Source organism: Saccopteryx bilineata, chromosome 1 (assembly GCF_036850765.1).
Source record: "Saccopteryx bilineata isolate mSacBil1 chromosome 1, mSacBil1_pri_phased_curated, whole genome shotgun sequence".
Taxonomy (NCBI): domain Eukaryota; kingdom Metazoa; phylum Chordata; class Mammalia; order Chiroptera; family Emballonuridae; genus Saccopteryx; species Saccopteryx bilineata.
Window position 1 is genome coordinate 44,058,701 of NC_089490.1, and position 288,358 is coordinate 44,347,058.

The following is a 288,358-nucleotide window of genomic DNA, read 5'->3' on the forward strand; positions in this document are numbered from 1 at the left end:
AGAATTCCTAAAGAAATAGGATCTCTCTTGTCTCTTTACCTGCTTGTAAAACCTCACCCTCACACTGCTTTTTCCATTCCCCACAGTTCTCTGTCTATTTTTACCTGTCACTGCAGTTTTAGTCCACTAAAGGTTTCTTGCTCCACTAAAAAACAAAAACCAAACAAAAGAATCCACAATATAATAGTAAAAAATGACAAATTTAGCCCTGGCCGGTTGGCTCAGCGGTAGAGCGTCGGCCTAGCGTGCGGAGGACCCGGGTTCGATTCCCGGCCAGGGCACACAGGAGAAGCGCCCATTTGCTTCTCCACCCCTCCGCCGCGCTTTCCTCTCTGTCTCTCTCTTCCCCTCCCGCAGCCAAGGCTCCATTGGAGCAAAGATGGCCCGGGCACTGGGGATGGCTCTGTGGCCTCTGCCTCAGGCGCTAGAGTGGCTCTGGTCGCAACATGGTGACGCCCAGGATGGGCAGAGCATCGCCCCCTGGTGGGCAGAGCGTCGCCCCTGGTGGGCGTGCCGGGTGGATCCCGGTCGGGCGCATGCGGGAGTCTGTCTGACTGTCTCTCCCTGTTTCCAGCTTCAGAAAAATGGAAAAAAATAAATTAAAAAAAAAAAAAAAGACAAATTTAGAGTCTGTACCCTGCTTTCCCACAGCACCCTGGGCTTAATTAAGCTTTAAACAGCTCCTGTACGCTATTAGAATCATCTGTTTATTTGGGGAGAGGTGAGCTTGTCCTGTATAATATTCTTTTTTCTTTTTTTACTTTTATTTATTAATTTTGGAGAGATAGAAAGAGGGAAACATTGACTTGTCGTTCCACTTATTTATGCACTCATTGGTTGATGCTTGTGTGGGTCCTGGTCGGGGATCGAACCCACAACCTTGGCATACTGGGATGATGCTCTAACCAACTGAGCTACCCAGGCACGGCCGCCCAATAATATTCTTGAGAACACTGTTTTGTTCATCTTTATTTGCCATTATGTTAAAAAGATATTATAGGGTACAGTTAAAAGAAATTTGTAATCTAGTTGTGAGAAAAAGGTGTATTTATGTAAAGCCAACAGTAAAAAATATATAATTAAGTTCAAAACTGTTTGATGTAATTATCACACAATAGGAATTTATGAACAGAACTGGTCTAGCATGCAGGCAGGAGCAATCTAAGGGTGGCTTTTTGAGGAAGTTGAGATTAGACTTGGCCAAATGTTGCTGTTTCTGTAGAATGGGGGAAGGGGTTATTTATTTTTATTATTGATTTGCAGGAGTTCTTTATATATTCCCTAAAATATTATAAATAAATATAAAATAAAACGTAGTAAAAATATTTTCTCAAAATCTATATAGCTTGCCTTCTCATTTCTTTTTAAAAAATGTTTTCCAACTTTTATATTTCCTTTTCCACTCTAACTTTTTTGAGGCATAATGGACATATAATATTGTGTAAGTTTAAGGTTATGACACCATTTTATTTCCTTAATGTCAACTTTTTTTTTTAATTGAGAGATTTATTTATTTATTATTCATTTTTTAGAGATGAGAGAGAGAGACACAGAGAGAGAGAGAGAGAGAGGAGAGACAGAGAGAGGGAAGGGGGGAGGAGCTGGAAGCATCAACTCCCATATGTGCCTTGACCAGGCAAGCCCAGGGTTTCGAACCGACATCAGCATTTCCAGGTCGACGCTTTATCCACTGCGCCACCACAGGTCAGGCCAATGTCAACTTTTGAAGAGCCAAAAATTTTAATTTTAATGAAGTCTGTTATTTAATGTTTTCTTTTTTGGTGCATCTGGTGTCCTGAGAAATCTCTGCCTCTCCTACATTTTAATACATTTAAAAACAATTTTAAAGCAATTTAAAACAAACCTATGCCTATCTCTTTTTCCTCTTTGTCCCCAAATGATGCTACTTTCAGTCTTAAATTACTAAGATGTTATACACCATTTTGGTAAAGAGGTTAAGGATGAGAATGGCAGAGAATTTCATGTGTTAAATGTCTCATCTCAGCAAGGTTTCTAAACCTCAAAGTTCTTAAAGGAAAGGAATAGGTACCTTTAAAGACGGGAAAATAAGTTCTTTGAGAACATGTCCCTTTGACAACCATCAAATGGTACATGGCTCATTTTCAATAATTTTAGTGCTAGACATAAGTCAGTTTTAGTTTGATTTTTTAAAAAATATCTCACCAACAAAAGAGAATGCATTAGAAGACTTAGTGGGGCAGTCAAAGAATCTTAGAGAAAGTTAAAAAGCTGGTCATCAGAAAGGACTGAAACTAGAGTGGTTGTAAGGATCAAGGGAGGAGGATCAAATACATGAGCAACCTTCCATAGGGAAGAAAGAGTCCTAGCAGCGTCGTCCTTTTGGTATTCCTCTCAAGCTCAACTTTCAAGAGGAAAGTCCCTAAATGGCCTAACTTGGTCACATGGCCAGGGGAGATTCAAGGACCTTGGTTGAGAGTTCCTCCTTCAAAACTGGATTCAATAGAGGAAGAGCATAGTTCCCCAAAGTAAAATAGGGCACTGCTGCTAGAAAAGGGAGTTGGGAGGATAAACACAACGCACCCTTAGAAAGGCAGAACATAGATCTTCCAACTTGTGTTTATGTCCCCTGATTAAACAGGATGAAATTGCCTTTATTCACTTACCTTTGTCTTTCCTCAAATAACTACACTTGGTTGAGTTAAATTATGTAACTTCCAAAAAAGGCCAAATTTGTGAAAACAAAGTGCACCTGATCATAGCCCAATCCTAGGTTAGTTTTGTTATTGTTTTTAATCTTGACGTTGGCTCTGTATTTCTGATTAGTTAGAATGTTTCTTTCTAAATTGAGATTCAGAAACTCTGGGAAATCTTCTATTAAGTGGGGAAAAGGGATAACACTAAATAAAATATAACTTGACCAAGATGAGAAGATGTTGGGATTATTTGTTACTTAACATGGGTTAGCCCATTCTGGCTGATGCTTCCTAATACCAATAATGAGTATAACAAGATCTACCTCAAAGAGTTGGCATGAGGATTATAACCCTCAGTAGAAGATTAAAAAGCAGTGGCTCTTATGACGAATACTCCCATTCTCACTGTTGTCCGAATCTACTGCTCCTATCAGACATTCCACCTACAGCTGCACACATGGATCACTCTTGTCCATTTTATTCCACCCATATTTTTTAATGTCCCCACTCTCCCACTTTTCATCTTTTTCTTTGTCCTCTGTGGTATATCAGCTCCACTGTGGTACAACTCTCTAAACCTGTTTCTCATTTTTTATTCCAACTGGAAACAGACTTTTAGAGTTGAAAGGGGCTTCACCTCTTTAAGAATCTGTAGTGCCTGACCAGGCGGTGGCGCAGTGGATAGAGCATCGGACTGGGATGCAGAGGACCCAGGTTCGAGACCCCGAGGTCACCAGCTTGAGCAGGGGCTCATCTGGTTTGAGCAAAAGCCTACCAACTTGAACCCAAGGACGCTGGGTCCAATAAGGGGTTACTCGGTCTGCTGAAGGCCCCCGGTCAAGGCACATATGAGAAAGCAATCAATGAACAACTAAGGTGTTGCAATGCGCAATGAAAAAAAAACACTAATGATTGATGCTTCTCATCTCTCTCCATTCCTGTCTGTCTGTCCCTGTCTATCCTGCTCTCTGATTCAGTCTCTGTCTCTGTAAAAAATAAATAAATAAATGAATAAATAAAGAATGAGATAGCACTCGAACTCCAAGTGTGCAGGCTTTATTAGAGGAGAAAGACCTGCCGGGGTACTTCTCTGAAAGAAGGGCCCCCAAAACAGACTGAGGCAAAATTAAAAAAAAAAAAAATCTGTAGTAACAGACCTTCCACCTCAGTCCCCAGCCTTCAAGCATCTATAGACACTTTGATATTTGGGCCTCATCAGAAGTTACTACTCCCCCCTGAGAGCTAGGTTCTCTAGTTCACTAGGCAGCCCCTCCCCCCCCTTTTTAAGCTATTATCATCCATTACCAAAGGACACCAAATCACCCTTGACCTCAAAGGAACCTTTGTCATTTAGCTGCTCTGACTTCACCTCTCCCGCACACAATCTGGATACTTCCTTTCCCTTACATTCTACAGTTACCCCTAGGAATGCTTCTTATCCTTAGCCTTAGCCTTTATTCATTTGTTTTTTGCTTCCTCCCCCTCTTTCTCCTTCCCTCCCTCCCTCTCTTCCTCCGTCCCTCCTCTCCTTTTCTCCTTTCCTTCCTCCCTCCCTCCCTCCCTTCCTTCCTTCCTCCCTCCCTCCCTCCCTCCCTCCCTCCCTTCCTTCCTTCCTTCCTCCCTCCCTTCCCCTGCTCCTAACCATCCCTATCCCTCCCTCAGCATTTTATTGAAACACCAGATTATGGCAGTCCTGGGAAGCCCCACCAGATGATTTCACTTCTCTTGTTCCTGGGCTGAAGGCCAGTTTTGAAGGAAAACAATGAACCCATAACTACATGCTACACGTGTTGACTAAAACGGAAATAATTGCCTTTCTGGAGCAGTTGGCATTAGTGATCACCCTTACTTCTCAGAAACCTCTCCTCCATGGCCTCTGGTTCTCTTCCTGGCCATACTTCATCTCTCTTTTCAGCAGTGCACATTTCTCTGCCCATTCCTCCATTAGCTGGCAATTCCTAGTGTTTCACACTTAGGACTCTTCTCTTTTTAGTCTATATGTTTTCTCTAGAGGAATATCACCCACCCTATGGCTTCTTCTTCTTTTCTTTAACTTAATGAGAGGAGGGGAGGCAGAGACAGACTCCCACATGCACCCTGACTGGGATCCACCCAGTAAGCACACTACAGGGCAATACTTTGCCAATATGGGGCATTTGCTCCATTGCAACTGTGTTCTTTTTAGCACCTGAGGAGCCATCCTCAGCACCAGGGGCCAACTCACTCCAATTGAGTCATGGCTGTGGGAGAAGAGAGAGAGAGAAGCGAGATGGGGAGGGGTGGAGAAGCAGGTGGGTGCTTCTCCTGTGTGCCCTGACCGGGAATGAAACCTGGAATATCCATATGCCAGGCAGATGCTCTACCACTGAACCAACCAACCAGTCCCCCACCCCATGGCTTCTATGATCAGTTAAGTGTAGATGGCTCCCAAATGACTTTAACCAGCATTTTCTCCTTAGAAATATAGATAAACCATGTCCTAGTAGACATATGGAGCTGGATATCCTATGGATACCTTAAACTTAACATGTCCTTAAGCAAACACCTTTTCTCCTTTGACCCCAAATCTGTACTGTTCTTTTTTTTTTCTTTTTTTTTTTTCTTCTATTGATTTGAGAGAGAGGACGGAGGAGGAGAGGGCAGGGGGAGGGAAAGAGAAGCATTAACTCGTTGTTTCAGTAAGTTGTGCACCCATTGATTGCTTCTCATACATGCCCTGGCCTGGGCTAGAGCAAGTGACTCCAGATGGAGCTGGCGACCCTGGTAACCGCAGCGCTCCCAGGCAATGCTCTACTCATTGTGCAACTGGCCTGGGCCTTATTGTTCTTAATCTGGATTACTGGCATCGCCATTTACCTCTCTCTCAATTTAGAAACCTTGGCGTTAGGTGTTATTCTCGCCTTTCTCTCAAACCCTACGTACAGCTAGTTGCCAAATCTTGCTGCTTCTAATTTTAAGACATAATTTGATTTTGTCTCTTCCAAACTGTATGCTACTGGCTTAAAATAGTTCTTCGGCATATCTTCTTTGGGCTGTTATTACACTAGAACTGCCTGTAATCTGTTCCCTGCTCCCATGTACTCCAGCCTGCCACTGTGGTTTCGGAAAACAAAGCAAATCATGTCTTTTCTCAGTATAAAAGCTTCTCTTGGGTCTCTCTGCCCATGGAAAAAATTCAAACTATGTAGTCTGGCTACAAATCTCTTGACTTGCTGGCCCCAATCTGCCTACCTTTCTACTTTGTTTCCCTGTCTTTCTCCATCCACATTCTTGGCTCCTATTGTCTCAGACTCTCACTCCTTCCAGTATATAACTTAACTTTCAGAAGTCCATACAATTAAAAAAAAATTTAATTGATTTTTGAGAGAGGAGAGCGCGTGAGAAAAGCGGGGGTGGGGGTGGGGGGGGGAAGCATTGGCTCGTAGTTGCTTCCTGCATGTGCCCTGACTGGGCTAGCCTGGGGGTTCTAACTGGCAACCTCAGCCTTCTACGTCAATGCTTTATCCACTGAACCACCACAGGGCAGGCAGAAGTCCATACAATTTTTTTCAAGCTATTCCTTTTCTTTCTCTCCACCCCTATCCACTTCAAAAATTCCTACGATAGTTAAAACCAAGTTTAAGCATCACACACTGGGTGAATACTTCCCTTATTTTTCCAGGCTATTGATGTTCTGTTCCTTTTGTTTCAAGGGCACTTTATTGTTACTTAAATTTATTGGGGTGACTTTGGTTGACAACACTATATATGTTTTAAGTGTACAATTCTATATTACCTGTCTCTTGTACTGTGTGCTTAGCACCCAAAGTCTAGTCTCTTTCTATCACCATATATTGACCCATGGGCACTTTGTATGTGCCAGAGACTATACAGTGTGGCTTTTAATTGTCCTGTTTACATGTTTATATCTCTATTACACTGTAAGATGTAAGCTTCTGATTATCAGAGAACTAAATAGAAATTGTTTTATGAATATTGGTGTATGAATGCAATGTTATTTTCCTCTCAAGATAGTTTTGGGGCCCTGGCTGGTTGGCTCAGTGGTAGAGTGTCGGCCTGGCATACAGAAGTCCCAGGTTTGATTCCCGGCCAGGGCACACAGGAGAAGCGCCCATCTGCTTCTCCACCCCTCCCCCTCTCCTTCCTCTCTGTCTCTCTCTTCCCCTCCCGCAGCGAGGCTCCATTGGAGCAAAGATGGCCCGGGCGCTGGGGATGGCTCCTTGGCCTCTGCCCCAGGCGCTAGAGTGGCTCTGGTCGCGGCAGAGCGACGCCCCGGAGGGGCAGAGCGACGCCCCGGAGGGGCAGAGCATTGCCCCCTGGTGGGCAGAGCGTCGTCCCCTGGTGGGCATGCCGGGTGGATCCTGGTCAGGTGCATGTGGGAGTCTGTCTGACTGTCTCTCCCCGTTTCTAGCTTCAGAAAAATAAAAAAAAAAAAAAAAAAAAAAAAAAGATAGTTTTGGTATCAGTGTCTTCTCTTCCACTTTTCCTGTTACAACTCTAATAAATAACACTGGGGAATTTTTTTTCTTTTTTACATTTTCTGTTGCATGAGGTTTTAGAACTTTTTCTATATATTTTTGTATTGCTGATTCCAAACCTGAAATCCGTTTTTTGGTGCATGCTCTAGTTTTTATGCACTTTTAATTTCTTTTTGTTACAGTTAATGGCATGCATTGGTTTTTAAATTGGAGTTAAAGGGAAACAATTCTTGGATTGAACATAACCACAAAGCAATTAAGGTTTTATAAACATCACTTTTACATAATTGTAGTTGTTTTTAAATATAAAAAATTATTATCTGATAAAAACACCCTCTTATTTTGTTTTAAGATTGAATCATGGCTTCTTCGGGTAGGTGTAAATGTAAGAACAGTCCTGACAGCTTCTGTTATATATGTGGCTGTTACACACTTCAACGTTAAAGGTGCAATATTTCATCATTTGTGACATGTGCATATATTGCCTATTTTCAAGTTCCCCTTGGTGATCAAGACAAGAATTGGGCTCCTCATATTGTGTGTCACAATTGTGAGGAAATGCTTCGTGAATGGACAAAAGGAAAACGCAAAGGAATGCCTTTTGGTATTCCCATGGGTTGGCATGAACCTAAGGACCATAGCAGTGACTGTTATTTCTGTCTGATCCATACAAAGGGCATCAGCAAGAAAAAACGGCATATGATCGCATATCCTAATATTCCTTCAACAATAGACCTATCCCACACTCTGAGACACTCCCGGTTCCAGTTTTCAATGGTTTTATTTCTTCTAAGAATGAAGAAAGTGAACATGGTGATCAAGTGTATTTTGATAAGATGCATGAGGAAATGGTTGTAGAATCTGAAGGGTCTTCTTCTGACGCCAAGCAGTCATTAACCCCTCAGCAGTTTAGCCAACACAAATTGAATGACTTAGTAAGATCTTGACTTGGGCCTATCAAAGAAAGCAGCTGAGTTATTAGCCTCCAGGCTTCAATAAAAGAATGTACTTCACTGGTCAGCTAAAGTATCCCATTTCAGGAAGCGTGAACAAATTTTTGTGGACTTTTTTCCGAAGACAAACACTTTGTTTACTGTCATGATATCAGTAGTCTTCTCAGCCAGCCACGTGTTATCACTTACAGTCCAACAGAATGGCAGCTATTTTTGACAGCTCTAAACGGAGTCTGAAATGTGTTCTCCTACACAACGTTAATGTTTATGCATCCATTCCAATTGGTTATTCAACTCATCTGTGAGAAGATTATAATGACAGAAAAATTGTCCTCAACTCTAAAGTATGAGGAGCATAACTGGATCCTTTGTGTGGATCTTAAAATGGTAAATTTCCTGCTAGGACAACAGAGAGGTTTCATGAAGTATCCTTGGTTTCTGTGTTTGTGGGACAGCCGAGCTTGGGAGAAACACTGGACACAGAAGGAGTGGCTGAAACGTGAAGCTCTGGAAGTAGGGATGCAAAATATTGTGAATGATCATTTTTCCTCCACTTCACATCAAACTTGGCTTAATGAACTGTTTGTTCAGGCTTTGAATAGAGAAAGTGAATGCTTTCAACATTGTTCTTTCTGCTTTTCCTGCGTTGTCTTTCGAGAAGATAAAAGCAGGTGTATTCGATGGACCTCATATTCAAACCCTCATACGTGACGAGGAATTTGCCAGGAAGATGAATAAGGAGGAGAAAGCAGCATGGCAGTCTTTTGTGGCAGTTAAAAAGAACTTCCTTGGCAACAAAAAAGCAGAAAACTATGAACTTCTGGTTCAAAGAATGCTGTTGGCTTTCTGTGACATTGGATGTAACATGAGCATTAAGATTCACTTCCTGAACAGTTACCTTGATAAGTTTCCCGAAAATCTTGGTGCTGCTAGCGATGAGCAGGGAGAATGCTTTCATCAAGATCTAAAGACGATGGAAGAGCGTTATCAGAGGCGATGGGACAGAAATATGATGGCAGACTACTGCTAAGCATCAAACGAGATTGTCCTCAACAAGTACACGAACGCAAGAGCTACAAATGCAAATTTTTGCCTGAATAGAATTTAAATAAGTTTTGCGCAAATTTTATGATTAAATAAGTGTTTTAATATTTCTATTTTGAAATTGTAGACAAATTCTGATGCAACCATATCTTTTAGTGTATTTACTGCATTATATAAATTATTATATTTTCACAAAGATGATGCCCAAGAAGACATTCTACTTCATTATGTTAAACTAAATGTTGAAAATTTTATAAGATGAAAACCTAATATCTTGAATTGCAAAAAAACTGTAGCTTACAGAGAAAAACTAATGTCAGATTTGAAATCAGCACACTTGAATTAGGTAAGAACAAGTGTTTTTGTGGATGCAACAAAAATTTTGTTCCCCACCGTAATCAATTCAAACTTAGATTTTTAGTAGCCTCTAGGTTGACAATGTAGAACAGCACTGTTCAATAATATAGCCACTAGCCATCTGCGGCTATTGAGCACTCCAAATGCAGTTAATCCAAGTTCAAATGAGCTGTAAATGGAGAATACACACTGGATTTTGAAGACAATATGAAAACAATGTAAAATATTTCACTAATAATTTGCTATATTACTCAGATTTTGAAGTGATATTTTGGATACATTGGATTAAATAAAATGTATTATCCAAGTTAATTTCACCTGTTCTTTTTTTTTAATTTTCAAATGTGACCACTAGAAATATTTAAAGTTTATATGTGGTGTGCCTTGTATTTTTGTTAGATATTGCTGTGATCCTTCAATCCAGCATGTAGATCATTTCATGGTGATAAGCCTGTTTGTTCCCCCCCCCCCCCCCCCCGAGTGCCTGCAATGCTAAGCAGAATGTTCAGGGGGAGAGGAGGACACTAAAATATGATGTTAGTTAATGGGTTACTGCTGGACTAAAACATTTTTTTTTTTTAAGTCTGTTATTCTAGTCGAAGAATCTACGGGTTTTCTGTTGTTGATTGCATCAAAGCCAGATTGCTTTGTCTGGTTCTCCATGCCTTCCTTAATCCTGTCCCTCTGGACTTACTCAGCCTCATCTTTCACTTGTCCTAAGTAATAATACCCCTGCCCTTCTGTCTGTTTCGAAAACTACTTAAAGTCTTTGTGCATGCTGCTCTTGCTCAATAGTTCCTGCCCTAGGTCCCCATCTAAATCAAGTCGGTTTTTAAAATGTGACTTAAAAGTTCTACCTTCCATATGATGTGTTTTTTTCCTGTTTATTGGCACTTAGCCTGATATCCACCTAGTTATTATTTGCCAGAACTACGCAGTTTAAGCTGTAATTTATTGAGTTACACAATATCTTCACTGTCATTACAATTCAATTCCACAAACATTTTTGAGACTTTGTGCCAAAAATGGTGCTAGGTGGGCAGGAAGGTCACCTTTATGAAGAGCTTAGGCTAGGAATTAGACCAGGGGTCGGGAACCTTTTTGGCTGAGAGAGTCATGAGCACCACATATTTTAAAATGTAATTCCATAAGAGCCATACAACGACCCGTGTACATTAGGCATTATCCAATAAAAATTTGGTGTTGTCCCGGAGGACTGCTGTGATCGGCTCCAGCCACCCCAACCATGAACATGAGCGATAGGAAATGAATGGATTATAATACATGAGAATTTTTTATATTTTTAATGTTATTATTATTTTTATTAAAGATTTGTCTGCAAGCCAGATGCAGCCATCAAAAGAGCCACATCTGGCTCGTGAGCCATAGGTTCCCGACCCCTTAATTAGACCAGTAAAAAAGTACAAGACACAGGCTCCTGCTCATTGCCTTTATTAGCATCCGCCCCACCACAGGCAAGAGCCATGTTTACTGTGATTACATAAACCCCATATTAGAAATTGCTGACACACAACAGGCCAAAACTTTCAAATGGTCTCACTTGTGAGCAAATCCCACGAGCCTGGAGTGGAGAACTCTGGAGTCTAATCAAAAGTGCTTCTTTCCCTAGTTTTCTTTTCTTTGCATTAGAGATCACTGTTAATGCAGCTCCTTGTTAAAATGACATTGCCCAGTACTTGGCTCCTTGAGCTCACTTTCCCCTTCGGATGGAAGGTCTTATTGCCAGATATTTTACACTCTGCTGCCAGACTACTTTGGGTTTGAATCTCAACTCTTCCAATGAAATGAGTAGCTTTGAAACCTGGGCAAGTTACTAAACTCTATGCCTCAGTTTTCCTATCTGTATAATGAGAATAACAATGTTACAGGGGTTGTGGTAAGGGTTAAATGGCACGGGATAATTAATAAATGTTAACCTTCAATGCATGTCACTACAAGACTATATCTCACCCTTAAAATGTAAGAGACTGCTTTGTCTATTTTTGTTATTTTAGGTGAGAGGAGGGGAGATAGTGACACAGACTCCCCCAATGCGCCCCTGAAAGGGATCCACCTGGCAACCCCATCGGGGGAACAATGCTGAAGTATCAAGCTATTTTTAGCATCTGAGGCTGATGTGCTCCAAGGGAGCTATCCTCAGTGCCTGAGCCACGTTGGAACCAATCTAGCCACTGGCTGCAGGAGGGGAAAAGGGACAGAAGGGGGATGGGAGGAAAGGGGGAGAGGGAGTGGGGAAGAAGTAGATGGGTCACTTCTCCAGTGTGTCTTGACTAGGAATCGAATCCCAGACGTCCATATGCCAGGCTGATGCTCTATCCACTGAGTCACCATCCAGGGCCTTATTTTATTTAAAAAAATTTACTTATTGATTTTAGAGAAAGTAGAGAGAGAGAGAGAGAGAGAGAGAGAGAGAGAGAAAACGGGGTGGACGGTGGCGGGAAGCATTATAATTGCTTCTCCTTTGTGCCTTGATCTGGCCACACCGGTGTACGAACTCGTCATCTTAGCATTTCAGGTCGAGCTCTATCCACTGCACCACCACAGGTCAGGATGCTTTGTCTATTTTTAATTCTATAGGTCTCTAGCTTCTAGGGCGGTGCCTGTTTCAAAACTGCAGGTGAATAAACAAATCCACCCGGTCACTTTTATTTCTGCATTTCCAATGCTGTGCCATAAAGAGCAATGCCAAGAAAGCAAGTGAAGGCCACTTTCCTTGACGGGGTCAGTCACGTTTCAAACATATGGAAACCTACAGCGGGCAGCACGAGATTGTTCTCTCGAATCACCTTGCAGCCTTGCGCGGGTAGAGCGCGGGCCGGCTTCCCGGGAAGTTCGGCGCCTGCGCAGCATGCTCGGCGCCCGGACTCCTTCCTGCGGCACCACCCGGAAGCCAAGGCCCCGCCCCTCCACCCCCACCTCCCCTGCCGGCTCGGGCGGTGCGTGCGGGGCCGGCCCGGCGAGGAGGCGGGACACGTCGGCGCTGCCACCGCCGCCGCCGCCGCTCCTCCTCCTGTTTCAGCCGCCGCCGCCGCCGCCGCCGCTTCCTGGGCTGAGTCCGCCCGCGGTCCCGGCGGCGCGTCTCTCCAGCCCGGCTCCTGCCCGCGTCCGCCGCCACCGCTGCCGCTGTTCCGGGCTCCCCGCCCGGCTGCCGAGATGGCGACGCGCTCCTGCCGGGAGAAGTCTCAAAAGCTGAACGAGCAGCACCAGCTCATCCTGTCCAAGCTGCTGAGGGAGGAGGACAACAAGTACTGCGCCGACTGCGAGGCCAAAGGTAGCGCGGGCGTCGCCGCCCCTGGCCCGGGCCTCCTGCAGCCGGTGACCTTCCCGTGGCTGCGACTGCGGCCGGTCGGCCCCGGCCCTGACGGGAGGGCTGGCGCGGGGCTGGAGTGGACCCTCATCCCCGCCCGAGCGGCGGCGAGCTCGGGCCCGCGGGCGCCGTCCCTGGCCCCAGCCTCCTCTCCTGCTCGGCCCCGGGGCAGCCGGTGCACGAAGCTGGGACCCTGCGCGGGGCCGGGGCGGGTGTAGGAGCGCGGAACCTGGCGCCGGCTTGGGCGCCGCTTGGGGTTACAGGGTTGTCCTTCTCCCGCCGTGGCTCACAGGTGCCTCCGTGGGTGGGGCCACCTTAAGTCTCCAGCCGCCCCTCGATCCTCCCCGGTAACTTCATTCTGCCTCTTCGGGCTCCGAGGCTTAGTGTCCCAGGTGGAGCCCTACCTACCTATCTGACAGCTTTGTACAGGGTTTTTGCTTCTGCTTCCTGATAAAGAGAATAGTGGTCTTTTGGGGGGGATTGCAGTTTTACTGAAGAAAACAATAAGGGAAGGGTCTCTATTATTACTATTAGTAGTTTTTTAGTATGTTATTAGGCAGAAGGAATGGGAATTTCATTACATGAGTCTGTTGGGTAGTGAACAATGTTCCTGAAGGTTTTAATAATTAAAATCTCTGACCAGCTATTTTGGGAGAATATATGGACACAGACAGGTTTGTGTGCCTCATCAACGTTGAAGGTACATTTTAACTGTCCCGAGATGTAAAAAAAACCCCGAATTTTAGTTCAGTTGGAGGGCTTTGGCCTTAGCCTTTGGAATAGACACTGTTTTTAGCCTGTATGTTTTGAATTTAGAGATCTGATTTGCATTTAACGTCTTACAGCTAATCCGAGGGGAAACGTGTTTCAGGTTTTAAAAAACAATCTCGTGTGGTTAGGCAGAGATCTTGCTTATTTGTAAACTGGTTGGTTTGTTTATTCGGTGAGAAATAGGTACTTCTCCAGAACCGGAGTCAGTCTTTGGGAATGTTATTTAAGGTTTCTGCAGTATTTGACCTAGACTTTTCCTGAAGCCTTGCTGTTCTATAATACTGTATAAATGAGTCACGTTTCAGTAGGCTGATGTTTGATTTGGCTTAGCTACACAGCATCAGCCAGTTACCTCACTGCCATAGCAGGTACTGGATTACTGTAATAGAATATCTTCGGAGCACCTTTCAACTGGATTGAGCCAACCTTATATTCTGTGTGACCTTTCAGGTAATGATTTAAAAATGCCCGATTATTGTAATATTTGTTTACCTGATATTATGTGTGTGGTGTTTTGCGGTAATACTAGTCTGTATTAGGCTCAACTGCTCATTCATTGATGCACTAGTAAAACTGTAAAATGGGCCTTTGAAAGGCCAGAAAAAGAAAGAAGCTGAGGTTATATAGTATGCATTTTGAGTAATAAGTAACATGGTTAAGTCGAGATGCTAGTGAACATGAAATCATTAAAAATAATAAGCTTCAGTAATTTAGGTATAGAAATAATTGAAAAATCATTTTTGTTCAAAGTATCTTTCCCCCAGAAAGTACTTTCTAAACTCAGATTTTCATTAGTGTTTTTTAAAATAATTTATAGGATTTTTTAAAAGGCATTATTTACCATAGTTAACCATTCACTTTTTTTGAGGTGGGGAAGGAGAATCATGTACAAGAGTTTTATTTCTTTTGGCCTGAGGAATAGGGAGCATTAGTTTTGCTCACTGTTTGTATTGCTACTAAGGTGAATAGCAATATATCGAATACATGTCTTTTTTATTTTGGTTTTTGGTATTTTGTTTGTGGATTTGTTTGTTTTTGAGAAGTAGAGGAAGTGGGAGAGAAAAGTGTCAAGAGTTCAAGGGTGCAGCGTGAAGGGCACAAACTCCATAGTCATGGTTCAGAGAGAGCGTTACTTTTCTTGTTGCTACTAAATCTAGAATAATGTTAAAATGACCTTCTAAAGTATTTCACTGTTTTAACTTGATTTTTCTGGAAAAAAATCACACTTAAAGACAGTTACTGGTTTAATTAGATTTGATTTCATGGTTGTAATTGAAAAATTTGACATGATTGGACAAATGATGTAATTAAATACATTTTGTAAAGTTTTTGAGTTATTGATCGAACCCACTTATGAGCTCTTTTAATAGAATTCTTGGCTTTTTACATGATTTTAGATGTATTATATTTGCCAGATGACATAGTAAATATAGGCAGTGAAATTCAGACTAAATATACTTTTTTTTTTTTTCATTTTTCTGAAGCTGGAAACAGGGAGAGACAGTCAGACAGACTCCCGCATGCGCCCGACCGGGATCCACCCGGCACGCCCACCATGGGGGACGCTCTGCCCACCAGGGGGCGATGCTCTGCCCATCCTGGGCGTTGCCATGTTGCGACCAGAGCCACTCTAGCGCCTGAGGCAGAGGCCACAGAGCCATCCCCAGTGCCCGGGCCATCTTTGCTCCAATGGAGCCTTGGCTGCGGGAGGGGAAGAGAGAGACAGAGAGGAAAGCGAGGCGGAGGTGTGGAGAAGCAAATGGGCGCTTCTCCTGTGTGCCCTGGCTGGGAATCGAACTCGGGTCCTCCGCACGCTAGGCCGACGCTCTACCGCTGAGCCAACCGGCCAGGGCTAAATATACTTTTAAAATACAAGCTAGCCTGACCTGTGGTGGCGCAGTGGATAAAGCGTCGACCTGGAAACGCTGAGGTTGCCGGTTCAAAACCCTGGGCTTGCCTGGTCAAGGCACATATGGGAGTTGATGCTTCCTGCTCCTCCCCCCTTCTCTCTCTCTGTCTCTCCTCTCTGTCTCTCCCTCTCCTCTCTAAAATGAATAAATAAAAAGTAAAAAAAAAAAAAAAAAAGAAAAAAAATTTTCTGAAAAAAAAAAAAAAAAATACAAGCTAAAGGTCCTATTCTACAGTTATTATAAAGAGGTCCCATACTCTGTGTATGTGTGTGCATTTTGTGTGTGTGTGTGTGTTTTCTTTACTGTCTGGTAAACTCTACATCAAGCTTTTCATGTATTTTAGAGTTAACTCAATTTTCTTCTTTCAAAGAATGCCCCTCCCATTGCTATTTGAGAACATATGCCAAAAAGTAAAGTTAAGGTTAGTTAACTCAATTTTTTTCAAAGAATGCTTTTCCTAGTGCTGTTTGAGAACATGTGCCAATAATTAAAGTTTAGGCTTAGATATTACCTTATTCTGTTGACTTAAAACATACTCCTCACAAAAATTAGGGGATATTTCAAAATGAATATGAAGCTATAAAATATCCTTTAATTTTTATGAGCAGCATAGTTGGCAGAGGTATGTCATTTGGATTTTGACGTTTTCTTACTGAGTTTCCGGTTTGTGTTTTCTAAATTGACAGTATATAGGAGGTAAGGAAAGAGAAAGGGATGACATAGGTACCAGTTTCCTGTTGTTGACACTACTCAACAAATTTGGTGAGCCATTGGAGAGTAAGAACAGGCAGATGTAGCTGCATTCTCTCTCCCTGGCTTCATTCAATATTCTGTTGGTAATTAGTTGGTACTTATGGAGCAGTGAGGATTTAGAGTCCCATGCTAACTTAGAAATTTAGTTCTTAGTATTTAAAGTTGTTTTTTTTAGGAAAAGTAATTTTTATTGTGTTAAAATATACATAATATAAAATTTACCATTTTAACAATTTTTAGTGTACCCTTTAGTGGCATTTACTACTTTCTCATTGCTGTGCAACCATCACCACTATCCATCTCCAGAACGTTTTCTTTTTTTTTATATAAATAAATTTTTATTTTAATGGGGTGACATCAATAAATCAGGGTACATATATTTACATATATTCAAAAAAAACATGTCTAGGTTATCTTGTCATTCAATTCTGTTGCATACCCATCACCCAAAGTCAGATTGTCCTCCGTCACCTTCTATCTAGTTTTCTTTGTGCCCCTCCCCCACCCCTTTCCCCTCTTCCTCCTTCCCTCCCCCGCCCCCATAACCACCACATTCTTGTCCATGTCTCTTAGTCTTGTTTTTATGACCCACCAATGTATGGAATTCTGCAGTTCTTGTTTTTTTTTGATTTACTTATTTCACTTCGTATAATGTTATCAAGATCCCACCATTTTGTTTTAAGTGATCCAATGTCATCATTTCTTATGGCTGAATAGTACACCATGGTGTATATGTGCCACATCTTCTTTATCTAGTCTTCTATTTTTTTTTTCCCCATTTTTCTGAAGCTGGAAACGAGGAGGCAGTCAGACAGATTCCCGCATGCGCCCGACCAGGATCCACCCGGCATGCCCACCAGGGGGCGATGCTCTGCCCCTCTGGGGTGTCGCTCTGTTGTGTCCAGAGCCAATCTAGCGCCTGAAGCAGAGGCCACAGAGCCATCTCCAGCGCCTGGGCCATCTTTGCTCCAATGGAGCCTTGGCTGCGGGAGGGGAAGAGAGAGACAGAGAGGAAGGAGAGGGGGAGGGGTGGAGAAGCAAATGGGCGCCTCTGCTGTGTGCCCTGGCCAGGAATCGAACCCGGGACTCCTGCACACCAGGCCGACGCTCTACCGCTGAGCCAACCGGCCAGGGCCTCTATTTTTTTTTTTTTTACAGTGATTAAAACCTTTAAGCAAACTTTTGGCCAATACAGCAAGAATCCATAAAAGAGTAGTGTCCTTAACATGTTCACCAAGTCCAAGTTGGCCTCAACACCATGCCAAATCCCTGAAAAATGCAACCTAACCTCAGTTCAGTCTGTTAGGAGCTGTCACAAGGAACAGGAGTCCAGGAAAAGTCCACATCCAGGAAAAGTCCGCATGGCACTGGAATTGTTACAATTCTATACTTCGCAGCTCACGTCCAAGTCCCAATGACCGCTGCTTCTAGCTGGTAATGATTCAGGTAGACTGGAAAAGCCATCTGCAGCATGTGTGGATATGGAGCTTCTGTTCTCCTCTGCCTGGAGAAATGAGACCAGGTTGCTTTTCCCTGGAGCTCTGCGACTGTGGCTTGGTAAAGAGAACCTTGGGATACCCTAAGGTGGGTGGCAAAGGTAGATTCATAATAGAAGTTGGCAAAAGGAGGAAAGAGAGCTCTAAATTAGGAGTAGGTCCCAGCCTGAAATATGAGTGGGGCATTGAGGTAGGAGGAATAAAGGAAACACTGTATATTAAACAAAGCAGCAGAAAATAGGACTATCAGCACCCACAACAGAGATCTTCGAAGGAAGAATAAAAAACCTGACTATTCAGGCAAGATGTAGTTAAGTGGCCCTTGTGCAAATGAGATCAGTTTACCTGCTTCTTGGAAGAAATACCCTAGGCTCGTCCACAGTGTCGTAGATGGGGCTGATGGCCCTGGGCACCTTCAGCCTTCAGTGGCAAACCCCAGTATTCTTGGCAAGGTTAGGTCATAGGTGGCTGGAGCAGGGCTGGAAGAGACTGAACCCTCCCTTAGAGGAGTGAGGGGGAAGCCTACCTTTCAGTGTCCCTGTTTCCTCACAGCAGAGGCATGAAAGTCTGGCAGGCTTTAGCTCAATGACCTTCCTTTCCACTATTGAAGCAGGACCCAGATGGCATCCTATGAGACCCCTTTGGGGTGTTGGAGCCTTTAAGGGCATATCCTAAAAGCTGGTAGTTCCCTGATCTCTATTGGGTTTTTTATGCCTCTTGATATCTTAAAAGCCATGCTCAGAAGATCTCGCTGAGAGGTTTGAGGATCCCCATTCGCCTATATAAATATTTTCCATATATCTGGAGCTATTTGGAAAAAGACAAAACAGTGTTATTAGCTGGATCAAATAGAGAAGGTAGTAGTTTGCAGGGGAAAAAGATTTGGCATCTCCTGTTCATCAGCATTCAAAAGAAATTAAATTTTTTTTTAAGTAAAAAGCATGATATTGTAGACCCGTAGGAGTTTCAGGATATGACTCCCCCCCTTTAAAATTTTTTTAAATTTACCTTAAAATATTTGCTGGGTACACTTTAATAATACCTTAACTTTAAAGATTGTAAGAATGACAAAATACAGTAAACGCTTTTGCTCCATATGTAGGAGCATTTTCAGTTTAACCAGTTTAGGAAATCCAATAATAGAACAATGCATACAGACAATGAGCTATAACATGCTTAGCAGCCTCTCCTGAGTATTTAAAGTTTTATCCACAATAATACTGGCTCTGATTCTGGACAAGTATAAGTTGGCATGAAAATGTGCCTCTAGCCCAAAAGTTTTGTGGTAGTCAGAGTCAAGGTTTTTGAATCCTAGGGTGTAATGCCGGTGGCCGAGGCCAGCCAGGTTCACATTGGATTCGGGCTGGTGGTAGGGAAACTGGAGCCGGAAAGTGTTGGCCATTCCCGTTTAATAGAGTCTCGCAATAGTGGACGAGCAAACAGGCAGGGGAAAACTGCTTCTCAGGTAAACAAACAGCACAGCGGCCCCTCACAGTCGTGGGCAGGCAGTCTACAATCCGCCATGCACCCTGAGGGCAAGCAGCCAGCCTTACATAGACTAAACACAGGTGGCGCTGCCACGTGCTCACTAGTCAGGCAAAGTACAAGCAAGCAAGCCTACCACAGCTGTTTTCCCCACATTCCACCCCTTTAGGGTTGCTTGCCTCACAATCTACCCAACAGGTATCTTCTGCAATGGTCCCTGTGCAAGGAGTGAGGTATATTACATAAACAGAAACAGTACAGACTTCAGTAACCACCTTATAGGCACAAGCTATAGCAAAAATGGTAATTACAAAGGTGCCCTTCACAATGCCTCCCCGAGCACTCTACCCAGAGAGGTAACTGGAGGCCCACCTCTAGCCCCCTTACCCCATGGTAAGTGAGGTGGAAGGGCCTGTACAGTCCAGGGCCATGCCAAGAAAGTGTCCTTGGTGCATCTCTGTAATTGGGTAAGAGCAGCTTCCTGGTGCCAGATGGCCTCCACAGGTGCCCTGACCCCCCGCCCCCCATCAAGGTCTCTTATATTTATAGTACTGTCCACAAGCGGCATAGCCATTCAGCAAGGGAGCTGGTGCCCCCATCTGGTTGCAATTCAAGAGTCTATTACACTGCTCAGTGACCATCCACAGTAGACAGCCCAGCAGTCCATGCAAATTGTCTTTATTTATATTTATTTATTTAAAAAAAATTTTTTTTTGTATGTTTCTGAAGCTGGAAACGGGGAGGCAGTCAGACAGACTCCCGCATGCACCCGACTGGGATCCACCCGGCATGCCCACCAGGGGGCGATGCTCTGCCCATCTGGGGCGTTGCTCTGTTGTGACCAGAGCCATTCTAGCGCCTGAGGCAGAGGCCACAGAGCCATCCTCAGCGCCCGGGCTAACTTTGCTCCAATGGAGCCTTGGCTGTGGGAGGTGAAGAGAGAGAGAGGAAAGAGAGGGGGAGGGTTGGAGAAGCAGATGGCTTCTCCTGTGTGCCCTGGCCGGGAATTGAACCCGGGACTCCTGCACGCCAGGCTGACGCTCTACCACTGAGCCAACTGGCCAGGGCTGTCCATGCAAATTGTCAAGGTAAAAGTCCACTACAGGCAACTAGCCATACAGCTCTTTATTAACAGACTTCAGTGCCTTCCCATAAGTGCTCTGTCCATTGCCACAAGCCCAATCCAAACCCCTTAGAGAGGTCCAAGCTCACAGGTCTTGGCAGGGTCAAACACATTCAAGGCCTGTGCCGCCTTGATAGTTTTCTTAGTTGCTGCTGCCAAAAAGCACCTATTATCTTCTAAGGCCAACACGTGCTGCACATTAGAAGGGGCCTAGTGGATTGCCCATTTCACATGGGGTCTCTGGCCCTTGCCCCCATCTCTGTCAAATGAGTCCCTTGGTCTTCCCCCTATCAAACTGGAAAAATGGGTATGCAGGAGTCCCCAAACTTTTTACACAGGGGGCCAGTTCACTGTCCCTCATGCCGTTGGAGAGCCGCCACATACAATGCTCCTCTCACTGACCACCAATGAAAGAGGTGCCCCTTTCGGAAGTGCGGCAGGGGACTGAATAAATGGCCTCAGGGGGCCGTAGTTTGGGGATGCCTGGTATAGGGGATCCTCCTCTCCCTCAGCTGTCTTCAACAAGTAATCATGCAGCAGTGTAGCCTGAATACCAGCTATTTGCTTGGCAACTGCCAGGGCTGCCCACCTTCCTCTGCTTTTTCAGTGGCTGAAACCTCTGTTGTGGCTTAAGCAACCTCCAAAGTTCTAACAGTACCTGCCATCTAATTTCTCCCTATCTGCTCTGGCCACAATAAAATATACCCACACCTGTGTTTGGATAACCTTTCCAGGCTTGTTTCTCTTGTTAGTTGGTGGGGAGCAGCACAGGCAGCAGCCTCACAGTCTTATGATTTCATGCTGCCTCCCCTCCCTCCAAATATGACACTTTTTGTGTAACTGCATTGATGGGCTGCCCAACACAGGGACTCAAGATAGCCACTAGTGACCCATAAAGGGCTGACGGGGCACTACAGAGAATGAGGTCCTGTATCCGTGTTGTAAACACTTCTTCATCTGGCCCTCAGGACCTCAGGTTGAAAGCAGCATTCCTTATACCCAGTTCCTGGAGGACCTGCTGCAGCTCAGTATAGGACTGTCACTGACTCACTGTCCCTGGCAAGTCTCCATTCTGCCAGACTGTATATATGGCAGCCATTACCCATTCTAATAGGGTATGGTTTCCTAGGTTGTTATGACAGTTCTGAAGATGCTGCCCCAAGGAGGAGTGTGTGGTAATGGTGGCTAATTCTCCATCTCGTTTCCAGAGAGCATGATGCCATCCACCCCTATGTACTACAACCGCAGGAATCAGGCTGCTAGGACTCAGTGGGTTTCTGCCTGAATTTTGCCCCTAGCTCCATCAGTTCTGTCTGGGTGTAGGGCCAGACTACAGAGTGCTCAACTACCTGTGGAGAGGGTTGTGCCTGCCCCTGAGGCACTCTTGACTGCTGGTTTTATACCGTCTGGGTGATCACCAGCCCAGCTCTAAGTCTGCCAGAAGTTGTAGAGGAGTTGGAATCACCTGGTACCACTGACTCAGAGCCACCCTTCTGGCAAGAATACAGCTCCTTCAGCAACCACTTTGGCTCTTGCGGCTGCCGGCTCTCAGCCTGAAGCTGGAACTTGAGGTCTTAAACCTACAGTTGTTTCTCTAACAGCATTGCTGTGTGTTTGGTTTCTAGGGCAAATGGAAGCTTTTGAACCTACAATTCTTTCTCCAGTGACTGTTCCAGTTCCAGGTGCTGTTGGTGTTCAGCCTGCATTTCACACTGGAGCTCTCTATAGCAGTCAGCTTCCTTCTCCAGCAACTGTTGCAGTTCAAGCCACTGTCAACATTCAGTCTGCAGCTCATCCTGAAGCTTTTGACCTTTTGCAGCCTCTTACCCAGAGTTTTCAGTTTCTGCTTGCAGGGCAAGCTATAAAAAACAGCCCATGGCCCCCAAAAGGAGAGCATGGGGAACCATATGCTGGAGAAGAGCGGCCACTCCTCTGTTCCACCCTTCAAGGCTGTTGGCGGTTCCATACAGATCTGATTCGAATCCTGCCCATTATGTCAAATGTAATGCTGGTGGCCAAGACCAGGCAGGGTCACATTGGATTCAGGCAGACAGTCGAGGAACTGAAGAGCTGGAAAATGTTGGGCCATTTCTGTTTAATAGATTCTCACAATGGTGGAGGAGGCAATGGCGAGGGGTAAACCTCTTCTCATAGCGGCAGGCGAACAAACAGCAAAACAGCCCCTTGCAGTGTTGGATGGGCAAACCAAAATCCACCCTGAGGGCAAATCCACCTGTAGTCTTACATAAGTTATGAACATGTGGCTCTACCACATGCTCACACACTAATGCAAAGTGCAAGTGAGCAAGCCTAACACAGCTGTTTTCCCTACAGTTTTTACAAATTACTGAACTTGAGAGTGGTCTTGGGGGCCTAATATAATTGGTACTATATATTTTCCTCTAGTATGTTTAACAGGATATGTTGGAGTCTAAGCATATCTCAGCTAGCTCTAGATCCTAACCTACTATCCAGGGTACAGCCCAGAGGAGCAGATGTGAGAATGAGAGGAAATTCTGGCTTTATTGGGGTGATATGGAAGTGGGAATTTGGACTGTAGAGTCAGGATTTGAACCCAGGAGATCTGCCTCAGGTGTCAGTGCTGTTAACTACATGTTCAGAGGCATGAAAAATAGGATATACTTTTGCAGTTGAAATTTTGTGATAAGGAGAGGTTATTGTTAGCACAAGACTCACCGTCAAGCTGACTTAATTTATCAAAGAAATAATTGCCAAATGTGTTCCACTGTGGACAGTGTCTTTAACTTATCTCTTTGCATCAAATAGAACCACCATAACTTCAAAATACTAATATAAACAAAACAATATTTTTTCTGATCACTAAACTCTGTTTTACAAATCAATTGACTGCACACTAATCCTTTTGTGGTGGTTTTTTTTTTTTTTTTTTTGTCTTCTTTAAAATTTTGTGTTCTATTAATGCAATTATGTACTTAGGTCAGGTACTGATCATCTACCCTAGCATTTTAAACCATAGACACATGAGAGGATTGAAAGAGCCTCGGTTAAGTGAGTAAAGCTAGGTTTGAGTTCAAGCTTTGCCTCTGACTTGCTTGGTGACCTGTTGTTTCCAACCTCATTGAAACTTACTGCACAGTTACTTCAGTTCTGATATGATCTGTTTTCTAAATCCCATGCCTCAAGTCACTTCTGTGTCAGTTTTACTGTTCTGTTTTTTTGTTTGTTTGTTTGTTTTTGTATTTTTCTGTGGTGAGGGTTGGGGAGGCAGATAGACAGACTCACATGCACCCAACTGGGATCCACCCAGCAAGCCCACTAGGGGCAGTGGTATGTCCACCTGGGGTGTTGCTCCATTGCAACCAGACCCATTCTTGTGCCTGAGGCGGAGACAGTGGAGCCATCCTCAGGACCCGGGCCAGCTTTGCTCCAGTGGAACCTTGGCTGCGGGAGGGGAAGAGACAGAGAGAAAGGAGTGGGGGAAGGGTGGAGAAGCAGATGGGTGCTTCTCCTGTGTGCCCTGGCCGGGAATTGAACCTGGGACTTCCACAGGCCAGGCCAACGCTCTACCACTGAGCCAACTGGCTAGGGCCTGAGTATATATTTACTATTGTTAATTTTTAAAATATTCTGTTATTGAGGGTTTATATTTTTGTGTCTTATTGAATTTGAATTATAACATCTTTATGGTTTTTAAAGCTTTCCAATGAGGACTTAATTCTTGCTGAGCAATTTTACCTGGTATTATCTTTAATTATCTCAAGCCATGTAGGAATATTCCTCACAGGTTGAGGAGTCCTTTTGTTTGAAACTATTTAATTTTTAAGCTTTTTTGGAGAAGAATAAAATCAAAGAAAGCACTACCTCTTCTAGTTAGCAACTAAAGCCAGGACCCCTTTTTAATCATCATTCTAAAGAAAAGACCTATAGGCCTGTTCAGTTTTCAGTCACCATGTATAATATTTATACATTTTTCAATGTCCGTAATTTCTACCTGTGATGTAAGGTAAAGTTATGTTACCTCTATATGGCATTTAGCTATAGTACCACATAGAAATGATTTTTAAAAATATTTCACAGAGTTTAGCTGCTGTTGCAATATATGCTATTTCATGCTTACATATATTCTGAATGGTAAATGTGAGGACTTTGAGAGTCCAAAGAGGAGAGAATTATAAGCTTTTTAATAATTCTCCATTCTCTGTGCCCCGTTTGCTCTCCCTACTCCACACCCCAACAGTTTTTGGTCTCCATTTCACAAGAGATCCAAGTGATTGCTTTTAGGAGTGACTGATGGTAGACCTTCAGATAGCTGTCATTGATCTTTTGTAAAGAGTGCATTTCAAGGACCAGTGATCACATCAAACCCAAACTTAAAAAGAAAATAAAGGGATTTTGAAAATTCTGTGGGAAATCATATTAAGATAGCTTTATCTCCCAAAAGAAGGTTTATAAACTATAGTTCAGTCTAGAGGTGTTCATGCATTTCTGCTCTTGAAAGTTGCTCTTGGTTGTGGGGTGGTGATGGTATATGATATAAAAAACTAGCAAGAGTATTTTATTTAAGTGAATTATGGTACTTACTGGTATATTAATTTTCTACTACTGCTATAACAAATAACAAATTTATTAACTTAAAACAAAGTTTATCATGTTACAATTCTAGGTTAGAGTCCAAAATGAGTGTTATGTTATAGATGTCACCTGTGATGTTTGCCTCATAATCTTCCCTCTATCTTCAGCGGGTCATCTTAGATGTCTCTCTCTCTCTCTCTCTCTCTCTCTCTCTTTCTCCCCCCCCTCTACCCCCTTCTCCCCTTTCCTCCCTCTCCCATCTTTCCCCCTCTCTCATCTCTCCCCCTCTCCCATCTCTCCCCCGCTCCCCCTTTATAACTCCCTCCCTCCCTCCTGTTTTCGCTCTCTTCCATCATTATATCTGCTTTTATGGCTCTTTTTCTTTTGAGAGATAGAGAGGTAGGGAGAGAGACAGGAACATCGAGCTGCTCCTGTATGTGCCCTGACTGGGGAGTCAAATCTACAACCTTTACTCTCCAGAATGATGCTCCAACCAACTGAGCTATTCAGCGAGGGCTTAATTTTTATTGATTTTTTTTTTTTTTTTTGTATTTTTCTGAAGCTGGAAATGGGGAAAGACAGTCAGACAGACTCCCGCATGCGCCCCACTGGGATCCACCCGGCACACCCACCAGGGGGCAATGCTCTGCCCACCAGGGGGTGATGCTCTGCCCCTCCGGGGCGTCACTCTGCGACCAGAGCCACTCTAGCGCCTGGGGCAGTGGCCAAGGAGCCATCCCCAGCACCCAGGCCATCTTTGCTCCAATGGAGCCTCGGCTGCGGGAGGGGAAGAGAGAGACAGAGAGGAAGGAAGGGGGGTAGGGGTGGAGAAGCAAATGGCGCTTCTCCTGTGTGCCCTGGCCGGGAATCGAACCCGGGACTTCTGCACGCCAGGCCAATGCTCTACCACTGAGCCAACCGGCCAGGGCCAATTTTTATTGATTTTTAAAGACAAAGAGAGGAAGGCAGAGGTAGGGGAAGGGGAAGAGAAGCATTTATTTGTTGTTCCACTCAGACTTGCTTTCCTTGGCTGCTTCCCGTGTGTGCCCTGACTGGGGATTGATTCTGCAACCTTGTCCTTTTGGGATGGTGCTCTTAACTGACTGAGTAACCGGCCAGGGCTCTTATATGGTTCTTTTAAAGACCCTTGTTATTACATTGGGTTTATATGGATAATCAAGGATAAAACCATCACAAGGTCCTTAACTTAAACACACTTGCAAAATCTCTTTTGCCATAGAAGGTAACATATTTACAGATTCCAGGGATTGGAACATGGGTATTTTTGAGAGGCATTACCATGGTTACAAGTGGATTTGTGATAAAAATTATATGTTGAACCTAGACTTTTATAAAAGGTATTGCTTTGGATGTACTTACGATAGTACAGGATGATGAAGTACATAAATACAATTTAAAGTAGCCTTTCTCACAGAATTTATCTTAAAAATATATGCATGCAAGAATCCTTTAACCAACTCTTTGCAACATGATTATTTATATAGCAAATCCTTAGAAATTTATGAGTTATTAGAATCAGTAATTGAGTTTATCAGGGTTGTAGGAATCAAGGTGAACATAGAAAAAATGATTTCTGTATGCTAGCAAGCAGTAATTGAAAGTTAAAATAAAAATTATCATTTGTAATAATAAAAATATGAAAATTTAGAGAGAAATTTACAAAATATGGGCAAGATTTGTGTGCTAGAAACTACCAAAGGTTGCTGAAATTAAAGAATACCTAAAGAAATGGAGAAATACACCATGTTCATGGATTAGAAGACACAATCTTTATGTCATTTTTTTCCAAGTTTATCTTTTTTTTTTTTTTTCCTGTATTTTTTCGAAGCCGGAAACGGGGAGAGACAGTCAGACAGACTCCTGCATGCGCCCAACCGGGATCCACCCGGCACGCCCACCAGGGGCGACGCTCTGCCCACCAGGGGGCGATGCTCTGCCCCTGGGGGGGGGTCGCTCTGCCGTGACCAGAGCCACTCCAGCGCCTGGGGCAGAGGCCAAGGAGCCATCCCCAGCGCCCGGGCCATCTCTGCTCCAATGGAGCCTTGGCTGCGGGAGGGGAAGAGAGAGATAGAGAGGAAGGAGAGGGGGAGGGGTGGAGAAGCAGATGGGCGCCTCTCCTGTGTGCCCTGGCCGGGAATCGAACCTGGGACTTCTGCACGTCAGGCCAATGCTCTACCACTGAGTCAACCGGCCAGGGCTCCAAGTTTAGATTCAACATGATTCCAGTCAAAATCCCAGAAGGCTTTTTTGTAGAAAATGACTAGCTGATTCTAAAATTCATAAAGAAATGCAAAATCAAAGGTCCCCTTAAAATCTGAACAGTTGTGAAGAACATTGGAGTTCTTACACATCCTGATCTCAACAGTTATTATTGTAAAGCTATTATATTCAAGACAGTGTTGTGTTGGTGTAAGGACAAACACAGATTAATGAAACTTGATAGTCAAGAAATAGACTCAGATTTAAGGTCAGTTAACTTTTTTTTTTCTTTTAGAGACAGAGAGAGAGACCGACAGACAGACAGGAAGGGAGAGAGATGAGAAGCATCGACTTGTAGTTGTATCACTTGTTCATTGATTGCTTCTCATATGTACCTTGATTGGGGGGGTTCCAGCCAAGCCAGTGATCTCTTGCTTAAGCCAGCAACCTAGGGTCAAGCCCATGGTCATGGGATCATGTTGATGATCCTATGCTCAAGCCGGCAACCCCATGCTCAGGTTGGATGAGCCATATTCAAGCCGGTGACCTTGGGTTTTGAACCTGGGTCCTCAGTGTCCCAGGTTGACACTTTGTCCACTGTACCATCACCAGTCAGGCAAGGTCAGTTAATTTTTAATGGAAGTGCCAAGGTAATTCCATAGAAAAAGGACAATCTTAACAGTAACAACAACAAAAATGTACATTGATCTTTATCTTTCACCATACAGAATAGTTAACTTGAAGTGGAAAATAAAACTTAGTTTGAAATAAAAAAAACTATAAAACTACTGGGAGAAAACATCTGGGACCTTGAATCAAGCAAAGATTTCTTGTATAGAATAAAAAACACAATCTATATAGATAAACGTGAGAAAATGTATGTCATCCAAATTAAAAACTTTGGTTTTCAAATACAGTGTTTAAAAAATAAGAAAGAGCCCTGGCCGGTTGGCTCAACGGTAGAGCGTCGGCCTAGTGTGCGGAGGACCCGGGTTCGATTCCCGGCCAGGGCACACAGGAGAAGCGCCCATTTGCTTCTCCACACCTCCGCCACGCCTTCCTCTCTGTCTCTCTCTTCCCCTCCCGCAGCCGAGGCTCCATTGAAGCAAAAATGGCCCGGGCGCTGGGGTTGGCTCTGTGGCCTCTGCCTCAGGCGCTAGAGTGGCTCTGGTCGCAACATGGCGACGCCCAGGATGGGCAGAGCATCGCCCCATGGTGGGCGTGCCGGGTGGATCCTGGACAGGCGCATACGGGAGTCTGACTGTCTCTCCCTGTTTCCAGCTTCAGAAAAATGCAAAAAAAAAGAAAGAAAAATAATAGGTTGGAGAAAATATACTGAAAAGGGCTTTCATTTGGAATATATATAAAGAAGTATTGCAGTGGATGAGTGGACTAAAAAGCTGTGGTACATATACACAATGGAATACTACGTGGCTGTGAAAAAGAAGGAAATCTTACCTCTTGTGACGACATGGATGGACCTGGAGATTATTATACTAAGTGAAATAAGCCAGGCAGAGAAAAAAAATATCATATGATCTCACTTTTTTGTGGAATCTAATGAACAAAGTGAACAGAGGAACAGAATAGAGACAGAGGCAGGGTCACAGGGACCAGAGGGACAACTGTCAGAGAGAGGGGGGGATGAGGAGATGGGGTCAGAGAAGGGGATGGGATTAGTGTAATTATATATACATAACACGTAGATACAGATAACAGACAGCAAATCCCAGAAGGAAGGAGGGAGGGAAGCCAAGGGGGTAGAGTGGGGGACATGGAGGTGGGGGGTGAGGGAGTTATATTGAGTGGGACACTTGAATCCATGTTAACAATAAATTAAAATTAATAAAAAAAGATATTCAACTTAATTAAACAAGATAAAGTATGTACTTGAATGTTTATTGTGGTTTTATTCATAACAGCCAAACTCTGGACACAATCTGAAAATCCATCAGTTGGTGAATGAATAAAACTGGTACATCCATACAATGGAATAATACTTTGCAATATAAAGAAGCAAACTAATGATACAGTCAGTAACATGAATGAGTATTTAAAATGTTAAGCTTAGTGAAGGAAATCTATACACAAATGGACTACATAATTCAGTATTTATGATAGGGGTATTTCCCTTTTAAACTCATTGTAAGTTGAAAATATTTTTAAGTAAAAAGTGGATTTATTACACTCAGCCTACCGAATATTAGTGTAGCCTATGTTCAGAACACGTTAGCCTACAGTTGGGTGAAGTCATTTAACATGAAGCCTATATTATAATAAAATTTTGAGTATCTTGTGATTTATTTGTGAACTTCTGTACCTTATAAGGTTGCAAATTATAAGTCAAATCATTCTAAGTCAGTTGGGGGCTGTCTGTGTGATTCCAATGATATGGAATGCTAGAAAGGTAGAATTTACAGGGACAGTAGATAGATAGTTGTTGCCAGGGGTTGGGGGTGAGGGGAGTAGCTATTTATCAAAAGTAAAATGCTTATACCAGTACCATATGTTGTTTTATTTATTTGGTGATAGTAACAGTTGCTATAGATTATGTAACAGTTTCTAAGTTATTTTATTTGGAGCCATACAACATGCAGACTCCTAAAGTTATTTTCTTCTCCTAAGAAAATAAATTTAATGATCTGAGTAAAGATATTGTAAAAGCAGTACTCTTAAAGGATAGAGCAGGGGTCCCCAAACTTTTTACACAGGGGGCCAGTTCACTGTCACTCAGACCATTGGAGGGCCGGACTATAAAAAATACTATGAACAAATCCCTATGCACACTGCACATATCTTATTTTAAAGTAAAAAAACAAAACGGGAACAAATACAATATTTAAAATAAAGAACAAGTATATTTAAATCAACAAACTGACCAGTATTTCAATGGGAACTATGCTCCTCTCACTGACCACCAATAAAAGAGGTGCCCCTTCCGGAGGTGCAGCGGGGCCGGATAAATGGCCTCAGGGGGCCTCATGCAGCCCGCGGGCTGTAGTTTGGGGACCCCTGGGATAGAGTGTCCTGGATTTGTGCCCCCTTTCTTCTAAATCAGGGGTCTCAAACTCAACTCAGCATGTGGGCGGCAGAGCAAGATCACAGTCATTCGGCGGGCCGCACTAGGTCTACAAAAGGCAGCTGTTATGCAACACTTTTCTCACTGCAGTTGAAAACAAAAAAAAATAAGTACAACAAGCACAATCGTACATGCAGTTTACTCAGTATCACAAAACGACCAGAAACTGTAGTTCGCATCACAACTGCTGTTAACTAAGCTAATATCTAGCTAGGATGCTAGAGAAATGAAAAATACAAGTAGGCCCCTAGGCTTACTTAATTTTATCCAAAATATTTTGAACTTCGTGGATTAGTCTACAGGCCGCACAAAATTGTTCGGTGGGCCGCATGCGGCCTGCGGGCCGCGAGTTTGAGACCCCTGCTCTAAATCTACAGTATTAGAATACTAATGAATACTTTAAAATCTTTATGTAAATTGCTGGTTTAACTTTTTGGTTTTTTTGAGAAGTTGTGTATCCATACATAGCTCTGAAGTTCCTTAGACCATCTTTAGAATATTATCACTTTTTGAGGGCCTCTGGCTGTAGGGTTTTCTTCTGGTCTCTATGATAATCAGTAGGGATATAATGAAAATACAGACTGTAGACAACATTGTCGTATTAGCCTAAAGAATTCCACTTACCTACTTTTAACTTCAAGGGGTTGGATAACTTTTTAAGATACTGGAATTTTTTTGTTGTGAGGTCAGCAGCTCATATTTTAGGATTTGGAAATCGTTATTTGGGGGAAATTCAAATCAGAGTTAGCCAGGCTGGAACCCTTTCCCAAAGTGAGTCTTAAGTTTCTGAGCTTCTCTTCTAGCTTAGTAAATTACCTGAGGTCAGGAATAGGCCTTCTTTTATCTCTTCCTATTCCAGAAAATAAAGTAGGATCATATCTTTACTGATCGTGCAACTATTATGACTTCTTAAAATTTGTTGAAAAAAATTAAAATTAATTTGTTATCTGGTTGTGCATATAAGGATTCCCCTCTTAGACGGGAATGATTCCCTGATTTTAATTACTTTCCATTTAGCCAAAATGAGCTATAGCTCTAATATTATGCCATTTTCAGCATCTAGACTTTATAATTAAATAGGGGTTGTCTCAAATTTATTACTTCTCTTAATAATTCTTTCCTATTGTTGAGTGATACTTTTTTTTTTATTAATTTTAATGGGGTGACATTGATAAATCAGGGTACATATGTTCAGAGAAAACATCTCTAGGTTATTTTGACATTTCATTATGCTTCATTCCCATCACCCAAAGTCCAGTTGTCTTCTGTCACCTTCTAACTGGTTTTCTTTGTGCCCCTCCCCTCCCCCAACCCAGGTGATACTTTTTTATAATAGAGTGATAGATCTTTTTTCCTGAGATTAGCTTGCACCTGTGTAGTGTTTGTGATAATAGAACATATATTTGAGTAAGTAAACAAGACAAAGTTGTGGAATACTCGTAACAACAGAGAACGTAGCATGAGCTTGATATTGTACTTTACACAGGGGGCCAGTTCACTGGAGGGCTGGACTAGAAAAAAAAAACTATGAACAAATCCCTATGCACATTGCACATATCTTATTTTAAAGTAAAACAAAACGGAACAAATACAATATTTAAAATAAAGAACAAGTAAATTTAAATCAACAAACTGACCAGTATTTCAATGGGAACTATGCTCCTCTCACTGACCACCAGTGAAAGAGGTGCCCCTTCTGGAAGTGTGAAGTGCGGTGGGGCCAGATAAATGGCCTTAGGGGGCTGCATGCACGGGCGTAGTTTGGGGACCCCTGCTGTAGATAATAGGGACTTTCACAAACTTGCTATAACTTTGTAAAAAACCTTCTCTGCATGCTGAATAAAGAAGAGTGGAAAGATGATTTTATTTCAAGGCTTTTGACCTGCAAACCAGGAACTCAAGGCTATGGTAACAATGAATTTTGTCATAGACTAAGGGAGCAACATGGAAATTACTTGGCTTTTCCAGCTGATTGGTGGTCTACTGAATTTTTTTCTTATTTGTATCAGGGTAGCTAAGTCAGGGGAACAAGGAAGTCTAGAGATGGTGTGAACAGACTTAGTGTTTGGAGATTGGCTAGTCATGACCTCTACTGATTAAATCACTGAGAAGAGCTCTACATTTCCTGTACAGTTAGAGTAAGTTTCCTTTACGAACCTGTGTTGACCATCTCCAATTTGTTTTTTATATAAGTAACTCCATTTTAATTTTGTTCTTTATACCTTCTAGTCTTGAGAGTATGAAATCAAATCTTATGTGATTAGATTTTATACTGTAATTAGCTTTGACAAGGCTTTAAAACTTTTTAAAGAATAGTGTATATGATTTAAATTATTAACAACTTTGTATAATTATTCTTATGAAAGCTAAAATTTCAGTACTTCAGCAGAGTTAACTAACTTCATTAAAGGAAAGAAACAAAAGTTTCTACATTTTAACCTGTTCTACTTTAATATAATGTCCCTATAGGTAGCTATTCCTCAGTTGTTTATCCTTGGCAGCATGGTTTCTTGTATATGTTTTAATGTTTAATTTGTATACTCTTAAGTGTTGATAAGTTAATGGATTATCTATGATGATTATTGCATCATATAATGTATACATAGCATTTATACAGAGTTTGATGTATAATAGGTTGTCAGTAAATGTTGGATTTAAATCTAAGGCTTGTATGATTAGATCCATAAACAATCCTTTTCTTTGAACAGCAGTGGGAAAGAACAAGGTTCCATATAAAACTGAAATGTGTGCAATTAAAGCCAGGTTCCTGAAATCTCTTAATTTTTATTCTGTCTGCCAGAGTGAGTTTAGATAATAAAGATAAAATGGATACAGTCCCATGTACAGTGTCATTCACTGAACATTTTAGCTATTCTTATTTTACTAGGTATTTAAAGAGGAATGAGGCATGGTAACTACTCTCAAGGTGAAAAATTGTACTATTACTGTGTTTGACCAGAGCATTTAGTAAATGTTAATACCCTCTCTCATTTCTCTTGAGAGTCTTGTGTTCTCCTTTTGTATGGGTAATTTATGCAATTTCCCAGCAATCTCAAGGATATTAAATGTTCCCACATTAGATGTAGGAACTCTGAAATTTAGAGAGATTGCTAACTTGACGAGAGATGCAATTGGTGCTAGGATTTTAACTGAAATCTGCTGGACTCCAAAGACAATTGTGCTTCTTCTAATGTCAGATACTTGTCTTGGTGTGCTGGAGCAGACCATGAGGAATGTTAAGACAACCGTGTAACCACTTTAGACATTCCTGGCTTGAGCCCTTTTTGCGCCTACTTCACTGTAGACCGTCCCGCTCTGCTGGGTTCTTCCTGGGACCTGCCGAAAGCGGAAGGCTGCTGGGCCTCTGAGGAGCCTATTGAGCTAGGCTTAAACGACTCCCTAGTTTTGAGGTCGAGTCTGGGGTGCGTAATGTACTGGTGGGCAGATTGCCAATCCACATTTGTTTCATTTCATTTAAAATTTTATTTTATCTCATTTCATCTTACTTCATTTCAAAATTCAAATCTGTACGGATGTTGTGTGCTCACCTGGATAGATTTCAGAGTAATTCAGGTATGTGATGATGAAAACTTGAATGCCAGAGGGAGACATTTTTGTAACTGTTAAGCCTAATCCGGAGGGACCCGAAACATTGAAGACACAAAGTCCGACGATTACACACCAAAACTTTATTGTCTAGCTGGCCAAGCAGCAGCAACTCCAACAGGAATCTGAGGGAGAGCTCACCAGCCCTTTGTTCTACCTAGTTTTCATAGTTTTGTAAGTGGGAAGTACAGAAGCAAAAATTGTAATTAGGAGCCTCTTACCACTATTGGTTATAGTCATATGTCCTTTAACATGATAGGACCATGTTCAATTTGCAAGCCATACATCCTTTTGGAGAAAACAAAATTTACAAATCAACACATTGGTAGAAAGATGTCTCTTTACATATTAAAAGGCTTTCCTATATTATCTAGTGTTTATCCGCCATCTCTGTCTAGAGTCACACGTGTTAACCACACGCATTTATATAGGACAGGTAGTTTCTGTGGGGACAAATGCCCGCAAATGGCTCATTGCTATAAGAAAAGGTTTATTTTGGCTTTTCTCTCCCTGCACCTGGCTAGCCATTCACCCTTTCCCCACAGGTGTGGTGGAATGTCTGGGGGTCCATGTTTTCCTCCCCTTTGCATTTACAATACAATGCCAATCACACAGTACAGAGACTATTCTCACAATTTCTCTGCACACCTTAACGCAAATTAATAAAATGTTCTCCAAGCCTCTTAAAATATTAATATTAATTCTGTAGCTTTTGGTACCTTACAACACCTGCGGGTGAAGTGGCACAGTGGCTCCTCACAACACACATTTAAAAGGCATGTTATTCTTGTTAATATATTGATACAGATGTTGAGATGATCATATAAGCACAATTTTAATGTGCCCTTGGTAACTGAATTTTTAAATTAAAGCAGAAAACTACTTTTTTCCCTCTTCCTTCCAATTACTTTTTAAACTCATCCAGAGTTTCCCATATAAGCAAAGTGTTTCTTCTGATTATACCTAATTTTGTTGTTGTGAAATATTTCTGAATTAAAATTTTTTCTCTTATAAGCTGTGATTACCTCATTAAGGTTAATTTTTGTTGTGTTTATTGTAGGAAGTCAAAAAAGATAAATTTTATCCAAATATTTGATATATTTTCTTATTTATAACATGATTTCCTTTTCTATTTTCATTAAATTACTATTTTTCTAACCAAAGGTTGCTAGTCTATTGCTGTTAATTTCTCCTCCCATATTAATAGATTAAAATAAATGTTTTTTCCTTGTGGAAATTCTGCTCAACTATTATACTGAAGCACTTTTTCCTCTCTTGTTTATTTACTGAAAATTAGTTGTTATTTGGAATTTTTTCTAGTGGAGACAATAATTTTACTTTCATAGATAAGGTGAGGCTATTAGGTGACTGCCTTCTTTTGGGGGCTTTTCGCTCTTGTCCCAAATTCAGGCAGTCATACTTTTGACTGTTATTAACTTAGTTGTTTAAGTGTGCTTGTAAACAACAAGAAACAAAGTGGTTTTTTTTTTAAACCTAAAATAAATATATAGTTTTCAAAAAAGTAGTTGATGGGACTTTCAGTTTCCAGTCTGGCTTCAAGTCCCTAACAAATGAAAAGCTGAGCAAACTGAAAATGAACAACTCTTCCCAGGTCCTTCAGAGAAGTGAAGTTACAGGGCAAACTGCTGTCCCAAGTATTGGAGAGACAGACAGGAGAATATGTAGTATTTAGAGAATCACAACTCCAATCACAACGCTGGGAACCAGTACTGGGGTAGGAAACTGGAACTGTAATTTACAAATTGCTTTATGCTCAGTGTGAACAAATCTGAGAGTCAAAAACTCCAGGAGGCCTGACCAGGCAGTGGTGGAGTGAATTGATGATCTCTCTCCCTTCTTGTCTGTCAGTCCCTATCTGTCCCTCTCTGTCTCGGTCTCAAAAGAAAAACAACCCCAAAATGCAAGTGTTCTTTCTGTTTGTGTATGTTTTGACTTACACCAAAATTTGGGTTACGTCCCTCTTGTAGGAATGGAACTGTGTCGTAACTCGAGGCCCCTTGTATTCTTCATATTAAACCTGTGTTTAATGTCTTTTACCAAGTCAATGATACGAAAAAAATTGGGAGCAAGAACTCTTCTAACTTAAAAGGAACTTAAGTGATGTAACCAAATACAGTGCTTGGTCCTTGAGAGGATACTTTTTTGAAAAGCTCTTTATAGAAAAAAATTTTTTGGATGCACAATTATGGGAAATAGAATACATACTGAATATCAGATGACATTGAAAACTTAGTTAATTCTGTAGGTATGATAACGACATTGTGATTATGGGGATAAAATTCATAATGTTTAGAGATTTATACTGAAGTATTTAGGGGTAATATCTTAAAATATTTCAGTTTCAACATAAGGATGAAGATAGGGCAGAATAGTAACAATTGTTGAATCTGGGCAGTGGGTAGGTATATGGGTATTCATTGTATGATCCTTTGTGTCCTTTCTACATTTGAAAATCCGGTTAATAAAAGTTAAAAAAAGATTCTAGTTTTTGTGCCTAAGAACAATCTCAGACTAGCTACTAACAAGGGATGGGACCCTTCTGGACTTAAAAAGTGTTTAGCTCACTGTGGTCTGCAGTTTTCTCCAGTTAGAAGGATAGCATTAATTAGCTAGTTGCAGCTGACAATATGGATCTGGACATTTCATGTAATCTTGTACTGAATGATTACTTTTTTAACATACAGTTATCTCTCAGTACCAGAGGGGGACTGATTCTAGGACTCCCCCAGATACCCAAAATTCATAGATTCTCAAGTCTTTATATAAAATAGAATAGTATTTTCATATGACCCCTATACTTTAAATTATGGCTACATTACTGATAATACCTAATACTGTGAAAATATTTGTTATACTGCATTGTTTAGTCTATATGACAATTAAAATAAAGTCTGCACATGTTTAGTACAGAATATCAGCCACTGTAGGCCTAACTGCAGTGGTACATGTCAGCAACAATATAGCATTTTTTTGTGTGACAGAGACAGAGAGACAGAAAGAGGGGACTGTAGGGACAGACAGACTGGAAGGGAGAGAGATGAGAAGCATCAATTCTTTGTTGCGGCACTTAGTTGTTAATTGATTGCTTTCTTATCTGTGCCTTGACCGGCTGGCTATCGCAGAGTGAGTGACCCCTTGCTCAAGCCAGTGACCTTGGGCTCAAGCTGGTGAGCCTTGCTCAAATGAGATGAGCCCATGCTCAAGCTGGTGACCGCAGGGTTTCAAACCTGGGTCCTCCATGTCCTAGTCCGATGCTGTATCCACACAGTGCCACTTCCTGTTCAGGTGTATCATTTTTTTTTTTTTTAAGAGAGACAGAAATAGACAATCAGGAAGAGAGAGATGAGAAGAATCAACTCATAGTTGTGGCACTATTAGTTATTCATTGATGGTTTCTTATATATACCTTGACGGAGGGGTCTCCAGCTAAGCCAGTGACCTGTTGCTCAAGCTAGCGACCTTTCGGGTCCTGTCTATGTTCCCACACTCAAGCCGGTGACCCTGCACTTAAGCTGGCGCCTCAGGGGTTTTGAACCTGAGTCCTCAGTGTCTCAGGTGCAGATCGACACTATCCATTGCTCTACCACGTGGTCAGCAACAATAGAGCATTTTTTAGGGGTATGTTTTTGATCTATGGGTGGTTGAATCTGCAGAACCCATGGATACTGAGGGCCAAACCTTATCACAACTACATATTCTGAACATGCTCAGAATTTGAGTAAACAAACAAAAAAAATAACAAACAACAACAACGAGAAGTTTAAAAAATTCAAATAAACTATTATTGCAAAGACAGTGTGATTAAGGAGTAATTGAATTAGCTGTTGGCTCTTTATGGTAGAACTGTAATTATTTTAGGATGCTGGCCAGAAAAAGGATTGTCATGGAGCTGTTTTAGTGCTGTCTAGCTATTTAAAAATCATTTGAAAATGTAGTTATGAATGTTCTAATTTTACTTCTCCATCACCCTGTTTTTCAAGGAAACATTGTAAAAAACTGCTGCAAACTGTGAAAATACACCAAAATATCTAATGCTAATCAGTATTTTTGATTTTGTCTGTGGGATTACATAAAGAAGTATTCATTTTACAGATGTGGTTTTGTTTTGTTTTTTTTAAGTGAGAGAGAGACAAGAAGGGAGATGAGAAGCATCAGCTCAAAGTTGTGGCACTTCAGTTCATTGATTGCTTCTCTTATGTGCCTTGACCTGGGGGCTCCAGCTGAGCCAGTGACCCCTTGCTCAAGCCAGTGACTTGGTCTCAAGCCAGCGACCTTGGGCTTTAAGCTAGCGACCTTTGGGCTCAAGCCAGCAACGGTAGAGTTATGTCAGTGTTGGAGTTATATTCCACAATGAAGCTGGTGAGCCTACACTCAAGCCGGAGACCTCAGGGTCTCGAACCTGGGTCTTAAGCATCCCAGGTCAATGCTTTATCCTCTGCACCACTGCCTGGTCTGGCCATTTCACAGATATATTCTGCGTAACTCTTATGTATAAGGCACAACTGCTGATTGTTGTATTAATTGACATACGGTATGTGAATCCTGACCTTGAAGATATCTGCATGAGTTAGGACTTTTCATTGTAGGGACAGAAACAGAACTAGATTAAGTTAAGTAAAATAGCATTGGACATTGGGTTTTGGGTTTGTTTTTTTTAAAATCAGAAGGAGAGGGGCTTGTTCCACCACTCAGTTCTTGAACCTCTTTTTGCTTTTGTTTGCATTCACTCCTTTGCCAATGTCATGCAGTTTCTTCCTTTTAATTGTTGACCATAAGTCCACTCCTAGATGCATAGTTTCAGGCCAACAGCTCATTCCAGAATTTCATACTGGTACATCCAGCTGCATGTGACTGTTCATTCAGCAGCTCCAAATTAACATGTCTTAAATTGAATTATTGATCTTTCTCCTCTTAAGCCTGCTGTTTAGACAGTCTTGCCCATTTAATTCTGCTCTTAATTCTGCTCTAAATCTAGTCCAAAACTTTAGAATTGTCCCCATGTGACTCTTGTTGTCTCCTGATTCCCTGCTTTTATTCTGGCTTGTTATGATCTGTTCTAACACAGCTGCCAAAGTGATCTTTTAAAAGTCAAGTTGGATCAGTTAGATCATGTTGTTGTTATACCTGAAACCCACCATTATTTTTGTCAGTAAAAGCCAAAGTCCTGTTTACAGTGGTTCCTACTGCTCTTCTTGCTCATGAATATACTAACCAGGCTTTCTACCTCAGTGCCTTCACACTTGCTATATTCCCTGTCACTAGAGTGATCTGCTTTCATGCATGCTTATGTCTGGGCCTTCACATCTAGGTTATGCCCTCACTCAGATATATTAATACTAAATACCTAATTTTATTAAATTATCTGTCTCCCTTTCTGGAATGTATAAAGTTAGGGATTGTTGTCTTTTCAGTTTCTAGAATACTTTTCTGGTATGTAGGTTCTAGGTAAATATTTATTAAAAAAGTGTGGAGGGAGAGAAGCATGCTGAGCACAAGAATCATATATTGCCAATTTAAGACATTGTCTACATAAGATTCATAACCACAATACAAGTGATATATGAAAAACTAATTTATCTCAGTGGTCTTAAAAGTATGTTAAAAGTGACTATGGCTTTGGTGATTCTCTTTCTGGAGAATAGATCTCACCCAATATTTCTTTTTTCCTAATTTTTTCTTTATCAGCTTATGAAAAAACATTGTTTAGTCAGACTTATAAAAGCTACTGCTTTGACTACTATAATCATATATTCTTTTTGTAGTTTTAAATTGAGACTGTTTTAGTAGAGCTTCAGCACAGAAAATAGAACACTCTCAGTGTGCTAATAGCAATGTTTTAATAGAGGAAATCAGGTGCTTACGAAAGCCCTGGAAGGGCTAGAAGAGTAGGCTTCAGGCTGAGCCTCCAGGACTGACCCACTAGGGAAACAGCAGACCTGAGACTGTCACTGGAACAGTTGAGTCTAAGAAAACCCCAATACCAAGTTGGTTGTGATGCAGGGATATGAAGCTGCAGCTGCCTTACAGCATGTATAAGCTGGTGCCTTGGTACTGGAATGTTGGGTCTAGCTACCATTCATCTCAAAACGGCTTCATCACACCAGAAGCTGGAGACTTAACATGTCACGATCTTGTCTTCCTGCAGAAAACAGCTAAAAAGGGCAGGGAGTTCATTTTCCATCTTACTTTTGCTTTTAAATATTACATGAGTACATCTAATTGGTATAAACTAATTCTCATTCATAACTCTTAACTACAAAGCAATCTCAAAAGTAGAGCTTTTTAGCTTTTTGTCCTCTGAATACAAGAAGACACACCAGAAATAGGGTGGAATAGAGGTTGTGTGATCAAATCTGCAATATCTGCCATGGCTTCTCACTTAGCTAGTTGCATCAGAATGAATAGAATAGCACAGCTTGACCTGGGAAGAACTAGATAGTCCTCAAGTAGCCATTTGTGTGTGTCTGTCTTTGGTTCTCCCTGTTTCTCTGAGTCTTTAAGGAACTCTTCTGGCCTGCTTTATTCTTGACTGCCCACTTCCTTATTCATTTGCCTGTCTGTATATTGTAGTTCATTAACTCCTAAGTCTTTGTGATCTGCTGTTTGGCTTCCTATAGGTCAGAGGTCCCCAAACTACGGCCCGCAGGCCACATGCGGCCCCCTGAGGCCATTTATTTGGCCCCCGCTGCACTTCTGGAAGGGGCACCTCTTTCATAGGTGGTCAGCGAGAGGAGCATAGTTCCCATTGAAATACTGGTCAGTTTGTTGATTTATTGCAATAAATTTACTAGTTTGTTATTTTAAATATTGTATTTGTTCTCGTTTTGTTTTTTTACTTTAAAATAAGATATGTGCAGTGTGCATAGGGATTTGTTCATAGTTTTTTTTATAGTCTGGCCCTCCAGCGGTCTGAGGGACGGTGAACTGGCCCCCTGTGTAAAAAGTTTGGGGACCCCTGCTATAGGTAGTTGTCTCTCTTTGGGGGGGTCATATTTCATATCCTGGGTAGATGACCTGGCATAGCCTGGGCCACATGTCCACCTCTGGGCATTTTGGCTTGGAGGCAGGAAGACGGCAGGAACAGCAAATAGGAGTTTTTTTTTCCATGGCAAGCTCTTTTCAGGCAAGTTCTTTAAGAAAGAAATGTGGCATAGTCAATATATCAATGCAAGATTTAGAGGAAAATTTGATTCAAAACACAGATGAAGTGGATAGCTTTGGAAAGGAGAAAGATTGGGGAAAATGTGGGTCAGTTTATGAAGAAGGATAATGAGAGGAGTCTGAAATGTGAGGGGACAAAGTCTTGCTGAGAATAATGATAGTAGGACATTCATTGTAGGGAACTTAGGGTTATTCTCTGCTTAGAATACCCTAAGAATAGTAAGTATTTTGAAATAATTTAAAAGTATTTTAAATGGGCATTTGCTTTCTAATTTTTGTGATTACAAACAGTACTCCTATCAAAGCTATGTGTGCACGCAACTGTTTCCTCAGAATAAAATCACATGTGAAAGGTGTATGGTAGAGTATGTCAGATTGAAGCCTGTTTGATTTGTATTACCAAGAATTGGAGCCAGTTTACCTTCCCACCTCTAGTGTATAAATGCTAGCTGACCCTCTGTACCCAACCTGTCTCTGGGTATTCATGTTTTTGAAAAGTTTCCTTAATATAATTGGTGCACATGTTATCATACCACATATTGCATTTTCTTGATACTCTTCAATATGCTTATTGGTCATTCCTATTTTTTAATGATTTGCCCCTTCATTTTGGGGGCAGGACTTGGGCAACCTTTTTTTTTTTTAATGTTTATTTTATTGATTTGAGAGAGAGAGAGAGAGAGAGGAACAACAGTCTGTTCCTGCATGTGCCCCGACTAGGGATTGAACTGGCAACCTCTGTGTTTTGGGCTGTTGCTCTCCAGTGGTCGGCCAGCTGTGGCTCACGAGCCACATGCGGCTCTCTGGCCCCTTGAGTGTGGCTCTTCCACAAAATACCACGTGCGGGCGCTACCTTGATAAGGAATGTACCTACTTATATAGTTTAAGTTTAAAAAATTTGTCTCTCAAAAGAAATGTCAGTTGTTGTACTGTTGATATTTGGCTCTGTTGACTAATGAGTTTGCCGACCACTGCTCTAACCAACCAAGCTATCCATCCAGGGTGGGTTGGCTGTCTTTTTCACATTTTTTTAATCAGCAATTGGATCATAACAAAATTCCAGACAACATTGGCACTCTGAATATGGTGGTAGGCCACTCCATTCAATCCTAGATTCTGAAAATCCATGAGTAAGTGATGTTTGAGCACTTTGGACAGATTTTCAGTCTCTTTGTATCTATGAAATGACGAAGTTTAGAAATAAAAGAGATCTGTCATAGTTTCAGCTTTAACCTTCTGTTAGAGAGATGAATTAGATCGGGAGAGGTTAAATTACTTGCTCAAAACTCTGTCACAGTGAAAGAACAGGAGAGTGAACCCGAGTATCCTGGAAACCTGTCTATTGTGTTACCCTTGACCTTTACAAAAGATAACTTTAAGCTTTTTAGTTTTTTTTATTTGCTTTACATTCAGCCATGGACACAATTAGAAAGGGGATAAATTCTAGTTTTTTATACTTAACCAAACCTCTGTGTAATGGTGGAATATTAAGAAAAAACTTAGTAATCACAGTGAGGAAAGATTACATAGTTATTTACTTAGCCAGTTTATTTAAACACAGATTTGGCAATAATGTAAACATGTTTTAAAACTTGGAATGCTTTTTATTGGTGTTTTAAGGTGTTAACTAGAAGCAAATGTTATCTCATAAAACTGTAAATAGTGTTGAGAATAGTTTAAAAGAGAGGTATTTGTAAATATTGAATATCTTTGGGCTTGAGAGAGAAATTTTGCAAACACGAAGCACATTTAGAATATTTCTGAAAGAGCAAACTAAATAAAGGAAATCTGTAATATGCTTGCTTAAACCTTGAACTTTTAAACTCAATTTTTGAAGGATGTTAAATCACTTGAACAAATTAATAGGTTTGACAAGGCTTAAACTTTAGGACACTTAGGTGAAACAGTGATTATTGATTGTTAAAATTAAGCTTAATTTAATTTTCTCCTTTTATCTTGAACCATCTGGGGAGTAGTGAATTCTTAAATGATCACCGTAGTTTAACTTCTTTGCCAAAGTAAATCAACATTTAAAAAATAGTAAGGGAATGCTGTATTTCTGATTTATTTATTTTTATTTATTTTTTCGTGAAGTGAGAAACAGGGAGGCAGAGAGATGGATTCCCAAATGTGCCCCTACTGGGATCTACCTGACAAGCCCCTACTGGGTGATTCTCTGCCTGTCTGGACCTCTGCTCCATTGCTTGGCAACCAAACCTTCTCAGCAACTAAGGCAAGGCCATGGAACCATCCTCAGCATCTGGGACCAGCTTGAGCTGTGGTTGTAGGAGAGGGAGGGAGGGAGGGAGAGAGAGAGAGAGAGAGAGAGAGAGAGAGAGAGAGAAAGAAAGAAGAGGAGGTGGAAAGGTAGAGAAGCAGATGGTTGCTTCTCCTGTGTGCCCTGACCAGGAATCAAACCCTGGACTTCCACGTGGCTGGTGGACACTGTACTGCTGAGCCAGCTGGCCAGGGCCCTGTATTTCTGATTTATTAGTTCTCTAAAGAATCTTCTAAGTTTTCAGTGTTTTTATGATTTTTTTTTTTTTTTTTTTTACAGAGACAGAGAGTGAGTCAGAGAGAGGGATAGACAGGGACTGACAGACAGGAACGGCGAGAGATGAGAAGCATCAATCATTAGTTTTTCATTGCACGTTGCGACACCTTAGTTGTTCATTGATTGCTTTCTCATATGTGCCTTGACCACGGGCCTTCAGCAGACCGAGTAACCCCTTGCTGGAGCCAGCGACCTTGGGTTCAAGCTGGTGACCTCGGGGTCTCGAACCTGGGTCTTCTGCATCCCAGTCCAACGCTCTATCCACTGTGCAACCGGCTGGTCAGGCTTTTATGATATTTTGAATTTATTTACTTGTTTCTTCTTCTCAGGTTTAAGGGAGAAATATCATAAAAAATATTGTTGTATAATATATGAAAACTTTTATTCTACATTATTCTTCCCCCCGATTGACTGGGGGTTGGCAGATCTATTGCTGTGTTGTTACCTTTGAGTGGCTACTGCTTCAGTAGCTAAAAGCATGGGCTTTGAAGGCTGACTGCTCTGGGTTAAAACCTGTTTTCCCATTACTGCCACAGATTTTGTTCTTTTCTTTGCCTCTCTCCCTCTCCTCTTTTCCTTCCTTCTCCTCTTTTCCCTCCCTCCCTCCCTTCTTTCTTTTCTTCCTCTTTCTAAGCCTCAGTGTTACATGTAAAATGGCCATAATTGTGTCAGTGTTGTGAGGATTAACTGAGCTTGTGAAGTAATGTCGTAATGCCTAGCACAAAGTAGGGTTTGATAATTGTGTCAGGTTTTTCCTCTTCTTTTTTTTTTAAGCCCTTAGTCATTACTCTGCAGGAAGCATTTGTGACTTATAAATTATTTGGTAAACAATGTAATTGAACCGATTTAGAGACTAGATCCACACAATACTTTTTGGAAGGCTTAGGAAAAGAAGGTAGTGTTCTTTCTCTCTTTGTGTCTGTCTCTCTTTCTGTATATGTATATGTATTTAGAGTTTACCCTTTATCTGCTCTTCCACTAGAGTAGACATTAGTAAGAGGTTTGCAAAAGAAGCCCTGCCCTGCCCTTTAGGAGTGCTGACTTTAAGGAGATAGACAGGCCGTAAACGCAGAGTACATTCTGGACATCTGGCTGGAAAGAAGCGTTAAGTGTTACAGCAGTTCAGAGAAAGTTAAAATCACTAAGAGCGGCAGTTGGGGAAGGGCTTTTAAAAAAGAGTAGAACCAAAAAAAAAAAAAAAAAAAAGAGTAGAACCAAACTTAAAGAAGAGTGGCAAAGTTATTCTAGGTAGGGAGAATGGTGCACATATTCTTTACATTCCTGGAGGCAGGTATAAGGTACCAGGCAGAGTTACGGTAGGGGATAGATAAGGTGGTAATTGTTGATTTGGGAGTCATTTGCACAGAAATGTTTGCCACAGCCACGAGTGAGTTAGACATTTGTAGACCAGAGGGTCTATGACTAGGACGGTAGGGAGGCAGCCGTAGGAAGCAAGATCACGGAGGGAACTAAATGAGGGCCTTTAAGACTGCAAGGAGAACCAGAACACAAGCCTCAGGAGAGGGGGGTGTAACAAATGGTTGTAATCGGGAGAGTTCAACGCAATGGGGAGGTGAGAGGGACTAGGAAAGGCATTTTATTTTGGTAGACATTGAAATTATTTTCTGAGCTGTTATGAAAGACTGTGTGAAACCGAACCCAAACTGCTTCAGAACCTGTTTTCTAATTGCTGTGCGAGTCAAGGAAGTGCGTTGTAATATGTTGGCACAGTTTCTTAGGTTTTTTTCAGGCAGACCCTTGCCGCTTTTTTACATCTTTGCAACATTTCATTGCTTGTTTTGTTTTCTGCATTTAGTTTACTTTTGAAATGAGTGTTTTATTTTCCCATGGAATTCTGACAGTTTTTATACTCGGAGAAAATAGCTTACAATTTATTTTGCAGCTTAAGGAGTATTGTTAATATATTTGTAAATGGCCTTGAAAATAAGGCTCAGGTGACATTTTATTTGTCAGTGTTATTTTATTTTATTTTTTATAATTAACTTGAATAAACTGATAAAATGGACAAAAACCGGTTCTGGGGAGCCTGTCAGTTTATTTTTGATACATTTATTTTTAGGGTACCTTCTCTCTTACTCGGAAGAAGTACAATTACTTTTGTGAAAGTAAATACACTAGTGTCTTGATTTGGTACAATTGGACTTAAATGAAATTAGTATGTGATGTTTTAACGTATCTGCCCTCTGCTGGTTAAAATGCATTATTGCCCATAATCCAGTCCCTTCAGTGATTCTTGGAATTAAATAATACTCTATAACATTATAGAGGTGGCCATAAAATTTTGGAAAAACACTTTTATTGTTTGAAAAGAACATATTCTTTTAAGGGAAGCCTGCACAAGTAATTCTTCCCAGAAGGCCATGGCTGACACATCATGACTTAGTACTTGCATGATTATTATACATTGTGTGTGTTTGTATTTTTTTTTAAAAAAATCAGACCAAAAAACCCACATTTATTCTAATTTTTCAAAGTACAAATACAAGTCAGATGCTGAGATCGCTGGTTTGAAACCCTGGGCTTGCCTGGTCAAGGCACATATGGGAGTTGATGCTTTCAGCTCCTCCCCCCTGTCTCTCTCTCCTCTCTGTCTCCCTCTCTCTCTCCTCTCTAAAATGAATAAAATAAATAAATAAATAAATAAATAATAAATGAAAAAAATTAAAAAAATACAAGTCAGCTCACAAAGTTTCAAGATACAGCTTTAAGTTTAATAAACACATGATTTTCAAAAATTTGAAGATAAATAGAAGAAATACTATAGCTTCATTTTTAAGAAAATTCAAGAAACTTGAAAACCATTAGACTAAAATATTCCACTTACATCAATTCAGAATACCTTAATTTATAGATGCCAGTAGTGCACTGGAATCCAAAAGGACTTCTCAAAGGAAGAAAATCACCTCACACTGGTCAGCTCGAGAGAAGAGTGGAAATTCTTGATGCTGGCTAGTCCTGATTTTGCAGCCTCATTCAGAGAGTGGAGAAGCAGATGGGCGCTTCTCCTGTGTGCCCTGGCCAGGAATCGAACCCGGGGCTCCTGCACGCCAGGCCGATGCTCTACCACTGAGCCCCACTGAGCCAACCAGCCAGGGCCCATGTTTCTTATTTATTTTTTTGAGTTTTGTACTTTTTCATGTAAGGTATAAATTGAAACAAAAACCTAGGTAAACAGAGTAAGAAATAAAGGGCCTTGTGAACTATCAGGGATCCCCGTGTTGCAATCTGGAACTTTGTGTAATTGTTCAACATATAGTTCCAAGCATTCTTAAGTTGTTCTTGCAGAGGAACAATCTGTATATCCACAGCCGAGGATGCTGAACTAAAGATGCTGACACTTTTCATTTGTTGCAGTTTTTCAAATCTCTGCACACAGCTTTATAATTTCAGCTGTGTGACCTTGAGCAAGTTATTTAACTTCTTTGAGCCTCAGTTTTTTCACCTATAAGACTGTTTTTTTGATATCCTCACCTTGATGCTTGCATGGAGACTCATGTGTTTGTATTACTACTTTTGAAATTTTCTATAAGTTTTGGATCTGCCTTGTTCAGTGTTGTGGCCATTAGTAATTTGTGGTTATTTAACTGAAGTTAAATATTCATTTATTTCATTCTGCTAGCCACATATCAAGGCATAATAGCCACATGTAGCTAGTAGCTACTGTGGCATATTAAACAATATCACAGGAAGTGCAATTGACAGTGCTTTTCTAATTTTTAAATTTAACATAAGGATAATAATTTTCACGAAGTAATTGTGCTTAAATTTGCAATGAATTTCTTTCTTTTCCATGTACTTTTACATAAAACCAGTTTTAAATAAAGAACTCCAGCCTAACCAGGTGGTGGGGCAGTGGATAGAGTGTCAACTTGAGATGCTGACGAATAAGATTCAAAACCCTTTAGTTGCTGGATTGAGCGCGAGCTCATTCTGTATGAGTGCGGGGTTGCAGGCTTGAGTGTGGGATCAGAGACATGACCCATGGTTGCTGACTTGAAGTCCAAGGTCACTGGCTTGAGCAAGGGGTCACTGGGTCGGCTGGAGCCCCCTGGTCAAGACACATATGAGAAAGCAATCAATAAACAACTAAAGCGCCACATCTTATCTCTCTCTCTCTTTCTTTCACTAAAAAGGAAGAAAGGGAGGGAGGGAAGGGAAGGAAGAGAAGAAAAAGAAGAAAAGAAAAAAGAAAGAACCCCAGTTAACCAAGTAAGGGATTCTGAGGATTTTAGTTTAGTTAATATTTTTTGCTACGTACCTTATATTTATTGCCAGATGATTACAGTATAGTCTTCTCAATGTAGAACATTAAATATTTCTAGTGTTTTCACTCTGCTTTGAAGATTAAAGTTAAAATACAATCATATTTTTTCTGTGCTATTTAATTGAGGTAATAGCTTCTTTTTTTGGTGCATGTTTGGGGTGGAAAGAAAACTATATATCATAGTTTATGTAAGGAAAGACTTTATGACAGTGTGAATCATAGTTTAAAATATGTTGTTTGGTTTAAAAAAAAGAGACATATTACTCAGCTTTCTCTAATGGTAACATCTTGCAAGGTGATAGTACAATGTCCTAACTAGGATTTTGACATTGATGGGATCTACCAATTTTACTGTAATTTCTACACTTTTACTTTCTGTGTGTGTATTTAGTTCTATATATTGAATAATTTTATCATGTGTAGATTCATATATGTGCCACCATTCAATATATAGTACAGTTTCATAACCACTAGGATCTCTTGTGTTTGCCTTTATAGTCACATATTCCCCCCACACTAATCTGTTTCTACTTCTAAAATTTTCTCATTTCAAAAATATCATATAAATGGAATCACATGATATCTTTTTTTTTTTTTTTCTGTATTTTTCCGAAGCCGGAAACGGGGAGAGATAGTCAGACAGACTCCTGCATGCGCCCGACCGGGATCCACCCAGCACGCCCACCAGGGGGCGACGCTCTGCCCCTCCGGGGCATCGCTCTGTTGCGACCAGAGCCACTCTAGCGCCTGGGGCAGAGGCCAAGGAGCCATCCCCAGCGCCCGGGCCATCTTTGCTCCAGTGGAGCCTCGGCTACGGGAGGGGAAGAGAGAGACAGAGAGGAAGGAGAGGGGGAGGGGTGGAGAAGCAGATGGGCACTTCTCCTGTGTGCCCTGGCCGGGAATCGAACCCAGGACTCCCGCACACCAGGCTGATGCTCTACCACTGAGCCAACTGGCCAGGGCCTCACATGATATCTTTGAGATTGGCTTTATTACTCAGTGTAATTCTTTGGAGATTTCCAAGTTGTTTCATGCATTAATAGTTCTTCTCTTTTTGTTAATAAGTAAAATTTTATGGTATGTATGTATATATATATCTATGGATCATAATTTAACCATTTACCTGGTGAAGGACCTTTGGGTCATTTCTATTTTTTCACTATTACAAATAAAACTCTTTACTGTGTATGGGTTTTTATTTGTAAATAAGTTTTTATTTCTCTGGTAAATGCCCAGTGGTGCAGTTGCTGGATTGTATGGTAATTGCATGTTTTGAATCATAAAATTGTCAAACTGTTTTATAATGGCTGTATTACTTTACGTTCTTACCAATAACCATGTGAGTGATCCAATTCTTTCACATCTTTGTCAGCATTTGGTGGTGTCACTGTCTTTTATTTTAGCCATTTTGTTTGGTGTGTAGTAATAGTGATATTGGTTTTGATTTGCATTTCCCTAATGGCTAATGGTGTTGAGCATCTTTTCATGTGCTTATTATATGCCATCTGTAATATACTCTTAAGCGAAATATCTGTTAGTGTTTCATATGTTTATGACTTTAACTTTACTTTTCAATTATAATTGACATACAAAATTATATTAGTTTCAGGTGTATAATGCAGTAATTAGACATTGTATAGCTTACTAAGTTATCACCCCAATATACCTAGTACCCATCTTCACCATACATAGTTATTGCAGTTTTATTGATTATCCCTCTGCTGTTCTTTACATTCTTGTGATGATTCTGTAACTACCAATTTGTACCTTTTAATCCCTTCACCTTTTCCCACCCATCCCCCAACCCTCCTTCTGTCTTAAAAAAGACCCTGTAATGTTTCTTGTAATACAGGCTTGGTGACAATGAACTCCTTTAGCTTTTCCTTGTCTGGGAAGCTGTTTACTTGTCTTTCGGTATCAAATAATAGCTTTGCTGAGTAGAGGAATCTTGGTTCTGGGTCCCTGCTTTTTATCACTTTGCATATTTCTTGCCAGTCCCTTCTGGCCTGCAGAGTTTCTGTTGAGATGTCAACTGACAATCTTATGGGAACTCCCCTGTGAAAACTGCTGCATTTAAGATTTTTTGTCTTTAACCTTTAGCATTTTAATTATAATGTGTCCTGTTGTGGGCTTCTTTGGGTTCATCTTATTTGGGACTCTCTGTTCTTCTGAACTTGTATGTCTATTTTCTTCACCAGATTAGGAAAGTTTTCTGTCATTTTTTTTTCCAAATATGTTGTGACTCTCTCTTTTCCTTCTGGCACCCCCATGATGTGAATGTTGGTACACGTGGAGTTGTCTCCAAGGCTCCTTATATTATCCTCATTTTTTTGGATTTTTCTTTCTTTTTGCTGTTCTGATTGGGTGTTTTCTGCTTTCGTATCTTCCAAATCTCTGATTTAATTCTCTGTTTTATCTGCTCCACTGTTGATTCCTTGTTATGTAGTCTTCATTTTAGACTATGTATTCTTCATTCCTGACTTTTTTTAATTGATATTTTTTTAGATTAAGGAGAGAGACATCAATTTGTTATTCGACTTATTTATGCATTTATTAGTTGATATTTGTATGTCCCGTGACTGGGGTTTGAACCGACAACCTTGGCATATCAGGGCAACGTTCTTACCAACTGAGCTACCCCACTAGGGCCCTGACTGGTTCTTTTTTATGCTTTCTACTTCCTTTTTTATGTTCTTGTCTCTTTCTGAAGTTCTCCTTAAGGTCATTGAGCATCCTTATAACCATTGTTTTGAACTCTGCATCTGAAAGATTGTATGTCTCCATTTTATTTAGTTCTTTTTCTGGACTTTTATTCTGTTCTTTTATATGCATATTTCTTTACCCCCCTCATTTTGGCAGCCCCCCTGTGTTGGTTTCTATGTACCAGATAGAGTTGGTATGTCTTTTGGACTTGATTGAGTGGCCTTATGTGGTAGGTCTTCTGTATGTTCCAGTGGCACTGCCTTCCAGATCACCCTAGCTGGGTGCTCCAGGTGTGCCACCCCTCACCCCTGTCCCCTGTGGGTTGTGTACACCCTCTGTTGTAGTTGAGCCTTGATTGCTGTTGGCATGTCAGTGGGAAGGATTTACCCCCAAGGCTGATTGGCTCCGAGGACTAAGACCACCGTGGAGGATCAGCTGTGTGGGGGGCCGACCTTATGGAGCAAGATTTCCTTATCAGGGCTCCAGTGCCCACTAAGTCCACGCCCGAGTGAGTCATTTGTGGAGGTAGCTCTGGGGCCTCCTTGGAGGTGCAGGCCAAGGTCAGTTGCCACCTGTGTCCTTCCCTGGGTCACCTAGGTTGAGCTACAAAGTGATCTGCAGATGACTGCTGCTTGTGCTGGACTTGGAGGTACCCAGGAGACGACAAGCTGCAAACCAAGGCCATTTGTCACTAGTGCCAGGCTTAGCGAGAGGTTCACAGTACCTGAGTTCAGATGCTGCTTGTTTGAGAGATTTTAGGGAATTCTGAAGCATGAGCTGAAGATAGGCGGATTGTAAGGAAAATAAAAACACTGGAAACAGCTTGGGTGGGGCCACATGTTGGGTGGAGCAGGATCTTAGGAAATCATCAGGATGGAGTTGAAAGGTCAGTGATAGATAGGTTGATGGAGATTCAGATATGGTGCCTGCCCAGGAGCTCTGTGCAGTGAAGGCTTAGTAAAGGAACAGTGGCCTCTGCCAGCACTTTTGTCTGGGAGAAAATTGCTCCTCCAGTTCTCATCTTGATTTCAGACAATTCAGTTCCTCCCCATCTGTCCCTGGTCCCTTTCAAGCTGCTACCCCAGTACTGGAGCTCAAAGGGAGTCCGACTAAGTCCCTGGATGGGCTGTTTAAGAGGAGCTGCTGGGGACTCCAGCAGCCCTTCATCTCCTTCAGCCACAATCCCTGCTGGCTTTACAGCAGAAGTTACAGAGACTTCTCTTCCTGGCACTGGAATCCTGTGCTGGTGGGGCTTGGTGTGGGGCTGAACTCCTGCTCTTCAGGGTGGACCTTTGCCACTGAGATACTGCTCTTGATTTTTAACTGCCATGTGTGGATGTGGGACCAGTCTATCCAGTGTCTCTGCCCTTCCTATAATTCTCAATGGTCTTCTTTATATTCTTAGTGGTAGGACTGCTGTTCAGCTAAATTTCAGGTGGGTCTGAATGTTTTTTGTAGTTTGTTGTAATTGCAATGTGGTTGTGGGAGGCATGTAAAACCGTATTTACCTACCCTCCCCATCTTGCAGCAGTTTAATTCTCATTCTTCATTTTCTAGTTGGATTTTTTGTTATTGTTGATTTTTTTTACTAGACTTTTTTTTTTTAGAGCTGTTGTAGGATTATAGCAAAATTGTGTATAAGATCGAAGGACTTTCCATATAACTCCCCCTACTCATGGATAGCCTGCCTACTTCACTATCAAAATACTCTTGAGTTTTGAAAGTGCTTATATATTCTAGCTACTAGTCCTTTTGTTAGTTAAATACAAATATTTTCTTCTACTTGGTACCTTGTCTTTTTGTATTTTTCCGAAGCTAGAAATGGGGAGAGACAGTCAGACAGACTCCCGCATGCGCCCAACCGGGATCCACCCGGCACGCCCACCAGGGGGCGATGCTCTGCCCCTCCGGGGCGTCGCTCTGCTGTGACCAGAGTCACTCTAACGCCTGGGGCAGAGGCCAAGGAGCCATCCCCAGCACCCGGGCCATCTTTGCTCCAATGGAGCCTCGGCTGTGGGAGGGGAAGAGAGAGACAGAGAGGAAGGAGAGGGGGAGAGGTGGAGAAGCAGATGGGCGCTTCTCCTGTGTGCCCTGGCTGGGAATCGAACCCAGGACTTCTGCACGCCAGGCCGACGCTCTACCACTGAGCCAGCTGGCCAGGGCGGTACCTTGTCTTTATATCATCTTCACATGGTCTTTTATAGAGCAGAGTTTTTGGTCTTAATGGGGTCCAATTTATTAATTTTCTCTTTTATGGATTGTGTTTTGGCAAGTCTAAGTACTCTTTCCTAACACAAGTCCTGAAGATTTCCTTCCATGTTGTTTTCTGAAAGTTTCATAGTTCTGTATTTTTGGCCATGATCCGTTTTGAGGTGCTTTTTGCATGATACAAGGCATGGATCAAATTTAATTTTTTTTTTTTTGCACATGGATAGTTAATTCTTTCAGCATCATTTCCTGAAAAGATTATTTTTTTCTCCCCTGATATTTATTATCTTAAAAATTAATTGACTGTATGTCTGGGAGTATTTCTGGATTTCATTATGTTTCATTGGCTTATTTTCATGCCAATATTACAATGTCTATTGCTCTAACTTAATAATAAGTCTTGAAGTCAGGTAGTATAAGTTCTCAACTTTCCAGCTTTTTTTTCCTTATAATTGCTTCTCCATTTTAATTTAATTTAATTTTTATTTTATATCTTCAAGAGAGAGTGAGAAACAGGAAAGGAAGGAGATGAGAAGCATTAATTTGTAGTTGTGTCACTTCAGTTATTCATTGACTGTTTTTGAAACATATCTTGACCAGGGGTGGGGTTGCGGGTGGGGTGGGCGGGGAGGCTTCAGCTGAGCCAGTGATCCATTGCTCAAGCCAGTGACCACTGAGTCATGTCTATGGTCCTACATTCAAGCCGGTGAGCCTCTGCTCAAGCCAGTGACCTTGGGATTTTGAACCTGGATCCTCACTGTCCCAGATCACCACTCTATCCATTGCACCATCACTGGTCAGGCTCCAACTTAACTTTTTCTCAAACTTATTTTTGTTATTCTAGGTCCCCTGAACTTCCATATTAATTTTTAGAATCGGTTTGTCAATTTCCACAAAATAATCTCCTGGATTTTTATTGGAATTGCTTTGAGCCATTATTTAGGAGAGAATTGACATCTTTCTAGTAACTGTCAAATCTGTGCTAATGTCACTTCTCTCATTTCTGATATTGATAATTTGTGTTTTCACTTTTTCCCCTAATCAGTTGGGCTAGAGGTTTATCAGTTTTATTGATATTCTCCAAAAATCACCTTTTATTTTTATCAACTTTCTTTGTTGTTTTTCTATTCCTTATGTCATTGATATCTGTCCTGCTCTTTATGTCACCTTTGTTTTTGAAAGATATTTTAATATGGTAAACAGTTTTAGGTGGGGAGTATTTTACTTTCAGTACTTTTAAGATGTTTCACTAACTTCTACCTTGCAATGTTACTAATGAGAAATCTGACATATTATATTAGTTCCTTTATACATACCGTATTTCCTTATGCATAAGACACTCCCATATATAAGATGCACCTTAATTTCGGGGGCCCAAAATGTGAAAAAAAGACAAGTATGAAAAAGTGGGGAATGCAAGTAGAAAAAAACTACACCACTGTATAAGACGCATCAGTTTTTATACCGCAAATTTTTCAAAAAAGGGTGCATCTTATACTTGGGGAAATACAGTAATGTGTCCCCCCCATACTATTCATCCCTAGTTTTAAGCAACTTATAATATAACTTTAGGTGATTTTCTTTATGTTGCTTATGTTGGTATTCTTTGAGGTTCTTGGTCCTGCAGTTACATATTTTTCAAATTTTTTGAAATATTTCTGCAATTATTTAAGTACTTTTTAATGTTACTTTATCCTAATTCAGGGATTCTAATTATAAGTTTATTAGGCTGCTAAAACTATTGCATTTTTTGCTCTTTGTGTTTCATATTGCTTTGTTTTCAGATTCTTTAATCTATATTTCTGTATTGTATAACCTCCTGTTAATCCTGTCCAGTTTATTATCCCAGGCTTTATAGTTTGTATCTCTAGCAGTTTGATTTGGAAGATGTATACAATATATTCATATTCTAGTCCATGTCGTAATTTAACTTGTTCAGTCTTTCCTATAGCTTGTTGGATATGTGCAAGGCACAGATAACAATAGTTTTAATATTCTTACCTACTCATCGTATCATTTTGTAATTTTGGGCGCAGTTTCAATTGATTGACTTTTCTCCTCCTTATATCTCATATTTTCCTTATTGGTGAATTTGGCTTACTGGTTCTGGACTTTTTTTTTTTTGTATTTCTATAAATATTTTTGACCTTTTTCTTTCATTTGGAAATATCTGCTTGAAGATCTTGCTTTTTAAGTTTTGTTAGGTGAAACTAGAGTTTATTTTTCCCACTAGTAAGGCAAAGTTATTCTGAATACCACATCTAATGCTCCACAGATAATGAGGTATTTAGTCTGGCTGATGGCCATAGACACTCTTCCTGACTGGTTTTGAGCTTTAAGATTGTCCATCTAATTGTTTTGGGTGGTTCTTTCTCTACTTTCTGTGTTTTCCTCACTTGTGTGTATTAGTACTTGGTTGAATACTCAGAGGTGACCTTCTGTGGCTTTAAGTAGTTCTCTGTGCATCCCTCTCCTCTCTCTTGCCCTCTTCCTAATGAAATTAGTCACTTTGGTCTCTGTGGACTCCCAGCTCCATCTCTTCTAGTTAGGGAGACCACTGGACCGCTTCTGGGTTTATCTTCCCTGTACTGTGGCCTGGAAATGCCCCAGGCAGAAGAAGCTGAGTTCCCTGTAGGCTACACACCTAGTTTTGTTTTCATCTCTTGATTTCCAGTCTCTTCAGGAATGTTGTTTTATATATTTTGTTTGGTTTTGTTAGTTTTTTAGTCAACAGTGTAAATTTAGTAAATGTTTGCCCCTTTATATTGTTTAGACATGGAATTCAGTATAGTATTTTAGTAGAAAAATATGCATGAAAAATTACTTTAAGCCTTTTGCTTCTTTTTACTAAAACTTTTCCTAGGCTCTTTGAAGAGAGTAGTGTTAACCTAGAAAATAAAAAGCCAAAATGAAAAGCAACAAACATTTACTTTAGATCAAAGCATAGCTATCTGGGAAGCACTGATTCAGGCAGAGACTCAAATAGAGTACTGATTATGAGGTCAAGGCAAGGAGTATTTATAAGAAAGGGAAGGGAAATAATTCCATAAATAGAAGGAAGGGATTTCTTTCTATTGGTGCTGATAAGCCAAGGAAAGAATTTCTATAGGTGCAAATAAGCTAAGTTTTTCTTTAGCTTCCTTAGAATTGGTGCTAATTCTAAAGAATAATCCTAATTTTTAGCCCTCATAGTCAGGAAGTCTGCTTTCCTGTTAGCTTTATAAACAGTTGTTTGGAATTCAATGTTGCTGTGGCCCTGTCCAAAGATTCCAAAGATTTGAGGAGTTAAGACATGCAAGGTAATTCCCCTGGGATGGCAGCTCTAACTCCATTTTGAAATTTTTCTTTATATGTTATTTTTACAATAGTTATACTTAAGTATTTTAGAGCATCTGTTTATGTAATACTTAAAATTACTAACACAACATAGAGAAAAGGACAACTATTGATGTTGCTGCTGTTCTGTTCCAGTGATACTTCCAAGCCTAACTCTGCTGACTAAATGATGCAAAACAAGTTACTAAATCAGTCCTCCCCATTTGCTGAAAACTGAACTTACAGAGGAAATCTCTTATGATGTGCTCATTCTAAATTTGATGTTATTTTGCTATCTGCTGATATCACAAATTTTTTCCACATCAGATGAAAACATTTGATTATATTCTGTGGCATATTATTAAATATTTCATGTTTGAAAGATTTCATTCTATTTTGTACTGTTTGAAACATCTGTTTATGTAATTATAGCTTGCTGTTCTCAAACTGGTACAGAATTTGACTTAATCTTTGTATTCTTCATGGTAAAGTTGCAAAATAAAGCATATCAAGGCTTTTTAAAAAGCAACCATTTTAATATGTAGAGACACAAACTAAAGTATCTTTTCCACTTCAAGCTGAAAGTTGGTATTGAGTCAACATCTAAAGGTAGAGAAAAAAAGTGCCTGACCAGGTGGTGGCTCAGTGGATAGAGCATTGACCTGGGACACTGAGGAAGGACCCAGGTTCAAATCCCCAAGGTGGCTAGTTTGAGTGTGGGCTCATCTGGTTTGAGCATGGTCTCACCAGCTTGAGCGTGGGGTCGCCGGGGTGAGCATGGGATCATAGACATGACCCGATGGTCGCTGGCTTGAGCCCAAAGGTCACTTGCTTGAAGCCCAAGGTCGTTGGCTTGAGCCGAAGGTCCACTGGTTTTGCTGGAGCCCCCTGGTCAAGGCACATAGGAGAAAGCAGTCAGTGAACAACAAAAGTGTTGCAGCTATGAGTTGATGCTTCTTATCTCTCTGTCTGTCTGTCTCTCCCTCACTGAAAAAATAAAATAAAAATAAAGATGAAGAAAAAAGCAAGTTACTTTTTGTTCAGGTGTAGTTAAGTGCAAACTGAATAAATTGAGTATTTATTGATTATATTTTCTTAAGCTATGATTTTATTCATTTCACTGGCCTTTCTAAAATCATTTGGTGACTCCTTGTTGCCAGGAGTATAAAATCAAATCTAGGAGTCAAGGTTCTCTGTAGGGTCTTCAGCCTATATTTTCACTTTTGCTACCCTTCTTTGTTTTCTGTTAGCTGTTGTCCAAAGCTCTGTGTTCTTTCACCTCTTCCTGTGCCATAGTTTTTATCTTACTGGAATAATGTGAGGACCTGTTCCTGCTAGGCTATTTCCTGTGTTCAGGAAACCTTTCCTTAGATATTTTACTAGTTGGCTTCTTGCTTTAGGACTCTGCTCAAGTGTCATATTATCATTGTTATGTTTTTTGACCATTATATTTATAATATCAGCCCATATTTTTTCTAACATTTCTCATTGGACCTGGCTGGTTGGCTTAGTGGTAGAATGTCAGCCTGGCGTGTGGATGTCCCTGGTTTAATTCCTGGTCGGGGCACACAGGAGAAGCACCCATCTGTTTCTCCACTCCTCCCCCTCCTGGTTCTCTCTCTCTCACACCTCACCCCCTTGCCACCCTTCCTGCAGCCATGGCTTGATTCGAGTGATTTGGTTCTGGGCGCTGAGGATGGCTCCATGGCCTCCGCCTCAGGTGCAAAGAAGAGCTCGGTTGCTGAGCAATGGAACAATGTCCAGGATGGGCAGAGCATCACCCCCTACTGGGCTTGCCGGGTGGATCCTGGTCAGGGCTGATGCGGGAGTCTGTCTCTGCTTCCCCTCCTCTCACTGAATTAAGTAAATATTTAAACAAACAAACACTTCTTACTCTCCTTACCCTCTTAATATTTTTTTCTCCGTAGCCTTGATCACAGTCTGACATCCCGTACATCTTGTAACTTGTCTCTTTGTTTTACTCCACTGCGATATATAGTTCAAGAATTTTAGAGCATTTCCATTATTATGAAAAGACACTCGTGCTTTTTTTGCACTAAGTACTCTCCTTCCCCACCCATCTTCACATAGTACAGGTTCTTTTGCAAGTATGTAGTTCAACTTACAATGTGGAAAACATGTTTTCTTGGGTCACTGCTTGCTTCTCTTGGTCATTCACAACAGTTACTAACCTATAACATAGCTGAATATGAGCAGGACAGGTCAGTCTTGGGTAAAGAGCAAAGGGCCTTGCGGTAGCGGAAGAGAAAGGTGTCTTCCTAGTTTCATCCTTGATCCTGAACAATATTTTGATACAGGTAGTTTCTCTTTCAAATCTTTTTACTGCTTTGGTATGTATCTCTTTCTCGGGGCCTCCACTGCTGTGATGCAGTCTTATGAATTACCCTTTATACCCCAGTTGAGTTTGTCCTCAATCTCTCCTCTGTTCCCCCTTTATCAAAATTCTCTATCCTTCACCGTTTCCTTCTCCAACAAATAAAACCAAGTCAAATCTAGTTTCTACTGCCTCTAATCTTGTGTATTGTGAGGAAAGAAGTAAAATGAATTTATAATAATTTAGGAGGGATTGATAATTCTCTGAAATTTTTGAACTGTTGACCATCTTTCTTTAAAATTCTCGTCTCTGAGTTTTTGACTGCTTTTCATTTTCTCCCTAAGACTTAGTACTTTGGTTTTTTTTCTCTTCTTGTTCTTGGGGCTGCAGCTTTTATCTTGAAGTCAGTGCTCGTGTATATATCTTCAGTTTGAAGTTTAGCCCTAAATTGCTAATTACTTGCTGCACATTTTCATTGCGATATGTCATTGTCATTTAAAGCATTCATCAGACTTCCTGTGAAGTTTTCTCACTCTGTAAGTACCTTTATACTTTAAGTCCCAGATTTAAAGCAGAATTTGCAGCCATCTTGGTTTCTGACTTCTGCCTTATCACTGTGTTTCCCACTCTCTAAGACTTAGCAGTTTTTCTCTGTGGTTCTCGTATTTGTTCATTTCCATTCTTATTGTTGCCACATTTATCCGTCCTTTAACAGAGTATGTTTGATTTGTTAGTATTCCTAAGTATTCACAAATGATGGATATGAGTCAAAGTGCTAACAATAAGCACATCTCTCCTGTTACTGGAGTTTTGCTTTAGTGTGATTGTGATTATGAGATTATTAAAATTAGTTTAGGTGAAGCCAACCTTTTTGTTGTTTTTAGTGAAATAGTGACATAGATAACTCAAACCACTCAATATTTGAATTCAAAATACACTTTGTTTTTTCTTCCTCAGCAGACTAGTATGTTTTAATTAATTTTCACAGCTTAAATCACATACTCAATAAGAATAATGAAAGCAGATCAGGAAGTATGTTGAGTGTTTGAGTTGAAGACCTTATGAAGACTAATCTAGAATTTCGCTATTCAGAATGTGGTCTGTGATGGCAGCTAGTCACACTGGTTGCTTGTTAGGAATACAGAATCTCAGGTACCGCTCCAGGGCTAGAGAATTAGAATCTACATTTTCATAATATCTCCAGAAATGTGTATACACTTTAAAGTTTGAGAGATAAAGATCTAGGACTTACTCTGCATTTCTTTCACTTTTCTTAGTTTGAGATTTAGTTGCTAAAATAATTAAATCCTCTAGATGTCTGTTTGTTTACCATAGAGTTTTGCATGAACTTTGAAACAGATTGTCATATGTGTTTATGGAGTCATAAACTGGGGGAGTCAGCTCTGGCTAGAGTAGTTATGGAAGTCTTTCAGGAGCTGGCAGATGTGAACTGAGGACTACAGAACGAAGTGAGCCAGGCATGCAGAGACCTAAGAAAGAAACATTGGTGCAGAGGGTGGGTAACAAATGGAGAGGCATAAAGATAATAATAGTATGTGAGTGGGGGAACCATGATGAACTTGGACGAGGTGTTAGGGGCCTTCTCCACGAGGAGCCAGGGTAAACCAGTTAGCCTGTTATCTCCTATAAGAGGCCTTTTATTATTTGGCGTCCTCTTATCTCCTGAATAAGAGGTATGCTCTAATACTTGACCCATCAGCTATACAAAAGTCCCCTACCATACCACACCCTTTCTAACATTTGCCAAGAATTTGTCCTGACGTATTCTGTGCGTACTGTCTACTGGTCAGCCTTTACATTTCAGTACAGGCTTTGCCGCCTCTGTGAGACCTGTGTGCCTTCCAGCAGACTTTGTCTCCCTCGTTGGGGTCCTCCTTGCCCCTTACATATATATAACACATTGCTAGAATTGATTATTCCATGTTATATTTAAGCTTTATTCATAGAGATATGTGTAGTTTATTCCTTTTCACTGTTATGTAATATTTCATCTGATGGTGAGATAATCATACTGTGAACATTTGTTATTTCTGATCATTTTTAGAAATGCTGCTGCTATAAATACTCTGGTACTTGTGTAAATACTCTTGCATACAAGTATGAATAAGTTTGTTTATAGTGTTTTTCAGCCTTATTTGACTGTGACCCAGAGAAACATTTTATAGCATGACTTGACTTTGTATTTGTGTCTGTACACATTACATGTTATTGATTTTTCATTAAAGTTTAACAAAATTATACTGCTCAAAAAGTTAAGGGGTATTTAAAAAATGAATATGAAGCGATAAAATATCCCCTAATTTTTGTGAGCAGTGTATATTTGCCCTTCATGTAATACACTCATATTTTTCTCTTCTAAAAGTAAATACTTTTTGAGCTTAAATTAATATGTTATGACCTGTGGATTAAAATACTGCAGTAGGGTGTGTTGTATGTATGTGTGTGAGTATATGCGCACATAGATAAGTTATATTATGTATATAAATAGATAACCTCTGTGTGTGTGTTTATGTATGAGAGAGGGAGAGAGAATAGATTGGTGGAAGGATTTATTCAAATTGTTTTTTTAAGTGATTAAACCTATTTGTACTTGGCTTGGCCTCCTGCATTCAAAATTTGTGTTTATGGTCTTTTACCAGCATTTATTTGTCACAGAGTTGGTAAGTATTCATTGAGTAGTTTGATAAATGAATATGAGGAGTTTATGCCAATAACTAAATGATTTCCGTGTTGAGCAGCGATTATCAAGGCAATTTAATGTAAATTCATAAGGCTAATTTTTTAGAGTGGGTATTACATTTGTAATTTCAGTTAGTCTTTTAAAAGTCTATTTTGGGGGGTTTCTAACTATATTGTTAAGATATATCTATATTTCAAAGAAAGATGTATTGACAAAACTACATTATTATTTGATTTGGGCTAAATAATTAGGGCTAAAGTTTTCCATAAGTTTGTTTTTTTGTTTGATTTTTCCTTTCAGGAATTAGTGAAAGAGTTTTTTTTTTTTTTTTTTCTTTCCAGAGAAAGAGTCAGAGAGAGGGATAGATAGGGACAGACAGACAGGAAGGGAGAGAGATGAGAAGCATCAATCATTAGTTTTTCATTGCGACACCTTAGTTGTTCATTGATTGCTTTCTCATATGTACCTTGACTGCGGGGCTACAGCAGACCAAGTAACCCCTTGCTCGAGCCAGCGACCTTGGGTCCAAGCTGATGAGCTTTGCTCAAACCAGATGAGCCCACGCTCAAGCTGGCGACCTTGGGGTCTTGAACCTGGGTCCTCTATATCCCAGTCCTACTCTCTATCCATTGCACCACCGCCTGGTCAGGCGTGAAAGGGTTTTTATAGCCTTAAATTGTTTAAAACCTAAACATCACCTACCATTTAATTATGTCTGGCTATTATCTTTTGCTTAATAGTTAATGTCATTTTTTCTATATTGTTGTATGTGCTTTTATACATTTTAATCCTTACATTGTCTTTGGTTATTGTAAAAATGCACCACTGTATTGGGTGCTAGCTTTTTACCTGCATTGACATTCCTTATTATATGCAAGTGATCCTTTCTATTTCATTCATTCAGCTATAAAATCTGCTACATTGGGAAGACTGCTGTAGAGAAAAGTCTCCATTTGTATTTGGCTATGATCCCTTAGCAGATATTCTGAGAGGGATCATTCTATTTTAAGAATAAAAATGAAGCTATACTTGAAATGCCTTGAAAATCTTTTGTTTCCCCATCATGCTCTAGACTTACTGCCTTTTTGGGAATTGTTTTTGAGGAAGTTAAGATTTACTTATTTTGCAGGCTAATGTGGAAACTTCTCTAGGGAAGAGAAAGCATCTTTTTTGTTTTTATATGAGAGGTAGGGAGACAGAGACAGACTCCCCCATGTTCCTTGACAAGGATCCACCTGGCAAGCCTCCTACCAGGTGATGCTTTTCCTGTTTGGGCCGCTGCTCAGTTGCTTGGCAACCGAGCTATTTTAGTGCCTGAGGCAAGGCTGCAGAGCCAGCTTTGCTCCATTTGAGCTATGATTGTGGGAGAAGAAAAGAGAAAGAGAGAGATAGGGAGGGAGGGAGAAGCAGATGGGCGCTTCTCCTGTGTGCCCTGACCGGAAATCGAACCTGGAACATCCATACGCTAGGCTGACGCTCTACTGCTGGGCCATCTGGCCAGGGCCTGTATTGTATTTTGATTTTCAAAATTTGTTAGTATGACATAACTTGTACTTAAGTATTGCTTTAAAACTTTTAGCATAATTTTCATACAAGTCTCACCTAAGTAATGAGGGAAGCCAATCCTAACTCCATTTAACAGGTGAGAACCTTGTTGCTTAGTTTCTTACTAATGCAGTGTAATTTATACAGCTCCAACGTGGCAGAATAGGTTGACAGTACAGTCTTTTGGCCTCAAATTCATTTTGATGCTGTTAGCAATTAAACAACTAGTTTAAAGCATGGCCCAGATGTTTGTCACTTTATAGGTGGCATGTCTAAAGATAAAAGCAGGATATTTTGGCATAAATTATGTATGCATAACTATCTCCTAAGGAAATTGGAAGGATATATTTAGTTTTACTGCATTATAATTTACTAGTGTCAATGTTATTTTGTAGATTGTCTCTGACCTTTAGCTGAAAAGTATGTACTGAAAATAGAAGCCTAAATTTTTTCAGAAAGCTTTTTTAATTGATATTTCTTATTGTATATAGTTTTATAGTCAAGTGGTTCTTATAAATCTGGTAGTATAAACCTGTATTTGACATGATTTCCAGATATTTTTCCATTTTTACTTTAATTATATAAGAATATATGCAAATAATCATAAGAATATTTAATATTAATCAGAAAAAACATTCAAAGGTATGAAGAATAGTACAGCTGAGACTTGTGTATTTTTGTACACTTATGTGAATTTCTCTACAGTGTTCTTCAGAATTTTTTGCCCACGACCCAAAGAACTAACATAGCGTATTTCTTCATCTCAGGGTTTTAGGCGTGATTAATCTGATAGGCTTCTGGAGCCAGTCCTTCTAGTTTCTCATGCTTGCCAAAACTTAATCAGTTAAAAATTTTTTTTAGTATGTTGAATGCAGAATGGGGATTGTAAGTAATAGTTTTAAAAGGCATTTTCCCTAATTGCCGGTGAGGGTTCTATATTAGTTGGCCATATATTTCTTCTATAAATTATCCATTCATATTTTTCTGTCCATATTTTTATTAGGTTAGTGGTCTATTTCTTACAGATTTCTAAGTTTTATTTTTTTAAATTTCTGATTTTTGTTAGTAATCTTTTAAGCAGAGAGTACTTTTTACTGTGGGATATTACTACTCCAGGTTCAGCTACACTGAGTGGAAAAACTGTTCATGTGAATTAGTTTTGAATTCCTAGATTTGAGGAAAGTTCCTAGGAAAGAAATACTAGTAAACTCGTTAAGGTTCTTGAACATTGATTTATAACTTTTCTGTACAGCCAAGGCACATGTCTTCTTAGCCATCTGTTGCTGGTACCATTTGAAAATTTGAGGCACATAAATTCTGTAAGCCTTCATTATAATTGAGTAAAAAACAAGAATGATGTTTATATGCTGTCATGATATTTATTATAGTTTTTAATATTTGCTTTTCTTTGTTTCTTCTTCTTAATTAGGTCCCCGATGGGCTTCCTGGAATATTGGTGTATTTATTTGCATCAGATGTGCTGGAATCCATAGAAATCTTGGTGTTCATATATCTAGGGTCAAGTCAGTCAACCTAGATCAATGGACACCAGAACAGATACAGGTAAACACTTTCTTACTGATAAATTATTAAAAATATTTAAAGTGAATTTAAAATCTTAAATCTTTCTTGCATTTAAGGATTAATATTGAAAAGAAGCATGTTGAAACAACAAGTGCCACATATAAAATTTGAGTATTATTTGAATTGTCAGTTGACAATGTGTTTTTCTTCTTGGGCCTGTAGTAAAGTCAGCTTATAAATATTTTTATGTAAAACGTTGATTTTGAAGTATTTAAAAAATGAATGCTTTTTCCTTGTGTTGATGAAATTTGCCTGTGTAATTCCATAGTCTGTTTTGTTTTCCTGTCAGTAGAGGGAGCCTGGGTAAAGATAAAGAGTAAACCATCTCTAGCATAAGAACTAATTGGGAGGATTTTCCTTTCTGAAGAGAGGTATTCTTGATTTGCCAGTAGGGCCTAATAGTTGGAAGACAGCCCAGTTAGCACATGTTCTAATTTCTGATTTGAACTTGTGTCGAATGATTTAGCTTTGTTAGAAATTTGTAATTTTAAGGGCTTGCCATTTTCCCAGTATAACAGTCTTAAATTCTCAAAATCATACTTTCTAATCATTATGATTGACTGCTGATGTATAAATGATTATTTCTACTGGTTTTATTTTATAATTCACAGTGAAATTACACTTCCTTTTTATGCCTTTTTCAAAATATTTTACATTAGTATGAATGCTGAATACACAAGTATATGTAGTTGAATCTTAGTGATACACAGACCTCACAATCAGAAAAAAACAAAAACAGAAAATTGGCATGATTGGGGTGAGGTAAGGGTAGAAAGAATAGAATACTCAGAGGAGTGGGTGATTTTTAAAAAAGATATATTGGTTTGTTTAAAGAAAGTAAAACTTCAGTACTGAAGACATATTTATACCAAAGTAAATTCTAGATAGATATAGCAAAGATATATATATATATATATATATATATATATAAAATTAAACCTTGAAAATACTCCAAAGAAAAAATAGAGCTCTTCAGACTATAAAGGCAAGCATAATTTATTTAATTCAGTTTAAAAATAATTTTATTAAGAAAATTAAATTTAATAGGGTGACATTGATCAATAAGAGTACATAGGTTTCAGGTAAATGTTTCTATAGCATTTGAATTGTAGATTATGTTGTATACCCATTACCCAAAGTCAAATCATTTTCTCTCACCTTATATTTGTCCCTTTTTATACCATTCCCCTCCCTCCCCATTCTCCTTCCCTGGTAACCACTTCATTTTTATCTGTGTCCATGAGTCTTGACCAGTTTTATATCCCACCTGTGTGTGAAATCATACAGTTCTTAGCTTTTTCTGACTTACTTATTTCACTCAGTATAATGTTATCAAGTTCCATCCATGTTGTCGTAAATGTCACTGTGTCATTATTTCCTATGGCTGAGCAGTATTCCATTGTATACATGTACCACATCTTCTTTATCCAGTCCTCTATCGAGGGACACTTGGGTTGTTTCCATGTCTTGGCCACTGTGAATAATGCTGCGAAGAACATTGAAATGTATGTGTCTTTACATACCAATGTTTTCGAGGTAGATACCTAGTACAGGGATTGCTGGGTCTAATGGTAATTCTATTCTTAATATTTTGAGGAACCACCATACTTCCTTCCATAATGGCTATACTAATTTGCATTCCCACCAGCAGTGGATGAGGGTTCTTTTTTCCACAGCCTCTCCAACATTTGTTATTACCTGTCTTATTGATAATAGCTAATTCAACAGGTGTGAGGTTGTTAATTCAGTTTTAAATAAGTTTTTGAGCTTTTTACTGACTGAGGCATGTAAGAAAATATGATACTCAATCTATTTTCAATATCCTTGAGGAGATAATTTACTTGTTATATCAAGAAAGCAGAGTAACTGTGGTAACAGATTTCATGATGTTGTTTCTTAAAGTTGTCTTGAAAGTGTAGCTTGGTGTTTGTAGTGGGTTATGCAGGTACAAAGCATTCGAATCCCAAAGTGTATTGTCTTTTTAATGGTTTATTCCAAACTAAGGACAGAACATGAAATCCCTGGACAATTCAGTTCTCCAGGAATATTACTTTTCTCAACTAAGCTGTTGAAAGGAGTTGAATAGCAGGTTATTTGAGATTGATGGCTCTTCTTTTCCTATAGCTTAGAGCAGAACTTCCTGATCCGAGGGTTTTCCATGGAATAGGTTACAGGCATGCCACAAGATACCATTGTATTATTAAAAATGTGAGGATTTTGAAAATAATTATTAAGTGATGTACAGTCTTTGAAATTGTATTTGAACACTACTTGTTTGATTCCACTTGTCAACTCCCTGAAATAAGACTTGTTTTGGAATGTAAGACTTCTGATTAGTACTTGTGCCCAGAGAGTGCCCTGTCTGGTTCCAGAGACCACAGAGCTCCTCTCCCAGGTATTCTTTGATGAGAAGTGTGGTTAGGATGAACACTTAAAAACATCCTGTGAGTAGACAGTAAAGTTTAACTTAAAAAAAGAATAGAGAAGACTTAATCACACAGATGGGTGTACCATCCAGTATTCCTTGCAAGTAAATCCAAAGTTGTTTCTTAAAAATTATTCTGGAACTTTTGTACAATATTAATGAGGAGGTAAGTGGTGAAGAACTCAAGTTCTATAACTATGGAACACAACTTTATTTTAGCTGGGGAAATTTCAAGGCAACCGATTCTAGAGAGGCAAGAGAAAAAAGTGATTAAGAAAGTTTTTCTTACAGTTGGACTGTGGAGTTAGGCCTGGGTGTTTACAGGTGGATACTTAACTTCATGTGTCTGTTTCTTCATTTGTGAAACAGGAATAGTAATAGTGCCTTGCTTACTTCTGTAGGTTGCTGTGAGGATCAAATAAATTAATATGGGTAACACATTTAGAACAGTGCCTGGCATATTTTAAACACTCAACAATGTTAACTTGTCAGTATTAGTTAGTATTAATCTATTTGTTTATTGTGTAAAACTCTATATTTGTACCTTGAATATCTTTTTTATTTTGTTAAGTTTAGTTTTCTAGTGAATCTTCTGTGATGAATTGGTTGCTAAATGTACAATAGAGTAACTAAATCATTTCATTGTGTGATACTATTGAATGTAAATGAATTATTTTCTGAGACTATTTGTGAAAAATAATTCATTTTTAGTAATATTGGCTATTAATGCATTTTGAAATGAATAGTTAGGTAATTCCATCACTTGTCTATTGAGGTTGCTCCTTTCTCAGATGTAAGCATATTGTATTTCTGTGGTGGTAGGTATGTTTCATGTAGGCCAACTCTATGCTCCCAGTGACCCCTTGCTCAGGCTAGCGGCCATGGGTTAATGTCTATGATCCCTTGCTCAGACTGACAACGTCGGGGTTTCGAACCTGGATCCTCAGCATCCCAGCTCTACTCTATCCATTGCACCACTGCCTAGTCAGGCAACACTGCACTTTTATCTGTGTCCATGAGTCTCAGTTTGATATTTAAAACTAGCTCTTTTTACATCGTTGTTTGCTGTTACTACAAAAGAATAGTCACCCCAATTTTCTAGTCACCCCAATCTCTAAGTGTGTTCTGCTGTGACTTCTTGCTGTTTGTCCTTTTGTTTTAGGAGCTGATTGGGAGAAGGTTGCTAGTTCTGCCTTTATTTTCATTCTCAGCCTTCCTTCCTGCTTTTCCACCTAATTAAACAATTTGTATGCACTTGGAGGCATCTTTAAACTCTTTCTTCTAATTTGAACATGTTGCTTCACCCCCTCCTTCCATAAAAACGTCTCTCTCATACCCTCTCTCTTAACATACATACAGCTCTCCACTCCTATACTTGACTATTTATTTGTTTGCTTGTTCAGCCAGTAAGCTATTAAGTACTCACATTGTGCCAACCACTATCTTCTGGGGCTAGCTCTTATCTTCCTTTAGCAGTTGAATTCCTTGAGCAAGGTCTTTACCTGCATTTTCATTTCTTTACCTTACTTTTTCCTCTACTAACTCATTTCTGTTTGCATCATTTTGCTAAGTTCGCACTTTCGAAGAACACTAGTTACCCGTAATGACGAAATTCAACTCTCCATCCTCCTCCTCCTTGATCTTCCTGCTTCACTTGACACTAACCACAGCTGTTTTGAGCTTTCTCTCTGTAAAAGAAGCTAAAGTTACTGTCCTACATCTATTATTTTGTTTATTTAATCTCTCTCTATATAGATGTTTTTACTATTTTTCTACCTTTTCCTCCTACTGGAAATGTTCTACAGCTTTATTCTTAGCCCTTTCGCGCTTGTCTTTCTCCATAGGAAAACTCATTTACTGTCATGCATTCAGTTATGTTTTTGTGGAGATGGTTGTCCACCCCCCTGATCTTTCCACTAGTGACTTCTCAAGTGAGTTTCAGTTCCTTTTTTAGATTGCCTCTTGGAGATCTTTCTTCATTGGTTTACCATTACCTGAGCTATCCTTGACATGAAGCATTGGTGATATCTTTAGGCACACATTTTATTTGTATTTTCTATGAGGCTGAAGTCAGCTAGTTAGGTTGATTCTGTGGCACTGAAATTTTAACATGGCTTTACATTATCTACTCATATTTGGATATTCAGTAACTCTGTGAAGTAATTAAAAATCTTGTTGCTTTATGAACAGTGCTTAGCAATGAAGCAAAGAAAGCTGGATGTTAATACAATGTAGAAGTTAAGAGAAAGGAATAAATATGACCAGGTATAGATTGTGTGTGTGTGTGTGTCTGTGTGTGTGTATGTGTGATAACATTATGTAGAATAAATAAGAGACTATAAGAATTAACCAATGCTTGGTCGCAGTATCAATAAAATCTGCACATGTACCATATGGAAACAGGACAAAAGGATTTATGAAGTTGTTTCAGGTTTCAATATGGAAAATTCTGGCTATAGTCATAGTTATTAATGTGTAGTATTTGCAAATGTTAAGATTGTTAGATGTCAATTTACCTGCAACTTGACAAATCTAAGATTTAAATAATTAGTTGATTGTCCAGACCAGCTTTCTTTCTTAGTTATTGTTATTGTTCCAGTTAATCTTAAAGGCTTGCAGTGTTGTGTGGTTCTTATTTCTTTATTTCTCTTGCTTCTGTATTCCATCAGTTCTTCACTCATTCGTTCATTCCTTACGTTGCTTTTTATTTTCATTTCTCCTACCGTATCTGAGGTTTTAGCTTATTTCTGATCTTCCTATCACTGTCACTTTCTTCCTTTGATTTACACAGTATATCCAGAATATTCTTCCCAGAACATTGCTTTGATAATTGTGCTTCTCTCCTAAGTGATTTGCATTGGTTCTCTGAGAACCATAAAAATTTATTGTCCTTTAATTGATAGTCAAATACCTTTGCCATCTGGCCTCATCCTGTGTCTTTGACCTCCCTCCAGATACTTTTACTATATACAGTTTTGGTTATATAGAGAGACAGCTTTTCCTGTTGAAGAAATCTGATGATGTGTTCTTGCTTTTTCTTTTGGTTCTACTGTTGTCCTTGTTAGAATTTTTTATTTTTTGTATATTCTATTTATCAAACCGAATTCTTCCCATTCTTTAAAACCCAGCTTAAATTCCTACTCTAATAATATCTGCTTCTGAGTATAGGTTTGTATGGTCAGTAGCCACGGCCACCATCACAGCCGCCTGGCCCGTGCAAGTTCTCATTAGATTCGGACAGTCGGTAATGAAACAACGGAGCCAAGAACTGGTGGGAAGTTAGCTTTAATCCTAGCTTACACCCAACAGGCAAGTAAAACCCACTGAACTCCAAAACCCACTCATTCAGTGCTCACAAAGCTACTGACGTATCCAGGTTTCCTAGAATCAAAGGCTTCTAGCTCACCAGCCTTATTCACCTCTGTTCCCCATCTCCTCCTCTCTGCACAAACTCTGCACAAACTGGCTTCTCCTTCAGCACTCTGCCATCTTGGCTGCCTCTCCTCTCCTTCATGTGGCCTTTCTCTGCTCTCCTCTCTGCTCTCCTCCTAGAACGTAATCCCTCTTTTCCCGGAACAACGTGATCTCTCTTCCTTTTAAAACCTTTTGGAGCGAAAGCCCTCCCCCCACACATATTAACATAATCACATTCATCCCAAGCAAGAAGGGCAACCAATATCATCACCTAGGCGACAGGCCTCCACGTGGGCAGCGCCATCTATAACAAAGTGAGCATAATATATTTTATCCGCCCAACAATCCACCCCTATGCTTATTACTTTACTACACACAATCTACACCACCGGCATTCCTGTGCAAGGAAATTAGGCACGTTACACAAGTTACAACATGACAAATCATACAATTTCAACAATTACAAAGATATACTTCACCAGTGTCTGAGCACTTTCTCCAAAGTGCAAAATGTCCTCGGCCTTCTTTCTAGCCAAGGCTTCCTGGGGCAGGGAAAGGTCCTCCAGCAAAGCCGCCCCCCAACCCCATCAAGGTATTTCACATTGTCCAAAATCCATAAGTCTGTCCAACAAAGGAGTCAGTGTTCTCTCCGGTCATAGCCCAGGAATCAGTCCAGCACATGAGGCCTCAGCCACCACCCTCATCCCTGCCGTAGTGGCAGGTCTTTCACTGTCCCAAAGCGGAGCATGTGGCAATGGCAGTCAGCATTTCCATCTCACCCGTATGTCCCAAAATCACAAACCTACCAGTGGTGTAAGTACTCCTTGCTGCTGGGCTCTCATTTTCTGGAGACTGCGTATCACAACTCCAGCCCAATTCTCCTCATCTTTCAAAGAGGAACTGAAAACACCAGCTCCCGCTGCTGGGCTCGAGCCCCGGGCTGCTGCCACCTTCTGCTCTGCGGGCCATGCAGCCCCAGCTCTGGCCTCAGCCCCGGCCTCCCGCCACTGCTGGCTCTCCACAACGTCCAGGACAAGCTGCAACTCACGAACCGTGATTCCTTCTCCAGCGGCTGCTCCATTTCTAAGCGAATCTCATGAACCTGGTCGCCTCCTCTGGTGCTTGCTTCAGCTCCAGGGTCGGCATTTCTTTTTCCTACATTTGCTCCAGCTCCTTCCACTGCTCGGTTTGCAGGTCCCGGGCAGCCTCTTCCACAGAGCTCTCGGTTTCCTCACGTATGGCTATAAAAGTCAGCCAGCCTATGGTCCCCAAAAGGACAGCCATGGGGAACCATAACAGCAGCCAGTCCTCTACTCCACTGCTCAAAGGTGGCGGCGGCTATATACCGAACTGTATCGAATCCTGCCAGAGACTATGCCAAATGTAAGGCCAGTAGCTATGGTCACCATCGCAGCCGCCTGGCCCGTGCAGGTTCTCATTAGATTCAGACAGTCGGTAATGAAACAACGGAGCCAAGAACTGGTGGGCCATTAGCTTTAATCCATTGCACCCGGCGGGCAAGTAAAAACACACACTGGGCTCCAAAACCCACTCATTCAGAGCTCACAAAGCTACTGACTTATTCGAGTTCCCTAGAATCAAAGGTTTCCAGCTCACTAGCCTTATTCACTTCTGTTCCCCATCTCCTTCTCTCTGCACAAACTGGCTTCTCCTTCAGCACTCCGCCATCTTGGCTGCCTCTCCTCTCTTCCATGTGGCTTTTATCTGCTCTCCTCCTAGAACAGAGGTCGGGAACCTATGGCTTATGAGCCAGATGTGGCTCTTTTGCTGGCTGCATCTGGCTCACAGACAAATCTTTAGTTAAAAAAAAATGTTAAAAATATAAAACATTCTCATGTATTACAATCCATTCATTTCCTACCGCTCATGTTCATGGTTGCGGGTGGCTAGAGCCAATCACAGGTGTCCTCCAGGACAACACCAAATTTTTATTGGATAATGCATAACATACACGGGTCATTGTGAGGTCAGGAAGTAAACTTCCATCCTTTTAATCAAGTAGTCAGCTAGCTAATTGCAGAGACGCTTTTTTTTAAACTTTATTTATTTATTTATTTTTAACAGAGGCAGAGATAGACAGGGACAGACAGACAGGAAAGGAGAGAGATGAGAAGCATCAATCATCAGTTTCTCGTTGCGCATTGCGACTTCTTAGTTGTTCATTGATTGCTTTCTCACATGTGCCTTGACCGTGGGCATTCAGCAGACTGAGTAACCCCCTGCTGGAGCTAGCGACCTTGGGTCCAAACTGGTGGGCTCTTTGCTCAAGCCAGATGAGCCCGCGCTCAAGCTGGCGACCTCGGGGTCTCGAACCTGGGTCCTTCCGCATCCCAGTCCGACGCTCTATCCACTGCGCCACCACCTGGTCAGGCGACGCTTTTGATGAAGAAGATGGCTAATAAAGATGAGTATCATACTTTTCAGCAGGAATGGACAGATGAATTCACCTTTGTGTAGAGGGCAGGTTCTGCATTGTGTCTAATATGCAATGATAAAATTGCATCGATGAAACGGTTAAATATAAAGCAGCACTTTGACACACACCATACTACATTTGCATCAAAATATCCAGCGGGGGACAGCAGGAAGAAAGCATGTCAAGAGCTACCATGCAGAGTGTAGGCTAGTCAGCAGCAGCTCCGTGTTTGGACCCAACAAGGTGACTGAAATGTGGCTAGCTATGCTGGTGCTTTAGCAATTGTGAGAGACGGAAAGCCATTCACAGATGGGGAGTATGCCAAAACATTCATGCTTGATGTTGCCAATGAACTTTTTGACACCTTTTCGGATAAAGACAAGATAATCAAATGAATAAAAGACATGCCTCTGTCGACAAGAACTGTTCACGATCGTACCATCATGATGGCAAATCAAATTGAGGCAACACAAGTGAAGGACATAAATGCAGCACCATTCTTTTCTCTCACTTTGGATGAGTCAACAGACATAAGCCATTTATCCTAGTTCAGCATGATTGCAAGGTATGCTGTTGGTGACACACTATGTGAGGAAAGTCTTGCTGTTTTGCCTATGAAAGAGACAACAAGAGGGGAGGATTTATTCAAGTCTTTCACTGAGTTTGCTAAAGAAAAAATCTACCGATGGATAAACTTATTTCGGGGTGTACTAATGGTGCTCCATACATGGTGGGGAAAAACAGAGGATTCTTAGTGCTTCTTTGTGAACATGAAAAGAGACCCATCCTAAGTTTTCACTGCATCCTACATCAGGAAGCGCTTTGTGCTCAGATGTGTGGCGAGCAGCTTGGTGAGGTGATGTCGCTGGTCATTCGAGTGGTCAACTTTATTGTTGCCAGAGCTTTAAATGATCACCAGTTTAAAACACTGCTGGATGAAGTTGGGAATAATTATCCTGGTCTGCTTCTTCACAGCAATGTGCATTGTTTGTCAAGAGGGAAGGTGCTCAGCCGTTTCGCGGCTTGTCTGAGCGAAATCCAGACTTTTCTTGAAATGAAAAATGTCGAGCATCCTGAGTTAGCTAACACTGAGTGGCTCCTGAAGTTCTACTATCTTGTGGACATGACTGAACATCTGAACCAGCTCAATGTGAAAATGCAAGACCTTGAAAATACAGTCTTATCCCTTCAACAAGCAGTGTTTGCATTTGAAAACAAGCTGGAACTCTTCATTACCGACACTGAAACAGGTCATTTACTACACTTTGAAAAACTGGGAGAGTTTAAAGATGCATGCACAGCAAGTGACCCTGCTCAACATCTTGATCTCCAGCAGCTAGCAGGCTTCACATCTAATCTCCTGCAATCATTCAAAGCGCGCTTTGGATAATTTCGTGAGCACACTCGTCTTTTTAAGTTCATCACCCATCCACATGAGTGTGCAGTGGACAGCGCCAACCTGAGTTACATCCTCGGTGTCTCCATCAGAGATTTTGAGCTACAAGCTGCTGACCTGAAGACCTCAGACATGTGGGTGAATAAGTTCAAGTCACCGAATGAAGATTTGGAAAGACTTGCAGGACAGCAAGCAGAGTTGGCGAGCAAACACAAGTGGGGAGAAATGAAAAAACTTTAACCTGCAGACCAGCTGATTGTCAAAACTTGGAACGCGCTTCCCGTCACATACCACACATTGCAGCATGTGAGTATTGCTGTACTGACAATGTTTGGCTCTACGTATGCTTGTGAGCAGTCTTTCTCACATCTAAAGAACATTAAGACCAACCTACGATCATGTTTAACGAATAGAAGTCTCAACGCCCACACGAAGCTTAACCTCACCACGTATCAACCAGACTACAAAGCCATCAGCAAAACCATGCAGCACCAGAAGTTGCATTAATGGTAAGAAGTACTTTATTCATCATTGGTTAGCAACAGCATAACAACGTTATTAAAAATAATTCAGAAACTTATTGTACTTTAAAAGTGTTGGTCTTACATAAAATGCACACATTTACTTGTATTTAGTGTTAAACATATTGTATGGCTCTCACAGAATTACATTTTAAAATATGTTGCGTTCATGGCTCTCTCAGCCAAAAAGGTTCCTGACCCCTGTCCTAGAACGTAATCCCTCTTCTCTCAGAGCAAAGTGATCTCTCTTCCTTTTAAAATCTTTTGGCGCAAAAGTCCTCCCCCAACACACATTAACATAATTAAGTCCATCCCAAGCAAGAAGGGCAACCAATATCATCACCTGGGTGACGGGCCTCCGCGAGGGCAGCACCATCTTTAACAAAGTGAGCATAATATATTTTATCTGCCCAAGAAGGTTGCATTTAATTATCTAGTATATTTTAATTATCTCTTTGTAAACTTCCAATAATTAGAAAGGTTATCATATATGTGTTTGTAGTCTTTATGATGGCTACCACATTGCTAGCAACATAATATGTGCTTAATTTTTTTAATGGTAAGTTCAGAACAATCTTTGATTTGCTATAATTCTGTGTGATAATGCTTGCTTTCTTTAACAATAAATGAGGAGGGCCCTGTGCCAGGTAGCTCAATTGGTTAGAGTTTCGTCCGAAAACACAAAGATTGCAGGTTCAGATCCCAGTCAGGGCACTTACGGGAAGACAACAACAAATGCACGACTGAGTGGAACAACAAATGAAAGCGTCTCTCTCTCTCAAATCAATCCAAAAAAAAAAGAAAGAAAGAAAGAAATAACAATGAATGGAGAGAATGGAGAAAGCAAGCATTTTCCCTGAATTTATTCTATATTTTTCTGTTGTGTCTTTTAAAAATTTTCTTGATCTCTGTCCTTTTCTCATGTTTCTATATGCTTAAAATTTTTTTAACAGCTTTGCTTTATTTATTTTTTCTTTTTTTCTTTAAGGTGTTGTGCACTTTATTGAACTGGTCTCAAGTCAGTGTACAGAAAAATATGGAACGCTTCATGAATTTGCATGTCATCCTTGCGCAGGGGCCATGCTAATCTTCTTTGTATCGTTCCAATTTTAGTATATGTGCCTTCAAAGCGAGCACTGTTTTATTTTTTATTTAATTTTTTACATTGACTTTTGTAGAGTGACACTGGTTAACATAATTATACAGGTTTCAGGTATCCATTCTACAACACATCTCTGTACACCGTATTGTGTGTTCACCCTCTAAGTCAAATCTTTGTCCACTGTTTATTCCTCCATACCTTCCTCTAACCTCCCCTTCTCACTTGCAGTAACCACACTGTTGTCTGTGTCCATGAGTTTTTCTTTTCCTTTCTTTTTTTTTTTTGTACCAGATGATTTCACTCATGTGGAATCTAATAAAGTGAACTAACAGGCAAAATAGAGACAGACTCATAGAGAGAGAGCAGGCTGACAGCTGTGGGGGGTTGCTGGCTGAGTAAGGGGGGTAGAGGCATTAAATAACAACAACAACAAAAAGAACATGTTTTCATACACTTTCTTTTCTTTTTCAAGTGAGTTGAGGGTAGATAGATAGATTCACGTATGTACCCTGAGAGGGATCCACCCTGTCTGGGGCCGTGCAACCTAGCTATTTTTAGCACCTGAGGCCCAGACTCCATGGAGCCATTCTCAGTGCCTAGGGCTGATGCACTTGAATCAGTGAAGCCGTGGCTGCAGGAGGGGAAAAGAGAGAGAGAGGGGAGGGGGAGGAAGAAGGTGGAGGAACAAATGGTTGCTTCTCCTGTGTGCCCTGACTGGGAATTAAGCCCAGGACATCCACACTCCAGGCTGATACTCTACCACTGAGCCAACTGGCCAGGCCATATTTTCATATTCTTTTAAAATTCCAAAAATACAGCAGTCACAGGGAGTATAACTTTAGTATGTAGAAGTTGCAAGGTAATATATGCAGATACTAGAAAGGAGGTGCTTTTTAGCATTTCAAACCATCCAAACTGAAATTGATTACCTTGGAAAGTAGTAATAAGTTTACCATTATTGGAATGGTTTGTGCAGAGGCTGGACAACCACTTGTAAATGTGTAGTTGGTATTCAAGCATTGATTGGGCAGATGGTGAGTAATTAGGAATCTGATGTCTCTTCTGTTCTTGAGATTCTTTGATTGTATGCTCAGTCCTCTTTGATTTTCATAGCAATTCAAAAACATTTTTATTATTTGCATTTGAGTAAAAATAATATGTTACAGTTAGAGATGTGATTCAACTTTTTCCAAAAGTCAGATTCTACCTCAGAGGATAAAAATTTCTTGTATTCTTGGGTAATTCAAAAGAATATGACAAGATTCTCAGGTTAAATTTGAAAGATGGGTTTTAAACATTTTTTGAACAAACATCTTTGCTTTTTATATATTCTTTCATAAGGAAAAAAATCATTTCCTAGATTTCTGTTATAACTTTGTTATTAGAAACACCAAGGTAACTTGGTAGCCCTTAGTTTAATTTAGTAATAGATGTGTTACATAGTATTGACCTGCTTAATTTAAATGTTTTATCTTGCTTGGGAAAATATTTTTTTCCACGGCAGCTAAAACCATGGGTTTTCACTAATCTTCATTAAGAAATTTCGCTGTATTCTGTGGCCTCAGCTTGATTTCTAACAGGTAGTCCAAATACAGGGAGATTAGGCAAAAGAAAATCAATAGATTTTTTTTTTTTTTCATTTTTCTGAAGCTGGAAACAGGGAGAGACAGTCAGACAGACTCCCGCATGCGCCCGACCGGGATCCACCCGGCATGCCCACCAGGGGCGACGCTCTGCCCACCAGGGGGCGATGCTCTGCCCATCCTGGGCATCGCCATGTTGCGACCAGAGCCACTCTAGCGCCTGAGGCAGAGGCCACAGAGCCATGCCCAGCGCCCAGGCCATCTTTGCTCCAATGGAGCCTTGGCTGCGGGAGGGGAAGAGAGAGAGAGAGGAAAGTGCGGCGGAGGGGTGGAGAAGCAAATGGGCGCTTCTCCTGTGTGCCCTGGCTGGGAATCGAACCCGGGTCCTCTGCACGCTAGGCCGACGCTCTACCGCTGAGCCAACCGGCCAGGGCAAAATCAATAGATTTTAAATACTTTAAATACTTCTCTGTAGCTAAAAAACCCCAACAAACAAAAATTACAGGTACTTATATTGGTGGTCATGTTGTACCATCCTCAGTGGTAAAACTGGTTATAAGAGGGAGAGGATGAAAGTGGCTAAAATATACTAAAGACATTTTCTCCTCTTCGACTCTCTGACATTTTGAATGAAGTTCTGATAAATTTTATTCTTGTTAATTTTGTGAAATAAAATGGCTTGCAGTTGATGGAAGTACAGTATTCCTGTGAGGCAGCTCTGCCATCTTTAAGAAAATAGAAACCTGGAACTCGATTATTGATAGGCAGTGGAAACTTAAATTTTACATGAATCATGCAGTGGTATAGGTTTGTTTTACTTGGAACAGGATCCGATAATAAATTAACATTGATGAAGGTGCAATAAGTTATGTTTTCCATAAGAGTTCTGCAGAGGAGAAAGATGCACTATATAAATTATATTACTAAAATTAATTTTACATGTTCTTTTTTTTAATAAGGCTACTAGAAAATTTAAAGCGATACAAATGGCTCAGATTATCTTTTTGTTGCACAGCAGTGGTATAGATATATCACAGTTGTCATGCATTTGGCTGGAGCCACTGCAGGCTTCTTTTGTTTAATATTTGTGTAGTATACCTTCTTTCATGTGTTTATGTTTAACCTATCTATATCCTAAAATATAAAAGGGCTTATTTTAGACAGTAAATGCCTACATGTGGCATGCTCTTTCAATATGGAGTTTTAATTTTATAATTTTCAGTGACTTCTTTAAAATAGTGTTTTAGTATTTCTTGTTTGAATTTTCTTCTTCCATGACTTTCTTACCTCTGTGCTGGTCTTTGTTGCCTAATTCCTGTATTTGTAGCTTTCTCTTGGGTTCCTTTTCTTACTTCATTTTTAGTTTAAAGTATTTTTTCTTTTGCCTCTCCAATTTTCTTGTGTTTGTTTTCGTGTTCCAATTTATTTCCTATTCATTTCAGAAAAATATTTTTCTTTATTTCTAATTTTTCCTGAGTTTTTATTTTAATTATCAATGTTTCTAATTCCTGTTTAGTGTTCTTTTTTAACTTCATCCCTTTTAACTCATTTTACATGTTCTTTCGTATCTTGTATATATCTTTTAGCTCATTCTGAAGTGTTGATGTTATTTTTGAGCCTGTTTGTTCGATTGTGGTTTTATTATAAAGATGTTATTCTGCTTCTCATTCTCTTCTGCTAATAACTTTGTACGAGATTTGACCTTGATTCTTTCCTGTTGATTATTTTTATGTGATATTAGTTTTCCATTACTTTTAAAAGGAATTGAACTTTAAGATAGCTTTCTAATTTCACTGACCTCTCTTTTCAATTGTTTTCATGTACGGTTTAAAATAAGGTCACTTGTTATGTGATTTTCTTCCTCCATTTTGTTCTCCCACTTTTATTTGGACTGTCTCTTCCTTTGTCTCCATTATCCTGTCCTTCTCAACTTTTAATTGTTTCTAAGTAGTTTCTCCTCAGTGGCTACATTCTGAGAGTTCATAATTATGGGCTAGATCATTTTCTCCCACTCTGCACTTACTGTGGACCTACTTAGTTGCTATTGGATTGGGGGAAAAATGCTTTCGATTTCTTATACTTTCTTCAGATTTGTTGCCTGTAATTTCCAGTTTGTATCATTTCACTATTTTAGCATTCTGTTCTCAGATCCACTCAGTTCCCCATTAGATATCATGAAAGGCCAAGTGGTCATGAGGGCCTTGTCCTTACCCAACAGCTTTTTGGAGTTTGTGAACGTACTGCATCACTCAGTTTTGCTATAAATGTTGTCCATGGGCTTTTGGTTATTCTATCTAGTTACTCTTCTTTTGTGAAGAGCTTTTGGGAGCTTCAGAAACTTACTGTTAGTATAGAATTCCCAAGATATTCAATATTTAAAGAACAAAGTTCCATTTAAAAAGCTAATTTGGAGAGCTCCATGATTTACCACATTTGACCATTTGACCTGTATGGGTTAGAACATTCTTTAATCTCTCAAGGTTTTGTCCTTTAGATAAATTTTCACAGTGCCTTATGGAACCAGGTACAGAATGAGCATTCAGTACACATTTATTCAAGAAAACCCATCATCAGGCAGATTTTTTCTTATTTTGTGGGAAGAGGGCTCATTATAGTTCCATCAAGCTGATGAACTTTCTCACATCATGGCCTCCTGTACATTCTTAACTTTTAAACTTGATTGATCTTCAGTTTATATTAACTCTTTGTCAGGATCATTAATTGTTTTCTCATAGTAGAGCAGGGACGGTGGGCAGTTTCCAGTATTGTCTACACATACAGAGTAAGATGAGAAAGAAATGAGACACTATCAAAAAAAGAAAAGAAAAGAAAGTGACACGGTCTATAACAAAATTTAATCTGTGAAGTTGTTTTTAAACAATCCTTTTGGGGAAAAGATACATTTATTTTGAATTTTAATGTGCAAGATTGTGCTCTATATTTTCTACTTTCTCTTGATTTGTTAATGGTTTTTAAGGTTAAACTTTTAAAAAGGTCATTAATAGTGTTTAGAATTATTTTTTTGTAGTGATTGGCTATAGTTCTTGGGTCAAAGCAGTGAAAAAAATGGTAAGATGTTAACTTAGTGGAAGTCTCATTAATTTAACTGTGTCAGTTATATACTGCCTAACCAGGTAGATCTGAGGGAGTATAACTAAAGGGAATAAATTATTTGAAGATAGAGGCTTATATATCTCCATATAGAGTGTAATATTTGTAGGCACTTGAAGTGAATGAATACTTGTATGAATAGATTATGTGGAAATATAATTATTATTCATTTCATTCACATCATATTTTAAAGACATAGATAGATACTTCTCTGCCTTGGTTTGTATGAATATAATAATGATAGAGGAGAGCAACCACAGTCAAAACACTGGTCTGGGGCCTTAAAGACCTACCCTAATTCCCCATGTATAAGACATACCATTTTCTGAAAAATTTGGGGTCTAAAAACTGGTTGCGTCTTATGCACTAGTTGTAGATTTTTTATTTGCATTTCCCTCTTTTTTGCACTTGTGTTTGCGCTCATTGTTGAAGACTGATTCGTCATCAGACACAGATGAGGACAAGCTAATGGATGGGAGTTTGGACAGTGATGAGGGGTTGTATGAATTTTATGATGAATAAAACTTGAGTTCAATAACTTTATGTAAAACTTTTTTTTTTTTAATTTCGGGCTCCAAAATTAAGGTGCGTTTTATACATGGGAGTGTCTTATACATGGGGAAATACGGTATATTCTGGTTTTGACTTTGTTAACTAAATGGTGTGTGATCTTGAGCAAGTTACTAAGGACTTGAGCAAGTTATTTTAAAAAATATTATCAGTATCTAGTGATATTATAAGTTTAAACATATTTTTTAAATGTTTTAATACTATTTTTTTAAAGGTTTTATTTATTTATTTTAGGGGAGGGAGGAGCAGAAAGCATCAGCTCCCATATGTGCCTTGACCAGGCAAACCTGGGTTTTGAACTGGCGACCTCAGTGTTTCAGGTCGACGCTTTATCCATTGCGCCACCACCAGTCAGGCGATACTACTTTTATATTGTCCTTTATTTGTTTATGAATTTCTTAAAGCATATTATAGTATGCAGAGGGTCTTTTAGCTATAAAGATGGAAAAGCAGGTTGTATTTGAGAAAGTAAGGTAGTGCCTGTAGGTATGTGTGTCTGTCATGAGAGGCAAAGGTAAAAGTTGGCAGCCAGAGGATGGTTTGGTCTTAATCCTTAATGATAGGGGATGGGGACAAGGACAAAGCAGAGAGCTATTAAAATGTTACAAGTTGAAGAATGACATTGAATGTCACGTTCCTTTCAAGAACATGAATCTGATGATCCTGTTCCTTCAGTGGCCTAGGCATTGGGTGACTAGATCTTGAACTACAGTGCTGGCAATGGGGTAGATTATCAGGGAAAGCCTACAAGAAATACTGTATTAAAGAGTTAGAATCACTAAGACTCTGCCAGAGGGAAGAGTCCAGGTCGAGTCCTGAGCTGAACCTTAAGCACCTAGGATGAAAGTAGTCATTTGTTCCTAGGCTTCTAGTGGTATGAACTTCATAGTAAATATTGATGACAAAAGACTATGATGTGAAATTTTATCAACTTTGTCATAACAGTGTTTAATTTTATTGCTTGAAAACAAGAATGTGTTCTCTGAATTTGTAGCACTTAGCAAATGCTGCAACAGATAATCAAGGTCTGAGAATATCTAGATACTGTGGAAAATATGAAAACTGGTAGCTTTAATTCCACATCATTATTTTAAAAATTTAATTTTTGAATATGTTTTATTTACTTTACTTTGTTCTTAAAACAAACAATTAAAACAGAAAGAAAACAACTCCCCTAAAACACAGTTTTATAAAAACTGAAGGAATGGACTCTAATATTTCCAAAGAGTTCCTGAGACCAAAAATGGTGGCCCTTCTTTTCCAGCAGCTGGAATCCAAAAGATCATGAAACAAGTCCTGAAAAGCTTGCTCCTTTGCAAGAAATCCCGGTGGCTTTTGAGAGGAAGATAGAGAACTATTCTGGAAAATTTCAAGTGGTAGTAGAGGTGAGTCACTGACATGAAGAATTTATTCAGGGACTACAAATATTCATTTTCTCTTTTTAATTGAGTTTTTCTTTTTTAAATACACATTCAGCTAAGGCTGTTTGAAAGTCTTAGTCTTTGTGTTCTAAAATTTTTACTGAGTAGAAAGTAGTAGAGTAAGTAGTATTTCCTTTTCCACACAAAAGTAAAATACATGGAATTTTCAAAGATGGAATCTTCTGCAACCGTACTGTTTCTTTAAGATGCTGCTGCTACTGGGAAAGGATATGGTAAATGAATCCCGTGTTTATACTTTGAGTATTTTTACTGTAAGTTTTACTTGGGTGGGATTTATAAAAATGTACTAATTTGATTTGATTCATAGCTTTTTGGTCCTCAGAAGACTTTGTTCTCTGGTAGGAGTGGAGGATACCTGTGAGGAGGCCCTCCTTGCTCTGGAACCCTGGCCAAGTTTGCTCTGGACACTACTGTATTTAGAAACAGGGCAGGATTAATGCAGCTTTCCTCTACTTATTTTATTGTTTTGGGGAATGGGAAATACGTGGACAGGGTACAGAAGGTATAGAGGGAACAGTCTCCCTCCCATTTCTACCCCTCAGTCATCCAGTTTCCCTCAGTAGAAACAACCATGTTTGTCAGTTTCTTGTATATTCTTCCCAAAATATTTTATGCATATATGCAAACATATCGGTGGTAAACATTTTTTTAATTTATTTTTTTTATTTTATTTATTCATTTTAGAGAGGAGAGAGAGAGAGATAGAGAGAGAGAGAGAGAGAGAGAGAGAGGAGAGAGAGAGACAGGGGGGAGGAGCTGGAAGCATCAACTCCCATATGTGCCCTGACCAGGCAAGCCCAGGGCTTCGAACCGGCGACCTCAGCATTTCCAGGTCGACACTTTATCCACTGCGCCACCACAGGTCTCGGTGGTAAACATTTTTAGTCTGTTTTTATATCCTTACACACAAATCTTTTGACCTTGAGGTGAGATTCTTTTTCCCTTATCTATTCCTCAGAAAATTGAATAGAATATTTTTAATTTACATGATTTTACCTTTCTTCCTCCAGATTTAACATAGGCATGTAGCATCTTTCCATTATACTAATCGGTAAGTTTCTATTTGTATGGCCAGTAGCCGCAGCCATCACTGCTGCCAGACACGTGCAGGTTCTCATTGAATTCGGGCTGACAGTAAAGAAACAGCAGAGTCGGAGAATGGTGGGCCATCCTTTATTCTAGCCTGGCACTGGCAGGCGAGTAAATACACACAATGTGAAAACACTTCCCTTTGCATTCAGGACTCCCAAAGCCACTGACTTTCTCCCGGTTTTCCTAGAATCAAAGGCCCTACTAGCTCAGTCCCCTCTGGTTCCCATTTCCTTCTCTCTGCACAAACTGGCTTCTTCAGCACTCTGCCATCTTGGCAACCTCTCTCTCTGCAACAATGTGGCCTCCTACACAAAATTTTTGGTGCGGAAACCCTTCCTCCAGCAAACATTAGCATAACCAAGCCTTCCCAACCCGGAGGGTAATCAGCAGTATCACGTGACAGCATCATCATGTGGGCAGCGGTCATTTTTAACAATAAAAGTGAGCAAAATCAAATAACACAAATTTTACAAACTTATTTGCCCAACATTATTGATTATTTTAATGTTTTGTAATTTTGCTTTTTGGACTTTAGAAGATCTAATTGCTATGTTGTAATCTAATCATTTGTAACAATGCAGTTGGTAATCTCATTTCTTTATATTTTAGCTGCTGTTTCTTTTTTCCACTTATTTTATTTTTTAAAAAGTCAGCAGTAAACCTAGAAGGGCAAATCAGTACCTACATAAAATTTATGAAAACTATGCAGATAGCTTCTGAAATAATACATTAGTGTGAACTTCAGTTTAAATAACAAATAGCTGTTAACCAGATATCTATTAGTATCTGAAGGAGAAAGTGCAGGAAACACTACAGGGCCAGATAGGGAGTAGGTACTGAGATAAAGGAGAGATGCACAGAGGTGAAGGAGAAGGAGAAGGAGGCCCCGCCCCCAGGAGCAGCAGTTCTGACAGAGGGCCACTGGGTGGGCTGGGTGGGGCTTGAGTTGGGCGAGGACAAATAGAAGCCCTGACGTGGTGGTATCACTTAGTTGGAGTTTACACAGAGCTCTGCTGTCCAAGAGTTTGGATGATAAAAGAAAAAAAAGTGATGTTTTATTCTCAGGAGAATGAACCATTAATTTGGAATATTAGGTGGGCTTGTCATATATTATTTCCTGATATTGACAATGTTTTAAATTGGGACACATTTTATTTTATTTGTTTTTGGTACCTTTTATCTTCACATTCATTTCAAGGCATCTTTTTTCAGTAAAATTATATGTGCTGCTTATTTACCATTCCCCTTCGCCCCATTGGGGATGCCCTATTGACATAAAACTGATTTTTTAATAAAAAATACAGTACTATTACGTAAGAAAAATTTGTTACAGTTTGCCTACTGATTGATTTTGCAGATTTGTATCTATTCCCACTTTTTGTGTGTGTGTGTGACAGAGAGAGAGAGAGAGACAGACAGACAGGGATGGACAGACAGACAGGAAGGGAGATGAGAGAAGTATGAATTCTTCGTTGCAGCACCTTAGTTGTTCATTGATTGCTTTCTCATAGGTGCCTTGACTGGGGGGGCTACAGCAGACTAAGTCTTTTTGGACTCCAATTATGAGTGACCTCTTGCTCAAGCCAGCGACCTTGGGCTCAAGCTGGTGAGCCTTGCTCAAGAGGAGCCTATGCTCAAATTGGTGACCTCGAGGTTTCGAACCTGGTCCTCCGTGTCCCAGCCGACTCTATTCACTGCCCCACTGCCTGGTCAGGCTCCCACTTTTTGTTTTATTCGTTTTTTTGTTTAGTTGTATCTTTATTTTAGTTTATTTAATTATGCAATTCCAATAACTGCATGCCAGTTAATCCCAATTTTGTTCAATTTCTATAAAACATTAAAAACTTAAAACTTTTAGAATATAGATTTTATTGTTTTTAGAGCAAAAACTGGGATTATGAAATGTTTTTTACTTAGAACATTTTAGAAAGAGAAATGCTTCATCCACGTTGAGAGTGTGATGATACTATGTCAGCCCATAGCTGCCTTTTAGCATTTCAGTGTAAATTGCATTTTTTGAAGTTGAAACTCAAGTGATGTGTGAAGCTTTGGGCAAGTGTTGTTCTATGTACTAGATTATGTGGAGAAACTAAAACCTAGATGGGCAGAGATAGATTAAATCTAAAACATAGATTATGGGTTGACAAGGACAAAATAATTTTCATATAGGTTTTGGGATTCTTAAGTGTGATTTATTATACCATTTTCAGGTGAAGCAGGCCTGCCTTTGCAATTATAATGGTGGTGATGTTGGATGAAGTTGGTCTTCTCAAAAAGTACAATGTAAAATTCACCTTTCTAGGAACATATAAAATAGGACATATTGACTTTAATAGGAATGATAAATAATACTAATTTAAAAATGTACTCTACCTAAATGGCAATTTATTTAGAAGTATGTACCCGTTATCATCCCCCTACCTCACCTTTTTTGCAACCAGTCTGCTCATTCCGAGTTCTGGAAAACTGAAATATAAATGCCAAAGAATAAGCAACTAAAATTCTAATAGTGCATTTTTTTAAAGCATTTTTGATTAGAGAACCTAAAAGGAAAGAAAAGGAATGATGTTTTAATAATAGGAATGATGCTTTCTTTTTAGTGAGAGGAGAGGAGAGGAGGCAGAGACAGACTCCCACATGCACCCAACCCGATCCACCTGGCAAGCTCACAAGGAAGCAACACTCTGCCCATCTAGGGAATTGCTCTAGCGATAGCTCTTCTTAGCACCGAGGCAGAGGCCATGGAGCCATCCTCAGCACCTGGGCTAACTCACTCCAATCAAGCCATGGTGGCAGGAGGGGAAGAGAGAGAGAGAAAGAGAAGTGAGAGGGGGAGAGGTGGAGAAGCAGATGGGTGCTTTTCCTGTGTGCCCTGACCAGAAATCGAACCCAGGACATCCACACTCATTCCAGGCCGACATTCTACCACTGAGCCAACTAGCCAGGCCAGGAATGATGCTTTAATAGTGGAAGCAACACTTACAGTACTGTATTCTATTTTTTTTTTTGTATTTTTCCGAAGCGAGAAGCAGGGGGCGGGGGAGGGGAGGCAGACTAACAGACTCCTGCAGGAGTTCCTGCGCCCAACAGGAATCCAGCGGCATGCCCACCAGGGAGCAATGCTCGGCCCCTCTGGGGTGTTGCTCCGCTATAGTCAGAGCCATTCTAGCGCCTAAGGTGGAGGCCATGGAGACGTCCTCAGTTCCTGGGCTAACTTTGCTCCAGTGGAGCCTTGGCTGCGGGAGGGGAAGAGAGAGACAGAAAGAAAGGAGAGGGGAAGGGTGAGAAGCAGATGGGCGCTTCTCTGTGAGCTCTGGCCGGGAATCTAACCTGGGACTTCCACACTTCTGGCTGACACTCTACCACTGAGCCAACTGGCCAGGGCCCTGTATTCTATTTTATGTTGACATTGCCTGGATACTACTTTTGATTAGTTGAGGCATGGCGGTAAGGATTGGGACCTAGGAAACTTGATCCTAGTCTCAACCCTTATACTAGTTTATTTTATTACCCAGTAGAGAAGTCATATAACCTCTTTCTGCTTCAGTTTCCTCATATGTAGAATAAAAACTGAGCTTCTAAAGCAGAGCCTGGTGTTTGTAAGCCATGCAGGACATAGATTCCAGTTTTATTAGATGCAGTCTGAGATATATGAACTACTGATGGCTGATGTTGGCTCTGTCAAGAGTTAAATACTCATGGAGACTAATAATCTTTGGCCTGTTATTTAATATCTTTTAGCTTCAATTTCCTTTCTTGTCAAGTTAGGGTAATAGTGCCAGATCATGCTTTTTTGAAATTTAAAATGCCATATATGTATATGCAGCACACACACACATACACACACAGAGTATTATATATATTATACATGCAATTTATAATAATATACTTATATGTAAAGATTAAGTATTAAAGCTAATGTTTATTAGTAGTTATTGGGCTGTTTTCATTTTCTGCTGATTACCATAACAACAGAGCTTGCCCTTCAAGACCAATAGAATAAATTTTTGTAGGGCCCTTACCTGTACTGTCTTGAAAGTTTGTGAACAGCTAGTTTGCATTATACTCCTGTCATCTCCTCACAGTGCCTGCTCCTGTTGTTCATTTTTCCCTGCTTCATACCATCTCCAAATTGCTTAACCTTGTACCTCTATTGAGCTTTTCATTGCTGTCCTTCTACTGTACTGTATTCTACTCTTTATAAATTATCTGAGCTTACCAATATCTTCCTTCTTACTAAGTGATCGTCTACATCGCTGATATTATTAAATCCTTGTTTCCCCCATTCCCAGCTAAAACACACCCACCCATGCACCTGCACCAGTCAATTTTTGGTAGTGGTCTCTTGTAGAAATGACTCATTACTTCATATCACTATTCCCTTTCAGATTTTTATACCTCTTGTATTTTGTTCTCCTGATTGCAATGGATGATAGCATTTCTTTTTTTTTAAGATTTTATTTATTCATTATAGAGAGGAGGGAGAGAGAGAGAGAGAAGGGGGGAGGAGCAGGAAGCATCAACTCCTGTATGTGCCTTGACCAGGCAAGCCCAGGGTTTTGAACCAGCAACCTCAGCGTTTCCAGGTTGACTCTTTATCCACTGTGCCACCACAGGTCAGGCAGGATGATAGCACTTTTAATACAACATTATAATTTGGTAAAAAGTACATGTATGCCTTGTTTCCATTTTCTTTCCCAAAATATATTATTAATGTCCTACATTAAATAAAGAGGATATTTTAGATAAAATGTATATAGTCATATTTATTGAATCTGATTGTAAGATGCATCTTTATTTTATGGAACAATAAGAAAAAATTATAAGATATCGTCAATTGTTAGATGTATTACTATTTTGTAAATGTTAAAATATGAAGAAAAAATATAATAGGATCAGTGACATATGGCATATATGGTAGATACATGTTTTAGTCTTATTAAATTTTTTGTTAAAGTTTTCATATATTCTTCTTTGCTTCATAGAAACTTCAAATTTTCTTTATAGTTTCTGTGAGCTGTGTCTGTGTTACTTTTTGCTTCATTGCAGATACGGTATAAACTAAGAGATATATATTTTCTTGGTCTAATTCCTTTCAAATGCTTAGTGCCTTTGTGATTATATAACTTGATCATTGCTACTTCCAAATTCCGACTTTGGCACAAAGATGAAGCATCATTTCAATATTCGAGATGGAAAACATTTTTCTTTTTTTTTTTTTTTTGTGAGAGACAGAGACAGGAAGGGAGAGAGATGAGAAGAATCAACTCATAGTTGCGGTGCCTTAGTTGTTCATTGATTGCTTTCTCATAAGTGCCTTGACCAGGGGGCTCCAGCTGAACCAGTGACCCCTTGCGCAAGGCAGTGATCTTTGGGCTCAAGCCAGCAACTATGGGATCATTTTGATGATCCCAAGCTCAAGCCGGTGACTCTGTGTTCAAGCTGGCATGCCCTTTGCTCAAGTTGACAACATTGGGGTTTCGAACCAGGAACCTCAACATTCCAGGTTGACATTTTTTCCACTGTGCCACCACCATTCAGGCCAAGAAAACATTTTTTTTCTTTTTTCAGGAAGGGTAAGTTATACTAAGAGTTTCTCAATTCTTCTCCCATCACACAGAATTACATATTAGCTCTACTCGCACTAACTTTATGCTAGGGTGTGTCATGATGTAGTAGAGTTCTCTGTACTTTAAGTGCACTTATTAAAATGTTCTCATCTCATATACTTTTTAAAAAATTTATTTTAAAATTATAGTTGGCATACAATATTGTATTAGCATCTGATAAACTTTTGAAGCTTGGGTTTATTTGACCTTAGCTTCAGTTTTTTTCTAGAGCTAAATAACCAAAAGAAACTCCTTTAGTTCTTTCTTTGGTTTACTATTTCCTTGTATTTCCCAGTCCCCTATTACTTCACTTTCTCATCTCTAGAGGAGTGGTTTAGAAATCTGGTTTACTTTGAGAGAAAATTTACATTGAGGTGAGGTGGAGTAGAGATCCATAGTGAGTGTATATTAGCGTTTTGCATACCTTCAAGCTCTCGGCTGGGAGAAAAGTCACTGTTTTTTTATTTGGAGGAAGATCAGTTTGTGTACATTTGAGGACTACAACTCAAGGTCGACATCCAGTAACCTGGTGAACCTGGATTGTCTTTTCGGTGATGCAGGGTGTGTGTCTAGGAAATCAGAAAAATAAAAGGAATTATAAAAACAGATTTTTCTACCAATTAAAACAAGTTCTATGTAAATAAATGTAAAATAGTAATAATGTTTTGTTTGTAAATGTTAATTTAGTTTCTAATGTAGTAGACTATCCAGGAGTACTGTTTGATTATTTTTTTAGTTTTTACTTATAAATGATCCTGAAACTGAATTTAACTTTGAAATGATTGTCAAATACTCTTGGGTTTGTAGATTTTAGGGAGGAGGTCTTTTGGACTCCTGAACTTGTATGTAAAACTTGGCCACTGGGCACAGGTTGTTTTGTTGTGGTGGTGGTGGTTTTTTATTTTTATTAGTTTGTTTATTTTTGTAGGAAGAGAATCCATGGCTTTTAGCCATATCTTAGAGAATAACCCCAAAGAAATTAATATACTTCTGTAGAGTTCTAGATCAGCACTATTTCTCTTTTATATGTTCTTAGTGATCTTGATTGTAAACCTTGAAACATCAGAGTATTTTGGAGCTCAAAACAAAACAAAAAAAATTGATCCTGAGTTGTTACTTTGAAACTGGCAATATTGTTCAAGTGGTGTATTTAAAACAATAATAATGCTGCCCGTGAACTTCACTTTTAGGAAGCAGTGAATATAAGTGAAGATGATATTGTATGTACAGAAAAAGACATTAGAGAACTGTGGCTCCACATATGTTGAAAAAAATGTGAAGGATTAAAAATATACTTTTATTTTGAACTTGATTAATTTCATAAATGTAATTTAAAGAAAAATATATGTATTGGAAATAAATGTAACGAGGTATTTGTATATATGCATGTATAGGAATTAGTATTTAATATTGAGGTGAATAATGAAAATGCTTCCTTTTTTTATATATATAGTGCATGCAGGATATGGGGAATACTAAAGCAAGACTACTCTATGAGGCCAATCTTCCAGAGAACTTCCGAAGACCACAGACAGATCAGTATCCTTTAATATTTCTTTATTTGTGGGTTTGTAAAGAATTAACTCATTTTTATAGTTGATATTTTAACTGTGTTTAGGAAGATATGAACTTTATACTGTTGTTAACGGAAGATAGAACTTGATTTGCCCTGATATGTGCTTTACATGGAGTAAATTTTTGTTAGTAATCTGGTAATACATGATAGATGATTTTTTTTTTTTTTTTTTTTTCATAAGACAGGAAGAGTCAGAGAGAGGGATAGATAGGGACAGACAGACAGGAACAGAGAGAGATGAGAAGCATCAATTATTAGTTTTTTGTTGTGACACTTTAGTTGTTCATTGATTGCTTTCTCATATGTGCCTTGACCATGGGGCTACAGCAGACCGAGTAACCCCTTGTTCAAGCCAGTGACCTTGAGACCAAGCTGGTGAGTTTTTGCTCAAACCAGATGAACCCGCACTCAAGCTGGCAACCTCGGGGTCTCGAACCTGGGTCTTCCGCATCCCAGTCCGACACTATCCACTATGCCACCACCTGGTCAGGCGATAAAGTATTTTTTATGCAAGTATTGTTATAGTATAAAATATTATGACTGATTCTTCTTGATCTCCAACTCTTGATTGGAGAGTTTATTTTAGACTAGTAGAGATTTAATTCTTGAGTATTTAAAAAAAATCTTTTCCAAAGGGATTTTCTTTGATCACCTTTATGTAGTAATTAGATTTACTTGAAGCAGTTGGGCATGTACGCATTTAAAAGGCAAATTACATATGTAATGGAAGTAGAAGTGCTGAAGTAATTTATGCTAATATTTCCTACTGGCATTCCATTTTGCATAGGTTGCACAACTCTCTTACTTTACAAATCTATAATGATGAAGGGCTTTTAATACTAGCATAGAATATTTTCTTGCAAGCATTTAGAATTTTTTTCACATTTGTTAAAGGTAAACATTTGATCCTATTGGATTTCTAAACTCATATTGAAGTTTGAGAAAGCCGGTCATCAAAATTATACTACTTTATAAATAACATTATCTAATTCATTGTACATATTTGTGATTCTATCCAAAATGACATTTGCAGTTTTGAAAGTAAAGTGTAGTTTCAAAAATATTAGTTATATATTACCCATTTGTATACTAAACAGTTTGTGTGGTCAGTGATGAAAAAAAGATGATTTTTTCTCATACAAGATACAAGCCATTATACTATATATTTTTATATTTATGCAAAAACATTTTAAATTATATTCAGAAAGTTAGTATTTATATTAGTCCTGTTCTGTTTCTGCTTTCCCGCCTCCTTCCCACAAATTTAAGAGTCTGGTATCCAAGGCTATTTTTACTGTAGCAAGATCTTACGGTAAAAGTGGGAGGTACATTTCAGGCATAAAAAATTGTGTGAGGAGAAGTATTAAGGTGTGAGGAAACATGACATTTTAAGGTTTTGGTGTGACAAGATTTAAATTTTGTGGGTTAAGTGGCAAAGAAACTTATTTTCCAAATGATGAAGGGTTTTTAATACTAGACTGAGCAGGGTGGACCTCATTTCACTGGCCCAGAGTGTTGAAGGATTTGAAAAGCCTTGAAGGGTTTGAAGCAGAAGAAACATTGGAAACATGAACTTTTCCACAAGGAAGATTAGTTGAAGGATATGTTGGAGTCAGAGACACCATATAGAATACTAGGATAGCTTTGAAGTGAGCAGTAATGAAGATATGAATTGAATAGTGGCATTGAGAATGGACAACAGGAAATTCGGAAGATCAGAAGGAAATTTGGGAAAGCAGGAACAGTTGGATTAGGTTTAGATTGGCTTTGTTTCTGAGAAAAACACTGAGATTACCCCAGATGTTCTAGTTTGGCTAGGTTCTGTGGAATTCAGTAGTGGAGTACCAGAGAAAGTTTAAGGGTTAGAAATGAAAGATAATAAGCAATGCATCATTACTTTGGGCAGGTTGAATGTCTGTTGGACACATGCAGGAAGATACCCATGTAGTATCTGGAAACATGAGTCTACTAAGAAAGAAGAATATTTATTTGATTTTTCAAACTAAATGTGACACTGCTTCTAAAGCATTTTCAAATTATGGTCATATTTATATGAAGTACTGACCACTTACTGTTCACAAAAAGATAATCTAATAGTCAGAAACTACTTAAAGTGGGATTTTGTCTAAACAAATTCGAGATAGATGACTACTAATGATAAGAGTATAACATGATACCTCTTGGACCATATAACTGGCCCCTATATCTAATGTTACGCTATAGTCTTAAATTTTTTTTTTTACCTAACTTATAGCACTGGCACTTTTATTCTGTTTAGTCATGAAACACTGATTTGTGGGTTGTATTGGGGAGACCAGTGAGAAAAACTGTTACCGTTCTTTATTTCATGAATTATTCTAAAGCTCAGTGTACTTTTGAAAAGCCTAGCATCTCTACATTCTCATCAACTTACATATAGTTGTCTCGTTACTAGAGGCAAGTAGAACCAAATTGAGTAAAACTCACATAATATGGGGCCTCACAGCATTCTTAACAAAATTTGTCACTTTTTGAAAGCTTTACGATTACAAAAGTTATGCAATAGCTGCTGTGAAAGTATAATTTCTCATGTGGGATGTGGTTAATTATAGACTGCATGTATCAGTGCATGACACTTGGTAAAGCCTTACATTATTAGGGTATTTCGTCTTATCTAAAACTTTAATTACTGCAGTTCCATGAGATCTATTGTTCACAAAGCTAATCAGCAGTTCCTTTCGAACTTTTGAAAGTTTTAACTGCTGTCAGTGCTATGTCTCTGGAACTGGAAGATTTTCTTCTTGGGAATAGATATTAATTTAATTGTCGTTTAAATGGTATTGCCACAGAGAGGAAAAAAAATTATTTTGTTTTGAGAGAGAGAAACATCAATTTGTTGTTCCCTCTATTTATGCACTTGCTGATTCTTGTATATGCTCTGATCAGGGATCAAATCTACAGCATTAGCATATCCAGATGAGAAACATCAATTTGTTGTTCCCTCTATTTATGCACTTGCTGATTCTTGTATATGCTCTGATCAGGGATCAAACCTATAGCATTAGCATATCCAGATGACACTGTAACCAACTGAGCTACCTGGCCAGGGCAGAAAAAAATCTTAAAATACAGATAAATATGTGTTAAAAGATAAAATACATAGTAATTTTTAAAAATTTTCTGGGCTTACGTAGTACCATATGTTAGTTTTAAAGATGGAGACAATTAAGGATAGTGTACTGAATGTTTTGTAACTATAGGCATGGGCTATTTTTGTTGTAGTTTGTTTACTAAATGCTAAATCAACTGCTTAAACTTGAATTGATATTAATATGTCTTTGCTTGATTCCCTGAAAATATTACTATTCTTTTTTTAATTGTTCTTTCTTTCTCACTTATTTTGTCTCTTTCCCTCCCTCCCTCCCTCCCTCCCTCCCTCCCTCCCTCCCTCCCTCCCTCCCTCCCTCCCTCCCTCCCTCCTTCCCTTCCTCCCTCCTTCCCTCCCTCCCTCCTTCTTTCTCTCTTTCTCTTTCTTCTTCTTTCTTTTTCTTTCTTTATCTCCTTCCCTCCCTCTCTTGTTTTCTTGGTGTATGTATGCTTTATCAGTATAGCTAAATCATATGTCTCTAATGACACCTGGCAACTGGAAAATGAAGATAAATATTTCCAGCTCTCTAAATTCATTGGTTCTTTTTTTACTGTTTCCCATTTGCACACCTATTTGAACTTGTGAAATGCAAGCTGTCTTGATCTAGTAAGTTCACTTGCCCTAATGCTTTATTTTTAGTTTAGTTTAGTTTATGTCCTTGAAAAACATGTCAACTTTTGTCCAACATAATTTTTAAAAGTTGCTTAATAATTTCTGAGTAATTTTCTTATAAGCAGAAATTAGACTCAGATATTGTTATTTATATAAAATACATTAAGATTTCTCTGATATCTGTTATTTCTGAAAATTCACAAACAGCAACATATTTTTACAAGATGTTACCATTGTTTTTTACTCCAAAGGATTGTCTACTTAAAGGGTTTGCCTTTTTCAAATTCAGTATTTATAAAGCCATCATGGTTTTCATTATTTTAGTTTTACTATTATGGTTAAATTATTTTATCTACTCAGTTTTTTAACCTTAATAATAATAATTTTGGTCATAAACAGTGAACTTTTCTTTGTCATAGTTATTTCATAAAAGAGAGTAGTGAAATCTTTATAGGCTTTAATATGTAGTACACTTTAAACCAGCGGTTCTCAACCTGTGGGTCGTGCCCCCAGTGGGGTCGAACAACCAAAACAGGGGTCGCCTAAAGCCATTGGAAATACATATTTTATTTAAAAATGTGGCTTTAGGCGGCCCCTGTGTTTTGGTTGTTTGACTCCCTCCCGGGTCATGGCCCACAGGTTGAGAACAGCTGCTTTAAACAATATGCAAAATAAACTGTTGTTCTGTCTTTAAGAAGGAAAAATATCAGTGTGATTCTCCTCCCAAATATTTAAATATAAAACTTATACTTGAAGAATTTGGATTTCCAAAATTTTTTTTAATTAACAAAAACTATATATACATTTTATATAAATATTCATACACTCTTTTTTTAAACAAATATATTTCATATTACCTGAAGTAAAAATGATAGCAGTCTAAGTAAATTCCTTTTTCTCTTCTCATTTGTGGAGATAAATAGTATAGTGAAAATTGCTCAATTCATCCACATTTCTATACCTAATCCTAAGGGCCAGCTTTTTTGATGGTTTAATTTTTTTTTTGTTAGAAAAGTAGAAAATATAATACAAACTTAGATTTACAGTCATGAGCAAACTTAACATTTAGTTGATTTACATGTGAAATAATTTATGTAAAATACCATTGTGTTTTATGAAAATCTTGGCACACTTGGTAATTATTTGGTATTGAATTGACTGCCAAAATGTTCTCATATCTAGATAAGCAGCCTTTAATCAGTTCTAGGGTCTTTCACTTGAAAGGGTCTCCCAGGCTACTTTGAAAATGAAGGTACCCTCCAAATTTGACATTCTTTTCCAGATTTTAAGTCATGTAGTATCATTACCTGAAATTGACTGATTCACGAATGAACTTGTGATGACCAATATTCTGAAAAGGTATTTGTCAGACATTCCTTGTTTTGAATCACAATTCTCTGTACTGTAGAATCCCAGAGAACTTTTTAAACTTCTGTGCCCCAGTTTTAGTTGTAAATGTCACTTACCTTGTAGGTTATTAAAAGGAGAAAAAAAGATAAAATACCTTTGACATAATCAGATTGTAAAAAACTATTTTTAAAAAATAGCTTTCAATCACTCAGCTTACTTAGTAGATTGAATGTTTAGATTGTCTGTCTTATTTGCCATTTTGAAAGGCCTTTGAATGCTTTTATATCCACTGCACGGGTCTCTCAGCTCTTTTCCTACTACCTATTGCCTCAACTGTCAATTTAGAAGACTTTTATTCACTTTTAATACAGAGTTATTGACTGAAAATGTATTGTTTTACTGCTTTAGGAAACTTTTCTTTTGAACAGAATAATGTCCTAACCTGGTTATCCACAGATTGTATTTCAGTGAAATTCATTTTCTTTGTAATTCTATGTACTTTGTTTTATGCATTAAAAATCACTGTTCCAGAAAGGAGTCCACAGGCTTTACCTCTGGGGTTCATGGTACTTAAAAGGTTAAGAATCCTTGATGGAAGAATTTCCAATTTAGTGGAATATAATAAAGCAGTGATTGAGTGGCATGATAATTCATCTATCTCAGATAATCCCAAACTAGAAGTGGCCCACTTGATCAACAGGAAAGACTAGTTTAGCCAACTTTAAAAAAAATTAAATAGTACTAACCTTAGTTTTAGCTTTTTGACTTTCCATTGCTCAGATTTGCAAGAAAAATAATTGGCCACCACTCAAACAGAGGCAGCCATATATATGGGGAAAGTACATAAGTAGTAAAAGCACATTTGTTTAATTTTTCCAAGTTGCCGATTCTTCATCTATGATGTGGAAATAATATGCAAATAACTGGGTTTTGGAAGGATTAAAAGAAAGAAATTGGACAACACAGACGTATGTCTGGTGTACTGTGGATACTGTATGGGCATTAGTTTCTTTCCTGTAATGAAAATTCAGAATGAATCTTAATTGAATATAGAGTTTGAGGGAGGTGGGAGGGAGAGCTGAGGAGTGTGGTGGAATTGAGAAACATGGTTACTTTTCTTGCCAGAATTGGATTGAGTGGTTTTGTTGGCTGGGAAAAAAATTCCTGAAAGAGACGGACATTTGGGTAGAAAGAAAAGTGGATTATAGAATTTAGTTGCAGAAATAGTGTGAGAGGAAGAAGAAAGCACAGAGGAGAGGAGGTAGAAAAATTGAATGTAAAGTTTAAACTTTGTGGAGCGGATCGAATTAGTGAATATACATGTCACTGAGCTCATGCTTTTCCTTAAGTTATCTGTTTTCAGAGCAGTGGAATTTTTCATCAGAGATAAATACGAAAAGAAGAAATACTATGATAAAAATGCTATAGCTGTTACAAATGTAAGTAAAATCTTCATCTCTGTTACCAGTTTGTTTATTAAATACCATAGATCTTGAACTTTCAACATAGAATACAGTTTTATTTATAATAAAAATATACTAGTTATATACTTTGTAAAATTCAAATATTGCAATTTTTTGTCTAATGTATTATTGAGCTCTCCCCAAGCAGAACTCTTGATTTAGAAAAGAACATATTCTGAGAGTCTAATGACTGCCTAAATGGCATTTAATTAAGTTAATTTTATGAAATTTGCAGAAAGGTAAAACCACTAATTGAAATGGGGACAAAAATTATTTTACTACCTTCTGGAAATTTGTAAAAAATAAAAACAGTGAATTTATCTTCCCTTAAAGCAGTGGTTCTCAAACTTTTTGAAGTCAGGGTGCATTTAAAATCCTACAAATAATTGTAGGTGCACTATATACAAATTTCTGAGAAATATGTTATAATAATTAAGTCAAATATTAAAGAAAAAAATATAAAGTCCAAGCATGCTTTTATGGTAATTAACCGAAATAAATACGACAAAATTAAATTTATTCTGACATTAAAAAACATTTTTTGTTACATTTTTTGAGTTATGCTTTTTAGAATTCATAAAAAAGAGGGGTTAAAAAATAAAAAAAAACCGACAAAAATGTTATCTTTTTATATATATAGAGAGAGATACATTCTTAGTAAGATTTAGTAAATTTGGCAGGTCCCAGCACGGATGTGTTTTTTCGTTCTTCTGTTTATGATAAACATGAGCCTTATGTGTCCTAGCAATTTCTTCAATATTTGGCATATATTTAAAAGGCAAACTTTTATTTCCTCGCCAATACATTGAAGAATTCCTTTCTTTTTACTCTTAATTGTGTTGAGGGTAGAAAATCCTAATTCACGTAAATAGGATGTTGAAAATTGTAGTAAAATGTTCAAAGTTTTTTTAGATATTGCCACATAGTCTTCTTTTATAGAAATCCAAAAGACTTCAAGAGACAATTCCTTATGTTTAATCATCAATCCAAAACCCCCACCATACATGTCATCTTAACTTTACACCAAACAAAGGATAAGATAAACTTGCCTCCAGTCTTTCCGGGGAACATGGGGGGTAGTGTAAACAATCCAGCACCACAGCTTAACAGCATTTTGCAACCTAATTAGGCAAGTGAGATGGGTGTTGGGCAGACTGTCAGCTTACAGCCAGTTCCCCACACCTCTGTCCCCCAAAAATCTAAGCTCCAAAAACCTTATTGGTTTTTTGGTCCCCAACAGGCACATGTGTATTTCTCTGGAATACCATAAGGTGCACCTAGAAATCTTCTAGGGTGCACCAGTGTGCCCTGGCGCACACTTTGAGAACCACTGCCATAAAGACTTCGGTAGATCTCTTCATTGGTTATTATCAAGTATTTGATAACTAATACTTGAAACCTTACTGTAGTGATCAAATAATGTTATATCACTGCTTTTTAAATAATTTTTTTCTGATATTTTTCCACCTCAGTTAATTACAGTTTAAGACTAATTATAGTCTTTATTGATAGTCATTTTTTTACCTTTAATTTTTAGATTAATAAGCTATAAGTTAATCTTGTGGTTAGGTTGTATGTCAATCAATTTAGAGACAATAATTTCATCTCATTTTACGTGCATACTAGGTTTTTCTTTTCAGTCTTTATTGAGAAGCAGTTACTAAAAAATTTAATCAAATAATAACAAAGTAAGGATATTTTAATCTATTGCCTTTGACAATGAAAATAATCTTGTTAAAAAATGTTTAACACATCATTAAGGGCTGTGCTCTCTCTCTAATCAATGGAAACCTTAAAAAAAGATTGATAACAATTGACAAGATTGAGAATGATATTTATAATGTCCATAAAACTGAGTTTAGTTATAGCATTATGGGGAAGAAGGGACTAACTTTAAATCATAAGTAATATATTTTCATATGAAATTTTAAGAAATCATTTTAGTTTGGTAGTGCCGCAGTAGATTGAGTGTTGGCTGGGACACTGAGGGCCCTGGGTTTGAAACCCAAGATGCCCATCTGGCCTGCAGGCTCATCTATATGATCCCAAGGTCACTGGCTTGAACCTAAAGGTCACTGGCTTGAAGCCCAAGGTCACTAGCTTGAGCAAGAAGTCACTGGTTTGGCTTGAGCCCCCTGGTCAAGACATGTATGAGAAGCAATCAGTGAATAACTAAAGCAAGGGTCGGGAACTTTTTTGGCTGAGAGAGCCATGAATGCCACATATTTTAAAATTAATTCTGCGAGAACCATACAACAACCCGTGTCCATTACGCATTATCCAATAAAAATTTGGTGTTGTTCCAGAGGACAGCTGTGATTGGCTCCAGCCACCACAACCATGAACATGAGTGGTAGGAAAAGAATAGATTGTAATACATGAGAATGTTTTATATTTTTAACGTTATTATTTTTTTATTAAAGATTTGTCTGCGAGTCAGATGCAGCCATCAAAAGAGCCACATCTGGCTCGCGAGCCATAGGTTCCCGACCCCTGAACTAAAGTGAAGCAACTACATGTTGATGCTTCTCATCTCTCTCCTCCACCCCCTTCCCATCTCTTCTAAAAACAAAATCATTTTAGTATATTTTATAAAGTACACTGCTTTACATTAAACACCCTTTTTAATATTCTATACTTTTTTGTTATTTCTATACTGAAAGTATTTTTATCCTTCATGGCAACAATTTATAAATTTTATGTAGTAATGTATAGGAAAACAGTTTTATTTTTAAATAATGGTTGTTATGGTATTGTTTTTAACCCCCCCCATGTGTGATAATGGTATTATACTTAGTAAAGAGAAATTCTTCATGCATGATAGATGTGTGCTAGCATAAAATGTTTAGGGATCAAGTATTATGATATCTGTAATTATTTTTATTTATTTATTTCTATTCATATTAATATACTAAGTTATACAACACACATCTGAAGTAACATAGTATATTTATTATAATAATGTGGAAATACTGCTTTCTCCTACTGTCATATGTGTGTGTGTGTGTGTGTATGTAGTATAATAATTTTTTCAAAATCTTTACATACATCTTCAACATCAGTATCTTTGTCATAACTAAAGCCATTTTTTAAAAATCTAACTCAGTTTTTTAATTAAAAGTTTTTTCAATTACAGTTGACATACAATGTATGATTAGTTTCAGGTGTACAACATAGTGATTAGATATTTGTATACCTTATGAAATGATCACCCTGATAAGTCTAGTACCCATCTGACACCATACTCAGTAACTGCAGTATTTCTGACTGTATTCTCTTCATAGCCGTCATTGTATAAACATCCCTGTAATCATGTTTTTATAACTGGAATTTTGTACATCTTAATCTCTTCTCCTTTCTCACTCATTCAATCACCCTCCCTTCTGGCAACCATCATCAGAATGTTCTCTGCATCCATGTATTTTCTCATTTTTAAATGGCTCAGTGAAACCTGGCAACCTAGTGTGTGTCTGTGTCTGTATATAGAGAGAACACACATGGCACACCATTAAAGTTTGGTAAGTGTTAGTGAAGTTTATTCTAGGATGTTTATATATTTTTTAGGTTTGAAAATAAAAATTTCAAGGTAAAAGATTTTATACTCTTGAGTTTATATTATTATTATTATTTCAGTGTGTGTGTGTGAGAGAGAGACAAACAGGGATAGACAGACAGGAGGGAGACAGATGAGAGCATCAACTCATAGTTGTGACACCTTAGTTGTTCATGATTGCTTTCTCATATGTGCCTTGACTGGGGGACTGCAGCAGAGCCAGTGACCCCTTGCTCAAGCCAGTGACCCCTTGCTCAAGCCAGTGAGTGACCTTGGGCTCAGGCCAGCGACCTTGGGCTTTAAGCCAGTGATCTAGGTGCTCAAGCCAGTGACCCGTGCTCAAGCTGGTGAGCCCGTGCTCAAGCTGGTGAGCCCACACTCAGGCCAGATGAGCCCATACTGAAGTTGGCTACCTTGGAGTTTTGAATCTGGGTCCTCAGCATGCCAGGCCAACGTTCTATCCACTGTGCCACCACATGGTCAGGTTTGAATTTATATTATTGCTGTAATGAAAATTCAGAAAAGTTCACAAAAATCACATTTAATCCAAGGGGAAATGTATTTTACCTATTCATTTATAATCAAGGTAATGATTTAAGTTTATATTCTAGCAAGTTTAAAGTATTTCTTTTTCTTTTTGTGTCAATTGATGTGCAAGTAATTAATCTTATATATTGCTAATAATTATATATTTATATTCAGTATTTTGTCTTTAGTAAGAGATTGAAAATTCATTTAAATAATTTCTGATTATTTATTATGGTCTTAGTCTCCTAGGATGCTGAAGTAAAGAGGATGTAACCTTTGCTTTCAGAGAGATTTAATTTCATAGTGGGGATGAGACCATGTTAAAAAAATAAACAATATGAAACAAAATACAAGTAGCTTACCTAAGGTACTTAAGGAGTAGCAGGGCACAATCTGAGGAGGCTCACTTTGAATAGCAGTTGTACTTGACAAAGAGATGTCTTGAGTGGCTGTTAAGCCTCGTATGGCTGTTACCCCTGTATTAAATGACTCCAAATTGCTTTACCTTTATCGTTTTTGTGTCTGATTTTCAGTTTTTCTGTCTCTTATTTTAGCTGTCATTTTTTAGTTCTGCCAGTATGTGTTACTGCTATTATTATTTTTTTATTTTAAACAAGAGTAAGGGCATAAAGGTGACCATGCTTCTCTGTGTAAGACAGTAATTTTTTAATCCTTGAAAAAAGAACTGATAAATTTCTTGTGCTTCTGAACATAAACATTTCAGAATGTTGTGGCAAAATAGAAAACTATAAACTACAGCAGAACAGTGGCAAAGAGTTTTGCCAGTTTTTCTGAAGTACTGCCCTCCTGCCTCCCAGGACATTTAATGTATTTGTGAACGAATCCTCGCATGAATCCATCATACAGAGGATAAAGGGGCTAGCATAGTACTTCCTTCCTCCGAAGGGACTTATTTGTCATTGTGAAGAGTGGCTTCAGTGAACTGTTAATAAACATGGTGACTGGCTATGTAAACATGACACTTCTGAGAAAGGAGGGAGAGTTATACGTGCCATTTTTATGAGGGTGTTTGTTGTATAGGCCAGTGATTTTCAACCTTTTTTGAGCCGCGGCACATTTTTTACATTTACAAAATCCTGGGGCACACCAACTACCAAAATGACACTCTAACACAGTACATATTATACATATAGTTAATAATATAGTTTCTAAATGTATTTATACTCATTTAGTGTGAAACCTGGGCCTGTTTCAATGAACACAAAAGGGATATCCTGGCAGGAATGGTAGAAAGACACACACGAAGCTCTTCCTCAACAGTTCTCAGTCTCTCTCTATTTTTAGTTTTTATTACAGTCAAACTTGAGAAGCTCAGCTCACATAGATATGTGGTTGAAAACGGGAGCAATGTCAAAATAGTTTTGTTGGCCAGAATGGGGAACTCCTTGGCAACAGATAACCAAAAACTGTCCAAAGGGAGATCAGCAAACTTTAGCTTTAAAGTTAGATAACATTGTGATGCATTGTATATCACCCTCTGTGGGGACCTCTTTTAAAAAGAAAAAGGTCAAATATCTATATACACCGTCAGGATAGACATAACCAGCTGAGGCTGAGGCTTCATCTAGTGGTGGCAACATTTACCTCCAGTCCTGACCAGGATTAGAAATTGGGACCATGGGGCAGCTTCAACTACTCGCCGTGGCCACACAATGACAAGTGCGCGGCAGCCTGAGCGGGGACCTTCCTGGGTGTGGATGAGAGGCGGCCTACTATTGGTTCATTGCTAGTGGTCGGGATGAATCCTAGAAGGTGATTGGTCAGTGAGCCTTCCCTGTGCCTCCACTCTTCCTGTTGCTGATAGCTGGAGGGATTGTGAGGGGAATGTTTATGTTCGGATGAGGCGGCTGGCGGTGGGCCGGATAAATAGCCTCCGCGTGCCGTATCCGGCAGGCGGGCCATAGTTTGGGGACCCATGTTTAATTTCCCCACAGCACACCTGACCATGTCTCACGGCACACTAGTGTGCCGCGGCACACTGGTTGAAAAACACTGGTATAGACCATACCATTCTGAGTGCCTGTAGCACCATAAGCATGAATTAAGGGAGAAGGCTTAAAGGGGAAAAGTGAAGTTCAGATAAGGACAAAAACAAAGGAAAATATGTTCCAAGGAAAAAGGTTCTTCTAGAATTTTTACTGGTTTATATCCTTAAACACACAAAAAAAGTATTTTATTTCTTTTGCATCTTTTAAAGTAACTGCGTGGTGCTGGGCACCAGTATGGGCATAATCATATCAGCCCTTATTCATAGCGGTCCTCACGATTTCCCTCCCTCGCTGTTGAGATCTGTGCTAGCCTCTTATTTTGAACTAACTGTGGCTTAGTTTCAACCTTCATTTTTTTGTTCATTTAATCATCAACAGCAAACATTATTGAATGTATACCACCTGCAAGGCACTGAGATTGAAACTGTATAATCTTTGTCCAAAAGTAGCTTATTGTCAAACTTTATCAATGTGTACAATGTACAGTGACCAGAATTGGGGTAAAACAAAAGAATGAAAGTGCTATGAGAAAACAGAATTTAGGTAGCACTGATTTTCACTGGGGTAATTTTTAAAGAAAGTATGTTTAAGATTACACTTAATAGAACAGTAGGATTTCAGGGAAACGAGGATAAGCGTTGATAATGCAGGAAGAACATTTCTGACTGAAGGGACATTTTATTTCAGCTACGCTAAAGTTAGATGAAGAGGAAAGAGAGTCCAGGTATATTATTCCGTGTGTTTGGTGAGTAGTCCATGAAACTGTCTTGACTAGAGAGTGTAAAGGAGGACTCTCTGGGGTGGGTAGATGTGAGAGAATAAATGTAGGGGGAAGTGAATCTTGAAAGGCAGATAGGGGTTGTGTAAAGGACTTGAATGCTAGACAGCTCAGGATTTTTCAAATGTATTTATTAAGGAATGATTATTGAATTAATTTTCTTTTGCCACTTAATAAATTGCTTGAAACTTGGTGACTGAAAACAACACAGGATCTTACAGGTTCTCTTGGTCAAGAGTCTGGGTATGGTTTAGCTGAGATCTCAGCTGTGGATATTCCCAAACTGAAATCAGAGGGTTGGCCGAGGTGCGATCTTAGGCTACTTGTCTTCTTCCGAGCGCAGAGTTGTCAGAATTCATTTTCTGTGGCTGTATGGCTGAGGTCTGTCCTCTAGCCAACTGTCTGATGGGGGCCACTCGCAGTTCCTAGAGGCCACCCTCAGGTCCTTGCGGCGCAACCCATTCCCTTACAACATGGCAGCTTGCTGCTTCAAGGCCAGTTGGAGAATTTCTCTTATACTGCAGGTCTCACGTAAGAAAGGGCCTAGATTAAAGGCCCACCTTCATACACCAGGTACACTCGGAATGGTTTTATTATATTCCTGCCTCTGAGTTTTAAAAGTGGTTGGATCATTTTGTCATGTTCTCAAAAGGAGAACAAGCACTTTTCCAATGAATTAAAGTGACCCTCGACATAGTGAATGCTCCTGTTTATGTTCAGCTTTTACATGAGTTTGGGTAAAAAGGTCTTTAAGATATAGGTTATCTTAAGTGATTTTATGATCTTTTGTTTTTTATATAAAAAAGTAATTAAGCTCTCTTGCAAGTTAAGCGTTCAGTAGAATAAACCAGCTCTGAATCCATGTTTTTTTTGTTTTTTTTTTTTTTTTTAATTTTATTTTATTTATTCATTTTAGAGAGGAGAGAGAAAGGGAGAGAGAGACAGAGACAGGGGGGAGGAGCTGGAAGCATCAACTCCCGTATGTGCCTTGACCAGGCAAGCCCAGGGTTTCAAACCGGCGACCTCAGCATTTCTAGGTCGACGCTTTATCCACTGCGCCACCACAGGTCAGGCTGAATCCATGTTTTAAGATGCAGTTTGACTTCTTAAATGTTTCCTTCTATGTGTAATTTTCATTAATAGTCACTAAATGGCTAGTTTACACAGTTATAACAGCCAACAATGTGCAAAGGAAAAGACCCCTAACGTGTATAGTCTCAGATTGTGAATCAAGAATTACAGCCATAACTAACTTAATAACAAGCAGACTGAATGAGGATTTGGCATCTCACTATGTTATTTTGACATTATATAATGACCTTTCTGTAATAGTACCTTTTATTTTTAAAAATTCCTCATAGGCACTATTCACATGATTGGACAATATAGAGATGTCAATTTTGTGGCTCCAAAGATCAACACATTTTATAAATGTATTTCAGTTATATTTTGGCAGTAAAGAGAGCAGGAATGATAATGCTTCCATTAAAATGATCAGCTATGTATGTAGAAATTGGGTAGGAAGATGTGTGAAAAGGCTTTTAGATGAAATCTTTTTTCATTATAAATGGCCTCTGCTGCATATATATTATAACTGTCTCGTAATGCTTTGGAGTAATTCCGCAAGTACCGCCCTGGAAGTGGTGTTTGCGTGTACTAATCTTAAAGAAGGAAGTGTATACATTGCTTTATACATCTGTCTGCTGCTCTGCTCTGTTGCATCAATCCACTTTTTTACTCCCAGGCTTTTTTTTTATGTTTTCTTAAACAGTTGACTAAAACTTTAATTTTCCCTACTTCAGCTCCATTTTCCATTCCTAAAAAAGATGTAAGTAAAAAACAACCTAGTCCACAACTCACTGTGCTCCCCTGCTATTTGGGGCAGTATGTCTTCATGTCTTAGCATTCCAGTAGTAACACTGAATAAAAGTGAATCACTAGAGAAACTTATTTCTTAAATACTTTTGGTGTGACCTTGTCTCAGTACATTTTAAATGTTATATTCTAGTGAAATCTATTTTAAGTCATACACTATTCTGTAATATCTTATTTTTAGAGATTTTATGGAGACATTTTTCAAAAGCAGTACATCTTCTTGATGCATTATTTCCCTTTGTTAACATACTTCGGAGACCTCTATATCTCAGGAATATATGGGTTTTTGTTTCTTTCCTGTACCTGTTGGTTCTGAACGCCTCTTTTTGTTTTTTCTCCTGACTTTCCATCTGCATTCCAGATTCCCTCCTCTGAAGCTCCCCTTCAGCCTTTGGTAGCCTCTCCTTCTCTACAAGCTGCTGTTGAGAAAAACAAGTTGGAGGTACGGTAGTGTTTTAGCCAGCTGCATTATGTAGTGTTCAATAGTAAATGAACTTTTTTTCACAGTATGCCATAATTTGAAGTGCTGTAATAGTTGTTTAAATTTTGAATGATCTCCATTATTAAATATGTTAAATACACATATTTTCTTGTGCTATAGAAAGGATTAGTTCTTTAATCTATATTTTATTTCAGAATGACTGATATATTGGTACCATAGGTATATCTCAACATTTAAGAAGCAATTAGCTTTTTGTTGTTTCTATCACTGCCTTATACTTACAGGAACTTTTTTTTTATAGTTGTTGTTGAATTCTTTTATCTATTGGTAAAACCTGAATAAAATGTTCTCTTTCTATGATTCTTCTATTGAAACCACTTGAAGAAAGTTTATTTTTTTAAGCAATAGTGACAATACAATGTATATAATGTAGAATTAAGGAGTTTAGAATAATCAGTGATAAATTCTAGACTGTGTTTGGGGTAGCAGTGGTTAAGGGGACATGATATTCCCACTTTGGATCCCTATATATATTTGAGGGTTTTAATTTTGTTTTTGATTGCTTACCTTTTTTTATTTGTTATCATGAACTTAAAAGAGGTTTGAGACATTCTTTGAACTAACACTTTTTCTGTGTCTACCCTTTGATAAGTGGTGCACTAGACATGGAGGATACCAAGTCAAACTATGACCCCTGACCTCAGTGGAGAAAAACATAACCAGATAACTCACAGGTTTCTAATGCAGTGTAGAGTGTGCTGTTACCGACATGCATTCATCCTGCCGCCATTATTACAGGAGGCGCACTCTTTTCCCCTGCTGTCTTCACACCAGGAGACATACTTTTGATTCATCTTAAACTCTTTTTTTTCTTTTCTTAAGTGAGAAGAGGGGAGATAGCTCCTGCACGTGTCCCGTCTGGGACACATGCTTGAATCAGCTGAACTGTCTTCAATGCCTGAGGTTGATGATCGGATCAACCAAGCTATCTTCAGTGCGTGGGGCCAACTCTTGAACCTGTCGAGCCACTGGCTGCTGGAGTGGAAGAGAAAGAGAAGGGGGAGGGGGAGGGGGAGAGAAGCAGGTGGTCGCTTCTTATGTGTGCCCTGACCAGGGATTGAACCTGGGATGTCTGCATGCTGGGCTGATAATATATCCACTGAGCCAACTGGCCAGGGCCTTAAACTCTTAATAAACATTAGCTGTAAGGATGAGAGGGCATTCCAAGTAGAGAAAGCATCTTGTGAGGAAAAAAAATCCTGTGGGCAAAGAGGAGTATTTGGGGATTTGCAAATAGAATGGCACAGCTGGAGCATGCATAGGATAGGGACAGAAGTGGGAGAGGAGCCTTCTTGTGAGCCTGCTGAAGAAAACTGATGTTCATTCTGAAGGCCCTGGTACTTAATTGAGTTTTTAGGGTAGAAGGGGTAATAGGATCTGATTTTCATGTCATAACACAGCTCCACTGTCTGTAGAGTGAATTTTGTGCTGGTGAGTGTAGAAGACGCTTGAGAACCTGTTGTTACAATCCATGAATAAACGGTGGCAGCATATGCTAAAATGGAGGCAGAGGGAATGAGAGAGTATAGTTTTAAGAGATCTTGAGAAGATAGACTCTGTGGTATTTAATAATCAGTGGATATGGAGGTGCTTTGGGAAGATTTGATTACTCTCATTTTCTGACTTTAGCATTTCAATAGATCATGGTGAAATTGAGTGAGAAAAGTATAGAAGCTGAGGAGGAGGGATGGGTTTGAGGAGAGAAAAGGAAGGAAATGAGTTAAAAGTCTTATCTGTTGAGTATGAGGTGACTGGACCCTCCAGGTGTCTGGTAGGTGGTTGGATATACTGTCTATAACCCAGAGAGCTTGGCCGGGAGGGAGGGGAAAACATTATATGATATATAAAGAATTTTCGCACATCTCATTTATTCTCGATTTATAAAATGGGGTAATATTATTTGCCTTATAAAGTTGTTAAGATTAAATAAGAGAGAACAGTGTCTGGCATATAGTAAGGGGCTGGTAAATGTTAGCTGCTGTAAGGAGGAGTAATACCAAATAGCAGCACTCCACTGGAGATAGTGAGCAGGGAGACTGGAGAGTCTGGGCTCTTGTCCCATAGCCCTACCCTTTATTAGTTGTGTTGCTTTGTGCCTTACTTTCCTAAGGTTTTGTTTCTTCATTGTAAAATGACAATAATGACAGCTTTTTCCAGACAGTTATAAAAACTAAATTAGAATAGAAGGTGGTTATCACACTATGTGGCCTGTAAGAACTTTTATTATATCTCTTATGTTATAGCCTCAAAATTGCTGGTATTATCTTTTCTAATTTACAAATGGCAGAAATTCTACTCTTGCAAGAGATTGTGTCAAACACCATTTTAAAGGTACAGGTGCAAATGCAACCTTTAGGTTTTTAGACTAAGTATTGTGTGATTATTATTCTGCCTTTCCTAGTTTCATCAGTTTATATTTTCATGTTTATTACCAGGAAACTAAGGTCAAATCAGTACTCTTTTGCAGTAGTCATTCAATTCTAGGTTTCTGCACATCTCTTCCCTTTAAATGCCTTATGAATAATGCTCTTTATTTAATCTTTCTTTTTGTTTTTAGAATTTTTGTTCCTTCTTTTCCAAGTGAGAGAGGAGGGGAGATAGACAGACTCCCACATGTGCCCTGACTGGGATCTACCCAGTTGGGGGCCATGCTCTGCCCATCTGGGGCCATGCTTGCCACAAAGCTATTTTTAGTGCCTGAGGCAGAGGCTCCATGGAACCATCCTCAGTACCCTGGGCTGATGTGCTGGAACCAATCAAGCCATGGCTACGGGAGTGGAAGAGAGAGAAAGAGAGAGGGAGAAAGGAAGGAAAGGGGGGAGAGAGGGAGAGAAGAAGGAGGGGAGAAAAGAAGGGAGGGAGGGAAGAAGGAGGAAAGGAGAGGGGAAGAAAAAGGAGAAGGGGGCAGAGAAGCACGTGGTCACTTCTCCTGTGTGCCCTGACTGGGAATCAAACCCAGCAGGACATGCACAGGCCAGGGTCTGTTTTTAGAATTTTTAAAAATTAAATCTGCGGTGACAATGGTTAATAATATTATATAGGTTTCAAATGTTACATCATCTGTATATTGTATTGTGTGCCCACCACCCAAAGTCAAATCTTTCATTTTCATATTTTTGACCTTCTTTACCCTTTTCACGCCCCACTCCTCTTCTCCCTGGTAGCCACCATACTGTTGTCTGTGTTTATGAGTTTTGTTTTTCTTGTTTGTTCATATGTTGCTTTCAGTTTTTTACATGACATACGCATGAAATCATATGGTTCTTAACTGTTTCCGTCTGACTTATTTCACTTAACACAATATTCCCAAGATTTATATGTTAATTTTTATTTTATTTTCCTTTTTTTGGCATGTTTGTGCCCCTTAAATTTTTAATTATATTCTCTTTCATCCTTCTTGAAAATGCAAATTGTGAACATCATAATACCATTATAGTTTACCTTGACTGCTGAATACACTAAGTTGGCTCTGGTTCCAACATTTTTTCATGAGAAAATACTTGTATTTGCCATTTTTAAAATCATAACCACTGTGGTAATGGACTGAAAATGTTTAGTGATATTTTAAAAAATTGAAGTGATTGTACTTTACCCTTTTCTTCTTATGTTTACAGATGTAACCTGTCTTTATCTGTGTGATAGGAATTGTGTTTCATCTGGTAGTTTACTTTTTCTTCTTCAAATTTCAACTGTGTGCTTGCTATTAGGAAGCTTAACAGTATGTAAAAATGCAGTTAGAATTTATTGAATAGAGGTCTCATTTAATTACACAAACTCTAAAATATCAAGAAGTTCTAAATTGTCTCACCTTCGTTTTAGTTTTGTTAAGAAAAGATATTCTTGAATGTGTTATTAACATGTAATGTAATGAGAGTATGAATTTGTTCTTTACTTTCGTATTTCAGTATCACCAGTTGTTGTCCTTATTGAAAATTTGTACTTTTCTCAAATGACAACTCAAACTAATAAAAATGTGTCAAGAGCTGACATTTAAAAAAAGGAAACTAATCAAAACTTTGGGCTATGTTTTAGAAAGAAAAGGAAAAAAAGAAAGAAGAGAAAAGGAGAGAAAAGGAACCAGAAAAGCCTGTGAAACCTCTTACAACTGAAAAGGTAAAAAAAAATTTTTTTTAATCTGTAAAGACTACCATCTTATTTGAATACTCTTATATATAATGAGTTTTGGGATATTCACAATATGCAAAAAATTCTCTTAACAAGTATTTATTCAGTGAATACTATATGCTAAGCATGTCTTGTTAACTTCTTCCATATGATGTATAGTCAGTTATGTGTGTGGGTATAGATTATGTGAGTTCCTCAAGGACAAGCATTCTCATTAATGAAATAAAGAATGGTGTTTTTAGCTTTTATATATAAGCTTCAATAAAGTTTAGACAATGAAAGAAGGGACCTGCATGCAGTAAAGCGTCCATACTTAAGGTTAGCATTTGAACTAGATTTTGAAGTCCAAGTGGAATAAGGTGGAAGGCAGGAGCTTATCAGTTGGAGGGAACACCTTGAGGACAGACATGGAAACTGGAAATAGACAAAGTATGTTTAGAAAAAGAGGACTAGTGGAGTGTGAAGACATAGGTCTATGTATAGAAAGTGAAAATTAGAGCAGAATGGTAGATAGAGCTCAAATTGTAGAAGACCTTAAAGTCTGACTTGATTCTTATTTTGGAGGAAGGGCTGTGGAAAGCACTAAGTTTCTAAAGCACCTAATAATACCCTAATTCACATGGGTTCTTTTGGAAGATTATTTTGGTAATAATGATCTGCAGGATAGATGTGATTAAACGAAAGGTAGAGAGAAGATTAGATTTTGTAAATAATTATAGCTGCTTGACTTTGAATGCATTTCACCAGACAACTGTGGCAGCATTGTAGGGAAACGGTCAGTAAAAGGGAGCATTTTTGATTTTGTTGTTGAAATTTTAAAAATTGATTCTACCAGGGCATAAATTACATTCTACAAAGTGCATTCATTTAAAGTGTACAGTGAGAGTATGTACTGATTCTTTCTCTGTCATTTGTTAGAGCAGGCTGCCTTCAAAGGGTTATAAATGAGGCTTCAGCAAGTTAAGATGTGCTAAGTATCCCAAGATTCCTCAATTCTTCATGTAGCAATCAATACCATCCACCATCTGACTCTTCACCTGCCTCCTGGCATTCTCCCTGCATTCTTTATACCAGTCAGGCTTGTCCACTGTCAGCTAAACAAGCTGTCCATCTTTTTTTCTTTCTTTCTTTTTTTTTTACAGGGTCAGAGAGAGGGATAGACAGGAACGGAGAGAGATGAGAAGCATCAATCATCAGTTTTTCATTACGAGACCATAGTTGTTCATTGATTGCTTTCTCATATGTGCCTTGACCATGGGGTTACAGCAGAGCGAGTAACCCCTTGCTCAAGCCAGTGACCTTGGGTCCAAGCTGGTGAGCCTTGCTCAAACCAGATGAGCCCATGCTCAAGCTGGCGATCTCGGGGTCTCGAACCTGGGTCCTCTGCATCCAGTCCGACGCTCTATCCACTGTGCCACTGCCTGGTCAGGCCAAGCTGTCCATCTTGTTGTTGTTGTTTTTTTTTGTGGGAGAGACAGAGAGAATCAGAGAGAGGGACAGATAGGGACAGACAGGAAGGGAGAGAGATGAGAAACATCAATTCTTCATTGCGGTTCCTTGATTGATTGATTTCTCATACGTGCCTTGACCAGGGGGCTACAGCAGACTGAGTGATCCCTTGCTCAAGCCAGTGACCTTGGGCTGAAGCTGGAGAGCCTTGCTCAAACCAGATGAGCTCGCACTCAAGCTGGTGACCTCGGGGTCTCAAACCCGGGTCTTCTGCATCCCAGTCTGATGCTCTATCCACCGCGCCACCACCTGGTCAGGCCAAGCTGTCCATCTTTAAGTTACTTTGCCTAGAATGTCTTTTCCTCTTCACACCTCTTACCTAAAGCTTACTCATTCCACTTTTTTCATGAAGCCCTTCTAAACATTGCAGTTAGATAGACTTCCTCCCTTCCTATAATTCTGTTTCCTATAAGTACTTAGGTTTTATTAAACCCAGTTCACACCTCATCTGTTACTCTTGTTCAACCTGCAGAGGCTGAGGACTCCTGCTGCTCTTGATGGGCTGCTTTTGAGCCTGTTAAAAGAATAATCACATGGAAAACATTAGTTCCAATCAAAGTTTGTGGTCAAGATAGAGCAGAGTGTATAAAAAGAAAGATACATTTAAAAGTATAACAATGGAGAAACTGAAAGAAAAGCACAAAGAAGCTTTACATATAGACATTTTTTCTGTGTGTTCTCTCTCTGAGCTGTTATTTTTCATAGGGTATATATAATTACTGAGGAAAGATTAGTTGCCTGACCAGGCGGTGGCACAGTGGATAGAATGTTGGATTGGGACATGGAGGACCCAGGTTTGAAACCTCAAGATTGCCAGCTTGAGTGCAGGCTCACCTGGTTTGAGCAAGGCTTGCCAGCTTGAGCCCAAGGTCGCTGGCTTGAGCAAAAGGTCACTCGATCTGCTGTAGCGTCCCCCTCCACTGCCCCGTCAAGGCACATATGAGAAGCAATCAATGAACAACTAAGGTGCTACAATGAAGAGTTGATGTTTCTCATCTCTCTCCCTTCCTGTCTGTCCCTATCTATCCCTCTCTCTGTCCTCTCTGTCTCTGTCACATGCACACACACAAAAATTAGTAATACCAGTGAAAATATAGGATGGGGCAAAAGTGGGTGAATATACAAAATTTATAGTTGTGAATATACAAAACAGTTTATTTTTGTATTAATATTTATTGTATTCCATATGAACAACTGTAAACCTACTTTTGCTCCACCCAGTAGTAGCAGTAGTAGCTAGAATAATATCATCATAAGTAATAGTTGGCTTTATTGACCATCTGCTATATACCAGGAACTATGCTAGGTGTACAATTTATATGTAAAGTGACCACCTATGTATATACCACCTAAATCAGGAAATAGAACATGGCCAGCACCCTGGCAGCTACTGAATCAAAAAATCACTTCCTTTCTCCCCAGAGATAATCATTTCCTTGCAGTGCAGAAATACATAGTTACACCTTCTCTGCATGTATTTTTAAGAAATGTGGTTTGTTTTTCTGTTTTGAATATGAGTGCAATATCACACATATTCCTGTGGTTTGCTAATAAGTCAGCCATTTTTTTGATGAGGGTCAATTATGTTGTTTTTAGTTATTGTTTATTCAGTTAATTGTTCCTCATTTCAGTGCCACGGACCAGCGCGGCTCCTAATTCTGGGTTTTGAGTGAGAATGGTTCAGAATGAAGAAAACAGACTTATTAAGAAAAAAGAATGGGACTGGGAGGATTCTTCAATGCTGATGGCAATATCTGAGCGCCCCATAGCCCCAGTTTGCTTTATTATATAGCCATATGCAAATCAAGTAAGTCCTTGATACAAAGTTACACGTCTGAGGCTAATACAGGAACTCTCCCAAGGCATAAACAGGAATCCCCCTACCATACATACATAAGCGAAATCAACCAACTTCTGAACAAAGAGTAAGAGGAAGGGCCTGTAAATTGCTTCTAGCAACTTAAGCGGGCAGGTGAAGTGGGTGCAAATACTCAGCATCATAGCCAAGATAGAGGTGGTGGGGGAGAACTTAGCTTTTGCTAAGCCTCAAATCTACAAAGGTTTTTTGCCATTTACAGTCCACAACACTCCAGAATGGTGATTTAAATTCTAGATCCATGAAACTGGGGCTCTGTAGAAGAATGAGTCTGTCTGCATAGAACTCACTGCAGAGCACCTGTGAGAGCAAGGCTTCTTTTGGGTGTAGACACAAATCTTTTTCTCAGTAGTTTTCTCAGATGCTGAAAGGAAATTTATATAGTTACAGACATGAAAAAAAGTTTATAGTAATGCCATTAAGTGGGAGATAAAATATAAGATCAGTTAAAACCAAAATCAGCCATTTTCTTAATTAGAAATTATCCAGAGTCAAGTTTATCTTTTCATCTACTTCGTATCTGATTATAACCATCTGTATTTTGGAGACAAAATAGAACAGGGTGTTAAGGATAAAAATTTGATGAGATTCATAGTCTCGAGCCACAGAAACAGTGGCTCTGTAGCCATAAACTTTGTCACTATCTTCTGGAATGTTATTTTTGTGGTACTTACAATTTTTTGTCAAGATTACTGCATTTATTTGAAAGTACTGCAGTGCCAGAAAAACTGGAGGTAGAGAAGAAGGATTCTAAATTCATTAAAATTTAGTAGGAACCTGAACACTGGGAAAAATTAAATGATAAATTTAATTGCTTATAGAATAAAGTTCAGGTGGTTAAGGCCTTCATAGCCTGACCATTATCCATTTTCACTTTTTGTTTTAATTAATCTCTTCCCAAATTTATACAGTTTCCAGGGAACCTGAATAGATACTGTCTTTGAAAATGTCATTCTTATTTTTGTCTCAATAACTGATTTGGTTCTATACCTACCTTCTTCCACTCCTAGGATCTCTTCTTCCCACATAACCAGTTCTACAACTCCTTCTAAATCCTTACCATTGCATTCAGCCTCATTCTTTTTATAGCCATCTTTTCCTTATTACAAAAGTCATGGAAAATGCAAGAAAATGTATAAAAGAAAACCAGTTTTTATTTTTTTAAATTTTTCTTTAGCGAGAGAGAGACGGACAGGGACAGACAGAAAAGGAGAGAGATGAGAAGCATCAGCTTGTAGTTGTGGTACCTTAGTTGTTCATCGATCACTTTCTCATATGTTCCTTGACCAAGGGCTTTAGCAAAGCTAGTGACCCCTTGCTCAAGCCAGTGACCATGGGGTCATATCTATGATCCCACTCTCAAGTCAGTGATCCTGCACTCAAGCTGGCGACCTTGGAGTTTCGAACCTGGGTCCTCAGTGTCCTAGGCTGATGTTCTGTTCACTGCGCCACCACTTGGTCAGCCCTTTTTAATTTTAATTTTTTTAATTGAATTTATTGGGGTAACACTGGTTAACAAAATTATATAGGTTTCAGGTGCACAATTCTACAACACATCTCTATACAGTGTTTTGTGTGTTTACCCCCATCCTACCCCAGATCTAGTCTTCATCCATCAGCACTTGTCCCTCCTCTACCTTTCTCCACCCCCTCTCTCCCCGTTCTCTGGCAGTCACCACACTCTTGTCCATGTCCATGAGGTTTTTTCCCTCTCTTTTTTGTCCTTTTTTGCTTAATTCCTTCACACTCCTCCCCCAGCCAAGGAAAAACAGTTTTTTTTTTATTTTTTTAAATTTTTTTTTTTTAGATTTTATTTATTCATTATAGAGAGGAGAGAGAGAGAGAGAGAGAGAAGGGGGGAGGAGCAGGAAGCATCAACTCCCATATGCGCCTTGACCAGGCAAGCCCAGGGTTTCGAACCGGCAACCTCAGTGTTTCCAGGTTGACACTTTATCCACTGCGCCACCACAGGTCAGGCGGAAAAACAGTTTTTAATCACCTGTCATTTAGCTATCCAGAGTCTTACCACTTTTAACATTTTAGGGGTTTTTTCTATGTAGGCTGTATTTTTATATTTTTTTTACTTGTACGACCATAAGGTTTATATCGACTACGTTAGTAAGATTTTATATTTTCTTAGTTTCTAACTTATTTTATGGCATTTTCAAATACAGGTGGAAATGAAAACTTTTATTGGATTTCAAAAGGGTGCTTTGTACTTCACACTCATTAGGATGACCACTATTAAAAAAAATACAGAAAGTAACACGTGTTGGTGAGGAAGTGGAAAATTTGGAACCCTTGTGCACTGTTATTGGGAATGTAAAATGGTGCAGCCACTATGAAAATTATGTGATGATTCGTCAAAAATATAAACGTATGATTACTATGTGATCCAGCAGTTTCACTTCTGGATATACAATATACCCAAAAAATTGAAAATGGGGGCTCAAAACAGATATTTGTACATCACGTTCATAGCATTTTTCACAATAGCAGAAAAGTGGAAACAACCTAAATGCCTGCCCATCAGCGGGTGCATTGACAAACAGGTGTGGAGATACAGTTGCCTGCCCATCAGTGGGTGCATGGACAAACAGGTGTGGAGATACAGTTGCCTGCCCATCAGCGGGTGCATTGCAAACAGGTGTGGAGATACAGTTGCCTGCCCATCAGTGGGTGCATGGACAAACAGATGTGGAGATGCAGTCAAGGCAGTAGCGTCCAGCCTTGTAAAGGGAGTAAATTCTGGCACATGCTACAACGTGGATGATTCTTGAGGACATTATACTAATCCAAGTTACAAAAGGACAGATGCTGTATGATTCCATTTCTAGGTACCTGTGTGAGGCACCCAGAATAGCCAGACTCATAGAGACAGAAAGTAATGTGCTGGATGCCAGGGGCTGGGGCAGGGAAGATGGGCAGTTCTTGTTTGATGGGTACAGGGTTTCAGTTTTGCAAGATGAAAAGAGTTCTGGAGATGGGTGTCTATGAAGCTTAAGAAGGTAAATTTTATATGTGGATTTTACCACAGTTAAAAGTTAATAAATTTTAAGAGGTACTTTGTAAAACATACACAATTTCATCTTTCATCTTAATAACTCAATTTTAATGAATTTTATAGTATAAGAATTTTATTAAGTTATTGAGTACATGAATTATGGTGTATATCTTAGCTTCCTTTTAGCTGAACGTTGTTTATCTGAATTGTAACCTTTTATCTTATAATCATGCTATTTCAAAAGTTATTTTTTAGTATGACACTTAAACTTTTAAAACAAGATATTTATTTTACCTGTAATGATAGTGTGCTGTACTGACCTAAAGTAGTAAGGGGGAGCAGTCACAGGCACTAGACGAGTCAATTGCAGTATAGTACCAAGAAAAGGTCTGCTTATCCAGCTGGGCAGTGACCCGCCACCAATTAACAAAGGTGAATAAGGGGATTTTATCTTTTATGGCATCCTTACAAGTGAGAACAATAATGAGTTGAAAATAAAATAGGTTTAAGTTATACAAATATATTTGCATATCATATTTAAATGAACATCTAATGCTTTTAGATGCTTCTCTCCATTTATACATTATGTGATAGACAACTCAAATTAATTGTTAATGCTATGTTTTCTTAATTACAAAAATATTAAGTTGAAGCCTGGTCTGTGGTGGCACAGTGGATAAAGCCTTGACCTGGAAAGCTCAGGTTGCCGGTTCGAAACCCTGTGCTTGTCTGGTCAAGGCACATACGACAAGCAACCAATGACCAACTGAAGCAGCTATGAGTTGATACTTCTCACTTCAGCCCTCCACCTCTCTTCTCTCTCTCTGTTAAATCAATAACTAAAATCTTTTTAAAAATCAATATAAAGATTAGATATATTATTATTTGCTTTTCTTCCCCTCTTTCCCCTCTTACCCCACAAAAAATAAAAGCTGGTGGGAAAGGCCTTATACTTTGAGTTTTAAACTCGTAGTACTCTGGATGTGTTAATGTGTGCTTTCTCCAGTAATGCTTGCTTTTTTCAAAAGATATTTAAAAAAATTTTTGAATGTACAAAAACTTCCAAGAAAAGTTTTAAAACCTATTTCTTACTTTACTTAAAGATCTTTTTAAAAATATTCTTTCTCCCTTAATTTGTCTGTCATTTGGCTTAAAGCAATAAAATCTATTCAGAGGTAAATGTGCAGTGAGGAGAGGACACCGTGTTGCTCCGCTCATATGGGATGCGTTCATGTTCTAGTTTTTAAAAGTGTTCACCTGCATACATAGGAAACCCCCCCCACCCCGACCTTGGGATTTCTGGCTCTCCTGTTTTGCTGCCTGCCAGAGTATGGCTGTTCTAGATAACATTTCTGTCTTTTAAAGTCCTCTCTTGCCTAGATCTATGGCCTCCTGCTACCAACCTGGCCCTGTTATTGTTACTGCATTTAACATTATCAGCTGTGGATCTGGAGAAAGAGAGACTATGTTTTCTGAAAACAGTGATAAACAATCTTGAGATATTGCTCCAAAGGTAACTTGAGTGGTTTTTAGTTTGAGTTACAAAAAAAAAATCTTATCACTTCATAAATATCACATGGTATGAACATCCTTAGAATTGAGGAGGACATTGATTGCAGTGAATATTAATAACCTTATGGAGACCACTATGTAGTCTTTATTTTTTCCCTCTGCTTCCAGTACTGTCCAGACCTTTCATCATTTGAAGCTTTTCCTTTTTAGCTTCATAGGCTTTGATCAAATGTTATTAGAGCCTTCAAGTATGCACTGTATTTTATATCCTATTGCTTCAGTTCACCTGAATTCAATTCTCTGTGCATGCAGTCTGACTCTTAATTCCCAGCCACACTCAGCCCTCCTCTCTTTACCGTAGAAAGCGTGCTCTAGGACTTGGGTGGTTGTTTCTGTTCTAGCTAATGTGATTTTAGTGTGTAAGGCTGAGAAAAGTAACCCTAAGAGGGATTTGGTCTTACAGTTTGTGTTTCAGGTAGATTAAATTCCACCATCATTTTGCATCCAAATGTGTGTGTGTGTATAATATTTAGAGAGATACATCTAAAGATTTTGGGAAGAAATAATTTGGATTGAATGTATCAACTATTAGGATGCCAACAGTGTACTAGAAACGCTAAAGGGTTGGAGGAATATAAAAATGCTGAAGATAGATACCCTCAAGAATCTTAAAATTCAAGAAGAATTTTCTGTGATTGAATTTTTAAGTGATTAAAAGCGGATGATATGAAAAATAACCTTAGCACAAGGCTCATTCGGAGATGTGAGAGAGTGTTGGGACTATTAAGAACAGCCTTCATGAGGTGGTTACACTGACATGGAGCATTGAAAGATTGTTAGGAAGGTGGAAGAAAGGGCAACAGGCAAAGGAAATGAAAAGAATGACTGAAATTAGAAAGCATATTTTGGCAATAATGAATAATCCAGTTTAACTAGAATATAGGACATAATGGAGTATAAAACAAAAATAATTTCAAAGAAACTTTAAGTTTCATGGTAAATAATGGATTGCTTCTGATTTTGAGTAGCAGTGTATTAGTAAGATGATATCCTGGCTGCAGAATAGGAGATGTAATGAAGGGAAGAGGGGTTATGAGCTATAGTCCAAGCAGGAGATAATTGAGGCTTGATGTGGAATGCAGTCTGTAAAAGTACTCTCAGAAGAATGATTGAAAGACTTTTGTCTTAATGCATTTTACTTTGCTTTTTAACAAATAGCCCTGTCAGACTCCAGCGAGCTATTATATTAGATTCATTCACTTATTCACTCAAATATCTATTAAGCAGTCACCATATACACAGGGCTAGACGTACAATAATAAAACAGAAATTTCTGTCTTCATAGGATTGTTTCAAATGCATAAGGCTTTTTATCAATAAAAGATATTAGTGTGATGTTTAGTAATTACTACCACCATTACTTTATATTAGCCAAAAGCTAGTCGCTAGTTATTATTGCCAACTCTATATATTTTACCTCCCAAAAGATATTTTCATTGATATCATTAGACCTTAAACTTTATATACTGCTTACAAAAATTAGGGATTTTATAGCTTCATATTCATTTTGAAATATCTCCTAATAGCAGTGGTTTTCAGTTGCAGGTCGATGGACCAGAATTTCTGGTGGAGTGGCACCAGTCTGCTGATCAGTGGTTGAAAACCACTGCTTTATAGCATTAGTCAAGAGTTTTAAAAGACTTAGTACTTTGATCTTTATGAAATATGTATTTATTTGTTTTTCAAGGATTTTTAGCAAACGCCTATTTCTGACAGTATCGATTATTTATGGACATTGCGTTGAATCGAATTCACCAGTTTTGTCTCTTCCTTAACCTGTTGATAGGTTTTGGTGACAGGACCCTATGGAAGCGATAGTTCTGAAACGATTAGAATCCTTCTACCCCATAGTTATTTTCATTTAGCAAATCTGGATGGGCCCCCAAATAATATATGTTTAACACATAAACTCTAATGGAGATAAAATACAGCAGAATATATTCTTCTACCATTTTCTCTATTTCTTAATCACTAATCCTGTTGAACTAAACTTCTATGATTATGCTGAGAAGATGTCCTTGTTTTTCTTATTACACTTTAGGACCTTATTTTTATACCACTGTAAACTTTTTTCCCCTTTCTTTTCCAAGTGAGAGGAAGGGAGATAGAGAGACAGACTCCCGCATGCACCCCAACCAGGATCCACCTCCGTCTGGGGCTGATGCTCTGCCCATCTGGGGCCATGCTCTCAACTGAGCTATTTTTAGTACCTGAGGAGGAGGCTCCACAGAGCCATCCTCAGTGCCCTGGGCCAATGCGCTTGAACCAGTCAAGCCAGCCTGTAGGAGGGGAAGAAAGAGAGAAAGAGAAGGAGGGAGGGAGCAGATGGTCACCTCGCCTGTATGCCCTGACCAGGAATTGAAGCTGGGACATCCACATGCTAGGCTGACGCTCTATCACTGATCCAGTGGGCCAGGGCCATACAACTATAAACTTTAAATTTCTGCTACCGAATGCTAGAAAACATCTGGGGAAAGATCTTGGTTTCTGCTGACCTTCTGATCTCTAGGAGGTTTAAAAGTGGTTTGTATAATCCTGGTTCTGTGTAGTGGTACAGTATAGTGTTAGACATCCTGACTTTCCTGCAAGCTCTTGTCCATGCTGTCAGAAAACTAGGACTTACTCTCTTCAGTCACAGCTCTGGATTAAGGTCTCCACATCTGTTGAAAAGATAACCAGCCAGCCTGACCAGGTAGTGACACAGTGGATGGAGCATCAACCTGGGATGCTGAAGATCCAGGTTTGAAAACCTGAGGTTACCAGCTTGAGCGTGGGATCGCAGATATGGCCCCGTGGCTGCTGGCTTGAACCCAAAGTCACTGGCTCAGCTGGAGCCCCCTGGTCAAGGCACATATGAGAAACAATGAACAGCTGAAGTGCCTTAACTGAATTGAAGCTTCTCATTTTTCTCCCTCCCCACCGTCTTCTCTTCCCTCCCTCCCTCCCTCCCTCCCTCCCTCCCTCCCTCCCTCCCTCCCTCCCTCCCTCCCTCCCTCCCTCCTTCTCGTGTGCTAAAAAAAGGAAAAAAGGACAACCAGCTTGTTTAGGTACTTACTAAAAAGGGTTTGTTGCTTCTTTTCTGTTCTTTTTTATTATTATCTCCTTTGTAACTGTTATATTTCTAATTTCTCAAACATGTTCACCAAGTTTAAATCCTCAGTGGTGTGGCTCCATCATTTTGTTGATTGTAAAGAGAGGTCAGAAAATAAATATTTTATTTTCCACTGCCTGGCTGCTTTGAGTTCTTTGAGAACCAACTAGAAGCCAGTAGGATCCGTAAGGGAGTAAAAAGTTACCCTTTAAGCCCATTTTGGGGAGACTCAAGGTCATTGAGAATTGTCTTTCAAACAAGTATATGTAGTTATATTATAAAATCTTTAAAAAAAAGATTTGTCAGGGTAAGATTGTTACAATATTTATATAAATTCGCCTTTATTACAAAATTATACATATTTGGAATTTATTTCGCAAAGTATATTGTATTTGTAAATGTGAATTTAGTCCAGATATTTAAATGTTTTAAAACTGTATATGGAAAATGTCAAATATTTATGATATATACCTATTACTCAGCATCAGCAGTTTGAAACTCATTCTCAAACTTGTTTAACTTATACCTTTATCTCTCTATATTATTCTGAAACAAATTTCAGAAATTGTATTATTTTATTATATATCTCTAAAACGTAAGGTTTCTTTAAAAACAACAAAATGGATTAACCTGTGGTGACTCGGGAATAAAACATCAACCTGGAACGCTGAGGTCGCCAGTTTGAAACCCTGGGCTTGCCTGGTCAAGGCACATATGGGAGTTGATGCTTCCAGCTCCTCCCTCCTACCCCCTTCTCTAAAATGAATAAAGTCTTAAAAAAGAAAGCAAATGTAAAAAACAACAAAATGCCTGTATCATATATACTAAAAATAAAACCCATTGTTTTATATTCCTCATCAAATAGCCTTTCAAGTGTTCAGATTTCCAGTTATCTCATACAAACCATAAGTCCCCCCTCCCAATTTGTTAGTTTGCATCAAAAGGCAGATTAGGTTGATATGTCTGAGTTTTTTAACCTAGCAATTCCTTCTTCATCCCTTCTTTTTCCTTTAATTTACTTGTGGGAAAGAGGGGGTCTTTTTCTTCTCGCGCAGTAGGAACTTTGCTGATTTGTATCTCCATAGTTCTTTTGTCCTTTGTATTTCCTATAAATATATAGTCCATTGGAGGCCCATTGTTTTAGCTAGACTGTTGTGTTATATTTTCCATCAGGAGGCACCTAATGTCTGGCTATTTCTCTTCTTGACATGTTAAGCCCATTTACATTTACTTTTATTTACATCTACATTTACTTCAGTACCTTTTCCAGGAATTCATCAGGGGCTGCAGAATGGTGAAAACCTAATTCTCTAGTTTCTTTTTCATTTAGTAATTGAAATATTTCCACTAATTTTGGTTACCTGGTAGTGTAATTCATATATGAGAGGCAGCTTGATACTTTCCCTTAATTGACCAGTTTTCAGAATAATGAGTTGATTCATTAGCATCCTCCCGTTGTATCCAGTAAGGCTGTTTGTCTCATGTATTTGTGAATTTAACCATACACGGTGTATTTCTGTCTGGCAGTTGTTATCCTTGGATGGGATGGCTCCTAAGTCTTTTTGTGATGCAGCTGTGGTAGCCTGATAAGTTCCTTGAGATTGCGCATGATAATTATTTTAAGCTCATCTTGTACATTGCAAGATGTATAGCTAAAATAGCTGTCATCAGCTATTTTACTGGGGAGTTCTGGTTCCTTTTAAGTAAAAAGGCTATTTCATTACCATGTTGTAGATTCTAAGGGTGCTCATTGTCAGTCCATATATAATATATAGTTTCTCAAATTTAAATTGTTTATTCTCTGTACTTGTCATTTTATATATAAAAAGTTGTGAGTGGTGATAGCAAATCAGGAACAGATTGTGGATTTCAGTTTAGAACTCCATAGTTTACTGTAGTTTTCTTAGCTGAAAGAATGTGTTACCAAACAGCATAGCCAACAGTGACCTTGTCAGATTTGAGACCCACTGCTCAAGAATCACAGGTAGCTGGTATTTCTCTCCATTTCCATTTCTCCATTTCCGTGTCCCCCCTTTCTAAGTCCTTAGTTTTTAAATAAGCTCGTACATTAAATATTGATAGGATATATTCAGATCTTGTTTATAACAAAACCCCGTTGCTGTGGTTTTCATTATCCATCCTGCTTTCCCAATCTTCTCTTTATTCTTTTTTTTTGTGTGTGACAGAGACAGAGACAGAGGGACAGACAGGAAGGGAGAGAGATGGGAAGCATCAGTTCTTCGTTGCAGCACTTTAGTGTGTTCATTGATTGCTTTCTCATATGTGCCTTGACCGCGGGCCTTCAGCAGACCAAGTAACCCCTTGCTCGAGCCAGCGACCTTGGGCTCAAGCTGGTGAGCCTTGCTCAAACCAGATGAGCCTGTGCTCAAGCTGACGACCTCGGGGTTTTGAACCTGGGTCCTCCGCATTCCAGTCCGATGCTCTATCCACTGCACACCATCTGGTCAGGCTTCTCTTTATTCTTCCTGACTTTCTGACCCTCTTTCTTTTAGAGAAAGAAGAGTTGGTGGGGTGAAGGACACTAGATCTGTTGTAGAAAACGACTGTCCCCATAGAATGTTCACATTCCTCAAACTGGATTGAAGTACTTACTGCTAAAGTATAATCATGGTAGTTTTTTTTATTTCCAGTGTTTGAATGAACCATTCTAATAACATTTTCCAGTATAAATTTTTCTACCATGTTCTTTTTAAATAACAGCTTTATTAAGATATAATTCACATATTATAGAATTCACCCATTAACATGTAAAACTCAGTGGTTTTTAGTATATTATTAGAGTTGTACAACCATTAATTTTAGGACACTTTCTTCACCCGCAAAAGAAACCCCATCGCTATTAGCCCTCTTCATGACAACCACTAATCTTTCTGTCTCTATATATTTGTCTGCTGTGGACATTTCATATAAATGCTGTCTTATAACGTGGTATTTTGTGACTGGTTTCTTTCACTTAGCGTAATGGTTTTAAGATTCATGCATGTCAGGGTATGTGACAGTCATGCATAACAGGGTATGTGATTCTTCTTGCAGAATATTTTTTTTTTGCAGTTGACAAAAAAAAATGATCATTTTCTCTTCAATAAATTATTGGCTGTCAAAGTTTTTAGAAGTGTTATGTTTTAATGATTCAAAAGTAAGATGAATAGAGGTAGCCTTTTATTAGAGAGATTTGAAATCTGAAATCAGTATTTACAAGACAGGTAAGTTCTATGGTCATGCATGTTTCATTCAGAGAATATTGTCCATTTCAGGTCTATAAACTGTCAAAACCAGAAACATGGAATTAAAATTTCCATTTTCTGTGTTTCAGTTCTTACTGAAAATTTTAAGGTAGTTTTCATTCTCCCTGTACTCTTAACTTCTCTGAAGTTACACAGTGTCTTGAAAATATAAAGAAATAAAAAAAAGGTTGATGAGACTCATGGTAAGTGGTGAGAATTGTTTACCCTGATAAACTTGAGGGTTAAAGTGACTGCTAAAGGGAGTATCCTTGATATATTTTTATTAGAAGCAGATGTGTTGAAACCACAGTAGAACAGTGTTAATATTTTTAAGATTTTTGAAATAGGGCACCACATATATTGTTACTTAAATCTGAACTCTGCTAATAAGAAAGGAACATTCTGCTGACTTGGTAGTAACATGCCTTTACTTAAAATAATTTGGGAAAGACTTGTCTTGGCTCCTGATTACAAGCAGTAGAATGGACTCAGAATATCGTTTCCTCTGTGTTCCTTATGCATGCGGCTGTGTAGGACAGTGATTGCAGTTTCCCTCTCTGCTTTGCCTTTCTGTTTGATTTCTGCTTCAGTAAAATGTTTATCTCAGGTGTGAGCCTGACTAATCTTACAAGTTTTCTCATAATACTTTGTCATGTTTGAAGGTGGAAGGATTTAATTAAGGATGAGTTGTGGAGTCATGCTGGCTACAGTATGTTAGAAGAGAAAACAAAAAAACTAAAGAGTATCTTTTATTTAATTAAAAATAAACTTGATCTAAGACACACTGAATAGAAATTTACCAAATATAAGCAGTAGCTATTGTATATATTGTTTTTCTTAGAGAGATATTGTTTATAGATTTTCATAACACTTTTCTGTACAGTAAAATGTAAGAAAACAAAATTGATGTTATAAGCTTTGTAAAGAGAAAGGGAGAAGAAAATGGTTTCATTTGATGGTGGTAGATATGGTATATCTTGGTACAGAGACTAGAGAAAAATTGTGAAAATTTTATATATTATTCAAGGCAATTTTGAGCCAGTGATAGGATAATCTAGCAAATGTTTTTATTAATTTTTTTTTGCTTAATTATACACAATGAGTTAGGTTACTTTCTTATAAATAGGTATTATTTAGCAGTCAACTTTTCACCAGGGTAGAAGAATCCTTAAATAAGCATTTAAATGTCCAGACTCTCTTCTTTAAATAGGCTAAAGTAGGTGAGAGCTGATCAATATTAACTGTAGTTCAAGGGAGTCATCAGTAGATAGCTGCAGGATTTAGTTCTTACAGAGGCTAAAGTTTGACTTCTCTATCCTTTTTCTCAGTAAAATCTGTGTCACAAAATGTCACTCTAGGTGGCACTTGAAATTGCTTTTGGGATGTGTAGTTTTTTAAAGAGAAAATTAAGGGAATTTAAAAAACTTTTGTAATTATATCATGAGTGTGTCTCTACCTGAAAGTGACATTTTGTAACTTCATAGAGATTGTGTTTTAGAAGTTAAATTAGTTCATTTCTTAACTTTTTTATTGAAGTATAAAGAATTTTTACAAATTTATACACGTATAAGCAATGCACAGATCACTATTCAAAACATTACTAGTCGCACATCTTACTCTCTTGGTCCTCCCATTCAGCACTCCCAAAGTTAATCACTTCAGATTTCTGTTAACATGGATACATTTTATCTACTTTTAATTCTATGTAAGTAGGGTCATACAGCACCTGCTATGTCTGTGTCTGGTTTCTTTTGCTAATTATTGTATCCATGTTTCTATGTGTTGTTTTCTTATTGGTAAATATTACTCTGTTGTCTGCGTGTGCTATTCTTAACTTTTCCATTTTACTGATGGTTGATACAAGCAGTTTTTGGATTTAGACTTTGATGAGTAAAGCAGCTATGAACATTCTTGTACGTACCTTTTGATAAACATATACACATAGCTTGTTGGGTACATACCTAAAAGTAGAAATGCAGGTCATAGGGAATATACATGTCCAGTTTTAGTTTTTCCTGCCAAAGAATTTTTCAAATTAATTTTACCAATTTATATTCTCTGCCATATGGTATGATAGTTTATTTGCTTTGCATTTTCACAAAAGCTTGGTATTGTCATTTTAAAAAGAACCTGCTGGGTATAGAAATTATATAGTAGTTTTATTAGTAGGTGCTAATTAAGTATACAGAATATCCTGGCAGTTGAGAGGTTATCTTTGAATGAGTAAATAATTTGAATAACCTGAAACAATTTTGACTTTTACAAGAGGAATTTAAAAAATTCCTTTAATTTTCTTTTTAAAAGATTGGACATTCCAAGAGCAATTTCAAGTGCCACCTTGAGTGACATTTTGTAACATAGGTTTTATTGAGAAAAGGATAGAGAAATCAAGCTTTTTCAACCAAGATGGTTTACTTTCTTCTTACTGTTTTATATAGTTTAAAAAAGAAAGAATTGAATAGATAAAAGGATTATTTTCTTATAGAAAGCAATAACAAAATTATAGTAACCTTACTTTGTTAATAACTATACTAAAATGCCCTCAGCCCTAAAGGAATAAAGGAACCAGCTAAAGTTGTAAGAGCTTTTTAAAACTTGTCTATTATTAAAGTAACTGTGGGGCCTGACCAGGCAGTGGCGCAGTGAATAGAGCATTGGCCTGAGGACCCACATTTGAAACCCTGAAGTTGCTGGCTTGAGCATGGGATCATAGACACATGACCCCATGGTTGCTGGCTTAAAGCCCAAGGTCGCTGGCTTGAGCAAGGGGTCACTGGCTCCGCTGGAGGCCCTCCCTCCCCCCCCTCCCCCCGTCAAGATACATATGAGAAGCAATCAGTGAACAACTAAGGTGCCACAACTATGAATTGATTTTTCTCATCTCTCTCTCTCTTCCTGTCTGTCCCTCCCTCTTTCTCTCTCTCAAAAAATAAAGTAACTGTGATAAAGAGTATATAAGTTGTGGCAGAAAACCATATTTCAGGTTCTATTACAGGCTTGTAGTAAATTGCAACATTTTTTTTCTTCATGGAATTTCTAAATGTTTTTGCAGTCGTTTAAAGCTTTATTGCAAGTGAGGCAATAAAAAGGGAAGAAATCCAATTACTTTATGTGCAAAGCTTTCATTTCCTATTTAATGAAAGAAAGGCAGACTTTTGTTCAGTGAGCGTGTAAACTTTACAGTTCCTCACGATAGATTAGAAATTTTCTTTAATAGATAATAAGAAAATTATTTCCTAATAAATGCTTGGATGAAAGGTATTTTCACTAAGTTGAAGCCTGTGCTTAAGAATGTTGCAGCCAAGGTGGCAGGATCAGCAATTAGATTGATGAGTCATTGAAGGTAATAAAAATATTTATAGTAAGTCCTTACTTGATGCTTAATATATGCCAGGCATTGTTCTAAACCCTTTATGTATATTATTTCATAGTTCTCACAACAGTTCCATGAGGATGATACTCTTATCCTCATTTACTGATGAGAACCTGAGAGACACAGGTTTGGTAATTTATTCATGGTCACATAGCAATTGAGTAGCCAAGCCAAGATTTGAATCTGAATGTTCTGCCTTCAGCGTGTATGCTCTTAACCAAATGCTGGATGGCCTCTCGGGGTTTTACTATTATAGCCAAAAGCAGAGAAGGAAAGAAGGGAGCAAAGTCAAGGGATTAAATTTCTGCCAACCATTTTATGCCTGCTAATTAATTTTCACAGTAACCATAGATAGTTTTAATATAGTTGCCATACAAAAGAGAAACAGAAGATTCAAAGAGTGACATATTACACATCTCATAATTGCCAGACTAGATCTTTCTGAAAAAGGCGGCCACTGATGGGGGGGGGGTTCACTATTTTCTTATGAATGTCTGCTGTGGATTAATTTAAGCAACTAATGCCCATTGAGAAGTAGCAACCTGTTTATATCTGTGTGACAAGTTTTCTAATATAAGTGCTCTAGGAGTGAATCAGCACACCATCTTTGCTAGATAATGGTATAGTAAAAAGAATATGGACTCTGGGGCCAGAAAGATTTCAGTATTTATGATTAACATTTAATTTTAAAATGGTAATTTAAAGGCATAGTTTATAAGCATATTTGGATGGGTCACTTTATCTGTATAATCCTGAAAATAAACCCAAATTATTCATCAAACATATAATGAGGATCTGATATATGACAGACACTCTAAAAGGCTCTTGTAATAGAACAGTAAACAAACCTGACAGAAATCCCTGACCCGCAGTCTAATCAAGTGGACTCAGTTGTGATTTGCTCTTGGGAAACTGATCCTGATACTGTCTGCTTGCTCACCTTTTGGCGGCCGGACAGGTTAGGAGTTGGTCTGCCTGACACCGTTCATTTTCGAGAGCCTCCAGGAACGCCAACTTTCTCCTAGCCATCAGTTTTCTGTATTTTTGCTCAGGTGTTCTAACGTCAGTATAAATTTATTGAGCATCTTTTATGTGATAGTCTAACATTGAGGGTTTAAAGATGACATCAGAAAAATGTTTCTTCTAGGAGCTTATCGTCTGGGAGAACATTTTCCCTGTTTCTCTAATTTGTCTTTTTAAAAAGTAAATCAGATTATGTTCCTTACTTGCTTGACACCTTCCAGTGACTTCCCATTGCACTAGAATGACATTCTTAGACTTTGTTTTTTAAAGCCCCATACAGGGACGCCTTCTACCCCTGTCTAAACCTCCAATTTCACCTCTTTCTACTCTTCTCTTATTTATTGTGCTCTAGTTGTCCCATTTTTGTGTTCCCAGAATAAATCAGACTCATCTTGACCTCAGGACCTTTGCACTATTTGCCCTCCTTAATACTTTTCACCATCTTCCCATGAGTACAGCTTTCCTGTCATTCATTTTTAATAGCATTTTAGAGTGAGGCCTAGTCTGAACACTGAATACAAAGTAGCTAGCCCCTAGTCTTTTTTTTTTTTTTTTTTTTTAGAGAGAGAGACAGGAGAGGAAAGAGATGAGAAGCATCAACTCTTAGTTGTGGCACCTTAGTTGTTCATTGGTTTTTACTCATATGAGGAGGGGGGCTCCAATTGAGCCTTGACTGAGGAGGGGGGCTCCAATTGAGCCAGTGACCCCTTGCTCAAGCCATCGACCATGGAGTCATGTCTATGATCTCACACTCAAGCTGGTGAGCTCACACTCAAGCCTGATGAGGCCACACTCAGGCCAGCAACCTTGGAGTTTCGAACTTGGGTCCTTCAGCATCCCAGGTCGATGCTTTGTCCACTCCACCTCCTGGTCAGGCACCCCTACTCATTCTTGATTACAACATCCTATTCTGATTTACCGTGTGGCATTTAACACTACTGGTTTATTTGTGATCAGTTGTTTTATTGTCTGTTTTTCCTCTCTCCATCTCTTCCTGACGTCCCCAAAATGCCAATGGTAGACTGTCAGTGCCTAGAATACTGCTGAGTGCGTGGAGGATTCGTTATTGATAAAAGACCATCAATGGAGTAAGCATTCCTTGTGCAAAATGATGATTGGCAAAAATGACCCTCTTTATGATCGTGTTGTTGGGAAAGTTGAACATGGAGAATGACACAGTTTAGAGAACGAGGGAACTGAAGGATATTTGCTACTTAAGACCAAGTGAAAAGTTCAGTTCTTGGTTGTTTACTTAGCCTATAATGCAAACAGCTCACTGTCAAGTCACTTTATAGAGTGAGTCTTGAATGAACAGAGGCCAGAGGTGCTGAATAAATCTTTAAACAAGTAACACAACCTCTATTCTGCAGTGGGATATATAGCTTAGTGCAGGGGTCCCCAAACTTTTTACATAGGGGGCCAGTTCACTGTCCCTCAGACTGTTGGAGGGCCGGACTATAAAAAAAAACTATGAACAAATCCCTATGCACACTGCACATATCTTATTTTAAAGTAAAAAAACAAAATGGGAACAAATACAATATTTAAAATAAAGAACAAGTAAATTTAAATCAACAAACTGACCAGTATTTCAATGGGAACTATGAGCCTGCTTTTGGCTAATGAGATGGTCAATGTCCGGTTCCATATTTGTCGCTGCTAGCCGTAACAAGTGATATGACATGCTTCCGGAGCCGTGATGCATGCGTCCCGTGTCACCGGAAGTAGTACTGTACGTGAGCAACGCCGCCACATACAGTACTACCTCTAACTGACCACCAATGAAAGAGGTGCCCCTTCCAGAAGTGCGGTGGGGGCCGGATAAACGGCCTCAGGGGGCCACATGCGGCCCATGGGCCATAGTTTGGGGTCCCCTGGCGTAGTGTTTAGGACCGTTTTTTCCTCCAGTTAATATGTTTTTACCTTAGGAAAATAATTTTTAAGTAAGGAAAAATACAGGAAAGTATTTAGCTAAAATATGGAAGATATCTTTAAAAAGTATTATTTGTTGGTATTAAAGCAAAAAAGTCCTGATGGATGAATTCTTGATAAATCTTTGCAGTTCTAAGAGGATTAGTTAATATAGTACTGATAGTGAAATTTATGTCTTTTAATGACATCCTTAGATTCTTTATGGAATTTGCCATTTAGAACGGTATATTCTTGCACTAACGGTTCTGGTGCATTACCTGATAGACTGTGTGGAAATGTATACACTAGCCCTAGATGGGGCCCAGCAGTACCCATACCCACACAAGTGGTTTCTATAGACAGGAGAGATTTGGGGCCCGTGTTAAGACTTTATTTGCATTCTCTTAATATCAATATTTTAGAGCTGGAAAGGATGTAAGCAATCTAGTCCAACCCCCGTATTCTTCAGAGGAAGAAATGGGAGCTCACTGTGATTGTAGTCTGTATGTGATGTCAGGATTCAGACCCCCACAGCTCCTTACCAGAATCTCTGTCAGTGATAACTGTTTTTACTAGTTGTCTTCAGCTGGTGACAGTGCACCTGGAACAAGCAGGGAGTGTGCATATCCATGATGGATGGCTCAGTCTTCTCTCTCAGTTAACTTTTTGTGTTTACACAAACCCTGCAGGAAATAACTTTGCAGCTTTCATTTTTTTGTCTCTGACTTTAGAACTTAAACAGTCATTTTTCATACACAGTAATCTGTTTATTGAAAATATCTGATAACTTAGATAATGTGTTCAGTTGTCCTGAAAGTTTTTCCTCACGCTCCTCCCTATCTAGCATCACTAAGCTGAGGGCCCCGTATTCCTCTGGCAGAACCAGGAGATACGAGCTGAAGATAAACTACCTTTCCCTAGTTTAAAAAGAAGATATAAAGCTGGAAGTAAAGTGTTGAAAATAGCATGGCATTATTTTGAAGTAGCCTCAACCAAGTGCCATCGAGAGAATGCCTCTCTTCTGGAGAAAAGGAGACCAGGCTGCGTGAACGTTGCTGGCTGGGGGCGGGCGGTTATAGAAGTTATTTGTGGTCATAGTAACAATACGGCACTTTAACTCAAAGAGCATAGTCTCCAAATCCTTATATATCAATGTGACTCTTAGATTATCATTATCCTAATAAAAGTAAAAAATAAATACATGGGTTTTAGTGCATGTGGACTTCATAAAAAGAAGTTGTCCTTGTCAAGTAGTTATCTTGCTAATAACTTTATAAAATAACATTTGAAATAAAGTAGGTATAATATTTAATTCTGTTCTTTACTAACAGTTCTTCCCTCCTTCCCTCCCTCCCTTTCTCCCTCTTCCCTTTGTTTTTCCATTTTGGAAATTTCTAGTGGCATATCCTTTAGCTCAGGGACTCATTCCTCAGCCACGTCTGGTCTACTAACGAGACTATCAAAGGCATTCTTCATTTCTGTCCCAGTGCTTTTGACCTGGAGCATTTTTAAGTCTTTCTTGGAATTTCTGTTTCTCTGCTTACATTGCTTGTCTGTTCTTGCATTTCGTCTACTTTTTTCATTAGAGCCCTTAGCATATTAATCATACTTGTTTTAAAGTCATAGTCTAATCATTCTACTATCCCTGATATATCTCTGTCTTGTTCTGAAGCTTCATCTATCTCTTTAAACTTTTTTTTCCATGCCTTTAAACTCAAGTTTTATTCATCATAAAATTCATACAACTCCTTATCTGTGCAAAAAAGTGGGAAATGCAAGTAAAAAAAATCTACAACCAGTGTATAAGATGCACCCTGTTTTTAGACCCCAAATTTTTCGGAAAGATGTGCGTCTTATACATGGGGAAATATGGTATTCTATTAGGTAAAGAACTCTGGTAAATAGGCCTTTAGTAATGTGGTGGTGAACTTCACAACTACTGCCTTTTTTCACCACCTTAGGCGGGACAGGATGGCTAGAGGGAGCCTGAAGGTAGGGTATTTGCCTTCCTCCAGGTAAGGTAGGGTCTGGAAAAGCTCCAGTAGGTTGGGCTCTGGTGAAATAGTTTCTCTGAGGGCAGACTCTGTTAAGATCAGAATGCTCTGGTATATTTCAAATTGGTTGCTTTTCCCTTCCCATGCCAAACCCAGAAAGGTTTTCTTATTCCTTTCTGGTCTTCAGGATGAGAACCTTGGTTGTTACTTCTGGAGGTAAAACTCAGACATGTGAGCACTCCTGTATGACAGAGTCCCCTCGAGTGTTTGACCCTCGGAGGTGGGCACACTGAGCCTCCAGTAGCATGTCAGTTACAGTTCAGGCCTTCCTACCCTGCTGCTGTGTTTCTGCTCGACTCCATGAGTTCTTTGTACTCTCCTGTCTGTCCCTCCAGTTTGGGGGCTGCAGTTTGCCTTGTAACTTCACTTAACTGGTAGATCTAAGAATTGCTGATTTTTCAGTTTGTTCAACTTTATACTTGTTGGCATGGAGTGGTGACATTCAAGCTGCTTATATGCCAGAAGAGAAACTGGGTATCTTGTTATACTTAGCTCAGTTACTATGTTAGCAGTCATAGGGCAACATGGCAGGTATTATTCTTATTTTACTAATCAGACCCAGGCTAATCAGATAGGGCCAGCTATGTAATTTGCAGAGCCAGAGCAAAATGAAAATTAGAGGCCCCTTGATCAAAAAACAAAAAAGTTTCATTAAAAGTACTAAAATAAAATTTTTTTTCTTTTACCGTCTCTCAGCTTATGAAGGTGTTTTATTTGGTATTTAATCTTGTTCTAAATAAAGAGATGTAATGTTTATATTAACATGAATTTTATCATTTGCTTTTATATTGTACAGGTTTTACTTGCAAATGAAAGAGCATGTCATTCATATGTAGAATCTTTAAAATTATATAATTGTATTGCTTAGCTTGTACATGGATATGTGTTTTGGTTCTTACCAGAATAGTGGGAATAGTGCACAGAACTAACTCACAGTGTTCTTTTTTTTTTTTGAAAGAGAGAGAGGAAGAGAGATGAGAAGCATCAATTCATAGTTGAGTCATCTTAGTTGTTCATTGATTGCTTCTCAGATATGCCTTGACCATGAGGCTCAAGTCAAGCTAGTGATCCCTAGTTCTAGCCAACCACCTTGGTCTTCAAGCCAGTGACCTTGGGATCATGTTGATGATCCTAAGCTCAAGCTGGTGACCCTGCACTTAAGCCTGATGAGCCCGTGCTCAAGCGGGGAACCTTGGGGTCTCGAACCTGGGACCCCAGCATCCCACGTTTACACTCTATCCACTGTGCCACCACCAGTCATGACAGCTAACTTGCACTGTTTTTATTTCACTTCTTCATGCACACATACTCTATTAACACTCCATGTTTGGTTAACTGATGAGTGAGGAAGAACTGAAAGAACAGGAAATTGTCAGCTGTTCTATCTTTCTCTTCTCTGTCATCATTTTTTCACTGTAAATGGTTGGCAGATAAAGGGAAGTGACATGAATAAAAAAATGAAGAGTTTTTGGTCTTTTCTATTTCTTGGAACATGTTTGCTGTTATTTTCTGCTTTCAGAGTAAGTTCTGGTTAGTACAGAAGGATGGCTTCTTAGGGCTGTCAACACCTGTCTTACTTCCTCTGTCAAAGGCCTAACACACTTACTGTGATCACTTAGTCCTCACATAGGAGCTCTGCTCAGGGAACATTGAGCACTACATATAATTGCACAGCAAGAAGTGGGCCCACACTGCATGTCTCTTGTGCTTAAGCTTATGTCCTATTGTCTCATTGGGTTTACAGTCTCAAATTCAAAGCTAAACTTAAGAATTCCAGGGTGCAATAGCAGAATATTAAAGTTCCCGTGAGGCTCTGTGGGACTGCACAGGTTACCTGCCCATGACCCTGAACCTGCTCAGAGGTATAGGTGCCTTATTCAGAGTCACACCTGGGAAGAGTCCAAACTGTGTTCAAATCTGGAATATTTGCCTAGTTTTTTTTTTCTTTAATAGTTTTGCTAATAGCTAAGTGGTAATTATTATTATTTTTAAAAACCCTCTTTTCACTCAGTTGGTTATAGTGACGTCCTGGGGCACACATGGGAAGCAACCTATGAATGCACGACTGAGTAGAACAACAAATGAATGCTCCCGTTCCCCTTCCCCTATCTCTGTGTCTCTAAAAATTAATCAGTCAGTAAAAAATTAAGCCCGGCCAAATAGCTCGGTTGGTTGGAGCATCATCCTGAAGTGCAGAGGTTACTGGGTTGATCCCCAGTCAGGGCACTTACGGGAACAGCTTAACATTCATGAGACAGTTTTCAGGGTAAACACAAGGTGCTTCTTTCTACTCCCTTCCTGTTAAGTCCAGACTATTTAAAGACCATCACGTTGCCTTGTTGCTATGGCAATTATTAATGAAGGATAAGGAGGAAACAACTTAAAGCTTCCTATCTTCTTGAGTTTTGATTTTCATCATTTTAAATGTTTTTGAAATGCTGGATTTATATAACGTGGTAAAGAAAGGAGATCTGTTAGTTTGACTCTCTCTTCATAGTCCAATATTTGAGGCAGTCCATAATCCTCCTTCTCAAAAACTGAGTCTTGTCAGCTTTTAGAATATGGCAGCATTGGGCAAATGCAGCAGTGGGCATGATATAATGGCTGGAAGTAGTACATTTTTGAAATAGGTTCTTATTCTCAATATATCGGTGACAGTCAATTCAGTTTATATATACATTATAATGGAATAAAATATATTAAGATATTTTTGGTTTATGCTTTTTAAACATTGAGTTTATCTTTGTTTTAGAGGATTGCAAAATTTAGAGGACTGTGTTTAGAGGTTTTTGAACCCCTATAATGTAAGTTATTTTTATTCCCCAAGTCTATATTTTTAGAAATTATTACCTACCCAAGACTAGAAAACTAATACTTAATTCTTTTAATTTAACAAAAAGATTTATAAAAATGATTTTAAGTGTGAATAAGAATTTTCAGTTTTTATAAAGTTACTCAAAGAAATAGTATAGAAAGTCAGTGTATTTTTAGGATATCTAGCTCTAAAATATTAAGTATTATTTTGGCTAGACTTCTAGGAAGACTTCTCATTTATGTGGTTTGGTGCTTTGGTGTATCTGCCCTTGAATTTTTTTTCTTAATATATTACGAAATAAAAACCATGAGATAATTTTTATGTTTACATTTATGAGTAAAGAAGACTATCATCTGAATTCAGTCTCTGTGGCTCTCACTAATGTGTGTCAGGTAGTAGTTGGACTATTGTGAAGATACAGAGTGAACTCTAAAATCACTTGCCACACATTGAAGTGTTCGTAGTACTACTGCCTCAGCAAGATTGAGAATGAAGGGATACCAGACAGTTTTTAAAAGTGGTCAACTTTTGCTTTTTTAATGTGTGGGGCAACCTATAAGATGCCAACTAAAAGGGTAATTCATGGCTGAATTTTTGAAATCCATCTAGAATAGTCAACTCTAATTGGAGTAGTTGGTAAGTTTTGGGGCATAGATATTCCTCACTCATGGAGATTGACCACCTATTGTAGCAACAAAGGAGCAGACTGTCTTGAGAGCCCAGTATTTCTTAACCCATGTTCTGGTAAGAAAACGTTTACATTATGATCAAATCCAGTTTGCATGCACTCACGTATACACAGATGTGCAAAACATTTCAAGAATATTTACCTCTACTTTGCTCAGTTCATTCTGATTTCTGTTCTTTTTGTTTGTTTGTTTGTTTGTTTGTTTTTGTATTTTTCTGAAGTTGGAAACAGGGAGGCAGTCAGACAGACTCCTGCATGTGCCTGACCGGGATCCACCCAGCATGCCCACCAGGGGGCGATGCTCTGCCCCTCTGTTGCAACCAGGGCCATTCTAGCGCCTGAGGCAGAGGCCATGGAGCCGTCCTCAGCGCCTGGGCCAACTTTGCTCCAATGGAGCCTTGGCTGTGGGAGGGGAAGAGAGAGACAGAGAGGACAGAGAGGGGGAGGGGTGGAGAAGCAGATGGGTGTTTCTCCTGTGTGCCCTGGCCGGGAATCGAACCCAGGACTCCCGCACGCCAGGCCAATGCTCTACCACTGAGCCAACCGGCCAGGGCTTGTTCTGTTTTGTTTTTTAATGCCAAAATTAAATTCTAATTGTTCCCTAAAAAATAGGTTTCAAAACCCACTTGTGGGCCATTCTTGCCATTTGATAAACTCTCTTTAGAATATTCCTTTCTTCTTGCCTTTTAGTTTCTCTTTACCCTGCACAGGATATATATGTTCTCTATTATATAGTTTTCTTTGTAAATGGTTGATAAATACGCGTTTAAATAATGATGCAATAGAGATCTAAGGAAGAAGAGATGGAAGAAACTCTTCGGATACACAGTTGTGTGAACATCTGGAATAAACACTTTCCAAATCGTTGCAGTAGTTCTGAGGGTGGGCCTCAGGATTACTAGAAGATTTGGATGTAATCTCTTTTTTTCAGACAATGAATGGGTAATTTATATTCTACAGTATTTTAAAAGATAGCTCTAACTTGGTGGGGAAATAACTCAAGCCAGAATTTGAATTTTTAAAAAGAAAGCATTTCAGCTCAAGGAGGGTTCCAGATTCTTGGACTAAAGCAAATGAATAGGCAGGAATCCCTCACAAGTTGGGTTTCTGTTCGTGCTTCTTTCCATGGAAGAAGATTCAGTAAAATACACATCTCCCAAACCTCTCAATTGAGAGACAGAATGGCCTGACCTGTGATGGCGCAGTGGATAAAACGTTGACCTGGAAATGCTGAGGTCGCCAGTTCGAAACTGGGCTTGCCTGGTCAAGACACATATGGGAGTTGATGCTTCCTGCTCCTCCCCCCCTTCTCTCTCTGTCTCTCTTCTCTCTCTCTCTCTCTCTCTCTCTCTCTCTCTCCCTCCCTCCCTCCCTCTCTCTCTCCTTTCTAAAATGAATTAAAAAAAATTGAGGGACAGAAAATAAGTTTCAGTTTTTCTATCCTTAATTGGTATTAATATCTGAACCTCATTTAATTTACAAAATGAATGAGTTTAGTGAATTTATTAAATTTATTTTCAGCTTTCCTGATTTTAAATTAAACCGTTGATTAGATTAAGTGCTCATGAAGCGTAAGGCACTTAAATCCTAATATCCAAAGTATTAAAGGCAGGGTGTGAACACATGAAGACCTGCCCTGGGACACTGCCAGAATCCTGCTCAGGAGTGTTTGAAGTGTGTGTGCTCATGGCCACTTAATCCTCAGATTCCCTTCCAGATTCAAGCTTTTATAGTAACACAGGTCATCCAGTTTAAAAAGGAGGGCAGAGTTCTAGCAGCTTAAATATCAATTGAAAAGAATTAACTTTCTTACTATAAACTGTGCTATCTTTAAAATTATGCAGCTAAGCAGGGTAAATCCTATATTGAAGGTTGACAAGTAAGAGAATGTGAAATGGGTTATGTTAGACTTCTGAAAATTATATATAATTATATATTTAAAATTATATATATAATTATATATAAAATTATATATTTGTTACAGGCTGATAATTTTGTATTTTAGAAGGTTATTAAAGAATTGATGTCTGTGATGGTAGTCTAATTGGTTAAAAAATAATTCTAAGGAAGACAGTAGTGATTAAAAACAAGGGTAAATATATGTTCTTAGAAATTATATATCTCTGTAGCTAACAAAAAATAAACTCAGCTAACTTATAAATTCTTTAGGTGGTTATAGAATAAATGATCTTGTAAGAATGGTTTAAGAAAGGAATGAGTGAATGAATGTTTTATTTTCTTGGTTATAGAATTTTGAGTTGAGAATTCAGTAGTTACGTTTGTTTTTAATCCTGTCCTGTACAGCATTTCTTGTGTAAATGAGAAAGAGGAAAATGGTTTGGAATGTGTAACTGTGACTTGGGCTTCTGAGAACTAGAAGAATATTATATTTAAAATGTAACTAATACTGTAGACTTGGGGAAACGTTGTCAAATAACATTCATTAGGCTCTTCTTGGTGCAGTGATGTCCCCGTGTCAACAGTGGATGAGGGGAGCAGACTGCTCACACAGATTTCCAGGCCTGCCCAGCCTCTGCTGACAGGTGCACATTAACAGTAGCTAGCGATTCATGTCAGATGTAGCGCTTTTAAAAAGTGTGATTTCACATAAGGGAATTAAATGGTTAAGAACAATTACATAAGATTACATTGATATGTTCACTATTTTGAGGGCCTAACGTGTGTTACTCTGAGCTCAATAATCACATTTACTTGTTTTTTATACTATAAATGTTCTAGGCTTTATTACACTATGCTTCCTATGCTTCATTACACTAACTTTATCTATATATATAATTAATTGGGGCTTTAAAGGCTTTTTTTTAAGAAAAGTAATAAATCTGATTGTTTACTTTAAAGCTGCAGAAGAAAGAAGATCAGCAATTAGAGCCTAAAAAAAGCACCAGCCCTAAAAAAGCCGCGGAGCCCACTGTCGACCTCCTCGGACTCGGTAAGGAGTGAAAAGCACAAGCCACCCCTGGAGTCGCAGAGTAACCCTTTGAAACCTTTGCTTTAAGTGAATATAATGGCCTTATTGTCGGTGTGCTAAAAGATACCTGTTGATTGGCTTTGAAAATGGTATGATTACTTTGCTGAGTTCTCACAGAAAAGGAAGTCTTTAATAAGGGAGCTCGTCTCTGTCAGCACCATTCGCTGAAATCCAACTAATGAGTTCCTTGGGAAAAAAAAAGATATCAAAGTAATCTTCAAAGGTTGGTAGCCGGTGTCATTTCAACGTTTAAAATAAAGAGTAGATAGATTCATTCTCTCTGTCTTACATTGTGTGTGTGTGTGTGGGGGGGAGAGGGTAGTTGAGGGGGTCCCTTAGCAAAGTAATGCTGGGGTAGCCTTAATAATATAAAATGTGCTGGTTTAAAGATAATTTAATTTTGGTTAACTGAAGCAAAATACTTTATACCTGTATCTACTAGTGAGAGTCATTTTACAGAGTGAGGCTCATTTTAATACAGTGTCGTATTTATTCTCACGGCTGAGAGATATGTGTTGTCTTCCTGGTAAGTGAACAGGCTTTCATTCAGGGATTGCTTTACTGCCTTTATCTACCAATACTGTCAGCTCTTTTTACATGTTCTTCTCTTTTTTCTAAAATAGCTTGATAAGTGGTTATTTTTAGTAATATCTGAGACTTCAAGCAGTAATTTTTACTATTTTTTATTTTTAGTTTGGAGAAAGAATAACAATTCAAAGAAAAGAATGACAGATAGTTGAAGGGTAGAGTTGAATTTCATATACCACTTTTCTAAGAATTGTTCTTAGCTCTTACTGAGTAAATTGTTTTCTGTTTGAAGAATTACAGTTAATTGTTTTATTCATTTCTCAGGAAGCTGGTATAACATGCAGATATACTTCCTGGGGTTAAAAATCTCCTTGGTATAAAAATAAGTAGTATATCAGAAATATTTTAAAAACCATAACTTTGAAAATAGAGCTTCAGTCTAGGGCTCTAAATATAATTATGTTGAATTCTAGTCCCCTTAATTTCTGTATTTTATTTTCGTTGATATAAATGAGAGAAAAGAAAAAGACTTATTGGTACTAAAGTAAGAAAAATTCTGCTAGAACTATATGCATCTTTGTCCTCATTGCAGCATTTTCTTTCCAGTCTAGGTGCCTGGCTTATTAATTTATAACTTAGAAAAGTCAGATATAAACTAGACCTGACTCTTTTCCTACAGACTGATGCACTTATTCAACAAATATTCATTATGCGTCTGTTATGTGTTCAGGCACCATTGTAGGAACAAGGGAGATAGCTATGAAAGAAAACAGATAAAAATTTGGGAGCTCTTGGAATTTTCATTCTGTTTGAGGACAAAGTGAATAAACAGTTCAGTAAAGTATGTCATGGGTCATATATGGTAAGTGCTGTAGATAAAAGAAAACAAAACCGAATGGTTGTAATTTTAAATTGGGTTAGAGATAGGGGTGCTCACTGAGGTATTATTGGAGCAAAGACCTGAAGAAGTTCTGGTCCAAGAACATTCATTCTAAGTAGAGAGAACAACAGCAAGTGCAAAGGCCCTGCAGAAGCAGCTTTACACGACATGTGTAAAGATCAGCAAGGATGACAGTGTGGCAACAGGGGAGTGATCTGGGGGAGTTGTGACAATGGAGAGGAGAAAGGGGTGAGGAGAGAGGCAGACAGATGGTGACTTTGGCTTTTAATCTGAGTGTTCTGGAAATACGATAGAGGTTTGAGTAAAGAAGTAGTTGATCTGACTTTTGTTTTTCAAGTATTATAGCTACTGTGTTAAGAATAGATTGTAGCAAAAAGAAAACAAAACAGATTGTAGCAAGGCAAGGCTAGAATCGAGACCAGTAAGGAAACTATTACAATAGTATAGGTGAGAGAGAAGGATGGCTTAGAGTAGGTGGTGGCATTGGGGGTTATAAGGAGTAACCAAGTTCTGGATATATTTTAAAGATAGAATCAATAAGGTTTGTTGACCAATTGAAATTATAGGCCATTTACTTTGGGAATAAACCTGTAGAATAAGCAAATCTGATTATTCAGGACAAGAAACATTGCTGTAGCAGTGTGTTGAATAGCAAAGAGGGGGGTAGGACCCAGTAGACAAGTGGTGTGACTGGCCTTAGATACTCAACTGTAACTGCAGTAATCTTGCAGAGCACATAACCCCCAAGCTCCATTTATGTCAGTAAACATTTCTTTATCTTACTCTCAGGTCTGTGGGGTCAACTATGGCATCTCTGCTAGAACTTTTTGATATGTTTTGTACTTTCTTTTATAGGAATAAGTGTTTCATTGCCTTCTTAATCTCAGAGTCAGTTCCACAGATTGTAAGGTTTGGTGAGCCCCTCCCCCCCATTCTGGCATCAGTTTTCAATGATAGTCAGCTATTACTGCCTATGCTACATAGCACACAACTTCAGAATCTCAACAGCTTGTATCAGTTAGCATTTATTTCTCTCACTCAGGGTCTGTGTGACTCCTGAGACAGCTCTTTCAGATGCAGGAGAACATCAGGAAACAGTGTCTTTAGGGAAAACGGGAACCTGTGTTCATTAGGGTATGAAGGTGAAAGGGACTGTTTGAAGAAGAGGTTAAGGATATACAGAAGATTCTGCTGGTGATTGACAGTGTTGGATCTTATACTGAAAGAGTTCCAAAGATGGCAGCCACAAAGGGCTCTTCACTCGTGCTGGTTATCAGCATCCTAACTTCTTTTTAAAAACATTTCAGACTTCTTTTAAAGTAGTGCTAAACATGAGATTTGGTAAGTTTATGACAGCCTAGGAGACCGCCAGAGAATCAGAGTTCTCTTTCAGCTCAGAACATACAGTGGTCCTAAATCGGGATTGATTATTGGTGCCTGCCTTGGGCAGCAGACTGGTTTTCTTTTTTTTTTTTAAAGACTGAGTAGTACAGTAACTTTTTTTTTAAATTTTTTAATTTTTTAATTTTATTTATTTATTTTTAGAGAGGAGAGAGACAGAGAGAGAGAAGGGGGGAGGAGCTGGAAGCATCAACTCCCATATGTGCCTTGACCAGGCAAGCCCAGGGTTTCGAACCGGCGACCTCAGCATTTCCAGGTCGACGCTTTATCCACTGCACCACCACAGGTCAGGCCAGACTGGTTTTCTGATCCTAATCATGCCTCTTTCCCCTAATGGGACTCTGGTTTCCCCCTGTAAATGGGAACACGGTAAGGAGTAGAAAGCAATATGATTTATGCCCATGTAAAAATGACAGCATATCCTCATATGAATGAGACCAGAACAGGAAGTGACTTAAAACATTTTCAGAAAATACAGAGAAAACACCTACATTGTTTAATTCACTTTGAATAGTTTCATTATAGGGTAATAGTTAAGATCATTTTTTAATACAGTCATGTGCTGCATAGTGACTTTTTAGTTATGACTGATCACATATACAACTGAGATCCCATAAGATTATAATGGAGCTGAAATATTTCTGTGACTTTGTAGCCATGGTAACATTTCTTAGCACAATGCATTTCTCACATGCTTGTAAACAAGCCTACTGCACTGCCAGTCATATGAAAGTATAGTACATGCAATTGCCATAGAAAGCTATACCATCTAGGTTAGTGTAAATACACTCTCATATTCGCAGAACAATGAAATCAGCCAAGAACACATTTCTTGTTGTTAAGCGACATATAGCTGTTTAATTCAATCTTTCGAGACTTTGGTGAACCCATGTTCTTCTCTTCAATTTGGTGACTCAAGCTAAACCTACTTTCTTCACCTCACCTTTCCTGATATATTTTCCATCCCAAGGACAAACATAAAATGCTCTCTATACTTTTTAGCAAGGCTCAGCATTTTTTTCCTGAAAAGGGCCAAATATTTTGGTTTGCAGGCCATATGGTCTCTGTTGTAATTATTCCATTCTCCTCTATTGTGTGCAAGTAGACATGAGCAAATACAAAAACAAATGCGAGTGACTATGTTCCAGTAAACTTTAAAAGTAGGCAGTGGGTTACAGATTTCTGACTTCTGATTTATGTTGCTGATTATACCTGCAAGAACTACTTTATATTTCAGTGTTAATTCCTGTTTGAAGCCTGTAGAAATACTATTTATTCAGTGCTTTACTCCCTGATACCAGAAGTGGGGGCAGATACCTGGTTATTACCTATACTTTAGCCTTATCTATAACCTAAGATTGTCGGGCTCCTCTTGACTAAGGATGGGCCAAACTGAATAATCCCTGTGAATACTCTAGACCAGTGGTTTCAACCTTTTTATATTTGGAGATCGGTTACCTAGCTGGCCAGAAACATAAACACGCAACGAATAAAGTGTTACCTAACTACACATAACAGTACAACATGGTACAAGCTGGTACTTGATTTCTAAACTCCACATGAATGATGCATTGAATACTGCATAAGCTTGTCCAAATGCTTTTTGTCTACTGCACAGGATTTGTAAATGCTCTGCATGATTCAAAAGATTGTTCAAACGTGCCTACACATTCCAAAGATATCCAAGACACCTCAATAATATTTTCATCGATGACACAGGCTGATTAATGACAATCATCCTGAGCATATGTGAATTCAACTAAGATTGTTGGGCCTATAATCTTTATACAACATTAGGGTGGTTAACTCTTTTGCATTTTGTGGACCAGCAGTAAAAAACACTGCTCTAGACTCAGATCAGACTCTAGAGCCGTGATGGCGAACCTTTTTTTAAAAACCACCCACTTTTGCAGTGCTGGTCAACCTGGTCCCCGCCCACTAATGGGCGTTCCAGCTTTCATGGTGAGCTGTAGTGGAGCAAAAGTGGGCAGTTTTTATAAAAATATTCGCCATCAGGGCTCTAGAGACAGGTACATCTTGACTTGAATATGTACATCTCCTTTGTTAGAAGAGACGAAGCTTCTGGGGCAGGCTTCCCCAAACTACGGGCCCGCGGGCCACATGCGGCCCCCTGAGGCCATTTATCCGGCCCCCCATCACACTTCCAGAAGGGGCACCTCTTTCATTGGTGGTCAGTGAGAGGAGCACTGTATGTGGCGGCCCTCCAATGGTCTGAGGGACAGTGAACTGGTCCCCTGTGTAAAAAGTTTGGGGACCCCTGTCAAGGGCATGTGGGTGGTACTTTTCATGTCACCTCCTGTATAGTCATCCTAGGACTGGGAATTGTTCTCTTAGGCTAGTATTCCTTCTGTGTTGGTTATTACTTAGTTTTTACATGCTAAAAACTAGTACACTGCTTAGCAATTGTTTAGGATTATTCCCTCAGACTAATACTACTTTTCAACAGTATTTTGTTGTTGTTTGTTTTTTGTTTTGTTTTTTTGGTAGAAGACTCCATCTGAGAAAAAAATCTTAAAGGGTGAGCGTATGCTTTAAAAATAAATCTTGAAAATAATCATAAACTGCTGGTGTTAAACGTGGTCTTACAGGTTTCAGTTCAGTCTTTCCCCAGAGGTGGAGAGCCCTCCTGTGGGGTTTCTGTGTTGTGGCCAGCCGTGCCCTGCAAGCATCTTGCAAAGCAGCCTGGCCCCTGTCAGGAGGATGTGGCCAGCGACTGTGTCAGGCACAGAAGGGGGTGTGTGCTGGAAGGAGTCAGACAGGATCACATCCTCTCGGTGTTCCAGAAGATGTCCGCAGATAATCAGCTGTGATCTTGGTAATGAACAGCTAGCTGGCTCAGGGGGTGTTCACTGCTTAAATCAAAGTATTTTTATGCTTACTTTAATGTAAGAACATTTCTGCCTGAACATTTCATGTATTATTTTAGATTATTTTAAATATTGAGCTGTATATAGGCATTCCTTATTTTATTGTGCTTTGCAGATTTTTTTTTTTTTTTTTTACAAATTGAAGGTTCACAGCAGCCTTGCATCAAGCAAGTCTATTAGCACCATTTTTTCTATAACATTTACTAATCTTTTGTCTCCATCACATTTGGTTGTTCTGGCAATTTCAAATTTCTTTCACTTTTATGTTTTTTATGGTCAGTGATCTTGGATGTTATTGTTATAGTTGTTCAGGCCTGCACAAACCATGCCCATATAAAAGAGCAAACTTACTGGTAATCCATAAGTGTTGTGTGCTCTGACTGCTCCACCGACAGGCCACTCCCCACCCCTCTCCCTCTCTCCGGGCCTTCTTGTTCCCTGAGACACGGCAGTATTGCAGTTAGGCCAGTTAATAACCCTACGTCGGCCTCTGCGTGTTTAAGCAAAAGGAAGAGTGGTACATCACTCACTTCAAATCAGAAGCTAGGCCCTGGCCGGTTGGCTCAGTGGTAGAGCATCGGCCTGGCATGCGGGAGTCCTGGGTTTGGTTGCTGGCCAGGGCACACAGGAGAAGCGCCTACCTGCTTCTCCACCCCTACCCCTCTCCTTCCTCTCTGTCTCTCTCTTCCCCTCCCGCAGCCGAGGCTCCATTGGAGTAAAGCTGACCCGGGCGCTGAGGATGGCTCTGGCCTCTGCCTCAGGTACTAGAATGGCTCTGGTCGCAACAGAGCAACGTCCCAGATGGACGGAACATCGCCCCCTGGTGGGCATGCCGGGTGGATCCCTGTCGGGCGCATGCAGGAGTCTGTCTGACTGCCTCCCCGTTTCCAACTTCAGAAAAATACAAAAAAAAAATCAGAAGCTAGAAATAATTAAGCTTAGTGTGGAAGGCCTGCCAAAAGCTAGGCCTCTTGCACTGAGTGGCCAAGTTGCGAATGCAAGGTCAGAGTTCTTGAAGGAGATTAAGATGCTACTCCAGGGGACACAGAATTATAAGAAAGTAAAACATCTTATTGCTGATATGGAAAAAATTTTAGTGGTCTGAATAAATCAAACCAGCCACAACATTCCTTTAAGCCAGCGATTCTCAACCTTTTTAATTTTACGGCACACACAGACTAATTACTAAAATTCTGCAGCATAGCAAAAAAATTTTTTTTTGCTAATCTGATGAAAATATAGATATAATTTTGATTGATTTACCAAAAAGTAAAAAATAAAAAACCATAATAGTGATTACCCTTTTTGTTCCAAAGTAACTTTTTTTTTCTTCAAAGTAATTTTTTAAAAAATTAGATGCCTATACTTTTATATAAGGATTTCTGGTACCAAGAGTTAACCAATCCGATGCAACCTAATTATGCACTGTGACCAGGAAGGTGCACCTCTATTGTATGACCTATATAACTATGGTTCAAGACAGGGCATTCATATCAGAATTGTTGTGTTGGCTGTTGTCAGAGGGCCGTGCCCCTAACTAAATAGTCAGATATTGCATATTTTAAAATTCTTATGGCACACCTGTTGAAAATCACTGCCTTTAGCCAAAGCCTAATCCAGAACAAGGCCCTAACTCTCTTCAGTGCTGTGAAGGCTCAGAGCGGTGAGGAAGCTGCAAAGAAAGGTTTCAAGCTAGAAGAGGTGGATTCATGAGTTTAAGAAAGGCCATCTCCTAAGTGCAGGGTGAAGCAGCAAGTGCTGATGTAGAAGCTACTCAAGTTGTCCAGAAGATCTAGCTGAGATAGAGGGGCTGCACTAAACATTAGATTTTCAATGTAGATGGAACAATCTTATGTTGGAAGATGTCATCTAGGACTTTCATAGCTAGAGAGAAGTCAGTGAGCGTTGGCTTCAAAGCTTCAAAGGACAGGTTAACTGTCTTGATGTGGGTGTGGGCTAATGAACATGGTAACTTTATTTATTTTGTTGATTTTTTTTTGAGAGAGAGAGAGAGAAAGGAGGATGAGGAGGAGTGGGAAGCTTCAGTTTGCAGTAGTTGCTTCCTATATGTGCCCAGAGCTTCAAACCGTGACCTCAGCATTCTAGGCTGAATGCTTGACCCACTGCACCACCACAGGTCAGGCATACATGGTGACTTTCAGTTGAAGCCAGTGCTCATTTACCGTTCTGACAATCCTGGGGCCATTAAGAGTGATACTAACTCTACTGTGCCTGCGCTCTGTAAATGGACAGCACAGCCTGGGTGACAGCACATCTCTTTACAACATGGTTTACTGAATATTTTAAGCTCACTGTTGAGACCTACTGCTCAGAAAAGATTTCTTTCAAAATATCACTGCACACTGACAGTGTCACCCAAGAGATCTGATAAAGATGTACAATGAGCCTGAACAGGCGGTGGTGCAGTGGATAGAGTGTTGGATTGGGACCCAGGGGACCCAGGTTCATGACGAGGGCAAGATCGCCTCTGAAGACCACTTTAGTCATTGTAGTCGGTCAGCTAGCCTAATGCTACCTGTTTAGCATTAAGAAAGATTAATATAAAATAAACACAAATAGTTCCGCTTAATTCTCAGACACCTGTATTTCTGTAAGCATTTGAAAACAGTCTATAGCTTGAAAATTTTAATATACTTCAATGGACATTTGTTCCTTGAATTTACAAGGTAATACACATGGAAGTGTATTTCATTTATAAAGCAGCTTGTTTTAATATAAAGGAATTCCAAGTAATATTTTTATTAAGGTAAAGCTTTACATGGTTGCAGGAGTAGAAAATAAAAAGGGTTCTTTGAATAACATGAAAATTTATAAAGCTTTAAGAAGATGGAGTTTTGCCACTAAGGAGAACATTGCTGCGTTGCAGGGAAGCAGCCTTTTTTTTTTTTTTTTTTTTACAGAGACAGTGAGATGCAGAGAGAGGGATAGACAGGGACAGACAGACAGGAATGGAGAGAGATGAGAAGCATCAATCATCAGTTTTTCGTTGCGACACCTTAGTTGTTCATTGATTGCTTTCTCATATGTGCCTTGACCGTGGGGCTACAGCAGACCAAGTAACCCCTTGCTCGAGCCAGCGACCTTGGGTCCAAGCTGGTGACCTCGGGGTCTCGAACCTAGGTCCTCCACATCCCAGTCCCAACACTTTATCCACTGCGCCACCACCTGGTCAGGCAGGAAGCAGCCTTTTTTAATCATTGCGTTTCCCACTTTGAATTTATTCTTTCTTAGGATGATGCCTCAGTAGTTACTGATGAAGAATTAGACTTGGCAGTTTTCATTGTAGCAAGGGTGTACTTGGAGCTGAATGTTCATGCTCAGTCAGAGATGGTAATGGAAAACATAACATCCATTTACTTATCATATTCTTATCTTCCTTAAACTAGATTAGCAATACATGAAATCTCATGTTGCTCTTTTAACATTTTTTTATTTTTTGTGCAAGTAGATTATGACCAGCTAATGCCTTTGACATTCAAGTAAAAGATGAATTCAATTAATATTTATTGAGCCCCAGCAGAGTTCATGGGACTCTAGGAAATACCAGAAAATGCAGCTGTGTGTGCAAGTGAGGGGTGAGGTTAGAGTCTAGAAACTAGGACAGAATTATCGCTGAAGGAAGAGATGGGATTATGTAGAGAATGTTACGAGAATTCAGGTTGAAATCTGGAATAATTCCCAATTTAAATTGTATTTTCTTCAATTCAAAGGTTAATTTTCTTGCTGTTGCTAAGTCAGAGGGAGGAGCAAATGAGGTTTTTGGTACTGTGCACACTTATTCCAAGTAAAATCTAATGCATTATAGAGGTCATCCTTAGAGTGGAAAGAGTTGGAAAAGATTAGCAACTTCCCAGATACACACACGTGCCGTGTCTGACCTTTGTGAAACATCTGATGACCAGTGCCCATCTGGCTCTGACGGAGCAGACAGCTTCGGAGTCACGGTCCAGTGCTGCGACGGCACAGTTGGAACAGGTCTGTGGGAGAGGAAAGGAAAGTGTGCTCTGGCGCCTAGGGTGGCTGGTAGGGGGACTGGCCCATGCCTGGGCGCTTACCTGTGGTGCTGCGGCAGCAGTGATGCACTAAGCTGTGGACAGTGGCTCTGATTTACAGATAATTTCTACCTCATTGTCATTGATGAACTGGAGAGAGGAAGCTGTAGGGTAGGGACTCCTGTTAGGAAGGACGCAGGTGTAACACTGTGGTTAAATAGTCTTGTGGAATTGGTGGCTGTGAAAAGATTGGAGGAGTAGCTAGCCAGGATATCAACAGCAATGGCCACAGAGTCTTCCAAGATGTGGTCCTAGACTCAAAGGGGGGGGATTTTCAAGGAGGAAGGGACCACCTAATTATTTATAATGAGGTGGTGGTTCAATAGGGCAAGGACTAAAGAGGGATTTTGTAATAAGATCACTGGTACTTTTCTTTTGAGTTTTCAAATACATTTTATTTTATGAAGGAAGTCACATTCTGCTTAAAAATTCAAGAGTCGCTTTTCCAAGATGAGAGAAAAAAGAAAATAAAGAGACAGGCCCTGGTTGCTCAGTGGATAGAGCATTGGCCCAGTGTATGGATGTCCCGGGCTTGATTCCCCATCAGGGCACACAAGAGAAGGGACTATCTGCTTCCCTCCTCCCCTTTCTCTCTCTCTTCCCCTCTCGCAGCCAGTGGCTCAGTTGGTTTGAGCATTGGCCCCAGACAAGGGTTGCAGCTGTATTCGGATCAGGGTACACATAGGAGTCTGTCTCACTATCCATTCCACTCACTTAAAAAAAAAAAGATACAGATGAAGGACGAAGGAAGACACCAGGAGTCTCAGATAACTTACAATTTCTATTAAAAAGTAGGGGCAATATGCATGTCTAAACATACAAAAATGCTAGAATAATGGAAAGAGCAAAATGGAGACTATTTCTTGTTTTCTCAGAGTTTCTAATGTTTCTTTTTACCTTTTACATTTTTATGTTTTAAAAGCTCCAAGGAAACATTTGATTCAAAACTTTTAATGCCTTATAGACTTCAGTTCTAAATCAATTACTTACAAGCAGAGTTTAAAGACTGTTCTCCAGCACTGAGGGCTAGAATAACAACTCCTGGTTCTGGACTTACATTCATGGCCTACAGCTTTGCTGTTTCATACACCTGCCTGACTGGGGTTCTCTCCTCAACTCCAGGACACCAACCAAAGAAACATCTGGAGCCTGACCAGGCGCTGGCGCAGTAGATAGAGCGTCAGACTGGGATGCGGAGGACCCAGGTTTGAGACCCGGAGGTCACCAGCTTGAGCGTGGGCTCATCTGGTTTAAGCAGAGCTCACCAGCTTGGACCCAAGGTCGCTGGCAAGGGGTTACTCAGTCTGCTGAAGGCCCACAGTCAAGGCACATATGAGAAAGCAATCAGTGAACAACTAAAATGTCACAATGAAAAACTAAAGATTGATGCTTCTCATCTCTCTCCATTCCTATCTGTCTGTCCCTATCTATCCCTCTCTCTGACTCTCTCTCTGTCTCTATAAAAAAAAAAAAAGAAAGAAACATCTGGAAGAATTCCTCCTAAGTGCTTCTCCTTGCTTTGTTTTGTTTATAGCTCTATGTTTGCCCAGACAGCCCAGCTGGCGGTCAAAGCAGTGAAGACGTCATGTGTTTCATGACAGTTTTTTTTTTGTTGTCGTTTAGGCTCTGGGGAGGGCATCTACTGCTCGGTGCTTACAGTGTTTCCAGAGGCCCTGTGGGGCTTGGCAGTAGTCACTGAGGTAATGAAGTGCCTCACACAGAACAGGGCTCAAATCACTGGTACTTTTGAAAAATACATTATTCACAAAAATAGTCATTATTTCACTTTTTCTCCCAACAGAAGTACGATCACTGGTCTTGTTTCCACCATGGCTTTGCTGTCACCAAGCAATCCTCTTAGAATCTGTGTGTGAAAAGCATTTCAGCTCCTCAGTCATTTACTGAGCATTTGCTTTGTGCCAAGCATTAAATTCAGCTGCACACTCTCTTCCTGGTGAGGGGATGGGAGGGAGTGGACAGCGGCTCTGGGTCTAAACGTGATTGATGGCAGTGGGGAGCACAGAGGCCTGTAGTGTACTGAGGCATACCTGCCAACCTGAGGGTATTCTGATGCCATTAAAAACTAAAAATGAAAATGTAAAAGCACTTGGGAAGGCTGCCACTTTGCATGCAGCCTCTGACCTTTCAGAGGAAGATTCACTGACCCCAGGATTCATTTCATTTGTTGCCTCGGAAGGAGCTTAGCCAACTACAATTGCTGGGATGGGTTCTAAAGCCGGCCCGGACCTCAAGGCCCTTTCATAGGGAGGTAGGGCAACTGCCTATTTCAACCCCATATGAGGAAATGGCACCTGTTGTGCTTGAGGCCACCAGGAAAAGCTTCTTGAACTGGTAGAGCAGTGGAGTTTTCCAGGTGCAACACCAGGCTTCTGTTGAAATCTTAGGCTCATTGTGTAAACACTCTCTTGAGGTAATATGATAATTAACCTGAGATACTTTATATATGATCAGAGTACCTGGCAATAGAAAAAAATATATTAGTGTTAAAAGTGTGTTATTAAAATTACCTTTAGTTTATAAATTATTGTTCAAACGTACTTGGAATGGGCCACGAAGAAGCCACTTGCATATTGTTGGAAATACTTTGTTTACCTTCACTCATTTGGATTACCAAAGGCTTCTGGCATAGCCACAGTTAACAATCAATTGATTTCCCGGTGGTGGACACTGGCCCTCCTGACTTTGCCATGTTGAATGTGGCCTCCTTTGAGCACCTGTCAGGGCCGTGGTGTGAAGCAGGCCCGCAGAGGCCTGCCGGGCGTGCCTGTGTTCGTGTGAGCAGCACTGCTGCTTTCAGCAACTTCTTCCTGTAGCCCAAACATTCTAACCTTTACTTGTAAAGTCCTGCTATGTGTGCAATTTAAAACAGCCACCAACCAGCTCAGTTTGCAGGTAAAACACTAGTATGAAATCTTAAGGTAACAAAATGGTTACCCATAACCAACTAACTGCAGGCTTGATGCCTTGCCTTTAAGATTGAAATTCCTTCTTCCTTTTACTGCATTGTCCTGATTTGTTTGCTCATTGCCTTTTAAAGGGGTCCTTTGTGCTTCATTATCGTTTTTTATGATGTTGTCCCAGCTAAATTTCCTCCATTTGCCTTAGGCTTTTCTTGTGCTCTGGATCCCCCATTATTTTTATTGCCCACCAACTACTGTTTCTGCATACTGATTAAAAGGAGTGGCTGCCGCCTCCTGCTGCTGGCTGCTCCTACCACCAGTCTGGGGCTGACGAGGACGCAGCACCCACACCAGTGCGGTCTGGTGAATTCTGCTTGTTTGCAGACAGCCTCCACCCCGAGGGGGACGCGTGTTTGCATGTGTGTGTTGTGCACAAAAAATATAACCCATGCGGATTTAAATATTTTTCTTGAATTGCACTACTTACACCATTTAGTTTGAATAAGCTTTAGTTTTTCTAAATTTTAAAATTGTGTGTGTGTATATATCTGAAAAACTGTTTTCTACATCTTGATATTCTGTTGCTTTTGTGGCCTCTGAGCTTATGTTCATTCAGTCAGTGAATAAGTGGACCCTGGGTCTAAAGGATGCATTAACATCCCAGTGATTTGTGAAGATTCTGTTGACTGATTATATGCCACACGTGGTTCTCTCAGCCCAGTTGGCTCAGTGATGACCACATCCACCGGATCCCTCACTCTAAATTGGGAAAATACTGGGCTTGGTAGGAGGAGAGTAGAGTGGGGTGATGAGAAACTGAGTGTGGTGCTCAGTGGTTTTTGAACTGTTTCTGTCACTGCATCTCTAACTTAGTACAAGTAATTATCAACCAAAAGTTGCTATTTATATTCAGAATTTTAAGGATTTCTTTTTAACTAGGTTCAGTAATAAGTACATGGCTTTTGATGAATTGTGCCTTAAGGAAAAGAGCACTCAGGAGTCTGTAGGTCTGAGGACTGTGTACTCATGCAAGTTTTTTGCTTCTGAATTTGGGAAGTGACATTGAGCGTTTTAATCTGTCACTTGGTTTTTGTAACTCAGATAATGGAAAGAGATGCCCTTCCCCATATTGCTTGGAGACAAAATGATACCATGTAAACATTCTATAAAAACACCCAGGAGGCCCTGGCCGGTTGGCTCAGTGGTAGAGCGTCGGCCTGGTGTGCAGAAGTCCCGGGTTCGATTCCCGGCCAGGGCACACAGGAGAAGCGCCCATCTGCTTCTCCACCCCCCCCCCCTTCCTCTCTGTCTCTCTCTTCCCCTCCCGCAGCTGAGGCTCCATTGGAGCAAAGATGGCCCGGGCACTGGGGATGGCTCCTTGGCCTCTGCCCCAGGCGCTGGAGTAGCTTTGGTTGCAACAGAGCGACACCCCAGAGGGGCAGAGCATTGCCCCCTGGTGGGCGTGCCGGGTGGATCCCGGTCGGGCGCATGCGGGAGTCTGTCTGACTGTCTGAGTCTGACTCTCCCAGTTTCCAGCTTCAGGGAAAAAAAACAAACAAACATCCAGGAAACATGATGTTTATAATGATGATTATGATAACTAGTCTTGAACTGTTTTTTTCAGATACTGAAAATCATAAACAAATCCTTCAAAATGAATTGAATCTTTTTTAAAGAATGTGTTTAGCAAGCCAAAAGTAGTGAGTGAGTCAAATTAGCAGACATTGAAAGCTGCTGGGAAAATCCATCGGGAACTTGTATTTACTGGTTGTGCAGGGCCAAGGTTTCATTTAGGTTAGACGTTAGAGGTTTGTTTTCAACAGTTCTGTGACTGCGGAGCTTTTGTGGTAACAAGGAAAATTGATGGAGGTGAAATCCATCATATTAGGGGATCACATGGGTAGGAGAACGGGATCAAGAGAAAACAGGGCACGTGCGTTGTAGGTGTGAGAGCAGAGGAGAGTCATCAGTGTCCGTCCTGAGGTTGGACAGAGGGAAACCTTGGTCAGGCCTGGAAGAAAGTTCTTACCTTAGGTTTTAAGGGTCAGCCTTGCCACAATGGTCGCTGTCCCTAAGCAGATGCTCCTCTCTCCTCCTAAAGGATTCCAGAGTCCATTCAGCTTACATTGTGAGTAACTTTCAGACAGCCCCATTAATTGTGGTAGGTGGTGGCAAAGAGCACAATTTTGTTTTCTGTGTAGAATGCCTTCCTGAGATTTCAAAAGGCCGGTTTAAAATATTTTAAAATGGAGCTGTTTACAGTGCAATGGCAGAAACAAATCATGTTACCTTGCAGTGAAGGAAATTAACTGTGGGTTTTATAACGAGAAGGGTAGATGGTTACTGTTGTTTCTGTAGTAGCAATGGTCTGTAAACTACCTCAATGCCCAACAGTGAAGGACTGGATAGAATCACTTATGGTAGGTCCAGGCAGTACCCTAGAACGCAGTTCACCCCACCCACACAATTTTATTTAAAACTATTTTTGTATATACATTGTTTCAGGCATGTTTATAAGCATACATTAATAAGTATAGAAAATGTATGGTAAGGGTCATTTTTTTGTGGTAAAATACATATAAAATTTAAGATTTTAACCAGTTTCAGGAATACAGTTTAATGACATTAAATACATTCATGTTATTGTGCAAATATCACTGTCATCCATGGTGGGGAACTCTTACTCATTTTGCATTGTTTGCATCTTTTATAAAAATGTATTGCTTTTAGAGTAAAAATTGAATAAAATTACAATTAAAGACTTGCTCTATCTAGTTCTGTGACATTAGACAAGTTTAACTTTTTTTGGCCACCTGTAAATAAGGATAGTTTATAGTACCTCTCCCATAGCATTGTTATAAAGATTAAACAAAGCATATGTGTTTATTTGTATAATTGTATTTTTTGAGGCGTCATAGAAAATAAGCGCTTTACTAAGTGTTGGCTATTATTTTTACTGTTTACATGTGTGATCCTAAGTGTGTCAAGGGTAAAATAAGACTTCAAAAAACAAATAAATTGCTCCATGTTGTGTTTTTAGATAATGTACTTTGAGATAGGGTTTAGATTTGAAAGTATAAATAAGTTATTATTCTCAGTGGAGTATAGTGTGCTACTTAGAACAGACTTCAAGTTTCTGAATGATGTACAGTATTAAAAACAGGTCATTTGCTCTGTTAGGTCAACCTCTTGGTTCTCACATAGTAACCCTTGGCTCACTGCTGTTTTGGCTAGATTGACATGGCCTGTGGTAAAAATCAGTTGATAGAATTATTTTGAGAGAGAGTGAGGGAAAGAAGCATCAACTCGTTTGTTGTCCACTTAGTTGTTCATTGATTGCTTCTTGTACGTGCCTTGATTGGGGATTAGACCAGTGACCTGGGGCTCTGGCCCAGCTGATGACTTTGGGATTGAGCCAGGGACCCCATGCTCAAGCTGGCAACCTCGGGCTCAAGCTAGTGACCTTGGGTTTCAAACTGGCAACCTCACTGTTCTGGGCTGACACTCTATCTGCTGTGCCAACCCAGGTCAGGCAAATATTTTCTTAATTCACCAATGGAAAAAAATGTTAATAGTATTTTCTCATGTGTAAGGATTTCCCCCCCATAAATTGGACCTAATTGTTAGTGTTTATTATTACTTGAAAAAGCAAAGAAAGACCTGACCTGTGGACGCACAGTGGGTAAAGCGTTGTCCTAGAATGCTGAGGTCGCTTGTTCAAAATCCTGGGCTTGCGTGGTCAAGGCACATATGGGAGTTGATGCTTCCTGTTCCTACCCCCTTTCTCTCTCTCTTTCCCTCTCTCCTCTCTAAAATAATTTTTTTTTAAAGAAAAAGCAGGCCCTGGCTGGTTGGCTTAGTGGCAGAGCGTCGGCCTGGCGTGCAGAAGTCCCGGGTTCAATTCCCGGCCAGGGCACACAGGAGAAGCGCCCATCTGCTTCTCCACCCCTCCCCTCTCCTTCCTCTCTGTCTCTCTCTTTCCCTCCCGCAGCGAGGCTCCATTGGAGCAAAGATGGCCTGGGCGCTGGGGATGGCTCCTTGGCCTCTGCCCCAGGCCCTGGAGTGGCTCTGGTTGCAACAGAGCGATGCCCCGGAGGGGCAGAGCATCGCCCCCTGGTGGGCGTGCTGGGTGGATCCTGGTCTGGCGCATGCGGGAGTCTGTCTGCCTGTCTCTCCCTGTTTCCAGCTTCAGAAAAATACCAAAAAAAAAAAAAAGAAAAAGAAATTTGAAATCAGAAATTACTTATATTCAGCTTGTTAGCTTTTTGTTTTTTTCCTTTGTTCTTGGTTGTAGTGTGTTTTGGGGAGGACATGTGCTTCTGTTTGTAAGTTGAAATTGTATGTATATGATATAGTCATATTTTCTGTTACTGGAATTTGTCTCTGATGTGGATGTTTCCCTGTCCCCAGCTCTCCAGTGTATGGGGTAAAGCACCTCTGGCTTACCTGTCAATGGACTGAGTTTATTTATTGAGCTATTGTAATACCACAATGATGTTCCTTTGGTTGTGTTTTTTTTACTCTAGAATACCTTGTCCTTTTAAAATATTTTATTTCTGGTTTATATTTACAAGATACTGTATACATCATGTAAGTGGAAAAGACCAGAAAACATGAAATAGATCTTCAAAGAGGTCTAACTCCAAAATGAATGTTGCCATTGGAATGAGAAATGAAAAAAAAAAATTACCTTAAAATTCTATATATTGTAAATTTGTAGTAATCTATGCATTGCTATATTGTCCGTTGTACTTGATAGATCTGTAATACATACTGATGTGGTTCTGATAATTTGATGTCACTGAAAAATATTCGCAGTTGATCTCTTTCAAACCAATCTTTTGTGGGTTTCATACTTCTATAAATTTAGTAAAAAATATTTTACTATGACAATTTATTCATTGAAATTAATAATTTGTGGTTCACTGAAGCTTCAAACAGGGAAATAAAATATACCAATTTTTATATTTTGTTTCAAAAAGAGAAGAAACGTATGAGTTTCTGTGGGTTGTGGTAGAAACACCCAGAACATGGTAGAGTTCCCATTAAATTTGTCAAGTATTTTAAGTACCTTATGTAAGACATCCCACTCAATATTGAAAAACTTTTAAATAAAACGACCGAGTTGCCTTTGACGGCTGTATGGTATATCAAAGAGATATTGAATGAGACTGTAAATTGTTAAAATAGCAGATCGATTAGACTATAAGTCCCAGAGATTGGAATTGTGATGCTCTGAATTGTTATTTGGTTGTGGTCACAAAAGACTGTGAGAGATGTTCTGTGTCCTGGAATAATATACCATGCTCTCAAACTCAACCTCCCTGCACTCCGACTCCCAGCCCTTACACTCTGTGAATTCTACACTAACATCAATAGGAAATCTTTTACAAGTTTTTCTTTTTTTAATGATAGGGTAAGTAGGAAGCTGATTGTGGATGTCAGTACCCTAACAGAGTTTCTTTCCCACTACAGCTCAGTGACTTGGTACTGCCATCACGGAAGGTGGCTGTCCCTGATTTCAGAGTCTTATGGATACTTCCTATAGAATCAGTTTACATAGTGTATGATTGTTTTCTATCTAGTGTTCTTTTGCCTTATAGTAACTTTAAAATTCAACATTTCAGATATTTTAAATCATCAAATTTTATGTCTAGGGTAGGTGTCCATGATATGAGATGATATCCAGAACACACACACACATTTATGAGGAAGCGTTGTTTGTAAGAATATGGTATCAAACCCAGCTCAGTCAGTTAACTCAAAAGTAGTTAATTCTGTCTCATAAAGTTATGGAGATTGAATGAGTTAATATATGTAAATTACTGAGAACAGTGCCTGGCACATAAGAAAGCATCAATACAGATGTATTGATACAGAGTAATGTGAATAGAATGATGACATTTGTTAAAAAGCAGCTTTTGGATATATACCTAGAATAGATATGTGTGTGTGTACACACACACACACACACACACACTATTTGGATATACAGATGAGTATAGAATGATGGGTAAAAATTATGCCTGGAAGATAAGTTAAACTGGAAACGATTTCTTTGAGTAAGAGGATAGAACCTGAAGTAGAGGGGAGATATATTTTGTCAACTTTTGGAACTGTTCTTCTTTCAACCATATATTAACTTTTAAAATAATGCTATGTTTCAAGTACTAAGAGAATCTACTTTAAGACAAGAATCTATGTTCTTTCAGATGGTCCTGCTGAGGCACCAGTGACCAATGGGAACACAACCACGGTGCCAGTGCTGAACGATGATCTGGACATCTTTGGACCAATGATTTCCAATCCCTTACCTGCAACTGTCATGCCCCCCGCTCAAGTATGTGATAAGAATATGGTTTTACATTATCACTGCTTATTTCATTTCTGAACAGTGGCTGTGTAACTGTTGACTAGGAGCCATCCTCAGAAGAGTGTTTACTTCTGATTGTAGGACACCTGAGAATAAGTTCTAGGAAATTCAGTCCTCATATTCTTTTTTATGAATATAAATTATTTTGTAGCCTTAAAACCTACCTTACCCTTCATTTTATATTTTAACTTTATAATGTAGTGGTTCATGTATATATGCATTGTGAAAGAATTCTCATCAACATATATTTATTTTTTAGAGGGGTAAGAACACAAGGTCTACTATCTTAGCAAATTTCAATTATACAATAGTGTAATCAACTGTAGTCACCATGTTATGTTATACATTAGGTCCTCAGACCTTATTCATCTTACAGCTGAAAGTTTGTTCCTTTTACCAAGCTCCCCGTTTTTTCCTCTACCCCAGCCATTGCACCACCATTCTGTTCTGTTCCTAGTTTGATTCGCTTTTTTACACATACAGTGATACCGTGAGTCATGCAGGATGTCTTCTTTAAGGGGAATATATGAACTTTCAGGAGTAAATATTACTCCTAAGCGTATTTTAAGATTCTGTTTTAAATGTATAACTTACAAATAAACAACCAGTTTTTGTGTGTGTGTGTGTGACAGAGACAGAGAGAGGGACAGATAGGGACAGATAGACAGGAAGGGAGAGAGATGAGGAGCATCAATTCTTTGTTGCGACACCTTAGTTGTTCATTGATTGCTTTCTCATATGTGCCTTGACCGTGGGGCTACAGCAGACCAAGTAACCCCTTGCTCAAACCAGATGAGCCTGCACTCAAGCTGGCAACCTCAGGGTCTCAAACCTGGGTCCTCCACATCCCAGTCCGACGCTCTATCCACTGTGCCACCGCCTGGTCAGGCTTCATTGAACTCATAAGTAGCACCATGACAAGGAGTGTGCATGTATGTGTAGCTTCTGTCACGAGGTGGTTTTGGCCTTCATGCTTTGGGCATTCTGCATCACTAACAGAATAACAGGTCTAATTTTTTAAATTACACCTTTTTCTTCAAACATTAGTTTTTGAACCAAAATTGTGCCAGTTTTATTGAGTCCTATTTTTGGTGAACATAAATCTTTCATCTAAACTACATATACAGATTAAAATCTATACATGCTTTAAAAATAATGTCTTTGAAATTTTTAAATAATGTCTTTGAAAATGAGACAGAGCCCTGGCCAGTTGGCTCAGTGGTAGAGTGTCAGCCTGGTGTGTGAATGTCCCAGGTTCACTTCCCGGTCGGGGCACACACAGGAGGAGCACCCATCTGCTTCTCCACTCCTCCCCCTCTCGCTTCTCTCTCTCTTCTCTCTCTCTCTCTTCCCCCCCCTGCAGCCATGGCTTGATTGGAGGGAGTTGGCCCTGGGCACTGAGGATGGCTCCATGGCCTCCGCCTCAGGCACTAAGTGCTTGGTTGCTGAGCAATGGAGCAACACCCCACATGGGCAGAGCATCACCCCTAGTGGGCTTGTCAGGTGGATCCTGGGAGGGGTATATGCAGGAGTCTGTCTCTGTCTCCTCTCCTCTCCCTGAATTAAAGAAAAAGGTTAAAGTATACATTTTATGCATATACTGGTATTATGCAAATTACTAATTTTTGGTGTATTTTTATTATATGAAATGAATCAGACGCCAATAGGAATTATTGTTGACCACTGAACAATGTAGGGGTTAGGGTTACCAACTCACCAAGCAGTCAAAAATCTGCATATAATTTCTGACTCCCCCTAAAACTTGTCTAGTAACCTGCTATTGACCAGAAGCCTTACCAATAACATCAATTAAAATATATTTTGTTTATACATATTATATACTGCATTTTTACAATAAAATAAGCTGGAGAAAAAAATGTTAAATCATAAGAGAAAAATACATTTACAATACTGTATTTCTTGGAGAAAAAAGCCCACGTGTAAGTGAACCTGCACAGTTTAAATCTTTTGTTCAAGGGTCAACTGTGCTCTACCCCATATTCTTTCACTCCTGATTGTATTTTCTGAGTCTGGTACAAATTCTAGTAAACGATTTTCCCACTCATGTGACTATGACTTAGAGACTTGACCTGTCTGGCTGTGTCGTCTTCCCTAAGGGGATTAGAGGTGCCTTCCAGATTGCACATGCGCAGTGGGGTTGGCGAGCATTGGTCCAGAGGCCCCAGAGGTGACACACAGAAGCCACCCCTTTCCTCTTCTGTCTGTAATACGTGGACACCCACAGCCTGTGGACCTGCATGAGTGCTGCGGCCTGTCCTTGGTTCAGCCTGGAGCCTAGCAGCCAGCCTCTGCCTAGAGTCCTGCAGCCTCGGGAAGTGAAAAGACAGGCACAAGTTTTCCCTGGAGTGGAGTGCTGGCAGAGGGGGCACCGAAAATACAACGAATGGACATTTGAGTGCTTACCAGTCCTGCTGTTCAGTTTGGCTGTTTTTAGACTCTGTTCATATTGAGGTAGATGTTCTGTATTATCTACCCTTGATAAAAAAAATGCCCATGCTTAGAGCACATATTAGGCTGCTCCTACTAAGAGACTGGAGAAATAGCCTTCACTGCAATTTTGGGTTTTCTTCCAGTTATAGCTCCTCCATAGGGAACAGACCTCAGGGTTTTTGAGCAGGTTCTTGGATTGAGCAGAAACTAAACATGGTGAAAAGATCACTTAATGAGGTGGTTGCTTTGTTTTCTAACAATATTAATAAATACTGTGTGCTTGCCCCTGCCATTGTGCAAAAAACACTTCTTGTGTCGTGCAGCTCTCTAAGGTGGGTAATGCTGTCGTCCCATTTTAGCATGCAGAGCCCACGTGGATGTCTGAGGCACGTTTACTGTAGTAAGTCTGGCTCTAGTCCGCAGGCTGGCTCCAGGGCCATGCTCTTCGCCTCTATCTTTGCTTCTTTGTTGGTAGTTCAGATAGATTTACATTTGGTATTCCATCAGTCCAGTTTTACACATTTCAGATCTTTTGCAAAATTAAATGGCTTTTTCTATCTCAAAATTCTTGCCTAATTCATTATAATCAATTCAGAATACTGTTCTGTTTAAATTAGATTGTGAGTACATTGCTTGGATGATAATTTATTGCAAGGCATTTTTTAAAAATCAAAGATGTTAAATGTTTGGATTTTTAAAAAACAAAGTAAATCGTGTATGTACATGATTTTTTTTTTTTTTTGTATTTTTCTGAAGCTGGAAACAGGGAGAGACAGTCAGACTCCCGCATGCGCCTGACCGGGACCCACCCGGCATGCCCTCCAGGGGTGGAGCTCTGCCCACCAGGGGGCGACGCTCTGCCCCTCTGGGGTGTTGCTCTGTTGTGACCAGAGCCACTCTAGCGCCTGGGGCAGAGGCCAAGGAGCCATCCCCAGCGCCCGGGCCATCTTTGCTCCAATGGAGCCTTGGCTGCGGGAGGGGAAGAGAGAGACAGAGAGGAAGGAGGGGGTGGGGGTGGTAAAGCAAATGGGCGCTTCTCCTATGTGCCCTGGCCTGGAATTGAACCTGGGTCCCCCACACGCCAGGCCGACCCTCTACTGCTGAGCCAACCAGCCAGGGCTGTACATGATTTTTTAACTTCTGCTTGCTACTCACTTTATTCTATAGTTGAGAATACTCCTATTTTTTACTAGTCTTCATAGACTTCTTTAACACTCTTCAATCTAAAAGTCCCATATAAACAAATATATGTGATTGAATATTTAATGACTATAGAGATCATTAGGTTATCAGTTGTGATTGTATAATACTATCTGTGTGCAAGATAGAGGAGAGTAAGTAAAAATTTTTGTTTTGTATTAAATATCCATATATTTATTTGTATTTGTGTTTATTTGCCCCTTGACCAAAAGTTGAATACACAAGATGGTTGAGAGTATAAGTGGTTGAAGTATTGCTGTACTTCATTTCTGGATAGACTGGAAACAGTCTAAGGTTGAGGTTAAAACTGATCTAGATTAAGTTTATAAGAATATCACAGCGCTAGCCAGCTGGCCCAGTTGCTAGACCGTCAGCCCAGCGTGTGGACGTCCTGGGTTTGATTCCTAGTCAGGGCACACAGGAGAAGCGACCCATCTGCTTCTCTTCCCCTCTGTCTCCTCCTTCCCCTCCTCGATTGGTTTGAGCATCAGCCTCAGGTGCTAAAAATAAATAGCTCAGTTGATTTGAGCATCAGCCCCAGGGGTTGCCGGGTGGATCCCGGTCAGGGTTTATGAGGAATCTATCTTCCCTCCTCTCACTTTAAAATAATGTGTGTGTGTATCACAGTGCAGCTTTTGAAAGCCATTATTTCCCCCAAAGACTAAAATCAGCCTTTGTAGGACCCTCTTTTAGTCTCCTGTAGTTGTAGAAATGTTCTTTATTCCAAGGGATGCAAGTTCCTTGAAGCCCTACTTGCTGAGGGAGATGCCTGAGCATCTCCCAGGAACAGTGGTGCTCAGACAGCAACCACATGCCCTACCTGTTGTTGAACACTAGGGTAGGATGTGATGCAGGAACTCAGCATCAGTCTAGCAGGTAAACACAATTTATTATGAAAGAATTTCAATCAACTCTTCTACATTAATACATTCAAGATAGGAAACATTATACCTTTGTCCTTGATGTTTTTGTGGGGTCTTGTGAATGAACCTCTTTAATGTCAGCATTTTATCATCTATAATTGTTGAATTTCTGTCTAATTTCATAACCTTGCTTGGATGTTAAGTAATGGATGAGCATGTTTTAGGTATGCAGAATTCGACCGCATGTTTTGGTGTTTGTCTCAGGGGACGTCCTCTGTACCAGCAGCTGCTACTGTGTCTACCGTGACATCTGGAGATCTGGATCTATTCACTGAACAAACCACAAAGTCAGAAGAGGTGGCAAAGAAACAGCTCTCCAAAGACTCCATCTTGTCTCTGTACGGCGCAGGGACCCTTCAGCAGAGCGCTCCTGGTAATTCATTTTGAAATCTGCTTTCAGGGAGCAGTGACATTGCTAGAATATAACCTTTGTGGTTATAATAGTATCAATTATATTTCTTCCTCACTTTTCTACCTAATGGGTGCATTTTACACAACTACAAAACAAATGAAGCATTAGGATTCAAAATCAGGTACATGGTTCACAAGACTTTATTCATTTAGAATGAACAGGATGGTCACATATCACTCAGTATTGTTTCACAAGCTCATAGGATATGAATTATCTTTGAGTAATTATTTAAATTTTATTTGCATGAAGTTTATAATGGTGTACAGTATGGCATTTTCTCTGCAAGTAAACAATAAGCAGTTTGAATTATCACATGAATTGCATAAAAGGTTTGATATTTTAAAAATAATTATAATGAAATACCATTTGTTGTAAGATTTGTTGTTTACAGTTTTAATCTGTCAAATTATCTCTTTTATAATAATGGGCCTTATTTAATATATGGGCTGAAATTATATGACATCCCAGCTGCTTTCACGACGCCGGACACGGTGACCTGACGTGTGCTGGGGGTCGGGGGGCAGTGGTGCGGAAACAGCACGTCATCTCACGCTCCAGTTTGGTCTTCACAGTGGGTATTTATGTAGCTATTACAAGACTGATTTATTCTAATTAACATTGTCAGGTCATAACCGATTTGTCTGCGTTCCGGAAATAACCAGCCCCAAGGGTGTAGGGTGTGAGTTGGTCTGAGCAGTAGCAGCAGCCAGACAAGCATTAAAAATTTTTGCTGTGAGTAGTTTAGAAAAATGGTAACTGTTTTTCTGTGATTATAGAGGTGAATGCAACTGTATACTATAGCCCCCTTCTCTTCATTTTCTTTTCATGGTTGCAGGTGTATTTATGGGACCCACAAATATACCATTTACCTCACAAGCACCGACTGCATTTCAAGGTTTTCCATCAATGGGCGTCCCTGTGCCTGCAGCCCCTGGCCTTCTCGGAAACGTGATGGGACAGAGTGCGAGCATGGTGGTGGGCATGCCCATGCCCAATGGGTTTATGGGAGGCGCACAGACTGGTGTGATGCCGCTGCCTCAGGGTGTGGTCGGCCCCCAAGGAGGAATGGTGGGACAGATGGGCGCGCCGCCAGCGCAGCAGCCCCAGTGGAACCTCGCACAGGTGAGGCTCTGGTGCTGCGGCTCAGCCTGAGCAGCGAGACCAGCTTGTCTTTCTGATGGTTTTCTTTGTAGTTAACAATCAGGCAGAAAGAATTGAGTTGGAATAATGAATTCATATCAAATGGACAAGCGACCTGTCATTGCCCCTATGTTTAGCATATTCTGTAAAGAAATGTTCAGCATTTTTTCTTTTCAGGTTATAACAACTGTAGTTATGAGCATCTGTAACAGCTAGAAATGATCTTGGGCATCTTGAGAGACTTCCTGCCTGCCATTTTTGAAATTAACAGAAAGCTTGAACCCAGCTTCCTTGTGGGCACGTTTTTGTAGTCAACTTAGACCAACCAACCTGTCTTCACTAATTGGGTAGGAGGAGGTGTTACACACTTTCACAACTTAGAAAAAAAAACAAATTAGAAAAGCCTTTATCTCAAAGCACTGTTTTGTGAGGAAGCTAGGCTGTTCTATGTCACATGGTTACTGTCTATGGATTTATAAAAAAGCTTTTTCTTCAAAAACTGTTGTAAAGTTTATCTCCTTTAATTAGGTTTATTTTTAAAAGGGATACCCACTTGTTCAGGAATTCCCGTAAGCTACAAACAAGTCCATATTTGACTCAGATAGTCCTTCATATATAAAATCCTATCTCTGCCTAAGTTTAGAGCCAGGAGCTGACACTTTAGTCCTGCCTCTTCCAGTCATTTCTTATGCTGTGTTCTGACTTGTCTCTGGCTCCACAGAAAGACCTTAGACTCAGGCTCCTGGCCTGCGGCCTGCTCCTCTGCCTTTCACACTTCCTAGAGCAGGGGTCAGGAACCTTTTTGGCTGAGAGCCATGAACGCCACATATTTTAAAATGTAATTCCGTGAGAGCCATACAACGACCTGTATATGTTACGCATTATCCAATAAAAATTTGGTGTTGTCCCGGAGGACAGCTGTGATTGACTCCAGCCACCCGCAACCATGAACATGAGCAGTAGGAAATGAATGGATTGTAATACATGAGAATGTTTTACATTTTTAACATTATTTTTTTATTAAAGATTTGTCTGTGAGCCAGATGCAGCCATCAAAAGAGCCACATCTGGTCGCGAGCCATAGGTTCCTGACCCCTGTCCTAGTGGATGTTTCTCTAGCACTTTGGTGACCTTGGCCCCTGCTCTGCTCAGCAGTTTTACCTGAAGAGTGTTTAAGGAACAGTCTTGAGTGATTTCTAACCAACATTAGCAAAATCACTTTGTATCCCATGAATGCTCCAAGCTATTTTTACTATCTTTATTCAAAGGAGTATCTGTACGACATTGGTCTCTACTTTCTGGAAATCTCAAAAACTGTAAGGACCAAATGGCAGCGACAGCTCTGATGTTAGCAGAGGCTGCGCAGGCCCCACTCCGGGTGCTGGGTGAGCCAGAGGGAGTGAGCGTGGCTGTCACTTCAGGGCCCTGAGGCTGTTACCCAGCGCTCCCTGTGGGGGAGCCGTGGGCAGCGACAGGGTGATGGTTAAACACCCTTCAGTGTAGACATCAGAAGTGACCTGCCCCTGCTGACACTTACGCCTCAATGTGATTAACATTAGTGTCTTTGAAAGATTGTGAACATTTTTATTAAAAAGAATGCAATCCAACTCTGACCAGAGGTTTTGAATCCACTCTGTACTTGTAATCAGTCCTCGTGTCTTTCCCTAACCTGTCCTCGATGTTAGCGGTGAGGAAACCACAGGGAAAGGGTTAAGATGCTTAAATATATACAAGACTCCAATCTGGAAGAAAAATACACTCTTACACCACATATAATGACAATCTTAGATGTTTATGTGGTCAGCTAAGCAAGATAAAAAAATGTATGCTTTATGACCTTTAATATTTAGAAAGTATATAGAGCCATTTAAGATTTTAATAAAGGCAAGAATAATAGCTATACTATACAACATATAATTTTGGATCATTTTACTTTCTAAAATTTCCTTAGTTTTTAGTAGTTAAAGCATTTAGTTGAAAGTTATAATAGTGGGCTCATCTATTACCCAGATATGAATTCAGAGATTGCTTTGGTACTTTTTTTCAGTTGTGGTATCTTTGGGGGCAAGAAAATGAACGAGTTAATATATGATTGAGTTCACTCAATGGACAGTGCTGCAAATTGGAAGGAAATAAACAAGAAGGGAACAGAAAAGCTGTTTGCTTTCTGCAGAGAAGTAATTGTGCGCTGGTCTGCTTCTACCCCAGGGTTTTGACTAATTTTCACATTGACAAAAATATTTATTGTAAGTGCTATTAAACTTTAGTATCTCTTTGATTGAGTCAACTTCAAATAAAACAGGGGAACTTAAAAATGTCAAACTGTAGCTAAAGAAACAAGCCTTAAAAGTGAAGTAACCTTCTCACACTAAGCCCTCTGCTTGTCTCCCAGATGACTCAGCAGATGTCTGGCGTGAGTATCGGCAGCGGGAGCCCTGCGGTGGGCTTCGGCCAGCCCCCCAGCACGAGCGCCGGGTGGTCCGGAAGCCCCTCGGGTCAGACGCTCAGCACGCAGCTGTGGAAGTGAGACCCACAGTGCGGCCTTGGCCAGAACGACCACCTGACATTCCTTGCCGAAATGCATCTAGTTCCATTTATTCATGTACATATATATTTTTTTTCTTTTTCCCCATTTGTTCACATTAAGAATCACCTGATGACTGTGTTGGTTTGTACCAATGAAATTTGATGTGGTGAAAAGCAGGTTAAGAAACCATTTCATGTCCAGGGCAGCTTTGCTCGTATTTCCCATAAGTTCATAAACCACACTGAGAAGCTGCTCGGTCAACTTGCTTATCGGTTTCACCCTCAATAAAATTATAGCTCTAATGTTTGCATATAAGGGAAATAGTTATCATGTTAGTAATACTTCTAACAGCATAAACCCCAACCCCAAATTAGCCAGTAACCCTGTAGGAAGGTACTGTATGATCAAATGTTTAATCCTATAAATAGACTGTAAATGTATCACTGAGCACTGTTTTCTAGTGGATCAGAATTCTTTATTGCATCATTCACTTCACTGTGCTGTTGTTATGATGTGTGTAACAGGGAACGTGGTTAGTGAAAGGAAGATAAACCTGGATGTTACTATAAAACTTAGTGTAACAAATATTTAAAGAATGCAAATTTAATCTGCCTCTCTCTTAATCTGGATCTCTTCTTATGTACATAGTGCTAACATGAAGACCTTCCTCTGCACTGTATGCAAACAGGGTAACCACACAGAGCCACTTTCAATCCTTAAAGGTATATCCAGGTTTATGACAGTAATTGTGTTTACATTTTATGGTGCCTAGTATTGACAGAATGTTCTATCCCAATATTAAAACAGATTAATCCCTAGACTCTTTTTGTGGGTTTCATTTCCTACAATGTATACTGCTACCAACCTTAACATAAATTATTTAACTTTGTAAAGTTAGGAATTGGGGACAAGTTTTACTTGACAAAAACTTATCATCTGTTTCTAAAACCTGTTCAGTTCTACCAATTATAAGGCCAAATGGGGAAAAAAAGAAAAGTATATAAAATATTCAGAATGGTGCCTGCAGCGTCATTCGCTGTGCTGTACAGAGACCTTCCAGGTTAGTTGTAGAGAAAACACACCAAACGGATGAAGACAGAACACATTTTATACCATCGATTAGGTCATGGTAACCGGCAAGCTCTGTGTACACAGATGTCCTTCAGTTGTCAATAAAGGCTGCTGTGCTGAAGTAAAGTGAACAGTACCTGAGTGCTCTGTGGCCTAACTCCCAACGTCCTCTTCCGCCCCCGGCCAGGCACACCGCACCCACAGCTGCGTCCATTACACCTCGATCTTCACCGTGTCCAGGTGGTACTTGGGCTCGTTGGCTAGATTAACCTTCTCTGTCCGAGTGTGCCACACGAGAACCTGGAGGGGAGGGAGGGACATCTGTTGGGTGGCCGGACTCGGCACTGACCCTCAGAAAGAGCAAGCAGCACGTGTGAAATGAGTACCTTGGTGCAGTTACTTGCTTTTGGTTCCAGTTCTTCCACTGTTGTTATCTGTTTTAGAAAGTCAGACTCTTGCATCCCTGGCTGGGATCCGCGGCGCTTAAATACAGCTTTTGGATTGGACAAGATGACTTGAAGGCTTACAGCAAATCCTTTGTGGAGAGTAAAAAAAAAAAAAAAAAGACTTTGAAGTAAACTATTGGTGTACTGTACTTCTTTTTTCTGTATAGTTTTATATGGCTATTGATGTGCCAGGTCTTGGCTTAAAGTTGAATAGGAGCATTACCTGCATCACAGTCTCAAAGGGATAAGAGCATTACCTGCATCACAGTCTCAAAGGGATAAGAGCATTACCTGCATCACAGTCTCAAAGGGATAAGAGCATTACCTGCATCACAGTCTCAAAGGGATAAGAGCATTACCTGCATCACAGTCTCAAAGGGATAACCACCTTGACAACATAGTGCGTTCAGCCCATGACGGGCATGCACTGTGACGGGGGGGGGCACCCCCTACAGAACATAGTCTGTCGCTAACACTCAGGAACAAGACGGACCTAAATGTAGCTGGAAAGCATTCAGAACGACGCCAGCTGCCCCTCCCCTGCCCAGCCTCTGACAGCTCAGTGTGCTTCATGAGAACCAGCTCCGATTTACTCGGAGTTTAAAAGACAGGAACAGATGTTAAGTTAGTTTATTAGAACATGAATAATATATAATCATTTGTTTTAAATTTCTGATTTGGTTGAATCTGAAAAAGGTGTGTGTTGGGGGGTGGAAATCAGTGCAGGAGATATTAGGCCATTTAATAAATTTGGGTTTTGTATTTCATTTTTTTCTTTTTTTAAGGAAACAATTAGTGTCAATTTTCTTCCATGGTTTGGTCATATGAGAAATCGTTACTATTTAATCTGTAGTTTAACAAACTGTGTATTAAAGGCTTTGCCACTAAATACTCTACAAGCCATCTCAGCAAGTTGTTAGACCCTTTCTTTGTAATTGTTTGAAAGCCTGAAGGCCCAGCCTGCTGCTGCTGATGACAAGGCCGCCCCGTAAACACAGGCACCCTCCCTAGTGGAAGCTCTGAGGACCAGTCCCCAGGAATACTTCTTAGCAACTTTTACCCTTCTCTGATTGATTGAATTGATTTATGCTTCTTTTTGCAAAAGTATAGTTAGCAAAGTAAAGACCACTGGACACCAGACAGAAATGGGGGTGGGGGCGGGGGGCTGTGAGGAGCCACGGCCAGCGTTCTCACGGCCTCTCCAGATGCAGCCGGCAGTCCCAGGACCAGACCCTGCTGCCTTCATGGGGAAGCTCACCACCAGGCTGCACACAAGCAGTTCCTGCTACGGAGTGGACTTAGGGAGACAGAACGAAGAAATGATCAAAGCCTCAGCCTGATGACTGTCCAGTACCGCCCACCAGTCCCGGACACAGGCAGCCCCTTTTAGCAGAAAGAACATGGGCTGTGAAATCTGAAGCCTTTGATTTTCCCTGGGGCCTTACAGTTGCAACACTGGGCAAGTCACTTTCACCTTTGTGGGTTCTGAAACCTCCCCATTCCCTCGTCTTCAAGAGAGGTACATGACACCTCAGCTCGGTGCCCGAGTAAAATTCACAAATGGAAGGACTCCACTAATAGCAAAGCACTATTCAAAATATATTTAAAAATCCCATTATAAGTACTATTTGCCACCATTTATGACTAGAAAATAGTGCTGACAGGACAAGGGCTTGTGAAAGTTTTAGGAAGCAAAACCAGGCCACCTGCATTTCCTTCCACTGTGCTGACAAGTCTCAAGCCTTTTCCGGCATAGGACATCCATAGGCCTCAACAAAAAGCCAAAGGTTCACATTAACACACAAAAGGTGACTTTCCTAATAGGTCAACTCAGACTTTAGTGGTAAGAAATTCCTTTTTAAAAAATATAAAATGTATTGGGGTGACACTGGTTACTGGGATCACAGAGGTCTCAAGTGTAAGTCCCTATGATACACGATGTGTCCATTGCATTGTGTGCCCATCACCCAAAGGCAGACTGTCTCTGTCTCCATATATTTGGCCCTCCTTTTTAAATTTGAGTATTTTAAAACTCTGGTTTTAGTGTTAAACAATCCCTTGCTTTTCGTGTGCTAATAAGCTTCATCCTTTTTTCTTCACGGAGTCTGCCCTTCTCAATCACACTGCAGTGCCTGCTCTGTTCTCCCACGGCTCAAGGTGCTCATGGCATTTCCCTATTCTCATAAAAATGCAGGGTTCAAATTGTGCAGAAATCATTCTGAAAATGATGGGAAGCCACTGATCTGATTTCCTTCATTCCCCACTAAGATGTAAACATATTTGGGTCACTGTGACTGCTCAAGGGACTCAGATTAAGAGTATTTTCTTGTTTTCCTTAGTTCATGAATATCCTTCCAGCTTTTATAGAAGAAATTACATGGCAAAATCTACAGTTTTAAAAAGCAGCCAGCCAGCTGCGAGCACATCATGTTTTGCTACAAGGCCCCTTCCTGGCTTCCCAGGACGGCGGGGTGGGGGTGGGGGGGAGTACACCTGGAAGGTCAGCACCCTGCAAAGCATTTTAATGGGCTGCTTACCACGTAGCAAAATGGTTTTCCACTTCCTAACACAGAAGGGGGGGCAGTTCTGATGCTCCTCACTCCTGCCCCCACTTCCTCTGCCAGGCAGGCAGCAGGCACAGCCAGCGCGCAGGGACCTGGAGCCACAGGCTAAGGAGGCCAAGCCTGGGCTGCCTTCTGGGAAATCATCGGACCTGTGCAGCCTGCAGGGGAGCCTCCCTGTGAAAGCAGGGCAAGGAGCTTTGAGCTCGCACCCCATTGCTTCTAGCCCCAACTGGGCATCTCTTTTTTTTTTAAAGACTTTTCTTTGTTCATTTTAGAGAGGAGAGAGAGAGAGAGAACACGAACTGGGGGGGGGGGGGGAGGCAGGAAGCATCGACTCCCACATGTTCTTGACCAGGCAAGTTCGGGATTTTGAACCAGCAACCTCAGTGTTCCAGGTGAATGCACGATCCACTATGCCACCACAGGTCAGGCCCAAGATGGGTCTCTGGACTTTTGTTCATTTCACAGTATTTTGGCTCTAAATATTACAGATACCTTTCACTTTTTTTCTTTTTTTAGTGAAATTATTTTAGCTTTAAAGATGTTTACAGAAGTTTTTGATACTACGAGCCCTACAAAAACCATGGGAGTAGTATTCTCTGTCCTGGTCAGTCAGTAAAAAACAATGCAAATGCAAGCTGGTCATGCGCCATAACTGCAGGACTTCCTGACTTCAGGTGGACTGGGGATGGCATGGGTGTGTCCCTCAGTCAGAGGGACGGGCCTGCCTCAGGAGGCGCTTACTGAGTAACAAACAGAAACATCTGTGAAGACGTTTGGGGCCCAACAAGCAAGCCATTTCCTTGTGGGGACAAGGTAGAGCCACAAGGGCTGGGTTTCCCTCCTGTCTTAAATAACTAAAAAAAGCAGACAGAAATGTCTAGAAAAAAATGGTTTCTGGACATTGGAAAAGAGGCACAAAGGACAAAGATCTCTGAAATAAGAAACACGAGCCCTATAGCTGCCTCAGCTTCCTGCCTGAAGTGAGCAGTCTGCAGGCCCCACCGCGGGAAGTGGACCCCATGCTCGGCCGTACCCAGAGCTGAGCGGACAGAGGTGAGCAGTCTGCAGGCCACACTGCGGGAAGGGGACCCCATGCTCCGCCGTGCCCAGAGCTGAGCGAGCAGAGGTGAGCAGTCTGCAGGCCACACCGCGGGAAGGGAACCCCATGCTCCGCCGTGCCCGGAGCTGAGCGAGCAGAGGTGAGAATTCAGGAGGCTTCATCAGCAGAGTCCACCGCACAGAGCACTGGAGGGAGAGCCCTGCTGGTCTAGAGAGGGCTCTCCTCACGTCCAGCTGGATGTGGTCAGCAAATGCTGTGCATCCATCTGAGGCCCGTAAAGAACCACTGGGAAGAAGCAGGTGGGCTGACTGTTGGAGCTCACTCAGGGCCAGGAACAGTCATGTTCCGGACAGAATGGGACAGAGGAGTGGGAAGGCTGTGTTCACTGTGGGGTCAAATTAGCCTGAAAGGCTGAGCTGGTTCTGCCTAACAAAACTTTAAAGCAAGCCCAGAAAGGATCAAAATGCTTCCAAGTAACTTAGTTATATTCCAGAAAAATATATGTAAAATAATACCCAAAAAGGGGAAGGAGGCAGTTCAGATGCATTTCACTCCTTATATGGGTATGTGTATATAAATGTATGCTATATATTATTTATATACATATACATTATATACACATATATTCTTTATATATATGAATAATAAATGTACTTTTCTAGTGCCTGGCAACATAAAATTCAAAATGCCTGAGATATGAAAATTACCAGATGTACAATGAAACAGAAAACTACAATCCCATAATAAAAAGATCAGTCAACAGAAACAAAGCCAGAAATGACACAGATGGTAGAATTACAGTACAAGGACATTAAAACGTAATTACAGGATGGGACAAAAATAGGTTTTCAGTTAGTTGTTCGTATGGAAAATAATACAATAAGTAATACAAAAACTGTTTTGTATATTCATAACTTTTGCCACACCCTGTATACTTCATATGTTCAGAAAGGTAGAGAAATAATTGAACAATTAAGTAGAGATATGGAAGATATAAAAAAGACCTAAAGTGATCTCACTGTGATGAACAATACAATATCAGCAATAGAAGATACAGGGGCTGGGATCAACACATAATAAGACAGTACAGAGTAAAAGATTAGTAACTTTGAAGACAACAATAGGAAGTACTAAAAGGAAATACCAACCACCAACACACACACAGACACACACACACAGACAAACACACACGGGTACAGAAACAGAGTGAAAGGAATGGAAGGTGGGAGAGAGGATAGAAGAAAAGTATTTGAAGAAATAACAGAAAATTTTACAAATTTGAAAAATCTATAAGGATATATATATAAGACAACACTAGCAACCAACGTGACATTTATTTTTTTTAGTGAGAGAGAATCAGGAATATACAGGAAGAGAGAGGTGAGAGGCATCAACTCTTCATTGCAGCACCTTAATTGTTCTTTGATTGCTTTCTCATATGTGCCTTGACTTTGGGGCTACAGGAAAATGAGTGACTTTCGCTTAAGTCAGAAACCTTGGGCTCAAGCCAGCTACCTTTGGGCCCAAGCCAGAGACCATGGGGTCATGTCTATGATCCCACGCTCAAGCCAGTGACCCCACACTCAAGCTGGTGACCTCGAGGTTTCGAACCTAGGTCCTCTGCATCCTAGGCCGATGCTCCATCTATTGCACCACTGCCTGGTTCAGGCCAACTTGACATTTATAAAACACGGAAGCAGCAACTCCCATATGTGCTTTGACCAGGCAAGCCCAGGGTTTTGAACTGGTGACCTCAGCATGCCAGGTACATCAGCTTTATCCACTGCACCACCACAGGTCCAACTTGACATTTATAGAACACACCACCCAACAGCAGCAGAATACGCCATCTTTTCAGGTACGCATGAGACATGAGATCAAGATAAGCCACAGGCTAGGCCATGAATCAAGTCTCAATAAATTTAAAGGAATACAAATTGTATAAAATATTTCTCTGACCAGATGGAATTCAAATAGAAATCAATAAAGATAGCTGCACACTCTAATATTTGGAAACTAAACATAATTCTAAGATAAATTAAAGAAGGAATCAAAAGGGAATGAAAACAAGACATCAAATTGGTGGGATGCATCTAAAGCAATACTTAGAAGGAAAATGAATATTTTTAAAAGTACTAAACACTTTTTTATTAGATTAAAAAAAAACCCCAACTTTTTTGTCTTAAGTTTCTACCTTTATATACTAGAAAGAGTAAGTGAAACCCAAAGTGAATAAGGAAAAAAAAGGCATGAATAAATAAAAGAACCAAAATCACTGAAACAAAAATAGAAAACCACAGAGATCAGTGAAATCAAAACCATGCCATTAAAAGAAAACAAGTCAATAAAATTGATGAACATCTACCCATATTTAGGAAAAAAGGAGAAGACATAAATTGCTAATACATTCTATAAACATTCAAATGATAACCATGGAATATTATGAACAACTTTATGGCAGTAAATTTCACAACATATAAAAATGGGCAAATTCCTTGAAAGACATAAGCTGTCAATGCTCCAGGCCCAAATAGCTTCACTAGTGATTTCTACCAAATTTTTAAGAAAGAAATAATAAAACTTTCCATAAACAAAAGGAAGGAACGTTTTTCAAATTCTATGAGGCCAGCATTATTCTGATACAAATCCAGACAGAAATATTACAAGAAAACTACAGGTCAACAACTCTCATGAACAGAGGAATTTTTTTTTTAAGTCAGAATTGAGGAGGCAGAGAGACAGACTCCCGCATGTATCTTGACCAGGATCCTTTCAGCAAGGCCCCCCCGCAATGGGGCAATGCCCTGCCCATCTGGGTCCGTTGCTCTGTTGCTCAACAACCAAGCTATTTTAGTGCTTGAGGCAAAGCCATGGAGCCATCCTTAGCAATGGGGTCAACTTGTTCCAACTGAGCCATGGCTGCAGGAGGGGAAGAGAGAGATAGAGAGGGGGGTGGATGGAGAAGCAGATAGTTGCTTCTCCTGTGTGCCCTGACTGAAATTGAACCTGGAACAGCCACATTCCAGGCCTACACTCTACCACAGGGGTCCCCAAACTACGGACCACGGGCTGCATGCAGCCCCCTGAAGCCATTTATCCAGCCCCCGGCACACTTCCGGAAGGGGCACCTCCTTCAGTGGTGGTCAGTTAGAGGATTATAGTTCCCTTTGAAATACTGGTCAGTTTGTTGATTTAAATTTACTTGTTCTTTATTTTAAATATTGTATTTGTTCCCGTTTTGTTTTTTAACTTTAAAATAAGATATGTGCAGTGTGCATAGGGATTTGTTCATAATTTTTTTTATAGTCCGGCCCTCCAACGGTCTGAGGGACAGTGAACTGGCCCCCTGTGTAAAAAGTTTGGGGACCCCTGCTAAGCCAAACAGCCAGGGCAGAAATTCTTAAGCCAACAATGAAACAATAAATCATGATGAAGGAAAGTTTATCCCAAGATTGCAATGGTGGTTTAACATTTCAAAATCAATGTCATCAAGGTAAGAGAATAAAAAAAAAAAATTTTAAATTATCCTAATAGGTGGAGAAAATGCACTTACAAAATCCACCACCTAGTCATAATTTTTAAAAGCCTCTTAACAAATTAAGAAATGAATTTCAACTTGGTAAAGGGCATCTACAAAAATCTATTGCCAATATTATATTAGTGCTGAAAGACTGTTAAACCCCGGAAGATTGGAATGAGGCAAGGAGTCTGCTCTTGACTTTGATTCAACAATGTACTAAAGGTCCTAACCCCGCAATAAGGGAAAAGTGTGAAAAAGAAAAGGAAGGAGGGAAAGAAAGGGGGGTGGACAAATTAGAAAGGAAAAGGAGTCCAGCAAACTTCCTATTCCTCCTTCAGCCATAGTTAAAAGCATCAATAGTATGTATCAGTATTTCTATCAGTTATCGATTCAGTCACACCTGCATTTGCTATTCTCTATTTTCTAACTACACAGAACCTACTTTCCCCAAGGCTGTTACAAATCAAAACTACATCCAGTTGACAGAGGATAGTTTCTGCCAACAAGACCTTTACGGTCTGGTCACAAGAAAGATAGTTTTCTTTCTGTCGCTCCCTGTATGGGAACACTGGGCACTGACACATTTCTGTTGCCAGCAGGTAGCAGGTCATTTTCAAAAGTCTTGCCCTACCTGCTTAAACAATAAGAAAAGAAATTTAGTTATCAAATTAACACTTGATCTTAGCCAAAAGGCCAAGAAGCAATGTTATCAAATTAAAACACATACACACACACACATACACACACACGTCTTAGGGAAACTGTTATAGAAATAAGTGTGTGTGTGTTTGTGTGTGTGTGAGAGACAGAGAGAGAGAGAGAGAGAGAGAGACCCCTCTCCTCTAGTCTCTAATTCTTCCTGAGGCAGCTGACTCTCCTTTCGTATCTCTTCCTAGCAAAGCACACTGCCTTAGGAACATCATGTGTGAGTGTGTGAGTGTGTGTGTGTGTGTGTGTGTGTGTGTGTCTTCCCTACTCCCCTTTTACTAAAATGTAGTTCTTATATATTCAAATTTGCTTTTTCAAAAGACACAATTAAGTGGCTTTTAGTATAATTATAACTCTGAGCACCCTTTTCTGAAGACTGTTCTTTATTGAATGATCTTGGCACCCTTTGGGAAAATCAACTGACCATAAATGTAATAGTTTATTTCTAAACTGTCAATTTTATTCCAGTGGTTCACATGTTTATCTTAATGCCAGCACCACACTGTCTTTATTACTGTAGCTTTACAGTAAAATTTCAAATCAGGAAGGGTAAGTCTTTTTTTTTTTAATGTGAGAAAAGGAGAGAGAGTGAGACAGACTCCCACATACTCCCTGACTGGGATCCACCGGCACCTGTTTGAGGCCAATGCTCGAATCAACCAAGCAATTTTTAGCACTTGAGGCTGACGCGCTCAGACCAACCGAGCTATCCCCAGCCAAAGGGCCACATTCAAACCAAAGGAGCCATTGGCTGTGTGTAGGGAAGAGGGAGAGAAGGGGGAAAGAGAGGGGGAGAGAAGCAGATAGTTGCTTCTCTTGTGTGCCCTGACCGGGAATCAAACCTGGGACATACCCACACTAGGCCGACACATCCACTGTGCCAATGGCCAGGGCCAGGTCTTTCAATTTTGTTACTTTTCAGTATTGTTTCGGCTATTCTGAGTCTCTTACTTTCCCATATAAATGGCCTACAGGTACATAAAAAGGTGCTCAACATCACTAATCATCAGAAAAATGCAAATCAAAAACCTAATCAGGTGTCACTTCACATCTGTTAGAATGGCTATTAACGAAAAGACAAGACTAACAGCTGTCAGAGCTGTTGAGGGCTGCAAAAATGTGAAGGGATTCAGGAAAGGAAAATATCCCCACAGACACAGACAACACCATGGTGATTAGAAGGTGGGGTGGAGGGAGGGAGAAGAGGGTCAGGGAGGGAGATGTGGCTGGGGTTGCTGAACACACCGTACAGATGATGTGTTGTAGAACTGTACACCTGAAACCTGTATCATTTTATTAACCAATGGCACCCCAATAAATTCAATTAAAAGAAGACAAGCAATAACAAGTGTTGGCTCAATACCTATCTTTCTCAAACTATTTCAAAAAATTCAAGAGAAGGGAAGACTTGCAAGCTCATCTTATGAGGCCAGAATTACCCTGTTTTCAAAACCAGACATGACAAAAAGAAAAAAAAATTATAGGCCAATATATCTGATGAACACTAGATGGAAAAATCCTCAACAAAATACTAGCCAACCAAATTCAGCAATGCATGAAAAAGATCATAGAGGGCGTTGTAGAGCCAAGGTGCAGGGCTCAGAGCGGGCGGTGGACCTGGAGGGTTGCTAAGTGACCTCCACCAGGATGCGGGGCAGCGGCCATCACCCACCCTCTGACCTCCAATTTATTCCACACAATACACTGAAGCCTCTCTTAACATATTCAATCACAGCCTCAATGCTGTCAGTTTGAACCTATGGTAAGATGGTTTGAAGCTTTCTTTAAAAGTAACACAGGTGCTGGCCAGTTGGTTCAGCATTAGAGCATCGTCCCTGAGTGTGGAAGTCCTGTGTTCGACTCCTGGTCAGGGCACACAGGAGAAGTGACCATCTGCTTCTCCACCTCATCCCCCTCTTCATCTCTCTCTCTCTCTCTCTCTCTCTCTCTCTCTCTCTTTTCCTCCTGCAGCCATGGCTCGAATGGTTCAAGCAAAGTTGGCCCCGGGCACTGAAGATGGCTCCATGGCCTTGCCTCAGGCACTAAAATAGCTCAGTTGCTGAGCAATGGAGCAGCAGCCCAGACTGGCAGAGCATCACCTGGTAGGGGGCTTGCCGGGTGGATCCTGGTCAGGGCGCATGTGAGATCTCTCTCTCCGCCTCTCAATAATAACAAAAAAAGAAACAGGAATGCTTCTGCCTCTTTTCAGGAATTAGAGGATAAGAAAGAGTTATCAGAGGAATCGGAAGATGAAGAATTGAAGGTAGAAAAATTTCCCATGCTGAAAAACACTTGATCCCAGCCAGTGAAAGACTCAAGATAGTCACACAGCACTTGTACTGAGCCCGCAAGAGACAAAGCTGCACAGACAGATCAAAGCAGTTTAGAAAGCAACTGTTTTAAAACATCACCCAGCCCAACAGAAAGCAGCTGGTGAACTGACAAAGGAGGAGGTAATGACTACTTCACTTACATAACTGAAGCTTATAAAATGTTATATGATCCAGTGAAAAGAACAGCATTTCACAGCGTACATCCTACTTTTGATAACTTGGTTCCTTCTGAAAGTGAAGCAAAGGATAATTTCCTCGAAGTGTTTCCTGTGTTTGAAAGAAATTCCAGATGGTCAAATAAATATGTTCCTAAACTAGGTGATACGAATTCATCCTCTGAAGATATAGATGCTCTTTATTCTTTCCGGTATATAAGTCTGATTCTTGGAGAGAATGTTCTTGTTCAGATGAAGAAGGGGGAGGAGAGCAGAACGTGGCGATGAGAGTCTCGGCTGACGGAGGAGCCAGCGCACAGAGAGACACAGGCGGCGGAAAGCAGAACGTGGCAATGCGAGGAGCCGGGCTGACGGAGGAGCCAGCGCACAGAGAGACACAGGCGGCGGACAGGAGGAACAGGGACAGTCGGCGATGCAGGGAGCTGCAATCCGAGAAGTTTAAAAAAATTGGGGAGGAAGAAAAGGCCAAGAAAGAAACAGAAAAAAAAGCAGAAGCAAAGCAGAAGGAGCAAAAGCTAAAGAACAGAGAGCTGCTCCTTCAGCTATGGAGAAAGAAGAGAAAGTCAGATGACGAGCACCACTGGCAAAGAAGGAAAGGGATGTGCAGAAAAGGCCATTGGAAAGGAAGGGGGAAATCTGCACAAGTCACGCCAGACCGGAAATCACTCTTCTGAGAACGAGGCAGAGTAGGTTAAAACGGTGGAAGAAGTGGAAGAACTTGGTGATCACCTTGAACTAGCAGGGTTGCAGCAAGAGCTTGAATGAAGCACTCACATCATCAGCACAAGAAGTAGGAAAAAAAGAAATGAGCAAATTAGAAGAGAAAGGAAGCAGAGGCTCACAGTGACAAGCATGTAAGAATGCAGAGAAATCCATGGGCACAAGTGGGAATGGCAGTAAAAACTGGTCAGAAGAAGATCTGAAATCACTGATTAAAGCCGTGAACCTCTTCCCTGCTGGGACCATCTCAAGATGGGAAGTTATTGCTATGACAAACATTCACCTGCTGTCAGGAGAACCACCAAAGATGTCACCAGCAAAGCAAACAGTTGTTTTTCTTTTAAGTGAGAGGAGGGGAGATAGAGAGACAGACTCCCACATGTGTCCTGCCCAGGATCCACCTGGCAACCTTTCATTTGGGGCTGATACTCGAAACAACCGAGCTATCCCCAGTGCCCGGGGTTGATGCTTGAACCGGTGGAGCCACTGGCTGTGGGAGGGGAAAACGGAGAGAAGGGGGGCGGAGGAAGAAGCAGATGGTCGCTACTCCTGTGTGCCCTGACCGGGAATCGAACCCAGGATGTCCATACACCAGGCGGACGCTCTATCCACTGAGCAAGCTGGCCAGGGCAGCAGTCTTCTAAAACTCAACCCTCATAAAAAAAGATAACATAAACAAAAAGGCTTTCGATAAATTAAAAAAAAAAAAAGCATGGAGTGGTGCCTCAAGAAGACAGTGCAGCTCGTTCAGAATGATTGGAGGGTCCACGCACAGACTTCACCCCCTGAACAACAGACAGAAGCTTTCGCACAAGCTCTCTAAAAATGCCCACTAAATACATCTGAAAGACCAGGAAAACAGCAGAAGCAGTGCCGGGCAGGACAAACGAGGCCCTGCATGAAATGATAGAGTAAAAGCAAAAAAAAGCTGCTCCAAAGCAAGTACTAAATACAATTAAAGCTAAGGACTGGCTTATGACAATCTTTATTGTGTGTGCATTTTTGTAATAAAACCGAAAATATTGTAAAAAAGAAAAGATCATGATCGAGTGGGATTTATTCCTGGGATGCAAGGTTGGTTCAATATCTGCAAATCAATTAATGTGATATACCAGATAAACAAAATGAAGGATAAAAATCGTATGATCGTCTGACCACACAGTGGTACCGTGGATAGAACACTGGACTGGAACATGGAAGACCCAGGTTTGAAACCTCGAAGGGGCCGGCTTGAGTGCGGGCTCATCTGGCTTGAGTGTGGGATCATAGACATGGGCCCGTGGTCACTGGCTTGAGTCCAATGTCACTGGCTTGAGCAAAGGGTCACTCGCTCTGCTGTAGCCTCCTGCTCAAGCACATCAATGAACAACTAAGCAATCAATAAACAACTAAGGTGCCGCAACAAAGAATTGATGCTTCTCATCTCTCTCCCTTCCTGTCTGTCTGTCCCCATCTGTTCCTCTCTCTCTGACTCTGTATCTGTCAAAAAAAAAAAAAAAATCATATCATATCACTAGATCCAGAAAAGTGTTTGATGAAATCCAGCACCCATTTATAATAAAAACTCTGAGTCAAGTGGGAATGGAGGGAACATACCTCAACATAATAAAGGCCATCTATGACAAACCCACCTAACACCTTACCTAATGGGGAAAAACTAACAGCAGTTTCCTTAAGATCAGGAAGACAAACGACGGTCCTGTGGTAGAGTGTTGGCCTGGCCTGTGGAAGTCCTGGGCCCAATTCCCGGTCAGGGCACACAGGAGGAGTGACCATCTACTTCTCCACCCCTCTCCCTTCCCCTTCCTTCTCTCTCAACCTCTCTCTCTCTCTCTCTCTCTCTCTCTCTCTTTCCTTCCCTTCCTGCAGCCATGGCTCGATTCGTTTGAGTGTATCTATCTCAGGTGCTGAAGATGGCTCTGTGGACCCTTTGCCTCAGGTGATAAAAATAGCTTGGTTGCAAGCATGGTCCCAGATGGGCAGAGCATTGGCACCAGACAATGGTCACCAGGTGGATCCTGGTCAGGGCGCTTGTGGGAGTCTGTTTCTCTAACTCCCCTCCTCACACTTGGAAAAGAAGAAAAAAAGAGATTAAGAACAAGACAGCGGGGCCCCCTTTTACCATTTTTATTCAACATTGTATTGAAACTTCTAGCCAGAACAATCAGAAAATGGAAAGAAATAAAAGGCATCCAAATGGAAAAGAAGTGAAACTGTCATTATTTGCAGATGACATGATACTATATAGAACTCTAAAGATTCCACCCAAAACTATTACAGCTGATATACAGTGTGTCCGTAAAGTCATGGTGCACTTTTGACCAGTCACAGGAAAGCAACAAAAGATGATAGAAATGTGAAATCTGCACCAAATAAAAGGAAAACCCTCCCAGTTTCTGTAGGATGATGTGGCAGCATGTGCACATGTGCAGATGATGACGTAACACCATGTATACAGAGGAGCAGCCCACGGCCACGCCAGTCGAGATGTGGACGGTACAGAGGAAAGTTCAGTGTGTTCTGTGATTCACTAAATTTGAATCCGTGACCAAAGTGCAATGTGAATATCGGTGCGTTTATAACGAAGTGCCACCACATAGGAATAACATTACTCAGTGGGATAAACAGTTGAAAGAAACCGGCAGTTTGGTGGAGAAACCCCGTTCTGGTAGGCCATCAGTCAGTGACAAGTCTGTAGAGGCCATATGGGATAGCTACCTAAGGAGCCCTAAAAAATCTGTGTGTGAGCCCACATCGAACTGCACTGAGTAGGTATGAAACTGGGAGAGTTTTCCTTTTATTTGGTGATTTCACATTTCTATCGTCTTTTGTTGCTTTCCTGTGACCGGTCAAAAGTGCACCATGACTTTACGGACACACTGTATAAATTCACTAAAGTAGTAGGCTGCAAAATTATTATTCAGAAATCGGTTGTATTTTTATACACTAATAATGAACTAGCAGAAAGAAAAATTACAAAAACAATACCATTTATAATTGCCTCAAAAATATAAAATAAAGTACCTAGGAATAAATTTAACCAAGGTGGTGAAAGATCTATACCCAGAAAATTGTATGACATTGAAGATATTAAAAATACAAGTAAATGGAAGCATATGTTATGCTCATGGATAGGCAGAACTAATATCATTAAAATGTCCATACTATCCAAAGAAATCTATAGATTCAATTAAATCTCTATCAAAACACAAATGGCATTTTCACAGAACTAGAACTAAAATTTGTGTGGAATCACTAAAGACCCTGAATAGCCACAGAAATCTTAAGAAAAAAAAAGAACAAAGTTGGAGGTATCATGCTACCTGATATCAAACTATACTGCAAGGTCATAGTAATCAAAACAGCATGGTAATGGCATAAAAATAGACACATAATCAATGGAATGGAATAGAGAGCCCAGAAATAAACACACACCTATGTGGTCAATTAACCTATGACGAAGGAGGCAAGAATACATAATAAAGTAGACATTCTCTTCAATACATGGCATTGGGCGAACTGGACATATACATGCAAAGAAAAAGGAGGAGGAGGAGGAGGAAGAGGAAGAGGAGAAGGAAAGTAGACTACCTTCTAACACCATAACAAGAATAAACTCAAATGGATTAAAGACTTAAATGTAAGACTCGAAACCATAAAACTCTTATAAGAAAACATAGGCAGTAAATTCTTTGACCTTGCTCTTAGCAATATATTTTCAGATACATCTCCTCAGGCAAGGGAAACAAATGAAAAAGTAATCCAATAGGACTACATCAAACTAAAAAGGTTTTGCACAGGAAGAAAACCATCAACAAAATGAAAAGACAACTTACCAAATGGAAAAAGGTATCCTCCAATAAGAGGTTAATATCCAAAATACATAAAGAACTCATACAACTTAACACCAAAACAAAGAATATGATTTAAAAATGGGCAGAGGACATGAATAGACACTTCTCCAAAGAGGACATACAGATGGCCAATAGCCATATGAAAAGATGCCCCACATCACTAATCATTAGAGGAATACAAATTAAAACCACAATGACATCACGCACACCTGTCAGATTGGCTATCATCAATAAATCAATCAGCGATGACCGTTCCCTAGGACGTGGAGAAAGGGAAAACCTGTGAACTGTGAATGGGGAGGCAGGCTGGTGCAGCCACTGTGGAAAAACAGTGTGAAGTCTCCTCAAAAAATTAAGTATGGAACTGCCATGTGATCCAACAATTCCTCTTTTGCATATTTATCTAAACGAAATGTAAACACTAAATTGAAAAGCTATATGGACCGCCCGTGTCCACTGCAGCGTTGTTTACAATAGCCAACATAGCGACCTAAATGTCCACTGATGGATGAGTGGATCCAGAGAGTGTGACTGACACAGACGCACATGTGCACAATGGAATACTCCTCAGCTATAAAAAAAGAAGGAAATCTTGCTTTTTGCAGCCACATGGATGGACCTGCTAAGTGAAATAAGTCAGACAGAGAAAGACAAATACCAGGTGATCTCACTTACATGTGAAATCTACAAAACCCCAAACCAAAACACTCTTGACTCACAGACCAATGGTTGTCAGAAGTACGGGTGCGGTGGACACAATGGGTAAAGATGGTCAAAGGTACAAACTTCCATTTAGAAAATAAGTCCTGGGGATGTAATTTACCACGTGTTACATACAATGCAGTTAATAAAACTGTATTATATCTTTGAAAGTTGCCAGGGAGTAGATCTCAAAAGTTCTCATCACAAAAAGAAAACACTTTTAACTGGGTGGTGATGGTTGTTAACTAGACGTATTGTGGTGATAATTTTGCAATTGGTATAAATACTGACTCATTACTCTGTACATCTGAAACTGCAATCACGTTATGTATCAATCATATCTGAATAAAGAATGGAAAACTTAAGTGCTTTTCTCCAAAATCTTGTACCTTCTAGCCTTGGCATCCTGTGAACTATCCAACAGGAAAGTAAGTGTTTAATAACAGTGTTTCAGGAATCATTTTCACTAGATTTAAATCAGATACAGAAAGCAAAAGCAAGGGCTTTATAAAAGGACCGTGTCCTTTACTTATTTACCATCATCTCTAAATGGGCCACTGTTTCAGGCAAGTGTTACACATAGACTGTCATGGTTCTAAGACTGAATGTTCCCACGCAATCATGCGCACTTTAACAACCGCGATAAAGCGTCCTTCCTAATGTATTCCTTCTTAAGGTGCGGACAAAACTTTAGCTTTCCACATTCACTTCCAATTATACTTTAGAATGATCTTCCACTAGTGCGGAAGGGAATGAAAAAGCATGGTCCGGCTGCTATGCAGGGCTGTTCATCTGCTCCAGAATACTGACTGAAGCTTTATGGTTGCTTCAGGGTAAGCCATTCTGAAAAAATTATTGTCGACTTTGTAAAACTCCTCAGAAGCTATTTAGCAGCCATTGTTCTTGGTTGAAAAAAAATAAAACATCCTTTATTTCTAAGAAGTATTCTTTATTTAATCTATAAACGATTCATTTAAATCTCTACTTTGAAAACAATAAACCATCTTAGAAACCCAAACCTTCTCAGGAAACAATCAGGATGCGGTGTCAGGGTGGAAAACTTGATCCTGAGAATAAAAGAGGATTAATGAACTAAATATTAAAAATACCTATGAGTGATTTTTTTTTCTTTTCTTTTTTTTCTTTCTTTCTTTTTTCCGAAGCTGGAAATGGGGAGGCAGTCAGACAGACTCCCGCATGTGCCCGACCGGGATCCACCCGGCACGCCCACCAGGGGTTCCGCTCTGCCCACCAGGGGGCGATGCTCTGCCCCTCCGGGGCATCGCTCTGCCTCGACCAGAGCCACTCTAGCGCCTGGGGCAGAGGCCAAGGAGCCATCCCCAGCGCCCGGGCCATCTTTGCTCCAATGGAGCCTTGGCTGCGGGAGGGGAAGAGAGAGACAGAGAGGAAAGGGGGAGGGGTGGAGAAGCAGATGGGCGCTTCTCCTGTGTGCCCTGGCCGGGAATCGAACCCAGACTCCTGCACGCCAGGCCGACGCTCTACCGCTGAGCCAACTGGCCAGGGCCTCTATGAGTGATTTTGTAGTAAAGTGGTGGCAGGGCACTGAGGAATGCCTAACACTGAAATTTTGAAGGGGAACTGGTTCTATTGACTTGACAGCCAAGAAGACCAATGGGAGATGAACCATGTCTATGTTGAGGACGGCAGAATCAACAGGCTTGGTGCTGCTTGTGTGAGAATCACTGTCTTGTGCTTTATTTCACCTTTGAGATTTCTACCTTCTATCATCCAAGACTATTATTGACTGTTGCACTACCACACCAACCCAGAAAATACAAGACAGCTGGAGAAGATATCTGTGTTCCTATTCGGCAAACCCCAGTGTGTAAAAGTAAAATAATTTTTAAAATACCAAGAGTGGGCAAAGATATGGAGAAACTGGAATTCTTGTGCATTGCTGATGGGAATATAAAATGATGCAACCACTGTGGAAAACAATATGGCAGGCTCTCAAAAAAAAATTAAACATATAATTTCCATATGATCTAGCAATTCCACTGCTAGGGACGGACCCCAAATAATCGGAAACAGTGATTTAAACAGTGACTGCACACCCATGTTCCCAGCGGTATTCGGAATAGCCGAAAGGGGGAAGCAACTGAAATGTGCATAAACAGATGAATGGATAAACAAAATGTGGTCTACATACAGAATGAAAAAATATTCAGCTTTGAAAAGGAATGAATTCTGACACGTGCTACAACCTGCATGAACTTGGAAGACAATATACTAAGTAAAATAGGGCAGAGCATGAAGGACAAATATTGTAAAATTCCACTTACATGAAATACCTGGAACAGTCCAGTTCATAGAGAAAAAGGAGAATGGTGGTTGCCAGGCCAGGGGTGGGTGGGGGGAGTTAGTGTTTAATGGGGACAGAGTTTCAGTTTGTGATGATGGAGTTTCTGGAAATGGTTGGTGCTGATGGTTGCACAATGTGAATGTTCTTAATGCCACTGTACACTTAAAAATAGGTAAGCCTGACCAGGCGGTGGCGCAGTGGATAGAGCGTCGGACTGGGACTCAGAGGACCGATGTTCAAAACCCAGAGGTCGCTGGCTTGAGCGTGGGCTAATGCGGCTTGAGCACGGGCTCACCAGCATGAGCGCAGGGTCGCCAGCTTGAGCACGGGATCATAGACATGACCCCATCCATGGTCGCTGGCTTGAAGCCCAAGGTCTCTGGCTTGAGCAAGGAGTCACTCACTCTGCTGTAGCCCCTCGGTCAAGGCACATATGAGAAATCAATCAAAAGAACAACTAAGGCGCTGCAACAAAGAAATGATGCTTCTAATCTTTCTCCCTTCCTGTCTGTCTGTCCTCATCTGTCCCTCTCTTTTGTCTCTGTCAAAAAAAAAAAAGTTAAAATAGTAAATTTTGTTATGTATATGCTAACACATTAAAAAGTATATTTGTACCCCCAGTGCATACAGGTGGTTGGGGGTGCTTTTCAGTTGTTATGACTTAAAAAAAAAAAAAAACTCCCCTCCTGTCCTCAAATTCTCTTCTTGCTTGACCAATGGAAGTGCTTTCTGTGGAAATAATTTTATTAAGCAATCACAAACTTTTTGTAGTGTGGGGCTATCCCAACTCAAACCTCCACAATGATTCAGTGGTGGCTTGTGAGGGGACACATCTACTAACAGACTGAATGAACCACAGGAAGGAACGTCAGAGTAGCCTGTGACCACCCACACTAGCCATTCGTAGCTCTGGCTGCATTTTATAATTGCAGCCAAGACTTAAAAAATATATACACACACCCCAGCACGAGGCCCACACTCAGAGAATACGGTTTAGTTGATCAGTGATGGAACACCCAGGCCTGGGAATTTTTTCAAAGATCCTTAGGAAATAATTCTGGTGCGTAGTCGGGTTGAGACCTACTTCTTGTGTGTGCCCTGACGGGGCAAGCCCAGGGTTTTGAACCAGCAACCTCGGCATTCCACATCGATGCTTCATCTACTGTGCCACCACAGGTCAGGCTCAATATTCCCTCTTTAAAAAAAATCTCACCATTAAAAAATAATGGCAATATAATCTCAGGAGTAAGAAGCTGTGTTTAATTTTGACAATCTTTAAACTAGAAAAGACAGACAAGTTAAAATTCATGAATTCAGCAAAAATTTATTCAAGCTACTCCGGTCAGGAGCTATGCCAGACCTGGCGGTGCAGGGCGGAGAGAGGCGAGCCTTCTCTGCCCGTGTAGCTCACGGGCTGGCAGAGGACGCAGGGGAGCGGTGGGGTGGGGGTGGCGGCCAGCAGACGGGCTCCAGGGCCAATGAGGAAGGGAACATGTGGCAATGGCATCTTTGCTGGATAGAAAACCAGGAAACGCTTCCTTCACCACTAACAAGTCTTGAGAGGCGACTAGAATTTAGCCAGGCAAGCAGGGGAAGACAAGGTGCCACTGTCCCAGCTGAGGGTGCCACTCTTCTCATCAGCGCAGCCCAGCCGCATGGGCCATTCTTGACTGCCCCCCCCCCCCCGAGCCCCCGCGCTTGGCTGGACATGAGGGAGGTGGAGGGAAGGGCAGAATGTGGGGCTGGGATGCGGCGGCTGCTCAGGGGCCCAGGAAGAAAGCCAGCAACCTTGACACCTGGAGCGGGCGGGCCCCAGGTCAGGGGCGGAGTCCTCCGCCTCCCTTCTTACCATCCGCACTAACCGGCGGCCTGTAGTAGATTGCAGCGGGAGCTCCATCTACAGACGCTCTCCTAGGGCTCTTAGGAAAGTCAAGGTGGTAAGAAAGGACACGGCCGCCTCCTGTAACCTAATTAGAAAACGTGAGCATGGCTTTTGAGTCCTTCCCAGGTGCCCTCAGGCCTCGGTCTGGAGAAGGCTCTCCCTCGTCAGCAGCGGTGCCCATCTGTCGCCCGTGCTCCCCCGAACACTTCGCTAATCTAAATGTGACAAACGGCATTTTCTTTTGAGAGCTCAAAAGCTTTTTGTTTGCTTAGTTTTTCAGCTGGGAAATTACGAAAAGGAGCACATATCTGCTTCTCAACAACTTTTTAATAATCTTTTGTTTTCCTCTTGATGACTTTTTTTTTATGGTATTTTATCTAGAGCACACGCCGGTGTTAATCTCCCCAGGCCGCCCTGCACACAGAGCTAACTCGCTGAATGACAATGAGCACAGGCCCATCCGCCAGAAATGGAGCGAAGCTCATCACGAGGCCAAAGCAAAGAGCTTGCTAGTACTTAATTATTGTACTACCTTCAAGAATGCGCTGACACCACCAGATGCAGGGAGGACTCACGGACAAGCACTTACCTATTCGCGCTTCAACCTCACCAACAGACAGGTGGTCAGATCCTAATCCGCTGCTGGGAACTCCAGAGGTACCGCCTGCATGTGCCCGGGTGGGGCCGGGGGCAGTGACCCGCCGCCCCCGCAGCTGCCTGCACCTGCACCGATGTGACCACCCCGACAACCAGTCCCACGCAGCACTGAGCCGATGGCCCTGGACAAGCGTATGAGCCACTCGAACCCAGAGACACGGCTGATCCTGTTTCTTGGCTAAGAGACGTCCAGCTCATTGAGCACCTACAGTGTGGCCTCAGCTGCTCAGGATGTGGTGCCTGACTCGGGGACGAATTCCACTCGCTCCGCTGTGCCGATGAAAGAAACAGGCTGGGAGACCAAGAACCGGGTCCCCTGGGAGAGAAGGGCGGGCCGCAGAGCCCAGGGGCAGGGCCACGTCCGGGTGCGCATGCTCTGAGTTTGCACCCCAGTGTGCCCCCTCCGCACCGGGCAGCCTGGGACAAGTGACGCAGCGTCTAGGCCTCGGTTTTCCTCCATTTGAGGAGGACGATCATCTGGGCACAGCCCTCGAGGCCTCGAGTGAGGATCACAGGAGAAAGCACACAGGATGCCTTAGAATGCCCGCTGCCCAATAACTGCGCAGTAAACAATAATTATAAAGTTGGCCGGGCTTTCCTGATGTAAAACTTCTGGGTTTCAACATTCTTAGTCCTGAAGACTAAACTTCCACTAAAGCTTTGAGGAGAATAACAGATACATGTAGAGCTGCTATATTTGAGGTAGGATGGGACCCTGGGGTCTCCTCCCCCACTTCCCCTGCAGCCCTCCCAGTGGATCCCCCCGCCCCAAGCACAGCGTGAACATGGCAGTCCTCACCAGCTACCCCAGAGAAAGCATGCTGATTATGGGCACAGAGCGCACTGGTGCGCCCCATGCCCAGTGCCCACCTGTACCCAACGCAGGACGGTACACGCGGACAGGACTAAACCTGTAGTGACCGTCAAATGCCTGCACGTCTCTACGATGCGTGTCATCCGGAAACCACAGTCAGGCAGCATCTTCCCAGTGCTCTAACACTCCTGCCACCCTGCGGCTCTGCATGCTGTCAGGGCTTGCAGCCGCTGTGCCCTCCCGGACAGTCCTCCTCCACTCCAGTGACAGTCACGCTGCACTCTCCTCAGGTCCACATCCCGAGTCAGTCCCCAGACCCTGAACCAAAAGCTACCATATGACATGTCAAGTCACTCTACTGAGAACAGTTTTCTCTTTCTCATACAAAACATCCATGCATTGAAAACACCACAAAGGAGTTACAAATGGCTCCAAAGTGGGAAAAGAAGGTTCTTTCGCCCCTTTTCTTGCAGTATTTATATTTATAAAACAAAGAAAAACATCAATTTTGGCTGTGCTCATTTGGCCTTGACCTTCCTCTGATCCAGGCTGGGCTGAAGTCCCTTACTGCACCGTCTACAAAGAAAGGGCTGGACAACTTCTTGAACCCAGGCAAAGTCCCCTGTCAACAAAAATCAAAAGAAAGAAAGCCCCGTGCAACTGTTAGTTCCAGGGGGCCCGGAAAAAGATCACTTCAGTCATCTGCCTGTGTAACCCGTCACCGTCTTCAGTTTAATAGTCGTCACTTACAATATTTTTTAAAAGGTTTGCCTGGTAAGCCGGCAGTGGAGACAGACATTCTGGTCCAAGGCAATTAATTCCTCAGCCCACTTTAAGGCTGAGGCGTAGATACACCAGAGACTAGGGCTGGGGGAGGGGTGGAGGGCAGGCCAGTCATGGCTGCGTTCTGTTTGTTTGCGGGGGTGTGGGAGCTTCAACAACTGTAGTTAAAGATGTCATACCACTGCAGTAAGTGCCATGGTGCAGCAGTTCAGGGCCTCGTACCTACAGGAGGTAATAATGAGGCCAGGAAGCCTGTCCATCCGGGGTGCCAACAGAGACTTCCCTGAGAAAGTGAGTTTTATCTCTTTTTTTTTTTTCACTTTTTTTTTTTTTGTATTTTTCCAAAGCTGGAAACGGGGAGGCAGTCAGACAGACTCCCGCATGCGCCCGACCGGGATCCACCCAGCACGCCCACCAGGGAGCGATGCTCTGCCCATCTGGGGCGTTGCTCTGCCGCAACCAGAGCCATTCTAGCGCCTGAGGCAGAGGCCAAGGAGCCATCCCCAGTGCCCGGGCCATCTTTGCTCCAATGGAGCCTCGGCTGCAGGAGGGGAAGAGAGAGACAGAGAGGAAGGAGAGGGGGAGGGGTGGAGAAGCAGATGGGCGCCTCTCCTGTGTGCCCTGGCCGGGAATCGAACCCGGGACTCCTGCACGCCAGGCCAACGCTCTACCACTGAGCCAGCCGGCCAGGGGAGAAAGTGAGTTTTAAGCTGAGAAAGCAAGAGGAACTGTGGGAGCATGTGTGCCCACAGATGCGTGAAGGGGAAAAGGGTGTTTTGGGGAGACATGGGGGAGAGGGTGGGCAGGACTTTGCAGAAATACTGAGGAGGTGACACTGACCCTAAGAGCAGGGGAGCAAGGGACTGCTGCCAAGACCTGCTTTGCACTCCTGAATGATTCCTACAACTTCTCAGAGGACAGGGACTGGGGGAGGCAGTGGTGGACGCAGGAGACCCAGGCAGGTGCTGTCACTGTCTTCCCCTCATCTGGAGCCCTTCCCAGCTCCACGACCCTCCCGGAGGATGGCGTACCCACAACGAATCCAGAGTCCGGAGACTCGTCAGGGCATGTGGTCTTTCTTCCTATGATGCAGATTCATATTTTTATGCAACTTGTTTTTCAGTAAACAGAATGTTTTAATTACCCAAGATCTCCATATTTTCTGCACATAACTACAACTCAGATAATACAACAAATTACACCAATGAAAACTAAACCAAAATTAAGTTTATCCGTTATCACCATATTACACAACAGTGTTTAAAAAAGATCTTAATTTCTGCTGGTTTACAGGCAGAATCTGAAATGGCTTCTTAAAATGTGATACATGCCTAATGGCTACGGAGCAATAATTACATATTACACAGCAGTCACTCCCCTGCCTCAGCCTCATTGCTCCCCACACAAAAGGGAACCTCTTCCATCTTTTCCTGAGTCAAACTCCCTCTCCCTCTTTGCTCCATTGAGAACTTTCTTCAGGCGATTTTGCTGATCTTTTCGTCCCCTGGAATTCAGGTCCTTCAGTCATCTCTTTTTCCCTCGTTCCCAGGGACAGTCCACAAGGTCCTAGTTGCCATCAAGCATCCTAACGTCACCATCTACAGGCTCCGGCTCTCACCCTTCCACACTCACCAAGCTCCCTCCTCTGCCACATCCACGACACGGGGCAGCCAACCACTGAATGCGTGACGCACCTACCTCTTCTTCCCAGGGACTGCTGTCACCAGGCCACTTGCACACCCTCTTGTTGGGCTCTGTCCCCTTCCCCAGCACCTCCGCCAGCAGCCGCTCTACTGACTGCTCCCTGGAAGCTATCCTAGGCCACCGCAGACTCTCCCTGTGGGGCGCATCCGTTCCCAGGGTGTCCACACACCGATGTCCTCAGGACTCCAGGCCAGGAAGCTGAGAGTCCTCCTAGACTTCTCATCCCGTACTACTGTTAGCCACACATGAGAAAGTGTTATCACTTTACAATGTCTCGTTTTTATCAGTCATGAAGAAGTCAGCAGACAGTGCTCGAAGTAACCCTGAGACATCACTTAGATGTGCCCTTTGCATTGGCAAATGAAAGCATTGGTAAACAAGGATACAGGAGACACACTTTTTTTTTTTTTTTTAATTTATGAGAGGAAGGTTATCAATTACTGAGCCTGTGGCATAATAAAAAAAATTTGGCCACTGTGGCAGGTTTTTGACAAGGAGCTTGTAAACCTTAGAATTTCCTGGGTGACAGGAATACTTTATTATGCTATTGAAGTGGCTCCTAATGGGCCCTTAGATAGTTTCAGGATGAGGGCTGGTTACCTGCAAAACCGACCACATGATTAGAGGGTAGGAACTTTCAGCCATCCTGACCTCTGGGGCTAAGCTGGAGGCTGAGTTTAAGCACAAGGCCACTGATTTAATTACTCAGGCCTCTGCAATGACACCCAATAAAAACTCGGAACACGAGAGCTCGGTGAACTTCCGGGTACTGAACTCACTGATGTGCTGGCAGGAGGACGTATCCTGACTCCACAAGGGAGAGGTGTGGAAGCCCTGGGTTCTCGCCCGGACCTCACCCTCTGTGTCTCTTCATTTGACTGGTCCTGATTTGTATCTTTTGTATTAAAAATGTCATAATAAGTAGGGTACAATCCTAAGTTCCGTGAGCCCTTGCAGTATATTATCAAAGCTAGAGAACTGTGGGAAACATCAAATTTATAGCCAGTTTGTCAGAAGTACAGGTGGCCTGGGGACCCCCTGGCAGAGTGGGGGGCTGTTGATGTAGGAGCAGTCTTTCTTGTTGGGGACCACACCCTCTCACTTATGGGGTCTGTGTGAACTCTGGGTCATCAGTACCAGAGCTGAACACCAAGTTGGACTTCTACCAGAATGCAGTCCCGACTGTGTACCAGGCACTCATGTAGGAACTGCACAGACTGTCATTAGAGCACAGGGCCCTGCCTGCCACCTCCTGGGGTTAAAAATAAGGAGCATGCAAATGTGGAGAATTCAAAATAAATATCTCAAATTTAAGTTCTGACTTTGAACAAATCTACACCTCCTGGCGAGGCTGAAGATAGCATTAAGCTCAGTTCTTTCAGACACCTCCCTACAGGTGGCCAAAGTCAGTCTGTCACTTCAAAGTGATTCCCTGACCTCAAAACAGAGCTAAACACTTTGGGTGGACTGCCCTGCTTTTAGTCAACAAGAACGAGCACGTGGTCAGATGGCCAAGATGCAGGGACTGAAACCCGAGGTGCAGACCAGCAGAAGTATCCCCGGCCCATACTGGCTCGGCAGACCAGTGGCGTCGACCAGCGCCTGAGCCACCCGCACGCTGCTCCCGGGCGGGCTGCTCCCTGAGCCCCCCGCACGCTGCTCCCACGGCTGCTCCCTGAGCCCCCCCCCCCCCCGCCCCCGCGCACGCTGCTCCCACGGCTGCTCCCTGAGCCCCCCGCCCCCCGCACGCTGCTCCCACGGCTGCTCCCTGAGCCCCCCGCACGCTGCTCCCGGGCAGGCTGCTCCCTGAGCCCCCCGCCCCCCGCACGCTGCTCCCATGGCTGCTCCCTGAGCCCCCCGCACGCACGTTGCTCCCAGGGGGCGGGCTGCTCCGAGCCCCCCCGCACGCTGCTCCCGGGTGGCTGCTCCAGTGCCTCTCCACCCTGCGGGTGAGCGTCTTCGTTCTTTTTCCAGACATCATTAGAAGCCTTTACAATTTTTCCCCTGTGCAACAGAAATAATCTTGACTTCTGCCACTAACACTGCACATATAAGATAATTTCAGGACAATGTTTCCTCATCAGAAAGCAAAAGCAGAGCCTGACCGGGCGGTGGTGTAGTGGATAGAGCGTCAGACTGGGATGCAGAGGACCCAGGTTCGAGACAATGAGGTCGCCAGCTTGAGCATGGGCTCATCTAGTTTGAGCAAAAGCTCACCAGCTTGGACCCAAGGTCGCTGGCTCGAGCAAGGGGTTACTCCGTCTGCTGAAGGCCCACAGTCAAGGCACATATGAGAAAGCAATCAATGAACAATTAAGGTGTCTCAACAAAAAACTGATGATTGATGCTTCTCATCTCTCTCCATTCCTGTCTGTCTGTCCTTATCTATCCCTCTCTCTGTCCCTGTAAAAAAAAAAGAAAGCACAAAAACAGCATCTGCAAAGTCCAAATACAGATACCGAGTCAAACTCTAGGAATGACGCAAAACACGGCAGTCCCGACGTCTCAGACTCAAATACGCTTCTAGTGCTGGGCTAGGCTGTGGCTTCACAGAGATACAAACAGGACAGACCCCAAAAGGCTTTTACTGAGTGGGCTCAAGCCCCCAGAGTAAGATAGTTGTGAAAATGTTAACATTTTGGCTAAGTTTCATGTTTCTTAACCAGCTTGTGAAAATTCAAGAGACCACAGCTCACTCAACTCTCTCAGACCGGCTGGGCCTGTCCTGGGGGCGGCAGGGAGGTGGGCTTCTGGCTTCATTCTCTCCTTCTAGACACTGCGGGTGTGTGTGTTTGCGCACGTAATCTGAAAATGAGGCGTGCAGGCAGGCCCAAAGGGTCTTCTCCTTCTTCTTGCATCTTATGTACAATCTAAACAAAGCTGTGAATTTTCAAGATTTAGAATCAAAACAAACTGCCTCAAAATCAGAATCGTTAATTATCTTATCAACCAAATCATTCACTTAAGGGCTTCCAAAAATATCAGTAATTTACCGAAAACTAATTTGCAAAGCGATTTCGTGCGTGAAGTGAAAAAAATAATTTAGTGTGGCAAAAGTTGTTTTATTCGAGACAGATATTTATTCCTACTTTAAAACAAGGATAACTGGCCCTGGCTGGTTGGCTCAGCGGTAGAGCGTCGGCCTAGCGTGCGGAGGACCCGGGTTCGATTCCCGGCCAGGGCACACAGGAGAAGCGCCCATTTGCTTCACCACCCCTCCGCCGCGCTTTCCTCTCTGTCTCTCTCTTCCCCTCCCGCAGCCAAGGCTCCATTGGAGCAAAGATGGCCCGGGCGCTGGGGATGGCTCTGTGGCCTCTGCCTCAGGCGCTAGAGTGGCTCTGGTCGCAACATGGCGACGCCCAGGATGGGCAGAGCATTGCCCCCTGGTGGGCAGAGCATCGCCCCATGGTGGGCGTGCCGGGTGGATCCTGGTCGGGCGCATGCGGGAGTCTGTCTGACTGTCTCTTCCTGTTTCCAGCTTCAGAAAAATGCAAAAAATAAAACAAACAAAAAATACAAAACAAAAAAAACAAGGATAACTAAGACAAAACAAGCAAATCACTCATTTTATAATGTATCTAATATAATGCTTTGAAATATATAATGAAATGTTTAGAAAAATCCAAACATCAGTCATGTCATAAAGAAGTTTCCCAGAGAACCTGGCAGTGAAAGAGCATCAAATAATTTGTCACAGGCCAGGCCTATTGCACAAAACCCACGTGCCTTTCTTGGACTTTAGATATAGCTATTTGGATCCACATTCTGGGAGGAATTGGCCCTGGCTGGTGGCTCCGTGGATAGAGCATTAGCCTGGTATATGGATGTCCTGGTTTGATTCCCAGTCAGGGCACACAGGAGAAGTGACCATCTGCTTCTCTCCTCCTCTCCCTTCTCTCTCTCTTCCTCTCCCACAGCCAGTGGCTCAATTGGTTCTAGTGTGGCTCCAGTTACTGAGGATAGCTCTGTTGAAGTGTGTCAGCCTCAGGTGCTAAAAATAGCTCAGTACTCAAGCGTTGGCCTCAGATAAGGATGCCAGGTGGATTCCAGTTGGGGTGCATATGGGAGTCTTCCTCACTATCTTTCCTCCTTGCACCTAAAAAAAATTCTAGGAAGAATCAATGCACAATTTTCAATGGATTTCTTGGATACTTAATCATAAACATAAAGGTCATATAGCAAAATCAAAGAAGACTCATCCAAGTTACCCTGACCTTGAAGTCAGTTTGCAGGGGAAGGGGCAAGGGTCCTGTGTACAAGGAGACGAGTGTGGGAAGTGTGTACTGAAGCAAGGCTCTAGGCAAGGTCAGAAGTGCACGTCTGTCAGCTGGCTGCTTTATCAGTCACCTGTCCTCACTCAGTGTCCAAGTCCCAGTATTTTCTTTTGAGTTTCCCAAGGTGGGACTCCAGGAAAAGAAAGAATACATCAAAGAGGACCTCAGTGGCCACTCACACCACTGCTTCAGTCTACACCCAAGGAAAGTAAGTCCCGGAGAAGCGACCAACTTTGTCTGTTCAAGGTTACAGACATATCCAATCAGTAAGAAACCTGATTCCCCAAAGACCCATTATGGTCAGTGTTATACTGTCAGAGCCACAAACTGAGAGTTGATTGAGGAAAGGCTTTTTGCAAGAATCTCCAGGACCTTCCAAGTGTGGCTGACCTAACTGTCTGCCTAAAGGTCAATGCTTCGGTCGAGATGCGAGCTCAGCTCTGGGACTGCAAGGACTGAAGACCAAACCAAAGCATAAGCTGAGGGTGAAAGAGGGGTGGAGAGGGAAGGAGAGGCCAGGAAGCGGGGTGTGTGGGGGGGAGGGTAAGTGATCTAGACTGTCCTAGAGTTAGAGATCATGACACAGAACCGGCACTCGGAAAACGTGAGGTAAACACTGAGTAAAATATCCTCGTCTTCTGAGACGCAGTGCGGCAGGCCCGCCCTGCTGCCCACCACAGAGCACCCCCCCCCCGCCCCCGCTCCCGGTAGTCTTCATAATCTTGCTTCCTCAAATGCAGAGGACTGTCAGAACAAAGGTGATGGATCCAGTTTGGAGCACAGCCCTCACCCCATCAGAATTCCGAGCATCGAGGTTCTGACGCAGGCGGGAAGCAGACACGGAAGGTCGGCCAAGCACAGGCTGACAGACAGACAGAGCAGGGTTTCAGGGTTGAAGATGGATGAGATCAATTCTGAAGCTTTTCTAGGTTACAGATGACGGTGATATATATTTTTTCCCCCCTCTTAAGCCTCATGTTTCAAACTGCATCTTTCCACAGTTATCACAGGCATCATTTTATATAACCCACAGAAAATGAGTCACTTTATGATAAAGTGGCCTTTTAGAATTTGTAGTCGGCTACGGGTCTTATTTAATTCGGTTGCTTGGTTAGAGAATAAAAAGCTTTAAAATATAGTTATACTCAAAATTAATAAATGCATGAAAAACCAGTAATCCAATTTTATATTTTAGCTATTAAGTGTATCAAGAAGCACTAAATATATCAATAAGCATAAAACTGATAAGCTTGTCAATTTCACATCACTATTAAATACAGCAACAAGCATATGATTTATTGTAACAAACTGGACCTCTAGAGAGAGGTACCAAAAGATAGGGCCAGGTCCGGTTCTCATCACTGAAGTCCCAGTCCCCAGCCCAGCACCTGGCACATTAACATCTGCCGGGTAAGAGGACAGCTACATGGACAGGCAGTGAAAAGGGATGGAATGAGCATTTTCTAATCACCCCCAAAATAAATTTCTACTTGAATTCACCAAAAAGCCTGTTTTGAAGCTTTCAACAATTCATCTGCTGAACATGATACGATTCAGAATTTTAACCAGAGGGGTCTGTGACAGCTTCCTTCGCCTAGTTCCCTGTTGCAAAGAGGAATATCGGTAAGATGGGGCACAAGCAAGGTCACCATCCACACACCTCACCTGCCATGTCGATGGCGAAAGGCCTGTCTGCTCTCCAGCCAGTGTACCAACCGACGACTCTGCCGTTCTCCACCAGGGGGCGTTCATAGCGCCGCCCGCCAACCAGGCCGACGGGCCAGACGGAGACCTTGCGTGTGGTTCGCATCTATAAAAGGGGGAAAGAGATTTTGTTTGAGTCTCCTTAGGGAAAATAAACAGAGAGGAAAAAGCCCGTGAGGCACGTAGAAGGAATGGGAAATGGGGGTGTTGAGTTCCAAAAGTTGAAAGTTTCCAAATAGAACCTTTCCGTAGACAGACCACTGCGCGGTTACGGGTTTGTCTGCTCAGCACCATTGGCTGTGCACTCCTCATAAACTAAACTTCCCACTCAGGATTCAGAGAACAAAAGTGGGTATCACTATCTGAACATGGCTTGGAAGCTACATAGAGACTAGCAAATATTTCCTATTTGTTTCAAAGTTGAATCTTTAAACAATATTTTGTATCTTCAGAAGTGAAAAGGCTTAGTTCCCTTTAGGCAATGTTATTACTCAGTCACAGCAAAAATTTTACTCAGAGGAGCCACAGGAGTGGCCTTTCTCTGCATTTTTTATTGTCACAGACACAGAAGTCTTGGCTGGGGACATTAATAATGGGATCCACATACAGAACAGACACCGGGCATCCTCCTGGTGACAAACAGAAAAACATACCCTAACTTTGCCTTTCAGTGGCAACTGGGCCAAATTCTAGAAGAGAACACCTCCCCCAGGCAGCTGAAGAAGTACACCCTGCTGTACCCAGCAGAGGCTGGTTAAAGACAATCCCTCGCTGAGGCTTATCTGCTGGATTTCTTTAAGGGGAAACACATGTTCACAAGAAAACATGACGATACTGGGCAGCATTTTGGGGAAAAACCACCACCTTCCTCCTGGACATGTGTTGAAAGGGGCCATAGTCAGCCCACACGGCACCTTTGGTAAATTAGAAAAAGATGCCCCTTTCCAGGCAAACGCACTCCGTGCTGGGGCCCGTGTTGGGGCCCGTGCTGGGGCCCGTGTTGGGGCCCGTGTTGGGGCCCAGGGCTTCTGGGCCAGCCACCAAAGCATTGCCTGGAGTCCAGCTCCACTCACCCTCTCAGCCCGCTGCGTCCTTGCACAGGGCATTCCCCACACAGCAGCACGAGATCGTGCTTTGTTAAGGCAATTATAATCTCAACACCAATGCTTTACCTTTCATTTGCTACAGAACTGGGTGGGTCATGATCAGTAACCAATGACTAAAATAATGATTATTAATCAAGGGTTTTTCTTTAATTAAAGAAAGGAAAATTATATATTTGGAAAAGATTTTCAAATGCAATTCAAATGATTAATAATTAGATGCTCCTGGTCACGTAGCTCAATTAGTTAGAGCATTGCTCTGATAGGCCAAGGTTGCAGGTTTGATCCCTGGTCAAGGCACACACAAGAATCAAACCAATAAATGCATAAATAAGTGGAACAACAAATCAATGCTTCTCTCTCTCCCCCCTTTCTCTCTCTTCCTTCAATATATTAAAAATTTGTTTTTAATAATTAGATGCTTCCATTTGCCAAGCACTCCAAATTTACTTACTAATACCCCGCCCCATTCCAACAAGAAGATTCAAGTGCATGGAGCACTCCAGTAATCAAGATTTCACTGTGTGGGTGTTCCCCAAATCTGAAATCACTGTTTTAAAACTCTATCCCTTTTTCAATAAATTAGTCACTGTTGCCTTGTGCTAGTTCACACTGACATATATAATGATTTTTTTTGTCTCTTCCAACTTTGCTTATTGTTTCTAATAATGTTTTCTTTTAATTTTTTTTTTTTTTTTACAGAGACAGAGAGTGAGTCAGAGAGAGGGATAGACAGACAGGAATGGAGAGAGGTGAGAAGCATCAATCATTAGTTTTTTATTGCACGTTGCAACACCTTAGTTGTTCATTGATTGCTTTCTCATATGTGCCTTGACTGCGGGCCTTCAGCAGACCGAGTAACCCCTTGCTCGAGCCAGCGACCTTGGGCTCAAGTTGGTGAGCTTTCACTCAAACCAGATGAGCCTGCGCTCAAGCTGGCAACCTTGGGGTCTCGAACCTGGGTCCTTGGCATCTCAGTCCAATGCTCTATCCACTGAGCCACCGCCTGGTCAGGCTATAATGATTTTTTTAAAAGTTCTACTGAGGTATATTCAAGGATACACTAACTGAAATGAAGAATAGTTCATAGGGAATCAACAGTACAGTAGATGAAGCCAAGAATCAAATGAAATATTTGGAATAAAAGGAAGCTAAAAATACCCATTCAGAACAGCAAAAAGAAAAAAAAAATTTTTTTTAAATGAGGATAGTGTAAGGAACCCCTGGGACAAGTTCACAAGCACCAACATCACATCACAGGGATTCCAGAAGGAGAAAAGAGAGAACAAGAAATTGAAACTCTATTTGGGAAAATAATGATAGAAAACTTTCCTAATCTGGTGAATGAAATAAACATACACGTCCAGGAAGAGCAGAGAATCCCAAACAAGGTGAATCCAAAAAGGGCCGTACCAAGACACAGCATAATTAACATGCAAAAGGTTAAAGAATTTTAAAAGCAGCAAGAGAAAAGCAATTAGTGACCTACAAGGGAGCTCCCATAAGACTGTCAGATGATTTCTCAACAAACATTTTGCAGGCCAGAAGAGAGTGGCAAGAAATATTCAAAGTGATGAAAAGTAAGGCCCTAAAACCAAGATTCCACTACTTAGCAAAGCTATCATTTAGAATTGAAGGACAGATAAAGACCTTACTGGCCAAGAAAATGCTAAAGGAGTTCATCACCACTAAACCTTTACTACATGAAATCTTAACGGACTTCTTAATTAAGAAGAAGGCCGTGATTGGCTGGCTTAGTGGACAGAGCATTGACCTGGCATGTGGACATCCTGGGTTTGATCCCTGGTCAGGGCACATATGAGAAGTGACCATCTACTTCTCTTCCCCTCCATCTCCCCCTTATTTCTCTCTTCCCCTCTTGCAGCCAGTGACTCGATTGGTTTGAGCAATGGGCTGGCCGCTGAGGATAGCTTGTTTGGTCTAAGCATTGGCCTTAGGCATTTAAGATAGCTTAGTTGATTCAGGCATTGGCCCGAGACAGGGGTTGCAGGGTGGATCCCAATTGGGGTGCATACAGGAGTCTGTCTCCCTTCCTCTCACTTAAAAAAAAAGAGACGGCTGATCAGGTGGTGGCGCAGTGCATAGAGCATTGGCCTGGGATCTTGAAGACCCAGATTCAAAATACTAAGGTTGCTGGCTTGAGCACAGGCTCACCAGCTTGAGTGCAGCGTTGCCAGCTTGAGCATGGTATCATAGACATGACCTATGGTCGCTGGCTTGAGCCCAAAGGTCGCTGGCTTGAGCAAGCGGTCACTGGCTCAGCTGAAGCCCCTCGGTCAAGACACATAGGAGAAAGCAATCAATGAACAACTAAGATGCTGCAACGAATTGATGCTTCTTATCTCTCCCCTTTCCTGTCTGTCCCTGTCTGCCCCCACCTCACACTAAAAAAATAAAGTTAAAAAAGAAATACATATCTATCAACAATTGAATCTAAAAAGCAAAATAAACAGAACAGAAACAGATTCACAGATATAGAGAACATTTTGATGGTTGCCAGATGGGAGGTGCTTTGAAGGGATGGGTAAGAATGGTGAGAAATTAAGCAGTACAAACTGGGCCTGACCTGTGGTGGCGCAGTGGATAAAGTGTCGACCTGGAAATGCTGAGGTCGCTGGTTCGAAACCCTAGGCTTGCCTAGTCAAGGCACATATGGGAGTTGATGCTTCCAGCTCCTCCCCCCTTCTCTCTCTCTCTCTCCTCTCTAAAATGAATAAATAAAATAAAATAAAAAAGAAGTACAAACTGGCTGGTGGCCAGAAGGAAAGGGGGAGTGAGGTGCGGGGAGGGGGTAAAGGGAGGGGGTGGGGGTGGAAAGAGACTTTGCGTGGGCATGCGGGAGCACATGCAGTGTGTAGGGGTGTTACACTAAGTGGGACAGCTTGGAACTGTGTCAATACAATGAATTAAAAATAAAAACTACAAATTGGTTGTTACAGAATAATTCACGGAATGTAAAGTATAGCATATAGTCAATAATATTCTAATAACTTGTATGGCATCAGATGGGTACAAGATTTATCGGGATGATCACTTAGTAAGTTTTATAATATATAATCACTGGGGTAAACACCTAAAACTAATATAATATTGTATATCAACTGTAATTAAAAAGTTAAAAAAAATAATTTAAATAAAGAAAAAAAAATAGTTCTATAGAGGTATAATTGAGTGCAGAAAAGAATGAACAGTCCCAACACTGTTATCTTTAGAAAGGCCTGCATGCAAGGCTTACCCCGGGCTCGTATCTGAAAACGAGGCGTTTGAAATAATCCCTACACTGATAAGGTTGTTTTACCTGCCTGGGGGACTCAACACCTTCTTTCCTTTGGGAATCTGAAATATTGGTGGGCAGCAGGGTGGTTATGTGACCCAACTCCAATGGGTTTCCCTGGCCATGAACACTTACAACCGTGATTGCATATTTGCTGGAGGAAGGTGTGCTCCATTGACCCCTCACGGGAGGGGAGCACACTGGAGGTCTGCGCCTGGAGCCCTCCAGACCATTCCTGACGTCTTTTTCCCTCACTGATCTGCCCATGTATCCGCCTATACTATGTATAATATCCTACTGTCACTGTAATAAATCTTATCCACAAGCTCTCCAATAATGGCATTTTGTTCAACTAGGTTGGGTTATAACTTTGATGAGATTCTGTAGGAACTTAACTCTTGTTTATATCAACTGGCATGTGGTAAAAATGGTTTTGTTAGACATCATTTTGCTTAGTCACAGAACCTATCAAGGATGCTAAGTGAGGACTTACTGTTTACTGTACAACTTACTACGGGCTGAGTGCTATGTGCCCTAATAAGTCATCTAACACGGGTGGTCCTGAAAGAATAAAATGCACTTTTTAAAGTCCAATTTGATACATTTGGACATATGTATATAGCCATGGAACCATCATCACAAAGAAGATAATAAACATCTCCATCACCCCACCCCCATTCTCTGTGCTCTTTTAATCCCTCCCTCCCACCCCCCCTCTGCTTCCCTTTTCCCCAGGCAACCACTCATCTATCAGCATACGTTAGCTTGTATGTCACAGAATTTTATACAAATGGAGTCACACAGTGAATACTTATTTAATATTTGGGCTCTTTCACTCACCATCACTATATGGCTGTTAGTCCAAGCTGTAATGTGTATCCATAGTTAATTCCTTTATATTGCCACACAGTTCTATTGTATGGGTGTGCTACAGTTTTGTTGTTTTTGATTTGTTAAAATCTATTCACCTGTTGATGGACACTTCAGTTGTTTCAAGATTCTGGCTATTACAGATGAATATATATTGTGTACAATCCTAAGTGGACTTCATTTTTTTTTTCTGATAAATACCTGAGAGTGGAATGGCTGGATCATACGCTAGGTATTATTTAACTTTTTAAGAAATTGTCAACTTATTTTCCAAAGTGGTTGTGCCACTTTACATCCCAGAGTGGAATGGCTGGATCATATGATAGGTATTATTTAACTTTTTAAGAAACTGTCCACTTATTTTCCAAAGTGGTTGTGCCACTTTACATCCCACCAGCACTGCATGAGAGTTCCAGTTACTCGGCATGCTCACCAATGCTGGGCATGGCCACTGTTTAATTTTAGCCAATCTAATAGGTATTAGTATCTCACTGTGCAGTTTTAATTTGTATTTTCTAATTAACAATGTTGAGTATCTTTTCATGAGCTTATTTGCCATCTGTATTAGTTCTTTGGTAAGATTTGTTCAAATCTTTTGCCTATTTTAAAAAATTGGCTGTTTATCTCCTTACTATTGAGTTTGAGAGTTCTTTAAAAATGTATATATATTCTGCATATCTGCATACAAATCCTCTCTCAGCTATGTGATTATAAGTATTTTCTTGCAACCCACGGCTCATCTTTTTATTCTCATAGTAGTGTCTTGTGAAGAATATAAGTTATGATATTAATGAAGTCCAATTCATCAATTTGTTCTTTATGGATCATGCTTCTGGGCCACAGCTAAGATATCTTTGCCTAACGCAAATCACAGGACTTTTCTACTCCTTTCTAGAAGTATTATAGTTTTAGCTTTTACATTTATATTGACCTGTTTTTTATTTTTATTTTTTTTATTTTTATTTATTTATTTTTTTCTGAAGCTGGAAACAGGGAGAGACAGTCAGACAGACTCCCGCATGCGCCCGACCGGGATCCACCCGGCACGCCCACCATGGGGCGACGCTCTGCCCACCAGGGGGCGATGCTCTGCCCATCCTGGGTGTTGCCATGTTGCGACCAGAGCCACTCTAGCGCCTGGGGCAGAGGCCACAGAGCCATCCCCAGCGCCCGGGCCATCTTTGCTCCAATGGAGCCTTGGCTGCGGGAGGGGAAGAGAGAGACAGAGAGGAAGGTGCGGCGGAGGGGTGGAGAAGCAAATGGGCGCTTCTACTATGTGCCCTGGCCAGGAATCGAACCCGGGTCCTCCGCATGCTAGGCTGACGCTCTACCGCTGAGCCAACCGGCCAGGGCCTATATTGATCTGTTTTGAAGTAATTTATACACATGGTATAAGGGATGGACTAAAGTTCTTTTCTTTCTTTTCGTTCATTTTATTTTTTGCATATGGAGATCCACTTGTTCCAGTTGTATATGATTGTCTCAGAATAACTGAACTGTCTTTGCATCTTTACCAAAACTCAGTTGTCATATATGTGAGTTTATTTCTGGCCATTGTCTTCTGATTCACTGCTCTATTTTGATGCTATCACACTGTCTTTTCTTACCACATAGCTTTATAATAACTTTTGAAATCAGTTTGTGTTAGTCTTCCAACTTTGTTCTTCTTTATCAAAGTTGTTTTGACTATTTTAATTCCTTTCATTTCCACATGAGTCTCAAGGTAAGTTTGCCCATGTCAGCATATCAATTTGGTAAAACTGACATCTTAACAATACTAAGCTGGCCCTGGCTGGTTGGCTCAGTGGTAGAGCATTCATCCAGTGTGTGGATGTCCCAGATTTGATTCCCCATCAGGGCACACAGGAGAAGTGTCCATCTGCTTCTCCACTCCTCCCTCTTTCCCTTCTATCTCTCTCTCTCTCTCTCCTTCCTCAGCCATGGCTCAGTTGGAGCAAGTTGGCCTCGGGTGCTGAGGATGGCTTCATGGCTCACCTCAGGTGCTGAGCAATGGCCTCAGATGGGCAGAACATCACCCGGTAGGGGGCTTGCAGGGTGGATCCCAGTCAGGGCACATGTGGGAGTCTGTTTCTCTGTCTCCCCACTTCTCACTTGAGAAAAAAAATACAAAGCCTTCTAACCCATGGACATGATGTGTCTCTCCATTTATTGAGATCTTTAATTTCTCTCAGCAATATTTTAGCAATTGAATTCTTGAATCAATAACAACATTTAATGCTTTTGTGTTCTAGCTCTTGTCTATAAGTGGGGAAAACCCCCAAAATTTTACAAAAATACAGCTTTTCCCCAATTCACTTCACCTTCAGCCTCCTATTCCCTCCCATACTGCAAAAAATAATTTCAATTTTTTTTCTTTTACATCTCAAACAGAGCAAGCATGCTAAGAAACCAAGTTAAATCAAATACATGAGTTTTTCCTTAAATTAATAGAATGGCCTTATGGCACTAAAAATACTACTGTGTTCATGCTTGATGTTTCCTTAAAATGCCTATGATTTTTCAGCTCTCAAACTGCTTTTGCCCTGTTGCACTAAATTTTTAAATCTGTGGAAAGACTGGTAAGCAGACCCCATCTCAGACTTATGTGTCCTCCTGAGCATGCACGGGTTGTATCCTGTTACACAGCAGGTGGCACAACACCTCTGGATAAGTGTGTCAGCATCAGGTAGTTATCGAAACACGGGTTACATGTAACAAGTAATCCATATGTGCCCGTGCTCTGCGAGGGACCGCGGGCAATCAAAGAGGAAAAGAGAGAATGAAAAACGGAGGGCAAAAGTATTTTTAAAATAGGAAAGGAGAAATTACCATTAAGTAGACTATAAGAAACCATAACTGTAGGACTGGTAAGGATAGAAGTAGACATAGCCAGGCGTGACCAACACGGGGATCCTGTCCACAGACCACAGGGTGGCCGTGGGTTCTAGGTCATGAGAGGATCAAAGAAACGAAACTTTCCATTCCTGGGTCAGCTTCATGCTGGGAAAGAGAAGGTTTGCTGAGCACACTCCGAACTTCTGAGAGGATCTCAGAACTAGCATTTGTTTGTGCTTTTCTTTTTTTCTCCCCAGAGTGTCTGGTTTTGTTAAAGATGAAGTGATGTGGCAGGATTCTTTCCAAGTACGCCAAATAAAGAAGTCTGTCATTTGCAGAGTTGAGAACTTCAGAAAGATCCAGACACCTTGCATGCACACACGTCACTGAGATTCAGTGGGAAGCGCTTCACCAGAGTCAGACACGCAGCCCTCGGAGCGCGGCCACTGTGCTGGACAGAGGGTCAGCCATGTCGGAGGGAAACAGCACGGCTATTCACAGTGCATCCTCACTCGCCCTGGACATAGAGCTCTCCTCTACGTCCTTTTCTCAGAATCTAGGCTCTTGGCAGCCACATTCTTTTCTGAAAGGGGCAAAAAGATGACTGTGACTGTTCCTATTAAAAGTAAAACCCTTTCATATAACTAACATATTCTCAGTGTCTGATAGCTTTGTTACTTTCTTAACACAAAACAGCGGTTACGGAACAGGCACAATGTCAGGTGCCTGGTGTGAGCCCTGGTCTAAAATCAAGGAATAAAGCCCTTGATATTAAGATAAAGAGGAAGTAGGTCATGCCTGACCAAGCAGTGGTGTAGTGGACTGGGACACAGGCAGTGGTGTAGAGAGTTGGACTGGGACCCAGGGGACCCAGATTCAAAACCCTGAAGTGGCTGGCTTGAGCACGGGGTCGTCTGGCTTGAGTGCAGGCTCACCAGCTTGAGCATGGGGTCGCTGGCTCGAGCATGGGATCATAAACATGACCTCATGGTTGCTGGCTTGAAGCCCAAGGTTGCTGGATTGAGTGCTAGGTCACTGGCTTGAGCATGGGGTCACTCGCTCTGCTGGAGCCCCCCCCCATCAACGCACATATGAGAAAGCAATCAGTGAACAACTAAGGTGCCACACAAGGAATTGATGCTTCTCATCTCACTCTTCCTGTCTGTCTGTCCCTGTCTGTCCCTCTCTCTGTCTCTCTCTCTTCTGTCTGTCACAAAAAAAAGAGGAAGCAGGTCACATCGTTATAAGAGTTCCAATATTACAAACAGGTCAGATCCCCAAAGGCATTCTCTCCCTGTTTATTCAACGCCATACTCTGCCCTGCGTTTCTCTCGCCAGGGCTTGCATAGCAATGTTAACCAGTCAAAAATCACCTCTGGCAGAATCAGTTCCGTAGATCCAATGGCTCAAAAGGACACAAAAGATTCGTTTGGTACATCTCTGCACTCCTCCAGGCTAAATGCCATGTAAACTGTCCCAGGGGTGACTGACTGGTGGTGGTGCAGTGGATAAAGCATCGACCTGGAATGCTGAGGTTGCTGGTTCAATACTCTGGGATTGCCTGATCAAGGCACATATGAGAAGCAACTATTACAAGTTGATGCTTCCCACTCTTCCCCACCCTATTTCTCTCTCTCTCTGCCCCCTAAACTCAATAAATAAAATAAACTGTCCCAGGGCAGCTGGCGCTTGTTTACCTTCATCTTCTCTGGAGAAGGAGGGTGGCCGGCCCCCGCTGCCCGCGCCCACATCTGCTGACCCTTACCAACTACCAGCTCTGGTTTCTTTAGCCAACTTCTCTTCCTGCAACCTTAAGCTGCATGCTTTTGGCCCTTCCTTGAGAGGTGGCTGGCTAAGAGCCAGCTCCAGGAACCGCAACACTTCAGATGATCACGCATATGTGATCATAATGTCCTTAGGGTAAAACAGAAAAAGTTAAACAAATACCTTTGGCTTCCTTTAAGACATACCGCTAGGTGAAATCTTGTTTTATTTCTTCTGAAGGGGAATGAATAAAGATCTTGATCTTCCAAAATTTAAAATCCTACAAGCAACCTCAGGGAGTATAATTGCAATAAAGAATGTCACACTCGGTATCCTGCCTTTTAAACTAATAATTTCAGAGGAAAAAAGGAAACCTACCCCAAGTCCAACAGAATCCAATGAATTAAAGAAAACAGCAGTGCAAATACAATGAAGGAATACAGATGTGATGACCTTCCCAACTTCACTGTCTATAAACATCTGGTATTTTCCAGCACAGAAACTACATTTATATGATCCAACATGTCCTCAATTTTCTTTGGAACATGTCTGAAAATTAACGTCATGTCTGATCTTTCTGTTTCTCGCCTCAGCTCTTAATGACATCACCATCTATTTCCTTCAACTAACTGTTACTTGGCTCAGTGCTGTCTGTTCCACAGTGTCCTTCACATAACTTTACATCGCCCTACACTTTTTATTCCTGTTTTGACTTTCACATACCGCCATCTGCAGCATGACCTTTTGAGATGCATAAGCTAATTACTTTAAACGCGTTGAGACTTCTAGAAAGTAGAAGTGTTCTTGATGTTATATTCTCAACCCTTCTGCTATGTCATTCGGGTAGAAGATAGAGTTTAACTTTTCCTCCGTTCCTCCTGCTTTCCACTAAATATCTATCATGTATCTAATGTGTGTCCACCGCTTTGCTGGTCCCTGAGCGAGGCAGGCGTAGTCCTTGCCTACAAATCCAACATTCTGGGAAAGAAAAAGCAATGATAACTAACTGCAAAATTAGTTGCTTTCAGTTTTGTGCCGATCAGGGCCATGAAGGAAGGAGACGGTGCTACCAGAACACGCTGCAGAGGGTCTGACCTGACCTGGGCCTGTGCAGACCTCGCTGAGGACAGCCGATCAGGGCCGTGAGGGAAGGAGACGGTGCTACCAGAACACGCTGCAGAGGGTCTGACCTGGGCCTGTGCAGACCTCGCTGAGGACAGCGGATCAGGGCCGTGAGGGAAGGAGACGGTGCTACCAGAACACGCTGCAGAGGGTCTGACCTGGGCCTGTGCAGACCTCGCTGAGGACAGCCGATCAGGGCCATGAAGGAAGGAGATGGTGCTACCAGAACACGCTGCAGAGGGTCTGACCTGACCTGGGCCTGTGCAGACCTCGCTGAGGACAGCCGATCAGGGCCATGAAGGAAGGAGATGGTGCTACCAGAACACGCTGCAGAGGGTCTGACCTGACCTGGGCCTGTGCAGACCTCGCTGAGGACATCAACAAGAGCTGAGCCTAAAGCATGAGGAGCATCAGCCAATGTGGAGAGAAGTAAAAAAACCTTCCAGGAAGAAAGAAACACAAGTGCTACAGGCCCTTGACAGGATCATCACACAGCATTCCATAATTAAAAACAGATCCATTTTGGATGGTGGATGCTGGGGGTCACTGTTGGAGTGAGTGAGAACGTATAAGCAAAAGAGAACGCTAGAATGATCCACGTGGTTATGGACAGAGTTAGATATATAAGTATGAACTTATGTCTAGCTTAATATAGAGACAGGGAATTATTAGGGGATCAGGGAATGTGCAGATACTCCAGTACTTTCAGCCCTTTGTATAGTGCATTTTCATCAATGAAAGAAAAGTTGGTTTTGCATCTCAAATGCTTCTTTTATTGCTTCATATTCATTTTGAAATATCCCCTAATTTTTATGAGCAGTGTATTTGTAGGTGTGTGTATGTATATGATGCACATATATACCACACATTTCCTCGCTCTGTCACCAGAGAGGCCTGGAAGCAATGACACTCCAGTGGCAATGAGCCCACAGAGCACCTGGGTCTCGGTTTCTAATACCATGTTCAAAATAAAATAAAATAAAAGGACCAAAACTACTTGAAGTAGCTGATTCTAGGGTACAGGTAGAAAATATATAAGATGATACTGGGGTATCTTTAGCACTTTAGAAAGTAAGGAAGTGCACCAAAATCCAACAAAACCCCTCACACTGGCAGGGGCATGTGACTGGCCCGCAGGAGTCAACTGAAAGAGCCCCAAATGGCCAAAGCTGTAACAATTTGAACAAAATAAAGTAGTATCAGATTACTACCTAAAGCAGAGGCCCCCAAACTTTTTACAAAGGGAGCTAGTTCACTGTCCCTCAGACCACTGGAGGGCCGCCACATACAGTGCTCCTCTCACTGACCATCTTCTGGAAGTGCGGCGGGTGGCCGGATAAATGGCCTCAGGGGGCCGCAGTTTGGGGACGCCTGACCTAACGGATCAGATAAATACTAAATACTAATACAATCTACACTATGTAAATAAATGGATAAGCAAATAAACAGACAAATCTCCCATGAAGAATAATTCCAAATAATTTATGTAGATTTCCCTCACCCCACCCAAGAAGGCTGAGTATAACTCCCCACTGCTTAGGTGTGGGCTGCACACAGTAATTTCCTTCAAAGCAGTATGGGGCAGGGAGGAATAAGGTTACAGTGAAGAAACCTGATAAGCCCGACCTCAGCTAGATAAGCAAGATTAAGATGATAAATCATGTTGATAGTGTGTACCCTTGCTATGATATATTGAGGATGGCACTTTAGGCCTGTGATCTTCTCCAAAACCTATAACCACATTTTAATCATGAGAAAAACTTCAGAAAAATTCCAATAGCAGGGCATACTACAATATGCCTGACCCAGCACTCCTCCCAACTGTCAAGGTCATCGACAAGAAAAACCTGAGAAACTCACAGACAAGAGGCACCTGTGGAAACGTAACAAGTAAATGTAATGCAGTGCCCAGAACAGGATCCTGGAATACAGAAAGGACACTGGGTAAAAACTGGGGACCCCTGAATAAAGAATAGACTTTAGCTTGACCAGGGGGTGGCGCAGTGGATAGAGCGCCAGCCTGAAACACACAGGACTCAGGTTCGAAACCCTGAGGTCACGGGCTTGAGTGTGGGCTCATCTGGTTTGAGTGCAGGCTCACCAGCTTGTGCACGGGGTCGCTGGCTTGAGTGTGGGATCACAGACATGGCCCCATGGGTGTTGGCTTGAGCCCAAACGTCACTGGCTTGAAGCCCAAGGTGGCCTGAGCAAGGAGTTACTTGCTCTGCTGGAACACCCATCCCCGGGTCAAGGGACATATGAGAAAGCAATCAATGAACAACTAAGATGCCACAACGGAGAATTAATGCTTCTCATCTCTCTGCTTCTCATATCTCTCCCTTCCTGCCTGTCTGTCCCTTGTCTGTCTGTCTGTCTGTCTGTCTGTCTCTCTGTCTTTCTCTCTCACTCGCTTAAAATATAATTTAAAAAAAGACTTTAGGACTTTAGTTAATACTGATCTGATTCATTAACTACAGTACACATACCACACTAGTGTAAATGCTAGTAATAGAGACACTGGGCATGAAGTATATGGGAACTTTCTAGTATCATCTCAGCTTTTTCCATAAACTTAAAACTGTTCTAAACATAAAGTCTATTATTTAAAAAAAGAAAGAAAGAGAAATAAATAAATAAATAAATAAATAAATCCTTTTCCTGGCTGGGAGAGTCAGTGGATAAAGCATCATTCTGGTGTACTGAGGTCACTGGTTCAATCCCTGGTCAGGTCATGAGAAGCAATCCATGAGTGCACAGCTAAATGGAAGAACTAAGTGTAGTGGTGAGTTGATGCTTCTCTCTCTCTCTCTCTCTCTGTTAATGGAAAAAATATTTTCAAAAATTAAAAATAAATAGCATTAAAAAAAAGAGAAATCCCTTTCAAAACTGCCTAAGGTGATCATTCTCTCTCTATCCACCTCTGTCAGGTATGACACAGACTTATTCCCTAGCCAGAGGTCTATTTTTCACTCAGTTACTACGCTCTTATCTATTGTGCAGACGAGAGGGTCACAAGCAACATGTGGCCCTACAGGAAAGTTTGGTTTGGCCTGTACAGTTTTGTCTTCTATTAGGACATGTTAAACACACAAAGGTTTCAGGTCTCTGAAATTCTGACTAAGCAGGCTAGCATTCCATTACAGCGACAGTGACACTGATAGGCTCGTCCCTTCCAGCACCACCAGCCCCGCCCCGTTTGCCACAGTCCTCACTATTCCCTATCACAGTCCCAAAGCTGAGTCTACATGCCAGTCACTGTTCCTCACTAGTTTGTGCTGTTGTGGGAGATATTCCTCCAGCCAAAGGGGAAAGGGAAAAACTGACCACAAGGGCCACACATTTCAAGAAAACAGGGAGGCAACACTGCAGTCTGTATGAAAATGAGGAATGTTTCTGTATATTTAATATTCAAAGTATGTGTATAAAAGACACCATTTGAAATAAGAAAAATGATGGGAAATATAGGGGAAAGGGACATACATGAAAATAAGTCAGGTTGAGGTTTTAGTCCTATACAGTTTAATACAAATAAGGTAATACTGCTTCTATATGGCCAGCTTCACTTAATTATATTACTTGCTCAAAGGCATATAACTTTTTTTCCCCCCAGGGACAGAGTGAGAGTCAGAGACAGGGATAGATAGGGACAGACAGGAATGGAGCGAGATGAGAAACATCAATCATCAGTTCTTCATTGCGACATCTTAGCTTAGCTGTTCATTGATTGCTTTCTCATATGTGCATTGACTGTGGGCCTTCAGCCGACAGAGTAACCCCTTGCTCGAGCCAGCGACCTTGGGTCCAAGCTGGTGAGCTTTGCTCAAACCAGATGAGCCCATGCTCAAGCTGGCAACCTCGGGGTCTCGAACCTGGTCCTCCGCATCCCAGTCCGATGCTCTATCCACTGCGCCACCACCTGGTCAGGCCAAAGGCATATGACTTTGTGAATTCTGGTATGGATTGTCTAGGAGGAGCTAGCTTGGGCTCTGCTCAGTATAAAACTGCAGTAATCAAGACAATGTGTATTACTATAAAGACAGACATGTAGATAAATGGAAGAGGTTAGAAAGCTCAGAAATACGTCTTCCCACAGATGGATAGTTGATATGGGGGGGAGCTAAGATGCCAAGGCAATTCAGTGGGGAAAAGGTTAGTCTTTTTAATGCATAATTCTGGAAATAAATGAGCATATATGTTAAAAAACAAAGAAAAAAAGAAAAGAGAAAAGAAAAATAATTTTGATCCCTACATCTCTCTATATTCATGAAAATTAACTAAAATGGTATCATGGACCAAACATAGAAAGTAGTTATAAAACTTGTTGAAGAAAACATAGGAGAAACTCTCTGTGATCTTAGGGTAGGTAAAAACTCCTTACATTGCACCTAAAAATATGAATTCTAAAAAAAATCCATAATTTTCTACTATCCAAAAGATACTGCTAAAATTTTTTTAAAGTAAGTCACAGACTGAGAGAAACTACTCAATACATATATCTGACTGAAAGTTTCATTCAGGATACACAGAAAATTCTTACAGCTCAATAAAACCTAAAGCATGGACAATAAAACTGGGCCAAAGATCTGAATGAACATTTCATCAAAGAAAAATAATCCATCAGCACATGAAGAGATATTCGATATCATCAGTCATTATGAAAATTAAACCACAATTAAATGCCATTACACACCCACTAAAATGGCTAAAAAGACTGACAATACCAAGTGTAGATGAAGATGTGATAACTGGGTCTCTTACATGGTGGGAGTATATAATGATGCAAACACTTTGGAACACAATTTAGTAGTTTCTTATAATGTTAAAAAATATCATGTGACCCCCAGCAGCTCTATTTCTAAGTATTTATATTTACCCAAGAGAAATGAAAGCATACATCCACACAAAAACTTGTACCTGAAAGTTCACAGTAGTTTTACATATTCATAAGAGCCATAAACTGGAAACAGCCCAAATGTACATCAACATGTAAACAGACAAACAAATTGTGATACATCCATTCAATAGATTACCACTGTGCAATAACAAGTAATGAACTACTGATATTCATTACATCATTACAACATGGATGAATCTCAAAAATATAACCCTGACCGACAAAGAAACCAGACAAAAGGTTACATATTATTTCACTTATATGAAATTCTAGAATAGGCAAACTTATCTGTAGTGACAGAAAGCAGATTAGAGGCCTTAAGTGGTAAAAACTCTCATGAGGGGATAGTGACCAGGGTGTATGTGTTTGTTAAAATTTGGCCAACTCTACACTGAAAATAAGTACATTTTATAATAGGAAAACTGTACCTCAATAAGCTGGTTTATAATAAAAACAAATAATGAGGATGTTTCAGTATGGAACCCATGATTAAAGAGCCTAGAAATATGAACACCCCAGTGGCCACAAGTGTACCTACCACCCAGATTTGGGTTTGTGAATACCATCTTCCTCCTGAAGGAAGCAGGGCTCCGTGGAGCAGCGACCGATCCAGAGCTGGCACAGGTAAATCATGACTCTAGAATGTTCTGTTCCCGAAAAAGCAGAGAAGTGCTCAAAGGTAAACAAAGACAAGTGCAAAAAAGACAGAAACTGGTGGGAAGGGTTGCTGGCCAATCCGCGAACACTTTGAGCATCAGATGGGACGACGCTGCCTGACCTGGGGTGGCGCAGTGGAGGAAGCAGAGACCGGAGTGCTGAGGTCGCTGGTGGGAAACCCCAGCTCGCCTGGTCAAGGCACATATGAGAAGCAACTTCTACAAGCTGATGCTTCCCGCTCCTTCCCCCCTTTCTCTCTCTCTCTCTCTCTAATCAATAAATAAAATCTTAAAAAAAAATGTCATTGCTAGATTAAACATGGAGGCACGGAGAAAGGACTCACAGCCTATGGTTAAGGGTTGGGGCGTATGAGAGAAGAATGCCAGCTAACAAGTGTGGAAGGAATGATACAATCAGAGAATCACCATTTGATGCCCCCAATGTAATAACTACTCAAGCAAGAAGCATCATTTGATGCTCAAATGCTTGGGTAAAAGTTGTTAGGAAACAAGAGAGCTGGTGGTATCAATCTATGGGCTACGTATTAATTACAATATAAAAATGAATTTTTACAGCAGAGATCTGGCGGTCACTACTGTAACCAAGTGGCCAAGCTTGGTATCACCTCCACAGCATGACCTAACAATGAATACGTGCCACCTTGCTGGATGCAGGGGGAGGAAAACAACCTCATTATGTGCGATGTCCTCGCTAAAGAGGTTTGGCATGAATGTCTTTATGAGGAAACGGAACTGATGGAGAGTCTAACAGCTAAATGAAATTTCTGCATATGTGGACTTATCATAGCCAAATCTATGAACTATTTAAATATATATTTTCCTCCAGGCTTCTGGGAAAGTAGGCCCTGTTACGGAAAAGAATTGCAGCCCAAGAGGATAATGCTATTGGCACAATATTGGAAAGGACAAGAGAAAACGGTTACTAGCTTGGAGCTCCACAACCCCCACATAAACCCATCCTCTTTCCCACCACCGATGTTAAAATACACTGTGTTCGCCATGGGCAGGGGAGTGGGGTAGGCAGAGGAGGGTGTAGGGGGTGTTAAATGGTGATGAACTAGACTTGATGTGGGGGGGTGAACACACAATACAGTGCATAGGTGATGCATTGTAGAACTGTCACCTGACATCTGTATAATTTTGTTACAGTGTTATCATCCCAATAAAGTCAATTAAAAATAAAAAAAATACGCTTTACCTAATGTACTATCCCTTTGATAAGTATACTTACCATAGTAAAATTTAATGTTTGTTAAAAATATGAGCATAATTAACTGATTGCCAATGACCGTGTTAATTTTCATTTGGATTATCAAGAAGGAAATCTTTGTATGTATGCAAATGTGTAGTTAGGTTTGCATAAAACTTTCACAAATTAGCATGCTAACAGAATCTGTTCCTTTTGCTCCACATTCCGCCAGATGCTTCCAGCGTCCTGAGCTCTTTCACGGCAGGGAGCGTGTGACGCAGCCCTGCGGAGTGTGTCCAGTGCAGAACAGTGCGTGTCCGACGGCATTCCAGCGTCCTGAGCTCTTTCACGGCAGGGAGCGTGTGACTCAGCCCTGCGGAGTGTGTCCAGTGCAGAACAGTGCGTGTCCGACGGCACAGTTCACTCAGTACGGGTTTCTGGAGCTCTACCCAACATGTGACAGCTAGCCTCAGTCGTCCACCAAATGAATGGGCTCAGGCAAAAAGAGGTTAATCCACATTTCAAAATGAGTTATATAAACTAATACCACTGACTTGAAAGGATGAAAGAAAATTAACATGGTCTCAGAGTATGCCTTCTGGTGCTGTGTGAGTGTGTGCGCGCGTGCGTGTGCGCACCTTCGCGTCAGGGGAACACGGGGGGGGGGGGGTCACAGACTGTTCAACTCCTTTTCATCCCTGCATAAGAGGTGGCGGCGCTCGCTACAGGAATGGCGACCTTGGCCACGCTCAGTCTGTTTTTCTAAGTGAGTACAGACCCCCAAGACCTCTGTGTGCTCATGGCTGTGAATATGTGAGGAAATTCAAATTCCTTTATTTCTGTTCCTTAATTTCTTCATATGAGAACCAACTACAGTAGTCCCTCCTTATTCACCATTTTACTTTCCAGTTTCAGTTACCCTGTCAGCCACAGTCTGAAAATATTACACAGAAAATTCCAGAAATAAATAACTTGTAAGTTTTAAACTACACTCAGTTCTGAGTAGTGAGGAAGTCTCACACAGTCCTCTGCCCCATACGGGACGTGAATCCCCCCCCCCCTTGTCCACCGTACCCACACTGCATACGCTCCTGTTTGTGAGTCCCTGAGCTGTCTGGGTTAGCAGATGGACCGCTGTGGCATCACAATGTTGTGTTCAAGTAAACTTACTGTATTTTAATAACGCCCTCAAAGCACAAGAATAGTAATGCTGGCAATTAGAATATGTCAACAAGTGGCCCTGGCTGGTTGGCTCAGTGAATAGAGCATCAGCCTGGCGTGCAGACATCCAGGGTTGATCCCCAGTCAGGACACACAGGAAAAGCAACCATCTGCTTCTCTTCCCCTCCCTCTCCCCCTTCTCTCCCTTTCCCTCCTGCAGCTAGTGGCTCAGCTGGTTTGAATGTCGGCCCCAAGCGCTGAGGATAGCCTGGTTGGTGTTAGCGTCAGCCTCAGGAGCTGAGGAAAGACTGGTTGGTTCATGTGTCAGCCCCAAGCACTAAGGATAACCTGGTTGGTTTGAGCACTGGCCCCAAACAGGGGTTGCTGGGCGAATCCCGGCTGGGGTGCATACGGGAGTCTGTCTCTCTCTCTTCCGTCTTCTCACAAGTATGTCAAAAAGAAGCCGTGAAGTGCTTCCTTTAAGTAAAAAGTGAAAGTCTGGTTCTATCTGTGGTTTCAGGCACCCACGGGGCAGCGAGGAACACAGGCCTCCAGACAAGCAGGAGCTACTCCCCCCGTCTCCCTTTCTTCTGAGAGAATAACGGGGGAGAGTGGTCTCAGAAACACTCAGACACTATTAAAGACGTTGCTTAATAATCCAGTTTCAGCATTAGGGATGCTATTCAGGGACACTGAGCAGGTCACACCTGCTCCCCCTCACCACACACAAGCATTCTCTTAAAGCAAGTGTTGAGAAATAGACACAATCCCATTTCTTCCCAGGCAATGAGATATAATCTCTTTTTTTCACAGACCTGTAATCCAATAAAATATTCTTTGCGTTCTTATTCTTCAACCCTGTCCCTGCCCCATTTAAGAACCTTATACCTCTGGGTTTCTTTCCCAGTTTTTAATTAATATTAATATTCCTGTACTCCAAAAGGATGTAAGATGACTTACAGAGATACATAGATAAAATAAAATTGAACAGAGATGACTAGTTTTCCTGCACCAGCAAATGCCACGGACAACAGCATTACCAAAGCAAGAGCGAGCACGCGGTGTTAGGCTCGAGCTTACCGAGAAAGGTGCGGGGACCACACGAAGAGACTCACCAGTTTGACTAAGGACTGGAAATAATGTGAACGAGCACAGATACTGGCTATAGCGGACACTCTTGGGTGCCTACTCATCGTCTACTCGCTTCTCTTCCTTACTGGCTGAGCCTCGGTTTAGTTCAGATGGTGACCAGCATTCCCCCCTGCAGCCCTCAATATGACTGAGGAAAGGGTGGCCCTCTGCCAACGCCAGGGGTAAATCCTGACTTGTCGGTGATTACTTTGAATGCTGGCAGTTCTGGTCATCAGAGGAAGTGTGTGGGCTACTGCTGGGAAAGGTCCCCTCATTCCTAAGGAACCCCTCATGTCCTTTCCACTTTAGCACCCAGCCATGTCTGGATGTGATGGCTGGAACTGCAGCAGCCATTTCATAACTGGGAGGAGAAGAGTAGAGGACAAAGTTGACATTCTGAAGATGAGAGTGTGGAGAGAGGTAGAAGGAGTCTGGGCTCTGCTGACACCACTGAGTTGGTAAGTCATCCCCTGACTACGCCCTACATCTGGACTCCTGATACAGGGACGTGGCTTCCTGACCACCGTGGTTTCTTCCTCTTCCTAGGCTCACAGGAAGACCGCAGGTCTCAGCATCCTCTGCAGTTAGGATGGCGTCATAGCCCTGGTTTGGGCTGTGGCACATGGGCAGAAAGCATTTAAGTCAGTTCCAAGTCTAGTCTTTAAAAAACAACCTGTACAATCCACCATTCCTCCTCCCTGACTCAAGTGACCTTACAAGCCATGAATTACAGACAGCGTAGTGACAGGATGAAGCACTGGGATGTCGGAGTCACCGCTCTACGCAGGACAGTCACTGATCCCCAGTGAAATGACCAATCAATAAGCTTTTCCTGTATCAAGCTTTTCGGATGTCAGTGTTTGCCTGCTACCGTGGCCAATATTAACTATTCTGCTAATAAAGTGAGATAATAAGTGTGCATATATATGTGTTTGTGTGTGTGTGTGTGTGTGTGTGTGTGTGTGTGTGTATAGTTTAAGTTGGGGTTTTGTAACATGTAGCCAAAAGCTTCCTGTTTGTTACAGCTGCCATTTGCTTGGACTGGAAGTCTCCAGAATATACTGAATTCTTCTCATTTGTGCCCAAAGTGAAGCTCCCCGATAATAGCTCCCAAGGACCTAGATTTTCTGGACTGTTACTTTGGTTCAGTGCTATAAAAGCCTTAACTGCTGAGCTAGAGCAAAGGGCAGTTTGCTTTTATGAGGATAAAGCTAAGGCATCTAACAAAGGCATGAGCCTGAAGGGGGAAGGCTCAGGAGTGCCAGGGACATCTTCCCGGGGGTGTGGGTCTGGGAGCTGCAGGCACTGCTCATCTCTGTGCAAGATGCAGTTACTTGGACCAAATTCATAAGAAGCAGAAACTTTTTATTGTGGGAGAGTCTGTGACATCAAAATATCTCATGACAAGTTTTAATTTCCCAAATAAATAGAGGATTTATGAGAATTCCAATTTGAAGAAAAAAATTTCACAGAAGTAGTGGGTTAGAGATGCATATAGCAATAAAAATACATCTTTAAAATACGGTAGAGCAGTGGTCCCCAACCTTTTTTGGGCCATGGACCGGTTTAATGTCAGAAAATATTTTCACGGACCGGCCTTTAGGGTGGGATGGATAAATGCACAAAATAAAATTATGCAACTGGTGTAAAAACTGTGATATTTTTAAATATTGATATAATTGTCGAACTTACAAGACAAGCGTCAAGAGTGTGTCTTAGATGGATGTAACAGAGGGAATCTGGTCATTTTGAAAATATAAAACATCATTCAGTCTTAAATATAAATAAAACGGAAATAATGTAAGTTATTTATTCTTTCTCTGTGGACCGGTACCAAATGGTCCACGGACTGGTACCGGTGCGGCCGGGGATTGGGGACCACTGCAGTAGAGCATGAAAAGAGAAAAACTCTATTTCATAATGCCCTTTCTATACGTTGACAATACCACACACAAAACAGTAAGCACTTCATAAGGACACATACAAATGAAAGTCACAGCATGCATATTAGATGAGATGAAGATAAAAATCAAAGGAGATAAACAGAAGGAGGAAGGAAACTTGCACAGGATGATGCTGACAGCAGGTTGGAACCCGGAATATAATCAACTCTACCTTGTACCTGAAATCTGACAAAAGACAATTTTCCTTCAGGTTCTCCTAATGGAAAATATTCTCAAAATGTGTGACAAATGAATAAAAGAGAAATAGAGCAGGAACTCGCTAAGATTATACAAGTAATTAAGCACTCCCAGAAAATATGAAAAAGGAAGATTTTGACAACTTTTCTTAGCATAATAAGTAGACTCTTTGTAGCTTCAGTAAAAGGTTATTTTACAGTTATCATCTCCAACCCTTACTACGGTTGAAGTAAAAACAAAGGTGGGTCTTGAAAGAAAATCTTTTTCGCAAGTTCAACTCGACAATAGAATGCAGAAGCTGTTTATTCAGTACAAAATTCACAGCAGGATTTATTTAAATAAGGCTTTTTTTTTTTTTTTTAAGAGAGAGTGAGGAAAGGAGAGACATGAGAAGCACCAACTCGTAGTTGCAGCACTTTAGTTGTTCACTGATTACTTCTCATCTATGCCTTGACCAGGGGAGGGGGTCCAGCTGAGCCAGTGACCTCCTGATCAAGCCAGTGACCCTGTGCTCAAGCTGGTGAGCCTGCGCTCAAGCCGGCGACCTTGGGGTTTCAAAGCTGGGACCTCGGCATTCCAGGTCAATGCGCTATGCAACTGTGCCAACACTTGTCAGGCAAAGTTTTTTGTTTTTTTTTAACAGATTATTAATTCCTTAACTAGGGAAGACAGTATCAGAAAAGCAAAACAGACCAACATAACCAACTATCTGCTGTTTACAATAGACACACCTTAAATATAAGAACAGAGTTAGGATAAAGGTGAGAAAAGATATACCATGCAAACAGTAAGCATATTGTGGCTATATTAATATAAGACAAAGTAGCATTCAAAATAAAGAGAAACCCTGGCCAGTTGGCTCAGTGGTAGAGTGTTGGCCCGATGTGTGGATGTCCTGGGTTCAATTCCCAGTCAGGGTGCACAAGAGAAGTGACCATCTACTTCTTTACCCCTCCTCCTTCCCTTCTCTCTCTCTCTCTCTCTCTTTCTCTCTCTCTCTCTCTCTCTTCCCCTCCTGCAGCAATGGGTTGATTGATTCAAGCACATTGGCCCTCAGTGCTGAGGATAGCTCTGTGGAGCCTCCACCTCTGCTGCTAAAAATAGCTTGGTTGCAAGCATGGCCCCAGATGGGCAAAGCATTGGCCCCAGATGGGGGTTGCTTGATGGATCCCAGTTGGGGTGTATGTGGGAGCCTATCTCTCTACCTCCCCTCCACTAACTTGTAAAAGAAGAAAAAACAACAACAAAAAGACTATAGGAGACAATGAGGGATATTTCATAATGATAAAAGGGTCAATTCATCAAGAAAAATAGCAAATCTAAAGGTATATGCACCAAATCACATAGCTTCTAAATACATGCAGCAATAATAATAATAATAATAAAAGGGTAAATCTAAAACAGAAAGAACTATGTCACAGAAATTTTAACACAATTCTCTTGGTATTTGATATTAAATATCAGTAAGAATATAGAGCATTTAGGCAGCACTCAACTAATTGAGATGTATAGAACTAATTGAGATGTATGCCCAACAACTTCAGAATAAACATTATTTTTCGGTACATCTGGAACACGCACAAAAACAGCCATATGCTGGAATATAAAGCAAATCTCAATAAATTTCAATTGAGTGGAACTAGATTATATTTTCATACCACAAAGAATTAAACTAAAAAATCAGAACCAAAAAATAATAAAAACATCCTTAAGTATTCAGAAATAAAGCAGCATACTTCAAATAATTTAGTAAAATTAAAGAAAAATATATGCAAAGTCAGTCAATAAAAGTTAGAAACTATTTTGAAGTGAACAACATGGAAATACAGCATCAAAATGTGTGGGACGCACCTGCTGCAGTGTGCAGAGTGAAGCATATAACATCAAAACGTATTAGAAAAGATAAAAGGTAGGAAAATTAAAGCTCTAAGTTTTCATTTCAATAAACCAAAAAAGGAGAAAATTAAATTTAAAAAAATAATGAAGGAAATAAATGAGATAGGCAACAGAGAAAAGCAATGTGCAAAGCCAGGCAGGTTCACGTTGGATTTGGGCAGACGGTAGAGAAACGGCGGAGCCAGAAAGCATTGGGCCATTCCTGTTTAATAGAGTCGCACAACGGTGCACGAGCAAACAGTAGGGAAAACTGCTTCTCAGGCAAATGAACAGCAAAAAATGGCCCCCACAGTGGTGGCAGGCAATCCGCCCTGAGGGCACCCGTGGCCTTACATAGGCTACACTAATCAGGCCAAGTGCCAGCGAGCAAGCCTAACACACCTGTTTTCCCAACACCCCATACCACTGCCCATAGAACCACAGGCACTGTCACACTAACTTCTTAATGTGCTTGTTTTCAAAGCCTTAAACAAAGGGGAAAAGCAAGACCAGATAAGGTAAAAGTCACAATACCTGTCTTTTCAGTATGCATGGAAGGAATCAAAGATAACAGGCAAACAGTTAAAAATAATCATGAAAGAAAAATGAAAACATCTAACGGTTACGGTGTGCGCTCCAAACACCAGCTCTGAAGATTGTGTGACAGCTTCTCTCCCGACAGACTTCTGAAGGCTGTCTCTAGCACTTTCAGCAGATGTAGCTGAGAAACTTTTCAAAGTTACAAAAATATCCCCAAACTGTCATTTGACCTTTAAAACCAACAGTGGCATTTTCATCTTGCAGGGCCGAGTGTCTTTAGACGATAAACAACACATCCACACACAGACCATATTTCAACTCTCACTCCCAGCAGCTGACAGAGCAGCATCTCAGGGCCACAGAGACGGCTGGGACCCGTGCAGCCCAAGTGGCTGGGTGGCTCTGTGACACCCTGCCTCCCGGGCCTCTCCACAGCTCCTGTGGTCACTGACCGACGAGAGAAGCAGATAACCAGATGGGCAGGGACGTTGCCCTATTCGCCCCGTTCCTGTGCCTCCCCTCATTTCTCAAACACCCGTGGCCATTTGTATCAAGCCCTGTGAGGAAGCTGAAGATCAGAGCTTTCCCCCATTTGTAAAATAGACATCATAGTTTCTGCCTCAGAGCCATGAAAATTTCACAGCCGTGTGCACCGCTAAATGCCCATGGTGGGGCCTAGCACACCGTAAACAGTCAATAAACGTGAGCTCCTCTGAGGCCATGAGGGCTGAGGGCTCTGGCTTAGCCTAGCCTGGAACCCACATTTTCCAATTCCTAACTTAGTGCCCCTTCGACCAAACGGCAGTTTTCAGACTGAGGGTGCACCTCTGTGGAGGGTAAAGACTCCCCACAGACTAGGTGTGCACAGGTGCCTTTAAGGGAATAAACTCCCACGTGTCTCCCTTAACACTGACCTCATGAGAGGGAGCAGATTCTGCCTTCCCTCCTCCCCTCCCCTCACAGAAGGGCAACTTCTCATCCAGCCTGAACTGTACTGCAAGTACTGTCTATGGGGTCAGACCTCTAGGGTACCAAACAAAGGTAATTAGAAAATCACTGTTTTTGTTAAGAAAGTTAATGTTTTTATTGAATGGGTAATCAATCTTTTTGGAAGATAGGAGGTTTCTAATTATTTGCTTTCAATAAAACTAAAGGAAGGAAAACTAATGTCATCAATAGATCACTAAAACAGTTTTTGCTGAGAGATCAACATATGATTTTTGGCGTAGAGCTATGAGTTGAAAAAAAATGGAAGGACACAGGTATAAGAAAACTCTTTCCATCTTATTTACGTCTTTATTTAAACAGGGTTGACCTGGCCCTGGCCAACTGGTACAGTGGTAGAGTACTGGCCCGTAAGTAGATGTCCCAGTTTTGATTCCTGGGCAGGGCACACAGGAGAAGTGACCATCTTCTTCTCCACCCCTATCTTTTCTCTCTCTCTCTCTCTCTTCCCCTCCTGCAGCCACGGCTCATTGATTCGAAAGCACTATCCCCGAGCACTGAGGATGGCTTTGTGGAGCCTCCGTCTCAGGCACTAAACAGCTAGGTTGTGAGCATGGCCCCAGATGAGGGTCGCAGGGTGGATCCTAGTCAGGGCACATAAGGGAGTCTCTCTATCTCCCCTCTTCTTACTTGATAAAGAAGAAAAAAACAAAAAACCAAAAACCAAGGTTGACCTCATGGGAAATAATTTATGCTAAACCTTATCTCTTTCTAGCAATAAGGAGTATCCATCAATGAATACAGAATATATATCAACAACAAAATGTTTATCATGTCATTAAGAAATCAATTTTCAATAAATGTAGCTTCTATACTTAATTAACTAACCAACTTGGTAACATTTATGCTGTTCTGAGTACTTGTTAACTGCTACTAATTGTAATGTTAACTCAGGCCTAAAGAGTTTTTAAAACAAGCTTAAAGCCACAGGCATTTTTGAAAAATGTAAATTTCATCTACATTCACTTTTTTTTTTTGTCTCTGAAGATATACATAATAGGAGGATCAGTAAATGACCTTGAACCTCAGAATATTATGCTAGAATTAAATTCCCAGGGAGAACAGAGAGAGAAAAAAAGGACAACACGAAATTCCCAAATTATTGAAAAGTATATTTATTAAATAAAGGATAATGGGTATAAAACCGTTATAGTATTTATAATATCCACTGGCTATATTTAAGCTTCATTTACAAATGTCAATATTTATAATACAGCGGAAATCATATGCTTTGCAACTATTTTAAATGTTGTGGTTGTTTTTTTTTTAATTTAGACATCAATTTGAAACTATCCTAGAGGGTATATCATTTCACTTTTTAGGAGTTAGGTGAACGGAACACGCTGAGCACCATGGCACCAGACCCTGGTGTGACCACCATTCTCGCCAGAGACTGACCTGGAGGTCACAGGGTGAGTGTGGGAAGACACAACATTCACAGGCAAGGAGGCAACCAGGGGACCCTGTATGCAAACACACACACACACACACACACACACACACACACACACACACACACACACAGGTTCAGCTACTACATCTTTCTCATTCGGGCAAGAAATTAGCTTTAAAATGTGTTTATGAAACTTTAAGCGATATCTGAAAGACGAGAAACAAGCTGAGGGTCGACTTCCCAGTAACAGCCCATCAGTTGAAGGGTGTCCCGGTAAAAGCTGGAGAGGGCTGGGCCCAAGGGAAAGCTGTCAAACCAAATCTTCTCTGCTTTCTCCAAGATGCGCTGGGGGAGGGATACTCCAACCCTTCCCAACCTTAGCGAATGACCTCAAACATTAAACTGTTGCTTCTAATTATGTGCTTTAAAAAATCTATTCATTTCATTCCTCTTCCGTTGCCCTCTCCTTTACTGCATACTCTTTGATCCGTACACTCGTGCCAGAAATAATTTATCATGTAACATGCCCTAGGGCCGCAAGGGGACTACAATGGTAACTAAAAGTCACTCCCAGGGCCCGCAGGAAGTTCAGTATCCTGCTCTGAGCTACAGGTAAGCCGGTTTACCAGCTTTCACACACTCATTAATCAGCCCCAGACCTCTCAGCCACAGAACAGCCTCTGCCGCCTCTCAGCCTAAAGGGTCTTGATGCTGTTTCTTCTCTCAACCTCACCTCCCCCCAGGACTTTTTGTAGGCAAGCCCTATTTAACTGTTGTCCTTCTAATCACTGTAGTAACCGATGGTGTAATTAAGATACCCAATTCATGCAGTTCCACTTGGGTACAGACTAATTTGGGAAAGTCAAGCACCTCGACCTCCTCGTCCCCACCGGGGCTTCAGAAACACAGTCCAGATCTTAGGAACAGAATATTTAAGAGGCATCTACCTGACTGAGGCAGTGCAGCCATCTGGCATACCCCCAATGGGGGAAGTCACCCACAGCGGAGAAAACAAGGGGAAAAGAATTAATATTTACAACTTGCCTATAATTCGGTACTTACAGCAATCATATGAGGCCGGCAACCTTTGCCAAGGGCATGCAACCATTAGGTGGGGAAGCTGCTTTTGAACATGGGGCTATTTAACTCCCAAGCTCCCGTCTGAGCTTCCCATCAACCCCCAGCCCGTTACATGTGCAAAGAGGTCTAACTGGCTCACAACTGGCTTGACGTACTTTAATGGGCACTGCCAGGGATGCCATAAATAGTCATGGACCTGCTCTCTCTCTCCTTTCAGCATGAAAGCTCTTGGAGACAGAGCATGGGCCACATTTGTCTTTAAGTTACTATTTAAAGGGCTCAGTATATCCCAGACACACAGCGCAGACTTCAAAATGTTATTTGACCAATAATCTGTGTAGAGCTCCCTTCCGGGAACAGCTTCCTTCTGTAATGGACTCCCTCGGCTTCTAAGTGCCCTCTAATTCATTCATTCACTCAACAAATACTTAATAGGCATTTACTACAAGGCAGGCTCTGGACACTAGAGGCACAGCAGCGAACAAAAGAAAACTCCTACCTTATGGAGCTTATACACTCTCATGGGAGAAACAGTGAACTGAAATACAGGCACCACAACATATACTGTGATGTTAGATGATACAATGAATCCATAACAGTCTGTGTGACCACTTCCTTAATGCAATTAGGTGTACAAATAATTTTATATAGTTTTTCTATGAATTACCAAGTTGTCTTTTAAAAGGTAAAAGTCAAAGATATCCCCAATCAGTGATCTGAAAACCAGACAGAAAAAAATGGAAAGCAGACTCCTCACACTGCTATGCACACACTTTCCAACGTCACACATCGACATCAGGACACCTCTCAACCTAAAGTTTGCAACACTCCCCCCCCCACACACACACACAACTCCAGTAGGTGACTCTGCTTTATACCCAGGAAGAATCCAATGGGCATGATTTAAATCCCATTTCCAGATACAAAGGAACCGAGGACTTCTTTACAGGACAGGTTTGGGGAGAGACTCCAACTCTTCTTCCAAAGAAAACAAGGACATTTTCAGTTCTCTGGATATTCACACACCATCTTTAGTCAGGTTCACGCATTCAGCTCCCTCCAGGTGGAGAGCTCCGGATGCTGGCTGGACCCACGCTTCTCAGGAGCAGGTGCCCTGTCTGGGCAGCAGTGTTGCCGGAGGCCTGGACTACACTGATCATATACTCCTGCCTACAAAAATTAGGGGATATTTCAAAAATGAATATGAAGTGATAAAATATCCCCTAATTTTTGTGAGCAGTGTATATTCAAATATCTTCTGAATGTGGCAACGTTTAAGCTCAGGCAGGTAGAAGGAATCATGCAGGGTGATACACTATTATCACTAATATACAATTATCTTAGATAACTGAAATCCCAGGGCATGGAGGATGTTCAACATTTAGTACAGCCCGCTTTCATTAGAGAGCTGAAGATATAATGTATAAACACCTGGTTGAAGGGACCAGACTCTTACATTCTGCCTGTAGCATACAGAATGTTTCAAGTTCTCTTCCCACAGGTGGAGGAGACTGAAAGGAGGGGAGGACGACTGAGTTTTCAGTTATTTGGGGGGAAAGACTAAATAACCTGACTGTGGTAGAGAACACAGCCCCCACCCCCAACCCCACCCCAGCACAGCCATCTCCAAGCTTTTCCTAACATGCAGAAAGACTCAACCAAAGATTGTCATTCATTTTGTTTTTGAGCTAGGGAAATTCCTAATCCCAGAAGAAATCAGCAAGAAAACGAACAAACCTGCAACAAGTACTTCTGTGACCCTGGCAGTGCGGCCACCCAGCAGCACACCCAGCAGCCCAGCATGAGGCTAGGAGGTTCCGACAGGTACCTCTCGCTGCTCCAGGGAGGAGCTGCCTCAGCCGGAGGGAGCCAGCCGCAGGTGCCTGCCACCCGCCTTAGCGCAGGCGCCCAGCTCCTCTCCTCTGTGCCAACGGCAAGCCTGAAACAGCTCGGCATTCTTCCACTCAGTTCTGTCTGCCCTGACAAGATCCAACCATGCTCAGGAGACACGGCTGCTGATGTACACATAATCAACTGAGGAAAAACATTCATTTTAATGGTTTATCTTTTTGCAGAAATGATCAACTCTTACTTGTTCACAAGAAGATCTAGTTTAAAAAAAAAAGACCACAGTTTACTTACTAATTTGGCAGTTTTCACCTGACTTGAAAAACAATCCACAGCCTGGTCAGGCGGTGGCACAGTGGATACAGCGTTGGACTGGGATGCGGAAGGACCCAGGTTTGAGACCCTGAGGTCGCCAGCTTGAGCGCAGGCTCATCTGGTTTGAGCAAAGCTCACCAGCTTGGACCCAAGGTCGCTGGCTTGAGCAAGGGGTTACTCGGTCTGCTGAAGGCCCGTGGTCAAGGCACATATGAGAAAGCAACCAATGAACAACTAAGGTGTCGCAACGAGAAACTGATGATTGATGCTTCTCATCTCTCTTCCTTCCTGTCTTTCTGTCCCTCTCTCTGACTCTTTCTCTCTGTCCTTGTAAAAAAAAAAAATCCACAAATCAAATACATGATCTATTGGTGAGATAGGGAGGGAGGAGATAACATTTTTTTACGATCAGATGATATCAGGAAACAAAGGTTGCAAAGGAAAATTAGAAGTTGGTGTAGCCCAGAAGGCAGAGCTGAGCTCACATATGACAGAGATAACACCAACATCAGAAGACTTCTGCTGATCGAATGCTTTGCTGTCACACTGACATGTCTCTGTCTGACTGTACATGTGAGAGGGGTAGGCTGTAGGCCAGTCAGGAGTGAAGGTTCTAGAACCAGAGCTCTGGGGTTTAAAATCCTATCTTCATGACTTTTCAAGTTACTTCCCAGTACTTCCACTCATGTATAAAAAGGGTCACCAATTATACCAACTATATTAGATTCAGGCAACGCTTTAAAGACATGCCAGTATTCACTAAAGAACTGTGAGTAAAGCAGCATTAGGATACAGGAGAAAAATAGAGACAGCACTGGTAGCTACAGCAGGGGCTGCTGTGAGGATTAAATATGTTAATACATGTAAAATCCTAAGGGTAGTTTCTGACCCATGGTAAGTGCTCAGTTGATGTCAGCTATATTTTTCTTGTATTCATGGCAAAGGGTATTTTTTTTTAAGTGAGAGGAGGGGAGACAGAGAGACAGGATCCCGCATGTACCCCAACCTGGATCCACCCGGCAACTCGCATCTGGGGCCAATGCTCGGATCAACCAAGCTAGCCTCAGTGCCTGGGGCCAATGCTTAGACCAACTGAGCCACTGGCTGCAAAAGGAGAGAGAGAGAAGGGGGAGAGGAAGAGGAAGAGAAGCAGAAGGTCACTTCTCATGTGTGCTCTGACCGGGGATGGAACCTGAGACATCTGCAGGCTGGGCTGACAAGTATTTTTAACCTTTACTTAAGGTTGTACACAAAAATTACCAGGTATGAACAATGGACTAGTTATATTTGATCAGTTTATTTTTGTGAATTGGAAATCTATACTAAGTCTACCTACCTACTTACCTATCCATGTCTGGATTGGCACAACAATAGTTTTTGTGTTTTGGGGGTAGAACTTAAGAACAATGCAAAACTTAAATTTCATGCTCCAACAGCACTGCAAATCAAATACATAATGATGCATTTTCTTAACTTATACAGATTGAGCAAATACTCCATCAGAGTCCAAAAAGTTTGAATAGATACATCTGAACATTATTGAACTCTGTACCAAAAAAGCACTACTTGAATACCACCTGGAATTGTTAATAAATAAGACTGTTCACTTTGGTTCTTCTATTTTACTTTTGTCACATGCCGTAAGAGCAATTACTATTCCATTACTGTTCACATAGAGAAAATTACCAGCTTGTAATTTAGAGGCAAGTAGAATAGACAGAAGAAAATGGAGTCACCCACTTCGTTTCCAAGAGGGAGCAGACAACAGCTTAATTGTGGAAAGGACACACATTCATTGCACCAAACAATAATGCAGACATGTCTTCATGTGTATTCATGAGAAAGAATAATCAGTGAAAAGTAGGACAACGAACGATGGAAAAAGACGATTAGAAGAGGCAGGAGAGAATGTCTTTTAAACCTGAATTATTCTTTCTGGTCCATTAAATTACCAAAATCCAAATGAAAACTGCTGGTCTCCAAAGAACTCTGTCAAAAACTAGCCATAGCTCAAGCGCTATACACAGGGCGACTAAAGAAAATCTATAGATTTAACATCGACAGCCTAAGAAAATTGGCTGTAATTTTAAAGACATATTTTTATAAAATTTTCACATTTTATCAGAGTGATGGCATGACTATTAATATGCTTTCAGACAGGGAAAAATAAAATGCAAGGGACACATTTCAGGCAAAATAATCGTTTATGCTACCCCTAAGGGAATCCGAGTTTCTTCACTTTGAAAAGATAATCACCCTGCAATAAGTAACAGTATCAAAGGTAAAAAGAAAGGTAGATCTTTTATTTCCTTTCAGAAACCAAAGAATTTACTATGGGGGACAGGGCTAACAGTGTGAATTTGAATATTCTTTGGATAATAGCTCCAATAAACTGCATATAAAGGGAGAAGCTTATAATCTTTCAGAAAAAGAGCAAGACAGAATTAAGCCTCAATTCCTACACCTGCTTAGCACATAAATAGCTTAACAGCACCCAACAAGAACAACAAAAATCCAAACAAAGGGCCTCTTTTGTTCACTGCCTGTCAGGACATCTTTAAGAAACAGCCTCATTAACTGGGTCCTTTCTTGAGCTCCTTAACTGACTCAGATTGGGCCTGCATTCCAGTCTTACCTCAATAAACTTAATTTTAAAAAAATAGTTTTTGTTCTTGCAGGAAAGTGCTTCATTTTTTTTTTGAAACCTCTCAATTCAATTGTTTTGCAAAGGTGAAAGCAACTTCATCTGAAAGGCATCAGCTTTAAACTCAGGAGAGCTTGGAAGGTTTTCCAGTAAACAGAAATCTGATCAATAGCATTATTGAAAATATGACTGCACACGGAGTCGCATTTATCTGTTGTTGCTTTCATTAAAGCAGTTGAAATCCTTTGCAAACAAGCTTTTCCAGAGAACTAGATTGACAAGGGGCACAGGCAGGCATGATTACCCATGATCCAGAGTGCAAACACACATCAACGCCACAGAAAAGCAGTAGTCCTTGAGAGACTGGAAGCCGGAAAACACCTCAACCACCTGAAAAAACCCCGACCACTGTCTTCTCCAATGGCCAGCCCAGTTTCTGTGGCTGAGGCTCACAACTGAGCTTCATTTGCAAATACATTCAACTACAGACTTAGGATTTGCTCAGTGCCAATATTTCTTTCCCGGAGGCACAGCTCAGTTGAAAAAAAATCAGCGGTACAGGAGAGGCAAGCACCATGCCAGTTACCACAGAGGAATAACTGAACATGGATTGCCTGCTGCGCCTTTAATTTAATTTGGAGGCCTCTCATCTTTTACTTTCCTTCATTTGCAGCCAATTCTTAGTGAGCTAATTTGTACCTGGTTCATTTTCTTCCTTCCATCTTATCTGAGTTTACATCAACCATGGAAATTAGAAGCACTATGAATAAAAGATAAGCCTGACTTGGGACAATCTCTCCTCAAGAACTGTGAATTACTTGCAAACTAATTTGTGTGTGTGCACATACACAGGCCTGAGATACAGACCTGGGCCCTACAGCGTGCCTGATCGGCATCTTCCCTCCCCCCAAGGTGCTGCGCTGTTTAGGGGTTTTACCTGGTCCTACCTTTTCTCCACCAGAGCAATGTCCACACGGAATCAGTAATCCTAGAACTGGTTTGGTGTAGGCCAACTCATTAACGCGCAAAACTAAGGATGCATAAATTCTACTGTTCTCAATTTTTAGAGACTTCAATACTGTTTGCCATTGAGGAAAATAACGTGTTGCAATAAGGAACACTGAAAGTATTGACATACATGCATAGCGAGCAGATGCCTGCTCCGTCCAAACACATCATGTGGGAGGCAGAAGGGATGCTGGCGGACAGGGGACCAGTCATAAAGTTACTGTTTGGGAGGGATCTTTAGGAGCCGCGGAATTTAAATTTTAAGTGTATCATGCAGATTGTGCTGTTTAAAAATCGCTTCTGTTGTGTATTTTGTAAACTTGGTACCACTCCATAAGAAAAGAGTTGCGCAAGCCTTTGATTTTATTCTCATTTCGTTACTTCCAATTGTATAGAACTTTAGTGTCCTGAAAGTTTTGCTCTTTTCCTTTATAGTTTCTTCTGGTCATTACTATTTTTTTCCTCTCGTCTTCTCCTTTCTTGTATCTTCTCCCTCCTGCCCCAACCCCTGTGGACCAACAGAATAAACAAACAAACAAAAACTACTGGATTCTTCTCTTGCTGCTTACTATCCACCACCAACAAGCCTTCCTTTCAGTTTGGGAAGCATCAAAGAAAGACTGTTCTGAATCACTTCACTGCCAGCAATGCCAATTCTGCCCCTCACATAATGGGCTAGCAGCTGGGAATCAACTGAAAAATCACTCCCCCTTCACAACCTGGCCCCCTAAAAGGGGGGTTAATATGATGTGCATTTCTTTACATACACAAGGCCACCGTTTCACAGGTCAGGCAACTTCCAAGTTGCAGGGGAAAGGGTACTGACAATGTAAAGGTCTGTGCGTCAGAATAAAAACCGCATCTTTTGGCAGAGGGAGTATGCAAGCAGAATCAAAATAAAAGCCCAACTTTAAAAGAAAATCAGATGATAGCTCTAATCTTGGTTATAATAAAGACTGTGTCACACACACATTTATTTCTTCTGAAGAAACACGGACAGAAAGCCCACCATGCTGAAAGGATGGAGAAGATGCAGAGCATTTACTGTTCCTTTTATTCATGAAGAGAGGATGAACAGAAATGAAGGCGACAACTGGCCTTAAGAAATGAATTTTTTAAAAGCCACATAGGCAAGAAAAATTAAACAGTGTAAAGAGTAGCTCCGCCCTGAGTTCTGAAAGCCAAACGGGTATTAGGATGAAAGTGTGGGGCATATATGATTACAAGACACACAGATTGCTCAGCCTATGCTGGGGAGAAGGGGGACCACTGAGTCTCAGAGGCAGGATATCAAGAAGTTTTGGGGAGAGGAAGGCAATGGTCTCATGGGCTGTCAAAGAATCCAAGATTTTTTTTCAGCTGTATTTGTGTATGAAGAAGAAAACTGGCAAAACCATGGAACTCAGTCTCACCAGCAGAACACACACACAGACTACAAATTACCAGCCTCAAGAAATAACACCTGTTCCAACCAGGTGTGAGCTGGCTGTGCGCACGTGTGGCCTTCCAAGGGAAAAGAGGGCCTTCTCGACAGCGGGAGTCCGGGCTGCACTCAGGGCCTCACAGGTTGTGCGAGTGGCCGGTTAACTCACCCAAGAGAGCGGCCTTCGAGAAAGGTTGAGAAAAGGAATTGGACGATGCAGCTGATAGCTCTGGCTGAGAAAAGACATAATCACAAGGCAAAAACAGTCTCAAGTCATTTGTCAGAGGGTCTCCGTGACAGAGAGGTGGTCTGCAGAGTCGGAAAAGGCTTTTGTGGGATAGGGGAAGAGACATAAGGCTATAACAGTGCTAGTAGGCACTGTTTTCACTTCGTGCCAGCGGACTGTGCCAGGGCAATATGTCTCTGGGCTGATTTTTAAATAACCATCTCCACCTTTCTTACTATCTGGTTTTAGCAGCCGAATCACACCCACGTGCGCTGAAAGGCCTCGGGAGTCCACACGCCGCCCATCACTGCGCAGGGCCCCTCTCCGGTCTACCCCTCGGGGAGCTCGTCTCGCCCACCGCCCTCTCCTTCTGGGCTTCATCCTCAGGCCATCGAGAGCCTGTTCCGGAACTCAGTCCCGCGCCCCACACCTGCGCCACTCCCCTGGCCCAATCTCGGGGCCAGACAGACAGCAAAGCCCCTGGCCGGACTCCCTCCCTTGAGTCCCGGTGGCGCTCTGCTCCCACTCACACCTCCAGCCAGCGAAACACGCCAGAGCTGGCGGAGGCTGCGGGCTGCCCGCGAGGACCGCTCCACCTGGAGTCCCAAAACAGCGCCGAGAGAAGTGAGAACAAAGTGCAACTGCAGCCCGGCCGACTCCCGAGGCCCCCTCCCGCCCTCGGTCCCCTGCTGGGGCGGGCCGGCCACTACCTCCTGGAAGAGCTCCAGACTGTAGGTGTTGTCATCGTCGGCGAAGAAGAGCACGCCGGGCTGCGCTTGCTGGTGCTGGTGCCTCTGGCGCAGCCAGGCGAGGCCGGCATTCCGCTGCTCGGTGGCGCGCGGCAGCCCCGGCCGCTTGTAGCGCCGCGGCGTGGGCACGTGCAGGTGCGTGCTGGGCAGGCCGGCCCGCGCCAGGAAGCGGCTCACCAGCTCGCTGCGCGCCGCCGCGTCCTCCACCAGGATCCAGTGCAGCTGCGCCACCTGGCGGAACGTGTTGGCCAGGCGGGTCAGCTCGGCTTTCTGCACCGGGCGGCTATAGGTGGGCGTGATGGCATAGATGGTGGGCAGCGGCGGCCCCGGCTGCGGCTGAAGCTGCGGCCGCGACTCGTTGCGCTTCTCGAAGCCGCGCCCGGAGCCGCCCCTGCGGAACGGGAGTCGGGCTCCCCCGCGGCCCGAAGCGTAGGGAGAGAAGTTGGGACGCGGGGTGAGCGGGGGCGCGGGCCTGCGCGTGTCCACGTCGAGCATGATGATGACGATTAGGATCCAGGGCAGGAGGATGAAGAAGCGGCTGAACAGCACGGACTTCATGGTGCGCTCTTCCCCAGCCTCTCAGACGCCCCTAAGAGGGGCCAGCCGGGGGACCCCAGCGCGCAGTTTGGACGGCGGCGGCGGCGCCCTCAGGAAGCCGCGGCCCGCGCGCTCTCCATAGGGTCGGGGGTGCTGCGGGGTCCCGGAGCCGCGGTTTCAGCGCCTGGGCGTGGGGGATCGGCACAGGTGCCAAGGAGCGAGGGCTACCGAGGGTGCAGGCGGGCGGGCAGGCGATTCCGGGTGAATCGGCGAGAAGCGGGACTCGGTCCAGCCGCGCGCTGCTCCCCGGAGTTGTGCCGAGCGCCGGGAAGACGGTGATCCCCAGCGCGCTCTTTCCGAAGAACCGGAGCTGAGATACGGCCCCTGGGTCGCTTTGGCGCTCCCGTCCAGCTGTGCTGCGGGCAAAGGGACTTCAACCGTGGGCTTCCCAGTGTGCTTTCTGTGGCACCTTCGAGGTCTGGAGGCAGGCGCTAAGGGCTTCCCGTCGTCACATCCCAGCCGGGGCGGCGAGGACCGGGAGGGGACATGGGAGATGCAGAACCCCAGCTCCGTTCGCGCGCTGCAGCGGAAGCCTGCACTCCTGTCCCTCGCTCTTCTCTCCTCGAAACCTCTCCCGGCTCCGCCAGCAAGATCCCAAACCAAGGAAAGAAAGAAAAAGCGAGGGGGCGGGGGCGCTGCGGACTCCGGCGTCCTCCCAGTCCTCCTGTGGGAAGACAGCAGCGCTGCTACTGGCGGAGAGGGGCTGCGAGAGGGAAGTGTGGAGGGGGCCCCGTTCTCCACGGGGTCTGGCTCTGACGGCCCCGCAAGCTAGCACTGGAGGCGGCTGTTGCACCGCCGAAGGAGGAGCGGGAGGAGGGTCCCTGAGGGCGCACGACCTCGGGGAGGGGGTGGATGCTTGTGCTCTCAGCTCTGCGCGCTCCTAGCTTTCTGAAACACTGCAGGGTCTTTGGGGATCAGCCAAGAAAATCTATTGACGTGCAGATAATTGAGGAGACCTGGGTGGGGAGTGAGAGGAGAAGAAGCGGGAGAGGGCAAAGAATTTTTCTCTGGCTCCCAGCTGCCGGATTGGTGTGCTGGGGACGTGCCGAACAGCGGCAACAAAAAGCGCTTTCACTGAAAGGCAGGAATCAATAGAAGCCCTGGGAGACCGACGGGAGCTGCACGTAGGTGTTTGGCATGTGAGGTAGCCCCTAGGAAAGAATCAGCCCTAACGTTTGCTGCCTGGCTGCAGTTAGATCAGTGGGGGGCAGGAGGTGGGTTTCTGAAACTCCACCTGAACATGTTTAACTTGTGTTTCTTCAGTAATTCAGTCACAGTTACTCGCAGTTCGCTGCCATCAGAATTACTCCGTTTGACCCTTCTCCAGCGATCTTTTCAAGGAGGCCTAGGAAGTGGAATCGCCTTTATTTTTTGGATGGGGAACCGGAGGCTCAGAATCTAAAGTGATTTCTCTGAGGTCAGTGGCAAGTAGCCAAGTGAAAATGGAACGTGGGTCCCCCGAGTCCAGCCAATGGCTTCCCCAGTGCACGGCCCGCAGAAATCACTGCTAACAGGGCCCTGCCCGGAGAGACTGGTCCTCCAGCATGTAAACACAGTGCATCCAAATGAAACAGTGGGCACGATGATGTGTGGGACTATGACAGTGTATGATGACGACGAGTGAACAATTAGTGCTTAGTCTGGACTTTTTTTACTTAAAGGACCTACTAGGCGAGTCCCTGGCTTTCTATTATGTACCAGTAAGAAAGAAGAGGGGCCAGGCTTCAGTCACGTGCCTGGGAGGGGCTTGCAACACAGCAGGGAAGCCTTCCTTCCCTCAGCCTGGGACCATTTCTGAGCCCATCTTCCCTCGGTTGTCTGTCTTCCTCTGTTTTGCACACAAATACATTGCTCCGATATGCTTTCTGAGTGAGAGCCGATGCCCTTCTGGTCTTCCTGACGCTCCTGCACGTCTCAGCCCCACTCTTGCTGCCACCTGCTCTCTTCAGGCACTGGTGTGTCCATGAATTTCCCTAACTCTCCCCTCAGTCTGAAACCTGAGAATGAAATGTGCAGATTTATCACGCCGCCACCCCTTGCAAGGACTAGCCTTCTGTCCCCACCTCCCTGTATCACCCACAGCTTGTACTTTAAACTTGGCAGATTAATACATTCTAAACATACAAAATGATGAGTCAGTTAGGCCCCTTCATGTGTTCTGGGCTAACCAAACAAGCCTGTGAATACAGGCTGGGGCAAAAGCAGTTGTGAGCAACCAAAATATAGATTTTATTATAACTTTTATTCTTGTATCACTGATTAATTATTGTATTATTTTCCATACCAACAACTGAAAACCTACGTGTGCCACCCCTGTATAATACCACTTTGGGAAAATGTGTCCTGGTTAGGCCTGGGGTACACTTGTGGAAATCAATGTTAGCTCTTGGGGAAGGAGGAAGGTGTTTCTTAAATACTAGAATGCAACACATATCCCCCCTCCCCCACCCACCCACCCACCCACCCACACACAAAGATGACTATAGTCATCCTGTTGGATGTTTTAATGTAGTTGAAGAGAAATGTCTGTGTGTTAGCTGGAGTAAAGCTCAAGTGGTTATTGCAGTGGTCCCCAAACTTTTTTGGGCCACGGACCGGTTTAATGTCAGAAAATATTTTCAAGGACCGGCCTTTAGGGTGGGACGGATAAATGCACAAAGTAAAATTATGCGACCGGCGTAAAAACTGTAGTATTTTAAAATATAATTGTCGAACTTACGAGACAAGCGTCAAGAGTGAGTCTTAGACGGATGTAACAGAGGGAATCTGGTCATTAAAAAAAAATAAAACATTGTTCAGACTTAAATATAAATAAAACAGAAATAATGTAAGTTATTTATTCTTTCTCTGCGGACCGGTAACAAATGGCCCACAGACCGGTACCGGTCCGCGGCCCTGGGGGTTGGGGACCATTGGGTTATTGCATTGCATTCAAAAGCATCACTAACCTTGTTAGTAGGAACTCTTGGTTCTTCCCACTACATCAGAAAACCCATTTCCTGATTGCTTCTTTTCCAGCAACCAGGGCTATTCAGAGATAGACACTTTCAAAAATCAATCATATTTTGGAATTTGAGATTTTAAGTGGTGCCCAGAATTCACAGGTATCATGCCACACAACACTTAACTAGCTCATCCACAGTGTGAGGATACTTCATCTTTTCTACTGTTCTTAGTATTTACATCCAGGTTCTCCACACTCAGTCAGCCCTTGGGGGCATCATGGTTTCACAGGCAGGCAGACCTGGGTTCAGTGGTGGAATCCAAATAATTTAACTACTGGTTCTTTGCCCTAATGACCATTTTAAGTATAAAAAACCAAAATACCGAAAGGTAGTTTTTTTTTTTTTTTTTTTGTATTCCTCTGAAGCTGGAAACGGGGAGAGACAGTCAGACAGACTCCCGCATGCGCCCGACCGGGATCCAACCGGCCCGCCCACCAGGGGGCGACGCTCTGCCCACCAGGGGGCGATGCTCTGCCCCTGCGGGGCGTCGCTCTGTCGCAACCAGAGCCACTCTAGCGCCTGGGGCAGAGGCCAAGGAGCCATCCCCAGCGCCCAGGCCATCTTTGCTCCAATGGAGCCTTGGCTGCGGGAGGGGAAGAGAGAAACAGAGAGGAAGGAGGGGAGGGGGGTGGAGAAGCAAATGGGCGCTTCTCCTGTGTGCCCTGGCGGGGAATCGAACCCGGGTCCCCCGCACGCCAGGCTGACGCTCTACCGCTGAGCCAACCGGCCAGCGCCCGAAAGGTAGTTTTTTATTTTATGCATTTATACTTAAAAACAATAAAAGGTACACAAAACTAGATTATAAGAGTTTTAAAATATTAATGAAAAAATATTAAGTAATACCTGACAAAAAACAATGAAACCGTTGTCTAAGATATTTCCATATTGCTTCCTGATTGGTGGCCTCCAGTGGTAGGATTCAGCTGGTTCACATTGGCTTAGCAGAACTGTTAACTAATTTTTTTGTTGAGTTTGGTGAGCTGGTTGTTAAAATGGCACTTGTAATCAGGGTTCTCTCTAATGCGGGTGCCTGGGCAGTTGCCCAATGTGGAAATCACAAATTTACATTTCTTACTCTTTTTTTTTTTTTTTTTTTTTTAACATTTGTCTATGCAACAGCGTATTCTAAGCACCCATAGTAATGTTCATTCCATTTATAGGTGAAAAAAAATGGACAGAAATATGCTTGTAATGTTTATTCATTTCATAAAACTCATTATACTTTGATGAAATACTACATTTTAATTCCCTTGTATTTGTTACTTCAGTAAATAAACATATAACATAAAAAGAAAAAGTGCCAAACAACCAATTGCTCTAAGTTCAGTAGAAGCAAAAAGGGGTTTTTCAAAAATGAACATAATATATTCAGAGAGAAGTTGCCTAATTGTTTCTAATATATCAAACACAGTGATTATTAGTCTAACCTGCCTACCTCTAAAGGAATGGGATCCTACTCCTACAGTGAAAAGATGGTTAAGGATAAATCACACAGCCGATTATGCTCGGATAAAAGCAAAGAAAATTGCAGGTGAGGATGCTAATCAAGGAGCAATATGGAAATATCTTAAATAACAGTTTTTTTGTTTCTTGTCAGGTATTATTTAATATTTTTCCATTAATATTTTAAAACTCTTATAATTGAGTTTTGTATATACCTCTTTTGTTGTTCTTATTTAAGTATTAAATGCATGAAATAAACTGCCTTTTGGTATATAGTTTTTTTATACTTAAAACAGTCATTAGGGCAGAGAACCGATTGTTAAATTATTTGAAACCCACCACTGCCCCAAAGACACGGTAGAGCTTGTCACCTAATATGGTGACATGATTCCAAGTGGCATTTACTTCAAACTACTAAATATTTTACAGCCAGTGTCTCAAAAATGTGGACCCACATCTTTTATGATCAAATCTCAGTTAAGATACAGAAAACCAAAAATTATTTAGAATGTCTAGGCCTTGGTCGGCTGGCTTGGTGGTAGAACACTGGCCCAGTGTGTGACAGTCCTTGGTTCAATTCCAGGTTGGGGCACACAGGAAAAGTGACCATCTGCTTCTCCATCACTCCCCCCTTCTTCTTCCCCTCCTCTGCCCCCGGCCTCGCCTCAGGTGCTAAAATAGCTCCAATGCAGCCCCAGATGGGCAGAAATCGCTGGATAGAAGGCTTACAGGGTGGATCCCGGTCGGGGCGCGTGAGAGAGTCTGTCTGTCTCCCTGCTTTCTCACTTGAAATAAAGTATTAAGAATGTCTATTTGAAGCATAAAATAAGGGTAAAACACTTTTAAATGCAAAATTTTATCACCCTTAAAATATTTAGGGAGTTTATCAGGTGCTGGAATGGAAACAACTTTTTTACATGGAAGCTTGAAGAACTCATTTTTAAGAAGCATTGTCACTGGGTAGCTCTAGTACTTTTCCATGTAGTTTACGATATTCTCACATAAACCAATTTCAACTTGATCTGTGGCTGATAATGAAGGTTGGTGGTAGTCACTAGAGTAATTAAAATGATTACCTAACTTTGGAGCTTCTGTACATCCTCTCAGTGTTTATCTTCATTTAATCTCCCTAATTATTTGTGTAACAAATGAGCATTGCTTCATCTGTACTAATGAAGCCTTAGATGGCTGGCAGCAGCCACTGCATTTCAGCATTCAGTTGTTCTCAAATAAACAAACAAAGGTAGAAAAATCCCATCTGGGGAGTTAATAAAAACATATTGTATAATCACTAAACATTTACATTTTGCCTTGATGAATAATATGCAACTGTAACTTCTGCAGCACAAACATTGCAGCACGATTAGAGCACAATGTAGAACTGATCCTATTTGACATTTGAGCCTGGGGCTCTGCTAGTGTGACTAAAGTCAACCTTCAGAGAAGCGTTTAGGGACATCCTTGATTTTCTTCTTTTTTTTTGAGAGGGAGAGAGAGAGAGAGAGGAAGGGAGAGAGAGAGAAAGATGAGAAGCATTAACTTATAGTTGTGTCACTTTTAGTCATTCATTGATTGCTTCTCACATGTGCCTTAATGAGGGGGCTCCAGCCAGTGACCTTAGGCTCCAGCCAGCGACCTTGGCCTCAAACCAGCAACCATGGGATTATATCTATGACCCCACACTGAAGCTGGCAACCCAGTGCTCAAGCCGGATGAGCCCACACTCAAGCCTGAGACTTCAGAGTTTTGAACCTGTTCCTCAGCGTCCCAGGTTGACACTCTATTCACTGCGTCATTACTAGTCAGACTTGATATTTTTTGTTAAGAAAGAGAGCAGGAGCCTGACCAGGCGGTGGCACAGTGGAGAGTAGGACTGGTATGTGGGAGACCCAGGTTTGAGACCTCAAGGTCGCCAGCTTGAGTGGGCTCATCTGGCTTGAGCAAAAAGCTCACCAGCTTGGACCCAAGGTCGCTGGCTCAAGCAAGGGGTTACTTGGTCTGCTGAAGGCCCGTGGTCAAGGCGCATGTGAGAAAGCAATCAATGAACAACTGAGGTGTCTCAACGAAAAACTGATGATTGATGCTTCTCATCTCTCTCTGTTCCTGTCTGTCTGTCCCTATCTATCCCCTTCTCTGACTCTCTCTGTCCCTGTAAAAAAAAAGAAAGAAAGAAAAGAAAAAAGAAAAAAAAAGAGAACAGGAAAAATAAATCCTAAAGCAAGTATTTGTAAATATCTATATGATAATATGTGTATGCAAATCAGATTGTAAAAAGAATCAGAACTAATTGATGTACAAGTAATAATGCAATGTGGAGGTGTTGATAGTTAATACCTACATGCATGTGTACATAAATACTTTCTGTTAAAATGTCAAACACAATTATGTGAAAGGATGATATCAAAATAATTCTAATAGCCCCAAATTCCAGGGATATATGACAATTTCACTGATGACTGTCAGAAAAATGACATCCAAACCATGATTACATGGCTTCTTTAGTTTCTTTTATTTTCACGCATCTGGATACTCTACACATATCACTTTGGCCTTGAATTATTCTAAATTATAGTGCTCCCTTTTAATTTTAGACATTTGCAGCTATTATGCACAAAATGTAACATTAGAAGTAGTTCATTTAGCAAAATCCCATTTTTATAGGATGAGTTGAGATCCAGGTTATTCAGTAAAAGCAGTTTTCTAGAAAAGTGAAAAGTGGCAATTCATCCTAATAATTTTATTAAAAATAATTCAGTTTGTGAAATACCAAGATAAAACGTGTCAGTGCCCCTCCTTTCCCCTTTATTAATGAATTAGGCTACACAAACCCAACAAAACAGGCATAAGGAATAAAAACAAACTTTATATCGTTTTTCTTCACTATCTTAAAAATTGGCATTTACATTAAAATGCTAATTTGTTAGAAATAGCATTAACTATAAAACTGCACAACCTACCTTTCACAGTTGTTAGGACAACCAAAAGATATAATGTAGATGAAAGTATTTCAAACACTGTCAAGTATATATATGTAAAACAGAGGAGACTGGCCCTGAGGTTACGCGTGGGGGTGCCTTATATTATTGGGGCTATTTTTCCATACACTTCAGAATTTCCATTGAGAAGGTAAAATGCACAAAATAGGTTATTATGTATGATCGTTTATTTACCAAAATAATACTAGTGTCACAATCCAGAAGCTGAGTTGGTAGATTGTCCATATCTCATTGAATCAATCTCTTAGTCCTGAAAATAGGTCAATTCAGTTACCAGCAATGTCCTATTTTAGGAGGCAATGGTGTAGGTGGAAGTGGGGGGCACCTAAATTAGTCCTTTATATGGAAGGAGTAACAGGCATTTAATGAAGAACATTTCTATGGAAACAGAAGAAAAACAAAGGTTAATGATTAGAACAAATTACAAACTCAGTTTTTGAGTCCAGAGGGCAGTTAGTCAAGATTTTTAGATGTTGGGCTTAAAGCATCTTTAGATGGTGGAGGCAGGATAGGCAGTAGCAGCAATCTGATGGGTTTTATCTCATGTTTTTGTAGTTTGAATGTCTCTGGTGGTGGCATCAGGTGTTACGGGGAACTTTCGGAGTGGCCCACGCAGCAGCAGGCATGAAGCTGTCCATACATGATTTTTTGTGGTGATTTATTTAAAATTTATATCAGGTCATCCAGCTTCAGAGAAAGGGCAGCTATCATTTTTTGTGATGTCAAATCAGGGGGGTTTGAGAAGAACTGAAAATACTAATTACCGACAGAATATACATTGCGGGAGGCCGTTTACAAAAAAGGAAGAAAGTTCAGTCAGTGAAAAGGCACTTTTTTACAACCCACAGGGTGTGTTATAATTTTTACTGAAACAGAATTTCGTCTTTACTACCACTCCCATTTTTATCAAAGCTAGTTGAAGGAAGACTAATTTGTTTGTAAATAATTCTACTCTCATTAAACTTGGCTTGGTTATTTACATAAGGGCAATAAGAATAGTGATTTATCATATAGGCTCTTTTAAGTCTATTTTGCTGGATCCTCTAATAAGGAATCTCAGATTGGACCTTTAAAAGCCTATAGAGGTTAATAAGCCAAGTCAGGAACTTGGCATCAGACTTTACCTGCAGTACTATAGATTTGGGTAAATTCCTCTCTTTTGGAGGCCCTCAGTGTAACTTAAGTTTCCTAGGTCTACCAGGAAATGACCTTCCTTACTCACCTACAAGGCTGGGAACCTGTAAGCAAGATATCAGGCTGGTATTTCAAGGAACTTTATAAAGTCGACATTAGTTCCTTAAATCTGTCTGATCATGCATAGTAATTCTATGTATATTATTTTCAAATATGATGTTCCAGTCAAACCCATGGTAATATAACCAAGGTTCTCAATTATGTCCTATTATAAGAAGAACATATTCTTATTGAACTTATGCAAACAACTATATTGTCATGAATATAAGAATATTCAATAAGAGTTTCCAAGTTCTAAAGGGATCAGGCAGGGAGAAATAATAAATGTTTTCATTCTAATTACAAATTCTATATAATCTATAAAATTTCTGTAAGTTACAGATAGTTTAAAAGAAAATAAAAAATAAAAAAATTTAAATCTGGAAGAGAAAATATTTAAAAACTAGTAATGTTTTAACAAAAATTAATTTTGAAAAATTAATTTAGTCCTATATAATTTATTCTTCTTTTGCTTGAACTTGATTAGCAGTTTTATGAATCAATCAGTTTCTCCATTAGATTCTTAGAAATTCTTACCCAGTCCAGTGATATGATTTTAAAGGTATTCTGATACCATACTACAAGGTACTTGTCTGAATCCTTTCTATGAGTGTCTTTGAAAATCAAGCACTTCTGTTTGTAGTTGATTGCAAAATGTTACAGGAAAGCATCAAAATAAAAAAAAAATAACTATCTGTGATTAACACAAAACTCAAAACTAGCCATGGGCCCTGGCCGGTTGGCTCAGTGGTAGAGCATCGGCCTGGCATGCAGGAGTCCCGGGTTCAATTCCCGGCCAGGGCACACAGGAGAAGCGCCCATCTGCTTTTCCATCCCTCCCTCTCTCCTTCCTCTCTGTCTCTCTCTTCCCCTCCCACAGCCAAGGCTCCATTGGAGCAAAGATGGCCCGGGCGCTGAGGATGGCTCCATGGCCTCTGCCTCAGGTGCTAGAATGGCTCTGGTTGCAACAGAGCAATGCTCCAGATGGGCAGAGCATCGCCCCCTGGTGGGCATGCCGGGTGGATCCCGGTCGGGCGCATGCAGGAGTCTATCTGACTGCCTCCCCATTTCCAACTTCAGAAAAATATAAAAAACAAAAACAAAAACAAAAAAAACCACACACACAAAAAATTAGCCATGGCTAAATATCTGGTGAGAGTTTATTATAATGTAATTGACAAGGACATTTGGTTGTTTCTGTGACATTTAACATATTAAGATACTAATTATAATTATGGCTGATTATTCAGACAGTAAGAACACTGACAAATTTTTAAGAATTTTATACAATTTTTGAAGTACTTAGTATTAGTATCATATACTCATATAAATATAACCTAAAAAGGTTAAGCATCACTTTTATTTGGCAATGTGTCTTATGTAATTTAACATCTTTATTATATGCGGCTTAAGTGTCTGTCGCCGATAGCTTATTGGTTGCTTGCATAACTGTATTAGCCAATGGGGTGAAGTTGCCACGGCATTCAAATAGTCCCGCCTTCTGGCATGCCACCTCACAAATTGAGGTTAAAGATTGGAGCAATTATTATGCTGCTAAGAAATCTTAACACCAGAAGGGGTCTTTGCAATGGTATAAGACTAGAGGTTCTCCAATTGAAAAATAATGTCATAATAGCTAAGTCTTTGACTGGCTCCTCTAAAGGTGAAATGCATGTCATTCCAAGAATTGATTTGGCTCCATCTCAAACAGGGTTGCCATTTCAATTGAGACGTAGACAATTTCCTGTAAAACTTGCCTTTGCTATGACCATCAATAAGTCTCAGGGCCAAACGCTTAAGTGTGTCGGCATTTTTTTACCTAAGCCTGCATTTGGACACGGTCAACTTTATGTTGCCTGTTCAAGAGTTCATGAAAGAACGGATGTAAAATTAAAAATAATTGATGGTCCTCTGCAAGGCGAACTTAAAACTGATGGAAAGATCTACACAAGAAATGTTGTGTACAAAGAGATCTTTGACATGTGAATTAACATTTTATTATTTAAATCACCTTTATTTATTGAGCTAGTGGTGGCTCTTAAGAAATGTACCTGCCAGTGGTTTCCTTCATTGCACTCTACTTTAAGAAATTAAGCAAGTAGAAGGGGGAAACCCTGTGGGGCAGTAAGCAAAGGGGCGTCCTCGCTGCCTGCCCTGGGTAATTCAGTTTGAATTAGCATACACCTTTGCACAAATCATTTTAATTACAATTTATAATATCTAGAACAGCAGTCATTTCATGTGACCGCCAGGCTTTCTAGTATCAAATAAGCCTGATTAGTTCAACATATCTCTTTCCATAAGGAGAGAGGATAGAGTTTTTGAGATTATCCAGGGACTCTCTAAGAAACCCCAAAGTTAGTTTGCAATCAAAAAGATTGTTTGAAATTTGATTTGGGTAAGTTTGTCACAAAATGTTAAAAGGTTTAATTAAATAGATCACAGATCACTATGAAACAATATCTAGTTATCCATCTAACCAAAGTGACAATGGGTTGTAAAGGCAAATACAGAAAGTAACATACTTTAGTGGGGAAAACTTCAGCTTTTAAATATTGAGAAGGTTTACTTTTTCTAAGTAATCCAAGACCTGATAAAGCCAACATGAAGCATAGGAAATTCTTTTGATAAGATGCAGAATCTGTTTCCTAAGCAGTTTACTCAAAAGGTAAAGGAAAACTTTTATAACCTCTTATTAAGAGAAGGCTAATACTCTAAGGCAGGAGTCCCCAAACTACGGCCTGGTCTGTGGGCCACATGCGGTCCCTGAGGCCATTTATCCGGCCCCTGCCGCACTTCCAGAAAGGGGCACCTCTTTCATTGGTGGTCAGTGAGAGGAGCATAGTTCCCATTGAAATACTGGTCAGTTTGTTGATTTAAATTTACTTGTTCTTTATTTGAAATATTGTATTTGTTCCCATTTTGTTTTTTTACTTTAAAATAAGATATGTGCAGTGTGCATAGGAATTTGTTCCTAGTTTTTTTATAGTCCGGCCCTCCAATGGTCTGAAGGACAGTGAACTGGCCCCCTGTGTAAAAAAGTTTGGGGACCCCTGCTCTAAGGAAACCTTGTAATTTTAATAGAGGAAATTAAACACCAGTTTTGTACCAATATAGTACTGAACTCATCAAAAAATCCACTTAGTCCTAGTCAGCTTTGACTTTGTAACATAAAATTTCTGCAACTTTCTATATCCACTCAGGCTTTGTCCTAGTCTTTTCCAATTTCTCATTCTGAAACAAGCAGTTATTTTATTTTAGACCAATATTAGTTTATTTTACTCTTAAACATGTCATTCCTACATTTTTTCCTTTTTTTCCCTTACATCCTACTTGTAGGAATACGCTGTGAAATATTAGAGGCAGTGAGGCACCCTAGGGCAAAAGCCCTGAGCAGACGGGAGTCCAGGGGCCTCTCTGACCGTACTGGAGACAGTGCGTGCTGGAAACAGCAAAACAGCAGTATAAGATGCAGCAACAGGACATGTTTAGGCTCCCAGGACAGAGATTAGGAGTCAGCATGTGCCTTGTCCTTTGCTTCACCCCCTGAAAACGTCTGCTGTCTGCTTCCTTGAGTTATTTGGACTTGCTAATAAATATCTGAGAAAGGCTGGGGACGGGGCTTCAGTCCTGCGGTCTGCTGACTGGGGCTGCTGCCCCGCTCTGGCCCCTCGGAGCATGTCTGCTGGTCTCCAGGCAGTTCATTGTCACCATGACAAGTGGTGCCCCATGTGAGGAACAAACTCACGACCTTCAGATTATGCTGCTTGTGTCCCTAACCAAATGGGATGAGCAGACGTTCTTTTCCTTCGCCAGGGTTTGGGAGGTCGCTTCTTCTGGTACCACATGCAGGGCACCACTTGTCCCGGCAACAATGAACTAACTACTTGGAGACCAGATGCTCCATGGGGCCGAGGGGAGGCAACAGCCCCGGTCAACAGACCAGAGGACTGAAGCCCCGTCCCCAGCCTTACTCAGATATTTATTATCCAGTACAAATAACTCAAGGAAACAGAAAGAAGAAGTTTTCAGGAGGTGAAGTAAAGGACAAGGAACATGCTAACTCCTAATCTCTGTTTTGAGAGCCTTTTTTTGTTGCTGAATCTTATCCTGCTGGTTTGCTGTTTCCAGCACACACCGTTTCCAGTACCAGGTCAGAGAGGCCCCTGGACTCTCATCTGCTCAGGACTTTCGCTCTAGGGCGCCTCTCTGTCTCTAATTCTTCACAGCATATTCCTACACCTACTTTTCTTATAAACTGCATACTAAATTGTTTCCTTTACTCTTGAGCAGGGGTCCCCAAACTACGGCCCGCAGGCCGCATGCGGCCCCCTGAGGCCATTTATCTGGCCCCCCGCCGCACTTCCGGAAGGGGCACCTCTTTCATTAGTGGTCAGTGAGAGAAGCATAGTTCCCATTGAAATACTGGTCAGTTTGTTGATTTAAATTTACTTGTTCTTTATTTTAAATATTGTATTTGTTCCCATTTTGTTTTTTTTACATTAAAATAAGATATGTGCAGTATGCATAGGGATTTGTTCATAGTTTTTTTTTATAGTCCGGCCCTCCAACGGTCTGAGGAACAGTGAACTGGCCCCCTGTGTAAAAAGTTTGGGGACCCCTGCTCTTGAGACTTCTAATAGTTTCATTTACATATATTGATTGCCAGTCATATACAGAAAGTCCTCAAAAAATGTTGTTTAGTTATAATGTTGACGAGATGCCACAGGAACTTAACCTTTGTTTATTTCAATCAGCCTGTGGTAAAACTGGTTTCGTTATACATTGTTTTGCTTAAAGTTATCAATAAAGACTATACTTTCAGGGATCATTTCTATAGTTTGTTAAAGTTATCGATGACGTTACGTAAAGACTTACTATACTAGCATCCTGTAGCAAACTAGCCAATTTATGAATATACCATTTCATAATTTATAGGTACATTCTCTTAACATAAACATGTTTATTAGTAAACTCAAATGTCTTTTGTCTCTAAACTTATGAAGTCACAAAATAAATCAACTTTAACTGACGTCATTTTTCTTGTAGCTAAATCAGGTAAGTATTGTAGCAGGCAGTTAAGCATGAATAGAGCAAGAACCACAGGCCAGGCACAGAGGTCACCTGGGTGGAAAGCCCCAGGTGTCTAGCAATGGGCAAAACTGGGTAAACAAGGACCTGGACCCCAGGGTGAGCTTTCCTCCCTCAGCTGGTCATGTGGTTTAAACCCCGACCTTTCTTTTTTTTTTTGTATTTTTCTGAAGCTGAAAACGGGGAGAGACAGTCAGACAGACTTCCGCATGTGCCCAACCGGGATCCACCCGGCTCGCCCACCAGGGGGCGACGCTCTGCCCACCAGGGGGCGACGCCCTGTTGCGACCAGAGCCACTCTAGCACCTGGGGCAGAGGCCAAGGAGCCATCCCCAGCGCCAGGGCCATCCTTGCTCCAATGGAGCCTCGGCTGCGGGAGGGGAAGAGAGAGACAGAGAGGAAGGAGAGGGGGAGGGGAGGAGAAGCAGATAGGCGCTTCTCCTGTGTGCCCTGGCCGGGAATTGAACCCGGGACCTCTGCATGCCAGGCCGACGCTCTACCACTGAGCCAACCGGCCAGGGCCAAACCCCGACCTTTCATATCACTGGTTGTGTGGTTGGGACCCTCCCCTGACCTTTCTTCCCTTGACACATCACTAGTCATGTGGTTTCAGCCGCCTTAGAGGAGGAACAAGGGGCAGGAGACTAGCCCTATGTGACCCCCATACAAGCCCTTGCATGACCACTCCCTTAAACATTAAGCCCAAAAGACAATCTCTAGGCCTCAGCTGGGTGTCAGCTCCAGGCCCAGACGAGCAGCAAAAGTAGATGCAGGGAAGCCACAGCTGACTTCAGGACCAGCTGCACCCCTGCTGCTGACCAATCAGGGGAAACCATGACCCTAAAAGGACACGCTGCAGAGCCGATGAATATTCTACTGAGATCGTCCCCTGGAACCTCCTCTAAGATCCCCACCTTTAAAAGACCTTAGGACGAGGACCTGGTGCCTAGCATGCACTCCCGCCTCACGCAGGGACCTTTCCCCTCTTCCTTCCCAAGCCCCTTCTTCCCCTGGGTGCGTTTTCCTTGCTGCTTTCTTTCTCCTAAGCTCCAAGGGACTCCAGGAGGCTTGCAAGCCGGGAGAACGGGCGGCAGCAGCTCGTCCCAGGCTCACCCCCTGAGCCTGTCTTCAAAGCCCCCTTCTCTGATTTTCTTCCTGGGTGACCAATACATTCTTGCTTCACTTGCTGCACTTTGTCTCTTGATTAAATTATTTCATTCAAGAAGACAGTGATTAAGGTCTTGTCATTTCATTGGTAACAGTATCAAAAGAAAGAAAGAAAAAAAAAAGAAAGAAAAATCACAGAAGCAAAGAACCTGAAAGTTAAAACACATGGTTCTCTCCAATTTCAGTGCTATGATTGACATACATTAAGGAATTATTTTTTATTGTATGCTTTGTTTTTAGGTTGAATTTATAATTTTACAATTGTAAAAATCTAGCGGAGATAACATAAGCTTATTTGACTAGTAAGCTCAGGTAGACTAATTTATATGCCCACGCTATATTAATGTGGCAATTCTGAAGACATGCCTATTTTTATTAAGCCAACAAACTTAAACTAACTTTTATTTACTGAAAATTATCCCAGATCATGTAAACTTGAAAAACATTGGGGTTAATTTTTATATTTCTGAGAGTTTTATGAATTTATATAGCACTTATTTTTCTTAAGCCATTAAACCTTTTCCAAATTAATTTTGGCAATATCATCTGAAAAAGATCACATATACATAAATACATTCAGAGACATAAACATACAGACAGATGCAAAGAGAGATCTTATAGTTTTCATTTTAAATCTTATCGATGAGTTAGGTCTAAATACAGAAATATAAAAATATGTCAATTCATGTGAGTGGATTCTCATCTTTGCCCTATTAATTTTTTCCTTTTTAATCTGATCTTCCCATATGTAACAATAGGGCATTTGTTTATGATAAGAGATTTCTAAAACTCCTTTTAGATATAAAAGTCCACATCTTCAAAGATGTATTTATTTCAATGTGACTACAAACCAAAAAGCCTTTTTGTGGCTTAAATCAATAAGCTTTTCAGTGGAGTGACTGTGGTCACCAGAAGCATCCCCAAAGAGGGTGCGAAAGACCCTCCCGAGCCCCAGAGCTGCTCCCACAGATGGCCTTCAAGAGAAAGACTCATAGAGCTGTGGGTTTATTTCTGGGTTCTCTGTTCTGGTCCATTGATCTATATGCCTGTTCTTATGCCAGTACCAGGCTGTTCTGAGTACAATGGCCTTGTAGTATAACTTGATATCAGGAAGTGTGATACCTCCCACTTTATTCTTCTTTTTCAAGATTGCTGAGGCTATTCGTGTTCTCTTTTGGTTCCATATAAATTTTTGGAATATGTGTTCTATGTCTTTGAAGTATGTCATTGGTATTTTAATTGGTATTGCATTGAATTTATAAGTTGCTTTGGGTAATATAGACATTTTAATGATGTTTATTCTTCCTAACTATGAGCACGGTACATGCTTCTACTTGTTTGTATCTTCCTTGATTTCTTTTATCAATGTTTTATAATTTTCTGAGTACAAGTCTTTAACCTCCTTGGTTAAATTTACTCCTAGGTACTTTAGTTTTTTGGTTGCAATAATGAAGGGATTGTTTCCTTAATTTCTCTTTCTGACATGTTTATGACAGCATTGTGCACAATAGCGAAGATCTGGAAACAGCCCAAGTGTCTGTCAGTGGACGAGTGGATTAAAAAGCAGTGGTACATGTATACAATGGAATACTATGGGGCTATGAAAAAGGAGGAAATATTACCTTTTGCAACAATATGGAGGGACCTGGAAACTATTATGTTGAGTGAAATAAGCCAAGCAGAGAAAGAAAAATATCATATGACCTCACCATTTGAGGAATCCAAGGAACAATGAGAACTGAGGAATGGAATTGAGACAGAGGAGGGATCAAAGGGACCAGAGGGAAAGAGGACAGAGGGAAAGGGGATGATAGGATGGGATAAACCTGAAGGGAAGGGGGGAGGGCGCTGTAAGGAAGGGGGGCAAGGGAGATGTTGAGAGGAATATGGGGGAGGGGGGATGCATTTGGGGTGACCCTAGAACCTATGTAAACACAATAAAATAAATAAATAAATAAATAAATAAATAAATAAATAAATAAATAAAAGAGAGAAAGACTCAGGTACTAGTACCGGTTGGTAGGGTGATAGCCACAAGTGTTGTGCAACCCCCATGTTCTCAGGGTCCCCAGTAGGACCGTGGGCTGCCTGTAGACACAGCCACAGCCCAGCAGTCTGCGGGCCCTGGCCGGCGGGAGGCCCCGCCCAGCTTGCCGAAATGAGGCATGACGGGAAGCAGCAGCTGGCCTGGTACAGAAGACCAATAGTCAAAGGGCACCAAAACCAAATTCACAAAGGTCACAATCCAAAGAACGGATTTTTGTTTTTACAATTTTTTTTCCCTGCCAATCTGAATTTGCAAAGGAAGGGACAAGGAGAAAAAAAAAGTTACCTCACTCTCTCGACCTGTGTACTACAGAAACCCAGGGAAGCTTTATGAGAATTCTTACTTTCTGCCAGCTGTTGCCAGCTCTCCCAGGACCGTAGGCACCGGCTCTGGAGGGGGTGGGGGTGGGGGCCCAGCCTTTCACGACCAGGTTGCACCCTCCTTGTCCAGAAGCTGTACGGTAGAAAAAACCAAGGGTCTCTCTTTGGTGCTGAGAAGTAGACAGTCATAAGACTGACTAACAGGGGAAAAGCATAAAAGCATGAACTGATAGGAGTTTTAGGTGACATAGGAACTCTCCTAAGGAAAGGAAGACCCCAAAGAAGTGGCAAAATCTATGCTTGTATACTAAGTTGACCAGGGAGGCATTGCGAGACATTAGCTAATACACACGGGAGGCTTAGGCCAAAGATAAGAATTATTTTACCAAGGTCTGTTTGTATAGAATGTCCTCAGCTTCGCATTCCCATCTATGGCGATAAGAATTTTTTTCCCTGGTATGAGAAGGACACCTCTCACCGGGGAGTTTTATCTCCTGCTTTCAGGAAGAAAAGAGGAGGATCAGAGAGCCCTCCTTACACCTGCTGCTTTCCGAGTGCCTTTAGCTTAACATAATACTTATGCCTTATTTGGGGTTGGCACATTCTGCCCTTTTCAGGCTTTTGTAACAAAGTAGCAGAGACTGGGTGGCTCAAACAACAAATATTTATTTGTTATAGTTCTGATGGCGTGTAAGTCCAAGCTGCAGGTGCCAGCAGATTCAGTGGCTGATGAGAGCCCTCTGAGCTGCTGGCTGCCGACTTCTCGTTGTATCACAAGGTGGAAAGAGAGCGAGAATTCTCTGGAGTCCTTTTATAGGGGTGCTAATCCCATTCCTGAGAGCTCCACTCTCATGACCTAATTACCCCCCTCAACCCCCACTGCCTAATGGGGGTTAGGGTTTTATCATATGAAAATTTTTTTTCTTTTTAAATTTTTCTTAAGTAAGAAGCAGGGAGGCAGAGAGACAGACTCCCACATGTACCTCGCCTGGGATTCACCCAGCAAGCCCCCCATGGGGCAATGCTCTGACCATCTGGGGCTGTTGTCAACAACCAGGCTATTTAGCGCCTGAGCTGAGGCCATGGAGCCATCCTCAGTGCCTGGAGCCAACTTGCTCCAACCAAGCCATGGCTGCGGGAGAGGAAGAGGGAGACAGAGAGTGAGAAGGGAGGGGGGAGGGGTGGAGAAGCAGGTGGTTCCTTTTCCTGTGTGCCCTGGCTGGGAATCGAACCTGACACATCCATACACTGGCCTAACGCTCTACCACTGAGCCAACTGACCGTATCATATGAATTTTTAGGGTGATATAAACATTTAGATCATTGCACGGGGTTAAAGAAGGTTTGTAGTATCTTAGTCCATAAGAAAATACTTCCTGCCTGTCTCAAGAGTAAATCTAGGCCCTGTAGGTAAGCACATGTTAGATGAGTGCCCCATCTCCAAAATATGAGAATTAATAATAGAATATTATCAATGTTTTAGGTCCAATTTCTTCTAAATTTGTCAGTCCACTGACTTGAATTCTTTTTAAAATTTATATTAATTAATTTATAAGCACAAAGTCATACAATTGCAGTGCCTACATTTATTAGTTCCTATATTTTGAGTGCCAAATCAAGTATGACTTAAGTTGGGCATGTATTCGATGGTCTAAGTGAAATGAATACCCAAAACTAAGTGGACATGAAGTCTGTTCCCTTATTTCTCTGCCCATTGGGAGTTTATGGCTTCTGCCTAAGAATTTACCCACACAGATTTAGTCAGAAAAGGATCTCATTAAGAAGGGTTGGTTTTCAAGCAGGAACAGCATCAGGGCTGCAAAACTGAGTCCATTATTTCTCAATAAAAGCACTTGGAATTCTATTCAAATAGATTGTAGTTAAGCCAGCAAAAATCATCATTCCCAAACTACGGTATAATTACATCGAGTCACACTTCAACTAACCCAGAACAAAAGCCCTTCAATTCCCAAAGAAGTCTGTGTTCTAACTGAATCCTCAAGCAGCTAGGTGTCAAGGCTGTCTGTCACAACAAGTGCCGTCACTCTGTAGGGTCTAGAAGCACTTGATTATTTAGAACAAAGCACAGAACCTACCTGCAGGAACACTGTTGCCAGGCAGGTCACCACAAGGCTTACAAGTTACCGAGCCCCTGGCCAGCGTGGTCAAGAGGGTGACAACGTGGCACTGGGGGAGAAAGCACTGCCTCAGAATGAGGGGACCTGGGTCCACACCCTGGATACCCACTCACTGCGTTCCTCTCTGAGCTTCCTCCTCACTTGTCAAAAGAATATGATAACAATACTTGCCTCCTGTTGTCGCTTCTAAAACTAAGACGCGCTGTACAAGAACTATCATGAGCCAGGTTCTGTTCAAGGCACTAAACATTTTAACACAACAACCCTGCTAAGTGGGTACAGAGAGTGAGAAACTTCCAAGGTTATACAGCCAGTAGGTATAAGAGACTGAATTTGAATAAAAAAAAAATAATTTTTTTTTTCCATTCCAAGGCCAACATTCTTTCCATGGTAGCTGTTTTCCACAAATGTAAAAGAGTTGAATGGATAATAGATCTGCAAATGGAAGTTATTTCAGCATTTAACCACTTTGTGATTAGCTGAGCTGATAGAGGTAGGCTCTTAGAACAATAGCGTAGTAGGTACTCAGTAAGCACAGGCTGCTGCTGTTGTGTGACGATATGATGATGATGGTGGAAGGTGCACTTTCAGCCTCTGAATATACAGTGAATCGGGACAATTAGAATAGGACTGATTGCACACATTTTTAAAAATGAGAAATCAAGTGGTCATTGTTATGCAAAAGCACAAGCTGATGGTAGAAAGAGGCCTGGGGTTGGGGTCCGAGGATCAGGTCCCAGCTTCAGCCCTTCTTATTTGGTCACTGAGAACAATTAGAATTTGCAGGAGGGCGGGGTGGGGGGGGGAAGCACTCACACTTCATCAGTGTGTGTGAAATTCTATTTGTAACAGGCGCAACACGATAAAAATGCTACTCAATAAAGAAGGGAATCTCCCTTGGGGCCTAAGATGTATTGACACTCTGTGTTTGCTCTCTGTTGCTGCCAGCGTCTGATCCCTGGTAACTGGAGGGAGAAAGGGGGTGTCGACCGCTGTACTAGGGCATACAACCTGGAGGGTCAAAGGAATAGCTCCCTCCCTCCACTTCTTTTTAAATTATTTTTTTATTTGTTGATTTTAGAGAAAGGAAGGGAGAGAGAGAGAGAGAGAGAGAGAGAGAGAGAGAGAAACATAGATCTGTTCCTGCATGTGCCCTGACTGGGGATCGAACTGGCAACCTTTGTACATTGGGATGATGCTCTAACCAACTGAGCTATCTGGCCAAGGGCTTCCTCCAGCCCCCTTTCAACAAGGGCACTTTCCTATCAGGAGAAAACACTCTCCAATAATACTGTGTAAATTAAAAAATTTATGTAGTGTATTGTTTGTTGATCTATGTGGAGCTCTTCTGGCGGTGCTCACTCACACTTGTTAAGTGCTAGGTGTGTTAGTGTCACTGCTAGTTTTAGAGAAGGCGACTAGGAGAGATGCTGTGGGCTGTATGTCTGTGTCCTCTGAATTCATATAATGAAGCCTAATCCCACTATGATGAGGGGTTGGGGTGCAGCCCTCATGACACGACTGGTGACTTCACAAAGGGATGAAGAGCCAAGAGCTGTCTTTTAACATATGAAGATTCGAGGAGAAGCTAGCTGTTTGCAACCCCAAAAAGGCTTCCTTCCCCATGACCTGAGCGCACCGGCACCCTGATCGTGGATTCCCAGCCTCCAGGACTGTGAGAAATAAATTTGTGTTGTTGATAAGCCACCCAGTTTGTGGTATTTTTTTAAAGCAACCCAAATGAACTAAGGCAAGGGGCAAACAATACCACAGAACCAGCCTGATCTGGGGGTTGCCATGAAGGTCATACTTGCTAATTTATATAAACACACCTTATAAATGATAATGGGGTAATAAAACAGCTTACATTTCTGACACAAGTAACAAAAATAATACCTTCTTTAATGTTTTGAACATTTATTGGCAGGTTTTATATACCTGCCCATAATTGCTCTTCTTCAAAACTTTAAGATGTAAAATCTGTCCATAACTTCAAAGCTTTAAAGAAGGCATAGTTTTTATTACTTGTGTCCAAAATGTAAGATGATACTCTCTCACACACACATACCTATTTTTCTTTTCAAACATATTAAAATCAGCCAAGAGCTGACAGGGCACAGTCTGGAACGTTTTAAACATAGAGCATCCAGTTGCCTGCTCCTCATGGTCTCAAGGACAGCATTACTTTTCTCGCATTGATATGGGGCCATACACATGGAGTATTGCCAGCCAGGGCAGCTCACCCAAGCCTTTGTGTCCAGAAACTTTATAGGGGCTTGGTCATGCAAACCAGGTTGGACACCCACAGGCTGACTTCAAACCCCTTGGGAGGTTGAGCCGATACCTCGCTGGACTGAAATCCTCCAGCCTATTTCACACTGTTGGTGTAGCTCAAAGCCCCTGGAGAAACAGGGACAGTGCATTCCAAGGGTTTATAGATGAACTCTCAGGGTCCAAAGGCAAAGGCCAGACATCTATTTGGACAAGGTTAAGTGCTTTATTGCACATTTCTCAAGACCAAATCTGGGTCATGGTACATCACCAAAAGCAGCAGTGTTTGGGATGGCAAATCACATAGTTGACATCCCATCCCATCTCATCCCAGTTTCCCTAAGATGTCACAAATTCCCCAATTTAGACTCTGAACTTACCTGGCAACATAGAGTAACCACACTTTGGGTAACTTCTCAAAGGGCATAACTTGAGATCTATGAATCGAAAGTTCTGCCAAGAGAAGGGATGTTTATGAAGGATAGTCAGGTGGATGTGGAGTTCATACATACCATAAAGAAAGCTAGGCTACCTCTGGAGGCATTGCCTGGGCAAGGAAGGGTCTCCTACAGACACACTTCTGTCTCAGTCACGTAAGTGTTACATTATAAACTATAATGTAACTATAGGGAGGGAGCAACTGTGCTATTAATGTTCGGGACCTGTGCAACTAAACATTGCCAGCTACGTAGAACAAATAAACACTCTTATATGCTATATAAAATAGAAAATGAACTCAACATCATCTCACTGGAAGTGTGGTTACCACAAACTGCTCATTTGAGAAGATGCATCACAAATTGAGATTCTGACTAATTAGAACACCAGGGAATTCAACCAATCAGAACTCCCCAATGCCCCACCATTGCTCCTTGGTCATCACACATATGCCAGCTCTCAGGATTCAGAAACTAAAGGGTAGTGGTAATTAACGTAGCACTGCATAAGCAATATGGGTCAACTAAAGTGGTGAAATGCCTGTGGTTATGACAAGTCATAAAAAAATCATGTATATCTCCAAATAGCTATGTTTGGGAGAGAATGTGACAAGGGCAAAATATATCAGTAGGGTTTACAAAAAGAAAGAGACAAATTTGGAAAACTATGAGTTTCTCATACAGACTCAAAGCATCATTAACTAAAAAAAAAATTAAAGTTAGGACATAATTAGGGTAAAATTATTAAATAGCAATGAAGAGTAAGATGTAAAAGTTCCCTTTGTTCCACTTTTATCCCATCTCCCCAACCTCCGGCATCTCCACCCCTCTGTACTAAGCACCGTTAACAGTGACTTTGAATTACATCTGAGAGCGCATCGCACCTTCTACAGGTCACACCCTATCTTTGCCTCCGGTCAGGCCATCAGCGAGCTATGCGTGAGAACTGCATCTACTTTCCCACCTTGTATTCGCTTTGGCCAGATTGCCCTTTGCTCTGATGCAATAGGCCTGCCCAGATTGTTGCAAGGTGAGACCCAGGAAACTATGACCATGTTTGCTGTACCAATATTGTTGAGAACCTTTTTCATCATTTCAGTGTTCTCTCAATGAAGACCTTCAAGAGAAATCTGTCTCTTGCCTCTCGGAATGAGGGATGGAATAGCTTCTCCAGATTTGTTTTCATTTAAAGCAGTATTTTTCAAACACCCATCTGTAGGTGCTGGTCCGAACCGCCAGAAATTTTATGCTGGTCTGTGAAAGAGACCTTATGATTATAGACTGTTCTGTAATCTTCATACAACATCAGGGTGGTTAACTCTTTCACGGTACAGCATGAAATAAATGTCTGGCTGACCAGAGGCTGAAAACTACTGATTGGAAGAACTGTTGCAGCTGCAATGGTCACATATCATCTTCAACTTAATTACTTTAAACTTAATGGTGTGAAATGACCCTCTATTATGCTCATGAATTCTGTGGCTCAGGCATTCCAACGGGGCACAGTGGGGTGTCCTTTGTGGTGGGCGGTTAGACAGACATGAGCAGAGCAAGGATGACGGGCCAGGCCTCAGTTTTGTTTCAGCTCCAGGTCCAGAAAAGGAGCAGAAGCAGAAGAGGGGGAGCCACAGCTGACCTCAGGACTGGCTGCATTGACTGATGACACTGCTTGGTGCTGACCAATCAGTGGAGACCATGACTGAAAGGACACACCTGGGGGACAATGAATATTCCACTGAGGTCCTCCCCTGGGGCCTCTCCTAGAGTCTGCAGCCCTAAAAGCCCTTAGGCTGGAAAACCCAGTGCCCCCCCTCCAGCATGTCCATACCTACCCCCCCTTCCACCCTAGGCATGTGTCTTTCTCTTTAACTCCCCTTCTTTTGCCTCTGTAACTTGTTCCCTGAGCCCATTTCTTCTACCTCTGTGACCTCGTAATAAACTTTCTCTTATATTTTGAGCCTTGCCTCTGAATTCTTTTCCAGCCAGAACTCAAATACCGACGTTGTTGAACTAAGGTCCGGTTTGACCAATCAGTCTAACACCTGGTGCAATTTTCGTTCTCACCACCACCAACATCGTCTCTGCTCCACAGTCTGGAGTTTCACACGGAAGACTCATGCTGACAGAATCTTCTGTAGGCTCATAACCTCATATGCTTATGCAGGCTTTGGCCAAAGACCTTAGCTGGCACTATTGCCTGGAATCCTTATATATGGCTTCTCTATGTAGCCTGGGAGTCCTCATAAATGGTGGCTGGATTCCAAATGTGAGCATCCCCAGAGAGAGAGAGAGAGAGAGAGAGAGAGAGAGAGAGAGAGAGAGAGAGAGAAAGAGAAATGATAGATAGATAGATGATAGATAGATTGATAGAAGCTGTATCAATTTTTTGGCCCACCAACAGATATCACATGACATTACTTCTGTTGCTTTTCACTTGTTGAGGCAATTACTGAGTCATTCCCTATGGTCAAAGGGAAGGGAAATAGAGTCTCCTTATAGTAAGGTTCTAGAAACACATAGGGACTGAATATAATGCTGTTTGTTTTAGAAAAATATTATTGGTCACAGGACTTTCTGACACATGACTGATCCCTTATATATACTAATTATCATACTTGAAAACCCGAGGGGAGAATTTATGGCACCGAGTGAGGGTCCGGGACTTCGTCGTGCCGTGTGTCATGTGTCCTCTCTCTGTCCTCATACTGCTGTCCTCTCCTTATTTTCCTTCTGCTTCATTCTCCTCATTGGCTTTTATTTTATCTTGCAATATTTTATGGATCTTTCTAAATCACTGCAAATAATTTGGAGGGGATGACTAAAGTATAAATGAACTAAAATGGCTCTCTAGCAAAAAAAAAATCTAAGTATCAAATGAATTTTAACAGGGGGAATAAGAACATGACATTCAGGAATCAAATTCCAACAAATACTGTCTGCTATCCAAATTTTAACCTTAACTTACATTGACTTAGAATGAAAATCCAGAAGAGTAATTCTTCTTTCCACGTCCATTTTTTGAACCCTAGACTGGAATAATAGTTTTTGATTCATCACACTGGGAAAGTATGTTAATAAGTGAACTCATTTCATAATTGTTCTGCAGTTAGGAAATACAAATCTCAAGTAGTTCTGCAATACTTATTTCATCTACTTTAAATGTTTTATATTGCAACACAAAAATATATACTTTTTCTGAAAAGGTAGGCTAAGAATTTATTACGAGTCTTGGCATAATTTTTTACAAAGAAGATAATACTATTTAATTTTTCAATAAAGCAATTACATAGTTTTCCTATCTTTTCCATTACAGATGAGATCACCTATCATTCTATAATTAGGGATTCCTTATCTATGAATAACAATGAGTTTTATTATTATTATTATTTTAATTTTTCCATTGATTTGAGGGAGACCAAGAGAGAGGAAGCAGGAGAGAGAGTGAGACAGGAGAAAGGAGAGAGAGAAAGAGAGAAGCATCAACTCGTTATTCCTCTTAGTTCCATTTAGTTGTGCACTCATTGGTTGCTTCTTCTATGTGTCCTGACCAGTGATCAACTTGCCACTTCACAGCACCTGGACGACACTCCAGCCACTGAGATACCCAGCCAGGGCCACAATGTCATTAATGTTATTAAATATGTCATCTTCCATATCAGATTTATTATAATCAAGTTTCATTTCCCTTCATTTTCTTACTCTACTACTTCTGGGCTGCAAAACCAATTTATTCTCCTATATATAATTATTTCATGAAAAGGTAGTCACTATAAGTATTAAATGCAAATTTTACCATAACACAGACTGCAACTGGCAATTTGGGCACACCCAAATTAGGAAACTATGATGTAAAAGGGATTAATTTAACAGCTTTGTGACCGTTTCTCATGGACATTCGTCAGTGTAATTAGAAATTCACAGCAACGGAATGCTGCAAAATAAACAAGTTCATGTTTTTAAAAACCATGAAAATTTATACGTGAAACACTGAGTCTTCCGTGGCTTAACTATAAGAAGTAGAATTAATTACTTAAGGTTTTACCGATCTTTAGGGTAAGTTTTAAGACAACTGAATAAATCTTTTACAAAGTTAGGACAGCAATTGCATGCTGTCTAATAACCATCATAACATATTAAGTCACTGTTCTATTCACATAAATTTAAATTTCCTGCCTTGCTGAGTTTGTTTCTTCTCCCTTGAAACGTCCTCCTCCATTGCCCCCTCGTACCCTCTTGTTGAGTCCTACCTAGAATTCAATGCCCAGATCACATATCAACCATTTCAGTGTTTTTTCTATTTCCTCCAAGGCAGACTCTCTCCTGCACTCCACACTTGGGTGATAGTGCTCATTAGCATATTCTCACCTTACATGTTATGTGTAATTGTCATTTCCTCACAGCTTCCTCCTTTTCAAGAAGTTTCCTGTGGGGAGTGCCATGTCTTGTGCATTTTTGTCTCCCCCACAGCACTGAGGCCAGGGCTGTGCACGCAGAAGGTGGTCAAAACGCTGACTGGCTTGTAAACTGAGGTTTGTGTGCCCATGAAATCGACATAAAAATATGTAACTCCAAACCATTCTGAGATAATAACGAGTCTAGTCTGTGAGCCCACTCCGTCTCGCGGGACCCGCGCGCGTGTGTAACACATAGCATTCAGGTTGCGTTCTTAGCGCCCATTTGTTTGCTCCCACTGAATGCTCTCACTGGCCAACACAGCGGCCTTCTAGACTGCGTGAAGACCGCCATCTAGGCGTGTACTCTGTCTTCAACACTTTCCATTCTCTCCGCCAGACTCTGGCTCGCTGGACTATACATTTTGCCTCACACCATTACATTCACAATGAGGTTTCGGACTGTCTACCCGGATCTAATCTATCGCTGTTTTAGGAACGCTCTTCGGGTGGCCACTTCAGGGCCTTGCCCAGGCCTCCAGAGCTCCTGAGCTTTCTTATCAAGGGAGGAGATCCAGTTATTTATGATATTCTATGTAATATTAATGGATTCATTAATTTTGGAATATCAATATCTTAATATTTATGTTATTCTAAGTAAAAATTAATGAAACTGATTTCCATACAATGACCTCAGTATTATTTTTGTTTACTTTTCACTAGATACATTTCTGTTGGTTAGGTTTTTATTCCTGAGCTCCTTTTAGACTGTATGAAAACCAGACCAAACACACTCTTCTCCCATGAGTGTTTCACAGGGCCAGGAAGGGTGACTGGTGCCACTGGGCAAAGTCACGAGTTCATGCTTCCTCCCTCTGCACTCTGACTTGCTAAGATTAGTGTCTGTGGCTTGGAACAGACTGGCTCCCGGAGGCAGGAGTCCCTCCCCCCACTATATTTCTGGCATTCTTTGATCTATAAAAATTGCTGGAAAGTTATTGGCCTGTTTAATTTTTCTGTTGCAGTCTCAGAGGCTGGTGTTTAGCCAATGTTTTTAGGCATTTACTGCCTCGAGCACAGTCACTTTGTTCGGTTTTCTGTGAAATGAAGAATTAGAGAGACAATGCATGGCTGTTGAAGGCTTACAGACAAAGCTATAGTTTACACGGGCAAATGAGAAGGACTTGGTAACCCAAGTTTTGTGTTTATCCACTTCCTTCCGAGCCCAGCTTAACTTTCCTACTTTCATTATATTTATGTCTCCGTTTTCGTAAACTTATTTTAAGTTATTTTGTTTGCTTATAATACTTGAATTTTATAAGCAATCAAATCTTTTCTGGTACAAAGTAGGTTAAACATAAATTTCAGAAAGCAAAAATATGTAGATTTTAACATTTGAGATCCATATGAAAATATTTTCAAAAGGGAATAAACATATGATAGAACTTCAGTTAATCCTTGTAAAGCCAGCAGCCACAGCCACCATCACAGCCGCCTGGCCCATGCAGGTTCGCATTGGATTAGGACAGTTGATAATGAAACAATGGAGCCAAGAACTGGTGGGCCATTAGCTTTAATCCTACTTGCACCCAGCGGGCAAGTAAAAACACACACTGGGCTCCAAAACCCATTCTTTTAGTGCTCACAAAGCTACTAACTTATCGGAGTTTCTTATAATTTAAAGGTTTCTAACCTCATCAGTCTCATTCACCTGTTTCCCATCTTCTTCTCTCTGCACAAACTGGCTTCTCACTCAGCACTCCACCATCTTGGGTGCTTCTCCTGGCCTTCTCCACGTGGCCTTTTTCTGCTCTCCTACAGCATGGGCTTCTCCTAGAACAGGGGTTGGGAACTTTTTCAGCTGAGAGAGCCATGAACACCACATATTTTAAAATGTAATTCCATGAGAGCCATACAATATGTTTAACACTAAATACAAGTAAATGTGTGCATTTTATGTAAGACCAATACTTTTAAAGTACAATACGTCTCTGAATTCTTTTTAATAACGTTGTTATGCTATTGCTAACCCATGATGAATAAAATACTTCTTACCATTAATGCGACTTCTGGTGCTGCATGGTTTTGCTGATGGCTTTGTAGTCTGGTTGATACGTGGTGAGGTTAAGCTTCATGCAGGCATTGAGACTTCCACCTGTTAAACGTGATCGTAGGTTGGTCTTAATGTTCTTTAGATGTGAGAAAGACTACTCACATGCATACATAGGGCCAAACATTGTCAGTACAGCAACACTCACACGCTGCAGTGTGTGGTATGTGACGGGAAGCACGTTCCAAGTTTTGACAATCAGCTGGTCAGCACGTTGAAGTTTTTTCATTTCCCTCCACTTATGTTTGCTCACCAACTCTGCTTGCTGTCGTGCAAGTCTTTCCAAATCTTCATTCAGTGACTTGAACTTATTCACCCACATGTCTGAGGCCTTCAGGTCAGCAGCTTGTAGCTCAAAATCTCTGACGGAGACACCGGGGATGTAACTCAGGTTGGCGCTGTCCACTGCACACTCGTGTGGATGGGTGATGAACTTAAAATGACGAGTGTGCTCATGAAATTCTCCAAAGTGTGCTTTAAATGACTGCAGGAGATTAGATGTGAAGCCCACTAGCTGCTGGGGATCAAGATGTTGAGCAGGGTCACTTGCTGTGCATGCATCTTTAAACTCTCCTAGTTTTTCCAAGTGTAGTAAACGACCTGTTTCAATGTCGGCAATGATGAGTTCCAGCTTGTTTTCAAATGCAAACACTGCTTGTTGAAGGGATAAGATGTATTTCCAATGCCTTGCATTTTCACATTGAGCTGGTTCAGATGTTCAGTCATGTCCACGAGATAATAGAACTTCAGGAGCCACTCAGTGTTAGCTAACTCAGGATGCTTGACATTTTTTATTTCAAGAAAAGTCCGGATTTCGCTCAGACAAACTGTGAAACGGCTGAGCACCTTTCCTCTTGACAACCAATGCACATTGCTGTGCAGAAGCAGACCAGGATAATTATTCCCAACTTCATTCAGCAGTGTTTTAAACTGGCAATCATTTAAACCTCGGGCAACAATAAGGTTGATCACCCAAATGACCAGCGACATCACCTCATAAAGCTGCTCACCACACATCTGAGCACAAAGTGCCTCCTGATGTAGGATGCAGTGAAAACTTAGGATGGGTCTCTTTTCATGTTCACAAAGAAGCGTTAGGAATCCTCTGTTTTTCCCCATCATGCACAGAGCACCATCAGTACACATCGAGATAAGTTTATCCATCAGTAGATTTTTTCTTTAGCGAACTCAGTGAAAGACTTGAGTAAATCCTCCCCTCTTATTGTCTCTTTCATAGGCAAAACAGCAACACTTTCCTCACATAGTGTGTCACCAACAGCATACTTTGCAATCATGCTGAACTGGGATAAATGGCTTACGTCTGTTGACTCATCCAAAGTGAGAGAAAAAAAATGGTGCTGCATTTATGTCCTTCACTTGTGTTGCCTCAATTTGATTTGCCATCATGATGGTACGATCGTGAACAGTTCTTTCCAACAGAGTCATGTGTTTTATTCATTTGATTATCTTGTCTTTATTCGAAAAGTCGTCAAAAAGTTCACTGGCAACATCAAGCATGAATGTTTTGGCATACTCCCCATCTGTGAATGGCTTTCCGTTTCTCACAATTGCTAAAGCACCAGCAAAGCTAGCCGAATTCCAGTCACCTCATTGGGTCCAAACACGGAGCTGCTGCTGACTAGCTTGCACTCTGCACAGTAGCTCTTGACATGCTTTCTTCCTGCTGTGCCCTGCTGGATATTTCGATGCAAATGTAGTATGGCGTGTGTAGAAGTGCCACTTTATATTTGACTGTTTTATCGATGCAATTTTATCATTGCATATTAGACACAATGCAGAACCTGCCCTCTACACAAAGGTGAATTCCTCTGTCCATTCCTGCTGAAAAGTACGATACCCCTCATCTTTATTTCTTTTAGCCATCTTTTTCATCAAAAGGGTTTCTGCAATTAGCTAGCTGACTACTTCCTGACCTCACAACGACCCATGTACGTTACGCATTATTTAATAAAAATTTGGTGTTGTCCTGGAGAACAGCTGTGATTGGCTCCAGCCACCCTCAAACATGAACATGAGCAGTAGGAAATGAATGGATTGTAATACATGAGAATGTTTTATAATTTTAACGTTATTATTTTTTTTATTAAAGATTTGTCTATGAGCCAGATGCAGCCATCAAAAGAGCCACATCTGCCTCATGAGCTATAGGTTCCCGACCCCTGTCCTAGAACGTAATTACTCTTCCCCGAACAACGTGATTTCTCTTCCTTCTAAAATCTTTTGGTGCAAAAGCCCTCCCCTAACACATATTAACATAATCATACACATCCCAAGCCAGAAGGGCAATTAATATTATCACTTGGGCAACGGGCTTTCACGTGGGCAGCGCCATCCTTAACAAAGTGAGCATAATATATTTTATTTGCCCAACAATCCTAATTTGGAAGACATAATTCTGGTCAAGTGAACCATATGGTTAAATTAGAGTTTATCAGAAGATGGCTGCGGTCCAACCATTGCTAAAAGTCTTTCCGAAGTTACCTTGCTTTTCTCTAATGAGTGAAATGTACCGAATAGAATTGATTTTTTCTTTGGTGACTAAAGCCTTCACAATGGCCCAGGGATATCATTGTGAACATCAATTTGGATTGGAACACAACTGGAGACATTTAAGATTTAAGAGATCAGGCTTAATTTGTCCTGACCCCAGGACAGACTGTAAATTGATTTTTAAAAAAATGGAATCTCTTCTCTCAGTTTTATTTCTCCTTTGTAATAGTGACCGATAGCAGACAAAAGCCCTCTAACCACTCCCTCACAGAAAAACACAAATATTGAATTAAAGGCTGCTTGTAGAGGTCACTTTGCATGAATAATTTAGTTAGTTATTTTGATTGAGACCTTGTTATTTACAGCTTTGGGGCTGGGAAACTACGGTAGGGATGAGATCACTACTTCCTAAAGTGGAATGAAAAACTTGGAACGACTCTCTCAGACTCAATTTGTCTTTCAAAAACCACTAAAATACAGCTTGGGCATTTTAAAATTAAGCAAATTATATCTTTTTAATAGAAACAATACATTAAATCTAGGCAAAAGAGGAGTAAAGGGAATCTCATTTTCCAATGCTCAGGATAATTAGAGCCGAGTGAGAATATTTAGTCCGTAATAAAGAAGGAAATTTCAAGTGAATTACTGGACAGAGGTACAGAGAGCACGCTCCACCTATCTGGTGGCTGGGCCGCTGGCATTCTCAGTGATTCCCCATCTAGCTACACAGTCCAAATAAAACAGAAAGGTCTCTGAATAGTAAGGAAATTCCATAGGATGGGATTGAAACCTCCTTCAGGATATACTTTGCAATATGTAAAACTGGATTTAATGAACTTGATTGTTTGGTTCCTCTAATGATCTTTAGTACTTCCTAGGTTTCAGAAGGCAGGGGATTAGACGTAATGAGGAAGAAAGGGCGCGGGAGAGAGTGCCCTGGGCTGAGATGCTAAGGATAGAGGTCAAAGTGGGTTCTCCCGATGTGGGCATAGGCGGGTGGGTGCGGGGCTGGGAAGTCCGCACACTGAGCAACGGCAACCACAGCGACAGAGAAGGGAGCTGAACCTTCAATTATATAAATACAGTCAGCCAGGGAAATTTATGTTCATGCTTTATCAGCACTGGTTTGTAACTTTCCATGGCCAGTCAGGTGCAGGTACAAGAAAAGACAGGAAAGGCTCAGGAAAGCAAAGTGTGTTATATGCACAGGTTCTAGAAGCAGGAGGCATGGCACAGGTAGGGCTACATGGGAGAGAGACCAGGGTGGTCAGGAGGCAGATGATAGGCGTGGAGAACACTTTACTGGAGTTTCCCTGGGAAAGGCAAGGCAGGGCAGGAGAAACATCAGAATGGCTGCTTGGAGTTCATTGTGGTGGGCTCTGGGCTACACAGGCGTTCTCTCGTCTGGTCCCTGATACTGGGATGATTAAGGCAGAGGAATACTGCCTCATGGAGTGAGTGGGCTCCATAAAGGAGGTATAGTTCTGGATTAGTCTGTCTATCAAAGGCATGCCTACAGCGGAGCCCCTTGCTGTCTCCAAAAATCGGCTAGTCCTGGGAGGGGCGGTCTCTCCCCAGCCAGAAAGTTTCCTTAAGATATCAAAACAGGCCCTGGCAGGTGGTTTAGTGGATAGGAAGTAGGCCCAGGGTACGGATGTCCCGGGTTCAACTGCCAGTCAGGGCACACAGGAGAAGTGGCCATCTGTTTCTCCCCCTCTCTCTACTCCTTTTCATCCTCTTTCCCTCCCATAGCCAGTGGGTCCATTGGTTTGACTCTGGCCCCAGACACTGAAGATAGCTTGGTTAGTCTCAGCTCAGTTGGTACCAGTGTGTTAGCCTCAGGTGCTGAAAATAGCTTGGCTGATTTGAGCATTGACCATAGATGGGGTTGCTGGGTGGATCTCATTCAGGGAGCATGCAGGAGGACTTTGTCTCACTATCACACCTTCTCTCACCTAAAAAAAAAAAATATATATATATATATATATATATATATGAAAACATTCTGATATATAAAAAATTAAAAATATATAGACTATATATTGATATCTGCCATTATCAGATGGCACTGAAGGCCATCACTGATAATCAAAATGTAATGTGCTGAAATCAAAGTCTGTAATGATAACATGAGACATCAAATAAAGGGTCAGTGATCATATTCCTGAATTCAGAGAAATGCAATATGTTTTTTTTTAATTGATATTTTATTTTTATTATTATTATTTTTATTTTTATTTTTATTTATTCATTTTAGAGAGGAGAGGGAGAGACAGAGAGAGAGGAGAGAAAGAGAGAGAGAAGGGGGGGAGGAGCTGGAAGCATCAACTCCCATATGTGCCTTGACCAGGCAAGCCCAGGGTTTCGAACCGGCGACCTCAGCATTTATGCAATATGTTTTAGATAAATCTCTTTCTAAATTGAGTGTGTCTGGGTGTGTGCTTAAGTTTTATCACCTCAGGTATAATCCTTATTTAGCTAAAATTTTTATTTGTTTGTTTGTTTGTTTTAGTAAATGAGAGGTAGAGAGGCAGAGAGACAGACTCCGACATGTGCCCAGACCAGGATCCAACTGGTAAGCCCCTCAAGAGGCAATGCTCTGCTCATCTGGGGCTGCTGCTCCGTTGCTCAGCAACCAAGCTATTCCAGCACCCAAGGTGAGGCCATGGTGCCATCCTCAGCGCCCGGGGCCAACTTGCTCGAATGGGTCATAGCTGCAGGAAGGGAGAGAGACAGAGAAGGGGGAGGGGTGGAGAAGCACATGGTTGTCACTTCTCCTGTGTGCCCTAACCGGGAATTGAACCCAGGACTTCCACATGTGAGGTCTAAAATTTTATTTACCCAATATAACATTCCTAAGGATAATAAATACACATAATTTATGTATTTTCCAAGATTAATGGTGCATATGCTGCAGAGTTATTTTTTTCCTATCTTTATCAAACAGATAGGTAGACTACACTTAAAGAAATGTGTCTAAAAAGCAAGTTTACTATTTTAATGTTTAAGGAAGAAAATACGCATGAAAAAATATGTCTGAACATTCTATAAATTTCTGAATATGCCTGTATTTGTAACAAGTCCTATCCAACCATGTGCCCCCAATTTTTTTTCCTAGCTTCTTTCTAAAAAGTGTTACAACATTTATGTTATATATAGATAGTAACACACTACAAAAAAACAACACTGGTTCCTGGCACAACTTAATCTTTTATTTTAAACATCTGTCTTAATTTTATAAATTGATGTTATCTGCAGAGAATGTTTCTTTTCACTCATGTCCAGGTGTGTCATCTGAAAGGCCTTCCTGGGTGAGGGTTAATCACAGCCTTGAAGTGAGCCGGTGAGTAATGTGTGTTTAGCCAGAGTGCACTCTCAGTTCCCCGAGCCCTCTGCCTTTGTTCGGGTTACCTGTTCCATCTGGTGAACACTGTGTGCCCTAGTTCTTTCTGTACAAGCTACTACTCTACAAGACTGATTTGATACTTCTCTTTTATATAATGAAACACTGTTAATGGCAAAGAACAAAAAAGGGGTTCTTCCTTTCTCTTCTGCCCATTGGAAAAACTTAATTGGCCTCACAGAAGGTGGGGAAGCAGTTGGGTCAGCAGGGTTGTTCATTTTCAGGGCATGGTATTTGACACCTGACATTTTTTTTTTTTTTTTAGGACAAACATCATTTAGACCACTAAGACTTGCTGTAGGTTTTCCTATTAGCTAATTCAGAAAGGATATAAATGACATTGTATAAGCCATATAAGATAAATGGAAACCAAAAAAGGATTGCTGTGAAAAGGAATGAAACTGAACTATATACCTACCACAGTCCCCATAAATATGACATTTCTGAAATATTATATAAGGTATGATTAGAAATTAATTCAACCCATTTAAAAAATATGTAGTGTCAGAACTTATGACTCCAAAATGAGCTTTGTCACCTTCAGAATTGTGGCAGTATGGTTAAAAGAATACTGGCTTTTCAGACCAAATGCCTTGGGCCATTATTCTGGCTTTCCCACTTATTACCAAAGCACCATACCTACCGGGGCCTCAGTTTCCTCGATCATTAAATGGTGGTGACAATGCCTGCTTCTCAGGGGATGTGAGGACTAAATAAAAATGCAATAGCTAACATTCTCTGTTATTCAACAAACACTAGCTCTCTATTCCTCTTTGATGTAAGAATGAAATGGCTCAAAATACGAGAGCAAGAGCAAGAACAAAACAGAGGAGAGAGAAAACTCTGTCTCCAGGGGCTATCTCACATTTATTTCAATTAACCACATTTGAACACAAGGCACCTACTGAATGAAGCACACTCCTTTTGAACATCACACTTTACTTTTTAAAGGTGAATTCGAATTTCAGATACTTACAGAAATATTTAAAGTTAATACTTTGGGGGAATATCTCACTTGCGTGCACACGCTCACGTGAACACACGTGGGAATACGTACTCCTTTATATGTACTGTCTGCCCATAATGAGACAGATGTGTGTGTCTTGGAAATTATTTCTAAAGGCACTTCCAAAAGTGTTTGGAGCCTCATCAGCGCTCTCCCCACCCTTCCCCCACCACCGTGATAATCAAGCCCAGGGTCCAGGATTTTGCAGTACAAGTTAGGGTGAAGAGGAAAGGAGTTCAGAAGTCTAAACTTTCCATTTTAAACGTAGAAAGTGAGACCCAGAAAAAAAATCAAGAACACCAGCGGCAATTGGCAGGAACGTCCAGATTGCTAACTTGATGAATGGTGACACAACCTTCCCCTTCTCACTCTCCCAGCTGGAACTGGCTGTGGCCCATCAAGAGGCAGCGACTGGAGTCTTCTGGGTTCATACACAGATGTTCTACAAAGTCACTGTCATTAAGTTCATTATAAAAAATGGAATTTGCCTTAATTTCTAAATTAATAAAAGATTGCCATGGTTTTCTTACCTTCAATATCTCCAATATGATACTTCTTTGTAGTTCTCAAAAAATGCTTTTTCCCTCCAGTTTTATTGAGGTATAATTGGCAAATAAAAAAAACTTGCACATGATTAATGTATAAAAATTGGGAAGTTTGGACATATGTATACTCTCATATGACCATCACCACGATCAAGGTAACTAATATGTCACCTCCGGAAGTTTTCTGTCTCTCCCCTTTTCGGCGATAAGAGTACTTGACGGGAGATCTACCCCGAGTGCACAGTATCTACTGCTCTCCATGCAGTACTTGTAGTGCTCTTAGATCCAGGTCTTCAGCCCCATCCTTGAAATGTTTCCTTATGTTTCTTTCTTTTTTTATTGTGACAGATACAGAGATAGAGACAAACAGAAAGGGAGAGAGATGAGAAGCATCAACTCCTCATTGCGGCACCTTAGTTGTTCATTGATTGCTTTCTCATATGTGCCTTGACATATGAGGGGGGGGGGGACTACAGCAGACCGAGTGACCCCTTGCTCAAGCTGGTGACCTTAGACTCAAGCTGGTGAGCCTTGCTCAAACCAGATGAGCCCGCACTTAAGCGGGCGATCTTGGGGTCTCGAACCTGGGTCCTCCGCATCCCAGTCTGACACTCTATCCACTGCGCCACTGCCTGGTCAGGCATCCTTATGTTTCCATTATGCTGCTTTCACCATATCTTTGCTCCCTTGGAATGTAGGCATTGTCCTTACCATCTCTCCACGCAACACATTTTTTAATAGAGACTTAATGGATGAAGACTAGTTGGCTTTTCTGCTAAATTATACCTTTAAATTCACTCCGCACCTTTGCTTTGGCTGCCCTTCTTCATGGAAGCTTCTTTTGTATCACATCTTTTCTCTGACATGGAAATCAGCAAACATGTAGCTGTGTACAAAGGTAAAGCATCACAACAATGACGCTTACCTAAAAGGCAAATTGATGAATGCGGCAGCATGTGTTTGTGATTAAATCAAAGGCAGACTCAAGGCTGCCTAGCAATCCAACCTCATTAACTGTTTTCCAAATCTTGATACAGTACAAAGTAATTGACAATGACAGGAACAAGGGGAAATCAGGTGCAAAATTGGGTATAGCACTGGCAAATGATTAACAAAACAAATTGCCTAGTGTCTTTTAGAGTTCCCATATTCTAGAAACAATTTTTCTGTGACTAAAATGATTTTCATAGACAATAAAATAGTTTTCAGTATCCAGAAGATTGAAAAACATTATTACTAAGAGCCACCCTGCCAATCTGGACCACACATACAGATTAAAGGCCAGTTTTCTGTTATTCTGTGCAGTTATGTCTTCTAAAGCCACTACGCCAAGCTCACTGATTATCCTGAAACTGCATTAAATTCTGGAATTGTGTTTTTTTCAATAACAATGTTAAAATTAATGAAAAGAATCATAATATCCAATAAAAGCTAGTATTTATTAGATACCCATAAATAAAATAGATATTCTTCTGTATTTGTGAAAATTTTTGTATTTGTGTATTCAGTAGGAATTACAGTATCATCTTCATTTTATTTTTTTATTTTTTGTATTTTTCTGAAGCTGGAAACGGGGAGAGACAGTCAGACAGACTCCCGCACGCACGCGCCCGACCGGGATCCACCCGGCATGCCCACCAGGGGTGATGCTCTGCCCCTCTGGGGCGTCTCTCTGCCGCAACCAGAGCCACTCTAGTGCCTGGGGCAGAGGCCAAGGAGCCATCCCCAGCGCCCGGGCCATCTTTGCTCCAATGGAGCCTTGGCTGCGGGAGGGGAAGAGAGAGACAGAGAGGAAGGGGGGGGTGGAGAAGCAAATGGGCGCTTCTCCTATGTGCCCTGGCAGGGAATCGAACCCGGGTCCCACGCACGCCAGGCCGACGCTCTACCGCTAAGCCAACCGGCCAGGGCCTCATCTCTATTTTATACATGAAAACACTGAGGCCCAAGGTTGTCACGTACTTTGTACATAGTAGTGCAGGTTGGAGCTCAGGTCTGTCACACCTTAAATGCCACACTATTTCCATTCTGCTGTGACCCCGCTTTGTTCTTGTCAAACCTCCATAGATTTGTGAGGAGATACAGTATACAACATTTTTTGGGCTTTATTTCCAATAGTCTTCCAATACAGTTAGGTAAGTAACCTAGCAATGTAAAGCTAGAGAATTCTGCTCTTCAGACAGAGGCAGGGACAAGAATATGGGATATAGATACAAATGAACTGGCCCTGTCATTTATTAGCCGTGGATCTTCAGCCAAATCACTTAATTTCACTCAGTTTTCATAATCTTTAAAATTAATGTGATATCAAAAGGTTTTGTGATGATTACAGAAGGTAATATTATTAGCCAAGGAGTTTTTGCGAATTTAAAACCTCTGTGTAAACACGGGTTATTAATAGTATCTGAAGTCTGTTTAGTGAGTCTGTTTGTCAGAGAAAATCTTAAGATTGATCATGTCATTTGGGAGGGCGGGAGGTGTTTCCAGCCAAGACCAGAGGAAATGGCGACACGCTCATTGTACCCTCTTGCTCTCACTGCTGAGACGTTGGATGCACCGTTCTTTCCTCTTAACCTCTTCAGCAATTTGATCAGTGTTGCGGGCGAAGTTCACTGAGGGAAAGGGCATCAAAATGAGGTTCTTACTGCCCAAATCAACAGGGAGGGTCTGTGCACAGGCTGAGACATCAGGCAGATGGCTGCCATGGAGGGAGGAGTGGACTGGGACCCTGTGGTGGGGGCGAGGCTTTGGGGAATCAAGGCTTGCCCAGCGTCGTGGTGTTGCTCATACTCGGAATGCTGGGGACAGCCTGGCAGTAACAGAGACAGAGGTATGCACCTGCAATCAAGGCACCTGGAGGAACATGGATTCAGAGGGACACTACAAAAGTACCAAGCTGAGCCAGTCAGAGATAAGGGTTTCCTGGTCCTCAGAATGGGCAACACCTTGGACAAACAATAGCTTTCTTTTTAATAGAAATATATGCACACCCTTGTCCATTTAATCACTTTCAAAGACACTATTTTGGGGGGTGAAGAATTGAGAAATTAGGCGATATAATCAAAGTCTTTATGGAGCTGTTAATCTGTACATATCCAAAGACAGCTGAAACAGAAAACCAACCGTGAGGATAAGTTTATTTCAACTATAGACATGAACCAAACATTTGCATTGCCATCCCTTCACTAAGCCCTTTACCCGCCAGCCAGCTGTGGCACACTAACGGTGCTTTGCCTTCCTAAGCACAGCTTACTGGCAGCAGCTGACAAATCAGGGGAGTAGCCTACAACAAATGTGGTATACAATTTAACACACACACACACACACACACACACACACACACACACACGTCCACCCTCCCATTCTGCTCAGTTCTCTTTTCAGGTGCACTGTTAATCTCCTATCCGCTTCTGCTTCTTTCCTTTTTTTTTTTTGTGACAGAGACAGAGATAGGGACAGACAGACAGGAAGGGAGAGAGATGAGAAGCATTAATTCTTTGTTGTGGCACCTTAGTTGTTCATTGACTGCTTTTTCATATGTGCCTTGAGGGGGCGGCTCCAGCAGAGCGAGTGACCCATTGCTGAAACCAGCGACCTTGGGCTTCAAGCCAGCGACCTTTGAGCTCAAGCCAGAGACCACAGGGTCATGTCTCTGATCCTATGCTCAAGCCATCTACCTCTTGCTCAAGCTGGTGAACCTGTGCTCAAGCTGACAACCTTGTGGTCTCAAACCTGGGTCCTCCGCATCCCAGTCCGATACTCTGTCCACTGTGCCCCTGCCTGGTCAGGCTGCTTCTGCTTCTTCATTCCTCTTTTCTCCCTGAAGTGGAATCATCCTAGCAAATTTGCATATTTGGCTGTCACTGGAAGTCTTAGGCAGGCTTTAGTGACTGTGGGAATCATTTTCCTTTCTCTCACTGTCTCAGAGACGGGGCGATGGAGTAGGCAGGGAATTTTACTACTGCCCCGCACCCCCCAGGAGTAAATGAATCCATAGCCCTGTTGCTCTTTCCATCTGTCAGGGTGACATGCCAACTGACTAATGCTGAATTATTGATACTCCTTCCCAAAGTAAGTTAACCAAACAATTCAAAATCGGTGAAAAAGGGGTGGTTACTTGTAAATGAGGTTAACCTCATTTTGTCCTGTGGACAGGAAGTTGATGGCTGCCTCCAAGCCAAATCTGCTTGATTTATGTTATGGTTGTGAGAGGTTCCCAGTGCCACAAAGGGAAAAGACACAACAGAACAACAGAATTACCCTTTTTACAAGAAGAGTCAGACTGCTCTCCAAATGAGCCACAATTATTAGCTAACCTTTATCCCCCTGCAGCAGAATTTGCGTAGCAATAACCAGAGGGGAAATTCTTTCATAGTCAAAAGAAATGCCAAGCTTTTCTTGAATAACAACTTCTTTCATAAATTTGACCTTCAATCCTAAGGAAAAGGTGATTACTGAAGTACGGAGGCTTACTGCTGGTTAAATTCCCACTAATATTCTATTGGGTGTTAGGATACCAGAACAATTAATGAACCTGAAATATGACAACCCGTTGATTTTACTGAACACTATCTCTGGAGATCACAAAACATTCTCTTATGTATTCAGCATCATAAATTATATTCTTTAGGGAGCATATTAATTGTTATGCACTGAGTAAACAGCTGCTTTATTTTATACACAGCAGTGCCAGGAGGTTCTTGTCCTGAAATGTGTTTACCCAGGTTGCCAGGTGTAATAAATAAATGGGCATGTTGTATAATTGTAGCCATTTGGATGGACCTTTTATTCAAGTGCCTGCCAAGACACATGCATAGACTAGAATGTTTAAAGGATTAACTTTCATAAATGTTAAGCATTTCACAGCGTTTCACCTGTCTAATTTTTCACTCCTCTTCTCCCAAGCCCAGTGAACTGATACAAACATGGCTCTGCAGCACCATCTAGTGGACAGAAAGTGGGGGTAGTGCACAGATAACCAGCAGTGAAATTTGAAAGCAAAATTTTGGTTATGGTCTAACCCTCTTATTCATTTAGCATCTCAACCATCTTCCACACAGAATGGAACACGAGTAGGATGGCAGGAGATGCTGCTGCTGTTCGGCTGTAGGGAAGGGTGGGGAGGCTGCCACTACATGAAGCAGTGCATTTGCGCATTTTCATCGGTGGAGAAATCAGTTATTAACCAACAAAGAACTTGATTTCCCAGCACAGTCCCAGCCACAAAACAGTGTATCAGCTGTTACTATTAACAAGCAGTATGTTGGGGAGTTACCAACCAGTAGCTGTGCCCCTGGCTTTAGTAATCAGATCATTATGAGATGGGAAATCCTGAACTCTACAGAGCAGGGGTCGGGAACCTATAGTTCGCGAGCCAGATGTGGCTCTTTTGATAGCTGCATCTGGCTTGCAGACAAATCATTAATAAAAAAATAATAACGTTAAAAATATAAAAAATTCTCATGTATTGCAATCCATTCATTTCCTACCGCTCATGTTCATGGTTGCAGGTGGCTGGAGCCAATCACAGCTGTCTCTGGGACAACACTAAATTTTTATTGGATAATGCATAATGTACACGGGTCATTGTGAGGTCAGGAAGTAGACTTTCCTCCTTTTAATCAAGTAGTCAGCTAGCTAATTGCAGAAACCCTTTTGACGAAGAAGATGGCTAAAAGAAATAAAGATGAGGAGTATCATACTTTTCAGCAGTAATGGACAGAGGAATTCGCATTTGTGGAGAGAGTAGGTTCTGCAGTGTGTCTAATATACAGTAATAAAATTGCTTCGATAAAATGGTCAAATATAAAGCGGCACTTTGACACATGCCATACTACATTTGCATTGAAATATCCAGCAGGGGATAGCAGGAAGAAAGCATGTCAAGAGCTCCTGTGCAGAGTGCAGGCTAGTCAGCAGCAACTCCATGTTTGGACCCAATGAGGTGACTGGAATTCAGCTAGCTTTGCTGGTGCTTTAGCAATTGTGAGAAACGGAAAGCCATTCACAGATGGGGAGTATGCCAAAACATTCATGCTTGATGTTGCCAGTGAACTTTTTGAAGACTTTTTGGATAAAGACAAGATAATCAAATGAATAAAAGACATGCCTCTGTTGGAAAGAACTGTTCACGATCGTACCATCATGATGGCAAGTCAAATTGAGGCAACACAAGTGAAGGACATAAATGCAGCACCATTCTTTTCTCTCGCTTTGGATGAGTCAACAGACATAAGCCATTTATCCCAGTTCAGCATGATTGCAAGGTATGCTGTCAGTGACACACTATGTGAGGGAAGTCTTGCTCTTTTGCCTATGAAAGAGACAACAAGAGGGGAGGATTTATTCAAGTCTTTCACTGAGTTCGCTAAAGAAAAAATCTACCGATGGATAAACTTATTTCGGTGTGTACTAATGGTGCTCCGTGCATGGTGGGGAAAAACAGAGGATTCTTAGTGCTTCTTTGTGAACATGAAAAGAGACCCATCCTAAGTTTTCACTGCATCCTACATCAGGAGGCACTTTGTGCTCAGATGTGTGGTGAGCAGCTTGGTGAGGTGATGTCACTGGTCATTCGAGTGGTCAACTTTATTGTTGCCCTAGCTTTAAGTGATCGCCACTTTAAAACACTGCTGGATGAAGTTGGGAATAATTATCCTGGTCTGCTTCTGCACAGCAATGTGCATTGTTTGTCAAGAGGGAAGGTGCTCAGCCGTTTCGCGGCTTGTCTGAGCAAAATCCGGACTTTTCTTGAAATGAAAAACGTCGAGCATCCTGAGTTAGCTAACACTGAGTGGCTTCTGAGGTTCTACTATCTCGTGGACATGACTGAACATCTGAACCAGCTCAATGTGAAAATGCAAGGCATTGGAAATACAGTCTTATCCCTTCAACAAGCAGTGTTTGCATTTGAAAACAAGCTGGAACTCTTCATCACAGACATCGAAACAGGTCGTTTACTATACTTTGAAAAAGTGGGAGAGTTTAAAGATGCATGCACAGCAAGTGACCCTGCTCAACATCTTGATCTCCAGCAGCTAGCGGACTTCACATCTAATCTCCTGCAATCATTCAAAGTGCACTCTGGAGAATTTCGTGAGCGCACTCGTCTTTTTAAGTTTATCACCCATCCACATGAGTGTGCAGTGGACTGTGCCGACCTGAGTTACATCCCCGGTGTCTCCGTCAGAGATTTTGAGCTACAAGCTGCTGACCTGAAGGCCTCAGACATGTGGGTGAATAAGTTCAAGTCACTGAATGAAGATTTGGAAAGACTTGCACGACAGCAAGCAGAGTTGGTGAGCAAACACAAGTGGGGAGAAATGAAAAAACTTCAACCCGCGGACCAGCTGATTGTCAAAACTTGGAACACACTTCCCATCACATACCACACACTGCAGCGTGTGAGTATTGCTGTTCTGACAATGTTTGGCTCTACATATGCATGTGAGCAGTCTTTCTCACATCTAAAGAACATTAAGACCAACCTGCGATCACATTTAATGGATGGAAGTCTCAACGCCTGCGTGAAGCTTAACCTCACCACGTATCAACCAGACTACAAAGCCATCAGCAAAACCATATAGATGATGTGTTGTGGAACTGTGCACCTGAAACCTGTATAACTGTTTACCAGTATTACCCCAATAAATTCAACAATAAGGGAAAAAACATTATAAAGTATTTACCTAGTACCATATATTCCTCTAAAGGGAATAGCCACTAAATCCCTGCCCTTTCAAGTGAAATAAAGGACAAGATAAACAAATGGGACTATATCAAACTAAAAACCTTTTGCACAGCAAAAGACACCATGAATAAAATAAAAAGATAACCCTCACAATGGGAGAACATATTCACCAATATGTCTGATAAGGGGTTAATAACCAAAATTTATAAAGGACTTCTAAAACTCAACACCAGGAAGGTAAACAATTCAATTAAAAAAATGGGCAAAAGAACTGAATAGACACTTCTTCAAAGAGGACATACAGATGGCCAATAGGCATATGAAAAAATATTCAACATCACTAATCATTAGAGAAATGCAGATTAAAACCACAATGAGATACCACCTCACACCTGTCAGAATGGCTTTCATTAACACATCAACACACAAGTTCTGGCAAGGGTGTGGAGGAAAGGGCCTCCGGAATTGCTGGTGGGAATGAAGACTTGTGCAGCTACTCTGGAAAACAGTATGGCATTTGTTCAAAAAATTAAAAATGGAACTGCCTTTTGACCTTGCTATCCCACTTTTAGGAATATATCTTAAGAATACCAAATTACTGATTCAAAAGAAGAAATGCACTCCCATGTTTATGGCAGCATTGTTCACAATAGCCAAGATCTGGAAACAGCCCAAGTGTCCATCAGTGGACGAGTAGATTAAAAAGCTGTGGTACATATACACAATGGAATACTACACAGCTGTGAAAAAAGAGAAATCTTACCTTTTGTGATGACATGGATGGACCTGGAGATTATTAGGCTAAGTGAAATAAGTCAGGAAGAGAAAGAAAAATATCATATGATCTCACTTATATGTGGAATCTAATGAACAAAGTGAGCTGAGGAATGGAATAGAGGTAGAGGCGGGGTCACAGGGAGCAGAGGGACAGCTGTCAGAGTGAAAGGGGGATGAGGGGGTGGGATTAGAGAAGGTGAAGGGATTAGTGAAATTATATATACATAACACATAGATACCGATAACAGGACAGCAAATCCCAGAGGGAAGAGGGGAGGGAGTTATGGGGAGAGGGACAAACGGGGTATAATGGGGGACACAGGGGTGGGGGGTGAGGAGGTTATATTGAGTGGGACATTTGAACCCATGCTAACACAATAAATTAAAAGTAATAAAAATAAAAAAATTCTTGCCCTACATATTAGTGTTTAATACTCTATGTCCAGTGACGGACACCATGGCACTGCCACAACTGAAACTAAGGTTTCTTTTCATTTTGTACAGATATACTTCATAGTTATATTAAAATACCTTTATGGTATGAGATACATTTCTCAAAAGACAAACAATAAACAGATACATTCAGTTTAGCAGTTACTCTTTTCTTCTATGCCATTCTTTAATGAGGTTATCCTGTTTGAGAAAGAATAAGTGTTTGAGATTTCAACAAGGGTTTTATTTATTTATGTATTTTTGTTGACTGATGTGAGAAAGAGGATGAGAGAGAGAGAGAGAAACATTTTGCTATTCCACTTAAATATGCGTTCATTCAGTGGTGAGATTCAGTCAGTTCGCACTGGGTTGACCGAACCAATATCTAATTTTTTGTTAAGTTTGGTGAACTGGTTGTTAAAATGACACTTGTAATCAGGGTTCTCTCTAAGGTGGGCACCTGGGCAGCCACCAAATGTGGAAATCACAAATTTACATCCCTCACTCTTTTTTTAACGTTCATCTGTGTGACAGTGTATTCTAAGCGCAGCGAGTAATGTTCATTCTGTTCATAAGTGGAAAAAAAATTGATGGAACTATGCTTGTAATATTTATTTATTAATTTCACAAAATTCATTATACTTTTGATGAAATACTACATTTTAATTCTCTTGTGTTTGTTACTTCAGTAAATAAACATATAACCTAAAGAGAAAAAGTGTCAAACAACCAATTGCTGTAAGATCAGCAAAAGCAGAAAGGGGTTTTGCAAAGGTGAACATAATATGTTCAGAGAGAAGAAGAACTGTTTCTAATATATCAAACACAGTGATTATTGGTCTAATCTGCCTACCTCTAAAGGAATGGGATCCTACTCCTACAGTGAAGAGATGGGTAAGGATAAATCACACAGCCGATTAAGCTCAGATAAAAGTGAAGAAAATTGAAGGTGAGGACGCCAATAAAGAAGCAATATGGAAATAAGAGTTTTATTGTTTCTTGTCAGGTATTATTTAATATTTTTTCATTAATATTTTAAAACTCTTTCTTATAACATAATCCAGTGTTGTGTACTTTTTTATTGTTCTTAAGTATTAAGTGCATGAAATAATAAACTACCTTTTAGTATATCTTTTTTTTATACTTAAAACAGTCATTAGGTCAGAGAACCAGTTGTTAAATTATTTGAATCCAGCACTGCATCCATTGGTTGATTCTTTTTTTTTTTTAAACTTTTTTTTTTTAATTTTATTTATTCATTTTTTAGAGAAGAGAGAGAGAGGGGGAGAGAGAGAGAGAGAGAGAGAGAGAGAGAGAGAGAAGGGGAGAGGAGCTGGAAGCATCAACTCCCATATGTGCCTTGACCAGGCAAGCCCAGGGTTTCGAACCGGTGACCTCAGCATTTCCAAGCTGACACTTTATCCACTGCGCCACCACAGGTCAGGCCCATTGGTTGATTCTTGAATGTGACCTGATCAGGGACCAAACCTGCTCCCTTGGCAGATTGGGAAGACACTCTAGCCAAGTGCACTACCTGACTGAAGCCTCAGAGAGTTTTCCTTTCCTTCTTTCTTTTCTTTTTGTGACAGAGAGAGAGAGAGAGAGAGAAAGAGAGAGAGAGAGCAAGACAGACAGGAAGGGAGAGATGAGAAGCATCAGTTCATAGTTGGGGCACCTTAGTTGTTCATTGATTGCTTTCTCATATGTGCTTTGACTGAAGTGGGTGGCCTCCAGCTGAGCCAGTGACCACTTGCTCAAGCCAGTGACCCCACACTCAAGCTGGTGAGCCTGCACTCAAGCCGGCAGCCTTGGGGTCTCGAACCTGGGTCCTGTGCATCCCAGACCAAAGCTCTATCCACTGCGCCACCTCCTGATCAGGCAGCAAGGTATTTATTCATTTATTTATTTATTTGTGGCAACTGTCTTTTAAAACCGGCCTGGAAGTAATTGTGGATGAATGATGACAAAGTCCTCAGACCCTTGGAGGAAGGCCTGGTTCCTAAAACTGCTTGTTCCACAGGGTCCATTGTCAAAAAAAGGAATTAGTGTTGGAGGCTGCCTGGCTGTCTCAATAAGTGGAACTTCACATTCTGTTCTTTGGGAACAGAGCAGTTGTCCAACCAACCAACCAACCAACCAACCAACCAACCAACCAACCAACTATACAAAGGGTTGACATCTAAGGGGAACCTTGCAATTTAGGGAGGGCTGAGAAGTGGCAGGAGGAACAAGTGTAGCGGTCTTTTTAAAAATGTTACTGATGTTACTGTAAAAAGTCAGGAATATGAGAACTTATTTCTTATTTGCTTTGCAGAAGCGGTTGATGTGTTTTAGAATCAAGGATGAATTTGACAATTTCCCTGCACATTAGGCACGCACCGTCGAGCCCTGGGACAGAGGACCACAGGTAGCTCCAATGCAGTGTGAGGAGAGCAGTGGGGTGAACGGGTGCCTCAGAGCGTAGTCCTCACACTGGAACGGGTATCGGAACCGCTTGGTAAACTACAGGTTGTCGTGCACCATGGCCAGACGTGCTAGTTCAGTAGGTTGGCACTTGTTAGCGCGTGCAGCTTTAACAAGTTTCCAGGTGATGCGGTTGCTGCTTGTCCCGGGACTCCTATTATAGAGGCGGAGGATTAGGAGAGGCTCCACTGAGAAGGTGACATCTCAGCTGGGGCGGGGAACAAATGTTAGGAGTTCAGCAGGTGGAGAGGGTACAAGCATTCTAGGCAGAGAATGGTATAAGAAGGCACATGTAGGGGTGGCACTGGGCACATGGGGCCAGCAGGGCGAGGAGGCCTCCGCTGCAGGCTGCTACAGTCCGGAAGGGTCTTGGGTGCTGGGGTCAGAGTCTGAACACCTTCCGATAAGCCGCGGGAACCATCAGAAGTTTTCCAAGAGAGTGATGGGATCAGCTGTGTTTCCCAAAGGGAAACAGATCGTCTACCATGTGAGGAGTGGAGAACCAGAGACAGAAAAAGCAATTAAGGAAGCTGCTTCCACAGTTCCGGTTGGAAACATTAAGGGTCTCCAGTGAGGCCGCGAAAATAGGGATGAAAGGCGGGAGCCAATGAGAAAGAGATTTAGGAGGCTGAATCAACTGTAATTAAGAACAATATTTAATGTCAAAGGTGAATGACAAGGAGGAGCTGAGAGTGGGCCTGCATTGTAATACTGGGGCGCCTGCATGGAAAGTCTTGGTATAAGTTGAAAGAATGGCAATTTCTGAAGGAAAACGATTAGTTCAATCTTGGAAGGTGTAAATTTGCAGCACTGCCAAAAAAAGAAAAAAAAAGAAACAAAAAAAAAAAAAAAAGAGAGAGAGAGAGAGAGAGAGAGAGAGAGACCAGGAAGGCAGAACCTGTAACCTGTATTAAACTGAATGGAACTCATGGATCAGTGATGGGGTTGAAGTTTATAGTCGTCTTTTAAATACTAAGCCTTAAAAAGATGGGACCCCACTTTCCTTTTCCTTGGTACTTTGACATATCTAATTGAGACCAGGAGTTCCCATAATCAGGGGTACTTTTTGAAATTATTCAATCCATTACTCATACACACTACTTATAATCCACTTAAAATATGAATGTATAGACAAAACTATGACACCTGAAATTATATCAAAATTAGACTTTAATGACATAGCAAATGAGTGATTTAGATAAGGGTGAGAGATCCAGTTGAAATACTCAGAAGAAGCATCCAGGTCTTTCCCCCTTCTCTTTTATTACCTGCGTCTTTTCTGACAGTCACCAATCAGATATTTTCCCCCCTTGTTCATTCATACCTTTTGGCTTGCAGAAGTTCTCAGCAGGAAATATCACTGAAATGTAACTCAGCTGTGTTCAGAGGCCCAGGCAATTCTAAATGGCAGGGAATTTGAGGTCAGTTAATGAGAGAAGTGCTCTCAATTCTAATGTGCATCTAAATCCCCTGGGATCTTGTTAAACTACAGATTCTCTTTCTTGTCTCAGACCTGAGGTTTTGTATTTCTAGCGAGCCCTTGAGTAATGCCTCAGTGCTGGTGGCCTGAGGACCACACTGAGAAGCAAGGTGTTAGGGCACTTTCTGTCAGACTGGTTGGAACTACTGGCTTTCAAATTAGATAGGCTTGCAATAGATTATTGCCCCTGTCAGTTAGTAGGTGGTTGACCTACTAACCACCTTCTAGGCTAGTCAACCTCAATGAGTTTTCTTTTCTATAACAATAACATCTTACTTATGTCCTTCCTTACTCATCAGGAAGTGGAAGGCAGAGGGATTGGCAGGATGTGCGCATATTAAGTGTAATAAAACAGTTGAGTTAGATTTGTGTGGCACCGCCACCACTCTGATAAGAGCAAAATGCATATGCATGTATAAGCTACAGAACATGAACTGTATAATTTCGGTGGGTTTCCATATGAGTTAAGTGCCTTTATTTTGCATTTAAACTGGCATCGCACAAAATAATGAATTGTAAAATGTATGCTAATAATTTAAATTTTTAATTTTTACCTAGAATGGCATTACATCACAAATATAAATACATAAGTAAACAAGAATATATAAATACATATGAATACAGTTATGTTTGTTTTAAAAAACACAAATGCATCATATGTACCTTTTTTCAGTTAATAATATATCTTGAAGAGTCTTCCATATCAGTACATATTGGGCTCAATTATTCTTTTTAAGGGCTATATAGTAATGTCTTGTACTCTTTGAATTATATTTGGATTATTTCTAATATTTTAAATAATGCTAAGATAAATTTCTTATACATACTTTCACACATTTGTGACTATTTCCTATGTGTGGAATTGCAGGATATAAGAGAATATAACATTTTAATTTAGAAATATATTGACAAATTGTTCTTCATAAGATTGTATCAAGCAAGGTATGCAAGTTTTTTCTCCATTCCTTCGCCAGCACAGCAGGGCTTTTGAACTTACTGCTCTCTGTCACTCTAACAGGGCAAAAATAGTTTTTCTAGGGACTTTTCCTATGCCTATATTATAGAGTGCAGACATATTTGTATCTATTAAGTAATGTCAAACTATGGTGTAGACTTCTACATCCTTGACAATGCTTAGTATTCTTATTTATTTATTTATTTATTTTGTATTTTTCTGAAGTTGGAAACGGGGAGGCAGTCAGACAGACTCCTGCATGTGCCCAACTGGGATCCACCTGGCATGCCCACCAGGAGGCGATGCTCTGCCCATCTGGGGCATTGCTCTGTCGCAACCAGAGCCATTCTAGCGCCTGAGGCAGAGGCCATGGAGCCATTCTCAGCGCTCAGGCCAACTTTGCTCCAATGGAGCCTTGGCTGCAGGAGGGGAAGAAAGAGACAGAGAAGAAGGAGAGAGGGAGGGGTGGAGAAGCAAATGGGCGCTTCTCCTGTGTGCCCTGGCCGGGAATCGAACCCGGGACTCTTGCATGCCAGGCCGACGCTCTACCACTGAGCCAACCGGCCAGGGCTGCTCTTAGACATCTAACTTATTCCAGTAGATGAGGGAAAAAAATGATTTATTGTGGTTTAATTTGCATTTTTATAATTACCAATAAGGTTGAAGTTTGTGTTCTTCATTAATGAAATACCAACTTGTGTCTTTTGCCCAATTTCTATTAGATTGTCTTTTTGTGCACCTGTGTGTGTGTGTGTGTGTTTGTGTGTGTGTGTCTTTTAATGTTCTGATACCAGTACTTTGTGAATTATATGTGCTGTGAAAGCTATTTCTAAGGCCCTGGCTAGCTCAGTGGTAGAGTGTTGGCCTGGCATGTGGAAGTCCTGGGTTCAATTCTCGGCCAGGGAACACAGGAGAAGTGCCTATTTGCTTCTCCAACTTTCCCTCTCTCCTTTCTCTCTGTCTCTCTCTTCCCCTCCCACAGCCAAGACTCCATTGAAGCAAAAGTTTGTCCAGGTGCTGAGGATGGCTCCATAGCCTCCACCTCAGGCACTAGAATGGCTCCTGTTGCAATGCAGAAACACCTCAGATGGGCAGAGCATCACCCCCTGGTGGGAATTCTGGGTGGATCCCTGTTGGGCACATGTGGGAGTCTCTCTCTCTGCCTCCTTGCTTCTTCAGAAAAATACAAAAAACAAAACAAAACAAAAAACCCCCAACTATTTTTAACTCTGTGGTTTGTCTTTCTACTGTCTTTAAGAAATCTTTCCATGAACAGAAGTTCTTAATTTTAAATTTATTTAATATATTCCTCCTGAACTTTGTGATTTATGCTTTTTATGCTTATTTATTTTAAATCCTTTCCTGCTCTGTGTAATAATGGTAGAATCTTATACTACCTTTTCAAAAGTTTTATTGTTTTGTCTTTCATATTGAAGTCTTTAATCTGCTTGGAATTGAAGTTTTATGTGGTAAGAGGTAGAAATCCCATTTCATATTTATGGATAACTAATTGGCCCATTACTTTTTATTGTGAAATTTATTGAATAGTTTCTGCTTTCCCCACTAATCTGCAATTCTCTTTCTATCATGAATCATGTTTCCAGACATGTGTGGGTCTACTCTGGGCTCTCTGTTCTCTTTTATTGGATAATTTGTTTATATCTGCCCCAATACCACACCGTCTTAAAAACTATAGTTTCATGATGTCTTCCAGGCTCATGGGACCAGTTTCCATACACATCCTTCCTGTTTTTCCACAGAAGAGATTGTTGAATGTGCCTCTCAGATAGTGCTTCTTACTTTATAGAAATGTGCTTTCTCCCTGGGTTTGAGCTCTGTAGCAATGGGCATTCTCTCTCAGCCCCTTTCAGTATCCATCTCAACCACGCCTGCACCTGACTGCTCTTCCTCTAATACTGTAGTTATATATACCTCTTATTTTCACTGACGGTAGAGTTTGTATTTTTCATCATTGCGTTACTCCTTATTGCTATTCAATGATATTTTAGAAAAGAAGGGATAACAACAACCTTGACTTGGCCATTAAAGCCTTTTTTTATGGGCCTTTCAGTTTGTCATTAGAATGGTCTAATCTGTGCCTGTTTCCTGCTCTGCCCTACTTTCCAGGCTTGTCTTCCTTGTTCCGGTTCAGGAAAGGCTGCGTTTCTAGCCCCTTGCCACCTGGACTGCTGACACTGACTGCAGGGTTGGGCAGAATGCCTCTGGGTATTCATTAGCGATGAAAGCTAATACCTTGCCCTTTAAAAGAAAAGTAAATGTGTTGGTACTTTTAGTCACTCTTGAGAAACCTAACTAGAAACTGAAATATTCCTGTGGGACCTAAAACTCTGTATTTTTCTATCCAGCAGTAGAAGAACTTGCAGCTTATCCTTGAGAAATGTCCAATCAGTTTTCAACCCCTTGCTCACTTCATTTAGAGACTCATACACCAGTAATTTCCCACACTTCAAGAGATCATATACGAGCTGTAAAACTCATTATGGGTTCCCTAGTCATTTTCTTATGTGAATGCATATCAGTGTTTTTCTAAACTAGGGCTAAGACAATCAAGACCATATATATTGTTTTATTATCTCTATATGTAAGCACAGCTTACATTTTCAAACAGGAGAAGAGAAAGTTGCAGAGTTGTAGCGTCACCTCATGCTATTGGCAGGAGGCCGGCCAGGCTGGTAAGACGAGTCCATGCTTCCTTCTTTGCTTGGGTGGTCCGCCTGCCCTAGAGGCCCAGGAGAAGGACGGAGCGTGGGGCATCTTTCTCACGCTCATGAGTAGTGTAATGTAGTGCTGAGGAGGAAGGCTCTGGGCTTAGACTGGACTCGAGTCCTGGCATGACCCCCAAACTATGTTTCTGAACAAACAAGTTCTTAATTTCTCTGTGCCTTGCTTTCTTTTTCTGTAAAAAGGGGATAAA

General features: G+C 41.1%; 2 protein-coding genes, 1 non-coding gene and 1 pseudogene across 5 annotated transcripts; 2 read left to right on the forward strand and 2 right to left on the reverse strand.

The window, feature by feature from the left end:
* The first annotated feature begins 12,461 nt into the window (after nucleotides 1–12,461).
* SMAP1 (small ArfGAP 1) lies at nucleotides 12,462–168,150 on the forward strand. Of its 2 annotated transcripts, XM_066253295.1 has the most exons (11): nucleotides 12,462–12,799; nucleotides 64,090–64,223; nucleotides 90,400–90,485; nucleotides 96,975–97,050; nucleotides 106,179–106,259; nucleotides 110,352–110,432; nucleotides 139,465–139,555; nucleotides 158,519–158,646; nucleotides 163,458–163,626; nucleotides 164,501–164,787; nucleotides 167,198–168,150. In XM_066253295.1, exons 1-11 carry the CDS (start codon nucleotides 12,682–12,684, stop codon nucleotides 167,330–167,332), a joined length of 1,386 nt encoding a protein of 461 aa, XP_066109392.1. In that variant the 5' UTR covers nucleotides 12,462–12,681; the 3' UTR covers nucleotides 167,333–168,150. The 2 variants fall into 2 exon arrangements, with proteins under 2 accessions (XP_066109392.1, XP_066109399.1); XM_066253302.1 differs by lacking the exon at nucleotides 106,179–106,259 and having other exon boundaries at nucleotides 12,463–12,799.
* On the reverse strand, nucleotides 75,468–75,574 carry LOC136321585 (U6 spliceosomal RNA). Its single transcript, XR_010728733.1, has one exon. It is a non-coding gene; the product is annotated as a U6 spliceosomal RNA (small nuclear RNA).
* A 142-nt stretch (nucleotides 168,151–168,292) lies between the features above and the next one.
* B3GAT2 (beta-1,3-glucuronyltransferase 2) lies at nucleotides 168,293–236,463 on the reverse strand. Of its 2 annotated transcripts, XM_066253317.1 has the most exons (4): nucleotides 234,880–236,463; nucleotides 198,592–198,736; nucleotides 168,790–168,938; nucleotides 168,293–168,703 (listed from the first exon to the last, which is right to left on the reverse strand). In XM_066253317.1, the coding sequence occupies exons 1-4, from the start codon at nucleotides 235,474–235,476 to the stop codon at nucleotides 168,617–168,619; spliced, it is 978 nt and encodes a 325-aa protein (XP_066109414.1). In that variant the 5' UTR covers nucleotides 235,477–236,463; the 3' UTR covers nucleotides 168,293–168,616. The 2 variants fall into 2 exon arrangements, with proteins under 2 accessions (XP_066109414.1, XP_066109407.1); XM_066253310.1 differs by having other exon boundaries at nucleotides 168,293–168,938; nucleotides 234,880–236,461.
* Nucleotides 177,764–180,399, forward strand: LOC136320977 (dnaJ homolog subfamily C member 2-like; annotated as a pseudogene).
* Nucleotides 236,464–288,358: the final 51,895 nt, after the last annotated feature.

What these genes read in the sequence shown, in the direction of transcription:
- SMAP1 (XM_066253295.1), top strand. Translation starts at nt 12,682, where the DNA reads ATGGCGACGCGCTCCTGCCGGGAGAAGTCTCAAAAGCTGAACGAGCAG. An exon ending in TTGAGAAAAACAAGTTGGAG is followed by an intron (nt 106,260 to 110,351) that starts GTACGGTAGTGT and finishes GCTATGTTTTAG; the next exon opens with AAAGAAAAGGAAAAAAAGAA. An exon ending in AACCTCTTACAACTGAAAAG is followed by an intron (nt 110,433 to 139,464) that starts GTAAAAAAAAAT and finishes TTTACTTTAAAG; the next exon opens with CTGCAGAAGAAAGAAGATCA.
- B3GAT2 (XM_066253310.1), bottom strand. Translation starts at nt 235,476, where the DNA reads ATGAAGTCCGTGCTGTTCAGCCGCTTCTTCATCCTCCTGCCCTGGATC. An exon ending in GTCTGGAGCTCTTCCAGGAG is followed by an intron (nt 198,737 to 234,879) that starts GTAGTGGCCGGC and finishes CCCCTTTTATAG; the next exon opens with ATGCGAACCACACGCAAGGT. An exon ending in TTTCGCCATCGACATGGCAG is followed by an intron (nt 168,939 to 198,591) that starts GTGAGGTGTGTG and finishes CTCTCCACAAAG; the next exon opens with GATTTGCTGTAAGCCTTCAA.